At 44.8% G+C, this 286,336-nt stretch overlaps 1 protein-coding gene across 1 annotated transcript; it reads right to left on the bottom strand.

Moving 5' to 3' along the window:
• Positions 1–42,776: 42,776 nt before the first annotated feature.
• On the bottom strand, positions 42,777–167,457 carry LOC138677283 (complement C3-like). Its single transcript, XM_069767314.1, has 41 exons — positions 167,310–167,457; positions 160,345–160,531; positions 152,511–152,673; positions 150,824–150,894; positions 146,803–146,897; positions 146,282–146,364; positions 145,574–145,661; positions 144,918–145,020; positions 141,406–141,526; positions 140,306–140,421; positions 139,073–139,219; positions 138,514–138,720; positions 136,871–137,074; positions 135,108–135,269; positions 134,894–135,023; positions 133,006–133,080; positions 132,611–132,811; positions 131,185–131,296; positions 127,154–127,239; positions 105,382–105,521; positions 104,658–104,864; positions 99,691–99,751; positions 99,437–99,523; positions 97,758–97,961; positions 90,407–90,482; positions 89,685–89,844; positions 88,840–88,941; positions 85,866–86,016; positions 85,488–85,651; positions 81,399–81,557; positions 81,232–81,291; positions 80,019–80,109; positions 77,355–77,406; positions 74,994–75,081; positions 72,040–72,129; positions 71,184–71,289; positions 70,134–70,223; positions 69,816–69,899; positions 48,294–48,377; positions 47,763–47,901; positions 42,777–43,004 (listed from the first exon to the last, which is right to left on the bottom strand). The coding sequence occupies exons 1-41, from the start codon at positions 167,372–167,374 to the stop codon at positions 42,863–42,865; spliced, it is 4,953 nt and encodes a 1,650-aa protein (XP_069623415.1). The 5' UTR covers positions 167,375–167,457; the 3' UTR covers positions 42,777–42,862.
• Between the last annotated feature and the right edge of the window lie 118,879 nt (positions 167,458–286,336).

The following is a 286,336-nucleotide window of genomic DNA, read 5'->3' as shown; positions in this document are numbered from 1 at the left end:
ACAAATTCCACAGGACTGCACAAAAGCACGCACATCCCGTGACAGAGATGGCCACCAGAAGGATCTAGCAACCAACTCCATGGTACCAAAGATTCCTGGATGACCGGCCAGCACCGAACAATGAAGTTCAGAGATAACTTTACTAGTCCACCTATCAGGGACGAACAGTTTCTCGGCCGGACAACGATCAGGTTTATTAGCCTGAAATTTCTGCAACACTCTCCGCAAATCAGGGGAGATGGCAGACACAATGACTCCTTCCTTGAGGATACTCGCCGGCTCAGATAACCCCGAAGAGTCGGGCACAAAACTCCTAGACAGAGCATCCGCCTTCACATTTTTAGAGCCCGGAAGGTATGAAATCACAAAATCAAAATGAGCAAAAAATAACGACCAACGGGCCTGTCTAGGATTCAAGCGCTTGGCAGACTCAAGATAAGTAAGGTTCTTATGATCAGTCAAAACCACCACGCGATGCTTAGCACCCTCAAGCCAATGACGCCACTCCTCGAATGCCCACTTCATGGCCAGCAACTCTCGGTTGCCCACATCATAATTACGCTCAGCAGCAGAAAATTTCCTGGAAAAGAAAGCACATGGTTTCAACACTGAGCAACCAGAACCTCTCTGTGACAAAACCGCCCCTGCACCAATCTCAGAAGCATCAACCTCGACCTGGAACGGAAGAGAAACATCAGGTTGACACAACACAGGGGCACAGCAAAAACGACGCTTCAACTCCTGAAAAGCTTCCACGGCAGCAGAAGACCAATTAACCAAATCAGCACCCTTCTTGGTCAAATCGGTCAATGGTCTGGCAATGCTAGAAAAATTACAGATGAAGCGACGATAAAAATTAGCAAAGCCCAGGAATTTCTGCAGACTTTTTAGAGATGTCGGCTTAGTCCAATCCTGGATGGCCTGAACCTTAACCGGATCCATCTCGATAGTAGAAGGGGAAAAGATGAACCCCAAAAATGAAACTTTCTGCACACCGAAGAGACACTTTGATCCCTTCACGAACAAGGAATTAGCACGCAGTACCTGGAAAACCATTCTGACTTGCTTCACATGAGACTCCCAATCATCTGAGAAGATCAAAATGTCATCCAAGTAAACAATCAAGAATTTATCCAGATACTCACGGAAAATGTCATGCATAAAAGACTGAAAAACAGATGGAGCATTGGCAAGTCCGAACGGCATCACCAGATACTCAAAATGACCCTCGGGCGTATTAAATGCCGTTTTCCATTCATCTCCCTGCCTGATTCTCACCAGATTATACGCACCACGAAGATCAATCTTAGTAAACCAACTAGCCCCCTTAATCCGAGCAAACAAGTCAGAAATCAATGGCAAGGGATACTGAAACTTAACAGTGATCTTATTAAGAAGGCGGTAATCAATACACGGTCTTAGCGAACCATCCTTCTTGGCTACAAAAAAGAACCCTGCTCCCAATGGTGACGGCGATGGGCGAATATGTCCCTTCTCCAGGGACTCCTTCACATAACTGCGCATAGCGGTGTGTTCAGGTACGGACAAATTAAATAAACGACCCTTAGGGAATTTACTACCAGGAATCAAATCGATAGCACAATCACAATTCCTATGCGGAGGTAGGGCATCAGACTTGGACTCTTCAAATACATCCTGAAAGTCCGACAAGAACTCTGGGATGTCAGAAGGAATGGATGACGAAATAGACAAAAATGGAACATCACCATGTACTCCCTGACAACCCCAGCTGGTTACCGACATAGAGTTCCAATCCAATACTGGATTATGGGTTTGTAGCCATGGCAACCCCAACACGACCACATCATGCAAATTATGCAGTACCAGAAAGCGAATAACTTCCTGATGTGCAGGAGCAATGCACATGGTCAGCTGGGCCCAGTACTGAGGCTTATTCTTGGCCAAAGGTGTAGCATCAATTCCTCTCAACGGAATAGGACACCGCAAAGGCTCCAAGAAAAATCCACAACGTTTAGCATAATCCAAATCCATCAGATTCAGGGCAGCGCCTGAATCCACAAACGCCATGACAGAATACGATGACAAAGAGCACATTAAGGTAATGGACAAAAGGAATTTGGACTGTACAGTACCAATAACGGCAGAGCTATCGAACCGCCTAGTGCGTTTAGGACAATTAGAAATAGCATGAGTAGAATCACCACAATAGAAACACAGTCTGTTCAGACGTCTGTGTTCTTGCCGTTCTACTTTAGTCATAGTCCTGTCGCACTGCATAGGCTCAGGTTTACTCTCAGACAATACCGCCAGATGGTGCACAGATTTACGCTCGCGCAAGCGACGACCGATCTGAATGGCCAAGGACATAGACTCATTCAAACCAGCAGGCATAGGAAATCCCACCATTACATCCTTAAGAGCTTCAGAGAGACCCTTTCTGAACAAAGCCGCCAGTGCAGATTCATTCCACAGAGTGAGTACTGACCACTTCCTAAATTTCTGACAATATACTTCTACATCATCCTGACCCTGGCATAAAGCCAGCAGATTTTTCTCAGCCTGATCCACTGAATTAGGCTCATCGTAAAGCAATCCCAGCGCCTGGAAAAATGCATCAACATTACTCAATGCAGAATCTCCTGGTGCAAGAGAAAACGCCCAGTCCTGTGGGTCGCCGCGCAAAAAAGAAATAATAATCAAAACCTGTTGAATAGGATTACCAGAAGAATGAGGTTTCAAGGCCAAAAATAGCTTACAATTATTTCTGAAGCTCAGGAACTTAGTTCTGTCACCAAAAAACAAATCAGGAATCGGAATTCTTGGTTCTAGCATCGATTTCTGATCAATAGTATCTTGAATCTTTTGTACATTTACAACGAGATTATCCATTGAGGAGCACAGAGCCTGAATATCCATGTCCACAGCTGTGTCCTGAAGCACTCTAATGTCTAGGGGAAAAAAAAGACTGAAGACAGAGCTAAGAAAAAAAAATGATGTCAGGATCTCTTTTTTCCCTCTATTGGGAATCATTGGGGTGCTCCTTGTACTGTTATGGCCGGCAATCAGGCAACACAGCGTGCAGTAATCAGCGCACATACAGAGATCTGGCAATAACCAAAAACAATAGGACGAGCTCTGAGACGTGGAATCTCTGTAGACTGCAGTACCTGATCTATCCTCACACAACTATAAGCAGCAGTGGATTGCGCCTAACACTACCTATGCAACTCGGCACTGCCTGAGGAGCTGACTAGCCTGAAGATAGAAATACAAGCCTGACTTACCTCAGAGAAATACCCCAAAGGAATAGGCAGCCCCCCACATATAATGACTGTTAGCAAGATGAAAAGACAAACGTAGGAATGAAATAGATTCAGCAAAGTGAGGCCCGATATTCTAGACAGAGCGAGGATAGCAAAGAGAACTATGCAGTCTACAAAAAACCCTAAAGCAAAAAACCACGCAAAGGGGGCAAAAAGACCCACCGTGCCGAACTAACAGCACGGCGGTGCACCCCTTTGCTTCTCAGAGCTTCCAGCAAAAGTTAATAGCAAGCTGGACAGAAAAAACAGAAAACAAACTAGAAGCACTTATCTAGCAGAGCAGCAGGCCCAAGGAAAGATGCAGTAGCTCAGATCCAACACTGGAACATTGACAAGGAGCAAGGAAGACAGACTCAGGTGGAGCTAAATAGCAAGGCAGCCAACGAGCTCACCAAAACACCTGAGGCAGGAAGCCCAGAGACTGCAATACCACTTGTGACCACAGAAGTGAACTCAGCCACAGAATTCACAACAGACATCATCTCCTCAGTGCCCCTGTCTGATTCTAAGGTCTTGTCTAACACAGAATCATTATCATTGTCGTCATCCCCGATTTGGCTGACAGTTGCCTTTGGGTGGGAAATGGCCTAAGCTCCTTGCCCCCTGCCCACGTCAAAATTTGCCCTTACACAGAGTGTTGTTGCCAGAGCCCCTACAACCATGGCTCACAGAGCTACCAACACAGTTTGTGTCAGGTTTGTGCCCTCCATTACCTCCCGCTCCATAGCATCTGAGAGTAAGGTCTGACTGTTCATGTCTTCCAATAAATCAGGTAGCAAAAGTTATTCCATTACAGCACGTTCCTTAGCACCCTGGAGTTTGATGGATATGGTGCAGTACAAAAGCAGGTGACATTAACAAAATGGAAATTGTGCTTTGTACAATATTATGCATTAAGGAAGTGGACTCAGCAGCACTGATTCAAGCTGATGGTGTCACTGTCAGAGGCTACATCATATGCTCTTTGACACCCTCCACTTACTTCGCACTGATACATTTGCTAGAGGCAAAGGAGGACGTGTGTGATCTCTGTTTGGTAGTAGCACTATTGCCAAGTCGGTTACTGCAAGCGGTGCTACTGAAACTGATTCTGCTATCGATTCCCACATTTTTTTCAAAACTAACATGAAATAAAAAATTAGAGAGCAGCAGCCAAGTAGGAACCATGTAAAGTGAGTACAAAAAAAAACACCAAAGCATAGGCTTGCACTCTCGCCGCACAATTAGGGAATTTGTGTTTTTTATGTTTAATTTAACCCTTTCATAACCCAGGGTATTTTCATTTTTTTTCCGTTTTTCACTCTGCTACTTCCCAGAGCCATAACTTTTTTTATTTTTCCATCAGTATGGCCTTGCCAGGGTTTATTTTTTTGCACGATGAGTTGTACTTTTTAACGACATCATTGGTTTTAGCATATCTTGTACTAGAAAACAGGAAAAAAAGTTCCAAGTGCGGTGAAATTGCAAAAAAAGTGCAATCCCCCACAGGTTTTTTGCTTGGCTTTTTGGCTAGGTTCAATAAATGCTAAAACTGACCTGCCATTTTGATTCTCCGGGTCATTACGAGTTCATAGACACCAAACATGTCTAGGTTATTTTTCATCTAAGTGGTGAAAAAAAAAATCTAAACTTTGCTAACAAAAAATTGTGCCATTTTCCGATACCGTAGCGTCTCCATTTTTCGTGACCTGGGGTCAGGTGTGGGTTTATTTTTTGCGTGCCGAGCTGACATTTTTAATTATACCATTGTGGTGCAGATACGTTCTTTTGATCGCCCGTTATTGCATTTTAATGCAATGTCGCGGCAAACAAAAAAACCTAATTCTGGAATTTCTAATTTTTTTTATTGCTATGCCGTTTAGCGATCAGGTTAATACTTTTTTTATTGATAGATCGGGCAATTCTGAATGCGGCGATACTAAATATGTGTATATTTTATTTTTTTATTATTTTATTTTGAATTGGGTCGAAAGGGGGATGATTTTAACTTATATTTTTTATTTTTTTTAATACAGTTTTTTTCTACTTTTGCCATGCTTCAATAGCCTCCATGTGAGACTAGAAGCTGGCATAGCCTGATCGGCTCAGCTACATAGGAGCGAAGCTCAGATCGCTCCTATGTAGCTGAATTCCTGCATTGCTATGAGCGCCGACCACAGGGTGGTCAAGGATGGTCAAGGAGACCTCTGGTTGTCATGCCGACGCATCGCTGACCCCTAATCGGGGTCAGCGATGCACTCATTTCCGGCCCGATAGCCGGAAGCGGTAGTTAAATGCCGCTGTGAGCTTTTGACAGCAGCATTTTACTGGTTATTAGCGGCGGGTGAATCTTGATTCTACCCGCCGCCATTGCGGGCACGTCAGCTGTTCAAAACAGCTGACAGGTCCCAGCTTTGAAGCAGGCTCATCGCCGGAGCCCTACATCAAAGCGGGGAATCTGACCTCAGACGTGCTGTCCCATCCGAAGTCAGAAAGGGGTTAATAATTAAACAACTACAGTGCTGGCAGGCAACCCCAAAGCCTAATAAACCTGAAACTTGAATATTTTTTTCAGAGAATATCTATGTGTGCATAATTATTGGGCAACTATTAATGAGACAAATTATGCAACTAAATGAAAACATATTTTTTTCCATCTCATGTGTTTGTTTTTTTTCATATGTTAAAGTGAAAATATTTAACAAGCTAGTCAAACTAAAAAAAAAATAATTTGTGACATGTCCAAAAATATCAGTGACCAATATAGTCATCCTTCTTTTCAATAACAGTCAAAAGCTCCACCCGTGGAGTCTGTCAGTTTTTAAACCTGGTGACTAGGGTTGAGCGACCTTTACTTTTATAGGATCGGGTCGGGTTTCACGAAACCCGACTTTTTCAAAAGTCGGGTCGAGTGAAATCGGCCGATCCTATAAAAAAGTCGGGGTCGGGGTCGGCCGAAACTCGAAACCCAATGCAGTGCATTGGGTTTCCAATGGTTCCCAGGGTCTGAAGGAGCGGAAACTCTCCTTCATGCACTGGGATCCATATTTAAGTGTAAAATAAAGAATTAAAGTAAAAAATATCGCTCTACTTACCCTCTGACGCGCCCTGGTACTAACCGGGAGCCTTCCTTCCTTCGAATCAGCGCTTCCAGGACCTTGCGTGACGTCGCGGTGACGTCGCGGCTTGTGATTGGTCGCGCGAGCGGTCACATGGGCGGCCGCGCGACCAATCACAAGTGGCGACGTCACCGCGACGTCACCGCAAGGTCCTGGAAGCGCTGATTCGAAGGAAGGAAGGTTCCCGGTTAGTACCAGGGCGCGTCAGAGGGTAAGTATAGCGATATTTTTTATTTTAATTCTTTATTTTACATTAAATATGGATTCCGATACCGATTTCCGATATTGCAAACATATCGGAAATCGGGATCGGAATTCCGATACCACATTCAGAAGATCGCCGACTTCATGGCCGACCCCACACAGGGGTCGGGTCGGGTTTCATGAAACCCGACTTTGCCAAAAGTCGGCGACTTCTGAAAGTGGCCGACCCGTTTCGCTCAACCCTACTGGTGACCATCAACTTTTTTGGGCAGCACCAAACACAGCTCCCCCATACATACACTGATAACAAAGGGCAATGTTTTCCTTCACCATGAATCTCTCATTGAAGAAGAGAAACCAGTTCTAAATAGTGTTTAGCTCAGGTAAGGAAGGGGCCATGTCATTGCTTTTTCATCTTTAAGGCCTCTACTGGTAGCCAAGCAGTGGAGACTTTGATGCATATGTTAGAACCTTGTCCAGCATAAAAATAATAATTGAAATACCTTTAAAAAAATAAGAACCAAACAAATATGGGTACATAAGCATAATAAAAGAAACCCTTGTTACACTTGATTAACATTGAGTATAAATACAGTTTTACATAAACAAATTATATTGATAATTGCCACAATACATCATACAATCATAGAATCATAGAATATTAGAGTTGGAAGGGACTTCCAGGGTCATCATGTCCAAGCCTCTGCTCAATGCCGGATTCACTAAACCACCTCAGACAGATGTCTGTGCAGCCTCTTTTGGAAGACTTGGTGTGGGGATTGAAAGTTTGTGAACTCTTTAGATTTTTTTCATATTTTTTGCATAAATTTCAGCTCATTCCAGCTCTAACCCATCTCTTCAAGCTATTGCTCTCTTCCGGTACCTTCCCCTCTGCCTTCAAACATGCCACCATTACACCCATCCTCAAAAAAACTAACCTTAACCCAACTGCTATGCCCAGCTATCGCCCCATATCACTGCTCCCGTTTGCTTCAAAACTCCTTGAGCAGCATGTCCATGCTCAACTTTCCTCCCACCTCTCATCTAACTCTATTCTTGACAACCTCCAATATGCCTTCCGCCCCCACCACTCCACGGAAACTGCCCTGACAAAAATTACCTATGACTTAGTCACAGCCAAAGCTAACAGACAGTTCTCCATCCTCCTCCTTCTTGACCTGTCCTCTGCTTTCGACAGTCGATCACTGCCTACTGCTACAGATTCTCTCTTCCCTTGGCATCAAAGACTTTGCCCTATCCTGGATTGCCTCATACCCATCCAACCGCACATTTAGCGTTTCCCACTCCCACACTACCTCCTCATCCCGCCCTCTCTCTGTTGGAGTCCCTCAAGGCTCTGTCCTAGGGCCCCTACTTTTTCCATCTATACCCTTGGCCTAGGACAACTCATAAAGTCCCATGGCTTCCAGTACCACATGTATGCGGACGACACTCAGATCTACCTCTCTGGCCCAGATGTCGCTTCTCTGCTATCCATAATCCCGAAATGTCTGTCAGCCATATCCTCCTTCTTCACCTCTCGCTTCCTTAAACTCAATGTAGACAAAACCGAATTCATCATCTTTCCCCCACCTCACGTATCCCCCCTACCTGATCTATCTATTATGGTAAATGGCATCACGCTCTCACCCACACCTGAAATCCGCTGCCTCGGGGTAACTCTCGACTCTGCCCTGTCCTTCAAACCTCACGTCCAAGCTCTTGCCACCTCCTGTCGCCTCCAACTCAAAAATATTGCTAGAATCCGTTCCTTCCTCAGGACACAATTTACCAAAACTCTTGTGCACACTCTCATCATCTCCCGCCTCGATTACTGCAACACCCTCCTCTGTGGCCTCCCAGCTAACTCTCTTGCACCACTCCAGTCTGTCCTCAACTCTGCTGTCCGGCTAATCCACTTCTCTCCTCGCTACTCCCCTGCTTCTCCCCTCTGCAAATCCCTCCAATGGCTCCCAATTCCCCAACGAATCCAGTTCAAACTACTAACACTGATCTACAAAGCCATTCACAACCTGTCCCCTCCCTATATCTCTGAACTAATCTTCCAATATCTTCCCTCACGTAATCTCCGATCCTCCCAAGACCTCCTACTCTCCTCCACACTTATTCGTTCCTCACACAACCACCTCCAAGATTTCTCCCGAATATCTCCCATCCTCTGAAATTCCATGCCTCAACACGTCCGATCATCCACCACCCTCGGATCCTTCAGACGGAACCTGAAAACCCATCTCTTCAGGAAAGCCTACAGCCTACAATAACCAAGCCGCCGCCTCACCGCCGCCAGAGCTGCTGCCTCACCGCAGCCAGAGCCGCCGCCAGAGCCGCTGCAAGAGCCGCCGCCAGAGCCACTGCCTCACCGCCGCCAGAGCCGCTGCCTCACCCCTACCTTCTGTCTCTTCTCCACTATCCCATAGAATGTAAGTCTGCAAGGACAGGGTCCTCTCCCCTCTGTACCAGTCTGTCACTGTAACCCTGTTTACTGTAAACGATATCTATAACCCTGTATGTAACCCCTTTCTCATGTACAGCACCATGGAAATAATGGTGCTATATAAATAAATAATAATAATAATACATTTGAACTAAAACTACATTATTTTTTCTGCAAATAGATAAGAGAAGAAAATAAAAAAATTAATGAAAAATATTACAGTTTGATATTTTTATATTGAGGAAAATTATTCAATATCATATGTCTATTAGTAGCCAAAGTATGTGTACCTTTTGGATTAATAGATAATTTGAAGGTAAATTTGGAATCTGGTGTTTTCAATCAATGGGATAACAATTAAGTGTGAGTGGGCGACATGTTTTTTTCAGAACAGAGATCTATCAAAGTCTGGTCTTCACAGTATAGCAGTCATCATGTCCGACCCCTTGCTCAATGCAGGATTCATTAAACCATCTCAGACAGATGTCTGTCCAGTCTGTTTGAAGACTTCCATTGAAGGAGAACTCACCACCTCTCTTGGCAGACTGTTCCACTCATTTGTCACCTTCACTATCAAAAAGTTTTTTTCTAATATCTAATTTTCGTCTTTTCCCTTTCAGTTTCATTTAATTGCTTCTCGTGTTTCAATGTGCAAAGGAGTATAAGGATGATCCCTCTACAATGTGATATTTGTAGACATCTATTAAGTCTCCTCTTAGCCTTCTTTTTTGCAAGCTAAATATTCCCAGACCCTTTAACTATTCCTCAGAGAGTATAGTTTGCAGTTTGCTCACCAACCTGGTAGCTCCTTCTCTGAACTTGCTGTACTTTTTCAATGTCTTTTTTAAAATGTCCTGCCCAGAACTGGAGACAGTATTCCAGATGACGCCTGACCAAGGAGCAGTAGAGGGGGATACTTACTTCATGTCATCTAGATGCTATGCTTCTCTTACTACATCCTAGAACTGTGTTTGCCTTTTTTGCTGCTGCATCACACTGTTGACTGTTGCTTAATTCTATTCCTCACATCCTGTAGATGTGATTTTCATTTTTCTTGCTCAGATGTAAAATCTTGCATTTCTCCCTGTTAAATACCATTATTTTAGTCACTGCTCATTGTTCAAGCTTATCTAGATACTTCTGAATCCTTTGTCTTGTCTAGTGTTATCTATCCCTGTGAGCAGTGCATCATTTGTAAATTTGATTAGTTAACCTTCAGGTTCCATATCTAAATAATTTATAAAAATGTTTAGTAACACTGACGCCAGGGCAGAGCCTTGTGGTACCCCACTTGAAACAATTTTCCAATTTGATGTGCAACCATTTATCAACACCCTTTGAGTATTGTCACTGGGCCAGTTATAAATTTACCTAACTGTAGCCTTGTCAATCCCAATGCTTGGTCACTTTTTCAGTAATGGTCATTTTTTTCAATAGGGATTCTTTATCAAATGCTTTGCTGAAGTCGTGATATACTTTATTTACTGCATTTCCCTGATCCACCCAGTCAGTGATTCCAAGATAGAAGGAAATTAGATTAGTCAGGCATGACTTGTTTGCTACAAACCCATGCTGGCTCTGATTAATTACTGTATTCTTATCCAGGTACTTGCATACATGCTGTTTAATAATTTGTTCAAAGATCTTTCCTGGTGTAGAAGTAAGGCTCACTGGCCTATAATTTCCTGGCTCCATCTACTTTCCTTTTTTTAAGTTAGAGACAGCATTTGCCCTTCTTCAATCTTCTGGGACTTCTCCTGTTCCTGTCCTGGTTTTTCAAAGATTCTGGCTAGTGGATCTGCAATTTCCTCTGCTAACTCATTCAGGACCCTAGGACGTAATTATTCATCTGAAACAGGAGATTTAAATTTATGTAAATTAGCTAAGTGTTCCCTCACCATTAGTGTTGAGCATTCCGATACCGCAAGTATCGGGTATCGGCCGATACTTGCGGTATCGGAATTCCGATACCGAATTCCGATATTTCCTGCGTATCGGATACCGGAATCGGAAGTTCCCAGAATTCAAACTGCACGCAACAGCCAATGATGAATGAATGGAAGTGTGGGCACATCCTGTTTAGCATGGTGGGCATGTAACTACTGGCAAGGCTGTGATTGGCTGCTGAAATGATGTCACAATGTACTATAAAAAACGCTGCCGCCATTTTGCGCTCACTCTGCTGTGATTTCAGTTAGGGACAGGACGCTGTGTTCTAACTGAGGGCCAGTTGAGATAGCAAATTGCTTTATTTTGCTTTTCCAAGGCTAATTTAGCAAACGCTGTGTGTTCACCTTGCTCTTGCTTTGCAGCGCTGTTTTAACAGCGTTCTGCAAGGTCTCTGTGTGTGTGTGTGTGTGTGTGTATGTGTGTGTGTGCAGCTCACTCTGTAGTCTGTGTGCAGCCATATACCCGGTTGTATTCAGCTCAGGGGGGGTTCACACTGCCTCATACAGTTCTATCCATTGTCCTTTTTTTGCTCATAGTGCAGCCTGCTGCACATTTTTTCTAAAATTTCCTATTAGTGTTTTTCCACCCGTCTCCAGCTAAATTGTGGAAAAACACTACATAGGATAACCTAGAGGGGGGTTTTTGGGCCTTGCAGCGCCGTTTATGGCTGTCTGCACGGTCTCCGTGTGAGCGCAGCTCGCCCTGTAGTCTGTGTGCAGCCACAGCCGGTTGTATTCAGCTCAGGGTGCGTTACTGCCTCATACCGTTGAATAACTTGTCCTTTTTTTCAAATAGTGCAGCCTGTTGAAAATTTTTCCAAAAATTTCCTATTAGTGTCTTTCCACCCGTCTCCAGCTAAATAGTGGAAAAACACTACATAGGATAACCTAGAGGAGGGTTTTTGGGCCTTGCAGCACCGTTTACGGCTGTCTGCACGGTCTCCGTGTGAGCGCAGCTCGCCCTGTAGTCTGTGTGCAGCCACAGCCGGTTATATTCAGCTCAGGGTGCGTCACTGCCTCATACCGTGAAAAAACATTTCCTTTTTTCAAATAGTGCAGCCTGTTGAAAATTTTTCCAAAAATTTCCTATTAGTGTCTTTCCACCCGCCTCCAGCTAAATTGTGGAAAAACACTACATAGGATAACCTAGAGGAGTGTTTTCGGGCCTTGCAGCGCCGTTTACGGCTGTCTGCACAGTCTCCGTGTGAGTTAAACTCGCTCTGTAGCCCGATCTGCAGAAAAAAAAAAAGTAAAGTTCACCAAACACCACTTAACACTTGTGTAGGCCACATTTTATCAATAATAAAGTCTAGTCCACACTTTACAACATTAGTGTTTCTTACACCTGTTAGGAGGAGCATTTCAGGAATAAGCACACTAAGGCCTTAGTACTTTTCTGCTTATCTTTATCTGTCAACCAAGATGAAGAGGGCAGGGAGTAAGGCACGTGGGCGTGGGCGCGGAGCAGGGAGAGGAGCAGGGAGAGGACGTGGTGATTTTGTGCCTGCTGCGGGCACCGGTGACTCATCATCACTCAGTTTCAGCAGGGAACAGTCATTCATGCGCAGCTTTGTCGGAGAGCGCCGTGCACCCCTGCTGCGTGAAGATCAAATTGAAGCCGTTGTCGGATGGATGGCAGCTAACGCATCGGCATCGACTTCAATTAGTGCCACATCCTCTCAGGCACAGACCACTGGAGAGCAGCCATCTGTCTCTTCACCACCTGCCAAATTGGCCAGGCAGTCAGAGAGCCCAGGACAGGAGCCGTCTCTACTTCTGTTCTCTGAATCTCTTGGCTTGGAAACAGGGGGCCAGCCAAGCAGCATTGGAGAAATGGAAGAAGAGGCAGTGTGCAGTGATGCCCAACAGCTTTGTCTCTCTGACTCTGAAGAGGCGGGTGGGCCAGTGCCTGCGGTGACCACAGCGCAGTACGCATCTGATGATGAAACTCAGGTGCCGCTTTCTGGTGCGTACTGTGCTGCCGAGACTACCCAGGTGGAGCAGTTGGTGGCAGAGGGTAGTGGAGATGATGAGGTCCTTGACCCATCGTGGCGTGAGGAACAGGAAGGTGGTGGGAGCAGCTCTGAGGAAGAGATTCCTCTAACGGGTCAAAGAGGGAGAGGGAGGGGGAAGACTGCGGAGCCTGTAGCCTCCACTTTGGCACCCGTTAGGAGCCTGTCTCTTTCAAAAGCCAAAAAGGGCGCTCCCAAGACTTGCAGTGCCTGGTCCTTTTTTGACACAGTTGCAGATGACATTTGTTTTGTCAAATGCAAGCTGTGTCATCAGAAAGTCAAAAGAGGTAAAAGTGTCAGCAACCTCAATACCACAAATATGTGGAAACATGTGCGGACCAGGCACGCGGTGGAGTTACAAAAACACACTGAAGACCTAGGCCAACCAACAGCGGCAGCTACCACCTCTTCAGCTCGTGTTGCCTCTTCCTCCAACTCACGCACAGCTGGTTTGGCTTCCTCCCAGGATCGCCATGGAAGAACCTCTGGCACTGTTGTCCAGAGACCTAGTGTAATTCCACCCACAGCACCACATTCCCAGTTATCCTCACACTCCCAGTCTACTTTACAGCCATCGGTAGTACAGGCATGGGAGAAAAGGCGGGCATTCTCGGCCAACCACCCCCGAGCACAGGCTCTGAATGCAGGCATTGCCAAACTTCTGTCACTGGAAATGCTCTCATTCAGGCCGGTGGAGACTGACAGCTTCCGTGACTTGATGGCATTGGCAGTCCCACAGTACAAGGTGCCCAGCCGCTTTTACTTCAGCAGGCAAGCTGTCCCTGCCCTGCACAAGCATGTGGAGGGACACATAAAACACGCGCTACTGAACGCCGTCAGTAGGAAGGTCCACCTCACCACCGATGCGTGGACCAGTCAACATGGACAGGGGCGATACATTTCCCTCACTGCCCATTGGGTAAATGTTGTTGAGCCAGGTACAGATCGTGCGAGTGGCGCAGGGCGTGTCCTGCCCACTCCAAGGATTGCAGGAATCCAGTCTGTATGCATTGACTCCTCCTCATACACAAGTTCCTCGGAATCATCGCTGCAGGAGCCGTCACAGTCCACCTCCACATGGACCCGTGAACGTTTACCTGTTACGACCGACATGAGCACAGCCGTGGCCAAACGTCAACAGGCCGTCTTGAAACTTGTTTCTTTGGGGAATCGAAGCCACACAGCGCAGGAGCTCTGGAATGCCATCAAGCAGGAGAGCGATGTGTGGTTTGTGCCAGCGAATCTCCAGCCAGGCATGGTAGTGTGTGACAATGGCCGAAATCTGTTGGCAGCTTTGGCCATTGGCAACCTCACTCACATCCTTTGTCTGGCATATGTGCTCAATTTGGTTGTGCAGAGTTTTCTGAGGGACTATCCGGATCTTGATGCACTGCTGCACAAGGTCCGCCTAGAGTGTGCTCACTTGCGGCGTTCCAGCTTGGCAAGATCCCGCATTGCTGCTCTGCAGCGCCGATTCCGCCTTCCGGAACACCGCATCATATGTGACCTACCTACCAGGTAGAATTCCACGTTACATATGTTGGAGCGGTTGTGTGAGCAGTAGCAAGCAGTAATGGAGTACCAGCTGCATCAGGCGCAAAAAAGTCGCAGTCAGCGCCGATCAGACTTCACAACCACAGAGTGGGCCACTATGAAGGACGTCTGCCAGGTTTTGCGTCCTTTCGATTATTCCACGCGGATGGCAAGTGCAGATGATGCACTAGTCAGCATGACTGTCACCCTTATCTGCCTGCTTCAACAAACTTTGCAAATGTTAAGGGATGATGTTGTGGAAGAGGTGGAGGATGAGGAGTCACCTTTTCCATCAGCTTCTGGAGAGACAGCGCCACGTGGTTCCTCACAAAGGGGTACGCAGGGGTCACGTTGTGAGGAGGATGAGGAGGAGTCAATGGAGGAGGAGGAGCTCCGTCCAGAGGAGGGAGTTAGACAATTGCCAAGTGGTCAGTGTGTACAGCGAGGGTGGAGTGATGACGAGCGGGCAGAGATCATGTCTCAAGCAGGGGACAGCGTTTCTGGGCCAGTTGGCAGTCTGCAGCACATGGTTGATTTCATGCTGCAGTGCCTGAGAAAAGACCGCCGCATCGACCACATTCTCAACATGCCTGATTATTGGGTGTTCACCCTCCTCGATCCTCGCTACCGGGACAACGTCCAAAACCTCATCCCAGCGTTGACCCGGGAGCGTAAAATGCAGGAGTACCACGACACACTGGTGAATTCCATCATCTTCTCAAACTGAGAGGAGTGCTGCTAGTGCTTGACAAAGCAGCTCAGTGCGTCGAGGCAGTGGAGGAGGCTCTGCACAAAGAGGGAGCAGAAGCAGTGCCTCTGCCCAAGGCAAGACCAGTATGGCACAACTGTGGCAAACTTTTGTGTGCCCGCCCCAAATGTCTGCACCATCACCGGCGGCTCCAGTCAGCAGGAGGCAACGGTTCCGTCAGATGGTGACAGACTACATGTCTTGCCCTCTTACTGTACTCCCAGACGGCTCTTCCCCGTTCAAGTTTTGGGTCTCTAAGCTGGATACATGGCCAGAGCTAAGCCAGTATGCATTGGAGGTGCTGGCTTGCCCTGTGGCTAGTGTCTTATTGGAACGTGTCTTTAGTGCCGCAGGTGGTGTACTAACAGACCGTCGCATGCGACTATCCTCCGATAATGTTGACCAGCTTACTTTTCTGAAAATGAACCAGGCCTGGATCTCGCAGGAATTTGCCACTCCTCTGCCTGATTAAGTAATTGGGTGTCATCCAGGTCTCCTAATGTGTTCATCTTTCTACCACCTGAACTGCTATTCCTGGGCTCCAACACCGCCAGTTGCGGCTCAGAAGTGCAGGCTGCACAGTCAAAACATACGACCCAGTGTTATTGGGTTTCAGTAACGTCAGCTGATCCCCAGCTGTGTAGCCGGCAATGTGTCCTGCGACCGCCACGCTGGCACAACAACCTAAATGTAAGGGAACCTGTCCCCCCCCCGGCGTTTGTTACTGAAAGAGCCATCTTGTGAAGCAGTAATGTTGCACAAGGAAAAGGTAGCTCGTTTAGTTTAGCTCCTTGCACACGCAGAACTTAACACTTATAAAATGTGTTCACTGATACCGTTATACCGTCCCGGAGCTGGGACTTTCCTTCGTAATGTGACGCAGCACAGCCGTCATTCCTACCCCCTTGGTGCCGTGCGCTGCCTCCTCAGCGTTGTTTTAAGCTGTCACGGACCCTGCGCTGTTCTGTTATCCCTTGTCCATGCCCAATTCGCGCTGCCTGTCTTCTGACATAATTTGGTGTCAGGCTGTCTGCGCCTGTGCGCCTGCGCTGCCCGAGATCCCGCCTCGCAGTGTCTTCTGATTGAATCACACTACGAGCCTGGGATCCATGGGCATGCGCATTGCATATCTTCCCCTCGGGCTCTTGCTCATCTCCCTCCGCCTTCTTCAGACTGTGCGCCGTCAGCTGATCCCTAATAGCATGCCACGGCCGTGACGCCGCACAGTCTGAAGAAGAGGGAAGGAGGGGAGTGAGAGGCGAGGATATGCACTGTGCATTCCCATGGATCCAAGGCCCGCAGTGGGATTACTTTAGACAACACTGCGAGGTGGGATCTGGGGCAGCGTAGACGCACAGGCACTGACAGCCTGACACCAAATTATGTCAGAAGACAGGCAGCACAAATTGGGCATGGCCAAGGGATAACAGAACAGCGCAGGGTCCGTGACAGCTTAAAATAACGCTGAGGAGGCAGCGCACGGCACCAAGGGGGTAAGAATGACATCTGTGCTGCATCCTATTACGAAGGAAATTCACACCTCCGGGACAGTTTTACGGTATAAGGGGACACATTTTTAGTGTTTACTTCTGTGTTTGCATGGAGCATAATTAAAAGAGCAACCTTTTCCTTTTGCGTCCTTAGTGCTGCACAAGATGGCTCTTTCAGCTACAAACGTCTTGGGGGGGGGGTGGTTAAAGGTTCCCTTTCAACTTGCTCCAATCAGGCTTCGGCCTACACTCTGTTCCTCTCCTCCTCCTGCTGACCCTGGGCTCTAACACCGCCAGTTGTTGCCCGGAAGTGCTAGCTGCACAGAGGAAAACATCCGCCAATGTGTCAGTGGGGTTCAGCAACGCCAGCTGTTCCCTTGCTGTGTAGCCTGCAACGTGTCCTGCAAACGCCATGCAGGCACCTGAACTGAAATTAAAGGGAACCTGCCCCCCCCCAGGTGTTTCTATGTATAACAGCCACCTAGTACAGCAGTACTGCTGCATTTGTACAAGGTGGCTGACATTTTCTCCTTGCCCACGTGGAATTTAACACGTACAAAATGTGTCTCATTACAGACCATTACAATGTCCCTGAGGTGTGACTTTCCTTTTTAATGACACGCAGCACCCCCCTTTGGTAGCGCTGCCCATCTTCTGACATCATTGGTTGGCTGCTTGTGCCTGTGCGTCCGCCCTGCCCGACACAACACCCCTCGTTGTCTCATATATTTTGACTGCGAGGGTGTGATTGATGGGCATGCGCAGTGCATATGTTCGCCTGTCTTCACTCATCTCCTTCCGCCTTCTTCAGACTGTGTAGCCTCATGGCCGCGGCATGCGATAAGGGATCAGCTGAGGCCGCCCAGTCTGAAGCAGGTGTAAGGACATGAGTGAGCGGCAAACATATTTGCTGCGCAAGGCCATGAATCCCAGCCCTGCAGTGTGACTTTATGAAAAAAACACTGCGGGTCTGGGATTCATGGCCATCGATAACCGCACCGGCCAACATGAAATGAGGTGAGAAGACAGGCAGCGCTCACAGCGCATGGCCAAGGAATAACAAGAGCACAGACTCCTGTACAGCAAATAACAGCGCTCAGGAGGCTGCGCCCAGCACCAAGGCGTTATTTTGGACACCTGTGCTGCGTCTCCTGAAAAAGGCAAGTCAGTCACGCCTCCAATACAGTTTGACTGTATAATGGGCAAAATTGTGTACGTGTTTCATTCAGCGTGTGCAAGAAGAAAAATTCATAGAGCAACCTCTGACTTGTGCAGCATTAATGCTGCACAAGGTGTGGATCTTGTACTTTGCAACACCTGAGGGGGGGTTAAAGGTTACCTTTGAAATTGGTTCTACTAGGCTTAGGCCTACACTCTGCTCCTCCTGCAGACCCTGGGCTCTAACAACGCCAGTTGGGGCCCGGAAGTGCTGGCTGCACAGAGAATAACACCCGCCATTGTGACAGTGGGGTTCAGCAACGCCAGCTGTTCCCCTGCTGTGTAGCCGGCAACGTGTCCAGCACAAGCCACGCTGGCACAACAGAACAATAGCTGCCACCAGTGCAGGCTTCGGCCTACACTCTGCTCCTCTCCTCCTCCTGCTGACCCTGGGCTCTAACACCGCCAGTTTTTGCCCGGACGTGCTAGCTGCACAGAGAAAAACACCAGCCAATGTGTTAGTGGGGTTCAGCACCGCCAGCTGTTCCCCTGCTGTGTAGCCGGCAACGTGACCTGCAAACGCCACGCAGGCACCTGAACTGAAATTAAAGGGACCCTTCCTCCCACCCCCAGGTGTTTCTATGTATAACAGCCACCTTGTACAGCAGTAATGCTGCATTTGTACAAGGTGGCTGACTTTTTCTCCTTGCCCACGTGGAATTTAACATGTACAAAATGTGTCACATTACAGACCATTACAATGTCCCTGAGGTGTGACTTTCCTTTTTAATGACACGCAGCACCCCCTTTGGTAGCGCTGCCCGTCTTCTGACATCATTGGTTGGCTGCTTGTGCCTGTGCGTCCGCCCTGCCCAACACAACACCCCTAGTTGTCTGATCTATTTTGGCTGCGAGGGTGTGATTGATGGGCATGCGCAGTGCATATGTTCGCCTGTCTTCACTCATCTCCTTCCGCCTTCTTCAGACTGTGCGGCCTCATGGTCGCGGCATGCGATAAGGGATCAGCTGAGGCTGCCCAGTCTGAAGCAGGTGTAAGGACATGTGTGAGCGGCGAACATATTTACTGCACAAGGCCACGAATCCAAGCCCCGCACTGTGACTTTATGAAAAAACACTGTGGGTCTGGGATTCATGGCCATCGTTAACCGCATCGGCCAACATGAAATGAGGTCATAAGACGGGCAGCGCTAACAGGGCATGGGCAAGGGCTAACAAGAGCGCAGACTCCTGTACAGCAAATAACAACGCTCAAGAGGCTGCGCCCAGCACCAAGGCGTTATTTTGGACACCTGTGCTGCGTCTCCTTAAAAAGACAAGTCACGCCTCCAATACAGTCTTACTGTATAATGGGCAAAATTGTGTACGTGTTTCATTCAGTGTGTGCAATGAGCAAAATTTAAAGAGCAACCTTTCACTTGTGGAGCATTACTGCTGCACAAGGTGTGGCTCTTCTACTTTGTAACACCTGAGGGTGGGTTAAAGGTTACCTTTGAAATTGGTTCAATTAGGCTTCGGCCTACACTCTGCTCCTCCTGCAGACCCTGGGCTCTAACACCACCAGTTTTTGCCCGGAAGTGCTAGCTGCACAGAGAAAAACAGCTGTTCCCCCGCTGTGTAGCCGGCAACGTGTCCTGCAAACGCAACGCAGACACAAAGCTGCCTCCAGTGCAGGCTTCGGCCTACACTATGCTCCCCCTGCTTACCCTTTGCTCCAACACCGCTAGTTGGGGCTCTAGGAAGACAATCTTGAATAGGCAACGCATCCGTGTTCCAGCACTGTCAGCTGGTTCTCGGCAGTGTCTTTGTCACGGGTACTCCCCCATGCCCAGCCTGGTTCCAGCACTGTCAGCTGGTTCCGGGTAGTGTCAAGCTCACTGAGACGCCTATACATTGCCCCGTCGTGTTGCGGTCGGGTTAGTTAACTCCATGGTGCCTCCAGTTTAGGAGCTTCCTATGTGGGCTGCGTGAATTGGCAGTCAAGGCTGGTTCTGTAGTGCCAGTAGGCCAAGCTCCCCCTGTAGGACTGTTGGTGTTCGGTAACTGCGGCTGCCTCGCGGCCTAGCTGTTCTCTCCTCTCCTGTGGACCTTCTGGTCCACATCCTGGTTCCAGCACCGTCAGCTGGTTCCGGGCAGAGCCTTTGGCTTAGGTGCCACCTTCTGGGTATCCGATTTCCGCCAACGCCAGGCGGTCCTTGGTAGTGCTTTTAAGCGCGGGTACCTACAGCTTAGTAACTGTGTTCCAGCACCGTCAGCTGGTCCTCGGTGCCATTGGCTCTTACACACTTGGGCAACGCATCCGTGTTCCAGCACCACTAGCTGGTTCTCGGCAGTGTTTTTGTCACGGGTACTCCCTCGTGCCCAGCCTGGTTCCAGCACCGTCAGCTGGTTCCGGGTAGTGTCAAGCTCACTGAGACGCCTATGCGTTGCCCCGTCGGGTTGCGGTCAGGTTAGCCAACTCCACGGTGCCTCCAGTTTAGGAGCTTCCTATGTGGGCTGCGTGAATTGGCAGTCAAGGCTGGTTCTGTAGTGCCAGTAGGCCAAGCTCCCCCTGTAGGACTGTTGGTGTTCGGTAACTGCGGCTGCCTCGCGGCCTAGCTGTTCTCTCCTCTCCTGTGGACCTTCTGGTCCACATCCTGGTTCCAGCACCGTCAGCTGGTTCCGGGCAGAGCCTTTGGCTTAGGTGCCACCTTCTGGGTATCCGATTTCCGCCAACGCCAGGCGGTCCTTGGTAGTGCTTTTAAGCGCGGGTACCTACAGCTTAGTAACTGTGTTCCAGCACCGTCAGCTGGTCCTCGGTGCCATTGGCTCTTACACACTTGGGCAACGCATCCGTGTTCCAGCACCACTAGCTGGTTCTCGGCAGTGTTTTTGTCACGGGTACTCCCTCGTGCCCAGCCTGGTTTCAGCACCGTCAGCTGGTTCCGGGTAGTGTCAAGCTCACTGAGACGCCTATGCGTTGCCCCGTCGTGTTGCGGTGAGGTTAGTCAACTCCATGGTGCCTCCAGTTTAGGAGCTTCCTATGTGGGCTGCGGTTCTGTAGTGCCAGTAGGCCAAGCTCCCCCTGCAGGACTGTTGGTGTTCGGTAACTGCGGCTGCCTCACGGCCTAGCTGTTCTCTCCTCTCCTGTGGACCTTCTGGTCCACATCCTGGTTCCAGCACCGTCAGCTGGTTCCGGGCAGAGCCTTTGGCTTAGGTGCCTCCTTCTGGGTATCCGAGTTCCGCCAACGCCAGGCGGTCCTTGGTAGTGCTTTTAAGCGGGGGTACCTACAGCTTAGTAACCGTGTTCCAGCACCGTCAGCTTGTCCTCGGTGCCATTGGCTCTTACACACTTGGGCAACGCATCCGTGTTCCAGCACCGCCAGCTGGTTCTCGGCAGTGTTTTTGTCACGGGTACTCCCCCGTGCCCAGCCTGGTTCCAGCACCGTCAGCTGTTTCCGGGTAGTGTCCAGCTCACTGAGACGCCTATGCGTTGCCCCGTCGTGTTGCGGTCGGGTTAGCCAACTCCATGGTGCCTCCAGTTTAGGAGCTTCCTATGTGGGCTGCGTGAATTGGCAGTCAATGCTGGTTCTGTAGTGCCAGTAGGCCAAGCTCCCCCTGTAAGACTGTTGGTGTTCGGTAACTGCGGCTGCCTCGCAGCCTAGCTGTTCTCTCCTCTCCTGTGGACCTTCTGGTCCACATCCTAGTTCCAGCACCGTCAGCTGGTTCCGGGCAGAGCCTTTGGCTTAGGTACCTCCTTCTGGGTATCCGAGTTCCGCCAACGCCAGGCGGTCCTTGGTAGTGCTTTTAAGCGCGGGTACCTACAGCTTAGAAACCGTGTTCCAGCACCGTCAGCTGGTCCTCGGTGCCATTGGCTCTTACACACTTGGGCAACGCATCCGTGTTCCAGCACCGCCAGCTGGTTCTCGGCAGTGCTTTTGTCACGGGTACTCCCTTGTGCCCAGGCTGGTTCCAGCACCGTCAGCTGGTTCCAGGTAGTGTCAAGCTCACTGAGACACCTATGCGTTGCCCCGTCGTGTTGCGGTCGGGTTCGCCAACTCCATGGTGCCTCCAGTTTAGGAGCTTCCTATGTGGGCTGCGTGGATTGGCAGTCAAGGCTGGTTCTGTAGTGCCAGTAGGCCAAGCTCCCCCTGCAGGACTGTTGGTGTTCGGTAACTGCGGCTGCCTCGCGGCCTAGCTGTTCTCTCCTCTCCTGTGGACCTTCTGGTCCACATCCTGGTTCCAGCACCATCAGCTGGTTCTTGGCAGTGTCTTTAGCTCTTGTACCTTCTGCTCCCCATCCTGGTTCCAGTACTGTCAACTGGTTCCGGGCAGAGCCTTTGGCTTAGGTGCGTCCTTCTGGGTATCCGAGTTCCACCAACATCAGGTGGTCCTTGGTAGTGCTTTCAGGCACGGGTACCTCCTGCTTAGTAACCGGGTTCCAGTAATGTCAGCTGGTCCTCGGTAGTTCCATTGGCTCTTGGACCTTCGGCTACCCATCCGGGTTCCAGTACCGTCAACTGGTTCTCGGCAGTGTCTTTTGCTCTTGTACCTTCTGCTCCCCATCCTGTTCCAGTAACGTCAGCTGGTTCCGGGCAGAACCTTTGGCTTAGGTGCCTCCTTCTGGTTATCCGAGTTCCGCCAACGTCAGGCGGTCCTTGGTAGTGCTTTTTAGCACGGGTACCTCCTGCTTAGTAACCGGGTTCCAGTAACGTCAGCTGGTCCTCGGTAGTTCCATTGGCTCTTGAACCTTCGGGTAGCCATCTGAGTTCCAGTTCCATCAGCTGGTTCTTGGCATTTTCTCAGCCTTCTTGTACCTTCTGCTACATTTCCAAGTTGAAGACCCTAAAGACGACGACCCAGAAGACCACCCCTAAGATGACGACACCAGAGACGACAACCAGTGAGATGACGACGACCCTGGAGATGACGACCCTGAAGACCACCCCAATGATGACAACGACGGCGGAGACGACGACGGCGGAGACGACGACCCTGGAGACGACGACCCTGGAGATGACGACATGGAAGACCAAGAAGCAGAAGAACAAGAGGCTGCAGAACAAAGAGCAGAAGAACATTAAGAATAACACTTAATATCAGAGCAAAACATATTATCTAAATTATATGCAGAAGAAGACTAAGCAGTGTATGGGGGTGAGTCCGTTCCTCCTCGTGGTGCCCCTGGATAAAGCCTGATGCTGCAGGCCAAATGAACGCGGACAAATGTAACTTTTGTGACAGGCAGAACGGAAGGTGTAATCTTCAAACTTTTATAGATAACAACTACGGGAATGCCTGTCACAAATGAGAATATGATGAAGAAGTAGAATAGGAAGAATAATAATAGTTGAATAAAATGAATATGTAGAATAGGAAGAATAATAATAGTTGAATAAAATGAATATGAAGAATGTAATAAAAAAAAAATAGAAGATGAAGAAGAAGATGAATAAGGTGAAGAAGAAGTTGATGTCAAAGATGCTGATGATGATGAAGATGAAACTGTGGGAAAAGTTAAAAAAAAGAAGGGGAAGGGCGTGGAATAGTGAAACATCAATATCTGACAAAATAAAAAAAATTTACATAGTCAATATCTTTGTCACTCCAAACGTCTTTAAAAAAAATAAAAATCATGCTATTCTATTTGATTGGGCTAAACCTCTATGACTTTAATGTCTCCGCCACCTCCCCAAATACATCCTGCATTATTCTTAGTTGTTTTCCTTCATGTAAAATGAACCTACAAGGAAAGAAAGGGTTTATTTAAATTCCGATATTTTGGTCCCATTGACTTGTATTGGGATCGGGTATCGGTATCGGCGATATCCGATATTTTTTGAATATCGGCCGATCCAATCCGATACCGATACTTTCCGATATCGGAAGGTATCGCTCAACACTACTCGCCATCTCTCTGTTTATTGATAGCATGGATTCTTTTATTCCTTCGATGGCCCCGTGAAGAACAGTTAATGTTACATTTGCTTTCTTAGAGAACAGAGATGTAAAATAGGAACTTAAAAGTTCTGCCTTCTCAAACTCATTTTTGACCACTACACCCTTTTCATCATGCACATTTACAAAACAGATGAATAATTGTCATAGTAAATACATATTGTACATCTATAAAGTACATTTACAATAAACATCGTTTATACAATTTGTAGTATAGACATTAAATATTGTTTGTCATTGTTAAGATATATGAGCTCATATAATATACACAAAGAGACTTGTACGTAATATGAGAATTATAATTTACACTCAAGATTCAAATGATATCTTTATAGACATGAAACAATAAAAATTGCATAAGGAACCTTTATGTATTCAAATCATGCAGTCATGAATAAAGAGCCTGTCTTGGTTTCTAAAACTATACAGGAATATCCAGCAGAGCCACTGTCCAAACACTATGTACTATTTTAGAGTAAAATATGGCAACGTTGCCAAGATGAAAGAAAAAAATCCAAAATACATTATAATACACGCAATGTTATGGACATCGCTTTGCTCAATTCACCAAAACATGTGTCTGTTGGGTATAGTTAAAATGAGGGAGAGCAATGTAGACAGGTAATACACAGGAGATTACCTCAACAGTTATTATGGCGACCCAACACACCCAACACGCGTTTCACACTAAAATGCTTCATCCAGTGGTCAACTCATGTGTTTCTAAACTGGGTGTATTATAACATTATTTTGATTTTTCCCTTTTTATTTTTAATTTTGCTATTCATCCACAGAAAAGGTTTGAAAACATGTTGCCAAGAGAAGATGCTATTCTGGAAACACATCTGCATCTCTCAGCAACAATATTTTGTTTAATGGGATCCTGACTCAAAATCAGTAAGTACTTATAAAAGACTAGATGGTGGCCCGATTCTAGCTCATCGGGTATTCTAGAATATGCATGTTCACATAGTATATTGCCCAGCCCATGTATGTATATTGACCAACCACGTAGTATGTTGCCCAACCACGTAGTATATTGCCCAGTCACGTAGTATACTGCCCAGTCACATAGTATATTGCACAGTCACGTAGTATATTGCTGTGGATTGTTTTAGAAATGTTCTTACCTCCCTTCTGAGTATGTTTTCCTGGGTCTTCTTTGTTCGAGTCTAATGTTTTTCTTCCCGTCCCATCTTCTTCTAGTTTAACGCCCTCCTGATGAGTGTAGCGAGTCTTCTGGCGAATGTGTGTTTCCCAGGTTTGTTGAGGTGTAGTCCGTCTCTGGCGAGGAGTCCATCGTACAAGTAATTCACACCGTGGTCCAGGAATCCGAATCCTTGTTGTCTGCACCATCGTCTTAGCCAGTTGTTCGCATCAAGGATCCTGTTCCATCTCCTGGTGCCATGCCCGTCTACTGGAAGGACAGAAGAAAAAACTACCTGTGCATCCAGTTCCTTTACTTTCTTCCCCAACTCTTCAAAGTCCTTGCAGATTGTCGGTAGGTCCTTCCTTGCCGTGTCATTGGTGCCAACATGTAACAGAAGAAATGGATGGACGTCCTTGGAGCTGAAGAGCTTTGGTATCCTATTGGTCACATCCTTGATCATCGCACCTGGAAGGCAGCATACTTCTCTTGCGGTTATGTCCGGTCTGCAGATGGCTGCTTCTGTGCCTCTCAGTAGTGAGTCTCCCACCACCACCACTCTTCGTTGCTTCTTGGCTGTACTTTTTGCTGTCACTTGTTGCTGTGTGCCCTTTTCTTTTTTGCTTGCTGGTATTGCTTCATCCTTAGGTGTGCCATCTTCATCCTCTACAAAGATTTGATATCGGTTCTTCAGTTGTGTGGTTGGTGATTTCTCCATGGTCTTCTTGCTTCTTTTGGTCACATGCTTCCACTCATCAGCTTTTGGAGGTTCTCTGACACTTTTTTCACCTTCTGTGACCAGTAGAGATGCTTCTGTTCTGTCTAGAAAGTCTTCATTCTCTTTGATGAGTTTCAAAGTTGCTATTCTTTCTCCCAGACCCCGCACCTTGTCTTCTAAAAGGGCCACTAGTCTACACTTCTGACAGGTGAAATTGGATTCTTCTTCTGGTCAATCTGTGAACATGTAGCACATGCTGCAGCTCACCATGTAGGTTGTCACATCTGCCATGTTGCTCCTAGATTCTGCTGACTTGCTGTGTGTTTTCCTTCTTGTGTAATCTACTCAGTCAAGCTTTCTTGCAATAATGTCCTACAGGTAAAAATTTGGTGATGCTTTCCAAGCAGCTGGTCCCGGCTGTACCCAACGATCTTCTTGCTGGGGGAGACTCTTCGCTTTTCCCAGAAGGCACCTGGAATATGCAAATTATCCTCCTCAAGCTTGAATCCCTGGTTTGTGTCAATGGCACCAGGGATTCCCAGCCTGTGTCCCACGCTGGTACTTGCCTAGCCTCAAGCTGCTGTGCATTTGCGATCTGACGAGGGCAAGCACATTCAGCTTAGAGTGGCCATTTTGGAAACTAGACCCTCCAAGGAACTTATCTAGAAGCATAGTGAGCACTTTGAACCTCAGGTGCTTCACAAATTGATCCGTAAAAATGAAAAAGTACTTTTTTTTCACAAAAAAATTATTTTAGCCTCAATTTATTCATTTCCACATGGGCAACAGGATAAAATGGATCCTAAAATGTATTGGGCAATTTATCCTGAGTACACTGATACCTCACATGTGGGGGTAAACCACTGTTTGGGCACACGGCAGGGTTCGGAAGGAAAGGAGCGCCATTTGACTTTTTGAATGAAAAATTAGCTCCAATCGTTAGCGGACACCATGTCGCATTTGGAGAGCCCCTGTGTGCCTAAATATTGGAGCTCCCCCATATGTGACCCCATTTTGGAAACTAGACCTCCCATGGAACTAATCTAGATGATGTGCGGTGACCACTTCAAACCCTCAAGTGCTTCACAGAAGTTTATAACGCAGAGCCGTGAAAATAAAAAATATTTTTCTTTCCTCAAAAATTATTTTTTAGCCCGCAATTTTTTATTTTCACAAGAGAAACAGGAGAAATTGGACCCCAAAAGTTGTTGGCCAGTTTGTCCTGAGTACGCTGATACCCCATATGTGGGGGGGAACCACTGTTTGGGCACACGTCGGGGCTCGGAAGGGAAGTAGTGACTTTTGAAATGCAGACTTTGATGGAATGGTCTGCGGGCGTCACGTTGCGTTTGCAGAGCCACTGATGTGCATAAATAGTAGAAACCTCCCACAAGTGATCCCATTTTGGAAACTAGTCCCCCCAAGGAACTTATCTAGTTATGTGGTGAGCACTTTGAACCCCCAAGTGCTTCACAGAAGTTTACAACGCAGAGCCGTGAAAATAAAAAATCATTTTTCTTTCCTCAAAAAATGTTTTAGCAAGCAATTTTTTATTTTCACAAGGGTAATAGGAGAAACTGGACCTCAATAACATAGTAACATAGTAACATAGTTAGTAAGGCCGAAAAAAGACATTTGTCCATCCAGTTCAGCCTATATTCCATCATAATAAATCCCCAGATCTACGTCCTTCTACAGAACCTAATTGTATGATACAATATTGTTCTGCTCCAGAAGACATCCAGGCCTCTCTTGAACCCCTCGACTGAGTTCGCCATCACCACCTCCTCAGGCAAGCAATTCCAGATTCTCACTGCCCTAACAGTAAAGAATCCTCTTCTATGTTGGTGGAAAAACCTTCTCTCCTCCAGACGCAAAGAATGCCCCCTTGTGCCCGTCACCTTCCTTGGTATAAACAGATCCTCAGCGAGATATTTGTATTGTCCCCTTATATACTTATACATGGTTATTAGATCGCCCCTCAGTCGTCTTTTTTCTAGACTAAATAATCCTAATTTCGCTAATCTATCTGGGTATTGTAGTTCTCCCATCCCCTTTATTAATTTTGTTGCCCTCCTTTGTACTCTCTCTAGTTCCATTATATCCTTCCTGAGCACCGGTGCCCAAAACTGGACACAGTACTCCATGTGCGGTCTAACTAGGGATTTGTACAGAGGCAGTATAATGCTCTCATCATGTGTATCCAGACCTCTTTTAATGCACCCCATGATCCTGTTTGCCTTGGCAGCTGCTGCCTGGCACTGGCTGCTCCAGGTAAGTTTATCATTAACTAGGATCCCCAAGTCCTTCTCCCTGTCAGATTTACCCAGTGGTTTCCCATTCAGTGTGTAATGGTGACATTGATTCCTTCTTCCCATGTGTATAACCTTACATTTATCATTGTTAAACCTCATCTGCCACCTTTCAGCCCAAGTTTCCAACTTATCCAGATCCATCTGTAGCAGAATACTATCTTCTCTTGTATTAACTGCTTTACATAGTTTTGTATCATCTGCAAATATCGATATTTTACTGTGTAAACCTTCTACCAGATCATTAATGAATATGTTGAAGAGAACAGGTCCCAATACTGACCCCTGCGGTACCCCACTGGTCACAGCGACCCAGTTAGAGACTATACCATTTATAACCACCCTCTGCTTTCTATCACTAAGCCAGTTACTAACCCATTTACACACAATTTCCCCCAGACCAAGCATTCTCATTTTGTGTACCAACCTCTTGTGCGGCACGGTATCAAACGCTTTGGAAAAATCTAGATATACCACGTCCAATGACTCACCGTGGTCCAGCCTATAGCTTACCTCTTCATAAAAACTGATTAGATTGGTTTGACAGGAGCGATTTCTCATAAACCCATGCTGATATGGAGTTAAACAGTTATTCTCATTGAGATAATCCAGAATAACATCCCTCAGAAACCCTTCAAATATTTTACCAACAATAGAGGTTAGACTTACTGGCCTATAATTTCCAGGTTCACTTTTAGAGCCCTTTTTGAATATTGGCACCACATTTGTTGTTGCTCAGTTTGTCCTGAGTACACTTATACCCCATATGTGGGGGTAAACCACTGTTTGGGCACGCGTCAGGGCTCGGAAGGGAGGGAGCACCATTTGACTTTTTGAATGCAAGATTGGCTGGAATCAATGGTGGCGCCATGTTGCGTTTGGAGACCCCTGATGTGCCTAAACAGTGAAAACCCCTCATTTCTAACTCCAACACTAACCCCAACACACCGCTAACCCTAATCCCAACTGTAGCCATAACCCTAATCACAACTCTAACCCCAACACACCCCTAACCCTAATCCCAATCCTAACCCTAATCCTAACCCTAATCCCAACCCTAACCATAACCCTAACCACAAGCCTAACCCCAACACACCCCTAACCATAACCCTAACCACAGTCCAATCTTAACCCTATTTCCAACCCTAGTCCTAATTCCAACCCTAACCCTAAGGCTATGTGCCCACGTTGCGGATTCGTGTGAGATTTTTCCGCATCATTTTTTAAAAATCCGCAGGTAAAAGGCACAGCATTTTACCTGTGGATTTACCACGGATTTCCAGTGTTTTTTGTGTGGATTTCACTTGCGGACTCCTATTGAGGAACAGGTGTAAAACGCTGTGGAATCCGCACAAAGAATTGACATGCTGCAGAAAATACAGCACAGCGTTTCTGCGTGGTATTTTCCGCACCATGGGCACAGCGGATTTGGTTTTCCATAGGTTTACGTGGTACTGTAAACCTGATGGAAAACTGCTACGAATCCGCAGCGGCGAATCCGCTGCGGATCCGCAGCCAAATCCGCATCATGTGCACATAGCCTAAGGCTAGGTTCACATTGCGTTAGTGCAATCCGTTTAGTGTATACGCTAACGGAATGCGCTAACGCAATGTACAAAAAGGGATTGTGTTTAGCGATCCCGCTAGCGTAGATGCCCGTTCTGCGCTAGCGAGAACGGACCCAAAAACGATGCAAGCAGCATTCGAGGTCCGTCAGAAAATAACGGGACATCGCTAACGCATGCTAAAAATGGCATACTTTAGCGATGCGTTAGATACATTGTGGTCAATGGCTGCGCTAACGGATCCGTTACATTGCGTTAGTGGCGCTATGTAACGGATTCCGTTAGCGGACTGCCACTAACGCAATGTGAACCGAGCCTAATTCTAACCCTAACCCTAGTTCTAACCCTAATTCTAGCCCTAACCCTAGCCCTAACCCTAGCCCTAACCCTAACCCTAGTGGGGAAAAAAAAATATTTTCTTTATTTTATTTTTGTCCCTACCTATGGGGGTGATAAAGGGGGGGGTTTATTATTTTTTTTATTTTGATCGCTGTGATAGAACCTATCACAGCGATCAAAATGTACTTGTAACGAATCTGCCGGACGATTTGGCGGGCGCACTGCGCATGCGCCCGCCATTTTGCAAGATGGCGGCGCCCATGGAGCAGGCAGACAGGTACTGGGAGGGACAAGGGAGGTCCGTAAGTATGATGGGGGGGGAAATCAGACAGCGGGGGGGAGCGGACTGCGGGGGGAGCGGACAGGAAGACGGAGGGGAGCAGAGGACAGCTAATGACCCGACGGAGGAGAGGAGATCGGTGGCGGTGGGGGGGGGGGCAGATCGCGACCTCCAGCCATGGCTGATGATATTGCAGCATCGGCCATGGCTGGATTGTAATATTTCACCAATTTTCATTGGTGAAATATTACTATCGCTTTGATTGAAAGTGAAAGTGAAATGTCACTTTCAACAGCCAATCAGAGCGATTGTAGCCATGGGTGGGAGCAAAGCCACCCCCCCTGGGCTAAAGTACCACTCCCCCTGTCCCTGCAGATCGGGTGAAATTGGAGTTAACCCTTTCACCCGATCTGCAGGGACGCGATCATTCTTTGACACAGCATATGCGTCACAGGTCGGATTGGCACCGACTTTCATGACACATACGCTGTGTCACAGGTCGGGAAGGGGTTAATAGGATGCTTAATGGATGAATTTTTTCACGGTTTTATCACGTTTTTATAGCGAAAAAAAGCGAAAAATCCGGAACGTTTGCTCACAGCCTCAAAGTTAACCCTTTTGAGAGGCATATGCACGCATTGCTGTTAATTATAAACAGGCTGTCCAAATGGAAGAAGTTGTGGTATTTTCACACATTTAATTGCAACAATTATCTCTGTTTGGGGAGTATAAAGAGTTTTGCACTTTGCTGAATGAAGAAGTGATATCTTTTTCAGAACCATCCAAAAATTACCCCTTTATTTAGAGAGAAAAAAACAGATGTACTGTTTAGTGATGAGCGAGTGCACTCGTTGCTCGGGTTTTCCCGAGCACTCTTGGGTGACCTCCGAGTATTTTTGACTGCTCGGAGATTTAGTTTTCATCTCGGCAGCTGAATGATTTACAGCTAGTAGCCTGCTTGATTACATGTGGGGATTCCCTAGCAACCAGGCAACCCCCACATGTACTCAGCCTGGCTAGTCGCTGTAAATCATTCAGCTGAGGTGATGAAAGTAAATCTCCGATAAGTCATAAATAGTCGGAGGTCACCCGAGCGTGCTCACGAAAACCCGAGCAACGAGTACACTCGCTCATCACTAGTAATTGCCTCTTAACTAGAAGTGAAAGAAATTATCACTTTTTTGGATTCAGTAACTGTTTTGTAATCACAAAATGTTTAGGCTTTTTATCAAGCCTTCCAAAAATTAACCCTTTTTCTGGAGATAAAACAAAAGTACTGCTTACAGCTAAAAGAAGTTATGTCTTGAGGTCACCAAGCCTTATAAAAAAATTAGTTCTAGTTCAAGAGGTGTTTCTTGAGGTTACACAAACATTAGGGTCATCTTTCCAGAACAGTAGTACAGTATAGCACTATAAAACACAGTGAGCAGCCAGGAGATATGTGAATTGTGTGGCTGGGCACTGGCTGCGAAAGAAGCAGCATGGTAAGATGGAGGAGGTAAGGAGATGTTTGGCAGCTTAGAGCCAGAGACGGCAGCCCTGGCAGTAGAAGTACAGCGTACCACTATGAAATACTGTGACTTGACCAATATGTTGCCCCAGAACTCCATGAAATCATGACTCAGGATATCTTCTTGAGAAAGAAAACCGTATAGGGACAACTGAACCTGGATGTTCAGCTGATGCATCTGTGTTTACCAAAGTGCATCAAGTTGTCGCAATGGCAGAAAAAAAAAATCTGCTCATCTATTATGTCAAATATACTGGAGGTTCTGCTGCTTTCTCAACTATTTATTGTAGCTCTAACACTGGAACAGGCAGAGGAACATTGTGTCTGTGTGGATTGCAGGGGAATCAGCTGGTCAGTCCATGAGTGGCAAGCATTTCCTCCTTGAAAGCATTGTAGAGCAGGTAACAGCTTACCATGGAAACAAGCTAATTTGGCTTCCCTTTCAGAAGCGAGATTAACGAGCGTTCTGAATGTGCGGTTATCTAGCAGTCATCAGTTTACATCATGTTAACAATACGCCTGTCCTGCTATACACATTGCAGAATACAACTTGCCATGCCTGCTGGCACCATCGAAGGACCATTGGTTTCATTGTCATAACCCCACTACGATGGTTGGTGGTAATGTTATTTTTGCTTTGGCTGTCTGCCTCATCTCTCCCGGTGCCAAGTCTATCCTCCGCCACCTCCACCTGCTGCTACTCCTCATCCTTAAAATCCTGCAGCATGTGACATGGACCTTAACAGACCCCAATAGACACTTGATAATATGTGAGTTTAGATGGCAAACCAGCAGACGACTGGGAGCATATTGTTGTTTCCTTGATACACAATGGATATTTGCTGTTTTGAGAGAGAAGGAGGAGACAGACTCAGTATGTGACACAGTGGAGGAGGATGAAAATGATGATGATGATGATGGTGATGATGAAACTGATCTAGTGCTACCTAAGGGTACAGCTTGACTTTCAGAAAGACAATCATGGAGACAAGGAGCAGAAGGACATTGTGAGATTTGTTCTTATTGCTGGCCGGCTTGACTTTGCCAAAGATGCTGGTGATGTTGCTTCATGCCTGTTAGAGAGCCGCAGTTCTATAATTTATAAGAGAGCCAGAATAACCAAGGCTTATTTTGCTCTTATATTTTTTCTTGTCAATCCCCTCTAATGGAATCACACATTGTGTGAATTCATGTAGAACTGTGGATTTCAGGACATTCAACTTGAATTCAATGCTGTGTGGATCGATCTGCTCAACTCTGCCAATGCTTTTTCAATTTGAATAGCAGCTACATTAAGAAATAGAAAGTCAATATGTCATGAGGTCTGAGAGACTGGTAAGAGAAAGCACATCAGGATAAGGTGGGACAGAGGATCAGTCCTACCCCACCCTGTACAAGGTCATCCATGGATTATTTTGTACTCCTCTTACTCAATTCATAGTTAGCTGGCTCTCCTTTGATTTTTCTTTCATGTACTATTTGTTCACAGAGCAGTGAATTGTTTTTGGAATACATAAGTGGCTGCTACAAGAGTTTGTGGAGTTTTTTTGTTTTTTTAGACAGATGGTCACGTGTAAGTCTCTCTGTAGAGTTTAGCATTTTTTTTGGTAGACACTTTCCAATGTTTATTCATGTGAAGTGAAACAGTGACAACTCCCTTTATTTTCTCTGTACATATTTTCCATGTTATTGGGTTTTTTGTCTCAAGCCACCATGTTATTGCCATTGCCACATTTTGGTTTAAGATGTGCTTTGGGCATAAGGGTAGCATTTAACTTGTTTCCAAAAATGTTACCACATTTATCCAATTCTAAAAAAATAGGAAATCAACCAGTAATGCTAGGCACATTTACCATGACAGGTAAGACTACCTGTAATATCGGTGTGGAGTGTATGTCTACAATTTGTCAATTTAACTAGGTGTTAGTGTTGAGCGATACGGTCCGATATTTGAAAGTATCGGTATCGGATGATATCGGCCGATATCCGAAAAATATCGGATATCGCCGATACCGATATCCGATACCAATACAAGTCAATGGGACACAAATATCGGAAGGTATCCTCTATGGTTCCCAGGGTCTGAAGGAGAGGAAACTCTCCTTCAGGCCCTGGGATCCATATTCATGTGTAAAATAAAGAATAAATTAAAAAATATTGATATACTTACCCTCGGACGCGCCATGGTTGTCACCGCTGCAACCGCCATGCTTCCCTTCTTAACCCCTTCACGACATGCGCCGTACTAGTACTGCGCATGCCGTGTCACCCCCATTGATGTGGGCTCCGGCGGTGAGCCCACATCAAAGTCGCGACATGTCAGCTGTTTTGTACAGCTGACATGTGCGCGCAATAGCAGCGGGTGAAATCGCTATTCACCCGCCGCTATTAACCTGTTAAATGCTGCTGTCAAACACAGACAGCGGCATTTAACTACCGCATCCGGCCGGGCGGCCGGAAATGACGTAATCGCCGACCCCCGTCACATGATTGGGGGTCGGCGATGCATCAGGAAGGTAACCATAGAGGTCCTTGAGACCTCTATGGTTACTGATGCAGGCCTGCTGTGAGCGCCCCCCTGTGGTCGGCGCTCACAGCACACCTGCATTTCAGCTACATAGCAGCAATCTGATGATCGCTGCTATGTAGCAGAGCCGATCAGGCTATGCCAGCTTCTAGCCTCCCATGGAGGCTATTGAAGCATGGCACAAGTAAAAAAAAAATGTTTTTAAAAATATGAAAAAAATATAAAAAATATAAAAGTTTAAATCACCCCCCTTTCGCCCCATCCTAAATAAAACAAAAAAAAAAATCAAACATACACATATTTGGTATCGCCGTGTTCAGAATCGCCCCATCTATCAATTAAAAAAAAGCATTAACCTGATTGCTAAATGGCGTAGCGAGAAAAAAATCCGAAACGCCAGAATTATGTTTTTTTGGTCGCCGCGACATTGCATTAAAATGCAATAACGGGCGATCAAAAGAACGTATCTGCGCAAAAATGGTATCATTAAAAACATCAGCTCACCACGCAAAAAATAAGCCCTCACCCGACCCCAGATCACGAAAAATGGAGACGCTACGGGTATCGGAAAATGGCACTTTATTTTTATTTTTTTTTAGCAAAGTTTGGAATTTTTTTTCACCACTTAGATAAAAAATAACCTAGGCATGTTAGGTGTCTATGAACTCGTAATGACCTGGAGAATCTAAATGGAAGGTTAGTTTTAGCATTTACTGAACCTAGCAAGAAAGCCAAACAAAAAACAAGTGTGGGATTGCACTTTTTTGCAATTTCACCGCACTTGGAATTTTTTTTCCGTTTTCTAGTACATGACATGGTAAAACCAATGGTGTCGTTCAAAAGTACAACTTGTCCCGCAAAAAATAAGCCCTCACATGACCATATTGATGGAAAAATAAAATAGTTATGGCTCAGAGAAGGAGTGAAGTGAAAAACGAAAAAGCAAAAATGAAAAAGGGCCGCGACTTGAAGGGGTTAAGAATGAGTGCGTTAAGGACCTCTGATGACGTCGTGGCTTGAGATTGGTCGCGTGAGCGGTCACATGACCGCTCAGTGACCAATCACAAGTCGCGACGTCATCGAAGGTCCTTAACGCGCTCATTCTTAGGAACGGAAGCATGGCGGTTGCAGTGGTGACAACCAGGGCGCGTCCGAGGGTAAGTATATCAATATTTTTTATTTTATTCTTTATTTTACACATGAATCTTAATCCCGATACCGATTCCCGATATCACAAAAATATCGGAACTCGGTATCGGAATTCTGATACCGCAAATATCGGCCGATACCCGATACTTGCGGTATCGGAATGCTCAACACTAGGGTTGAGCGACCTTTACTTTTATAGGATCGGGTCGGGTTTCACGAAACCCGACTTTTGAAAAAGTCGGGTCGAGTGAAATCGGCCGATCCTATAAAAAAGTCGGGGTCGGGGTCAGACGAAACTCGAAACCCAATGCAGTGCATTGGGTTTCCATGGTTCCCAGGGTCTGAAGGAGCGGAAACTCTCCTTCAGGCCCTACGATCCATATTTTAGTGTAAAATAAAGAATTAAAATAAAAAATATCGCAATACTTACCCTCTGACGCGCCCTGGTACTAACCGGGAACCTTCGTTCCTTAGAATCAGCCTTCCAGGACCCTGCGGTGACGTCGCGGTGACGTCGCGGCTTGTGATTGGCCGCGCGGCCGCCCATGTGACCGCTCGCGCGGCCAATCACAAGCCGCGACGTCACCCGCGACGTCACCGAAGGTCCTGGAAGGGCTGATTCTTAGGAAGGAAGGCTGCCGGAAAGAAGCAGGGCGCGTCCGAGGGTGAGTATATACCTAATAGGAATATACTTACCCTCGGAAGCGCCCTGCTTCCTTCCGACAGCCTTCCTTCCTAAGAATCAGCCCTTCCAGGACCTTCGGTGACGTCGCAGGTGACGTCGCGGCTTGTGATTGGCCTCGCGAGCGGTCACATGGGCGGCTGCGCGGCCAATCACAAGCCGCGACGTCACCGCAAGGTCCTGGAAGGCTGATTCTAAGGAAGGAAGGTTCCCGGTTAGTACCAGGGTGCGTCAGAGGGTAAGTATTGCGATATTTTTTATTTTAATTCTTTATTTTACACTTAAATCTGAATTCCGATACCAATTCCCGATATCTTAAACATATCGGGAATCGGTATCGGAATTCCGATTCTAGATTCAAAAGATCGCCGACTTAATGGCCGACCCCACACTGGGGTCGGGTCGGGTTTCATGAAACCCGACCTTGCCAAAAGTCGGCGACTTTTGAAAAATTTCGACCCGTTTCGCTCAACCCTACTCAACACTACTAGGTGTGCAAAAACAGACCTGCAGGGTTAAATGTCTCAATTTTCTGTAATAATTTGTAGGGATGCATGACTCTGAATACAGGAAAGAAATATATATTGGTACCGTGTTAGCCAGTAGATAGAAAAATATTTAGAATTGAGAGTCCTCAGTGGTTGATACATTTTAATGGCCAATTAAAAACATGGTAATAAATTGCAGCTTTCGAGACTACATTTGTCTCTTCATCAGGCAAAGTCTAAAACAAATTCTGAAGAATCACATATTTATGCACAACATAGTATAGAAAAAAAAAGGGAAAAAACCATGGATAAGCCAGGTGACATGAAGCAGAATTACCATGGGTGATAAACCGTTACATCAATAAATATTGGGCCAATTCTTAGATAAGGATTGTTTTATTGTCCTGTGATTAGGGTCTCTGTTGTGGTGACCCTTCATGGTCTGATGGGCAAGTTCCTTAGTTGATGTAAAAAGACATAAATCCGTGTGACACATTCATTCCTGCATTTAGAGTGTCAAAGCTCGTCATCAGTTTATATTCCCAGACTCTTCTGTCTCTCTGGGATTTGAAATTCCCCATTAGCACAAATAATTTCATGTCCATAATGTTATGATGTGGGAGACAAAAATGTATTGCCACAGGTATATCCATTCTTTTTTCTCTTATTTTCTCTTATTGTTCCCATCGCCATACAATAAGAGAAAAGAAGAATGGATATACCAGTGGCAATACATTTTTGTCTCCCAAATCATAACATTATGGACATGAAATTACTTGTGCTAAAGGGGAATTTCAAATCCCCTTTGTGACTTGATAGAGAGAAAGGCCTTGGAGACATCCTCTGACCACAATTTGGGATTAGCTCAATTCTTGGTGAGGGCGACCAGGGGAGCTACCAAAATTAAGAAGTGGAGAATGAACTGGCGATAATAGTTGATGAACCCCATAAAGCGCTGAATCGCTTTAAGAGAATGGGGTTCCTGCCAGTCCATCACAGCCTGTAGCTTGGCGGGATCCATAGCTAATCCTTGGGCCAAGATGATAAAGCCCAGGAAAGGCAAAGACTCCTGCTCAATCACACACTTCTCCAACTTGACATAGAGGGAATTTTGCCCATAGGAGGTCAAAGACTTTGCAAACATCTCTCCGGTGGGAGTCTATATCTGGAGAGTAGATGTGAATATCATCCAGATAGACTACAACCAAGGTGGAGGAGAGCATATCCCGGAAGATATCATTCACAAAGTCTTGGAACACGGCTGGGGCATTACAGAGCCCGAAGGGCATCACCAAATATTCATAGTGCCCATCCCTGGTGTTAAAAGCCATCTTCTATTCGTCCCCCTCACGGATGCGAATCAGGTTGTAAGCACCCCGCAGATCTAGTTTAGAAAATACCCTTGCTCCGCGAAGCCTATTGAAGAGCTCAGATATCAGGGGCAGTGGGTACTTATTCTTAACAGTGAAGGCGTTAAGACCCCTGTAATCTATACATGGATGTAGTTTTCCGTTCTTCTTCTGCACGAAGAAGTACCCAGCCCCTGCGGGTGACACTGACTTCCTAATAAATCCTCTTGCCAGATTCTCCGGGATGTACTGAGACATTGCCTCCGTCTCTGTGAGAGATAACGGATAGACTCGACCCCGGGGAGGCTCAGCACCAGGCAAGAGATCAGTAGGACAGTCATAGGGGAGGTGAGGCAGAAGGGTCTCCGCAGCCCTCTTGGAGAACACATCCACATAGGGCCAATAGTGATTGAGGAGAGAGGGAAGATCTGCGAGTACCTCAGTAGTAGCAACCTGAATGCACTCCCTCAACCTATCAACCAGGGTCAACCTGTCTGACAGCCAGCCGTGCCTCTTGGAGAATAAGGGCATAGTCCCGTATGCTATCCTGTGCACTCTGCTTGCAATCAAAGAACTTAATTTTGATTTCTGTGGCGGTGCAGGTGTCAAAGATGGTATTAAGTTTAGCAAATATTTGCTGCATAGTTTATTTTTCCATATTTGGCCAGGATTTCACTTCTATTAGGGCTGCGCCTATCAATTGTCCAATTAAGATGCTGACCTTTTGCTGCTCGGTTAAAGGATAAACTTCAAACAGGCTGCAGAGCCTTTCTTTAAAGTCACTTAATGTATGAGACTCCCTGGAATATTGTGGAAACCAGGCCGCTCCAGGAATATAGGGCATGGACAGCAGCATGATGGGCACTGTGGCTGCAGCGGTGTCCGGCCTGCTGGTAGAAGCTGCGGGGCCTGCAGGTGCGTCTGCGGCTGCATCCACCCTGAGGTCTTGGGGCGTCACAGGGGCTGCGTCTGCCGCCATGTCTTCCCCTGATCTGACACAGCTTCTTCCCGTTGCTAACCTTATAGGGTCGGCGTCTCTCCTCTGGAGTTGAAGTCTGCAGCGGTTCCCGATCCTCCGTTCAGCACTTTGCAGCGTCACTTCTGGCTCCACTGTACGGCGTCTTTACTTCCGGTTTTCTCGCAGTGCTGCATCCGTTTCCTTCTTCACGCTCTTTTTGGCTGGCTCCGCCCATGAATGTATTGTCCCCTCCTCCTCGTGCTCCACGTGGCGCTGCAATGGCGGCAGTTTTGGATGCAATTTTGGCGGTATTTTGCAGTGCACAGTCTCAGAACAAAGCACAGTTCAGGCACAGTCTCTTAGGCGCACATGACCCGATTTGCTGGGTCAGTCCATCCTGTTTGTGACTCCAAAATGAGTCGCCTCGCCTGGGCCGTGGGGTACTCGGTACCAGGTCTGGTGTTTCACAAGGGGATGTCACAGTTGCAGCCCTGGGTGCCAATGTAAAAAGGGAAAGGTCTTTAAAGGGAATAAAGTTTATGTTCGTGATGCCACCTGTGGTATTCGGTTAGTGGGGACCGACACAGGTTTAAGGGTCCTCTGGGGTGATGTTATGGCAGCTAGATGGTATACCTTCACACAGGTGAAGTATATCCCCAGGGCTCCCGGTGTGTAGATGGAAGATGGTGAATGGCTCGGTAAAGAACGAGGATGCAGGTTTGCAGTCTCTTTACCTTGTTTACTGAAGACTTCAGGCAGCCACAGTCCAGGGCACCAGATCACAGGGCAGGCAGGGTCCGGCCGGCTTGGAAGCAAATCCAGAGTCCCCTTTACCAAGTGGAGTTAAAAGCCTTCCGCTAGCGAGGTGGTGTTGTAGTCCCTTACTGCCTATGGCTTCAGATAAGGTCCTCACAGATGTTCTCTCTCTGTTCCCCGTATAGCATAGGACATAACCCATATGAATGGTGAGTTGGGCCTGTTTATAGAGACTCTAGCACGCCCGGGTTCTAAAGTTGTCACTGTGTATTCAGGTGTGTGTGGGGACAGATAACTTGCAGTTTAGCTGTCCTGCCTGGTTTCAGCTGTAAGTCGTAGAGTCCTTACAACCTTGGTGGTCCGGTTACCGGTCTTTGCGCCTCAGGAGGAGATAGTTAATTTGCAGCTGGTCTCCCTGATGTCACTCTCCTGTGCATCGCACTCCTGCACACTCACTGAATGTTCGGCTTTCTGTATGTCTCTTCCTCCAGGAGCTGCAGTACTTCAGACTACAGGCCCCTTCAGACCTTCTAACACTCTGTCTCGGTCTGTTCTCTTCTGCGTCTCTCACTTTCTGAACTGAAACTGAAACTGAACCCTTTCCCTCCAGATCAGGATGTATTTATTGGGGAGTTCACCCTAAAATAGGCTTAGAGCTCCCCCTTCTGGTCTGGAGTGTGAACATGTTGTATGCATTGTGGTTACCTGATAAAATATATTCCTTCATCGCTTCCAAACGTGACATCACTCTCCCCGTGAGGAAAGCAATGCTACTGGGATGACCAGGACCCTGGGGCGCCACATACGACTCATTTACATCCTTGTCTTCCCTTCTTCCCTTTGCCTTTGGGTTTCCTCAGACTTGCATCCTAAGTCCCCTCCTCTTTCATTTCCATATAGTTATTGTTAAATAACAGTTCCATATATACACTGAAGGCACTGAATTATATATTTCTTCTCATGACCTCTTCTCTGTACTTCTACAAAATACCAGTGACTGTCTCTCCTCTTTTTATGCCATATTTCAATCTGAAACTGGATCTTTCAGTACTTGAGTTTCTTAGGTTTTCACTTGTGATGCACCAGCTCTCTGGAATGCTCTATCCCCGGCTATCAGGTAAATTTCCAAATTTACAATATTGTCAGCTTTAAACAAGCCCTATAAGCACATCTTTTTAACCCTCCGTCACATACAATATTCGGACTAACGAGTTCACATACAATGTGCCTGTCAGGCGCCTGCTGGAAAAATACCTATAATATCTAATGTTTGCAATTTCAGTGCTCTAAAAGTGATCAGTGACCTTCATAGGGATGTAATAAAAGAGACTACACATAATCAGTTGCAAAAAAAAACATTTACTTAACATAAAACTAATAACTATGAAATACAAACTTTTCAAAACTCCCGCCAAATAGTCCCCAGTTCGACTCTCTCAAAAAAATGTACAAAGAAAATTTTTGAACACAAACTTAATTTTAAGGTACCTTAAGTACTATTAAAAACATATTCAATCAGAAGTAGATGCTGAGGTTTCCCCAGAAAAGTCACACTTGCAGAGCAAATAGCAAGAATTACACACCATTTTTGCATGTGTCAGGCAAATTGCTTTATGACATTTGAGACATTCATAATTTGAAAGCCTTCTGGTTCCGCTTTCCGTTTGGCAGGTGGTGCATCTCCTTCTTTTGTGAGGTGGTGCAGATGGTGACTTTTCACCATCATCTTCTGGGCGGAACCTTTTGAGCTGAACTTGAAGGCGAGAGGGGATACCGATTGTTTTCACGCTTCTCCTGCGTAGCTCTCCAAGTACTAGTTCATGGGCCAATTTTTTCAGATACAATCGTCTACGGAGTGGTTCAAGCTTGTTTTCAAGATAAATTACTTGTGAATTTATACCACCCAAATTCAACATAGCAAAAAATATGACCATTGGCCAGCGTTTGATGTTTCTGCTGACGTTGAAAGTGGAGCACATCTGATCTGCTGTATCCACACCCCCTTTGGTGGCATTGTAAAATGTAATTATCTCCGGTTTTTTTTCTGCCCCAGTCCCAGGATCGATGGCAGCATCATCATGAAGTGTTGATAGAAGTACGTTTTTTCTGGAATGGCTTCTTGTTCCATTTAGTATTTTTATCTTTTCCAATATAATATGATCCAACTTCTTCATCCTCACCACTGTCACCATCTTGCTCTGTTTCAGAATCCAGGACACATTCTTCCACCTCATCATGAGAATCAGTCTCACTTTCCTCTCCTAAATCCTCATTCAGTGTGAGGTCTCTATCATCTAACAGCATGTTTGTTACTTCCTCAACATCAAGTTGTTTGGATAAATTGTACATTTTCCTCTCCATTTCAGCAGATAATCTGAAGCAAGAGAAGGAATATGTTAGGGAACTACTGTATATGCCTGAGCAGCACACTTTCTTTTATAAAATCTCCCTTATTTCTATGAAATATCCTCACATTTTGTGCTATACATTCATAAAACAAGCTAAATAAACTATTGTGATGAATAAAAACATAAAATACCAACCTTACTGAATGTGACGTATTCACATACAATGAGCCTGAGAGATCTGTGCAGCTATATCCTCTCCCCTGAAGCTCTGAAATCCAACTGTGATATCAGGTTTCACAGACCTTCAAGAGACAGGAGACTACCTGGAGGGAGGGGGTTTCCTCACAATCTGGTGAGGAAGGAGAAATGAAAGTAAAAGAGAAGCGCCTGTCAGATCAGTTGTATGTGACGGAGGGTTAAATAGGTCTATCACATTTGCTATCATAAATTTTTTTTTTTTTTTTTTTTTTTTTAGATCCTGGTCTTTTTTTAATAGTATTCCCCATACTCCATACTCCATACACTTAATAGCACTTTATATTAGCTGATGATTTGCTCATTTAGATTTTCTTGTACTACTAAATTTATTTGAAAAGATTCTTAGCAATGTAACTGTATCCCACGAAGGAACCTGACATCAAATGTCAATATTCTTCCCTTTTCTACACTACATTGTTATACGTATTGGGAAATACTCTCATGAATATTATAATTAAGCAAAATTAAACCATTGGCCAGGAAGAAGCTTTATTGATGTTTATTAATCCTTCTAAACTCATACAATGAGAGAATGAAAAGTGTAATGACAGTGGTGATACCAAAATAATCTATTGTAAACAGCCACGAAGTTCCAATTCATCTGTAAACTGGTCTAAGTCATCACATTGACTGCTGTACTCAGGATTCTGGCATTCCCGTTCATTTGGCCACATTTCAATCCATGTGTCTTTAGTTATCATGTAGGAATATCTGCAGGAAAACCATGTTTTTATATTATCAGTGTTGGCTCAGACAAAAATATGTAGAACAAAGCTATCATACAATGAAAATATATCATTATTCTGTGACCTCTAGGTCAACCACCACTTTCAACAATGAATCGTGCTGCTTCACTGGTTGACTGCTAGCTTCCCTTCAAAGTTTTTCAGGAGGAAGGGATGATGCTTTTAGCCCTACTGTAGTTTAAGGGACGAGCTTAAGTTCCCCATGCTGAGGTTGGCCTCTTCGTCTTCAAGATCAAAGGAGGACTCAGAGGTCTGACCCTATCATCTTCTCTATCTACACCTTCGGCCTGGGACAGCTCATAGAATCCCACGGTATGCAGTATCATCTCTGCGCCGATGACACTCAGATCTATGTATCCTGACCTCACCTCCTTACTCACCAAAATCCCACACTGTCTGTCTGCTATCTCGGCCTTCTTTTCTACTTGCTTTCTAAAACTGAATATGGACAAAATAGAATTCATCATCTTTCCCCCATCTCACTCGACCCCTCCACCAGACCTATCCATCAATGTCAATGGCTGCACACTTTCCCCAGTCCCGCATGCTTGGTGCCTCGGGGTGATCCTCGACTCTACCCTGTCTTTCAAGCCACATATCCAAGTCGTTACCTTCTCCTGCCGTCTCAAACTCAAAAATATTTCCTGGATCTGCGCATTCCTCGACAACGAAACCACAAAAACACTAGTGCACACCCTCATCATCTCCCGACTTGACTATTGCAGCCTCCTACTCTCTGGCCTCCCCTCTAGTACCCTGCCAACACTCCAATCCATCCTACACTCTGCTGCCCGACTAATCTACCTGTCTTCCCGCTATTCCCCAGCTTCTCCCCTATGCCAAGCCCTTCACTGGCTTCCTATCGTCCAAAGGCTTCAGTTCAAAACCCTCACTATGACATACAAAGCCATCCACAACCTGTTTCCTCCATACATCTGCGAAAAGGTCTCATGGTACTTACCTGCACGCAACCTCCGATCCTCACAAGATCTCCTTCTCTACTCCCCTCTTATCTCTTCTTCCCACAACCGCATTCAAGACTTCTCTCATGCTTCCCCCATACTTTGGAACTCTCTACCCCAACACATCAGAATCTCGCCTACCATAGATACCTTCAAAAAGAACCTGAAGACCCACCTCTTCCGACAAGCCTACAGTCTGCAGTGATCCTCAACTTACTAAACCGCTGCACAACCAGCTCTTCCCTCTCCTAGTGTATCCTCACCCAACCCCTGCAGACTGTAAGCCCTCACGGGCATGGTCCTCCCTCCTGTACCTGTTAGTGCCTTGTTTTTTACTCATGTTTATTGTATTTTTTATGTTTGCCCCTTTTTCACATGTAAAGCGCCATGGAATAAATGGCGGTATAAAAATGTATAATAATAATAATTAAGTACAGATCATTAGAATTGAAGGATCACAGCTGTAGTGTAGCACTGTATCGCCTTGGAAATTCTCCCCAAATAACCATGTTTATGCAAAGTAACGTGAGCATATAACTGCACTTGATTCTACTTGCTTGAATGGATCCAGTTCACACTTTCTGTGATCAGAGATCTACTGGACAGGGAAAAGCAGTGAAGGAGTTACAGTGCTAGTAATACGTAGTCAGTTACTATAATTGAAATAACCGTTGAACTTTCGAAGGACAAGGCAACTTTTTGACTTGCAGCACATCAACAATTAATGTTGTCATTCTGTATTCTGTTGGTCATAACATAAATCTTTTTAGTTCATCATAGCAATATGGGGCTATTGAAGATTCATTTTTATTTTGAGAAAAATTTAGAAAAAAAGCAATTTGGACTATTCGACTATTATACCTTTTTTGAGATGGCCAAACCTGACAAAATTAAAACTTGGCATTTTGTTGAATTTGGCGAGAAACATTCAATTTTCTTTGAAATTATGTGATTCAAATCGAATGTTCCTTATTGTGCTCTGGGGTCTAAATAGATACTCATCTCAAAGCTCAATTGTCCTTTCATTGCAGAATAAACCCTTTTTGATCATCTGTGAAGCTCTGTCTGGTGTCTTCCTTTCTTCAGCAGGCAACTTCTCTTTGGTGCTAAGTAAGTCTCTGATGTTAATATGTGCATTACCCAAGGTACTGTCTAAGGCTCAGTCTGCACCTGCACATTATGATATCACAAGCCTACTTGACAGCAGAAGCCATTGAATAGTAAGATAATTGTAAGAGTAATGATGCACGAATAGAATGCCATGTGAGCAAGGAAGAACTATCCAAAGGAGTGCTGTGGTATCAGTGGCATAGGTGGGTGCCAAGGTATTAACTTTTTTAACCCTTTTCCTGGTTCTCTACAATCTAGCAAAATGGCAGGCAGTGCATGAAGTTAAAACATAAAAAATAACTTCTACCTGATTCCATCATCTCTAACTTTTTCATATAATTTTGGCCAATTGAATTTAGACTTTTTTTGTTAGTATGCATGATTTAGTGCTATATCTACGAGTGTCAGTCAAAAAGTAAGAATAAGAGGAAATATTACAGAAAAGGGAATCCAAAATGGATTGGTGCAGGCATCCACAGGGATATCTCAGGTTTTTGAAAAATTTAAATGAAAAAAGGAAAATAGAAGAGTACCCCAGCAAAAAAAAAACAATGTAACTGTGGTTTATTGCAGCTGAGCCACGAGAGACAAAATCAGACAAGTTTCAGCTCCTTTATAGAGCTGATTTAAAAAAAAAATAAATGAATGATATAAAGGTAGATGGATCTTGTGCAAACCTGGATAGGTCCACCAGGGTATAATCTGCCGATATATTGATAGCATCAAGCCATCAAGTTGCTGGTCTGCCTCTTTTCTTTGTCCCTTCTATTCTTCCAGCCATGATGTTCTTTTTCATCAATTGATCTCTTTGTATGATGTGTTCAAAGTAGGAAAGTCATAGGTTGGTGATTTTTGCTTTGTGTGACAAGTCAAGTGTGAATTGCTCTAAAGTTAAGTTGTCTGTTTTTCTTGCCATCCATGGTGCTGACAACATCCTTCTCCAGCTCCACATTGTGAAGGGGTTGATTCTTCTTCGGGCTTGTTTCTTGACCATTCAGGTTTTGCATCCATATGCTATGACACAAAAGACCAAACTACGTACAAGCCATGTCTTCGTAGCCAGTGAAATGTTCCATGATTTGAAGACCTTGTCCAGTGACTTCATTGTTGATTTGCCCATAGCTTTTCTCAAATTTACTTCTTCTGTCGGCATTGCATCTTGAGTTAGCATGTATTCGAGTAGGTTGAAGTCCTTTACAACCTCCATATCATTGCCATTCATCTCAAATATGACCCAATCATACATGGCAGTAGTCAATATATCTTTGTCTCCTTTGTGTTGAGTAGTAGACCCATTTTCAAGCTTCCCAGCTTAACACTCTGTAATAAGTCCTACATTCCAACACGCTTGTTGCTATTAATGTTGTATCATTTCTGTTTTTTAAGATTGTTGATGACTAGGCCAGTAAGTTTGATTACGTCTTCTTTTTTTCAAGTCCAACCTTCCTGAAGATCGCTTTTGCATATAAATTGAAGAGAAGTATATGACCGGATGTAGCCGTGTCTGACGCCTCACTCTACTTTGAACCATGCCGTGTCACGGTGTTCTGTTCAGACTGTTGCTTTCTTGGCTGATGTAAAGGTTCCTAATGAGACTCATATCATTCATGGTATTCTAAAGTTTCTGGTGGTCAAAACAGTAGAAGGCTTTGCTGTAACTGATGAAGCAAAAATAAATATTCTTGTTGTATTTTTCATCCTTTTCCCTTATCCATCTTAGATTAGCAATCTCTTCTTCCTCTGCCTTTTCTGAATCATGCTTGTTCCTCTGGCAGCTCATTGTCAAAGTAAGGCTGTAACCATCTTGGTAGGATCTTCAGTAATATTTTGCGGGCATGAGGTATGAGCCCAATAGTCCAATAGTTTCCACATTTGGTAGTATCTGCCTACTTCAGAATAGGAATAAACACTGATTTTGACCAGTCCCTTGGCCATTTATTAGTTGTCCATATTTTTTGACACAGGCTTCTGATGACACCAACTGCTGCTTCAGAGACTTTATTAACTCTATTGGAATATTGTCACATCCGGGCACTTTTGTTATTTGACAGAAGCTTTAGAGTAGCAAAGCAATAACTTCATGTTTCAGAATGTTTGTCTCTCTATCATTTCCAGTCTCAGTTTCTTTCGATAACACTGAGTGAATCAGGAAGAGGTGCTCCTTGTACTCTTTTTCCATCTTTCCTTGATCTGTCCTGTCATAGTCCCTGTTGGCGTCTTTCAACATGACCACTCTTGGTTAAAACTTTCATATTTCTTTAGCCGTTAGGTACGCCTTCCTCAGATGTTCACTTGCTATATCTGGTAATAAATATATTTTGGTAATAAAGCAATTTGTCTGCTGAAATGACTTTATTTAGTCTTTTACTGATGTTTTCTGCATCCTGTTTGTTAGGGCTTTTTATATGAGCTTACACTTAATGGTTTATTGCATCCAATTTATAGGAGTCAAAGTCTGCAGTTACACTGGATTCTTTTGTGGGGTGCTGCTCTTTTTTTATTTTTGATTAGTACAGTGTGTTACAGAGGCAGTGTTCAGGGCATACCTAGTGACCATGCCTATTCCAAGGTTTGATATTGGGTCCACATGATTATCTTTCTCATGTATCCCAATATTATATTCTGAATTCACTAATTTTACTGTCACTTACCCAGTAGAGCCAACATTCCACAGATCTTTGTTTACTCCCCAGATAAGATAGTCTCTGCCTTTTTCCAATTTTAAGGCTTTCTTGCATTTGGAGTGGCTAATAAAATTACGATTGCTATTAACGGGAACTATATCCGTCCCTGGAAATGGAAAATTGGAAATTAGTAACATATGCAATTGTAAACTTAATGTTGTATTAGCTCTTTGGCAGCAGGCAGCTAAGGACAATAGGAATACACATCGCTATCGATAAGAAAAGAATACAGACCTCTCATGTATGAGAAATATCAATTAATATTGAAGGTAGGAATCATTGTTTTAAAAAAAATTCACTTTTATTCCATTGCATCAAAAACGACAAATAGTCTACACATTTTCTCAATGGTAATATTTTTGCAGCAGAGTAACGAGTTAGAAACAAAATGAAGATTTGCAGAATGACAGGGATTTCTGTAAATGCCATGATCTTTTTTTGCTACTAATAATATATTTAAATATATTATTATTATTAAATGCAGAAAGTATAATTTACCTTCTTTAATGACTGTTTTGATTGTCATCACATAGGTGTCAAAGTTCTCTTTATTCTCTATGGCGATCAGTGTCGTTTTAAAGACTGGAAATAAAACATTTGTAATGAAATTATAATATTTGATGAACATTACATGATATATATATATACAGTACAGACCAAAAGTTTGGACACACCTCATTTAAAGATTTTTCTGTATTTTCATGACTATGAAAATTGTACATTCACACTGAAGATATCAAAACTATGAATTAACACATGTGGAATTATATACTTAACAAAAAAGTGTGAAACAACTGAAATTATGTCTTATATTCTAGGTTCTTCAAAGTAGCCACCTTTAGCTTTGATGACTGCTTTGCACACTCTTGGCATTCTCTTGATGAGCTTCAAGAGGTAGTCACCGGGAATGGTTTTCAATTCACAGGTGTGCCCTGTCAGGTTTAATAAGTGGGATTTCTTGCTTTATAAATGGGGTTGAGACTATCAGTTGTGTTGTGCAGAAGTCTGGTGTATACACAGCTCTTTCCAACTCCTGTTGCCTCCAGCTCAAAAATATCTCCAGACTCCGTCCTTTCCTCAACAGTCAATCTACTAAAATGCTTGTGCATGCCCTCATCATCTCCCGCCTTGACTACTGCAACATCCTTTTCTGTGGCCTCCCTGCTAACACCCTGCACCTCTCCAGTCCATTCTTAACTCTGCTGCCCGACTAATTCATCTCTCTCCTCGCTACTCCTCTGCTTCCCCCTCTGCAAATCTCTTCACTGGCTCCTATTCCCTCAGCGTATCCAGTTCAACTTACTAATACTGACCAACAAAGCCATCCACAACCTGTCTCCTCCATATATCTCTGAACTAAACTCCCGATATCTTCCCTCACGTGATCTCCGGTCCTCCCAAGACCTCCTTCTCTCCTCCACACTTATTCGCTCCTCATCCAACCGCCTCCAAGACTTCTCTAGAATATCCCCCATCCTCTAGAACTCTCTGCCCCAAAACGTCCGACTATCAACCACAGTCGGATCCTTCAAACGGAACCTGAAAACTCATTTCTTCAGGAAAGCCTACAGCCTGCACTGACCCCGCTGCCGCCTCATCACTACCGAAGCTACCGCCTCACCAACACCGGAGCTACCACCTCACCAACACCGGAGCTCCTGCAACCCTCAACCTACTGTCTCCTTCCCCATAATCCTGTAGAATGTAAGCCCGCAAGGGCAGGGTCCTCGCCCCTCTGTATCAGTCTGTCATTGTTAGTTTGTTTGCTGTAAGTGATATCTGTAACGTGTATGTAACAACTTATCATGTAAAGCACCATGGAATCAATGGTGCTATATAAATAAATAATAATAATAGTCCTACTGAATAAACTGTTAGAATTTATATTATGGCAAGAAAAAGAGCAGCTAAGCAAAGAAAAACAAGTGGCCATTAGAGTTGAGCGACCTTGACCTTTTTAGAGTCGAGCCGGGTTTTGCGAAACCCGACTATGTCCAAAGTCGGGTCGAGTGAAATCGGCCGATTATGACGTAAAGTCGGGATCGACCGAAACACGAAACCCAATGCAAGTCAATGGGGCAGCATAGTCGGCAGTGAGTGGGGGCCAGGAAAACACCTAGAGTGGCCATTTTAATGTCAAAACCATCCATTCTTCTTAATGAAGCTTGTCAAGCGTAATTTACCTTATAATAATTGGAAGGCATTTGAAATTGGGGGTCATTTGGCTAAAGTTGTGGGGGGTAGGGCTGGTTCAAGTAATTAGTGGGCCCAGGAAATCTGGACCACGTCACGGCAGTGGAGCAGGGAGAGGTAAGTATTTCAACTTTGCAAGTGCTGTGAACCTGAGCAAGCAGGGGGGGCCCACTCGTTGGCATTGGCACTGGCACAGGGCCCCTCAAAGTACAGCGGTGTGTTTGCACGGCGGGGGCGCCTCCCACCGGCAGCAACACTTTTGCGTACTATGAGAGGCCCTGTGCCAGTGACGTCGCCAACTAGTATTCCTCCCCCCACCTGATGAAGGAACCTGCACTTTCATCTGCACCTTCCTCTTTGTCCCCGTGTAAGGTGGTATGGTATGCGGGAAGAGCAACCTGACTTTCAGCAGGGTCACAATGTTGTTGTGTAGCGTGCACGGGGAATGTTGCGTTATGGGTCAATGTACCAGCAGACTCATCTATCACTGGCTGGGCAATGGGCACGATGAAGTGGAAACACAGATATAGGCCCAAAGAAGAAAGTGGGCTAAATGCAGTTCAAAATTGGTAACACAGGAATAACCAGGGGGCATTGCAGTGGAGGACAACTGGAATGAGAGGCTGACACAGAGAGTAGGGCCAAATCAGTAAGTAGTCGAAATGCAGTTCAAAATTGGCAACCGTAGTAAACAGGCGGCACAGCTTTGTTCAGTGGAGGAGAACAGCAAGGAGTGGCAGACACCGATAGTAGGCCCCAAACCAACTAGTACGCCAAATGCAGTTGTTCCATTTAACCACAATTTAATGAGAGCCTGAAGATAGAAGCTCAGGAAAGGCAACCTGGGGAACACCTTGGAGTGTAACACACCATCTCTCTCCACCCCATACCCATTTTGTATGGCCTAATGCAGTGTACTTTTCTACAACTACTAAACGAGAGTCGGAAGACCGAAGCAATGGCAAGGAAACCTGGGGAACACCTTAGAGTGTAACACACCCTCTCTCTACACCCCATACCCAATTTGAAGGTCTAATGCAGTGTAGTTTCCAAGAACTACTAAACGAGAGCCGGAAGATCGAAGCTCAGGAAAGGCAACCTGGGGAACACCTTGGAGTGTAACACACCCTCTCGCTACACCCCATACCCAATTTGAAGGCCTAATGCAGCGTAGTTTCCAACAACTACTAAACGAGAGCCGGAAGATCGAAGCTCAGGAAAGGCAACCTGGGGAACACCTTGGAGTGTAACAAACCCTCTCTCTACACCCCATACCCAATTTGTAGGCCTAATGCAGCGTAGTTTCCGACAACTACTAAACGAGAGCATGAAGATCGAAGCTCAGGAAAGGCAACCTGGGGAACACCTTGGAGTGTAACACACCCTCTCTCTACACCCCATACCCAATTTGTAGGCCTAATGCAGCGTAGTTTCCGACAACTACTAAACGAGAGCCGGAATATCGAAGCTCAGGAAAGGCAACCTGGGGAACACCTTGGAGTGTAACACACCCTCTCTCTACACCCCATACCCAATTTGTAGGCCTAATGCAGCGTAGTTTCCGACAACTACTAAACGAGAGCCGGAATATCGAAGCTCAGGAAAGGCAACCTGGGGAACACCTTGGAGTGTAACACACCCTCTCTCTACACCCCATACCCAATTTGAAGGCCTAATGCAGTGTAGTTTCCAAGAACTACTAAACGAGAGCCGGAATATCGAAGCTCAGGAAAGGCAACCTGGGGAACACCTTGGAGTGTAACAAACCCTCTCTCTACACCCCATACCCAATTTGTAGGCCTAATGCAGCGTAGTTTCCGACAACTACTAAACGAGAGCATGAAGATCGAAGCTCAGGAAAGGCAACCTGGGGAACACCTTGGAGTGTAACACACCCTCTCTCTACACCCCATACCCAATTTGTAGGCCTAATGCAGCGTAGTTTCCGACAACTACTAAACGAGAGCCGGAATATCGAAGCTCAGGAAAGGCAACCTGGGGAACACCTTGGAGTGTAACACACCCTCTCTCTACGCCCCATACCCAATTTGTAGGCCTAATGCAGCGTAGTTTCCGACAACTACTAAACGAGAGCCGGAATATCGAAGCTCAGGAAAGGCAACCTGGGGAACACCTTGGAGTGTAACACACCCTCTCTCTACACCCCATACCCAATTTGAAGGCCTAATGCAGTGTAGTTTCCAAGAACTACTAAACGAGAGCCGGAAGATCGAAGCTCAGGAAAGGCAACCTGGGGAACACCTTGGAGTGTAACACACCCTCTCTCTACACCCCATACCCAATTTGAAGGCCTAATGCAGTGTAGTTTCCAAGAACTACTAAACGAGAGCCGGAAGATCGAAGCTCAGGAAAGGCAACCTGGGGAACACCTTGGAGTGTAACACACCCTCTCGCTACACCCCATACCCAATTTGAAGGCCTAATGCAGCGTAGTTTCCAACAACTACTAAACGAGAGCCGGAAGATCGAAGCTCAGGAAAGGCAACCTGGGGAACACCTTGGAGTGTAACAAACCCTCTCTCTACACCCCATACCCAATTTGTAGGCCTAATGCAGCGTAGTTTCCGACAACTACTAAACGAGAGCATGAAGATCGAAGCTCAGGAAAGGCAACCTGGGGAACACCTTGGAGTGTAACACACCCTCTCTCTACACCCCATACCCAATTTGTAGGCCTAATGCAGCGTAGTTTCCGACAACTACTAAACGAGAGCCGGAATATCGAAGCTCAGGAAAGGCAACCTGGGGAACACCTTGGAGTGTAACACACCCTCTCTCTACGCCCCATACCCAATTTGTAGGCCTAATGCAGCGTAGTTTCCGACAACTACTAAACGAGAGCCGGAATATCGAAGCTCAGGAAAGGCAACCTGGGGAACACCTTGGAGTGTAACACACCCTCTCTCTACACCCCATACCCAATTTGAAGGCCTAATGCAGAGTAGTTTCCAAGAACTACTAAACGAGAGCCGGAAGATCGAAGCTCAGGAAAGGCAACCTGGGGAACACCTTGGAGTGTAACACAACGTCTCTCTACACGACGGAAGGGCTGATTCTTAGGAAGGAAGGCTGTTGGAAATAAGCATTGCGCGTCCGAGGGTGATTATATTCTTATTAGGTATATACTCACCCTCGGACGCGCCCTGCTTCTTTATTTGGAATGAATGTTTATTTGCAATGTGGTGTTGACTTTCTCTATTATTTTGGTAATTAATGATTTTATTATTTTCATTATTTTGCATCTTCTCGGCAATAATATAAAGAAGACGCGACAGGACAACACTCGGTGGATGCCATATGTGTGTTTTCAATTTAAAAAAACTTTCAGTTAACTACTTGCAGGAGAAAGTAATTGTAGCTGGTGGCCATTTTTAGTACTGTACCAGATTTTAGTTGTGTGTTTGTTTTTAATGTTAAAATGTCTGCATTTGATATCTCACCAGTATTTTCTTTTTTATAAGCAAAATACTTATTTTTATATTTTCTGATGTTGGTTCCAGGGGTACACGGCCAGCAGTGCCCTGGTCAGTGTAGTAGTAGTTGAAAGAATGGACCGCAGACAGGCATCGAAGGCCTAAAATAATAACACATGGCTGTAGGCAATTTTAAATTGGTTCCAGGGGTACACGGACAGCAGTGGTGTGGTCAGTGGAGGCCTAGTGGAAGGAGTGACCGCAGACAGGCATCGAAGGCCTAAAATAATAACACATGGCTGTAGGCAATTTTAAATTGGTTCCAGGGGTACACGGACAGCAGTGGTGTGGTCAGTGGAGGCCTAGTGGAAGGAGTGACCGCAGACAGGCATCGAAGGCCTAAAATAATAACACATGGCTGTAGGCAATTTTAAATTGGTTCCAGGGGTACACGGACAGCAGTGGTGTGGTCAGTGGAGGCCTAGTGGAAGGAGTGACCGCAGACAGGCATCGAAGGCCTAAAATAATAACACATGGCTGTAGGCAATTTTAAATTGGTTCCAGGGGTACACGGACAGCAGTGGTGTGGTCAGTGGAGGCCTAGTGGAAGGAGTGACCGCAGACAGGCATCGAAGGCCTAAAATAATAACACATGGCTGTAGGCAATTTTAAATTGGTTCCAGGGGTACACGGGCAGCAGTGACCTGGTCAGTGTAGTAGTAGTTGAAAGAATGGACCGCAGACAGGCATCGAAGGCCTAAAATAAAAAAATTGGGCTGGCTGTAGGCAATTTTAAATTGGTTCCAGGGGTACACGGACAGCAGTGGTGTGGTCAGTGGAGGCCTAGTGGAAGGAGTGACCGCAGACAGGCATCGAAGGCCTAAAATAATAACACATGGCTGTAGGCAATTTTAAATTGGTTCCAGGGGTACACGGGCAGCAGTGACCTGGTCAGTGTAGTAGTAGTTGAAAAAATGGACCGCAGACAGGCATCGAATGCCTAAAATAATAACACATGGCTGTAGGCAATTTTAAATTGGTTCCAGGGGTACACGGGCAGCAGTGACCTGGTCAGTGTAGTAGTAGTTGAAAGAATGGACCGCAGACAGGCATCGAAGGCCTAAAATAAAAAAATTGGGCTGGCTGTAGGCAATTTTAAATTGGTTCCAGGGGTACACGGACAGCAGTGGTGTGGTCAGTGGAGGCCTAGTGGAAGGAGTGACCGCAGACAGGCATCGAAGGCCTAAAATAATAACACATGGCTGTAGGCAATTTTAAATTGGTTCCAGGGGTACACGGGCAGCAGTGACCTGGTCAGTGTAGTAGTAGTTGAAAAAATGGACCGCAGACAGGCATCGAATGCCTAAAATAATAACACATGGCTGTAGGCAATTTTAAATTGGTTCCAGGGGTACACGGACAGCAGTGGTGTGGTCAGTGGAGGCCTAGTGGAAGGAGTGACCGCAGACAGGCATCGAAGGCCTAAAATAATAACACATGGCTGTAGGCAATTTTAAATTGGTTCCAGGGGTACACGGACAGCAGTGGTGTGGTCAGTGGAGGCCTAGTGGAAGGAGTGACCGCAGACAGGCATCGAAGGCCTAAAATAATAACACATGGCTGTAGGCAATTTTAAATTGGTTCCCGGGGTACACGGGCAGCAGTGACCTGGTCAGTGTAGTAGTAGTTGAAAAAATGGACCGCAGACAGGCATCGAATGCCTAAAATAATAACACATGGCTGTAGGCAATTTTAAATTGGTTCCAGGGGTACACGGGCAGCAGTGACCTGGTCAGTGTAGTAGTAGTTGAAAGAATGGACCGCAGACAGGCATCGAAGGCCTAAAATAAAAAAATTGGGCTGGCTGTAGGCAATTTTAAATTGGTTCCAGGGGTACACGGACAGCAGTGGTGTGGTCAGTGGAGGCCTAGTGGAAGGAGTGACCGCAGACAGGCATCGAAGGCCTAAAATAATAACACATGGCTGTAGGCAATTTTAAATTGGTTCCAGGGGTACACGGGCAGCAGTGACCTGGTCAGTGTAGTAGTAGTTGAAAGAATGGACCGCAGACAGGCATCGAAGGCCTAAAATAAAAAAATTGGGCTGGCTGTAGGCAATTTTAAATTGGTTCCAGGGGTACACGGACAGCAGTGGTGTGGTCAGTGGAGGCCTAGTGGAAGGAGTGACCGCAGACAGGCATCGAAGGCCTAAAATAATAACACATGGCTGTAGGCAATTTTAAATTGGTTCCAGGGGTACACGGGCAGCAGTGACCTGGTCAGTGTAGTAGTAGTTGAAAGAATGGACCGCAGACAGGCATCGAAGGCCTAAAATAAAAAAATTGGGCTGGCTGTAGGCAATTTTAAATTGGTTCCAGGGGTACACGGACAGCAGTGGTGTGGTCAGTGGAGGCCTAGTGGAAGGAGTGACCGCAGACAGGCATCGAAGGCCTAAAATAATAACACATGGCTGTAGGCAATTTTAAATTGGTTCCAGGGGTACACGGGCAGCAGTGACCTGGTCAGTGTAGTAGTAGTTGAAAAAATGGACCGCAGACAGGCATCGAATGCCTAAAATAATAACACATGGCTGTAGGCAATTTTAAATTGGTTCCAGGGGTACACGGACAGCAGTGGTGTGGTCAGTGGAGGCCTAGTGGAAGGAGTGACCGCAGACAGGCATCGAAGGCCTAAAATAATAACACATGGCTGTAGGCAATTTTAAATTGGTTCCAGGGGTACACGGACAGCAGTGGTGTGGTCAGTGGAGGCCTAGTGGAAGGAGTGACCGCAGACAGGCATCGAAGGCCTAAAATAATAACACATGGCTGTAGGCAATTTTAAATTGGTTCCCGGGGTACACGGGCAGCAGTGACCTGGTCAGTGTAGTAGTAGTTGAAAAAATGGACCGCAGACAGGCATCGAATGCCTAAAATAATAACACATGGCTGTAGGCAATTTTAAATTGGTTCCAGGGGTACACGGGCAGCAGTGACCTGGTCAGTGTAGTAGTAGTTGAAAGAATGGACCGCAGACAGGCATCGAAGGCCTAAAATAAAAAAATTGGGCTGGCTGTAGGCAATTTTAAATTGGTTCCAGGGGTACACGGACAGCAGTGGTGTGGTCAGTGGAGGCCTAGTGGAAGGAGTGACCGCAGACAGGCATCGAAGGCCTAAAATAATAACACATGGCTGTAGGCAATTTTAAATTGGTTCCAGGGGTACACGGACAGCAGTGACCTGGTCAGTGTAGTAGTAGTTGAAAGAATGGACCGCAGACAGGCATCGAAGGCCTAAAATAAAAAAATTGGGCTGGCTGTAGGCAATTTTAAATTGGTTCCAGGGGTACACGGGCAGCAGTGACATGGTCAGTGTAGTAGTAGTTGAAAGAATGGACCGCAGACAGGCTTAGAAGGCCTAACATAACAAACTTGGGCTGGCTGTAGGCACTTTTAAATTGGTTCCAGGGGTACACGGGCAGCAGTGGTCTGGTCAGTGGAAGTCTAGTGGAAGGAGTGACCGCAGACAGGCTTCCAAGGCCTAACATAACAAACTTGGGCTGGCTGTAGGCACTTTTAAATTGGTTCCAGGGGTACACGGGCAGCAGTGGTCTGGTCAGTGGAAGTCTAGTGGAAGGAGTGACCGCAGACAGGCTTCCAAGGCCTAACATAACAAACTTGGGCTGGCTGTAGGCACTTTTAAATTGGTTCCAGGGGTACACGGGCAGCAGTGGTCTGGTCAGTGGAAGTCTAGTGGAAGGAGTGACCGCAGACAGGCTTCGAAGGCCTAACATAACAAAATTGGGCTGGCTGTAGGCACTTTAAATTGGTTCCAGGGGTACATGGGCAGCAGTGTATGGTCAGTGGAAGTCTAGTGGAAGGAGTGACGGCAGACAGTCTTCGAAGGCCTAACATAACAAAATTGGGCTGACTGTAGGCACTTTTAAATTGGTTCCAGGGTAACACGGCCAGCAGTGGCCTGGTCAGTGTAGTAGTTGTAGAAAGAAGGGACCGCAGACAGGCTTCGAAGGCCTAACATAACAAAAATGTCAAAACAATGGTATTGTCAGTGCCAGGCATTGAAGGATGTCAGCGGCTAGACTACACATTGGTGAAGCTGTGAGAGATAATTTTGCTAGTGGTAGAGCACTGTTTGAGCTGGGGGGGGGAACTGTCTTGTGGCCGGCGGTACAGGCACAGGGCCCCTCATATTACAACGGTGTGTCTGACGTTGGGTGCGCACCACCACCGCCAGAGACACTTTATTGTACTATGAGGGACCCAGTGGCAGTGCCGTCGACCAAAAGCGGCCACACCCACCTCTTCAGACAAACAGCACTCTCAAGGGTCCAAGCGCAAAGTGGCGATAGCACGGCCCCGTGTGGGGAGTTTGGCCATTTCGTGAGGTGGAAACATGTCGTATGCTGGACAATCAGGTGAAGAAAATTACGAGATTGGAAAAGTCATTCAGAATAGTCCACAGGCAAGACCTTTTCATAGGAAAGCTAGGTGTCAGCCGGGCAGGGTGGGGCAAAAGATTTTGAAATCCAGTTGTGGTTCATTTTAATGAAGGTTAGATCATCTACATTTTGGGTAGCCAGACGAGTCCTTTTTTCTGTTAGTATTGAACCTGCAGCACTGAATACTCTTTCTGATAGGACACTAGCTGCCGGGCAAGCAAGCTCCTGCAATGCATATTCTGCCAATTCTGGCCAGGTGTCTAATTTGGATGCCCAGTAATCAAATGGGAATGACGGTTGAGGGAGAACGTCGATAAGGGATGAAAAATAGTTTGTAACCATACTGGACAAATGTTGTCTCCTGTCACTTTGAATTGATGCTGCAGTACCTGTCCTGTCTGCGGTCATAGAAAAATCACTCCACAACCTGGTCAGAAAACCCCTCTGTCCAACGCCACTTCTGATTTCTGCCCCTCTAACACCTCTGGTCTGCTGGCCCCTGGAGCTCGTGTGAGAACGATCACGGGCGCTGTGTGCAGGGAATGCCAGAAGCAAACGGTCAACAAGAGTTGATTGTTTTGTTGCTAATATTAGTTCCAAGTTCTCATGTGGCATAATATTTTGCAATTTGCCTTTATAGCGAGGATCAAGGAGGCAGGCCAACCAGTAATCGTCATCGTTCATCATTTTTGTAATGCGTGTGTCCCTTTTGAGGATACGCAAGGCATAATCCGCCATGTGGGCCAAAGTTCCCGTTGTCAAATCTGCGGTTGTGCTTGGTTGAGGGGCAGTTGCAGGCAAATCTACGTCACTTGTGTCCCTCAAAAAACCAGAACCCGGCCTTGCCACGCCACCAATTTCCCGTGCCCCCGGGAAAGCTTCCTCATTAAAAATATACTCATCCCCATCATCCTCCTCATCCTCCACCTCCTCTTCGCCCGGTACCTCGTCATGTACACTGCCCTGACCAGACAATCGCTGACTGTCATCAAGGCTTTCCTCTTCCTCTGGTGCAGACGCCTGATCCTTTATGTGCGTCAAACTTTGCATCAGCAGACGCATTAGGGGGATGCTCATGCTTATTATGGCGTTGTCTGCACTAACCAGCCGTGTGCATTCCTCAAAACACTGAAGGACTTGACACATGTCTTGAATCTTCGACCACTGCACACCTGACAACTCCATGTCTGCCATCCTACTGCCTGCCCGTGTATGTGTATCCTCCCACAAAAACATAACAGCCCGCCTCTGTTCGCACAGTCTCTGAAGCATGTGCAGTGTTGAGTTCCACCTTGTTGCAACGTCTATGATTAGGCGATGCTGGGGAAGGTTCAAAGAACGCTGATAGGTCTGCATACGGCTGGAGTGTACAGGCGAACGGCGGATATGTGCGCAAAGTCCACGCACTTTGAGGAGCAGGTCGGATAACCCCGGATAACTTTTCAGGAAGCACTGCACCACCAGGTTTAAGGTGTGAGCCAGGCAAGGAATGTGTTTCAGTTGGGAAAGGGAGATGGCAGCCATGAAATTCCTTCCGTTATCACTCACTACCTTGCCTGCCTCAAGATCTACAGTGCCCAGCCACGACTGCGTTTCTTGCTGCAAGAACTCGGACAGAACTTCCGCGGTGTGTCTATTGTCGCCCAAACACTTCATAGCCAATACAGCCTGCTGACGTATGCCAGTAGCTGCCCCATAATGGGAGACCTGGTGTGCAACAGTGGCAGGTGCGGATGGAGTGTTTGTGCGACTGCGGTCTGTGGACGAGCTCTTGCTTCTGCAGGAGGACGAGGAGGAGGAGGAGGAGGGGGTGCGAACGGCTACAGACAACTGTTTACTAGACCGTGGGCTAGGCAGAACTGTCCCAAACTTGCTGTCCCCTGTGGACCCTGAATCCACCACATTTACCCAGTGTGCCGTGATGGACACGTAACGTCCCTGGCCATGCCTACTGGTCCATGCATCTGTTGTCAGGTGCACCTTTGTGCTCACAGATTGCCTGAGTGCATGGACGATGCGCTCTTTAACATGCTGGTGGAGGGCTGGGATGGCTTTTCTGGAAAAAAAGTGTCGACTGGGTAGCTCGTAGCGTGGTACAGCGTAGTCCATCAGGTCTTTGAAAGCTTCGCTTTCAACTAACCGGTAGGGCATCATCTCTAACGAGATTAGTCTAGCTATGTGGGCGTTCAAACCCTGTGTACGCGGATGCGAGGCTAAGTATTTCCTTTTTCTAACCATAGTCTCATGTAGGGTGAGCTGGACTGGAGAGCTGGAGATCGTGGAACTAGCGGGGGTGCCGGTGGACATGGCAGACTGAGAGACGGTGGGAGATGGTATTGTTGCCGCCGGTGCCCTAGATGCAGTGTTTCCTACTACGAAACTGGTGATTCCCTGACCCTGACTGCTTTGGCCTGGCAAAGATACCTGCACAGATACAGCAGGTGGTGCGCTAAATGGTGGTCCTACACTGCCGGAAGGGATGTTGCGTTGATGACTAGCTTCATTGGCCGAGGGTGCAACAACCTTAAGGGACGTTTGGTAGTTAGTCCAAGCTTTCAAATGCATGGTGGTTAAATGTCTATGCATGCAACTAGTATTGAGACTTTTCAGATTCTGACCTCTGCTTAAGGAAGTAGAACATTTTTGACAGATGACTTTGCGCTGATCAATTGGATGTTGTTTAAAAAAATGCCAGACTGCACTCTTTCTAGCATCGGATACCTTTTCAGGCATTGCAGACTGAGCTTTAACCGGATGGCCACGCTGTCCTCCACCAGGTTTTGGCTTTGCCACGCGTTTTGGGCAAGATACGGGCCCGGCAGATGGAACCTGTGGCGATGTTGATGCCTGCTGCGGCCCCTCCTCCTCCTCTGCTTCAGAACTGCTGCCGCCTGCACCCTGTTCCCCCAATGGCTGCCAATCGGGGTCAAGAACTGGGTCATCTAATAACTCTTCTTGTACCTCCTGCGCAACTTCGTCTGTGTCACCGTGTCGTTCGGTGGTATAGCGTTCGTGATGGGGCAACATAGTCTCATCAGGGTCTGATTCTTGATCAGCACCCTGCGAGGGCAATGTTGTGGTCTGAGTCAAAGGACCAGCATAGTAGTCTGGCTGTGGCTGTGCGTCAGTGCACTCCATGTCAGATTCAATTTGTAATGGGCATGGACTGTTAACTGCTTCACTTTCTAAGCCAGGGACGGTATGTGTAAAGAGCTCCATGGAGTAACCCGTTGTGTCGCCTGCTGCATTCTTCTCTGTTGTTGTTTTTGCTGAAGAGGACAAGGAAGTGACTTGTCCCTGACCGTGAACATCCACTAACGACGCGCTGCTTTTACTTTTACCAGTTTCACGAGATGAGGCAAAAGAGCTAGAGGCTGAGTCAGCAAGATAAGCCAAAACTTGCTCTTGCTGCTCCGGCTTTAAAAGCGGTTTTCCTAATCCCAGAAAAGGGAGCGTTCGAGGCCTTGTGTAGCCGGACGACGAACCTGGCTCCACAGCTCCAGACTTAGGTGCAATATTTTTTCCCCCACGACCACCTGATGCTCCACCACTACCACTACCCTCATTACCAGCTGACAATGAACGCCCCCGGCCACGACCTCTTCCACTAGACTTCCTCATTGTTTTAAAAACGTAACCAAACTAACGTTATTTGTTGCAGTCACACAACTTACACGGTGAGCTATAACTTCAGTATGATTTAGCTACCCCTTTACAGGTTGGTGAGACCACAGCGAAAATCAGGCCCAATGTTACACACTCTTTTTTTGGTGGCTGCAAATTAGAGAGATGCCCCACACGCAGGACTGTCACTGAAGCACAAATGTTAATATTAATGTCACACTATTATTTTTTTTTTATTTTTATTTTTTTCAGGAACACTTTAGAAACCCCCCAAAAAAAAAAAAATAGATTTTTGCAGGGAGAATTTAGAAAACAAATGTAACAAACTATATGCTTTCTATGGGCCACTGAGTGAGAGATGACGCACACAGGAATCAGGAGTGGCACACAAGCCCAGAGGCCAATATTTTTCTACCAATGATTGATGGAGTTATTTTCTCTGGTAGATTTTGGAACCCAAATCAAGGAAAAAAAATGTAGGCTTTCTATGGACCACAATTGGAGAGAGAGAGAGATGGCACACCCAGGAGTCAAGACTGGCACACAAGCAGAAAGGCCAATATTAATCTCCCACTGTTTTTTTTTTTTTTTTTTTTTTTTTTTTTTTTTCAGGGAGACTTTAGAAAAAAAAATAATAAAAAAAATATGATTTTATCAGGAAGAATTTAGAAACCAAATAAAATAAAATGATTTTTTCAGGGAGAATTTATAAAACAAATAAAAACAAAAATAGGCGTTCTATGGCCCACTGACTGAGAGATGACGCACCCAGGAGTCAAGACTGGCACACAAGCAGAAAGGCCAATATTAATCTCCCACTGTTTTTTTTTTTTTTTTTCAGGGAGACTTTAGAAAAAAAAATAATAAAAAAAATATGATTTTATCAGGAAGAATTTAGAAACCAAATAAAATAAAATGATTTTTTCAGGGAGAATTTAGAAAACAAATAAAACCAAAAATAGGCGTTCTATGGCCCACTGACTGAGAGATGACGCACACAGGAGTCAGGAGTGGCACACAAACCCAGAGGCCAATATTTTTCTACCAATGATTGATGTAGTTATTTTCTCTGGTAGATTTTAGAACCCAAATCAAGGAAAAAAAATATAGGCTTTCTATGGACCACAATTGGAGAGAGAGAGAGAGAGAGAGAGAGAGAGAGAGAGAGAGAGAGAGAGAGATGGCACACCCAGGAGTCAAGACTGGCACACAAGCAGAAAGGCCAATATTAATCTCCCACTGTTTTTTTGGTTGTTTTTTTTTTTTTTTTTTCAGGGAGACTTTAGAAATAAAAATAATTAAAAAAAATATGATTTTATCAGGAAGAATTTAGAAACCAAATAAAATAAAATGATTTTTTCAGGGAGAATTTAGAAAACAAATAAAACCAAAAATAGGCGTTCTATGGCCCACTGACTGAGAGAGAGAGAGAGAGATGGAACGCTTAGTACTGGCACACAAGCCCAAAGGGCAATATTAATCTCCCTTTTTTTTTCCAGGGAGAATTTCTAAAACCCAAAAAAAAAATAAAATAGGCTTTCTATGGCCCACTATTTGTGAGAGAGATGGGACGCTCAGGACTGGCACAGATGGCACGCTCAGGACTGGCACAGAAGCCCAGAGGCCAATATTAATCTCCCTTTTTTTCTGGGAGAATTTATAAAACCAAAAAAATATTTAAATAGGCTTTCTATGGCCCACTATTTGTGAGAGAGATGGCACGCTCAGGACTGGCACAGATGGCACGCTCACAACTGGCACACAAGCCCAGAGGCCAATATTAATCTCCCTTTTTTCAGGGAGAATTTCTAAAACCCAAAAAAAAAATAAAATAGGCTTTCTATGGCCCACTATTTGTGAGAGAGATGGGACGCTCAGGACTGGCACAGATGGCACGCTCAGGACTGGCACAGAAGCCCAGAGGCCAATATTAATCTCCCTTTTTTTCTGGGAGAATTTATAAAACCAAAAAAATATTTAAATAGGCTTTCTATGGCCCACTATTTGTGAGAGAGATGGCACGCTCAGGACTGGCACAGATGGCACGCTCACAACTGGCACACAAGCCCAGAGGCCAATATTAATCTCCCTTTTTTCAGGGAAAATTGATAAAACAAAAAAAAAAATTAAATAGGCTTTCTATGGCCCACTATTTGTGAGAGAGATGGCACGCTCAGGGCTGGCACAGATGGCACGCTCAGGACTGGCACACAAGCCCAGAGGCCAATATTAATCTCCCTTTTTTTCTGGGAGAATTTATAAAACCAAAAAAATATTTAAATAGGCTTTCTATGGCCCACTATTTGTGAGAGAGATGGCACGCTCAGGACTGGCACAGATGGCACGCTCACAACTGGCACACAAGCCCAGAGGCCAATATTAATCTCCCTTTTTTCAGGGAAAATTTATAAAACAAAAAAAAAAATTAAATAGGCTTTCTATGGCCCACTATTTGTGAGAGAGATGGCACGCTCAGGGCTGGCACAGATGGCACGCTCAGGACTGGCACACAAGCCCAGAGGCCAATATTAATCTCCCTTTTTTTCAGGGAGAATTTATAAAACCAAAAAAAAAAATAAATAGGCTTTCTATGGCCCACTATTTGTGAGAGAGATGGCACGCCTAGGGCTGGCACAGATGGCACGCTCAGGACTGGCACACAAGCCCAGAGGCCAATATTAATCTCCCTTTTTTTCAGGGAGAATTTATAAAACCCCAAAAAAAATAAAATAGGCTTTCTATGGCCCACTATTTGTGAGAGAGATGGCACACTCAGGACTGGCACACAAGCCCAAAGGCCAATATTAATCTCCCACTGTATTTTTATCAGGGAGAATTTATACACCCCACAAAAAAAAATACAGAAAAATGAAAAGGCTTTCTATGGCCCACTATGTGAGAGAGATGGCACACACAGGGATGGCACTCTAGCAGAAATGCCAAATTGCCAATCTTAATCTCCCACCAAAAAAAAAAAAAAAAAAAAAACAGGGAATGTCCTACAATTACTATCTCCCTGCCTGCAGTAATCTCAGCCAGGTATGGCAGGCAGCTACTATCTCCCTGCCTGCAGTAATCTCAGCCAGGTATGGCAGGCAGCAATAAGGAGTGGACTGATGCACAAATGAAATAAAAAGTGTGGACAAACAAAAAAGATAGCTGTGCAGAAAGGAAGGAACAAGAGGATTTGTGCTTTGAAAAAAGCAGTTGGTTTGCACAGCGGCGTACACACAGCAATGCAGCTATCAGGGAGCCTTCTAGGGCAGCCCAATGAGCTACAGCGCTGAGGGGAAAAAAAAAAAAAAAAAAACTTCCACTGTCCCTGCACACCGAGGGTGGTGTTGGACAGTGCAAATCGCTGCAGCACAAGCGGTTTTGTGGTTAATGGACCCTGCCTAACGCTATCCCTGCTTCTGACAAAGCGGCAGCAACCTCTCCCTAAGCTCAGATCAGCAGCAGTAAGATGGCGGTCGGCGGGAACGCCTCTTTATAGCCCCTGTGACGTCGCAGACAGCAAGCCAATCACTGCAATGCCCTTCTCTAAGATGGTGGGGACCAGGACCTATGTCATCACGCTGCCCACACTCTGCGTTTACCTTCATTGGCTGAGAAATGGCGCTTTTCGCGTCATTGAAACGCGACTTTGGCGCGAAAGTCGCGTACCGCATGGCCGACCCCGCACAGGGGTCGGATCGGGTTTCATGAAACCCCGACTTAGCCAAAAGTCGGCGACTTTTGAAAATGTTCGACCCGTTTCGCTCAACCCTAGTGGCCATCATTACTTTAAGAAATGAAGGTCAGTCAGTTTGAAAAATTGGGCAAACTTTGACAGTGTCCCCAAGTGCAGTGGCAAAAACCATCAAGCGCTACAAAGAAACTGGCTCACATGAGGACCGCAACTGAAAAGGAAGACCAAGAGTCACCTCTGCTTCTGAGGATAAGTTTATCCGAGTCACCAGCCTCAGAAATCACAGGTTAACAGCAGCTCAGATTAGAGACCAGGTCAATGCCACACAGATTTCTAGCAGCAGACACATCTCTACAACAACTGTTAAGAGGAGACTTTGTGCAGCAGGCCTTCATGGTTAAATAGCTGCTAGGAAACCACTGCTAAGGACAGGCAACAAGCAGAAGAGACTTGTTTGGGCTAAAGAACACAAGGAATGGACATTAGACCAGTGGAAATCTGTGTTTTGGTCTGATGAGTCCAAATTTGAGATCTTTGGTTCCAACCACTGTGTCTTTGTGCGATGCAGAAAAGGTGAACGGATGGACTCTGCATGCCAGGTTCCCACCGTGAAGCATGGAGGAGGAGCTGTGATGGTGTGGGGGTGCTTTGCTGGCGACACTGGTTTGGATTTATTCAAAACTGAAGGCATACTGAACCAGCATGGCTACCACAGCATCTTGCAGCGGCATGCTATTCCATCCGGTTTGCGTTTAGTTGGACCATCATTTATTTTTCAACAGGACAATGACCCCAAACACACCTCCAGGCTATGTAAGGGCTATTTGACCAAGAAGGAGAGTGATGGGGTGCTACGCCAGATGACCTGGCCTCCACAGTCACCAGACCTGAACCCAATCGAGATGGTTTGGGGTGAGCTGGACCGCAGAGTGAAGGCAAAAGGGCCAACAAGTGCTAAGCATCTCTGGGAACTCCTTCAAGATTGTTGGAAGACCATTCCCGATGACTACCTCTTGAAGCTCATCAAGAGAATACCAAGAGTGTGCAAAGCAGTCGTCAAAGCAAAAGGTGGCTACTTTGAAGAACCTAGAATATCAGACATAATTTCAGTTGTTTCACACGTTTTTGTTAAGTATATAATTCCACATGTGTTAATTCATAGTTTTGATGCCTTCAGTGTGAATGTACAATTTTCATAGTCATGAAAATACAGAAAAATCTTTAAATGAGAAGATGTGTCCAAACTTTAGGTCTGTACGGTATATTTAATCACAAATATACTTAAAGGCTATGTTGACCTTGTATAAATAATGTATTTATTACATCTAAAATAAAACATTAAGAATTTTACAAACTGTTTCGATTTAAACAAAAACTTCTTCTGGAGGTCCTACTTATGTTTTGGAGAGAGGTCAGTCTTTGTCCCAAAGCTTTTGAATTGGGTTGATGTCTGGGCTTTGGGTGGCAGGTCATGTTCAGCCACCAACTCCCTCAAACATGCCTTTAGATATCTTTGTACTGAGCACAGTTATGGGGAAGAGAAAAGGGCCTTATCTGACTGTTTCCAGAAATCTGGAAGCTACAAGTGTCCAAAATCTTTTGAGCTGAAGCTTTAAGATTTCCCTTCACTTCTTCCACCAAACTTTACAACTGGCACAATGCAGACAGGTGGGTAATGTTTTTATTAAACTCAACCAAAGCCAGATTCATCCATCCTATGCCAGATAGAGAAGTGTGATCTGTCAATGAACAGAACACGTTTCCATAACCCTAGAGATTTGTGATGGTATACAGCAGCTGTGACATTGAAACCCATCCCATGAAGCTTCCGAAGAATGTTGTTTATGTCCTGAAATTAAAGCTCAAGGAGGTTGGGACTTTGCAGTTAGGAAGTCAACAGAGCATTGGCATCTTTTAAGTTCCCCAGCACTTAGGCTGAGTTGCTGCCTGGTGAGAGGTGAGATTAAAACTTGAATTCAGTGATTAATAAGTTTGGCCCAACACATTTGTCCATGTGGTAAGAATAGTGGTCCTATTACAAATTTTGCTTTGGTGTACAGAGGTTTCAAATATCCTTAGATTGGGGAGAGTATGTCTTTATTTAGGATTTGGCCTCAATACATTGAAAAATTCATAATCCATAAGAGCTTACACTCTACAGCAGAGAGAGAGGACCCCACAGACAATAAGAGGTTACACTCTACAGGAGAGAGAGAGAGAGAGAGGACCCCATAGACCATGAGAGCTTACACTCTACAGGAGAGAGAGGACCCCACTGACCATAAGAGCTTACACTCTACAGGAGAGAGGACCCCGCTGACCATAAGAGCTTACACTCTACAGAAGAGAGAGGACCCCACTGACCATAAGAGCTTACACTCTACAGGAGAGAGAGAGGACCCCACTGACCATAAGAGCTTACACTCTACAGGAGAGAGAGGACCCCACTGACCATAAGAGCTTACACTCTACAGGAGAGAGAGAGAGAGAGGACCCCATAGACCATGAGAGCTTACACTCTACAGGAGAGAGAACCCCACTGACAATAAGAGCTTACACTCTACAGGAGAGAGGACCCCGCTTACCATAAGAGCTTACACTCTACAGAAGAGAGAGGACCCACTGACCATAAGAGCTTACACTCTACAGGAGAGAGGACCCCGCTGACCATAAGAGCTTACACTCTACAGAAGAGAGAGGACCCCACTGACCATAAGAGCTTACACTCTACAGGAGAGAGAGAGGACCCCACTGACCATAAGAGCTTACACTCTACAGGAGAGAGAGGACCCCACTGACCATAAGAGCTTACACTCTACAGGAGAGAGAGAGGACCTCACTGACCATAAGAGCTTATACTCTACAGGAGAGAGAGAGAACCCCATGGACCATAAGAACTTACACTCTACAGAAGAGAGAGAGGACCCCACAGACCATAAGAGCTTATACTCTACAGGAGAGAGAGAGAAGACCCCATGGACCATAAGAGCTTACACTGTACAGGAGACAGAGGACCCTCCTGACCATAAGAGCTTACACTCTACAGAAGAGAGAGGACCCCACTGACCATAAGAGCTTACACTCTACAGAAGAGAGAAAACCCCACTGACCATAAGAGCTTACACTCTACAGGAGAGAGAGAGGACCCCACTGACCATAAGAGCTTACACTCTACAGGAGAGAGAGGACCCCACTGACCATAAGAGCTTACACTCTACAGGAGAGAGAGAGGACCTCACTGACCATAAGAGCTTATACTCTACAGGAGAGAGAGAGAACCCCATGGACCATAAGAGCTTACACTCTACAGAAGAGAGAAAACCCCACTGACCATAAGAGCTTACACTCTACAGGCGAGAGAGGACCCCACTGACCATAAGAGCTTACACTCTACAGGAGAGAGAGGACCCACTGACCATAAGAGCTTACACTCTACAGGAGAGAGAGGACCTCACTGACCATAAGAGCTTACACTATACAGGAGACAGAGGACCCTCCTGACCATAAGAGCTTACACTCTACAGAAGAGAGAAAACCCCACTGACCATAAGAGCTTACACTCTACAGAAGAGAGAAAACCCCACTGACCATAAGAGCTTACACTCTACAGGAGAGAGAGGACCCCACTGACCATAAGAGCTTACACTCTACAGGAGAGAGAGGACCTTGCTGATCATAAGAGCTTACACTCTACTGGAGAGAGAGGACCCCGCTGACCATAAGAGCTTACACTCTACAGGAGAGAGAGGACCTCACTGACCATAAGAGCTTACACTATACAGGAGAGAGAGGACCCCACTGATCATAAGAGCTTACACTCTACAGGAGAGAGAGGACCCCACTGACCATAAGAGCTTACACTCTACAGGAGAGAGAGGACCCCACTGACCATAAGAGCTTAAACTGTACAGGAGAGAGAGGACCCCACTGACCATAAGAGCTTACACTCTACAGGAGAGAGAGAGGACCCCACTGACCATAAGAGGTTACACTCTGCAGGAGAGAGAGGACCCCACTGACCATAAGAGCTTAAACTGTACAGGAGAGAGAGGACCCCACTGACCATAAGAGCTTACACTCTACAGGAGAGAGAGAGGACCCCACTGACCATAAGAGCTTACACTCTACAGGAGAGAGAGAGGACCCCACTGACCATAAGAGCTTACACTCTACAGGAGAGAGAGAGGACCCCACTGACCATAAGAGCTTACACTCTACAGGAGAGAGAGAGAACCCCACTGACCATAAGAGCTTATACTCTACAGGAGAGAGAGGACCCCACTGACCATAAGAAAATTACTCTATACAGAAGAGGAGAGAGGATCCTGCTGACCAGAACAGCTTACACTCTAAAGGAGAGAGAGAGAGAGAGGACTCCACTGAACATAAGAGCTGACAATTTCCAGGAAAAATAATAATAAATATGCATTCATATTTGTGTGAAACAGCTAATTTCAGGATATTTGACTAAAACATTATCCTCCAAGAATCGATCTTCTCTTTGATAACTATAGTAATATTTTTTGTATTTATGTTAAAAAATTAATAATACTTAATATGTAATTGAGTTTTATTATCAGGCTGAATATGTAACCAAGTAATAATATCATTACTATGATCTCACCGTAATCGACACCGGGTTCACAAGCCTTGTTTACTCGAACAAGAGCGCTCACTTCCTCCAGCTGTTGCTGCATAAAGCAATTCTCTGGAAATTGGAAGGGAAAATGTGTAAATACTTTACATTTACAAAATAAGTTTCAAATCTAAAAAAATAATTAAATCCTTCATACAGAAAAGTAATGTACAAAATCTTTGGCCATCTAAACTATATCAACCAATTATCACTTCATACAAAAAAGTTCCAGGTTAGAAAGTATAACTCATTGCTAAAAAACATTGTTTCCATAAAACAAGTACTTTTTGTTATGCTCCCTGTTACCTTCTGCACAGCGGCACACATCTCCTTTGCAGATCTTGCCTAGTAGTTTGCTGCCTTCTTCCAAATGGTAGAATTTGGTACAACGGTTTTCTGTTGGGTAAAAAAAACATAAATATATATAAATATACTAATTCTGATGAATCAAGATAATTCGTAAATGTAAGCCGATTACTGATCATAATGGAATTTTCTCAAAATAACAACGGAACTTAAAAATGAAATGAAACAGCCCATTGATCTGCTAATATCCAATGGTCCAAGCTGGGTCAGGCCACACTTTCTTACATAAAAAATTTAACACCATTAATGACCTTTCAAAAGAATATCCAACCATATAAAACATGATCAAGCATAGCCAACTATGATTGTGGCTGTAATACATGATCAAATCTAGTCCACCGAAGTCAAAGTGGCTCATTTTTAGTTCTTTTTGGGCTATCAGAGATCTAGAATGGGCAAAGGAATTTTGCAAATATCTGTCCAAACAGCAGGGTAAATTTGAACCATATTTGATATTATCTTATTGATTTGGTCTTAAGGTTATGTAATAACACTTGAAAAAACACTTGGGGGTCGTTTCATCGAGAATGACATAGCACAACTTTCCCTACACCAGTCTTGACAGAGTAGGTGGCACCAAATTCATTACGAGGTGCACATCGTTAAGGAACTTGGTGCCTTTTTCTGCATATTTGATAAACTTGAAGGGAGCGTGATCACATCTTGCCCTGGATCTTCCTAATCTTCGCCCATTTCGGCTGGCCTGATCCAAAGTGGTGTAAAAAGACCAAAAGTCACAACATTTTTCTGCAACTTCACGCTGTACAAATATTTAAAAAATGTTCAAAGCTTTTACGCCACATTTGTGACTTTTACATGAGGCTAAGCCTTTGCAGTCTCACCATTGTTTCACTTAGAAATACAAGACAACAGCCTGCAAACTGTGGATCCAATAGAATCGACTGTGCGGTCGGTCTAATAGAAAAGATGAATGCAATCTTTGGTGATTTTATTGAAAATGGTGGACAGTGGTGTTAGGTGACATTTTACCTGGAGAGTAATAATCATAAACTGTAACCGATCCAGGCTGAATAAGTCCTACTTCAAAGTATTGATGAAGCAAGAATTTTAGACACTCGTCTTCCACATGAGAAACCTAAAACAAAGTAATAAATTAAACACAACGCAAAAATAAATCGTTCATAAGAAATGGTTAAGGGAGTGGTCCACTAATAGGACAACCCCTTCTTATTCCTCGGGTTTGGCTAACAGTAAAATAGAAAGACCTATACTCACTTCCTACGCTATCTCTGTTCAAGGGGATCAAGTGAGGTTGTTACGTCACACGAGCCCTGTGCCCTATCACCGCTGGCTTCACTCTCCCATATTGAACTTCAACTGGAAGTGAGGGCTGCAGTTGTTCTCTGCCATCCTCTCGATGTTTGATTGGTCTGACGGGACAGTGATGCCAGGGTTGAATGGACGCAGAGCTAGTGTGATGTAACAACCTCATGTTAGCCCCAGAAATGCGCGTACCGACATTGCTGGAATGGCACCAGAAGGGAAGGTGAGTAAAGATGGTTATACTTTAACAAGGAAAGACACGATAAATGAGGAAAAGTTGTCCAAATAGTGGACAACCCCTTAAAGGAATGACTAATCTTGATTTTTTATAGCACTTCTTTCTAAACTTTTCTATACTCTTATAAATTGATGCTGAACCAGTGTTTTTTTCATGATAGAAATTAAACAATACATCCAAAAACAGATGTTTTACCCAATGTTACATAGAATGCACACAGTCACTCTTACCTCCCCATACCATTTAAAACAGTCTTTGGAAAATCCATTAATATAAAAAAAAGGCTAACGCAACCGGTCTATGCAAAAAGAAACAACTTCTTACCCGATCAATGTATAAGATCAATGTGCCTTTATCAAACGCTCCTTTGTTGATCTCAAAGTTGGAGATGTATCTGTCCACTCCTTTTTTAAGCTGTAAATAGAAGCCACAATTACATACAAATCCTAAGATAAAGAAATCCAAAAATAACAACTGACAGAAGTAGAGTTTCACCAATGTATGTGATATAATAATCATATAAGCTCCAAGTGTAAAATTGTTATATAAAGGGGTTATATGACATGATATTGATGAATTGTTCATATCACATTAATTTGGATCAGCTCTAATTTGGTACTTGGCATCACCTACTACACATTGAATGGAGTAGGTGATCAGTTTGTGGACCTCCGTTAATCTGATATTGAGGACTTATCCCAAGGATCTCAAAGATAGGTAACCAACATTACATGCCCAGAAAACCTGATTTAAGAAAATTATGCTAAGCTCTCTCCTACTTTCGCTGAATACATACAGCACAAATTGGGAGAGGATGTGCGGAGCAGGCTCAGAGTCTTAGACCACCTCATATGCAGAAGTTAATGGAAGACATATAATGTAACGTTCTATCTCTTAAAGGTGGAGCTAAGCTCTTAACTATATTAATGCCACTATCCATTTCTTTCAGCAGCACTTGAAGTGTGTGAACTTGGAGAAGGTGGCATGGTTCCACAAAACCATCAGCCCCCTGTGACACTATTTTAGAGTGTTGATGGGTTACTATGGTATCCGAGAGTCTACAGAAGACCCTAATGTCTGCCATTACAGTGCCCCATTGAAGCTCAGTCTTTGGCTGGGCTTCAAAGAATATTGTAATTTTTTTCTGCATATAGACCAAGCATTCAGATGATCTCAGGTTAAAAGTTCTCTAAGGGGACTAAAATTAAAATAAAAAATCATATTAGAATATTCATAACACCAAAATTGTTGCTTTTTTGGTAGTCACAACACCACAAAATAATGCAATAAAAAGTGATCAAAATGTTGTTTCTTTACGTAAAAAAATAAGTTCTCACAAAGCTCGATTGATGGAGAAGTAAAAAAAGTTACATGTTGACACAAATGATGCAGCAAATGATGAAGAGACCGGAGTCGTCTCGAAAGCTCGCAATTTGTTACCATCTTTTCAGTTAGCCATTAAAAGGTATCAACCACTGAGGACTCTCAATTCTAAATATTTTTTGACACAAACAAAAACATTCTTGTCTACAAAACAGGTTTTTGTACAATCACTCTTGCGCCGCCTCCGGAGGCCATTTTCCCGGAGTCCAACACATTGAAAAGAATGGAAAATGCAGGGGCTCAGGCTTTCATAAAATTTAGGTGGAGCCCCTGCGCCGCCCAACACCACCTCCTAGCAGCCTGGGACCCACAACATTGCCCCAATCCTACCTCTGCCAAACACCACCTCCTACCAGCCTGGGGCAAGTAGCATCTCATGTCTCTGCCCCTGGCAGTTTCCTGTAGCAGCAACCCTGCCACCTGGGACCCCGTTCCACCCCCACTGCCCCCCAGTTAAGCTACCATAAAAGCGGATTATAAGACACACCACCATTTTTTTAAACATTTTTTTCCTCACCCAAAATTTGTTGTCCATCCTATAATCCGCAAAATACTGTAGGTTCTAAGTGGTAGTCAGATAATCAAACTGGTCAGCTAACAAACTGGTATGGTGAGGCAGACATCAAATCAAAATTATGTACTGCTATAGCAGGAAATTAGTATGTGGACAGAAGGCAAATACAGTAATTAATCTAAACTGAACCACCAGGAGCCACCTAAGATAGGTCATGTAAGCTTTGATTGCCCTGGACTGGACTACCTGGAAGTTTTAGGCATTATTGGGATACTAAACTACATTTGTATTTGTGCATTGTATGATAGAATTGTGTGGGTTATACTTGGCTGAGATATGTGCCGACTAAATTATAATTTAGTTAGAGATGACACCAGAATAACTATGGGCAAATCAACAATGAAATCACTGGACAATGTCTTCAAATTGAGGAACATTTCACTCGTGATGAAGACGTGGCTTGTACACAGTCTGGTTTTTTTCTATGGTAACATACGGAAGCGAAACCTGGACGATAAAGAAACAAGGCAGAAGAAAAATTGCTGCCTTCAAAATGTGGTGCTGGAGAATGATGATATCAATACCATGGATGACAAGAAGAAAAAAACAAATCAATTTTGGAACAAATCAAGCCAGACATATCACTCGAAGCAAGGATAACCAATCTACGACTTGCCTACTTTGGACACATCAAACAAAGACTACAATCATTGGAGAAGGACATCATAGTCAGAAGAAGGGGAGAACCAACAGCCCAATGGCTTGATACTATCAAGATATCAGTGGAGAAGATTCTGATGGACCTATCTAGACTTGCACAATATCGATCCTGCTCCAAGCGGCCATCCATTAAGTCGCCATGGCTTTAAAATGCCGTTAAATAATGAATTGTAGTATTTTTGGAATTCTATGATGAGATATTAAAGTCAATGTAGTATTTTGTAAGAAATATCAATAATTGGTGGCCTCTACATTGAACTATTGCTGAGCATTGTATGGCAGTATTTAGCCTTTAGCTGATAATTACACATTTTTTTCGTATTTTTGCTGCATCCATAATTGTTTCCAGGGCTTAATTTCTATTATATCTTTTGTGTACATTATGCAAACTTTATGTAGCAGCAACAATAAGAGCATCTTTTAAACAGTTATTATTTGGTATATTTTATAATTAACAGTCGGCATGTTTGTCTGGTTCATTTGCATTGTTGTAAGGGTACAAACATTATTGGAGCTCCCTGAAATTTCTTAGCTACTTTTTATTATAATTAGACACATACCGTATGTCTTTTTGTTGCATGAGTTACTATTAAGATCAAATTGGAGCAATTATTGATTAATTGAACTTTTGATTTTTATTTCAACCTCAATTGGAACTCACCTTATTAAGCTCATTTGTATCTGGCGCATAGCCAGTCATCATGGAAATCTCAAGGATGGTCATGGTGGCATCTTGGTTCTTAAGGAATCTGCAAAAGTAAAGAACAGACTCAATGTTTAGTTTATAGATATCAGAACAACGCATAAGCAAAAATGTACTCTCCTCATAAAGATAAAAATCCACTCCCCTAATCCAGCGAGTTGAATATTTTTTAATTGAGGAAACAATATAATTAAACGTATATTTGTCAGAATGCTAATGTTTTTTTTCCCATAGAAGATCATTCTTATAATTTACCTTATTACAATGTTGTGTTCTTTTTAGACTATAGCAAAAAAGAACCTTGAAAACAATATTATTTTGAAAGCCTCTTTTTGCGGTGAATTGCAGATAACATGCCATCACGCACCTTTCACTTGATTTTTTAAAATTAATCTGAGTACTTCCTTTAATTGCTGCTGTTCCTCGGATTCTGGAACAGTTTTTCCAATTTGTCTTTGCCCTTAGCTTCCAAAGTTAGACTCCTTAGAAACCTTCTCTCCATCCAACTGGGCTTCTACAACAGCTCTACTCTATTTGTGTTTATGTCTTCTCCTCTGATTTTGGCCAATGAAACATGGCTGCAACAACAGAGAAGTTCTGTGATATACACCCAGCTGGTTAAAACATGCCAAAAATGTTCTTCTATATTTCCAGGGAAAACTTTGGAACAAAGGGGCCCAGAAGTAAAAGAAAAACAGTCGATTGCAATATGTGAGTGATTCCGGCACCAGATGCTTCTCACAGTGTCACCACAAATTGTAAGTTTCAGTCTGCATTTTGTAATTGGTCTTCAGAAACAATATGAAGAAATTGGCTTAGCATACATGCTACTACGCTCTAAGGTTCCCCAATCTAAGGAACCAACCATACTGACTCCAGCCACATTAGTCACCTCTTCACTGACACATTTGGCACCAGATAGATCTCGAAGCACATTCAGATGCAATGGTGTCAGAGTGTGCGCCACCAAACCAGTCAAGAGCACATCACTATGTTATGAGGACAGAACATGCATCATACTCCAGCCAGAGCCAGAAATACCCTCAAGGAATGAAGAGGAGACAGACACTGGAGTGAAGCGGTCTTAGGAGGCCAGAGAAGAACCAAGGCTTGTGGAAACAAGGACTGATGAGGAGCTATGTGAGTATGATTTTTTTTATCTAACGCCTTATGAATCCAGCAACAAAACCATAAAAATTGGATTCGGTAGATCAATTCAAACTAATTGAATTCTCAATGAATTCTCAATATTTAAAATTGCACTTATTTATTAGAAAGTAATTTGTAACGTAAAAGTGCATCGCAAAAATGAATGAGGGCAGCTGATAACATTTGGTGTGAGAGCTGGCGGAACGCACAGAGTAAATAGAGAGATGTTATTTGGTGCGTTCGCAGCTCGGGGTCCACCATGCAGGAGAGAACCTGCTGCTGGCAAATGGTGGCCCTATATGGTGGTAGAAGCAAACTCTGTTACTTCACAGAGTTGCCTAAAGAAAGCACTGTGTCCTGTTTAACTCACAGGAGTACACAGCAACTGCTGAGCAGATAGCAATTTGTGGCTACACAATCAAAGAGGCAATCAAACAATCTCCTCACCGGAGGAGGCGGTATTCTAGGGGCTTATTTCAGCTGGGGCCCTGAATCCATACACACAATCTCCTCACCGGAGGTGCCGGTATTCTAGGGGCTTCTTTCAGCCGGGTCCCTGAACACATATACATGTAACCACACTGGCGCAAAGCACAGCACTTAGATTTGATGAGCAACTTCAGGACCTTCCTGGAGAACCAATGAGTTTTGCTGCAGTATCTAAGCATGTGACCCTCAATCTCCAATGAGAGATCTTACCCCGGGCATGCTCAGAAGGGGAAAAGCAGGACTTAGTCCCAAAAGCATCTGCTCGCCACTGCCCAGCACTGGCTTCAATGGCAGAAGCTGGAAAAGCAGCAATAACCCTTTGCACAGAGTGAGACTGAGCAAGACACTGGGACCGACGTCTCTGCTGAGCAGGCTCCACTGCGGCTGGAGAAGAATGGGAGACCGCAGCAGAGATGGCCCGAGATTCCCCCTGTGCAGAGGTGGGAACTTGACCCCTAACAATTTGGTCTCCACTTTCTCAAAGAGCTGTAAAAAAAAGCCCAGGTTCGACATATTCATATACTCCACCATCACTGAACCATCTGCCAAAAAGGAAAAGATCATAAGCTGGATCCTTGCTTATTATGGTGGAATGATGAGTTTATAGACCAGAATTAGACTTTATGTTTCTGTATTTTTCCCAAGTTCACGTTAGCAATATTAACAAATTATGTTACTTACCTGGTACAAATTTCCATGGAAACTGTTGATTTGGCCCCTTCGGGTCTCTTAACTGTGCGGAAAATTGTAGCATAAATTACATTTCACATTATTTCACTAAATATTGATAATTATTTATATCATACATAATAGCGGTCAGTTTAGTTTAAAAAAATACACGTCTTTTGCTCCCAATTTCCATTTTGCTACTGGAAATAGCAGATAGTGAAAGACAATTTTAGGTCCTATTGATCAATGTAAAGATTTAAAGATTTTGTACTTTGATATTGAAAATGCAACTAGATAAATAATTAGAATTAAGAGAAAAATGTGATTTAACCCCTCCCACAATAGTACATTAATCAACATCCTTGGCAAAGGTCCAAAAATGTAGACAATGCGGTAGATAGTAGCAAGCTAAAATCACACAATGACATTTTTGAGGAGTATCAATGGGTTATCATGACAAACGGGCTTGCTAAAGATTTAAAAAATCTAAAATAATTAAAAATATAAAAATTGAAATACCCCGTTTTATAAATAAACATATTTAGTATCGCTATCAGCATCTAATAACAGTCATCGTATACAAAATTTAAAAACCAATAAACCCACGTAACAAACACTGTAAGGAAAAAAAAAATAGAAGCTCCAGAAATGCATTTTTTTCGGCGCACCTAACTTACCTAAGAAAAACTGCTATGAACAGTGACCAAAAGTATGTACCCTACAGTGGTATTAATAAAAACGTCTTCACATCATAAAAAAATAAGCCCTCATTAGCTCCATCCATAGAAAAATAAAACTGTTACTAGCCTCAGAGTAGGGTGAAAAATATAGATTTTTTTTTTTATTTTTTTTTGCAAAATTCAGATTTTACATGTCTGGTATCGCCAAAGTCACACTGATCAGTGCAATTAAATTCTCAGGTCATTCTTAAAACATAATGAACATGATTAAAACAATACACACAAAAAAACTGTTGCAGAATTGCATTATTTTCACCATTTCATCCAACTTACTGCGTTTTTTTTTTCCTGTTTTTCAGTACCTTCTATGTCTAAATGAATGGGGTCATTCAAAATTGCAACTTATCCCTCAAAAAAGTACTAGTATCAGTACCATTAATTATGTCTTCTCCATCTTTGCAACATAGCTTGTAATTGTCAAATCTAGAGATGAGAGAATGTATGTGCGTGCGTGGAATTTAATTCTGCTCAAATTTTTAAAAACAAATCTGCATTCTGGAAAATACGGATTTTCGGAAATTTACTGTGTGCGAATTCAGCAAATTGGCAGCATCTGTCATTTTGCTGAACAGTAGAGGGCCGGCAAAAAGTTAAAAAAAAACATAGTCGCCTCACATCTTCATCTCTCCAACTGCCCCGTCTGCTCCCTGCCCATTTCCCGGTCCTTCCCGCCTAGATCACTCTGCATTTCAGTGCAGGCAGGGGCTTCCAGCTGTTAGCAGGCCCTGAAGTTCACTATATATGCTCCAGGGCCTTCTCTCTGCCAGAAGTCCTGGTTTAAATCACAACCACTTGCTGGAACTTCCAGGTCTTGTTTAAGGCTGAAAACCTCAGTCCAGAGTTAAGATCTGGAGATGCAACACAACAGACACTCAGAAAACTGGACAGTGGCCAAGGAGCAGCAAAGGTGGCTGAAGAGGTGAGAGGTGAGGTCAGTATGTTTTTTTCTTTTTCCTTTTAAACTTTTGCCAGTTACTTACCTCTTTAGCCACTCCTTTTCCCCCTGTTCCTTGTCCAGTCCTCCACCGTACCATATCTCCAACTCGGTGTTCACTCTGGGCTAGGATTGGTGAATTCCAGGACCTGCTCACAGCTAGAAGCCCTTGTCCAAATTCAACACTGGGTCAGAGATGCAGAGAGGTGGAGGCATGATGGATCGAATGGATATTGGGCAGAGAGCAGTGTAGGCTTCCGGAGAGGTGAGTGTTGAGGTAAGTATGAGTTTTTTTCTTCTTTACATCTTTCTTTTATTGTGACGACATAATTGAGAAAATTCAATTCGCGGAATATAACTTTGCTCAGAATCAAATTTCCCAGAAAAATCTGCATGGTTTGGCAAATTGTTTGTAACTGTAACTTGCTGTAAAAAGTTAAGATTAATATGTTTTAAAAATCCCAGAACTCCCTGATTTTGACACTATTTTTCTTTTTTGAACTGTGTTGCGCCATTGCAGAGATATATTTATAATTGTTGCTTTTGGAGTGCTATGCGAGAAATCTCTGTTTGCAGCCCTGGGTATATCTTCAGAACCTTTTCTCAGGCTTGTGTGGGGGGGTATAGGGGGGTATTCTTTCACTTCTTCCTCCCAGATGCTGCTGGTCATAGCTCTTCAGTGTTTGAGACTAACAACCTGTTAGAAAAGCTGCCAAGCAGCATTTGGCTGCCTCAGGGAGGGAAGAGTGGGAGCACATACCGCCAGAGAAGGCTCTGAAGAAATGCCATGTTGGATTGCAAGAAGAGATTTCACATACTACGTTCCAAAATCAACAAATATAAATAACTCTGCATGGACTCACGCAGCACAAAAAGGAAAAGATAGTCAGTATCAATGGAGATCAGGGCTTTGTTTCAAGGTATGTAACTCAATGTTTGAGCAACTGACAGGACCTATTTAAGAGGAGAATAATACGAATAATATGATAACAGTAATCTTACCGTCAGGTTCTTCCTTAATTGTCACTGATAGATCAAAATTGTTGCATTTCTTCTCTTTCTCTGTCTCAAGAGCATGATATACTGATAATACCTAGAAGTCATATGGAATATTATGAAAATTAATTATAATCAAAAGAATATAAAAAGGTATGTAAATTATAGTAATATTAATCATGATGTTGTGTAGAGTCGCTTTTCATTAGTTCCTGTAGGCTATCTAAATGTCCTGTCGGGAATCAGTGATAAGACCTCTAACGGTTGGGTGATCTCACCACTATTGGTAGAATCAAATGACATTCTAATATAAGGGGTCTCCAGGCTCTTCATCGACAATGTTGGGGGAGATAATGGTCAGGAAGCTTGAATTTTAATGCCTGACTTATTAGGTACTCTGGAGATGAGCCGCTGCTACAGTTCTGTGACCGTTGCTTTCTCCATTCTCCCCTTGTAGATGTCAAGACGTAGCTAATGAGCCAAATAGGCTCTTGACCGCCCGCTATCCCATGTGTATGGAGGCCCTTAATTTAAAGTGCACTGTCACTCTACTTCATAGTCAATGGCGAACATCATAGTTGTCTAACTATACTGGAAAGCAAAGCAGACTATGCTTTTGTATACAAAGGGCCAATAAATAGAAATGTGAACCATGGGGTATATGTTTCTTTATGGTGGTTGACTATGGTGCACTGATGCCTCGGCATCCATCCTGACTGTGCACACTGTTAGACATATACGTCCTGAGTTGACTGAGTGTATACATATGACAATGTGGACACATAGTGTAGATTTAGCCTAGATTCCAATGTAAGGTAAAAGAAGGGAGTAAACTAGTAAATTGGGGCCCTGACTGTGTGACCTCTCTATAATACATGACAATGGGTTATCTAAAAAGTATAACTTCTTGTAACATCGGCATAATACACTTATTAACATTGAAATTGCAGCATCTAGAAGGAGTAGTCTTGGAAGAATAGAAATCACAGGATGGATTGACATGTTAATGATATGCAAATTGGAAAAAAAGGAAACCAAATTACCAAACATCTAGATTTATTTAGTATTGCGTATGATCGTCACATGCAGATATACACTCACTTATTGAGATGTTGTTTCCATGTGTTTATCATTCGCATAGCAATAACAAGTCTACTAATCCTCTGACTTTCCTTCTTGCTATTTTACATTTAGTATTGAGTCATTATTTTTTCCTTACCCTCAAAGTGCCTTGACCCTTCCCTTTTGCACTGACCACAAAGTCTCCAAGTTGACTTGTCTGCAAGGTAAAAGATTAAGTCATTAGAGTGCAGTTATGTTTTTCTTTTACTCAACACCAGTAGGCCTTCAGTTACTACCGACCCTACCGTAGCTTTGGTTTCTTACCTGTTCTGATCGGGCCAACATGGCATTATTAAGATTAAGACGAATAGTTGTACTTTGGGATCTCCCGGGGAGCTTGAAAGAGACATCCATGTCCAAATCTTTAAAACTTGGCACATCTGTCTGATACTGAGCAAGAGCTTCGTACTGGAGCATAGTAGACTAAATGCAAGGGTTAGAGAAAAATGTAGACATGGTCAATACACCACCCCTAAAATCCAACATATCGAAAGAAGTTTAATTAATCAGAAGTAGTTTTTATTTTATAATGCTTGTAGATTGTCAGACGATACTAGGAAGCCCATAAAAAATAAATCAATCTACAGTCCTACTCCTGTTCATTGCTTGGTTAATGACCTATGACAGTCATAGTTAATGCAGGTAGTTCCCGACTTATGAACACCTGACTTATATATGACTTATAGTTACAAATGTAAGATGTAAAAAAGACTAATACTAACCTAATCACTCACTTCTCTGGCCACCCTGCTACTCACCAGCTGGTCCACTTCTTTTCACCATCATGGGCCACATCTCTGGCCTTTTTGCCATATACGATTATAAGATCACGGCACATGTTTTGATATCAAGACCTTCTGATCTTACAACATGCCGTGACCCTTGAGATCTGAACGCAGCTGGTAGTCCTTGAGTGACAAAGAGGCCAAAGATGCAGCATGAAATAGTTGAAAGGAGAGGACCGGACAAGAGGCAGCAAGCGGTGAAGCATCTGGAGAGTTCAGCAATGAGACGAGTATTAGGGTTTTTTGTTTGTTTTTTTCCTGGCCCTATTCCAACTTACATATAACCCTTGGAACATGTTGCCATGAGAGGTGATGAGTTCTCCTACAATGGAAGTCTTCAAACAGACACTGGACAGATATCTGTCTGAGATGGTTTAGTAAATCCTGCATTGAGCAGGGGGCTGGACACGATGACCCTGGGGTTCCCTTCCAACTGTAGCATTCTATTCTATGATAAATTCGGGTTACAAACAAACCTACAAAACCTATCAAGTGTGTAACTCAAGGACTGCCTGTAGTGCATCCCATCACTTCTACTTTATTACTCATGTGATGCACCTGAGCATTGAGTTCCAGGAGCAGGACAACTCACTGCCCTTAAAAATTAGACTTTGACTGGTAGACATTGTAATCAGTTTTAAGAGTATTATGACAATTTACATATATGTCTTTCCTTACTTTTACTCTTGGCTCAAATTATCCAAAGATGTGTGCCTTAGGGTTTGACAAGTACTAAAATGAAGTAATAAAATAATAAATTGAAACATGATTTTGTGATATTCTGTCAAGAGATGTGTTTATGTCCTGCCCATGACCACCAATTAGTTGTGATGTTATGTAAAAGAATCTGTTAAGACATATAAAACCTTAAAGTGTACAGTACATGTCATTTCAGGTAACTTTTCAGAATAGGCTGTCCTGTGTGTGTACATGAGAAAGAAAACGATTTCTGATCTTTATTGTGTCCTGCAGTTTTTGCAAGTTTTCGCTACTTTAGACTCTTTCTCTAGTTTTCAATTGTCTCTGAACTGGTAATTGGAGACAAGCTGCTCTGTAACAGTGCAAGGAAACAAAGGGATTTGGGCTCTTATTTCTCTCTGTAGTAGCATCCAGACAGAAGAAGCAGCTGCATGGAAGAGATTTTACAGCAGTACTGGGCAGTGTAGATGTGAATCCCTCTCTGAGAGAAACTAGATCTTTGTCAAGAAAGCTGCTGCAAGATATGTGTGTGCTCCCCTGCCTGTGTATCATCCTCTTCATATCACCTACCACCACTCACTCTGCTGGCAGTAAATCTTGGTTTGACCAAAATAGGTACAAGCTGTTTTTTTCTGAATGGGTGATGAGTTCAGGAGACAGGGAGGAGAAATGGAAATTGCTCATAATTAGAGAAATAAGAACATTTCTCTAGCAATATATATTATAAAGTTTGCATTTCTTGCTTGTACTATTGATTGATACAAACATGTTTTGAAAGGACAGAGGCTGTTTAACCAAAATTTAAAAAAGAGAAAGATGAACACATTTGCACCTACATAATTTTACATTCCCATGGTTTGGCTATTACAGCCTAATCTGGTCACATATATCACAGCTCCACAATTACTGTCTTCTTTAAGTCCATGTTTGCTCAATTAATGGCCCGGTGAATGGTTTATACGAACTTATTATCTTTACAGTACCTGTATAAACCCGAGGCCCCTGTTTCTCACATGTCCTAACACCCACCATCTGGTGATCCATGCACTCCAATATCATCTTTCCAACATCCCCTAATGTCCAACACCCTCAGATTTTCTTCACTCAGTACCAAGGCTTCCAGCACTGGATAGACCACAGATGTTGTTGCATACGCTGTGCCGTCATGTGTGATGTTTTGGTGGACATCGTGATGTCATGTGTGACATCAAGGCATGTTGCAATGCCTAGAAGTGTACCTAGTCAACCTCAGTAATCCTAACGCTGCGTAAAGAAGGATGAAAAGTGAATGATGCACCCCAGGGTATTTGGAAGAGCAAAGACAGGCAGCAATGGCAAGAGAGTATTACATTTTTTATTATTATTTTTTTGCAGCATATAATAATTATGCTTGTGCTCTGCAGAGTAACCAGAGCAGAACAAGAAGCATTCAATTTTCATCAAATGACTTCAATATTAATCAAATGATCTGCCATTTTAGAGAGAATAGGTGAAATCTAATTTCAGCAGATTCGCTCATCTTAAGCAAACTTCTTTCCTGTATGTTGTCAAATTTTTGGCAATACCCTTCTTCTTTAGATTGTCATTTATTTTGGGTAGGAATATCTTCTGCAAATTATTAGCTCTTATGGGCAAGGACCTCTCTCTAAAACAGCATGTATGTAAGTACTTGGATAAGAATACAGTAATTAACCAGCGTTAGCATGGGTTTGTAGCAAATGAGTCAAGCCAGACTAATCTAATTTCCTTCTATGATGGAATCACTGACTTGGTGGATCAGGGAAATGCGGTAGATATAGTATATCTAGACTTCAGCAAAGCATGTGATAAAGTATCTCATAACATCCTTATTGAAAAAAATGATCACGTTTTGGATTGCCAAAGCTATGGTCTCTCAAAGAGTGGTCATAAATTCCAAGAGTAGTTGCACATCCAATTGGAAAAGTGTTTCAAGTGGGGTACTACAAGGCTCGGTCCTGGCCTCAATGTTGCTCAACATTTTTAAAAAGATCTAGACAGGGGAACTGAAGGTAAACTAATCATATTTGCAGAAGATGCAAAGCTAGGAGGGATAGCTAACACTATAGAAAATAGAGAAAGGATTCAGAAGGATCTAGATAAGCTTGAACAATGGGCAGTGACTAATAGAATGGTATTTAACAGGGAGAATTGCAAGATTCTACATCTGGGAAAGAAAAATGAAAATGACATCTATAGAATGGGAGGAATAGAACTAAGCAACAGCAAGTGTGTAAATGACTGGGGTATACTAATAGATCACAGACTGCACATGAGTCAACAAACACAGCTCTGGGATATATAAAGAGATGTATAGAGTCTAGTTCACGTGAAGTAATTATCCCCCTCTACTCCTCCTTGGTCACGCCTCATCTGGAATACTGTGTCCAGTTATTGGCCCCACATTTTAAAAAAGACATAGAAAAACTGGAGCAATTTCAAAGAATAGCTACCAGGATGGTGAGCGGATTGCAAACTATGTCATATGAGGAACGGTGAATCCTGCATTGAGCTGGGGGTTATACCTGATGACCCAGGATTTCCCTTACAGCTCAAACATTTTATTATTCTATAATTCATATTGTGGCCACATAAAACAAAGATATGCATTCTGATAATATTTTTTTTTTTGGTGGGTGCAAGGTAGACAAGTCTAAACTATCTGTCAGAATCATGGCTCATGACTTCCTTCCTCATCAATTCTTTTAGTAAAACCATTATGGTATTCAAAGCCTAAGGTCGACAGTAGGTTCTTGCCTCTCCCCAAGAGGTTTTTCTCTCCTCCCAGTTCCTATGACAGGTAACTTTGAGCCTAAAGTTAAGTTATTTTCACAACAAGTGAATCACATACCTGGGTTGACCCCCAAATTTCTCCATAGTATCTTTGTTCTGTTATCCATTTCACCAATGGTCTAGCTTTCTCAAATTCTTTCAACTTTAAAAGTGTGAGAAGTGCATAGGAGGTAGCCTCAAGGGATAAGAAGCGTGACCCTGGTTCATCCCAGTGAGTATTAGCTGGGAGAAAATAACAAAACAAAATAACTGTTAAAATACCATACCATTACTCACATTGGTTATATAAGCCACTAAAAATACAATTAAATATATAAAAAAAAAGTCCATTAGAAAAAATTTGAGATTACATTGGCTATAGAATTTTTTAAAAATATGTTTTTTATGAAATTGAAAGCTTATAAAAATGATTGGTGCACAATTACTGATACTTTACCTGTAGATGCAGACATTAGTATATTGATGTCCTTGAGCTTGTCAGCCTTAGCAAGCGCATAGGAAGTAATGGCTACAGAGTAGGGTTTCTTCAGAGATTGATAATGCTCATTCAAGTATTGTATGGCTTTGTCGATGCTTCCAGGTAGATTCTGTATATAATAAGTGAAGTTGATAAATGTATGAATATGCAATTTATGTATATAATATATAGTAAAAGAAAAAATTGTATTTGTTGTAGATGCTGCATGTTGCTCATGGGCGTGCTCTCATATAACGGCATACTATGTGGTTAGGACAGGTGATACAAATAATACAAATCCATGGTTATTACGATTTTAAAGGTTATTGTGGGCGGTAAGTAATAAATCAAGCATTATAATACAGATTGAACCTATACTTTGTCATGTACATTCCCTCTCAATAATATTGATATATAATCTGCTGTGATACCTGCAAAAGGGGGTGCTACTAGGTACCAACCATGCAGGTTGCCCAAACTTTTACATATGCCCATTTTCCTTTTATGTAATGCTTTTGTTCCTGAAACAAAGATGTTTACAGTAATTGTTGTTTTGTGTCATGAACTCTAGTAATAAAATGCGTTCTGTACCCCATAAAAACTGTTACCATGATTTTTACAGTTGACTGCTGGACACAACATTTCTTAGGAGTTGGTGACCCTTTGTGCTTCATTTGCATGGACTCTTGTTTAGTCTCAGGATCATGGTGGTAGACCTATGTTTCATCACTCGTAATAATTTGAGAATTGAAATCTTTTTGATTTTCTCTAAGAATGTCTAAATTCTCTAAAATCTGCTGCCGTTTTAGGCACCAACATTTTTGGCAATTTACCTTTGAAATCATCCAAACATTATGAATGATGCTGGAAACTGGGCCAATTGAGAAGCCTATTTTATGAGCTATACCACTGACTTTGACCTGACAATTTTCCACAATCGGCTCCAATTACTGCCCATTTCCTCTGAAGATTCGACAGCTTGTCCATGTCACAATAATGTGAATAAGCCATGTTTGAGTATCTACCTAACTTTACAAGAAACATGCTGCGGGCTATTCTCACCACCCCTTCTCTCTCTCTGTCTGCTGCTTGTATGTGTGGAATTCAAAACCCTCACTAGAATCACTGGAGTTTTATGGCTTAGCTGCAAACTACTCATTCCCTCCTCCCATCTAATACCAGCCAAAACTGGTGTGAAAGCCCTGAGGTTATTTGTTCTATTAAAGTTATATATAGCAGCACCGATATGGGCTAGAGAGATAAGAATTATATATTCCAGATGTCCATCAGTAGATTTATCACTCACTGAAAGCGCTAGCAGCTAAACGCAACGAGTGCAAAGTGCGGCTTTCTCAGGAAGCAGTTCAGGTTTACACTTAAAAGAATCCTCATGATGTGGGTCACATTCTGATCATTGTGTATTTCATATACGAAATTCCTACTGCGAGCTAGGCATAAAAAATAGTTTTCATATAATAAGAAAAGGGGAGGTGTAAGCCTCTAAGTGATGTCACCACAGGGGGAGTGTCTGGGTTTTGGGCTAGATTAACTCAGTCAGACCAGCATTCTGGGAGTGTCTTTGTGTCCGGGGTCTTGCTGCTGATACAGATGTGCTATGCATCTACATGTCCAAAGGTTATCAGAAAAAAGAATTGAATGGCACTAGGAGCTATAGTGCATTTCAAGGCATACAACATATGATCCTTCAGGACTAGAAAATCGGTTGCTTTTTGCCACTGGGAACTGGTGCTTCGCATGTAATAGTCAAAAAGATAGTCCATAGAAAATAGAAAAAGAAATGCAGCACTCACCCAGTTTGCCTCTAGATGGCATCTAGATATGTTTATACTCCTAAGCCTATGGGCAGCCATGATAATATAAAATGATCTGAACGCTATGCAAGTGCTTCTTCAATTTTAATCCATCTTTTGTTTGTAATTGTAATGTACACAGGATTTTGTCTTCTTTATAATATCTTTTTAATACTTTGTAAACACTGCCTACCTTTTTTGGAGTAAAATATACAATTTACTAGATTGTCTCTTCCTGCTCTATACGAAATGTCACGTCCTCTGAAGTGAATTACGCTACCGATTTGGGTTGGCTCTGGACCCGTTAATCCTTAGGAAATCGGAGCTGGTGGCAACGACTTTGTCCTGTGCTTTTGGGAAGCATTGTTGCGATGGCGGCATTGATAATTATTGTTCCCGCCTGCGTGGGAGTAGTTACATCGCCCTCGCTGCAGCGTGCCTAATAGCCATTACAAAGCAGGCAGCCTTTCTGGCAACTAACTACCCTAGTTGCAGTACCTAGTCTGACCTGAGGGGAAGGGGGTGTGCCAGAGAGCTGCAAGTTCAAAACCAGAACTGGGAAGTGGGATATAAATAAATCCCCTTCAGAAGGTACCAGGGGCAACCAAAAAACCCCAGTTTGTGACAAATTGGTGTGATTAGTGGGGACGATAAAAGCATCTTCACCAGGATCCCTGACATATTGCAGGGATTCATGATATATTGGTGGCAGCACGGTGTGAACCGTGACAGTCCAGAACAGGGGTCATCTCCAATTGATAATGTACCATATTTAAACTGCTGTGCCCAAAACTTTACTTGGTAATTGGAGGGTGCAACATCACCATGTACAGCAATCATCCTTTCATGGAACTATTTGTTTTTTTCCTTTAAAGAAGTTAATCATGAAATGAAGCTGCAAATCCCTCACTTTCTTTGTAGAGTCGCAATGTACTGCACTTGCTATCCTGTCACTTCCAGTGCTTTCATCATACCTCTACTATGACTTTTGCATGGTCAAACATATCTCAACTTGCACAGAAAAGCTTAGCTCTATAACACTGACAGAGTATACCTGGGTTGATAACTTATTGAACAAGGTATGACTTTGAAAAAGTGTGGAAGAGGTGACTTTCTGATGGGAGAAAAATGAAAAAACTTACGCCAACTCGATCATTGCAGGAATGTGAACTTTCCAGTAGGGCAACAAGGACAAAGGATGTGAGACTAGAATCCAGCTCAGTAGCACCTTTTTTTATTCCACCCTATGTATAAGAAAACAGAATACCGTCACAAAAATATTGTTTCAAAAACATTAACAATTGTTTCTTACAAAGATATGGATTTATTATCAACTACCTGCAGGCAAAAATTGTGTATCTCCAATGTATCATGTACCTTCATTCCCTAAAGTTTTAAAAATGTACAAATTGTCTCCTCACAGAATCAATGAGCTGTGTGATGTCAGAAAATTCACTTAGCCAGTCTGTTATTCCAGTTGTACCTCCCGTTCCCATAAAACACTAAAATACAGAAAATCTGCAGCTTCATCTCCCTCCTTTCCTCTGTGTTCACACACTGTGGATTCAGTTAAGACCTAGGCATAGACTTTGCAATATTAGGGTGGGGAAAGTAAAATGAACAGCAGATTTTAGAATCAACACACTTGTAATTGTTGTTGATGATTCTACGATTGAATACCACGAACTACCTAAATCAAAGACAAATTAGGATAATCCATACTCTCATTTATTAACCAATCCACTGATAAAATCTGTTCTCCAGCTATGGGTTTCTTCAGCTGAATATCTAACAAACCCTTAGCGTTTTTGATGTTTCAAATTAATTCCATGTGAACGTAGTCGTGCTTTTATTATGGCCACAAAATAGAATGTTGAGTCCTCCTACGGGGTTATCCTTCCGGATTAAGAATATCACTGGATTGTAAGTCTTGAGAAAAAAGTTCCAATATAATAACAATGCAATATTGTGAGATTTTCATACATACCACCATCTCCTGATGATAGACATGTGCGTCCTCTCTAAATTCCCCATCTGGATTTTGTTTATTTAAAATGAGCCACTTCACTGAGTCACAAATCAAATTTTTCTCAACATCAACCAGACTTGAAGCCAAGGAAAACATTTTGACGACATAAGCAGTGAGCCTAAAGGAAATATCATAATGACAAACAGAAAATAATAATAATGAGAACCACTACTTGGACATCCTCTTCTCATTCTTCATCTTTGGTCCCGTTAACATAAAAACACCTATACTCGCCTCCGATGCTGTCACCATTCCAGGGATGTTGGCACTCACGTTCCCGGGGCTCTTGCAGCATTGTTATGACATGTGAGCCCTGGACCCAGCCAGTGCCGGTATCACTTTCCCCGCCTTTGGACATATTGAACTTCAACAGGAAGCCAGTGTTGTAGCTGCTCTATGACTTCATCTTGATCTTCGATTTGTCCGAAGGTGGGGACAGTGACAACAGCTCTGATTAGGAATAGGGCTTACGTGTCATAACAACCACACATGAGCATCTGGAACGCAAGTGCTGACACCAATGGAATGGGAATTGGGTATAGGTGTTTTTATTTTAACGGGGCCAAACATGAAGAATGGGAAAGGGTTGTCCAAGTAGTGAACAACCCCTGTAACAGATGGCACACTAAATTACAAGGTTAAAATAATACTGGCAAAAGCTTATAATAATTTTACCATACCATGTGCTGGAAGGTGTGTTGATCCAGGCTCCATAAGAAGCATCTGGTTTTGCGAATGCCAATTGCTGAATTATACCTGTCAAAGAAGGCCACATAATGTTGAAAGCAAACACAAAGCTGTGTAGACGAAAAATAGTGCACCAGTGTCCAGGTACTCTCATGGATCTGAACATGTAGGTTATAAATAATGTTTAACACCCATCAATGTTTATATGATTACGAAATGGTCAGACAAGGTTGGTAGTCTCTCCGTGGTTCTTTACTATCAATTTGTATGTTCTTGCTGGGTAACTGTATGATGTCTACACAAGAAAAATTTGTTCTGAAAGCACCTACATATGGCCATAATATATATTATATAAAAAATAGATCTGGAGCAGTCTGTAGGCACTGTATTAGGAATCTGAGCTCTAAAAGGGAAGCTATAATCAGAAAATAACCCTTTAAAAGTGGCCTCTGCCCAATATGGGTGAGTATAATTTAAAATTTTAAAATGTACAAATATGTAAATGAACCTTTTATTGTTCAATCGTATTTTCATTTTATGCTGAAAATCACAATGTGTTAAAATCTTTCTGTAATCTGGCACTGGATTTAGAATTTGGATTGTATTATAATTTCATTGTATTGTAATTAATCCTTTTAATTTTTATTTCATAAATCAATAGTACACATGAAAATGAGCAACTTTGAAATATACTTTACCAGAGAAATCTGTTTCTTTATCCACCAGGACTGATCTTTCATTTTCAAAATTCTCAATTTACGGATAAAATCAGTTTTCAGTGAAGACAGATTTTTACATTCCTGAGATAGGAGATGACAGGTGCTGCTCATAAGATTTTATATAGCGGGGAGCAGCTGTAAATTGAGAATTTTTAAAATGATCAGTCCTGGCATTGTCCACTCTCGTTTCATCATCTTCATCCTGGGAGATGGCAGCAGATTTTTATAAAGAATGTCTCAGTAAATTTGTCCATTCATTCTTCTTTCAATTATATCACGTTTGCCAGTGCCAAATCCCGTAAAAACAGCCGCACACCATGATGCTCCCATCGCCAAACTTCACTGTTGGTATGGTGTTTTGGGGGTGATGTTCATTGCCTTTTATCCTCTAAACAAGGTGTGTATTATGACATCCAAAGAGTTCAATTTTGGTCTCTTCTAACCAGACTATATTCTCCCAATATCTCACAGGCTTGTCTAAATGTTGTTGAGAAAACTTTAAACACACTGGAACATGGAGAAAAAAGCAGAGAGGTTTACCTGCTGAAGCCTCCAACAAAATGCGCTGGCAGGGTGCAGCGGGCCCGATTAATGATGGCAAACACACACGTGCACAGGCCCCAATATAAACTAATACCTTATATACATTGATATGTGGGGTTTATTGCACTTTATCTTGCAGGGCGCAGTCGGACCAAGATGGCTCTGTAAACTGTTGGCCCCTGTTCACACAGCCTGCATTTAGTATCACTGAGTGGCCCGCCTGTATGTGCGATAGTAATAGGCTGTATGCCAGATGCTCTGCATTGCCTGTGTGAATAATGCCACATACAGACTATTATCTCTTATCCTTTTGTGCACTAATACCAAACAGCCAACACTGGACTGGATTTTTTGCACTTGTGTGTTTGCCATCATTAATCGGGTCCGCTGCGCCCTGCTAGTGCATTTTGTTGGAGGCTTCAGCAGGTAAACATCTCTGCTTTTTTCTCTGTGACTTTTTTCAATTTTTTGGAGGATTTCTAAGTCCTCTTTTTGTGTCGGTGAGCTTTTACACACTGGAACATGTGTTTTGTTCAGCAAGGGAGTCTTGCATGGTGAGCGTGCATACAGGTCATAGAAGTGGCATGGTGAGCGTGCATACAGGCCATGGAGGTTGCGTGGTGAGCTTGCATACTGACCATGGAGGTTGAGTGCATTACCTACTGTTTTCTTTGAAACAATTGTACCTGCTGATTATAGGTCTTTCTGTAGCTCTCCACAGTTGGTCCTTGGCTCTTGGATAAATGTTTTCACTTTTCAGCCTGAAGTCTTAAGGCCCCTTCACATTAAGCGACGCTGCAGCGATACCGACAACGATCCGGATCGCTGCAGCGTCGCTGTTTGGTCGCTGGAGAGCTGTCACACAGACAGCTCTCCAGCGACCAACGATCCCGAAGTCCCCGGGTAACCAGGGTAAACATCGGGTTACTAAGCGCAGGGCCGCGCTTAGTAACCCGATGTTTACCCTGGTTACCATCCTAAAAGTTAAAAAAAACAAACACTACATACTTACCTACCGCTGTCTGTCCCCGGCGCTCTGCTTCTCTGCTCTGACTGTGAGCACAGCGGCCGGAAAGCAGAGCGGTGACGTCACCGCTCTGCTTTCCGGCTGACCGACGCTCACAGCCAGTACAGGAGGAGTGCAGAGAAGCTGAGCGCCGGGGACAGACAGCGGTAGATAAGTATGTAGTGTTTGTTTTTTTTTACTTTTACGCTGGTAACCAGGGTAAACATCGGGTTACTAAGCGCGGCCCTGCGCTTAGTTACCCGATGTTTACCCTGGTTACCAGTGAAGACATCGCTGGATCGGTGTCACACACGCTGATCCAGCGATGTCCACGGGAGATCCAGCGACGAAATAAAGTTCTGGACTTTGTTCAGCGACCAACGATCTCCCAGCAGGGGCCTGATCGTTGGTCGCTGTCACACAGAACGATTTCCTTAACGATATCGTTGCTACGTCACAAATAGCAACGATATCTATCGAGTACTAAGAGAACTAAGTAATGTAATAGATAAACCATTATTTCTTATTTTTAGGGACTCTATAGCGACAGGATCTGTTCCGCAGGACTGGCGCATAGCAAATGTGGTGCCAATATTCAAAAAGGGCTCTAAAAGTGAACCTGGAAATTATAGGCCAGTAAGTCTAACCTCTATTGTTGGTAAAATATTTGAAGGGTTTCTGAGGGATGTTATTCTGGATTATCTCAATGAGAATAACTGTTTAACTCCATATCAGCATGGGTTTATGAGAAATCGCTCCTGTCAAACCAATCTAATCAGTTTTTATGAAGAGGTAAGCTATAGGCTGGACCACAGGGAGTCATTGGAGGTGGTATATCTCGATTTTTCCAAAGCGTTTGATACCGTGCCGCACAAGAGGTTGGTACACAAAATGAGAATGCTTGGTCTGGGGGAAAATGTGTGTAAATGGGTTAGTAACTGGCTTAGTGATAGAAAGCAGAGGGTGGTTATAAATGGTATAGTCTCTAACTGGGTCGCTGTGACCAGTGGGGTACCGCAGGGGTCGGTATTGGGACCTGTTCTCTTCAGCATATTCATTAATGATCTGGTAGAAGGTTTACACAGTAAAATATCGATATTTGCAGATGATACAAAACTATGTAAAGCAGTTAATACAAGAGAAGATCGTATTCTGCTACAGATGGATCTGGATAAGTTGGAAACTTGGGCTGAAAGGTGGCAGATGAGGTTTAACAATGATAAATGTAAGGTTATACACATGGGAAGAAGGAATCAATATCACCATTACACACTGAATGGGAAACCACTGGGTAAATCTGACAGGGAGAAGGACTTGGGGATCCTAGTTAATGATAAACTTACCTGGAGCAGCCAGTGCCAGGCAGCAGCTGCCAAGGCAAACAGGATCATGGGGTGCATTAAAAGAGGTCTGGATACACATGATGAGAGCATTATACTGCCTCTGTACAAATCCCTAGTTAGACCGCACATGGAGTACTGTGTCCAGTTTTGGGCACCGGTGCTCATGAAGGATATAATGGAACTAGAGAGAGTACAAAGGAGGGCAACAAAATTAATAAAGGGGATGGGAGAACTACAATACCCAGATAGATTAGCGAAATTAGGATTATTTAGTCTAGAAAAAAGACGACTGAGGGGCGATCTAATAACCATGTATAAGTATATAAGGGGACAATACAAATATCTCGCTGAGGATCTGTTTATACCAAGGAAGGTGACGGGCACAAGGGGGCATTCTTTGCGTCTGGAGGAGAGAAGGTTTTTCCACCAACATAGAAGAGGATTCTTTACTGTTAGGGCAGTGAGAATCTGGAATTGCTTGCCTGAGGAGGTGGTGATGGCGAACTCAGTCGAGGGGTTCAAGAGAGGCCTGGATGTCTTCCTGGAGCAGAACAATATTGTATCATACAATTATTAGGTTCTGTAGAAGGACGTAGATCTGGGGATTTATTATGATGGAATATAGGCTGAACTGGATGGACAAATGTCTTTTTTCGGCCTTACTAACTATGTTACTATGTTACTATGTAATATCGTTAACGATATCGTTATGTGTGAAGGTACCTTTACACGGATCACCTAGTATTGGTCGGTTTATGGTGAAATTATGTTCTCTCCACTTCTGGATTATGGTCTCAGCAGTGCTCACTGGAACTTTCAGTAGTTTATAAATTCATCTGTAATCAATGCCATCACTATCTTTTGCAACAATAAGGTTGCAAAAGTCTTGAGACAGCTCAGTGGTTTTATCTATCATGAGATGTTTCCTTTGTGGCACCTTGGTAATGAGACATCTTTCTATAGGCCATCAGTTGAACAAACGGGTATTATTTTTCACTAAGTGGCAGGATTGCTTTTTAATTACTAATAGATTTCAACAGGTGTCAAGACTTTCCATGGCTTTTTGCATCTTTCATTCTTTAGTTTTCAATACATTTCCCTGTGTCATTTCGCTTTGTTACACATAAGTTAACTTATGTACATCTATGGTTTGATTTCTTTGCCTGTGTAGATTGGATGGGCTGTTACCCACATCTGGTGAGAACGTCATGTCAATAGCACCTTTAGAAATATATTTGTTTGGAAGATTGATGACGTGTTCATTACTTATTTCACTACTATATATTATAAAGTTGTTCATTTTCATGTGTACAGTATTATTGATTTATGTAATAAAAATTATAATGACAGTTACTCTTTAAGTAAGAGGTGCATACAAAAAACATACCATTTTTAGTAATACATCCATAACAAATTATCAAAGATTAAACTAAAATAACAAACATGTCAATAAAATAACAGCTCCAGGATTTCAATTTTCAGGTTGTTGTAGTTAGCAGAGGAGCTTAAAACAATTTCTCATAAGAGCCACGTCAATATTATCGATAGGGTTGAGCGAAACGGGTCGGCCAGATTCAGAAGTCGCCGACTTTTGGCAAAGTCGGGTTTCATGAAACCCGACCCCTGTGTGGGGTCGGCCATGAGGTCGGCGATCTTCTGATCTGGAATCGGAATTCCGATACCGAGTTCCGATATGTTTGAGATATCGGGAATCGGTATCGGAATTCATATTTAAGTGTAAAATAAAGAATAAAAATAAAAAAATATTGATATACTCACCCTCGGACGCTCCCTGGTTCTCACCGGCAGCCTTCCTTCCTAAGAATGAGCACCTGAAGGACCTTCGATGACGTCGCGGACTCGCGGCTTGTGATTGGTCGCGTGAGCGGTCACATGGGAGGTCACGCGACCAATCACAAGCCGCGACGTCATCTAAGGTCCTTCAGGCGCTAATTCTTAGGAAGGAAGCGTCCGAGGGCGCGTCCGAGGGGGAGTATATTCCTAATAGGTATATACTCCCCCTCGGACGCGCCCTGGTTCTAACCCGCAGCCTTCCTTCCTAAGAATCAGCGCCTGAAGGACCTTAGATGACGTCGCGGCTTGTGATTGGTCACGTGACGCCCATGTGACCGCGCACGCGACCAATAACAAGCCGCAACATCATTGAAGGTCCTTCAGGCGCTCATTCTTAGGAAGGAAGGCTGCTGGTGAGAACCAGGGCGCGTACGAGGGTAAGTATATCAATATTTTTTATTTTGATTCTTTATTTTACACTTAAATATGGATCCCAGGGCCTGAAGGAGAGTTTCCTCTCCTTCAGACCCTGGGAACCATTAGAAACCCAATGCACTGCATTGGGTTTCGTGTTTTGGCCGACCCCGACCCCGACTTTTCTATAGGATCGGCCGATTTCACTCGACCCGACTTTTGAAAAAGTCGGGTTTCGTGAAACCCGACCCGATCCTATAAAAAGAAAAGTAGCTCAACCCTAATTAATGAGAGCATGAGCCCATATCGGCCTACATACATACATTGATACAAGAGATATAAGATAGAATAACACTGTCTCTAGACAGCTCTCATTGGTTTATAATTGACATGAAGGGTCAGTATTGGGACCTGTTCTCTTCAACATATTCATTAATGATCTGGTAGAAGGTTTAAACAGTAAAATATCGATATTTGCAGATGATACAAAACTATGTAAAGCAGTTAATACAAGAGAAGATAGTATTCTGCTACAGATGGATCTGGATAAGTTGGAAACTTGGGCTGAAAGGTGGCAGATGAGGTTTAACAATGATAAATGTAAGGTTATACACATGGGAAGAGGGAATCAATATCACCATTACACACTGAACGGGAAACCACTGGGTAAATCTGACAGGGAGAAGGACTTGGGGATCCTAGTTAATGATAAACTTACCTGGAGCAGCCAGTGCCAGGCAGCAGCTGCCAAGGCAAACAGGATCATGGGGTGCATTAAAAGAGGTCTGGATACACATGATGAGAGCATTATACTGCCTCTGTACAAATCCCTAGTTAGACCGCACATGGAGTACTGTGTCCAGTTTTGGGCACCAGTGCTCAGGAAGGATATAATGGAACTAGAGAGAGTACAAAGGAGGGCAACAAAATTAATAAAGGGGATGGGAGAACTACAATACCCAGATAGATTAGCGAAATTAGGATTATTTAGTCTAGAAAAAAGACGACTGAGGGGCGATCTAATAACCATGTATAAGTATATAAGGGGACAATACAAATATCTTGCTGAGGATCTGTTTATACCAAGGAAGGTGACGGGCACAAGGGGGCATTCTTTGCGTCTGGAGGAGAGAAGGTTTTTCCACCAACATAGAAGAGGATTCTTTACTGTTAGGGCAGTGAGAATCTGGAATTGCTTGCCTGAGGAGGTGGTGATGGCGAACTCAGTCGAGGGGTTCAAGAGAGGCATGGATGTCTTCCTGGAGCAGAACAATATTGTATCATACAATTATTAGGTTCTGTAGAAGGACGTAGATCTGGATATTTATTATGATGGAATATAGGCTGAACTGGATGGACAAATGTCTTTTTTCGGCCTTACTAACTATGTTACTATGTTACTATGTAAGGTAGCTCTGTGACGACCTTCTGAATTTTTGATTCATAAAAATGTTTACTTTCACCTCATAATAGACTTGATCCTATATTCTATTAAAGAACTTTAAAAAATAGGAGAGTATCTTACCATTTTTGATAAACTGGATGGCCTGTTCCCTGCGCTGTAGTCCTACTCTTTCCCATTGGTTGCTTAAATCCAAGAACTGTGTGGCTATCAGGGGACATGTCATAGTCATCATGTTCTGCTCTCCACATCCATGAGGGGCACTGATCAGGTGGTTCAGATTGATACCATCAATGGATTGCTCCACCATTTCACTAATTGGGTTTCCTGGATATTATAGACATGTAAGGCAATGAGATCAAACAAGAAGCATAGCCATAGGAGCATAGAAGTATAGAATGTTAGAGTTGGAAGGGACCTCCAGGGTCATCGTGCAGGATTCACTAAACCATCTCAGACTTGACCAATGTGTCACAAATATTTTTATTCACTCTATATAACAAATAGTAGAGATATGTAGATCTTTTGAAATTCGAAATCACCAATTTTACCAAATTTTCCCCAAAAAACAAATTTCTATTGAAAAATGTTGCACTGCCCCTCCACCCTGCCCTAGTATATGGTAAGCCCCTGTTATTTCGCTGGCGATTTATGATCTTTTTACTTGTGTGTTGTACTGCCAGCAGCTATGGCACCTGTGTGCACATCGGTGCTTACCGGTGAGGTTAGTGACACTGAAACCTTCTCCATTTGCCCCTAGACCGGTATAATTTTGGTATTATCCCCATGTCAGCCTTATGATTTTTGGTGCTCTATGGGTTCCCTAGATACTGTTTTACATGGCACATGGGGGTCCATGTTTATTCGGGTGGACACACGTGTGACTTCATTGTGAGTCTTATTCGTGTTCAGTGTGTTACTCTCCTCTCTTTTCCCTCCCTTAGTCTATTGGGGGAGGGTGGGCAGGGGTAGGATATACACCCATCTGGGTTTATATCATAGGGAGAGGGAATAAGGGTATGGGGTTATGTTTTCAGCTTATCATTCACAGTCATCTTTGTTCATATTACCTGAATATATTTGAAATGTTATTATATGTTATGTGTAGCTTTTGAATAAAGTTGATTTATTGTTCATCGATGCTCAGTTTTTCCTCCGGGCATACATAGGAGCATAGAAGTATAGAATGTTAGAGTTGGAAGGGACCTCCAGGGTCATCGTGCAGGATTCACTAAACCATCTCAGACTTGACCAATGTGTCACAAATATTTTTATTCACTCTATATAACAAATAGTAGAGATATGTAGATCTTTTGAAATTCGAAATCACCAATTTTACCAAATTTTCCCCAAAAAACAAATTTCTATTGAAAAATGTTGCACTTTTTTCAGTATTGGAAAGCTTGTAATTGCTAAAAGAAAATCATGTGAGGGAGAGACAGAGAACCTCGCTCAGAATAAGAGATCCCACTCTACAGGAGAGAGAGAAAGAGGACCTTGCTGTCGGTAAGAGCTTCCATTCTACAGAAGAGACTCTGGAGATGTAAAACAACTCTGCCGAACAATCTGTGCTCCACTGAAAACCGCTGATCAGTGATAGTCCAGGTACTCACCACACCTGTACCAGGTATTCTCTGATTACTCAGCATGTTTTTACTTTTACAAACCGCAAATTGAATCTCAAAATTTTCAAATTCATGTGAAATCACGATTTTCAGGAAACTCGACTCACACTTTATCCTCCACTCATCTCTGCCTATTATATATAATAAGTAGGACAGTTGGTCATGGTCAGCACTCACCAAGAATGGTAACAATTGTCTCAACATTTGTGTTGGGAACAATATTTACGGGATCTACGGTTGTGATCCGTTCTTCCTGTACTCCACCTTCATAAAAAAAATTAGCAATTAGAAGAGGTTCAAAGCTGTTTTAACCTTTAACAATAAATCATAAAAAAATACGATATGGACATCAGAAACATGTATTCCATTGAAAAAAGTGACCAATATTTATGCGTATGAAATAATAACATCACCTAATACAATATACAAACCTTTTCCTTGTGGCTCCAAAACAACTGATTTTAGGGCCTGGGTCAGACGTCTTCCTTCTGGCTATAGGTATAACAAGAAAGTAAATGGAAACTGAATAATCGCTTGCATATTAAGAACCAAAACATGAGGTGTTTATAACTAATTATTATTGCACTTGACTTAAAGTCTCTTCCAAGGACAATAAATGGCACCTGAGTTATCCTTCCCAATACAGAAGTCTTCACACTTGTACATAGAGGTGGCACCAAACTACAACGTATGATGCCCACAGTCAGTTAATTCTCTAAAATACAACTTTACAATTTGTAGGTTATGAGGCCATGAGCACGTGGAATTAACGTTCCTTCCTGCATGTTTTCCCACCATAATTCTTTGATGCTAACACACAGTTGGCTTTACTTTTCCATTTGATTCTGACTATTTCCTTTTGTATTTTCTCTTCTGACTTCTAATTAATTCCCCTCCTGTGTCTATGATCATTCTCCCTGCTGCTCCTCCCTCCTGATCACACCTGGCCTATTTCATTTGCACTTAGCCAGTTATAAATTCAGAGCTGCAGGTCTGTCTCGACCTTGGTCTGTCTCTATAAGGATGGCTCTAGAAGGATAACAGCAGAAATCTCCCAGAAATGAGCCAGAAGTGAACAGAAGTTAAGACTAACCACTTTTAATAAATGTACTAAATTTCTTTCCCTTTCCATCACACTTACTCATCATGCTGACATACACTCTAACAGTTTTGGCTCCTATTACTCCCCACTCTCTTTCGCTATCCCCAAACCCCAGCACCCTGTAACTAAGTAATAATCTCTCCTTCCCTCCTGCCTCCCCACCTGACCTCCTCCGCTGACCTGCTCCTCAACCTCAGATCTCTCCTAATAAAACACAAAACAAGCCGCCCACTCTCCTTCTCCCACCTGCTCTGTCTCTCTCTGCTTATCCACACTGCTGGCGACATATCTCCCAATCCTGGACCCCCACAGCTCATACCTCCCATTATTACCCCCTTCTATTGCTCCCAGCCCAACCTAAACACCCGAAATCTTGCCCACCTCAAATCCGTGCCCTTGAAGCCCACCACCCTGCTCCCTCTCTGGATCACTTTGCAATGCCCGCTCCGTCTGCAATAAATTCCACGTGATTCATGACTTCTTTACCTCTCGTAAACTTCCTTCCTGGGCCTCACCAAAACATGGCTGACACCCTCTGACACAGCTTACCCTGCTGCACTATGTTACGGCGGCCTCCATTTCATCCATACTCCTCGTCTTTGCAACAGACATGGTGGAGGAGTGGGCCTTCTACTTTCTTCCAACTGTGTTTTAACCCAATTCCACCTCTATCCTCCCTTATCCTCACCTCTTTTCAAGTCCACTCTGCCCGCATCTACTCTCTCCCCAGCCTCCAAATGGTCATCATATACTGACCTCTGGGCCCGACCACTGCCTTTATTGACCAATTCTCCATCTGGCTCCTTCACTTTCTTTCTGTCGACATTCCCACCAGCATCATGGGTGATTTCAACATCCCTACTGACAACCACCAGTCAGCAGCCTCCAAGCTCCTGTCACTTACTTCATCTTTTGGACTTATTCAGTGGTCCTCCTCAGCCACCCACACAGACGGACACATTAGACCTGGTCTTCACCCATTTCTGGTCCCTATCTAACTTCACCACCTCCCTTCTCCTTCTATCTGACCACCTCACTTTCTCATCACTCTCCTCGATACCTGTCACCCATGTCCAGCAACATGTGTACCCCCGCAGAAACCTCACATCTAGACCCTCGCACACTCTCTGACTCTATTCAGCCACTGTCCTCCACTGTCCTCCATAGCTTGACTCCACGACACAGACAATGCCACTAGTTTCAACAATGCAACTCTGGCATCAGCCATCTACTCGGTCGCCACTGTCATGCATAGGAGAGTGTGATGAATCAATAGACAACCCTGGCACAATAACATCACTAAAAAGCTTTGGCAAGTATCCAGAATTGCAGAACGGCGTTGGAAGAAAACGCATTTGCAAGATGATTTCACTGCACTCCAACAAGCAACACTTGCATTCAAATCACCTCTAACCTCTGCTAAACAGGCCTATTTCACATCCCTCATATCTTCTTTATCCCACAACCCTAAACAGTTGTTCAACGCCTTTTACGCCCTCCTCTGCCCACCACTGCCCCCTCCGACTTTCCTTAATCTCTGCTGAGGTCTTTGCCACACACTTCAAAAATAAGATAGACCAAACAAGGCAAGTCTTTGTTGTCTGACCACCACAACCCCTTTGTGTGCCAGACAAATTCTGTCATGCCCTCAGCTGCAGGTCTGTTCTCTGCTGCGCAGGGAGACCGGCGCATATCACACAGCCTTACTCACCCTGTCCGTGGCTCCAGACGATCAGCGGCTCCTTTCTCTGCTAAGAACCTGCATCCTCTTGGCAGGTCTCCTGGAAATGCTCTTAGGAGCCGTGCCCCGCTTCCTGCACCTGTTTGCTGTCTGTGCTATGATGCTCTGTGCATAAAAAGCATCCTCCCCTCAAGGGAGGTGTCTGGGCAATGTTTTCATTCTCTGGATTGTTGCCTCAGCCTCAGGCCACGCTCTGCTGTGCTCTGCACTTTACTTACATCTCTATTTTCACAGAGTCCTCTTCCGGCGATTCCCATCCTGGACTCCTCTGATCTCTCCGGTTCCCACTCCAAGTTGTCTTGCCTCTCCTCACGGAACCCTCCAGACCCTGCTACTGGTGGGATCAACCTTTCTGGATTTCATGGAGCTTCTGGGATTCTCTCCACCAGCAGGTCCAAGTATTCTACAGTGTTGCTAGTTTGTCAATACGGGTTGTCCTCTGGTCCTGGATTCGCGGCATTCATGACACCTGGTGTTGTGACGGGGGAATCCCTGTATAGGGGTACACCTTGCCCGATGCTCCACTATGTGGTACAGTGTTGTGATCCAGAAGTTCTGTCCCTCTGACACCTTTTCCCTTTTTGTTTTTACCTTGTTAATAAATATCTTTTGGTTTATGAGATCCACTCTCCTGTCTTTTGAGAATCGGGTATACAGCCACCACTGCACCATCAGTGGTCTAGTGAGTCCACTATACCTTGTCACACCCTGTGGGCGTTACAAATGCCCTAACCCCATAACTTCCCTCCAAAATCAATGAAGGACAGCTTGCTCATCTTCTCTCCAAATCACACGTCACCACTTTTGTACTTGACCCCATCCTAACCTCACTATTACACTAATCCCATCCCTAACCCATATCTTCAATTTATCACTAACTTCTGGTACCTTCCCCCTTCTTTCAAACATACCACAATCACAACTATCCTCAAAAAGCCTTCCCTTGACCCGAGCTCCATGTCCAGCTACCACCCCATATCTTTGTCCCATTTGCTTCCAAACTACTTAAGCAGCATATCCACGCTGAACTTTCCTCTCACCTTGCATCTAACTGTCTCTTTGTCAGCCTACAATCTGGCTTCCATCCCCACCATTCCACTGAGACTGCCCTGACCAAACTTACGAATGACTAACTTACAGCCAAAGCTAACAGACAATTCTATATGCAACTCCTTCTAGACCTGTCCTCTGCCTTCCACACAGTTGACCACTGCCTCCTACTACAGTTCCTCTCCTTGCCCTATCCTGGATCTCCTCATACCTCACAAACTGGACAATTTGCATTTCCTACTCCCATACTACCTCTTCATCTGGCCCCCTCTCTGTTAGTGTCCCTCAAGGCTCTGTCCTAGGACCTCTTCTCTTCTCAATCTATACCCTTCACCTGGGACAACTCATAAAGTCCTATGGCTTCCAGTTCCATCTATATGTCGATGACACTCAGATCTACTTCTCTGGCCCAGTTGTCACCACTCTGCTCTCCAGAATCCCAAAGTGTCTATCAGCCATATCCTTCTTCTCCTCTCACTTCCTCAATCTCAATGAGGACAAAACCAAACTAATTATCTTTCCTCCATCTCGCACATCTTTCCTATCTGTCACAATAACTGAATTCTCTCTTTCCCCGGTCCCAGTAATCCGCTGCCTCGCTCGGAGTAAACCTTGAATCTGCCCTGTCCTTTAAACTGCACATCCAAGCTCTCGCCACCTCCTGTCACCTTCAGCTCAAAAATATTTCCAGAATCCGTCCTTTCTTCAACCCTCACTCTACCAAAATTCTTGTGCATGCCCTAATCATCTCCCGCCTCGACTACTGCAACATCCTCCTTTGTGACCTACCCTCTAACACTCTCGCACCCCTCCAGTCCATCCTTAACTCTGCTGCCCGACTAATTAATCTCTCTCCTCGCTAGACTCCTGCTTCCCCTCTTTGCATATCCCTTCACTGTCTCCCAATTTCCCAGCATATCCAGTTTAAACTACTAACACTGACCTACAAAGCCATCCATTACCTTTCTTATCCTTATATTTCAGAACTAATCTCTCAGTATCTTCCCTCACGTAATCTCTGGTTTCCCCCAAGACCTCCTTCTCTCCTCCACGCTTATTTGCTCCTCACCCAATTGCCTCAAGACTTCTCCTGAATATCCCCATCATTTGGAATTCTGTGCCCCAACACGTCGGGTTATCCACCACATTTGGATCCTTCAAACGGAACCTGAAAGCCCACAACCTGTAATGACCACATGACCACCTCAACATCATCGGAGCTACCGCAACCCCCGACCTACTGTCTCCTTCCCCACAATCCTGTAGAATGTAAGCCCGCAAGGGCAGGGTCATCTCCCTCTGTATCAGTCTGTCATTGTTAGTTTTGTATACTGTAAGTGATATTTGTATTTTGATGTAACCCCGTCTCATGTACAGCACAATGGAATTAATGGTGCTATATAAATAAATTTTAATAATAATAATCATGGTTGTAATTTGTCCAATTCATTACCCTACTTTAAGCTCTAGAGCATTGAGGAATATTACCAGGATTTATTACTTACCACGACCTTCAGCTTTTTCTTCACACCATCAGATACAAACTGTCCCGCCGCCTTTATTTCGATGTCATGCTCTCCCAAGTTTAATGGCACAATGACAAAGGTAGCAGCCACTGATGAAGAAGGTTGGATCTTATATTCTTGACGATACTTTTTTTTGGAAGTAGAGTAACTGCAGAAATTCTCATTGTAGGTCCAGTCTACCCGCACCTAAAATAAAGAAAACAAGAGGACCATGCTAAGATGTAAGAGATGTAGGATCCTTTAAAGAGTAAATACAATTTTTTTAAACAAAATTATTGTCTGGGCTTTGAAAGATAGGATTTTTTTAATTGCTTACTTTTTACCCAAACACTATCTTGCTGTTCCAGGTTAAGCTCCCGTAGAAGCTGCTCAGCAAGATTCGTACAATATATTCAAACAGCCCGGGTTATGAAATCCCCTATATGAATACATGGGTCGGGAGCAAAGAGGCTCAGAAAGTCCCATATACAGACTGTTTGGATGTAGTACACAGATCTTTCTGAGCAGCAGTTAAAAGCAGCTTAAAAAGTAGCACAACTTCGTCATTGAAACAGCACTGAAGAATAGTGATTGGGAGAGAAAAAAGAAAAATAAGGCAATGAAGTACAGTCTGAAAAATTTTAATTTTGCGATGCTTGGAGGATAATAAAAATACAATAAAATTTATTTACTCTTTGACATTTATTCCATGTTTTTCACTTGCCTTAATTTCACTGTTGCCGTAATTGTAGAGAATCGCCCGGATCTCTACTTGCTCATTTCTCACCACGGAATATGGAAGCTTCAGGTCAATAAAGAAGTTCATCATCACCTGAATATCATGTGGTTTAGACACACAGATTCCTGTCCAGACAAGACAAAAGCAAACGAGAATGTCAAACCCAGTTTGGATGATCACAGAGGCAGCAAAGACTAAATCTGTCATTTGGCACAATTCGAGTTTTTTTAATACACTCCTCAACACTGAAATTGCAACAGCAAGAAGCACAAGCCCTAAGGTTATGCACATCGGTGACAGTAGAAGGTTTTGCTCGAATCTTCAAATGATCAAATTTTCAAGCACCTACTGTAGCTCTAATCTTTTTGTGGGAAAGGCATTCAAGCCAAATTGAAAGCAAATTATTATTAGCCAGATAAAACCTCAAAAATTTGATCAATTCTTGTGGGATGATTGTGTGATGCCTCCTGTTTTTTGACATGCCAGTTATCAACAGTTGCCGTAAATTGAGATGGACAGATCCCTTGAACTTTGAGACCTTGGTTTCGACATCTGGCAAAATGTGATGTAGGTAGGCCAAGATGTTAGCACCGTTTTAACATAGCATGGCCCAGTGACTGGGTGAACATCTGCATGGACAGATCGTCAGATTAGAAATCTGGTGCAAAGTGATCCATTCTGACCTGCAAGTGAAAATGGACATCACATACTAATTCTAAGCCATCACCAGCATCTGCGCAAACCATCAGAAGGCATTTGCACAACATAGGGCTAAGAGCCGTACATCCATCTACAAGTTCTCCAATGACCTCACAAGACAGTTCTCAAAGGTTATTATGGTGCACAGAGAGAGAATAATGGAGGATGGAATGGAGATCATTCCTCTTCTTCAGAGAGTCTTTCTTATGTCTTTGATGCTGAAATAGTTGGAGATTGGTCAGGAGTAGAGATGAGAAAGAATGACTGCATAGCCTAAGCTTGCTATTATGGTCTACCATTGAGCTCATCTGGGACTTTATTAGTCAGCATTGCAAAGGTATTAACACATTACAATTAATAGGAAAAGCTTTGCAATTTATTTAATTTTCCATAAGTGAAAACCACTGTTGAAGCTCTGATGGTATAAACTGAAACACTGACCAAACACTGACGAAAATCAGATCAGAAACACTGATGACACTCGGACTCCAATGTACCACTTTATAATACTTTACATTTTTTCACCAAACATGAGAGCTGCAAACACAATTCTGATAGATGTTATTACTTTAGTAACTGTCTACAATTTGCCGACAGGCACCCCATTGCAATCTAACTAAGCCTTAGAGATGGACAAACCAGAACAGTAAAGTTCGGGGTCCATACCGTACACCTAGAGTCCATGCACAGACTTCGAACATGGACTTCTCCTTGAAGTCCATGCTGCTGTTCAGGTTCAGTAGTCCAAACATCCAATGTTTTTTCACGCTGTCTTCTGTTTGTCAGTGTGATAAACACAGCTCTGATCGAGGGTAGATTCGTTACTGCCTGTCAAAACCCTGCGGTTCCCAGGCGGTCATACAGATGACAGCGTGTGAGCCAACAGCTGTGACTGGCGGTAAAAAGGTTACCGCCGGTCACAGGAGTCGGCTGATGAGAGTACTAATCATCATCATGCACTCAGTCTCGCTGATAGCAGCGACAGCAGGTGTATGATGATGAGAGTATTTATCAGAAGGCGCCAGTGCAATAAATAAATAAAATTAAAAAATAGCCTGGGATCCCCTCTGTTTTAGGCTGGTTTCACATTTGCGTTTTTTTGGGTGCGTTTTTGCGGTAAAAACCGCAAAAAAACGCATGGTGAAAAAACGCATGTAAACGCATGCAAACGCTGCGTTTTTTTGACGCATGCGTTTTTACATGTGGTGTAAAAAACGCGGCGTTTTACCGCGTTTACATGCGTTTTTTCATGCGTTTGCGTTTTTTAAACGCATGCTGAGAAATGTGTGACAGCTGCCAATCATTAAAAAAAAGTAAAAAACCCACTATAAACAGAAATAGTTAGGGTTAGGGGTAGGGGTAGGGTTAGGGGTAGGGATCATAACCCTAACCCTAAAGGGTTCCTAACCCTACCCCTAACCCTAACCCTAACCCTAAGGGATCCTAACCCTACCCCTAACCCTAACCCTACCCCTACCCCTAACCCTAACCTTACCCCTAACCCTAAGGGATCCTAACCCTACCCCTAACCTTAACCCTAACCCTACCCCTAACCATAAAGGGGTAGGGTTAGGGTTAGGGGTAGGGTTAGGATTAGTGTTGAGCATTCCGATACCTCAAGTATCGGGTATCGGCCGATATTTGCGGTATCGGAATTCCGATACCGAATTCCGATACTTCCCGCGTATCGGATACCGGAATCGGAAGTTCCCAGAATTCAAACTGAACGCAGCAGCCAATGAGGAATGATTGGAAGTGTGGGCACATCCTGTTTAGCATGGTGGGCATGTAAGTACTGGCAAGGCTTGGATTGGCTGCTGAAATGATGTCACTCTGCACTATAAAAAACGCTGCCGCCATTTTGCGCTCACTCTGCTGTGATTTCAGTTAGGGACAGGACGCTGTGTTCTAACTGAGGGCCAATCGAGCTAGCTAATTGCTTTATTTTCCTTTCCAAAGGCTAATTTAGCAAAACGCTGTGTGTTCTTCACTGTTCACCTTGCTCTTGCCTTGCAGCGCTGTTTTAACAGCGTTCTGCAAGGTCTCTGTGTGTGTGTGCAGCTCACTCTGTAGTCTCTGTGCAGCCATATACCCGGTTGTATTCAGCTCAGGGGGGGTTCACACTGCCTCACACAGTTGTCCTTTTTTGCTCTTAGTGCAGCCTGCTGCACATTTTTTCTCAAATTTCCTATTAGTGTTTTTCCACCAGTCTCCAGCTCTATTGTGGAAAAACACTACATAGGATAACCTAGAGGGGGGTTTTTGGGCCTTGCAGCGCCGTTTACGGCTGTCTGCACGGTCTCCGTGTGAGCCCAGCTCGCCCTGTAGTCTGTGTGCAGCCATAGCCGGTTGGATTCAGCTCAGGGTTCGTTACTGGCTCATACCTTGAGAAAAATTTTACTTTTTTTCAAATAGTGCAGCCTGTTTAAAATTTGAAAAACAAAAATTCCTATTAGTGTCTTTCCACTCGTATCCAGCTAAATAGTGGAAAAACACTATATAGGATAACCTAGAGGAGGGTTTTTTGGCCTTGCAGCGCCGTTTACGGCTGTCTGCACGGTCTCTGTGTGAGCGCAGCTCGCCCTGTAGTCTGTGTGCAGCCATAGCCGGTTGGATTCAGCTCAGGGTGCGTTACTGCCTCATACCTTGAAAAACAATTTCCTTTTTTTCAAATAGTGCAGCCAGTTTAAAATTTGAAAAAAAAAATTCCTATTAGTGTCTTTCCACTCGTATCCAGCTAAATAGTGGAAAAACACTATATAGGATAACCTAGAGGAGGTTTTTTTGGCCTTGCAGCGCCGTTTACGGCTGTCTGCACGGTCTCCGTGTGAGCCCAGCTCGCCCTGTATTCTGTGTGCAGCCATAGCCGGTTGGATTCAGCTCAGGGTTCGTTACTGCCTCATACCTTGAGAAAAATTTTACTTTTTTTCAAATAGTGCAGCCTGTTTAAAATTTGAAAAAAAAAATTCTTATTAGTGTCTTTCCACTCGTATCCAGCTAAATAGTGGAAAAACACTATATAGGATAACCTAGAGGAGGGTTTGTTGGCCTTGCAGCGCCGTTTACGGCTGTCTGCACGGTCTCTGTGTGAGCGCAGCTCGCCCTGTAGTCTGTGTGCAGCCATAGCCGGTTGGATTCAGCTCAGGGTGCGTTACTGCCTCATACCTTGAAAAACAATTTCCTTTTTTTCAAATAGTGCAGCCAGTTTAAAATTTGAAAAAAAAAATTCCTATTAGTGTCTTTCCACTCGTATCCAGCTAAATAGTGGAAAAACACTATATAGAATAACCGAGAGGAGGGTTTTTTGGCCTTGCAGCGCCGTTTACGGCTGTCTACACGGTCTCCGTGTGATTTAAACTAGCTCTGTAGCCCGATCTGCACCAAAAAAAAAGTTAAGTTCACCAAACACAACTTAACACTTGTGTAGGCCACATTTGAAAAATAATAAAGTTTAGTCCACAATTTACAACATTAGTGTTTCTTACACCTGTTAGGAGGAGCATTTCAGGAATAAGCACACTAAGGCCTTAGTACTTTTCTGCTTATCTTTATCTGTCAACCAAGATGAAGAGGGCAGGGAGTAAGGCACGTGGGCGTGGGCGCGGAGCAGGGAGAGGAGCAGGGAGAGGACGTGGTGATTCTGTGCCTGCTGCGGGCGCCGGTGACTCGTCGTCACTCAGTTTCAGCAGGGAACAGTCCTTCATGCGCAGCTTTGTCGGAGAGCGCCGTGCACCGCTGCTACGTGAAGACCAAATTGAAGCCGTTGTCGGGTGGATGGCAGCTAACGCCTCGGCATCGACTTCAGTTAGTGCCACATCCTCTCAGGCACAGAGCACTGGAGAGCAGCCATCTGTCTCTTCACCACCTGCCAAATTGGCCAGGCAGTCAGAGAGCCCAGGACAGGAGCCGTCTCTACTTCTGTTCTCTGAATCTCTTGGCTTGGAAACAGGGGGCCAGCCAAGCAGCATTGGAGAAATGGAAGAAGAGGCAGTGTGCAGTGATGCCCAAAAGCTTTATCTCTCTGACTCTGAAGAGGCAGGTGGGCCAGTGCCTCCGGTGACCACAGCGCAGTACGCATCTGATGATGAAACTCAGGTGCCGCTTTCTGATGCGTACTGTGCTGCCGAGACTACCCAGGAGGAGCAGTTGGTGGCAGAGGGTAGTGGAGATGATGAGGTCCTTGACCCATCGTGGCGTGAGGAACAGGAAGGTGGTGGGAGCAGCTCTGAGGAAGAGCTTCCCCTTACGGGCCAAAGAGGGAGAGGGAGGGGGAAGACTGCGGAGCCTGTAGCCTCCACTTTGGCACCCGTTAGGAGCCTGTCTCTTTCCAAAGCCAAAAAGGGCGCTCCCAAGACTTGCAGTGCCTGGTCCTTTTTTGACACAGTTGCAGATGACATTTGTTTTGTCAAATGCAAGCTGTGTCATCAGAAAGTAAAAAGAGGTAAAAGTGTCAGCAACCTCAATACCACAAATATGTGGAAACATGTGCGGAACAGGCACGCGGTGGAGTTACAGAAACACAGTGAAGACGTAGGCCAACCAACAGCGGCAGCTACCACCTCTTCATCTCGTGTTGCCTCTTCCTCCACTGTTGTCCAGAGACCTAGTGTAATTCCACCCACAGCACCACCTTCCCAGTCATCCTCACACTCCCAGTCTACTCTACAGCCATCGGTAGTCCAGGCATGGGAGAAAAGGCGGGCATTCTCGGCCAACCACCCCCGAGCACAGGCTCTGAATGCAGGCATTGCCAAACTGTTGTCCCTGGAAATGCTCTCGTTCAGGCTGGTGGAGACTGACAGCTTCCGTGACTTGATGGCATTGGCAGTCCCACAGTACAAGGTGCCCAGCCGCTTTTACTTCAGCAGGCAGGCTGTCCCTGCCCTGCACAGGCATGTTGAGGCAAACATAAAACATGCGCTACTGAACGCCGTCAGTAGCAAGGTCCACCTCACCACCGATGCGTGGACCAGTCAGCATGGACAGGGGCGATATGTTTCCCTCACTGCCCATTGGGTTAATGTTGTTGAGCCAGGTACAGATCGTGCGAGTGGCGCAGGACGTGTCATGCCCACTCCAAGGATTGCAGGAATCCAGTCTGTACGCATCGACTCCTCCTCTTACACCAGTTCCTCTGATTCCTCTTTGCAGGATCCGTCACAGTCCACCTCCACATGGACCCGTGAACGTTTACCTATGACCGACATGAGCACAGCCGTGGCCAAACGTCAGCAGGCCGTCTTGAAACTAGTTTCATTGGGGCATCGAAGCCACACAGCGCAGGAGCTCTGGAATGCCATCAAGCAGGAGAGCGATGTGTGGTTACTGCCAGCGAATCTCCAGCCAGGCATGGTAGTGTGTGACAATGGCCGAAATCTGGTGGCAGCTTTGGCCCTTGGCAACCTCACTCACATCCCATGTCTGGCACATGTGCTCAATTTGGTTGTGCAGAGTTTTCTGAGGGACTATCCGGATCTTGATGCCCTGCTGCACAAGGTCCGCCTAGAGTGTGCTCACTTGCGGCGTTCCAGCTTGGCCAGATCCCGCATTGCTGCTCTGCAGCGCCGATTCCGCCTTCCGGAACACCGCATCATATGTGACCTACCTACCCGGTGGAATTCCACGTTACATATGTTGGAGCGGTTGTGTGAGCAGCAGCAAGCAGTTATGGAGTACCAGCTGCTTCAGGCGCAAAGAAGTCGCAGTCAGCGCCGATCAGACTTCACAACCACAGAGTGGGCCACTATGAAGGACGTCTGCCAGGTTTTGCGTCCTTTTGATTATTCCACGCGGATGGCAAGTGCAGATGATGCACTAGTCAGCATGACTGTCCCCCTTATCTGCCTGCTTCAGCAAACTTTGCAAGGGTTAAGGGATGATGTGGTGGAAGAGGTGGAGGATGAGGAGTCACCTTTTCCATCAGCTTCTGGAGAGTCAGCGCCACGTGGTTCCTCACAAAGGGGTACGCAGGGGCCAATTTGTGAGGAGGATGAGGAGGAGTCAATGGAGGAGGAAGAGCTCCGTCCAGAGGAGGGAGCGACACAATTGTCCAGTGGTCAGTGTGTACAGCGAGGGTGGGGTGATGACGAGCGGGCAGAGATCATGTCTCAAGCAGGGGACAGCGTTTCTGGGCCAGTTGGCACTCTGCAGCACATGGTGGATTTCATGCTGCAGTGCCTGAGAAACGACCGCCGCATCGACCACATTCTCAACATGCCTGATTATTGGGTGTTCACCCTCCTCGATCCTCGCTACCGGGACAACGTCCAAAACCTCATCCCTGCGTTGACCCGGGAGCGTAAATTGCGGGAGTACCACGACACACTGGTGAATTCCATCATCTTCTCCTGTAAAACTGAGAAGAGTGCTGCTAGTGCTTTACAAAGCAGCTCAGTGCGTCGAGGCAGTGGGGGAGGCTCTGCCCAAAGAGGGAGCAGAAGCAGTGCCTCTGCCCAAGGCAAGCCCAGTATGGCACAACTCTGGCACACTTTTGTGTGCCCGCCCCAAATGTCTACACCATCACCGGCGGCTCCAGTCAGCAGGAGGCAACGGTTCCGTCAGATGGTGACAGACTACATGGCTTGCCCTCTTACTGTACTCCCAGACGGCTCTTCCCCGTTCAAGTTTTGGGTCTCTAAGCTGGATACATGGCCAGAGCTAAGCCAGTATGCATTGGAGGTGCTGGCTTGCCCTGCGGCTAGTGTCTTATCGGAACGTGTCTTTAGTGCCGCAGGTGGTGTACTAACAGACCGTCGCATGCGACTATCCTCCGATAACGTTGACCGGCTTACTTTCCTGAAAATGAACCAGGCCTGGATCTCGCAGGAATTTGCCACTCCTCTGCCTGATTAAGTAATTGGGTGTCATCCAGGTCTCCTGCTGTGTTCATCTTTCTACCACCTGAACTGCTATTCCTGGGCTCCAACACCGCCAGTTGCGGCTCAGAAGTGCAGGCTGCACAGTAAAAACATACGACCCAGTGTTATTGGGTTTCAGTAACGTCAGCTGATCCCCAGCTGTGTAGCCGGCAATGTGTCCTGCGACCGCCACGCTGGCACAACAACCTAAATGTAAGGGAACCTGTCCCCCCCACCCCGTAGTTTGTTACTGAAAGAGCCATCTTGTGCAGCAGTAATGCTGCACAAGGAAAAGGTAGCTCTTTTTTTTTAGCTCTTTGCACACGCAGAACTTAACACTTATAAAATGTGTTCACTGATACCGTTATACCGTCCCGGAGCTGGGACTTTCCTTCGTAATGTGACGCAGCACAGCCGTCATTCCTACCCCCTTGGTGCCATGCGCTGCCTCCTCAGCGTTGTTTTAAGCTGTCACGGAGCCTGCGCTGTTCTGTTATCCCTTGGGCATGCCCTATTTGCGCTGCCTGTCTTCTGACATAATTTGGTGTCAGGCTGGCTGCGCCTGTGCGGCCGCGCTGCCCGAGATCCCGCCTCGCAGTGTCTTCTGATTGAGTCACACTGCGGGCCTGGGATCCATGGGCATGCGCAGTGCATATCTTCCCCTCGGGCTCTCGCTCATTTCCCTCCGCCTTCTTTAGACTGTGCGCCGTCAGCTGATCCCTAGCATGCCACGGCCGTGACACCGCACAGTCTGAAGAAGAGGGAAGGAGGGGAGTGAGAGTCGAGGTTATGCATTGTGCATGCCCATGGTTCCAAGGCCCGCAGTGGGATTACGTTAGACGAGACTGCGAGGTGGGATCTGGAGCAGCGTGGACGCACAGGCACTGACAGCCTGACACCAAATTATGTCAGAAGACAGGCAGAGCTAATTGGGCATGGCCAAGGGCTAACAGAACAGCGCAGGCTCCGTGACAGCTTAAAACAACGCTGAGGAGGCAGCGCACGGCATCAAGAGGATAGGAATGACAGCTGTGCTGTGTCCCATTACGAAGGAAATTCGCACCTCCGGAACGGTTTAACGGTATAAAGGGACACATTTTTAGTGTTTACTTCGGTGTTTGCAAGGAGCATAATTAAAAGAACCACCTTTTCCTTTTGCATCGTTAGTGCTGCACAAGATGGCTCTTTCAGCTACAAACGTCTTGGGGGGGGGGGTAAAGGTTTCCTTTCAACTTGCTACAATCAGGCTTCGGCCTACACTCTGTTCCTCTGCTCCTCCTGCTGTCCCTGGGCTCTAACACCGCCAGTTGGTGCCTGGAAGTGCTGTGTGCACAGTCAACAGTCGCTCCTCTGTTATTGGGGTTCAGTAACGTCAGCTGATCCCCAGCTGTGTGTGCGGCAATACCTTCAATCTGCTCCTCCTGCTGTCCCTGGGCTCTAACACCGCCAGTTGGTGCCTGGAAGTGCTGTGTGCACAGTCAACAGTCGCTCCTCTGTTATTGGGGTTCAGTAACGTCAGCTGATCCCCAGCTGTGTGTGCGGCAATACCTCCAATCTGCTCCTCCTGCTGTCCCTGGGCTCTAACACCGCCAGTTGGTGCCTGGAAGTGCTGTGTGCACAGTCAACAGTCGCTCCTCTGTTATTGGGGTTCAGTAACGTCAGCTGATCCCCAGCTGTGTGTGCGGCAATACCTCCAATCTGCTCCTCCTGCTGTCCCTGGGCTCTAACACCGCCAGTTGGTGCCTGGAAGTGCTGTGTGCACAGTCAACAGTCGCTCCTCTGTTATTGGGGTTCAGTAACATCAGCTGATCCCCAGCTGTGTATCCGGCAACGTGTCATGCGACCGCCACGCTGGCACAACTAAAATGTAAGGGGACCTGTCCCCCCCCCCTAGGCGTTTGTTACTGAAAGAGCCACCATGTGCAGCACTAATAGTGCACAAGGGAAAGGTCGCTCTTGAAATTATGCTCCTTGCAAACGCTGAACTACACACTCATGTAATGTGTCCCCTCACACCGTCCAACCGTCCCGGAGGTGGGACTTTCCTTTGTAATGTGACGCAGCACAGCCGTCATTGCTGCCCCCTTGGCACCGTGCGCTGCTTCCTTAGCGTTGTTTGATTCCGTCATGGACCCTGCGCTGTTATGTTATCCCTTGGCCATGCACAGTTTGCGCTGCCCGTCCTCTGACATCATTTGTTGTCGTCCTGGCTGCGCCTGTGCGTCCACGCTGCCCGAAATCACACCTCGCAGTGTCGTCTAATGTGATCCCACAGTGGGCCTGGTATCCATGGCCATGCGCAGTGCATATACTAGCCTCTCACTCCCCTTCTTCACGCTTCTTCAGACTAGGCGGCGTCAGCTGATCCCTAATAGCATGCCACGGCCGTGACGCCGCACAGTCTGAAGAAGCAGGAAGGAGGTGAGTGAGAGGCGATGATATGCACTGCGCATGCCCATGGATCCCTGGCCCGCAGTGGGACTACATTAGATGACACTGCAATGTTGGATCTCGGGCAGCTTGGACGCACAGGCACTGCCAGCCTGACACCTACATGATGTCAGAAGACGGGCACCGCTAACTGTGCATGGCCAAGGGATAACATTACAGCGCGGGCTCCGTGACAGAACCAAACAACGTTGAGGAGGTGGCGCCCGGCACCAAGGGGGTTGGAATGACGGCTGTGCTGTGTCACATTACAAAGGAAAGTCCCACTTCCGGGATGGTTTGACGGTGTGAGGGGACACATTATATGAGTGTGTACTTCAGCGTTTGCAAGGAGCATAATTTTCGGAGCCACCATTTTCCATGTGCAGTATTACTGCTGTACAAGATGGCTCTTTCAGCAACAAATGCCTGGGGGGGGGTTGAAGGTTCCCTTTCAACTTGCTCCACTGCAGGCTTCGGCCTACACTCTGCTCCTCTTTGATTCCCTGGGTTTCAACACTGTCAGTTGCCACCTGGAAGTGTTGTCTACACAGAAAAAACACTAGGTGATGTGTCAGTGGGGTTCAGCACCGCCAGCTGTTCCCCTGCTGTGTAGTCGGCAACGTGTCCAGCACAAGCCACGCTGGCACAACAGAACAAAAGCTGCCACCAGTGCAGGCTTCGGCCTACACTCTGCTCCTCTCCTCCTCCTGCTGACCCTGGGCTCAAACACCGCTAGTTTTTGCCCAGAAGTGCTAGCTGCACAGAGAAAAACACCAGCCAATGTGTTAGTGGGGTTCAGCAACGCCAGCTGTTCCCCTGCTGTGTAGCCGGCAACGTGACCTGCAAACGCCACGCAGGCACATGAACTGAAATTAAAGGGAACCTGGCCCCACCCCCCCAGGTGTTTCTATGTATAACAGCCACCTAGTACAGCAGTACTGCTGCATTTGTACAAGGTGGCTGACTTTTTCTCCTTGCCCACGTGGAACTCAACATGTACAAAATGTGTCTCATTGAGACCATTCCACTGTCCCTGAGGTGTGACTTTCCTTTCTAATGATACGCAGCACCCCCCTTGGTAGCGTTTCCCGTCTTTTGTCATCATGGTTAGCTGGCTGCGCCTGTGCATCCGCCCTGCTAGAAACAACGCCCCTCGTTGTCATATTTATTTTGTCAGCGAGGGTGTGGTTTATGGGCACGAGCAGTGCATATGTTCGCCTGTCTTAACTCATCTCCTTCCGCCTTCTTCAGACTGGGTGTCCTCATGGCCGCGGCAGGCGATAAGGGATCAGATGAGGCCGCCCAGTCTGAAGCAGGTGTAAGGACATGTGTGAGCGTCAAACATATTTACTGAACAAGGCCACGAATCCCAGCCACGCAGTGTGATTTTTTGAAAACACACTGTGGGTCTGGGATTCATGTCCATCGCTAACCGTAACGGCCGACATTAAATGAGGTCAGAAGACAGGAAGCGCTCACAGCGCATGGCCAAGGGATCCCAATAGCGCAGACTCCTGTACAGCAAATAACAACGCTCAGGAATCTGCGCACAGCAGCTAGGTGTAAATTTTGACACCTGTGCTGCATCTCCTTAAAAAGACTAGTAGTCACGCCTCCACTACTGTTTGACAGTATAATGGGCTAAATAGTGTACGTGTTTTATTCAGCGTGTGCAAGGAGCAAAATTAAATAGAGCAACCTTTGACTTGTGCATCATTAATGCTGTTCAAGGTGTGGCTCTTGTACCTTGCAACACCTGAGGGGGGGTTAAAGGTAACCTTTGAAATTGGTTCAACTAGGCTTCGGCCTACACTCTGCTCCTCTCCTCCTCCTGCTGACCCTGGGCTCAAACAACGCCAGTTTCTGCCCGGACATGCTAGCTGCACAGAGAAAAACACCAGCCAATGTGTTAGTGGGGTTCAGCACCGCCAGCTGTTCCCCTGCTGTGTAGTTGGCATCGTGTCCAGCACAAGCCACGCTGGCACAACCGACCAAAAGCTGCCACCAGTGCAGGCTTCGGCCTACACTCTGCTCCTCTCCTCCTCCTGCTGACCCCGGGCTCAAACACCGCCAGTTTCTGCCCGGACATGCTAGCTGCACAGAGAAAAACACCAGTCAATGTGTTAGTGGGGTTCAGCACCGCCAGCTGTTCCCCTGCTGTGTAGTCGGCATCGTGTCCAGCACAAGCCACGCTGGCACAACTGACCAAAAGCTGCCACCAGTGCAGGCTTCAGCCTACACTTTGCTCCTCTCCTCCTCCTGCTGACCCTGGGCTCAAACAACGCCAGTTTCTGCCCGGACATGCTAGCTGCACAGAGAAAAACACCAGCCAATGTGTTAGTGGGGTTCAGCACCGCCAGCTGTTCCCCTGCTGTGTAGCTGGCAACGTGTCCTGCAAACGCCACGCAGGCACATGAACTGAAATTGAAGGGAGCCTGCCCCCCACCACCCCAAGTGTTTCTATGTATAACAGCCACCTTGTACAGCAGTACTGCTGCATTTGTACAAGGTGGCTGACTTTTTCTCCTTGCACACGTGGAACTCAACAAGTACAAAATGTGTCTCATTACAGACCATTACAATGTCCCTGAGGTGTGACTTTCCTTTTTAATGACACGCAGCACCCCCATTGTTAGCGCTGCCCGTCTCCTGACATCATTGGTTGGCTGGCTGTGCCTGTGCGTCCCCCCTGCCCGACACAACGCCCTCCGTTGTCTCATATATTTTGACTGCGAGGGTGTGATTGATGGGCACGAGCAGTGCATATGTTCCCCTGTCTTCACTCCCCTCCTTCCGCTTTCTTCTGACTGTTCGGCCTCATGGCCGCGGCATGCGATAAGGGATCAGCTGAGGCCGCCCAGTCTGAAGCACGTGTAAGGACATGTGTGAGCGGCGAACATATTTACTGCACAAGGCCACGAATCCCAGCACCGCAGTGTGACTTTAGGAAAAGCCACTGTGGGTCTGGGATTTATGGCCATCGTTAACCGCAACGGCCAACATGAAATGAGGTCATGAGACGGCCTGCACTAACAGGGTATTGCCAAGGGATAACACAAGAGCGCAGTTTCCTGTACTGCAAATAACAACGGTAAGGAATCTGCGCACAGCAGCTAGGTGTAAATTTGTACACCTGTGCTGCGTCTCCTTAAAAAGACTAGTAGTCACGCCTCCACTACTGTTTGACAGTATAATGGGCTAAATAGTGTACGTGTTTAATTCAGCGTGTGCAAGGAGCAAAATTAAATAGAGCAACCTTTGACTTGTGCATCATTAATGCTGTTCAAGGTGTGGCTCTTGTACCTTGCAACACCTGAGGGGGGGGTTAAAGGTAACCTTTGAAATTGGTTCAACTAGGCTTCGGCCTACACTCTGCTCCTCTACTCCTCCTGCTGACCCTGGGCTCAAACACCGCTAGTTTTTGCCCGGAACTGCTAGCTGCACAGAGAAAAACACCAGTCAATGTGTTAGTGGGGTTCAGCAACGCCAGCTGTTCCCCTGCTGTGTAGTCGGCAACGTGTCCAGCACAAGCCACGCTGGCACAACAGAACAAAAGCTGCCACCAGTGCAGGCTTCGGCCTACACTTTGCTCCTCTCCTCCTCCTGCTGACCCTGGGCTCAAACAACGCCAGTTTCTGCCCGGACATGCTAGCTGCACAGAGAAAAACACCAGCCAATGTGTTAGTGGGGTTCAGCACCGCCAGCTGTTCCCCTGCTGTGTAGTCGGCATCGTGTCCAGCACAAGCCACGCTGGCACAACTGACCAAAAGCTGCCACCAGTGCAGGCTTCGGCCTACACTTTGCTCCTCTCCTCCTCCTGCTGACCCTGGGCTCAAACAACGCCAGTTTCTGCCCGGACATGCTAGCTGCACAGAGAAAAACACCAGCCAATGTGTTAGTGGGGTTCAGCACCGCCAGCTGTTCCCCTGCTGTGTAGCTGGCAACGTGTCCTGCAAACGCCACGCAGGCACATAAACTGAAATTGAAGGGAGCCTGCCCCCCACCCCCAGGTGTTTCTATGTATAACAGCCACCTTGTACAGCAGTACTGCTGCATTTGTACAAGATGGCTGACTTTTTGTCCTTGCCCACGTGGAACTCAAAACGTACAAAATGTGTCTCATTGAGACCATTCCACTGTCCCTGAGGTGTGACTTTCCTTTCTAATGATACGCAGCACCCCCCTTGGTAGCGCTTCCCGTCTTCTGACATCATTGGTTGGCTTGTTGCGCCTGTGCGTCCGCCCTGCCTGAAACAATGCTCCTCGTTGTCTTATTTTGACTGCGAGGGTGTGATTGATGGGCACGAGCAGTGCATATCTTCACCTGTCTTAACTCATCTCCTTCCGCCTTCTTCAGACTATGCAGCCTCATGGCCGCGGCATGCGAGAAGGGATCAGCAGAGGCCGCCCAGTCTGAAGCAGGTGTAAGGATGTGTGTGAGCAGCCAAAATATTTACTGCTCAAGGCCACGAATCACAGCACCGCAGTGTGACTTTATGAAAAGGCACTGTGGGTCTGGGATTTATGGCCATCGTTAACCGCACCGGCCAACATGAAATGAGGTCATAAGACGGGCAGCTCTAACAGGGCATTGCCAAGGGATAACACAAGAGCGCAGACTCCTGTACAGCAAATAACAACGCTCAGGAAGCTGCGCCAAGCACCAAGGCGTTATTTGGGACACCTGTGCTGCGTCTCCTTAAAAAGCCAAGTCACGCATCCACTACAGTTTGACTGTAGAATGGGCTAAATTGTGTACGACTTTCATTCAGCGTGTGCAAGTAGACAAATTAATAGAGCAACCTTTCACTTGTGCAGCATTAATACTGCACAAGGTGTGTCTCTTGTACTTTGTAACACCTGAGGGGGGGTTAAAGGTTTCCTTTGAAATTGGTTCAAATAGGCTTCGGCCTACACTCTGCTCCTCTCCTCCTCCTCCTGCTTCAACATGGGCTCTAACATCGCTAGTTTTTGACCGCAAGTGCTAGCTGCACAGAGAAAAACACACGCCATTGTGTTAGTGGGGTTCAGCAACGCCAGCTGTTCCCCCACTGTGTAGCCGGCAAAGTGTCCTGCAAACGCAACGCAGACACAAAGCTGCCTCCAGTGCAGGCTTCGGCCTACACTCTGCTCCCCCTGCTTACCCTTAGCTCCAACACCGCTAGTTGGGGCTCTAGGAAGACAATCTTTAATAGGCAACGCATCTGGGTTCCAGCACCGCCAGCTGGTTCTCGGCAGTGTTCTTGTCACAGGTACTCCCTCGTGCCAAGCCTGGTTTCAGCACCGTCAGCTGTTTCCGGGTTGTATCAAGCTCGCTGAGACGCCTATGCTTGCCCCGTCATGGTGCGGTCGGGTTAGCCAACTCCAGGGTGCCTCCAGTTTAGGAGCTTCCTATGTGGGCTGCGTGAACTGGTAGTCAAGGCTGGTTCTGTAGTGCCAGTAGGCCCAGCTCCCCCTGTAGGACTGTTGGGGTTCGGTAACTGCGGCTGCCTCGCGGCCTAGCTGTTCTCTCCTCTCCTGTGGGCCTAGGGGGTCCACCACCTGGTTCCAGCACCGTCAGCTGGTTCCGGGCCGAGCCTTTGGCTTAGGTGCCTCCTCCTGGGTATCCGAGTTCCGCCAACGTCAGGCGGTCCTTGGTAGTGCTTTTAAGCGCGGGCACCTACAGCTTAGTAACCGTGTTCCAGCACCGCCAGCTGGTCCTCGGTCGTGCCATTGGCTCTTGCACACTGGGGCAACGCATCTGGGTTCCAGCACCGCCAGCTGGTTCTCGGCAGTGTTCTTGTCACAGGTACTCCCTCGTGCCAAACCTGGTTTCAGCACCGTCAGCTGTTTCCGGGGTGTGTCAAACTCGCTGAGACGCCTATGTTTGCCCCGTCGTGTTGCAGTCGGGTTAGCCAACTCCAGGGTGCCTCCAGTTTAGGAGCTTCCTATGTGGGCTGCGTGAACTGGTAGTCAAGGCTGGTTCTGTAGTGCCAGTAGGCCCAGCTCCCCCTGTAGGACTGTTGGGGTTCGGTAACTGCGGCTGCCTCGCGGCCTAGCTGTTCTCTCCTCTCCTGTGGGCCTTGGGGTCCACCACCTGGTTCCAGCACCGTCAGCTGGTTCCAGGCCGAGCCTTTGGCTTAGGTGCCTCCTCCTGGGTATCCGAGTTCCGCCAACGTCAGGCGGTCCTTGGTAGTGCTTTTAAGCGCGGGCACCTACAGCTTAGTAACCGGGTTCCAGCACCGCCAGCTGGTCCTCGGTCGTGCCATTGGCTCTTGCACACTGGGGCAACGCATCTGGGTTCCAGCACCGCCAGCTGGTTCTCGGCAGTGTTCTTGTCACAGGTACTCCCTCGTGCCAAGCCTGGTTTCAGCACCGTCAGCTGTTTCCGGGTTGTGTCAAGCTCGCTGAGACGCCTATGCTTGCCCCGTCGTGGTGCGGTCGGGTTAGCCAACTCCAGGGTGCCTCCAGTTTAGGAGCTTCCTATGTGGGCTGCGTGAACTGGTAGTCAAGGCTGGTTCTGTAGTGCCAGTAGGCCCAGCTCCCCCTGTAGGACTGTTGGGGTTCGGTAACTGCGGCTGCCTCGCGGCCTAGCTGTTCTCTCCTCTCCTGTGGGCCTTGGGGTCCACCACCTGGTTTCAGCACCGTCAGCTGGCTCCGGGCCGAGCCTTTGGCTTAGGTGCCTCCTCCTGGGTATCCGAGTTCCGCCAACGTCAGGCGGTCCTTGGTAGTGCTTTTAAGCGCGGGCACCTACAGCTTAGTAACCGTGTTCCAGCACCGCCAGCTGGTCCTCGGTCGTGCCATTGGCTCTTGCACACTGGGGCAACGCATCTGGGTTCCAGCACCGCCAGCTGGTTCTCGGCAGTGTTTTTGTCACAGGTACTCCGTCGTGCCAAACCTGGTTTCAGCACCGTCAGCTGTTTCCGGGGTATGTCAAACTCGCTGAGACGCCTATGTATGCCCCGTCGTGTTGCAGTCGGGTTAGCCAACTCCAGGGTGCCTCCAGTTTAGGAGCTTCCTATGTGGGCTGCGTGAACTGGTAGTCAAGGCTGGTTCTGTAGTGCCAGTAGGCCCAGCTCCCCCTGTAGGACTGTTGGGGTTCGGTAACTGCGGCTGCCTCGCGGCCTAGCTGTTCTCTCCTCTCCTGTGGGCCTTGGGGTCCACCACCTGGTTCCAGCACCGTCAGCTGGTTCCGGGCCGAGCCTTTGGCTTAGGTGCCTCCTTTTGGGTATCCGAGTTCCGCCAACGTCAGGCGGTCCTTGGTAGTGCTTTTAAGCGTGGGCACCTACAGCTTAGTAACCGTGTTCCAGCACCGTCAGCTGGTCCTCGGTCGTGCCATTGGCTCTTGCACACTGGGGCAACGCATCTGGGTTCCAGCACCGCCAGCTGGTTCTCGGCAGTGTTTTTGTCACAGGTACTCCCTCGTGCCAAACCTGGTTTCAGCACCGTCAGCTGTTTCCGGGGTGTGTCAAACTCGCTGAGATGCCTATGTTTGCCCCGTCGTGTTGCAGTCGGGTTAGCCAACTCCAGGGTGCCTCCAGTTTAGGAGCTTCCTATGTGGGCTGCGTGAACTGGTAATCAAGGCTGGTTCTGTAGTGCCAGTAGGCCCAGCTCCCCCTGTAGGACTGTTGGGGTTCGGTAACTGCGGCTGCCTCGCGGCCTAGATGTTCTCTCCTCTCCTGTGGGCCTTGGGGTCCACCACCTGGTTCCAGCACCGTCAGCTGGTTCCGGGCCGAGCCTTTGGCTTAGGTGCCTCCTCCTGGGTATCCGAGTTCCGCCAACGTCAGGCGGTCCTTGGTAGTGCTTTTAAGCGCGGGCACCTACAGCTTAGTAACCGGGTTCCAGCACCGTCAGCTGGTCCTCGGTCGTGCCATTGGCTCTTGCACACTGGGGCAACGCATCTGGGTTCCAGCACCGCCAGCTGGTTCTCGGCAGTGTTCTTGACACAGGTACTCCCTCGTGCCAAGCCTGGTTTCAGCACCGCCAGCTGTTTCCGGGTTGTGTCAAGCTCACTGAGACGCCTATGCTTGCCCGGTCGTGGTGCGGTCGGGTTAGCCAACTCCAGGGTGCCTCCAGTTTAGGAGCTTCCAATGTGGGTTGCGTGAACTGGTAGTCAAGGCTGGTTCTGTAGTGCCAGTAGGCCCAGCTCCCCCTGTAGGACTGTTGGGGTTCGGTAACTGCGGCTGCCTCGCGGCCTAGCTGTTCTCTCCTCTCCTGTGGACCTTCAGGTCCACCACCTGGTTCCAGCACCGTCATCTGGTTCTCGGCAGTGTCTTTTGCTCTTGTACCTTCTGCTCCCCATCCTGGTTCCAGTACCGTCAGCTGGTTCCGGGCAGAGCTTTTGGCTTAGGTGCCTCCTTCTGGGTATCCAAGTTCCACCAACGTCAGGTGGTCCTTGGTAGTGCTTTCGGGCACGGGTACCTCCTGCTTAGTAACTGGGTTCCAGTAACGTCAGCTGGTCCTCGGTAGTTCCATTGGCTCTTGGACCTTCGGCTACCCATCCGGGTTCCAGTACCGTCAGCTGGTTCTCGGCAGTGTCTTTTGCTCTTGTACCTTCTGCTCCCCATCCTGGTTCCAGTACCGTCAGCTGGTTCCGGGCAGAGCCTTTGGCTTAGGTGCCTCCTTCTGGGTATCCGAGTTCCGCCAACGTCAGGCGGTCCTTGGTAGTGCTTTTTAGCACGGGTACCTCCTGCTTAGTAACCGGGTTCCAGTAACGTCAGCTGGTCCTCGGTAGTTCCATAGGCTCTTGAACCTTCGGGTAGCCATCCGAGTTCCAGTTCCATCAGCTGGTTCTTGGCATTTTCTCAGCCTTCTTGTACTTTCTGCTACATTTCCAAGTTGAAGACCCTAAAGTCGACGACCCGGAAGACCACCCCGATGACGACGACGACGACCCGGAAGACCACCCCGATGACGACGACGACGACGGCGGAGACGACGACGGCTGAGACGACGACGGCGGAGATGACGACACTGGAGACGACGACCCTGGAGACGACGACATGGAAGACCGAGAAGCAGAAGAACAAGAGGCTGCAGAACAAAGAGCAGAAGAACATTAAGCATAAGACTTAATATCAGAGCAAAAGATATTATCTAAATTATATGCAGAAGAAGACTAAGCAGTGTATGGGGGTGAGTCCGTTCCTCCTCGTGGTGCCCCTGGATAAAGCCTGATGCTGCAGGCCAAACTGAACGTGGACAAATGTAACTTTTGTGACTGGCAGAACGGAAGGTGTAATCTTCCAACTTTTATAGATAACAACTACGGGAATGCCTGTCACAAATGAGAATATGATGAAGAAGTAGAATAGGAAGAATAATAACAGTGGAATAAAAAGAATATGTAGAATAGGAAGAATAATAATAGTTGAATAAAATGAATATGAAGAATGTAATAAAAAAAAAAATAGGTAGAAGATGAAGAAGAAGATGAATAAGGTGAAGAAGAAGTTGATGTCAAAGATGCTGATGATGATGAAGATGAAAGTGTGGGAAAAGTAAAAAAAAAAAAGAAAAAAAAAGAAGGGGAAGGGCGTGGAATAGTGAAACATCAATATCTGACAAAATAAAAAAAAATTTACATACTCAATATCTTTTTCACTCCGAACGTCTTAAAAAAAAAAAAAAACATGCTATTCTATTTGATTGGGCTAAACCTCATTGCCTTTAATGTCTCCGCCACCTCCCACAATACATCCTACATTATTCTTAGTTGTTTTCCTTCATGTAGAATGAACCTACAAGGCAAGAAAGGGTTTATTTTAATTCCGATATTTTGGTCCCATTGACTTGCATTGGGATCGGGTATCGGTATCGGCGATATCCGATATTTTTTGAATATCGGCCGATCCTATCTGATACCGATACTTTCCGATATCGGAAGGTATCGCTCAACACTAGTTAGGATCCCTTTATCACCTTTACGTTGGGTGGTGGCATATTAGTGTGCTTTCAGTGTTTTTAATAAAAAAACGCGTGCGTTTTTTAACGCAAAAAACGCATGCACCAAAAAACGCATGCGTCCCCATTGACTCCAATGCATTTTTTGACACAAAAAAAAACGCATGAAAACGCATGCGTTTTTTTTTGGTCCAAAAAACGCTTCTAAAAATACTACAAGTAGCATTTTAGAAAAAAAACGCATGCAGTAAAAAAACGCATGCGTTGCAAAACGCGACCAAGCGCATACACAAAAAAACGCATGCGTTTTCAATGTTAAATATAGGGGAAAAAAACGCATGCGTTTTTTTGAAAAAAAACGCAGCAGACAAAAACGCAAGTGTGAAACCAGCCTTAGCTAGTCAGCACAGGCAAAACCAAAAGCTGCGGGACGCAGCCCACAGCTGTCAGTGTTATCTTGGCTGATTATCAAAAATAGAAGGGTCCCCATGCTGTTTTTCTTTTACTTATTTTAATAAATAATTTTATAAAACTGAGGGGGGTCCTCCAATTTTTGACAACCAGCCAGGCTAAAGCAGACAGCTTTAGATGCACCAATTCTGGTGCTTTGTCTGGCTGTCTCCATTTTTCCACTCTCTCTGGTGCGCTGGCAAGTGGGGTAATATTTGTGAGGTTGATGTCAGCTGACAGGTTAGTAATGGAGAGACGTCTATATGACAACCCGATTACTAACCCACAGTCAAATGTAATAAAAACACAGACACAGAGAAAAGTCCTTTATTCGAAATAAAAACAGACTCATTTTTTTGAAAGAAACACTCTTCACCAGATTTCACCTATTTATTACTGTAAAATTAATAATAAGAAAACACCACATTCCTCATCTGTCAGATGATCTTCCATGTGTCCCACGACGTGCTCCAACTCTGATACATCTGGATGGCATGGCTGAGTGGTGGCATGATCCAGGAGACACTGAGCTGAGCCTGAGAGTGCAGCTCAGTGCCTTGTGGTGACATCATTGAGGTTACCATCGGTCACAGGCAGCGGTTCTCAGGCTCAGCTCACTGTTTTGTGGATTTACGGCTGAGCAGTCGCATCATGCCATCGCTCAGCCTTGCAATCCTGATAAAACAGAGTTATGTGCTTCACGGGACAAATGGATTATTGGTGGACAGGTGACAAATATGTAGTTTTGTTATTTTTAATTTTACAGTAATAGATGGGTAAAATAAGGTGGGGACTGTTTATTTCAAATAAAGGATTTTTTTTCTGTGTGGTTATTTCAGTTAAAGGACTTTTTTTTTCTGTGAGTGACTTTATTTAATTTTCACTATGGGGTTAGTAATGGAAGCGTTTTAGACACCTCTCCATTACTAACCCCTGGGCTTGATGTCATCTGACATTACAAAGCTGACATGAACCCCACAAATGTTACACCACTTGCCACTGCACCAGAGCAAGTAGGAACAGCAAGGCTAAGCACCAAAATTGGCACATCTTATGCATGTGCCATTTCTGGGGAGGCTGAGGGCTCATGTTCTTTATCTGGGAGGGGGCCAATATATGGCCCCTTCCTATGCTATTTATATCAGTCTGCAGCTGTCTGTTTAGCCTTTGCTGGTTAGTGAATATAGGGGGGACCCACATCATTTGTACAGTAAAATAAACACACACTGACTGCACTATATCACACTGACATCTTTACTATAATGCACAGGTGCCAACTAACGAGAGTATTGCTCGCATCAGAGTCTCCTGCTCTAGCTCTTATCATCGAGAGGAGCAGGCTGACGATAGTAGTAATAGATAGATAGATAGATAGATAGATAGATAGATAGATAGATAGATACATACATACTTTATGCAACCCAGGAGAAATAACTCACCTTTACTTTCAGATAGACTCACAGCCAAAACCTCCCATGTGGTGATTGAATCTTTTAGGAAAATAGTAAAAGCTTTGGTAGAAATTCTGTGAAAAAAACAGCAGAGAATCAGGGTCTGCCTTCCCCTTTAATTAGAAAGAAAAGAGGGTGTTTTCATAGGGTGAATAATCCTCTTTAGGACCAGACAGAAGGGAAATAATTTCTGCTCAAAACATTGAAAACTCAAACATTTTATAGAAGACTGACCGTGTTTTAAAAAAACCAGTTGCCTGTATTGTAAAACTCTTAGGCTAGGTTCACATTGCGTTAGTGGGTGTACGCTGACGGAATCCGTTTCATAGTGGCACTAACGCTATGTAACGGATCCGTTAGCGCACCCATTGACCGCAATTATTGTAGCGCATCGCTAACGCATGCCACTATTGGCATGCGTTAGCGATGTGCCGTTATTTTGTGACGGACCTCGAACGCTGTCTGCAGCGTTTTTGGATCCGTTCTTGCTAGCGCAGATAGAGCATCTGCGCTAGCGCGATCGTATAACGTGATCCCTTTTCGGCAATTACGTTAACGCAGTTCGTTAGCGTATGCGCTAAACGGGCTGCACTAACGCAATGTGAACCTAGCCTTAGTATTGGGTCTCAGGAGATCTCTAATATGGACATGGGTTGTGTTTGTGAAACCATCTGTGTCTGTGCCGTGCGCTGGGATCCAGTCACTTACACAAAAGCTATCACCAGAATATGACCTATTATTTAAATATATTTTTGTAATACAATTTTTTGTAATTTTTTAAAACATATCTTGGCTATGTTTGTTTTCTTTCCTTATTGAATTGTTACATTGGACACTGGCTTTCTTTTAGCCTTTCATTTACTAATAGATGGTGGCCCGATTCTAACGCATCGGGTATTCTAGAATATGCATGTCCATGTAGTATATTGCCCAGCCACGTAGTATATTGCCCGGTCACGTAGTATATTGCCCAGTGACATAGTATATTGCCCAGCCACATAGTATATTTCACAGCCACATAGTATATTGCACAGCGACGTAGTATACAGCACAGAGCCACGTAGTATATTGCCCAATCACATAGTATAATGCCCAATCATGTAGTATATTGCCCAGCCACATAGTATATCGCCCGGTCACGTACTATATTGCCCAGTCACATAGTATATTGCCCAGTGACATAGTATATTGCCCAGCCACGTAGTATATTGCACAGCGACGTAGTATACAGCACAGAGCCACATAGTATATTGCCCAATCACATAGTATATTGCCTAATCACGTAGTATATTGCCCAGCCACGTAGTATATTGCCCAACCACGTAGTATATTCCCCAGCCACGTAGTATATTGCCAAGCCATGTAGTATATTGGCCAGCCACAAAGTATATTGCACAGCGACGTAGTATACAGCACAGAGCCATGTAGTATATTGCCCAGCCACGTAGTTTACTGCCCAGTCACGTAGTATATTGCCCAGCCACGTAGTATATTGCCCAGCCATGTAGTATATTGGCCAGCCTTGTAGTATATTGCACAGCGACGTAGTATACAGCACAGAGCCACGTAGTATATTGCCCAGCCACATAGTATATTGCCCAGCCACGTAGTATATTGCCCAGCCACGTAGTATATTGCCCAGCCATGTAGTATATTGCCCAGCCACGTAGTATATTGCCCAGCCACGTATATTGCCCAGCCACGTAGTATATTGCCCAGCCATGTAGTATATTGGCCAGCCACGTAGTATATTGCCCAGCCACGTAGTTTACTGCCCAGTCACGTAGTACATTGGCCAATCACGTAGTATATTGCCCAGCCACGTATGTAACAGATTAAAATAAGACTTAAAATAAAAAAGAAACATATACTCACCTTCCGAAGAGGCCCTTGAAGTTTTGGCGCTTGTGCGCTGTGCACACAGCAGCTTCCGGTCTTAGGGTTGGTATGAGCGCAGGACCTGTGATGATGTCGCGGTCACATGACCATGACGTCATGGAAGGTCCTTCTCCCATAGCATCCTTTGCACCGGAACCTGCCGCTTGCACTGTCGAGGAGAGGATGCGACAGCGGAGGGTGAGAATAACTTTTTTTTTATTATTATTATTTGTTACATTAGATCTTTTCCTATTGATGCTGCATACGCAGCATCAATAGTAAAATGTTGGTCACACAGGGTTAATAGCTGCGTTAATGGAGTGCGTTACACCACGGTCCATTAACGCTGCCATTAACCCTGTGTGAGGGCTGACGGGAGGGGAGTACGGATCGGGCACTGACTGCGGGGAGGAAGGAGCGGCCATATTGCCGCCGGACTGTGCCGGTCGCTGATTGGTTGTGGCTGTTTTGCCGCGACCAATCAGCAACTTGGATTTCCATGACAGACAGAGGCCGCGACCAATGAATATCTGTGACAGACAGAAAGACAGACAGACAGACGGAAGTGACCCTTAGACAATGATATAGTAGATAGTTTCTGGAAATTCACTTGTACATTAGCCACAATGGTCCAGAACCCTATTTGTGTATTGAGGTATCTAATGAGTGTGTCCAAAGGTCATTGTGAAGGGAGGTGGAGCACGGGAAGGAGTTATAATGCTTATTGGGAATGGTGGATCCTTTGTTAGGGTTGTGTATAAAAAGATAATTAGTATGAGTCTAAAAGAGTCCCAATGGCCAGCGTGAAAATAACAAGATTACCTTGTGATATGAAAAAAATAAACATTGACAGATAAAGTTAATAATACATGTTAGACAAAAAATGATAGGTTATTTTCTGATAACAGCTGCTCTTATTCTTATAATTATTATTATTGTTAAATAATAAATCTTATAATTTACTGTGCAATTTCCGAGTGTCGTGATATTCATTCATGGAGACTTGGTCTAGTGAATCTTTCACGTAACACCCACTATAGGTGTAGTTGTGTCAAGTGATGACACTACCTGGTGCATCAGAACATACACCGAATGGGATTTCAAGATATTTCTACTCATAAACCTGAATGCAATAATCAGACTAAAGGTACCGTCACATTAAGCGACACTGCAGCGATATAGGCAATGATGCCGATCGCTGCAGCGTCGTTGTTTCGTCGTTGTGTGGTCGCTGGAGAGCTGTCACACAGACAGCTCTCCAGTGACCAACGATGCCGAAGTCCCCTGGTAACCAGGGTAAACATCGGGTTACTAAGCGCAGGGCCGCGCTTAGTAACCCGATGTTTACCCTGGTTACCATTGTAAGTGTAAAAAAAACAAACACCACATACTTACATTCCGGTGTCTGTCACGTCCCTCGCCGTCACCTTCCCTGCACTGTGTAAGCGCCGATCGTAAAGCAGAGCGGTGACATCACCGCTGTGCTCTGCTTTACGGCCGGCCGGCGCTGGCACAGGATGCAGGAGGAGTGCAGGGAAGCTGACGCCGGGGGACGCGACAGACACCGGAATGTAAGTATGTAGTGTTTGTTTTTTTTACATTTACAATGGTAACCAGGGTAAACATCGGGTTACTAAGCGCGGCCCTGCGCTTAGTAACCCGATGTTTACCCTGGTTACAAGTGAAGACATCGCTGGATCAGCGTCACACACGCCGATTCAGCGATGTCTGCGGGTGATCCAGCGACGAAATAAAGTTCTGGCCTTCTAGCTCCGACCAACGATGCCACAGCAGGATCCTGATCGCTGCTGCGTGTCAAACACAACGATATCGCTATCCAGGACGCTGCAACGTCACGAATCGCTATCGTTATCGTTCTAAAGTCGCTCACTGTGAAGTTACCTTAAGTGGTATAAAATTAAATACAATGGTTGTGAGAACTTACAAAAATTGGGTTTATTTTGTCTCTAACAGCAGCATCCCTCGTGTCTAGGCGCTGTGCCTGTTATTGGGAATATTTGACTAGACTAAACTGCGGTACCATACAACACCCATAAATAAAAGTCTCACTATATCTGAAAAAAAAGGAACCCTTCTATTTCAATACATCGGAGTTGACCATTCGCTTATGTTACACTCACCCTCTAGCATCTGGTCTGTCAGTCATTAATTCTATCTTCCAGAGCCAACTTTCTGGGAACTGTGATCTGGATATGATATCAGCATCGTCAATATATTCAAAATCCTCATCACCTGATTAAAAGAAAAAATATCAACCATAACATATAAACCTAATCAGGCTCGGACTGGCGCATCGAGGAATCGGTAAATTCCCTGGTAGGCCTCCAATCAGGAATGGACCCTCACTACCTAATATGGGTAGTAATTGGCACAATACATTTGATTCACTATGTACAGACAATGACATCTAGCATTTACTAAACTACCCAGTTACTTATTATATAGAAGCAGAGGTAACTTTGTAAATGAGGGTAATGTAATATATACATGTAGCTGAAGAGAGTCAATGTAGCTGCGGGGCCCTTGGCTTCCAGTCCGGAGCTCAACCTCATCACATAGTATGTAAAGTTTGGAGAAAGTATGTGCACAAGGTCAAACTTCCTCCATGTCAGCATATATTATCTTCAGGTTAAATCTCATTTCAGGGTTACGAACCCCCTTGGATTTTACCAGAAATCTTTCAAAGGACATACAAAGCTCTTCTGCAGGGATTGCTGCTGGTGATTGTTATTGTCTGCAGCGCTGTCATATTGACGGTGTGGCAGCCAAGCGGTGAACTCACCATGTTTTTGTGGCTCATTCCCTAAACTCAACTGGGGAAAGTAAGCCCACTGTCGAGATGATGTCAGCCATACAGACAACCGGAGAAATGGCCGAGGCTCAGCGCTCAGTGGGTTTAGTGGCGTAGTTTCTTTTCTTTTTTTAAACAAATTACAATCATGGGACAGGGGTTTTGGAAAACTCCCCAAAAAAACCTTTTAAAGGGTTGTTAAGTTTTGAAAACTCAATTAATTGAATATATCTTTTTTTTTAGGAATTTTGAGTGAGCAGTTATAGATAGTATTACTCACTCTGGAGGACTTCTGCTAGGTTTCCCCATATATTACAGCCAATTGCTTTGACATCAGCTTATCGTCAAGAACCTAACATGTAGGTTTATTTCCAGAGAGGTCAATCCCGTTAAGGAGAAATTGCAATCTGAAGATAATTGAACATTTAATTTGTCCTCTGTTGTTCTAAGGGCTGGAAGTTTTGGAAAGAAGCAGACAGATCCCATGATTTGCCCCTATTCCTATATTTCTACAGTTAATACGGAGGCTACACTCCCACGATTCATATCCTCTACTGACCTCTTGCAACAAGTCCCTCAGTCGGAGGTCTGCATGAGATCTCTGAAAATCTCATGTACCATGCCGACACTCTAAAATGCAGCTGATTCTCCACAAGCAAATATGCAACTCAATCCTCTACATTTTTTATAGGAACATAACGTTTAGGACAAATTAGGTTTGATTTATGATAATTTTGACTTTCCGATATCCTTACTTCTTGCATTTGGATCATTTTCTTTTAGCTTCCTCTCAACATCCCTTTGATTTTTAATATGTTTGCAGCAATCCAGGAAAGCATCAATACATTTCTGTCCATCCATGATATGGCGAGTGCGACGTTCACAAGAGTGGCCCATGGGGTTGTCAAGCATACCATCTTCACAACATCTCTTCTCCAGCGCTATGTATTGTGATGCTAAAATGATAAGGAAGATCATAGTAGACATGGTAACTCTTAAAAAAAGCCTCACGAGGCTAGGTTCACATTTGCGTTCAGGAGGGCTGCGGATGGCTGCGTACTTCCTCCCTTCTTCCTCCCTGAAGCTTCGCCTTCGCCTTATGCCTAAGATTGGCAAATGAGCAAGTAACCAGTCACTGATCTATCGTTACCTTTTTTGTCTCGCTCTTGAATCAGTAGAGCTGAGGAACGTCGTCTACGCTTTAGTTTTGCTTCGCATAAAGGCTCTGTGGAAAAATAAGACCCATATTGTAGATTTTACAATGAATTTGTGACCAAATTATCCAACTAGCATCGCCCATTCTTACGAGATTATGCCTAGAGTACAACGAAACCTCCGAAATTGTATTGAAAAATATTCTTCCAGTGCGGTGTTCCTCTCAAAGAGGATAGTCAGTATTCATATTATGTGATAAAATTGGCAGGAAATCCAGTCTAAGTAAAAGTAAGGTCTTCTTCAATAGCTGCATTTTTTTTAATAAGTTTTAGTCATTTAAAGTTCCTCAAATATTTCCTTAGATTTTGGGACTGGCACAAAATTTGTGTCAATCACTGAATCTACAAAGAAATTATGTAGGAAACAATGCTCAGACAGGATAGACAACTTTCACTCTTTCATGAGTGTTGGCCATTACTTAATCCAGAAGTTCTTGGGGAATAGACCTAAAACGATTGGTAAAAAATGTTTGTGCCGTATTTGACTCTTTGGTATTTGAGTATTGATCAATTATATCTTGATGCATAACTATCAAGAGGCCACTCTGCCACATAAGAAGATACCACTATTAGAGTGGGTACTTAGTAGGTTGGGGTCACGAGATACAGATCTTAGATTGGTTTCCGGGATCTTAAAATTAACATGAAATTTACAGTATGACTAGTAATTTAATATATAACTTAGTGTTTTGCTTTTTTTAGTTGCAATACTTTAATTCCAAAGTACAATTACCCGACTGTTAAAGAAGTTGACCTGGACTTTAACATTGATGGCCTATCCTTAGGGTAGGTCATCAAGGTTTGATTGACATCCATCGGTTGGATAAAGGGGCACTCTATGATTGACCCTTCAATCTCCACATCACATTACTGGATGCTGATGGTGTTATCATGGCAGCATGGGCCTTACTGAATTCCGTCAAGTCTGGCCTGCTTGAATTCCAATGAAGAGATAAAATTGTAGACATTTAAATCAAACCCCTCCTCCCTAAATATAAATTAACAAAAAAAAATAAAAAAATGCAATATATTCAGTATTTTAGCATCTGGAACTGAACGAATAAAATATGATTATATTAATCTCATACACTGAACTATGAAAAGAAAAAACAAGAAAAGAAAAATGGCAAAATCAATATTTTTTAGTAACTTTGCCTCCCGAAAAATGAAAAAAAAAGAAAAGATCAGAAAAGTCATATGTATCTCAAAATAGTCCTAAAATGACAAGCTGTCACACAACTTTTTCAACCAAAAATGAAAAGTTATGGCTCCCAGAATATGGTGACATAAAGTCATCATTTTGTCTTATAAGTAGTAAAACCTAAAAAACCACATATACAGTACATTTTATATCATAATAACAATGCTAACCCATAGAGCTAAGATACAATACAGTAATTTGTAATACATCATATAAAAACAAAATCCAAAAAGATTGGAGAAATTGTTTGTTTTTTTGCCATTTCACCACACTTGACATTTTTCAGTACATTATATGGTAATATTAATGGTGTGATTCAAAACCCGATCCACAAAAACAAAGCTTGGCATGGATGTGTTTATACAAAAATAGGAGGAGGGAAAAAAAACAAGGCAAAAAAATAAACAAAAATGGCTGCATCTACCAGAAGTTTAGATTAGGAATCATTTCCATGTAGTGTAGGTTCTAAAACTACTCTTTCCTAGTGACACGTATTCTATATTTGTTTAAGCTCCTTTACGACCTGTGATGATATTCCTGAAGGTACATTTAACAAATTACTACCCATTTACCGTACCATAAAAGATCAGAGAACACTATTGATAAAACATTTGTTAACTGACCTGATCTTTGTTGAGTTGTAATCTTGAAACTCGTGTGCAGGGCAAGACCAGCATCATAAAATACTCCCGGTGCATCGGCACCACTCCCGGGTGTGCAGCCAATGTCGTATTGTTCCACTGAGTCCCAAACCTTAATGGATAAAGAAATACATTTTAGAGGAAATTTTACATTGAATATATGATATTTTTATTACTTTCTGTCTTTACTTTTCACCTTTTTCTGGGAGATCTTCAGTTTGTTATTGATCACATAGACACCTTTATCCACAGCTACCAGTCCGACAGCAGCATTATGGTCTGCTTGTAGTTTTAGCTTCATGGAGCCTCCAGGTTGCTGTATAGCATTGTCTCTATCTTTGTCTCCTGTCACCACCAGCTATATGAAACAATAAAATATTAAAATATTGTAATCAATTTCCTAGTTCTAACCTGAATCCTACAAACCAGGTGAGAAGTTGGAATAGCTTTTTCTACATGTGCCCTAGAAGCTGCGTAAGTAGAAGAAGGTTTGAACAAGTTATATTTCATTGGCCGGGCAAGTGCTTCTATCTTCATGGGAAGGCACCAGTTTTGTCCTCTAAGTGAATTTCTGTCTGTCACTACTACAGTTTGGTGTAATTAATAAAAAAAAGTCATGTGGTTTTATTTACATAGATCATATATTTTCTGTGAACATAATATTTATTGCTATAAGTTTTGTGATGGTTTTGCTCCAGTAGTCGCCAACTTGTTAGATAGTCAAAAGTCAAATGTCTTGGTCTGCAGGGATAATGTCAAAAGGAAAGGGAAAAAAAGTAATAGAATAAAAAAGAAAGGGCAATAAAGGAGCCTGTAAAGGTACACTCTAGGCAGTAACCTGGCAGATATTAATTGGGCTTTCACATAGAGGCTTTGCACAAGCCTCCATGATTGGCAGGTCACAGTAGAACCATGGTCTAAACATTCAATGTTTAACTTCAGTCTTCAATCTTTAACTGCCAACACAAGAATTTGGACTGATAAGGGGCCATCTAGGTTGCATCCAGAGAGTGGCTGCTGGCCAAAGGAGTGAGCTTACAGAAACAGAGTCGTGAAGGTTGGTCGTTACCAGAAGGTTAAAGTCAGGAACACAATTGTGAGACAGTTGGATACTAAAAAAATTGAGTCAAGGTGAGATTACTAAACACCAGAAGATTCAGGATACAAAGGCTAGACAAGGCAATAGACCAGGGTGGTAACAAACTATAACTGGCAATTATTAGTAGCTGCTGGGTGTTTAAATATAAAGTGTTGCTCCACAGAAGGCTCGCAGCAAGGAGCTAAATAGGTGAACAACTCTAAGTTATTAATCCACATGCTTTCCCTCTGGACAGTAGGAAAATTACCAGAAATCACTTAGCAAAACTGCTCTTCTATTTTCGAGCATTATCTGCAATGAAAGAGTGGCATCGACAGATGCAAACGTAGTAGGAGGAAGTTCATATATGAGTGTTACAGAGCCAAAAAAATGTTGTGAAGATGAGTGGACAGGATATAAGGGGTATTAAATTAAAAGAAAAAATAACTAAAAAAATAGCTAATCAGTGTTGGAATATTTTTCAAGCATTTGATGTTTAAAATGATCCTCTATTATTTTGTGTTGGAAAATCCTTCGCAAGTCCCCGTTTGGCGCTTTCCCTGTCTCCACTGGTTTGTGCTTCTTGGTCCCATCCTCAACAGCCCAGAAGTGGTCGTAAATACCCTTTCAGCCAAACACTGGATGAAAGAGGTGATTACTCAATCAGTGATTGGCTTTTCCAGCATTTTATATGTGGCCAAAAAATATATATAAATTCAGCCTGTTGCATTGTTACTTACCAACCATTGCGTTCGATTGAACAAAAAAATTGATTGCAATAGCTAAATTTACAAAAGACTTGAACATTTGTACATCTCTCCAGACTTTAAAATAGGAAAACATAAAATAATACAATTAAGCTCAATAAAGAATTTTCTTACCGTCCCCATACAGGTATCTGCCACATCAATCCAAATAGAGTCAGCCACAATTTCCCGGCCTGCCCCAGTTGTTACAGTATAGTATGCCAAAATGCGGAATGATGGGATAAATTCTTCTGTTATTGGTAGTAACATGGTCACAAGAGCTTGGCCAGCCTCTCTGATTTGTGTCCCCACTTTCATTATTCTTCCTTTGTTCATTATCTAAAGAATAAAAAGATTAATATCAGAGAAAAGGAGTTCAATACTATGACCTTTATTGACGACATCGTATGAAGAGGCTACTTATAAAACGTGTAAGTACAACTTATTATTCACCCTATTAAGATAACATTAATAATACATTTTTTTCTTGGGATTATGCCAATGGCTAGATCCATGTTGTGCAGAGGCTAAACGTGACACTAAGAAAAAAAATCTATGGGCCGATTTCAAAACAACTGGGGCAAGTCTCAAAGTTGATGAAAGATGCTATATGATATTTATGTGGCTCATAAATGGTTGTCCGTGTAATACATTCTGTTAATACAGATCGAGATCTAATATTTGCAATGTTTCTATGTTAACATAGGGGGGTCTCGGTCAGATTATCATCCTGCACTAACACAACACAGCATAACAAAGGATATATAACCCTTTAGTTACTTTCTCGCTCTTATATTCTATGCAGCTGTTGTATGGGTCCTGATAACAATATGAAATATGGGTCAGCAGTAGTTGACTATCCTTAAAATGGTTGTCTAGTTCATAAAACCCATTTTAGACTGCTTGCTTATGACATTTTGATCTAAAGGGGCGGGTCACTACTTTTTTATATATGGCTTTTCTCTAGGATAGGCCATCAATATTTGATTGGTGGAGGTGTATCAACCGGCATCTCCACCGGTCAGCTTCCGGTGGAGGACGGAAGTTCTTGGATGCTACCAAAACAGAAGCTCTGTAATTTCTATGAAGGCCATGGCTGAGTTCTGTAGATCCCCCTAAAAAGGAAGAGGATCTGCAGTACTCGGCTGCAGCCATTACAGTTTTGACAGAGCTGCTGTTGTTCTGGCAGCATCAGAGAACCTCTAGCCGATGCTGGTAACAGTGGATCTGCAAGGGTTGGTATTCACCTCCTTTGATCAGACACCGATGACCTATCCATAGGATAGGTCATCAATAAAAAAATATTGATTTTTATATAATGACTTCCAAACTGGCTAGATAGATCAACTGTCTCTAAGAAGGACATGGCATGTAAATTTACATACAAAATATGAATGGTGTATTTATATAAGTATTTAGCTTGCAATTCTTAACTTTCCGTGAGGTGGTACAATATTGAAATTACACAGTGGATGTCCTGTTCTACCACAGTTTACAGCAGATCACTGTGTGTCCCAGAAGCAGGACGCCCTGCCATCATCTAATTATTGGGGTCCTGTTCTAACCAAAAGTAAATGTCCATATCAGAGAACAACTTCATTGATGATTCCCAATGAAACTTTTGAAGTACAATGTGAATACAATAACAGAATGTATATAAGGTTAAGGTCTAACATTATGTATACCCCTCCTCACATGTAAAGCGCCATGGAATAAATGGCGCTATAACAATAAATAATAATAATAATAACAAATGACAAAGGACTAAAACAAGGTACCACATAGTTGTATTGCTTGATCTGGTTTTGAACAGAGGCGTCATTGTTCCGGATAATGAAATTGATAGCCACATTTTCTCCTAAATTCACTTCTCCTCCAGCGACACTGAGATGTAAGTAATTGCCACCGATTGGCTTGTATGAGGAGGCCACCATAGTAGCAGAAGCTTGTTGGTCCTTAATTAATTTTAAATCTGTTGTGGATACCTAGAAGCAAAATAATAATAAAAAAAGTCTCAGTAAACAATAATATTCATATTTGGTCCATGTTAGTTACCGTACAAGTTCCCTATCATTATAACATTGTGCCAAATCAGTCATATGGTGTTTCTGATAATGTATCCAATAGTGCTTCCACCATTTGCCATCAAAATGGATGGAAATCTTGACCGAAAGTCAGAATAAAGATGTGAACAGAGCCGGAATAAGCATCACCAAGTCAACGCTACACCCCAATAGTCTTTCTATCCATTAATTGCTCTACTAGAAAGTAGTTTACATTATTCAAACATGTATTGCTTTATAAGTTTCTCCTGTATGTCAAAATTATGATTATTACTGTAATCTGCAGCAGGTTTTGGTCTGAGCGGGTATTCAGGGTCAGCCGAACGGTTCCATCTTCCTGAGTCGTTCCTTTCACATTTCCTGGTTCTGCTACAACTGGGACGCGATGAGCTGGAGAGCCATCAGGATTAGTTACAAACACCTAGGATGGATAAAGACAAAAATGAGTCTTCTTGTTAAGAAAAAATTGGAATTTTAAATGCCCATCTTCTGGGCTCTTCTAGCCTCAGCATTGTATTTTACATTGATGAAGTAATCTACCAAAATACAAATAAAGAAATTTGCTCGAATTTGACCAGAAAGGTGATTTGCATGTATCTCATGCTTTAGATTCTTTCTAGAACCCAGAATATAATAAATGTAGGGGAAGAAATAAAAATAATAATACTCACTACTCCTTGCTCTTAACTTCTTTGAGCAGTTGAAGAATTAGTCATCCTGGTTTAGTCTTCATTCAAAGGACCATCAAGTCTTTGGGCCTCCAACTGTCACAAGACTTTGCGAATTTGCAACTTGACACATGATGATGCCACATGGAGCCTAAAGCTTAGGGTGTAGGCGTCACGTGATGTTACATGTGTTGGGCTACGTCATCCTGATGTTATGAATAGTGTTGAGTGAGTGTGCTCGTTACTCGATTTTTCTGAGCATGCTCAGGTGTTCTCCGAGTATCTTGGGCGTACTTATAGATTATGTTTCAGACAACCTGAACAAATGCAGGGATTGCCTGTTTGTTATGGAATCCCCACATGTATGAGGCTGTCTAGCAGCCGCAAATCATGCAGCTGTGGGGTCTCAAAGATTATCTACGAGCACGCCAAAGATACTCGGAGAACACCCGAGCATGCTCGGAAAACTTGAGTAACGAGCACACTCGCTCATCACTAGTTATGATGCCCAGTGGCCAACAAAGTTGTTGAAGATGTGACGGGACACTTGAAGAAAGTTGGTGTCCTGTGAATAAATACTGGACCACCACTACCGAGCATGGACAAAGTAAGGCCAAATTTTTTGAGAAAGTTTAGCCAAGTTTGATTGGCATCGTGTCTAATATTTTGTAATTCTTTGACTATACTGAAAGGGGCTACTCTTGATGCTTTCAAATTTTATTTGTCATTTTTTTACTACCTTTTTTGTTTTAGGCAGATGATGGTGTTAGATTGAAAGAATAATAATATAAAAACACACTTTAATAACACAATTTAATGTATCTAATCAATGCATTTACCATAAGATCGAAGGGCATTCCAGGCTTAAAATACTTGGATGTTTTTGTATAGAGAATTTTAAATGGAGATGTCACAATATGAATATTTTCCAGTTCGGATTCCACCAAATCACTGCCTGTAAGAGAAGTAGTGGTAAATTTATAAGACAGTAGATCATAATTAGGGACAGCTTTCCAGCGTGAAATGTTAGGATTTGCTTTTATGGAGAGGGAATGCTCTAATGCACTAAGATGATTCTAGATAGCCAATGATGCGCCAATCGGAGCTCAATTTTGAAAAAGAGGCACCTTATTGCTCCACCTAAATTGACATCATGAAACCATTTGTGGTGTTCTTTAGGAACTGTGGAGCAGTAATACTTGAGCACTTCATACCAAAATAAGTTTAGACAAAACCAAAAACCAATAAAAAAGAGCTTGAGTATAAAGTCAAAAGCCTTCCTAATTCCCCTTCTGGACCAAATTTTTTGGACAAGCAAAAAGTTTACCAGCTTCCATAAAAAGAGCAGAAAAGCTTTCATGGAAACCCATAGTATCACCCTGCATTGGCCTACACAGAATCCTTTATCGAGTGAGGCCGATGGTGGCTATGTGGATTTTCATTAAAGCTTTTCTACACTTTTTATGAATGTTGGATAACTTTTTTGTTTTACTTGAGCACTACGTGGTATTGTTATATTGGTGCTGTATGGGTCAATGTATAACATTTTTATATTAGAACTGCAAAGCAGGATTGTGAGTGTATTCCATAGTTACAACATTATATGTTGGTATTATTTCAACTTCACATGGCGTTTTTCACTGACTCATAGACTTGTGTAGGCCCTTGTCATCAAAAAATGGATATGTGAAGCTCACCCTAGGCTATAATGGTAATCTGTGGTATCCGTGAAAAAAACAGATGCCACATGTACCAGAAACACGTACATGTGAGGTGGGCCTAATGTGAACATTTCAGAGGGAAGTCATTAGGACACTCACGATGGCAGATTTTGAGGTTTCTTAAAAGGTTTTGACAAATCCGTGTGTATCAAGGTCGATCCTTTTAGTGGATTTCGTCTGGATAAATAGAAGAATATAGTCATTTTTGTCTTTCTTACCTGAATCAGTAATGACAGTAACTGACACATATAGACTATATTGTGTCATGTCTTTCTCTTCTTGAAAATGCTTTGCCAAATCTTGTCTTTTTAAAACGGCAAAACCCTCACCATCGTTGATCTAGACGAGAGATAAAACCACAGAAAGTCAACTTTGCATACAGTATTTCTAATTTTCTAAAGAGGTTCATTTATGAACCTTTTTGACCATAAGTATGCCCTATGAAGAGCCATGGTGAAAATGCAACCCATTCCTGGGAGATTCCAGTTATCAACCCATTCAGGTAAAATGGCCTCTATGTCATTGTACTTATCTGGCATTGATGCAGTAATTGATGCAAAAGGAGCCCGCCCAAGTATTGAGTGCATGTACTGATCATACATTTCAGTAGGCCAACATTTCGGATTTTACAATTATTTTTCAAGCTGGTGTTAAAGTATTCTAATTTACTGAGATGATGACTTTTGGGTTTTCATTGGCTGTAAGCCATAATTATCAACATTAACAGAAATAAACACTTGAAATAGATCACTGTTTGTAATGACTCTATATAATATACGAGTTTCACTAAATTAACTTTTTGATGATATTCTAATTTTGTGAGAAGCACTTGTATGTATCACTGAGATGGTTGCCATATGTGATGTAATCCTGGAGTATTGCTCTAGCCCATAGAGCACTAAGGCCACATTCACATTTGCGCCTTTGGGCGCAGCGTCGTCGATGCATAACGATGCATGCGTCATGCGCCTCTATCTTTAACATGGGGGGCGCATGGATGTATGCGTTGTACTGCGTTTTATGATGCATGCATTATATAGACGCACACACAGGGAGCAGAGGACGCTACTTGTAGAGTTTTTCCTGCGCCAAAATTCCTGCTCTGTGCTTTCTTATGACAACACATGCGTCGCAAAACGCAGCGTTGTGCACATGCGTTGTTGGTTGCGTCGCGTCGCGTCGCTGACGCTGCGCTCAACAACGCAAATGTGAACGTAGCCTTAGAGGATTGTTTGGGGCATCTGGGCCAGGATAAGAGATGGTTGCTCACATACCTCATCTCTGGGTGAGGTTAACAGGCTAAAATGGAGTCCATTGTTTGGCACATGGCTGTCTGCGGAGGGAGAAGTTCTCCTGTGTGGGATATACAGACTGAGCCAGTGTACCTGATGCTCTCCAGCCTGTGTGACCAGGACTGGCCGACAAGGGACTTTGTCCAGAAAACTGTTTTCTTTGTTTTGCTTGCACTGAAGGCTGTTTGTTTTTTTTATTTGCTGACGGATGGTTTATGACACAGCAATAAACCAACATGGACGCCAAAATGGGATCATTTACTTGTTTGCCTCCCAACTCACCCAAGAGAGTAGCATTACAAAGAATTTACCCTTTTTAAATCGTTATTTATTCTGCAAACATCAATTTTTTTTTATAACCTTCTGTAGATATCATAAATGTCAGATATGCAATAATGTAATTTACTGTTATCATTTTAATAATCTAAACCTCAGTTTTTAATATTTTACCAATCTCATTTTAACACATTTACTACATATCATGCCCAAACATTCTTGGAGCTTTAGTGAAATAATTTTTGTTCTTTCACACACCATTGTCATATAACTTAGCTATTTCAAATTTTTATATATTACATTGATTTGATATCTTCAACCTCCTACAATTGCACCTAAAAAAAGTTTAAAAATTTAGGGGATATTGTCAAGTTGTCTCTTGAGCAGTTTAGAGCAAAGCATTGTCCTTAGTTTCCTTACTTCCCGATCTCTGGTAGGGTGGGCTCTCGTTACTGAGTGACAGCTTTGGTGAATATTAACACAATAAGTATAAGGAAAAATGTTAAAACTCAGCACAAGTTCTGCAGTGACGGCTATCAGTGGTTTGTTCTCGATTGCACACTGCCATCATTACATTTACACATAGAGATGACATGGCCTTCGAACAGGCACACAGCTCTGGACAGTGAGAGCAGAGAGGCAGAGCCAGGATTAGTAGACCTGCTCTGAAAGCTGCTTGGGCTGGTGATGTATAACTTCATCTCTTTAGAAGATGAGATAGAGAGGGAAGGAGGTAAAGAGTTAACTCGTGTATAGAAATCAATGAGCTGGAGAGAGCTGGCTGGGATGTTAAAAGTTAAATTCTCTCCTGGAATGTAACTACTGAGCACACTCAGCCAAGGTTTGGAGGCTGGGCTCCATGGTAAAGAGCTGTACACTATAAAAGATAAAAGCTCTCATTGCAAAAAAATGACAGCAGATAGAAAATGCAAATCAATTGCAAACTTATTTTCATGTCGCCTAACTAATTAAAACAATTTAATAACTTGAGAATACAGCTTTCAAAAATGAGGATATGCTAAAATCAAGTGACTCTGATGATAAGATTACAGAGTTTCTAAGTGCAATGGTTAGTATCCTTTTATTTCCTTTTTTTAAATCTTTTCTTTGACAGTCAACAATAAATATAATTGCGGCACCAATTTTCTTCCTCAGTGGATTTCTTGGATTTTTTTACTTCATGTAATGTAAGTTTTTAGACAAGAGTAATAAGAATGGTGCGAATTTTCAGTTTTACAGATTTGGTCTAAACTACTACTGAACTTTATAATAGTTAATATCTCTAAGTAATTCTTTGCTTCTTACTTGGTAAAGCCACGTGACAGTTTTCACAATTTTCCAACTCTTTATTATTCTTATTCATTGTGTTGTTCTAAGTGTGGCTGTTTTCTCCTCTATGAGACTGAGGCTGGGCCTACACAGTGATTATTTTAGAACTTTGATTGTGCAGACAAGTCACATGTCACGTTCAACTTCCATTGAAGTGTATGGCAAATGTGTCGCCGGCAATTTGAGACCAGTGACAGCTAATTCAATATATTTGCTTCCATATGCGGCTCTGTGTCGGAGTCGCAGCGATTTGCAAGTTACAACAAATAAATTAAGTCCAATGTTGCGATATGTTCCTGTGACATCAGTCACCGTGAGCCTTGAGATTCTGTCTCTCACAGGTGAAGTGTATCTATGGTAAAAATTCCAGACCTCTCCATACTTTGTAGGTGGGAAAACGTGCGAAATCATCAGTGTATCGAATACCTATTTTCCCCACTGTATCTGTGGAATGGAGGGGCGCAGAAAAATAAAGAAAAACTGTTCCAGACCCATTAGATCAGCGGCAATTGGAGGAGGTTGTCAGTTTAATAAAAAATAGTAAAAAATGAAACACTTAAAGGTCCTCTTAAGGGGAAAGGAAAGCTTTTTTTTCTAAGAGCTGGGCCACCCTTGTCATTGGTCTGTGTATAGTACTACACTTTACGGTCATTCGCTTAAAGTGGCAGTATCAGTCAGTCCAGGGGCAAAAGTGGCAGAAAAAAATGCCTGCTCTTCTCAAACGACCCTTTAAATTATTATTTTTTTTAAATTGATTCTAAAATGATCATTTTAAAAACTAGTAGCAATATATTTATATAACTTTTCAGTTATAGTTTGAAAAAAAGGATTACCGAAACGCTCCTTAAGGTATCTGGCAGACTTTTCTTCTCGTTGTCTCTTTTGACTCCAAAGATCACGAAGGCTTTTCCATTTACAGGTTTGCCATAGAGATAACTGACAAGATACAACATAGCAATGATTGACATTACGACCTTATACATTATTAATGGGGTCGTCCGGTCCAAATTGGTAAGTCTGCAGTCATTCTGTGTGACTGCAGACTTATGAATCCTCCCAGAGCGCACATTGTGCACTGCGGGGATTCCCTGGTATCTGAGCCGGGAGAGGAGGGCATGTATGTGTTATACACTCTTAGCCAAGGCCCATCTTGTGGGACTGGCCTTGTGCTGAACTAGGCTGCACCCAATCTACAGACGTGTCCATCTAGAGAGCATGGCCTCGCTCCATACAACTGTATGGAAGAGAAGCGGCGTTCACTGGCCAGGAGTATGTATAACTCATACATACCCTCCAGTTCCAGCTCAGAAACCAGCGAATCTCCACACATTGCGTGTGCGGGGGGGATTCATGAGCCTGCAGACTTATCAAATTGGACCAAACAACCCCTTTAAAACCTCTACATATGTGAATGATAGCGTGGACAGAAACTTCAAATAAATATCTTTGCAACAGGTAAAAATTCAATATTGTCAAATTTTCTACTTACTTTGCCTCTATGTTTACTCTTAGCTCTTCATCTTTAATGTAGAAATATTTTTGGGATGGCTTTATTTTTATTTCGAAGCTTGGTAGAACTAAAATAAATGTAAAATAGGACATGAAATTAGAGCAATTTTAAATCCTCGTTAAAGTGGTCAGTCTTGCAATATCACACCCAACCATGTGGTGTGATGTTCAGAACAAAAATGTCCAAGGGCAACATAAGGGGAAGAAAAACTTTTTCAGAAAAAAATCTAAACTCTGCAAAGGCAAAGGTAAAAATGTTCACTTCACTAATCTTCAAATTGTTTCTATTTTTATAAGCTAATTAAATAATTCTGATTTGATAGAGGTAATTTTTTATGGGGAGGGTAAATAGGCAGTGGTTCCTTTAACTAGCCAGAATGGAACTACTCCCTACTTACCCTCCTAGAAGGATCCAGCAACCTAACCAATTAATTTTAATGGACACTATGTGGTATTCATTTTCCTTTTGGTGAGTCTAGTGGGGATTGGCACACTTGCTGTCAGGTTTTCAGGCAGATAGAATCTGTTTATTGTCTCAGCAGTGTAACATCCTGAGATCATCTTATTTTTGGGTGACCTTTTTTTTCAAAAGGTGACTGTTCAAAATAGAATGTCAAGCACATGAATCAGATTGTGGGAAGATAACACAAAAGCTTTGGATTTGTTTTGTTCTTTGTGTTATTCTTACCATATTCCTTTACTTCAAATTGTGTGGTATAATTCTGTATCAAGGTGTCCTCAAACTTTGCTGAAATAGTCCACAGTCCCAAACTGTAAAATAAAAAGCATAAACTAGTCATTATCATCATCATCAACATCATTATCATCAGAAACACCATAATTATTCCTAACTAATTAGTCAGAACATTTTCCACAAAGATTCGACTTGCAGTGAATAATTTGCACCACCATATCTGACTGACCTCCAAAGTACAAGGTATGTTAATCTGCTATGGGAAAGCCAGCTTGGCCATTCAAAATGACATTAGCACGCTCTCTGATGCTTTGACATTGTGGAAAATGCTGGCAAGCTAATTTTTTGGGCAAAAATCACAAATCGAATCTAAAAGTGTTCAAATCTGCATGGAACCACAAATTTCAGGAAAGTCGCCCGAAATTGAATCCTCTGTGGATTGATCCACTCATTTCCAGCAAGCACATGATTGCCAAAGCTATGAGGTATCCAACTTCCATCCTTTTTTCTCTCACCTTACGAGATCGGTCAGCTTATGAGACAAGGACATTATTCCGGTTTTACTTGTTTGTTGAATCACATCTTTTTTGACCATGACATTTTCTGGAGTCTGTGGAGGAAAGAGAAGATCTTAATCATATAGGCATTGTCTATATCAATGGACTAGCTTAGCCGTCTGCTATGTACATCTTTATTGCTAAGGTTCCTCCTTCATATGTTTGTCTCATGAACAGGATCTCAGTCCATATTCCCTACTGGGGCATATGAACATCACATGGAAGGCCTATGTCATGATTCACACCGTGACCGTCACCCCTACGTCACGGATCGGGGTGACTTTAGGCCAAGAGACGGCTATCACATGTGCAGGGGGGCTTATCTTAGTTATCCCTCCACTGCTAACAATGTGATTAAAAACAAACACAAGGCTATTGGCCTATCAGTTTACAGCAGGGGCTTATTTTAGTTATCCCGCTGCTCTTCAATATACCACGAACTGCAGGGATTTATGTATATCCCGCTTTACAGTTCTGCCTGGAAACTTGCAGCTCTCTGGCGCCCTCCTTACCCTCAGGTCAGATTAGGTACTGCACCTAGGGTAATTAGTCACCAGAAAGGCTGCCTGCTTTGTACTGGCTATTGGGCACGCTGCAGCGAGGCGATATAACTACTCCCACTCAGGCAGGAACAATAATTATCAATGCCGCCGTCGCTACAATGACTCCCAAAGGCCCAGAACAAGGTATGCTGCCACCAGCTTCGATTAAACGGGTCCGAAGCTAACCCAAAACAGTAGCGTAATTCTCTTCAGAAGACTTAGGATATGTTTTAGAGCAGGAAGAACGAAACTAGTAATTTAGATATTTTACTCCGTAAAAGAATAGGCAGTGTTTATAAAATATTCCAAGGATGTTACAATAAGAGACAATTGAAAAATATGCACAAGGCAATAATAAAAATAACACGAATTAAAGAAGAAAGGTAAAACTCACATGTTCTCAGATCATGTCAGGCAAAACCATGCTGGCAGGCAGAGCCCAGATGTCCCAGTGCATAGTACAGCTCCTCAGGCAAAAAACTACTGAAGGCTGGGTTAAGTGTAGAGACTTTTAAACTCCAGCCTCTTGACATCACTAAAGGGCTGGTTAATTATATTCACTGAGGTCAGAGATATTTACGTTCTCAGACCCTGGAGACAAAAGAAATTCCTGAGAGAAGGGAGGGACAACAGGTGGCTTTGCAGGATTGGTCACCTGTAGTTTAAAGCCACACCCTGCTCTGTTGTGAATTCCGCTTTTGGGCTCCCTCCGGTGGTTGTAAGTGGCACTTTTGTGAGTTCTGCTCTTGGGCTCCCTCCGGTGGTTTTAAGTGGAATGGCTGCTCCTTGGATTTAGCTGTCTGCAGCTGCTTCCACTGATTGTCTTTCTGCTCGGCTATTTATGCCTGGCTCTTTCCTTCAGCCAGTGCCACTTGTCAATGGTTTCTGGTTGGATTCACATCTCTGCTTGGATTTCCCTGATATCCTGACCAGTTCAGCAAAGATAAGTCCTTGCTTTGCTCCTTTCTGTCCACATGTAGTTGACTTAATTGTTCTGTACATTCTATGTTTTTTATCCAGCTTGTCAATATGGATTTATTCAGTTAAGCTGGAAGCTCTGGGAAGCAGATTTACCCTCCACACCTTTAGTCAGGTGTGGAGATTTTTGTAAACTCTGTGTGGATTTTTCTAGTTTTTTAATACTGACCGCACAGTATTCTGTCCTGTTCTATCTATCTAGCTAGACTGGCCTCCTTTGCTACATCCTGGTTTCATTCTACGTGTGTCATTTCCCTCTCCACTCACAGTCATTATTTGTGGGGGGCTGTCTATCCTTTGGGGATTTTCTCTGAGGCAAGATAGCTTTCCTGTTTCTATCTTTAGGGGTAGTTAGTTCTCCGGCTGTGACGAGGTGTCTAGGGAGTGACAGGAACATCCCACGGCTACTGCTAGTGTTGTGTTAAGCTTAGGAACTGCGGTCAGTACAGGTACCACCTCCTTCAGAGCTCGTCCCATGTTGCTCCTAAACCACCAGTTCATAACACTGCTCACACACTAGCTTCAAGTTACACAGTGTCTGCCATAGGGCTGGTTTGTTGTATTCAGGGGGGGAGAGAGAAGGGGTTTACAGCTGCCATGTGCTTTCAGGACCATGGTCAGAAGTGCAAAAATCCCTCAGCTATGGTTTTTACATTATCATGACATACATTATCCTCACACTTATATTATACATTATCCTCACACCTCCCCCTTCTGGTGTGCACTACGGAGGCAGGACCGCTCGGTACTCCTCCATGCGCACCTCAACAGGTTCTCCCCGACAGGACAGTCCATCTGCATTGCCATGCTCCCTGCCCGTTTTGTGTTCAATGGTGAAGTCAAACTCTTGAATGGTAAGGCTCCAGGGTAGCAACCTTCCATTGGTTCCGCACATGGCGTTTAGCCAGCACAGAGGGTGGTGGTCAGTCTGCACCAAGAACGGTCGACTGCTGTCAACTGCTTTCAACACAGGGGCATTGCACAATGCTGTTTTCAATGCCTGGAAGGCCCCCTCACAGCTGTCGGTCCAGTTGACGATGTGGGGTAGCTTCTTCCTGGTGAGGTCCATCAAGGGTTTTGCCAGGCTACCATAGCGCTGTACAAAGCACCTATAGTACCCTGCGGTGCCCAGGAAGGACATCACCTGTTTCTTGGTCCTGGGGGTGGGCCAGTTCATGATTGCTCTCACTTTCTCAGGCTCTGGTTTTAGGGTGCCCCCGCCTACCCGGTGCCCCAGGTAGTGGACCTCACTCATGCCCATCTGGCACTTTCCAGGCTTGATAGTCAGGCCAGAACAGAGGGTCACACTGTATGAGCAGCTCCTTTATGGAGCTCCTTTATTAGCTGCTCATAAATTCATTGGTTAGTTGTGGCTTTTCAGTCCCTAGCCAAGGTTTCCAAAAGTGGGATCTCAGGCAGAGGTAGATGACCATCAAAGATGGCTGTCTTTGATGGTCCAATGATGAACTTTCGTTTCTTCCAACCTTGATTCACCAATGAACTTATGTAAATGTGTGAGATTCTTATTCAAATAAAAAGGCTTGTCCATGAATGATTGACGGACTACTCATCAGAGGCCACTAAACAATGGGCCAGAGGTGCCATGGTCTTCTCTGAAAATCGCTTACATCCAGCTGTTGTAGGAGCAGATATATGATGATCGATAGTCAGACACCCGCTGATCTTATATTGATGACCAATCTTACAGATCAATTAGGTTAGATTCGGAGATCCCCTTTGAACATAGCTATTCATAGTTATAATCCACTGTATTTTTGACAGTATCAAGGTCACTAAACAGGCTTGTTCTATATGTGTGGTCAAAAATATGAAAAATCAATAAAGGAATCTATTTGTAATGCCACCTTTTAATAAAAATAGGGTTTATTTGACTAAATCAACATGGGCCTCCAAGTCATGTGTTCCCAGGGTCCGACATTGGGAAGTGTAATCTGTTTAGTCATTGCACATAATAATATCGAATTTAATTATAACCGGTTGCAGTTTTGATAAGTTATTGTATAGCATTTCTATCCATTTACTTTAAACTTTTGGTCACTGTCTATTAGTATTGTTTGAGCACTGTATGGTGGTGGAGTGGTTGTTCCTTAGGCATTTTGCAGCACTGGTATTTAGGTACTACTGTATATGATATATAATTTTTTAGTGTATGGTGGTGACAGCCCTGAATGGCATGGTTGTATAGAAAACCATATAGAGGTTTTTGTTGCTAACATATGACAATGTTGCTTGGGCACCATAGAGGAAGATGCTGGTATTAATATCTGGAAGGTGTTTGACATTATACCACATTGGGGGCTACAACAGGACACCCGCTAATGTAACGCCAGCCTTGAATCTGCCATCAGATTGAATAAGAACGCATGATTAATTTTTGATTTCTGAACTAACCATAATTTTACACTTATCTCATACATCAGAGAAGAATTCTCTCTTACCAGGAATTCGATGACCACTGGTTTGCTCACTGGTTTTAGATTCGGGGTCATGGTAAAAATTCTGTAGAGAACTTCAGAAGAAAGAAAGGAATATATAAAAAAACATGTTGATGAGATATAAATGATTTAATAATGTAATAATTATAGTTAATGTTGAGATCATGAATATGCTTGAGTTAATATTCACAGATGTAGTAGGACCCAGGTCCATGGTGTCACTGTACATGGTTGTCTTTGGCATGGTTTTCACCATTCTTCCGAGACACAAGTGACTCTGTTCGCACAAAGCTCATCATGCTGTACACTTTAGATACCTGTTGGCTGAACAATGATCTGGCCGATAGTTCGGCTGGCAGCTCTCTTCCAACACTCTAGTAAACAGGAGCATTTGCTCTACCGAGTGTTCCTAGCCTTGATGGTTGCACTATCATCATTTCCAGGACTCCTCTTTCTTCTTTACAGTGAAGATCATTCTTAATAGCATTGGCCGTATGTTTGGGATTGTTGTCCTGATACTCAAATAACTAGAAGCTAATCAGATGCCTCCTTGATGGTATTGCATGATGGCTAAGGCTAGTGTCACACTAGCAGTATTTGGTCAGTATTTTACATCAGTATTTGTAAGCCAAAACCAGGAGTGGAACAAATAGAGGAAAAGTATAATAGAAACATATGCACCACTTCAGCATTTGTCACCCACTCCTGGTTTTGGCTACAAATACTGATGTAAAATCCTGACCAAATACTGCTAGTGTGACGGCAGCCTAAGTATCTGCTTGTATTTCTCAGTACTGAGGGCACCAACACATAGACAATGTTGAGAGATCGTGATTTTTGCTAAACTGTACATCGTAGGGCTGAATCCCTGCTATGTGTAGCATAGACGATCATACAATCGCAGCTTCAAATCACTTAAGGGGACTATTAAATACAGTAAAAAGTATGAAAACAAGTTTATAAATATATGAAGAATTAAAAAAAACACAAAAGTTCAAATACACTCTCTTTTTCCCCATTGAAAATAAAACAATAAAAAATACACATATTTGGTGTCGGTGAGTTCAGAAATGTCCGATCTATCAAACCATAAAGTGAAATAATCCAAGGTAATGAGAATGAAAATCGAAACTCCTTACTTATGTTTTTTTTGACTGCCTCAACATTGCAATAAGAGGCGATCAAAACATCGTATCTACCCCAAAATGGTATCAATAAAAACGTCAGCTCTGAGCTCAAAAAATAAGACATGTCCCAGCCCCACATACCGAAAAATGAAAATGTTTCTGGGCTTAGAATATGGCAAAAAAGGCAAAAACTTTTTCTCTTATAAATTTGTTCTTTTTTTTAAATATAAACTGAACTAGTTTAGTATATGTATACTCATAGTGGGGAATCATAGTGCTAGGTCAGTTTCACCATATGGTGAACATGGCAAATAAAAAAACACAAATCAATTGAGGAACGGCACTTTTTTTGCTATTCACCGCACTTGGAATTTTTTTTCCATTTTCCAGCACTCTGTGTAGTAAAATCAATGGAGTCAATCAAAATTTAAACTCGCAAATACAAGCTTTTACACAACCATACTGATAGGAAAACATAACAGTTATACATCTTGGCAGAATGGGATGATAAAAAAAGACATTGGTCTAGGGGTGACGTGGTTAATAACGTCACAGCATTGTACCTGTAGACCCTGGCGTGTAGATAGGTTTGTCGGTCTGTATGAATATATATCCACTTTGAAAGGACACCAGGACAACTTTCTCCAGAGAGCACTGCGGAGACTTTACGGTCACGTATACAAACTGTTTTTTATTTGGATCTTTTTCCAAATTTGCTGAGGGAATCTGGGGGAAACAAAAACAGTCAGTCTAGGGCGATGGTGCCAGAACGCCTACTTCTTCGACTAGTCACCCATGCAGCCTAGTCCTGCCATTTTAAATCATTTCTTTCTGAATAGTGATGAGCGAATATACTTGTTACTCGAGATTTCTCGAGCACGCTCGGGGGTCCTCCGAGCATTTTTTAGTGCTCGGATATTTTGTTTTTCTTGCCGCAGTTGAATGATTTACATCTCTTAGCCAGCATAAGTACATGTGGGGATTCCCTAGCAGCCAGGCAACCTGGCTTTAGAGGGAGCTCCCAGACCAAGAAATGTGAAATTGATGTTTCATAACTGGAGACTGCAGGATACCAAGGTCAGGTCAGATATTGTCACTGGTTTACTGTGACAGAGAGGAGCAAGAAGACCGCAGCATCTGATTTCTTCTACTCCTTCACTGATTAGAAGCACTTCACCTTCATATTAAACGCTGTTGTTAGGTCTCGAGTTCCCACTTCTGCACAGGGGGAATCTCGGGCCGTCTCCGCTGCGGTCTCCCATTCCTATCCAGCCGCAGTGGAGTCTGCTCAGCAGGGACGTCGGTCCCAGCGTCTTGCTCGGTCTCGCTCTGTACAGAGAGTTACTGCTGCTTCTTCAGCTCCTGCCATTAAAGTCAGTGCTGGTCAGCAACGAGCGGACTTCTCTGGGACTAAGTCCTTATTTGCGCACACTGAGCATGCCCAGGGCAAGATCTCCCGTTGGAGATCGAGGGTCATGTGCTCAGGCTCTGCAGCGCATTCCATTGGTCCTCTTGGCAGGTCTTGGAAGGGCAAAGTTTCTGTGGCCACTTCCTGTCCTGCAACTATATAAACTGCGCATGACCGCACGGCCATGCGCTAGTGTACAATTATTGTGTGTGTGTGTAGATGGATGTATGTCGATGGATGAAAGCTCCTAAGTATCCCTCCCTAGAGTTGTTGATTGCTCGCGGATGATGGTAGCTCTCTAGCGCCCGACTATCCATCTGTATGTTACACACATCACAGCATCCTATAGCTGTGCCTGCCAGTACGGCGCCGTGCGCTTGCATTGCGCTTTCCATACCCAAGCCTGGGTGGTTAGTGGCAACCGTCAGTGCGGCATCGCACGCACTCTTGTGCTCATTTATTACTAATAAGGTTCATTATACACCCAGTTGCGGGGTTGTGCCAGCAAGGGTCTAATCGGACTTCAATCCCTTTCGGGGTTAAGTTCGCTGACTACTTGCTCACGCTCTATGTGCGGTACCGCGGTCCTGTGACTTAACAGGATCGCTTTCTTCACGTTGGGTGAGGTTTAACCCACGTGTTTATACTTTTAGTACCGCCATATAGTCTGTCGTTCACTAGCAGCGGGTTTCGCCTGCACGGTGAACCCCGGACTGCGAACGCATCTATATCATCTTACTTGGTGCGTTCCGCCAGTCCTAACATTACACTAGCGCCAGGGTCTGGCTAGTGATGACAGACAAACAGCAATCCTTCCGGTATATCCAGCAGCTGGAGGGTAGGTTGGCGGCTCTCGAGAGCGCAACCTCAGCTGTGGATGTGACCGCAGTTGCTGTACAGGCTGCCAGCGTGGCTGCAGCAACTTTGTCCATTGCCACCCCTGTTCCGACATTTTCTCGCCTCCCGCTGCCAGAAAAATTTTCTGGTGATAGCAAATTTTGTAGGGGATTTGTTAGTCAGTGCTCTATTCATCTTGAGCTCCTGGCTGCACGCTTCCCCACAGAGCGGGCTAAGGTGGGATTTATTGTATCTCTATTGTCGGACAGGGCGTTGGAATGGGCTACGCCGCTGTGGGAGCGTGGCGATCATGTGATGCAGAGTGCTCCGCTGTTTTTGAGCACTCTGAAACAGGTCTTTTTAGGACCTCAAGTCACCCATGATACTGCGCTCCAACTGCTGGCATTAACTCAGGGTGAGTCCTTGGTCAGTCATTTTGCCGTCCAATTCCGCACTTTAGCATCTGAGCTGGATTGGTCGGATAAAGCTCTTATCCCCATATTTTGGAGGGGCTTGGCTGACCACGTAAAGGACGCTCTGGCCACTAGGGAGATTCCTACCACACTGGAGGAGTTAATAACAGTCTCCACTCGAATTGATCTCCGTTTTAACGAGCGGAGGTTAGAGCGAGCCCAGTGTAGGCAGAGGTTTCGGCTGGCTCCTACTTTCGCCAAACCTCTGGAATCTCCGGTCCTGGTTCCTGAGTCACATGAGGCCAGAGAAGTGTCACAAGCGGGATCTAAGTCCTGGACCGCTTGTGCACTCAGGGTCTGTCATGTTTGCCAGCAGTCAGGACATCTAGCCACCAGATGTCCTCAGCGGTCAAGGAAACGTCAGCGTCTAGTGGTCGTAGGTGGAGGTACACTAGACACGGCAACGTTTGCCTCTAAATTGTCCTTTAAGGGGACAATTACTATTGGCTCATTCTCCCACTCAGTAGAGCTCTGCGTGGATTCTGGGGCGGAGGGCAATTTTATGTCTTCTGCCTTCGCCCAACGTCACACAATACCCCTGGTTATGCTAGCTCAACCTGTAACGGTACGAGTGGTGAATGGGTCGACACTGCCCTCACAGATAACACACCAGACCATCCCTTTTACTCTGTCCATGTCGCCATCTCATCAGGAGATTATTTCTCTGCTCGTCATTCCAGAGGGAATTGATGAGATCCTGTTGGGAATACCTTGGCTACGGTACCACTCTCCTCATATCGAGTGGTCCTCAGGCAGAATTCTGGGATGGGGTGAATCTTGTGGGGGTAGGTGTCAGAGGGAGTGCGTTCAGGTTGCTACAACAGAGGTACCCGCAGATCTATCCTCTCTCCCCAAGCAGTATTGGTCTTATGCAGACGTGTTCTCCAAAAAGGCGGCGGAGACCCTTCCGCCCCATCGCCCCTATGACTGTCCTATTGACCTCTTGCCTGGTGCTGAGCCTCCCCCGGGTAGAGTCTATCCGCTATCTCTCCCGGAGACGGAGGCAATGTCACAGTACATCCAGGAAAATCTGGCAAGAGGGTTCATCAGGAAGTCAGTGTCACCTGCTGGGGCAGGATTCTTCTTCGTGCAGAAGAAGAATGGGGAATTGCATCCATGCATAGACTACAGGGGTCTTAACGCCATCACCGTTAATAATAAGTATCCTTTGCCTCTGATATCCGAGCTATTCGATAGGCTTCGGGGAGCAAGGGTATTTACTAAGTTAGATCTGCAGGGTGCTTACAACCTGATTCGCATCCGTGAGGGGGACGAATGGAAGACGGCGTTTAACACCAGGGATGGGCACTATGAATATCTGGTGATGCCCTTCGGGCTCTGTAATGCCCCAGCAGTTTTCCAAGACTTTGTGAACGACATCTCCGGGATATGCTTTCCACCTCGGTCGTAGTCTATCTGGATGATATTCTCATCTACTCTCCAGATATTGACTCCCACCGGAGAGATGTTAGCAAAGTCTTCGACCTCCTACGGGCAAACTCTCTCTATGCCAAGTTGGAGAAGTGTATGTTTGAGCAGGAGTCCTTACCTTTCCTAGGCTACATCATCTCAGCCCAGGGATTGGCTATGGATCCTGCCAAACTACAGGCTGTGATGGACTGGCAGGAACCCCATTCTCTTAAAGCGGTGCAGCGCTTTATGGGATTCATCAATTATTATCGCCAGTTCATCCCGCACTTCTCAACTTTGGTAGCTCCCGTGTTTGCCCTCACCAAAAAGGGGGCGAATCCCAAATTGTGGTCTGAGGAGGTCTCCAAGGCCTTTATCTCTATAAAGTCACACTTCGCTAGCGCTCCCATTCTACATCGCCCCGATGTTGATAAGCCATTTATCATGGAGGTGGATGCCTCTTCTGTTGGTGCTGGAGCAGTCCTCTTCCAAAAGGATGCTCAAGGTCGGAAGCATCCATGCTTTTTTTTCTCCAAGACCTTCGCACCAGCAGAGAGGAATTATTCCATCGGGGACAGGGAGTTGCTAGCCATGAAGTTGGCTTTCTCGGAGTGGAGACATCTCTTGGAGGGAGCACGTTTTCCCTTCCAAGTCTTCACAGACCATAAAAATTTGGTGTACCTGCAGACAGCTCAGCGGTTGAATTCTCGTCAGGCCAGATGGTCCTTGTTCTTCTCCCGGTTTCATTTCACCCTCCATTTCCTTTCTGGGGAGAAGAACATTCAGGCCGACGCTCTCTCTCGCTCCGTTGTGTCATCTGCGGAGGAGGAGGAGCCTCGGCTTATTGTCCCCACCGAGAGCTTGAGAACTGTGGCTCTGGTTTCGCTGGAGTCTGTGCCCCCGGGCAAGACTTTTGTTCCATCCAGTTTGCGACCGGAGGTTCTTTCTTGGGCGCACTCGTCCAGGGTGGGTGGACATTTTGGTACTAAAAGGACATCTGAGCTACTGGTGAGGACATACTGGTGGCCGCATATGGCCCGTGATGTCGCGGAGTATGTTCGGGCGTGTGTCTCTTGTGCCAGGAACAAGACTCCTCGGCAACGGCCAGCTGGTTTGCTTTATCCTCTGCCCGTGGCGGACAGGCCCTGGGAGATGGTCGGGATGGACTTTGTGGTGGGCTTGCCCAAGTCTCGTAACTGCACCATTATCTGGGTGATCACCGACCATTTTTCCAAAATGGTGCATTTGGTGCCTCTTCCACGGCTACCATCTGCACGGGCGTTGGCTGTCTTGTTTATCAAGCATATCTTTCGCCTACACGGTATGCCAGACAAAATTGTTAGTGACCGGGGTCCCCAGTTTGCGTCTCGATTCTGGAGAGAGCTTTGTCGTCTACTCAGTATTGAGTTAAATCTCTCTTCGGCATATCATCCAGAGACGAATGGGTTGGTTGAAAGGGCCAACCAGACCTTGGTCACATATCTGCGACATTTTGTTTCTGCCAGGCAGGATGACTGGGCATCCTTGCTACCGTGGGCAGAGTTTGCACTTAACAATGCCGTAGCCGACTCCACCGGTCAGACTCCATTCCTCTTAAATTACGGCCAGCATCCGCGTGTTCCTGTGCCCATGCCTGTGTCTTCCGCTGACTCCAGGGTGGCAGACTGGGCTGTGGAGGCACGGCACATTTGGGATCGCACGCAGGATGCCATTCGGGCCTCCAAGGAGAGAATGAGGTCCTCCACCGATGTTCATCGGCGCCCCGCTCCGACCTTTGCCCCTGGCGACTTGGTGTGGCTCTCCGCCCGTAACATCAGGCTGCGAGTTGAGTCCACTAAGTTTGCTCCTCGCTACTTGGGTCCCTTCAAAGTTCTAGAACAGGTTAATCCCGTGGTCTACCGTCTGGCTCTTCCTCCACGCTTGGGTATCACCGACACCTTTCACGTATCCCTCTTGAAACCCGTATACATGTCCCGGTTTTCCGAGTCATCTGTCGGGACATCGGGTTCATCTACGGACGAATATGAGGTGAACGCTATTTTGGGGTGCAAGGTGGTACGCGGCAAAAAGTTATATTTGGTGGATTGGAAGGGTTATGGCCCACAGGACAGATCATGGGAACCTGCTGAAAACATTCGGGCCCCACAGCTCATTGCTGCCTTCGAGCGTAGCGAGGCCCAAGGAGGGGGGGGCCCTAGGAGGGGGGGTAATGTTAGGTCTCGAGTTCCCACTTCTGCACAGGGGGAATCTCGGGCCGTCTCCGCTGCGGTCTCCCATTCCTATCCAGCCACAGTGGAGTCTGCTCAGCAGGGACGTCGGTCCCAGCGTCTTGCTCGGTCTCGCTCTGTACAGAGAGTTACTGCTGCTTCTTCAGCTCCTGCCATTAAAGTCAGTGCTGGTCAGCAACGAGCGGACTTCTCTGGGACTAAGTCCTTATTTGCGCACACTGAGCATGCCCAGGGCAAGATCTCCCGTTGGAGATCGAGGGTCATGTGCTCAGGCTCTGCAGCGCATTCCATTGGTCCTCTTGGCAGGTCTTGGAAGGGCAAAGTTTCTGTGGCCACTTCCTGTCCTGCAACTATATAAACTGCGCATGACCGCACGGCCATGCGCTAGTGTACAATTATTGTGTGTGTGTAGATGGATTATGTCGATGGATGAAAGCTCCTAAGTATCCCTCCCTAGAGTTGTTGATTGCTCGCGGATGATGGTAGCTCTCTAGCGCCCGACTATCCATCTGTATGTTACACACATCACAGCGTCCTATAGCTGTGCCTGCCAGTACGGCGCCGTGCGCTTGCATTGCGCTTTCCATATCCAAGCCTGGGTGGTTAGTGGCGTCCGTCAGTGCGGCATCGCACGCACTCTTGTGCTCATTTATTACTAATAAGGTTCATTACACACCCAGTTGCGGTGTTGTGCCAGCAAGGGTCTAATCAGACTTCAATCCCTTTCGGGGTTAAGTTCGCTGACTACTTGCTCGCGCTCTATGTGCGGTACCGCGGTCCTGTGACTTAACAGGATCGCTTTCTTCACGTTGGGTGAGGTTTAACCCACGTGTTTATACTTTTAGTACCGCCATATAGTCTGTCGTTCACTAGCAGCGGGTTTCGCCTGCACGGTGGACCCCGGACTGCGAACGCATCTATATCATCTTACTTGGTGCGTTCCGCCAGTCCTAACAGCTGTAAATTTATTTTAGCAGTGCAGGGGTTAATCTGCTCAGTTGAGAGCTCCTGGAGGTTAAGGCTCTCAGCTGTGCACTTTTAGCCACTCCCATCTCCTATATAATCTGGGGCCTGGCTAGCACTCATTGTCAGAGCTGGCTTATGCTGCATTACTGGAGATTGTTGGTTGTTATTATTGGAGAAGGCATTTGGAGGATGTATCTCTTCTTCTCCTATTTTGGTTTCACCACACCTTCCACTCCCCATGGTTTTCCTCTGTTATATTTGTGTGTATATTTGTATAATTGCTTTTTTCTTTATCCCTGTTCGTATTACCTTGTTAGTCTGGTTGGTGTATTGTTGTACACTGCTACGCCCCTCTTCCCTGAGTGTGGGAAGGGTACAGACTGAGGGTGGATATATTGGGCATAAATATGCATACTATAGCTTTATAAACTATTTTGGCACTTTATTGCACTATGACACTTTTGATCTATGGGTCTTAATCTTAATTTATTTTTTACATATATATTATGATGATACTATTGACCCTTATAGATCTATTTCTTATTGCAATTCTTGCACATTAGCTTTGTATAATGTTTGAGCCACGCTGTCCTTTAACGATATAAGATCCTGTGTCTACTTTCTGCGGGTATAAATAAATAAATTTGACATGTTCTAATGTCCCTTATACATATATATTTTTTCAGTATTGATTAATTATAATAGATTTTATATGAACCATTATGAACTATACATATTGTAGTTAGTCCCTGCATCATCTCGCTTTTTTATTCATCTGTTTTCGTTTTCCCTTATATCATAGATTGTGTTATGTTTTATAATTAAATAAAATTAAGTTTATTATATTTGCTGGAGTCATGCATTATATTGTAGGTATAAATATATATATATATATATATATATATATATATATATATATATATATATATACCAAAATAACACCCAAACTTATGTATTCAATCATTGTTTAAAAACCTCACCACTGATGGACATTAATATGGGCTACCACTGCAGAAAAGAAAGTATAACTAAATGATGAGCCGCCTCATGATGATTGGAGGAACCGTAATCTTACCGTCAACTTATTGGATCCAAAAAATTGATTATTGCTGTTTACTGAGACTCTGCTTGTTACTAAAGTGAATCTCTTCCGGGGAAAGTCATGGATTGAGATGTCAGCATCAAACCCAGTACCCTGTCCATCTACAATAATGGTCTCTTCGCTGTCCACACGCAGCACATTGGGTGTTATCAGGCTGCATCTAATAGGAAAAAAAAACAGGAAGAAAAGAGGTCAATATTTAAAATCTGCCACAGAACATTCCAAACTCTATTATCTGACCTCATGAACAAAGATTACATTGAGCTGGTCAGGATTAGATAAAAGGATCTGATTTTTTTCCCCAGAAAAATAGCGTTTCCCTTTAAATTGCTTGAATTAGGCATTGCGGCACAGTTCCTTATCCTGAATATCTTCTAGAACATAGTAACATAGTTATTAAGGTTGAAGAAAGACTTTAAGTCCGTCTAGTTCAACCCATAGCCTAACCTAACTTGCCCTAACATGTTGATCCAGAGGAAGGCAAAAAAAAACATGTGACAAAGAGTAAGCTCCACATTGGGGAAAAAAATTCCTTCCCAACTCCACATAAGGCAATCAGACTAGTTCCCTGGATCAACGCCCTATCAAGGAATCTAGTGTATATACCCTGTAACATTATACTTTTCCAGAAATGTATCCAGTCCCCTCTTAAATTTCAGTAATGAATCACTCATTACAACATCATACGGCAGAGAGTTCCATAGTCTCACTGCTCTTACAGTAAAGAATCCGCGTCTGTTATTATGCTTAAACCTTTTTTCCTCCAGACGTAGAGGATGCCCCCTTGTCCCTGTCTCAGGTCTATGATTAAACAGATCATCAGAAAGGTCTTTGTACTGTCCCTCATATATTTATACATTAAAATAAGATCACCCCTTAGTCTTCGTTTTTGCAAACTAAATAGCCCCAAGTGTAATAACCTATCTTGGTATTGCAGACCCCCCAGTCCTCTAATAACCTTGGTCGCTCTTCTCTGCACCCGCTCTAGTTCAGCTATGTCTTTCTTATACACCGGAGACCAGAACTGTGCACAGTATTCTAAGTGTGGTCGAGCTAGTGACTTGTATAGAGGTAAAATTATATTCTCCTCATGAGCATCTATGCCTCTTTTACTGCATCCCATTATTTTATTTGCCTTTGTAGCAGCTGCCTGACACTGGAGACTAAATGTGAGTTTGTCATCCACCCATACACCCAGGTCTTTTTCATTGACGGTTTTGCCCAGAGTTTTAGAATTAAGCACATAGTTATACATCTTATTACTTCTACCCAAGTGCATGACCTTACATTTATCCCCATTAAAGCTCATTTGCCATTTATCAGCCCAAGCTTCTAGTTGACATAAATCATCCTGTAATATAAAATTGTCCTCCTGTGTATTGATTACCCTGCAGAGTTTAGTGTCATCTGAAATATTGAAATTTTGCTCTGAATGCCCCCTACAAGGTCATTAATAAATATGTTAAAAAGAAGAGGGCCCAATACTGACCCCTGTGGTACCCCACTGCTAACCGCGACCCAGTCCGAGTGTGCTCTATTAATAACCACCCTTTGTTTCCTATCCCTGAGCCAGCTCTTAACCCACTTGCACATATTTTCCCCTATCCCCATTATTCTCATTTTAAGCATCAACCTTTTGTGTGGCACTGTATCAAAAGCTTTTGAAAAGTTCATATACACTACATCCACTGGGTTCCCTTGGTCCAGTCCGGAACTTACCTCTTCATAGAAGCTGATCAGATTAGTCTGACATGAACGGTCCCTAGTAAACCCGTGCTGATACTGGGTCATGAGGTTATTCCTCTTCAGATACTCCAGTATAGCGTCCCTTAGAATGCCCTCCAGGATTTTACCCACAGTAGAGGTTAAGCTTACTGGCCTATAATTTCCGAGTTCAGTTTTTGTCCCCTTTTTGAATATTGGCACCACATTTGCTATACGCCAGTCCTGTGGTACAGACCCTGTTATTATGGAGTCTTTAAAGATTAAAAATAATGGTCTATCAATGACTGTACTTAGTTCCTGCAGTACTCGGGGGTGTATCCCATCCGGGCCCGGAGATTTGTCAATTTTAGTGATTTTTAGACGCCGACGTCTAAAGATAGGATAATAGAAGTTTTTAAACCCTGTGATTTATCATGATTCGAGCTTGCGAGCAGGGCCCTCACTCCTCCTGGTATCTATTTTGAACTGTGATTTCTGTTATGCTGTAATGGCTATTGTCTGTACAAGTCCCCTCTATAATTTGTAAAGCGCTGCGGAATATGTTGGCGCTATATAAATAAAATTATTATTATAAGATAATTGGCCGTGTAGGAATTACACATTTGTTTTCCTTATTTCACCTGTAAAAAACCAAGTCACTAATTACCACATCGCAAAACTATGGCAAATCAGTATGAAAAGAGCCTGATGTATGAGGTTTGATGTATCTCATCCTTTATATGTGCGCATGCGCCAAGGGTAGCAGCTAACCTCAACTTCAGTCCATGTAGCTGACACATCTAACCACCAGTGGTGCATAGAGTAAGGCTCTATGTCGCAAAATAACAAGTAGAAAATCAATACTAGAAGAAGTTTGTCCAACATCGTGTCCAAAAAATTCCAAATTAAATAAAAAAATACTTTATTTCATCATAATTAAAAAATAATGATTCCTGGTGAACCTGCCTACTTGTTTGGAAACTAAATGGTTCTAAAGGTAATCATACCTCTTTAGACTCAATAGAACTAAAGGTACCGTCACACATACCGATTTCTTTAACGATATCATTGCTGTGTGACGCCGATCCAGCGATGTGTTCACTGGTAACCAGGGTAAATATCGGGTTACTAAGCGCAGGGCCGCGCTTAGTAACCTGATATTTACCCTGGTTACCATTTTAAAAGTAAAAAAAAAAAACACTACATACTTACATTCCGGTGTCTGTCACGTCCCCCGCCTTCAGCTTCCCGCACTGACTGTGAGCACTGGCCGTAAACCACAGCGGTGAAATCACCGCTGTGCTCTGCTTTACGGCCGGCCGGCGCTGACACAGTCAGTGCGGGAAGCTGACAGCGGGGGACGTGACAGACACTGGAATGTGAGTATGTACTGTTTTTTTTTTTTTACATTTACAATGGTAACCAGGGTAAACATCGGGTTACTAAGCGCGGCCCCGCGCTTAGTAACCCGATGTTTACCCTGGTTACCCGGGGACTTCGGCATCGTTGGTCGCTGGAGAGTTGTCTGTGTGACAGCTCTCCAGCGACCACACAACGACTTACCAACGATCACGGCCAGGTCGTATCGCTGGTCGTGATCGTTGGTAAATCGTTTAGTGTACCGGTACCTTAAGGAGGTAATGGCGCCAATGATATTATTACTATGTATGATAAGGAAGTAAAAGCCATCTGTCAGTAGGACAGTCTATAGGCCGTCTATATGAGCATGTAGGTCAAAGGAAGCTAAATAAAATGCTACCTTGATATTTGAGATTTGATGTCTTATTCCAGAGAAATCCAGGCTTTTCTTAATATGTAAATGAACTGTTAAGATCTATGGGTCGGACATAGATCTCCCCAAGAATCTGCCTCCAGAGCTTGTTATAAATGAAAGGTGAGTGCTAAGGAAGGAGATCTGTGTCACACCCATAGATTTTAACATCTCATTTACATATTTTAGAAAAACATGTATTTCTATGGAATAAGACATCGGATGGTAGATATCAAGGTATAATTTTATTAATCTTCCTATGACCTACAGCAGGGGTGTCAAACTGCATTCCTCGAGGGCTGCAAACAGGTCATGTTTTCAGGATTTCCTTGTACTGCACAGGTGGTAATTTAATCACCTACACAAATAATGAGTTGGTGATTAAATTATCACCTGTGCAGTACAAGGAAATCCTGAAAACATGACCTGTTTGCAGCCCTTGAGGAATGCAGTTTGACACCCCTGACCTACAGTACATGTCCATATAGATGGATTAGGAAGGTTGATCCTACTGACAGATTCCCTTTAACATTGCTACAAGTACCGCGTTAATAACTTGTCATGAACAAACGGTGTTGATCACTTCCTCGTGTGGGTAAGGAAACCTTTCCGATTGCATTACCGGATAAGCTATTGACATTGTCTATGCATTAACTTAAAAAAATTAAGCAACGCTCCTGATAATTTTACAAGGAGACGGGTTTTGAGCATCACTAATGTGTTTTAGGAAGCGGGACATAAACATATTGCATATTGCATTTTTTGAATTTTATCAAATTGATCACAAATATACTGGAACAGTTAAGAAAGGAATATATTTTACCTGTGACCTACCACTGGTCAAAAACATACTGTTAGATCCTTTCTTAACTGTACGTTTAGGATTAGAGATGAACCGATCGATCCAAAGAGGATGGAGATCAGATCAAAAATTTCAGTTCGACGCAAATTTGAAAACTTAGTGAATCAATTCATAATGTGAAAAAAAAATTGTTGTATCCATGTCCGGTCCAACATGGTTCCTCCCCGTCTACCGTTACTTTGACAGAGCCGCTTCACACTGGTTTGAAAACAAGAAATGTTTCAAAATGTTTATGCACCTCAATGTTGCGCAAACATGTGGCGGCTTTCCAAAGGTTTTTCTGCTAGGTTTCCAGAGAAAACACTTTGATGAATCCCTGACATAGTCAGATAGATTTTTTGTCTATTCTTTTTTACAACTAGGATTAAAAACAGTATTTTTATGTTCTGCATTTTTGGAAATGTGGCTGGACGAGCTTTTTTTTTTTAAGACCGTATAATGAAGGCTGCCTGTTGTTCGTTTTGTTTAGGTTTCCTAATCCAATTTTTAAAAGTAAAACCAAATTTGTGGATCATAAAGGAGGAGAAAGTATAGCGCAGTGAAGTACCAATACCTGGTGTACAAACAACAGTATCACTGTGCTTGATTGGCAGCAAACTCATCTGACCTTAACCCCATGGAGAATCTATGGGGTATTGTCAAGAGGAAGATGAGAGACACCAGACCCAACAATGCAGACGAGCTGAGGGCTGCTATCAAAGCAACCTGGGCTTCTATAACCCCTCAGCAGTGCCACAGGCTGATCGCCTCTATGCCACGCCACATTGATGCAGTGATTGATGCAAAATAGGCCCCGACGAAGTATTGAGTGCATTTACTGAACATACATTTAAGTAAGACAACATTTTTGATGTTATAAAGTATTCTAATTTACTGAGATAATGACTTCTGGGTTTTCATTGGTTGTAAGCCATAATCATCAACATTAACAGAAATAAACACTTGAAATAGATGTAATGACTATATAATATATGAGATTCACTTTTTGTATTGAAAAACTGCAATAAATTAACTTTTTTATGATATTCTAATTTTGTGAAATGCACCTGTATCTATCTATTATCTATCTATTGATCTATCATCTATCTATTATATATCTATCTATTATCTATTTATCTAACCTTTATCTATCTATCATTTATTTATCTGTTATCTATCTATATCTATCATCTATTATCTATCTATTATCAATTTATTATATATTATCTATCTATCTATCATCTAGCTATTACCTATATCTATTATCTATCTATTGATAATCTATTATCTATCTATTATCCATTTATCTATCGGTTTTCTAGCTCTCTATTATCTCTTATCTATCTATCTACCTATCTTTTTATCTACATGTATGTTCTCCCCGTGTTTGCCCGGGTTTCCTCCGATTTCCTCCCAAACTCCAAAGACATCCTGATAGGGAAATTAGACTGTGAGCCCCAATGGGGACAGAGATGATGATGTCTGTAAAACACCACGGAATATGATGGCGCTGTAAAAGCAAAGCAAAAACAAACAAAAAAACAATCTGCCATCTATCAATGATACAAATACCTATATATGTCTAATCTATATTTGAACAATATGATAGCAAGAAATACCTTTTCTTCTCTTCTTACCCGTCATTGCCTCCTCAGATTCCCCGACATGCTGGATGTTGTGTTTACATTAACAGTGAGTGTATGTATATATAATTATATGTGCGGCTCTATATACTCAGTATATATATATATATATATATATATATATATATATATATATATATATATATATATATATATAGTCCTGAATGCTGCTGCCAGGATCATATTCCTCACCAACCGTTACACCGATGCCTCTACCTTGTGCCAGTCATTACACTGGCTACCCATCCACTCCAGAATCCAGTACAAAACTATTACCCTCATCCACAAAGCTCTCCATGGCTCAGCACCACCCTACATCTCCTCCCTGGCATCAGTCTACCACCCTACCCGTGCCCTCCGCTCCGCTAATGACCTCAGGTTAGCATCCTCAATAATCAGAACCTCCCACTCCCGTCTCCAAGACTTTACACGTGCTGCGCCGATTCTTTGGAATGCACTACCTAGGTTAATGCGATTAATCCCCCATCCCCACAGTTTTAAGCGTGCCCTAAAAACTCATTTGTTCAGACTGGCCTACCGCCTCAATGCATTAATGTAACGATCCCTGTGTGGCCTATTTATAATAAAAAAAAAAAAAAAATGTTCTCATTCACTTTATGCAGTTATTAGCCCTCTGTGTCTGTACTGCTACATACTTAGGCAGTTAACTGGTTCATGCAGCTTTACATGAACACCTGAGCCTTACACTATAGCTGGTCCGAATAACTAAAGCAATTGTTACCATCCACCTCTCGTGTCTCCCCTTTTCCTCATAGTCTGTAAGCTTGCGAGCAGGGCCCTCATTCCTCCTGGTATCTGTTTTGAACTGTATTTCTGTTATGCTGTAATGTCTATTGTCTGTGCAAGTCCCCTCTATAATTTGTAAAGCGCTGCGGAATATGTTGGCGCTATATAAATAAAAATTATTATTATTATTATTATTATTATATATTAGATGTATGGGTCAGCTTATACTCACGGCGGCTGCGCGTACGACCCGATGAGTCCATACAGCAGGATGAGACACAGAGCTCCGAGCCCCATGATGCTTCCTGGGGTATGTGCAGATGAGGACTGGCGGGGGACTTATAAAGATATTTTGTCTGCTCTCTCGCATTCTGATCCAATAGTAATATTAATCAGTAACAGAAGAGATTCAAGGATTTAGGTATGTAAACATTTGGCAGCCGGACAAATACAGGCAAGAGTATTACAAAATCACCGCTGCTGGGAAATGACACAACCCCAGTATAAGGGATCAGTGTACAATGCAGAGCGGGGGCAGAAAATAGGGGATTACAGAGGTGATTGCCTAACAGAGGAGCTCTGCTGAGAGCCTGCGCGTTATATAGTGACACCAGTACAGGACTATAGGGGTCACGATTAGGCTATATTCACACGCTGAGTTTTTGCAGCATTTTTTATGCACATTAGAAGCTGTTTTTTTACAGTATGAGATTTTAGAAGTCTGTTAGGGCTAGCAGAACGCACCGAGTAAAAATAGATGTTTATTATAAATGGTGCGTTCGCAGCCCGGGGTCCACCGTGCAGGAGGAACCTGCTGCTAGTGAATGGCGGCACTGTTTGGAGGTATAGACTAGCTCTGTTACCTCACAGAGCAGCCGCGAGAGGAAAGCACTGCGCCCTGTTAGCCTCACAGGAGCACAAGCTTACTGCCGCACTGAAACCAGTCAGTGGTTATGCACACAAGCAATCTCCTCACCGGAGGTGCCGGTATTCTAGGGGCTTATTTCAGCCAGGTCCCTGAATCACGTTCACACAATCTCCTCGCCGGAGGTGCCAGCATTCTAGGGGCTTATTTCAGCCGGGTCCCTGAACACATACAGTACATGCATAACCACACTGGCGCAAAGCACATATTAGAATTGATACTAGCGCATGGCCGTGCGGCCATGAGAGCCTAAAATAGTTGCAGCACGTTTAAGACCTTTCAAAGAAGGACCAATGGAGTTGCTGCAGTACCTGAGCATGTGACCCCAGATCTCCACTGAGAGATCTTGCCCTGGGCATTCTCAGAGTGCAAAGCAGGACTTAGTCCTAGCACCTACAAGGACCTTCCAAGAAGGACCAATGACCTAGCTGCATCTGATCATGTGACCCTCGATCTCCACTGAGAGATCTTATTCTGGGTATGCTCAGAACATGAAAAGCAGGACTTTGTCCCAGAAGCGTCTGCTCGCCGCTGCCCAGCACTGACTTCAATGGCAGAAGCAGGAAATGCAGCAGTAACTCTTAGCACAGAGTCAGAATGAGTGAGATGCTGGGATCGACATCTCCGCTGAGCAGGCTCCACTGTGGCAGGAGAAGAATGGGAGACCGCAGCCCGAGATTCCCCCTGTGCTGAGGCAGGAACTCGACCCCTAACATTACCCCCTCTCAGGGCCCCCCTCCTTGGGCCTCGCTACGTTCGAAGGCACCAATGAGCTGCAGAGCCCCAATGTGCTCAGCAGGCTCCCAGGATCTATCCTCAGGGCCGTAACCCTTCCAGTCCACCAAATTAAATTTTTTGCCACGTACCACCTTGCACCCCAAAATAGCGTTTACCTCGAAATCGTCCGTAGACGAACGCGATGTCCCAGCAGATGACTCAGAAAACCGGGACATGTATACGGGCTTAAGGAGGGACACATGAAAGGTGTCGGTGATACCAAGGCGTGGAGGAAGGGCTAGACGGTAGACCACAGGATTAACCTGTTCAAGGACCTTGAAGGGACCCAAGTAGTGAGGTGCAAACTTAGTGGACTCTACATGCAGCCTGATGTTACGGGTGGAGAGCCACACTAAATCGCCAGGAGCAAAGGTCGGGGCAGGGCGCCGATGTGCATCGGCGGAGGACCTCATTCTCTCCTTGGAGGCCCGAATGGCATCCTGAGTGCAGTCCCAAATGTCCCGTGCCTCCACAGCCCAGTCTGCCACCCTGGAGTCAGCAGAGGACGCGGGCATAGGCACAGGAACCCGCGGATGCTGGCCGTAATTAAGGAGGAAAGGAGTCTGACCGGTGGAGTCGGCTACAGCATTGTTAAGGGCGAACTCTGCCCATGGTAATAAAGATGCCCAGTCATCCTGCCTGGCAGAAACAAAATGTCGTAAATATGTGACCAGAGTCTGATTGGCCCTCTCTACCAACCCATTCGTCTTGGGATGATATGCTGAAGAGAGATTTAACTCAATGCTGAGAAGATGACAAAGCTCTCTCCAGAACCGAGACGCAAACTGGGGACCCCGGTCACTGACAATTTTGTCTGGCATGCCGTGTAGGCGAAAGATGTGTCTTATGAACAACGCTGCCAAGGCCCGTGCAGAAGGTAACCGTGGAAGCGGCACCAAATGCACCATTTTTGAGAAATTATCGGTAATAACCCAAATGATGGTACAGCCGCGAGACTTGGGCAAACCCACTACAAAGTCCATCCCGACCATCTCCCAGGGCCTGTGTGCCACCGGCAAGGGATAGAGTAACCCAGCCGGCCGTTGTCGAGGAGACTTATTTTTGGCGCATGAGACACACACCAGAACGTAATCTCTGACATCTCGGAGCATATGCGGCCACCAGTACGTCCTCGCCAGCAGCTCAGATGTCCTTTTTGTCCCAAAGTGTCCACCCATCCTGGAGGAATGAGCCCAAGAGAGAACCTCCGGTCGCAAATTTATGGGCACAAAAGTCTTGCCCGGAGGCACAGACTCAAGCGACACCAGAGCCACGGTTCTCGGCCTCTCAGAAGGGACAATAAGCCAAGGCTCTTCTTCCTCCTCCTCAGATGACACAACAGAGCGAGAAAGGGCGTCAGCACGAAAGTTCTTCTCCCCAGCGAGATAATGGAGGGTGAAGTGGAATCGGGAGAAGAACAAGGACCATCTGGCCTGGCGAGAATTTAGCTGCTTGGCTGTCTGCAAATATAGCAAATTTTTGTGGTCTGTGAAGTCTTGAAAGGGAAAACGAGCCCCCTCCAAGAGATGTCTCCACTCTGAGAAAGCCAACTTCATCGCTAGCAACTCCCTGTCCCCGATGGAATAATTCCTCTCCGCTGGTGTGAAGGTCTTGGAGAAGAAGAAGCATGGATGCTTCCGACCTTGAGCATCCTTTTGGAAGAGGACTGCTCCAGCAACAACAGAAGAGTCATCCACCTCCATTATAAATGGCTTATCGACATCGGGACGATGTAGGATGGGAGCGCTAGCAAAATGAGACTTAATAGAAGAAAAGGCCCTGGAGACCTCTTCAGACCACATTTTGGGATTAGCTCCCTTCTTTGTGAGGGCTACCAAGGGAGCTACCAAAGTTGAGAAGTGGGGAATGAACTGGCGGTAATAATTAATGAACCCCATAAAGCGCTGCACCGCTTTAAGCGAATGGGGTTCTTGCCAGTCCATCACAGCCTGTGGTTTGGCAGGATCCATAGCCAATCCCTGGGCGGAGATGATATAGCCCAGGAAATGTAAAGACTCCTGCTCAAACACACACTTCTCCAACTAAAGAGAGTTTGCCCGTAAGAGGTCGAAGACTCTGCCAACATCTCTCCGGTGGGAGTCAATATCTGGAGAGAAGATGAGAATATCATCCAGATAGACTACGACCGAGGTGGAAAGCATATCCCGGAAGATGTCATTGACAAAGTCTTGGAAAACGGCTGGGGCATTACAGAGCCCGAAGGGCATCACCAGATAGTCATAGTGCCCATCTCTGGTGTTAAATGCCGTCTTCCAATCGTCCCCCTCACGGATGCGAACCAGGTTATAAGCTCCCCGCAGGTCTAATTTGGTAAATAACTTAGGTCCCCGTAGCCTATCAAAACGCTCAGAAATCAGGGCCAGCGGGTACTTATTCTTAATGGTGATGGTGATAAGACCCCTGTAATCTATGCACGGACATAATTCTCCATTCTTCTTCTGCACGAAGAAGAACCCTGCCCCTGCTGGTGACACTGACTTCCTAATGAACCCTCTTGCCAAATTCTCCTGGATGTATTGGGACATGGCCTCCATTTCTGGAAGAAAGAAGGGATAGACACGTCCCCGAAGAGGTTCTGCTCCAGGCAAGAGATCTATAGGACAGTCATAGGGACGGTGAGGCGGAAGGGTCTCCACAGCCTTTTTGGAGAAGACGTCTGCATAGGACTAATAATATTTGGGAAGAGAAGAGAGATCTGCGGGTATCTCAGTGGTGGAAACCTGAACGCACTCTTTCACACCTCTGCCCTTACAGGATTCACTCCAACCCAATATTCTCCCAGAGGTCCACTCAATATGTGGGGAGTGGAAACGGAGCCAGGGTATTCCCAGCAGAATCTCATCCATTCCCTCGGGAAGGACAAGAAGGGAAATAATTTCCTGGTGGGATGGGGACATGGCAACCATCACACATAACGATTTCTTTAACGATATCGTTGCTTTTTGTGACATAGAAACAATATCGTTAACGAAATCGTTATGTTTGACAGTGACCAACGATCAGGTCCCTGCTGGGAGATCGTTGGTCGCTGGGAATAATCAGGACCTTTTTTTTTGGTCGCTGATTACCCGCTGTCATCGCTGAATCGGCGTGTGTGATCCAGCGATGTGTTCACTGGTAACCAGGGTAAATATTGGGTTACTAAGTGCGGCCCTGCGCTTAGTAAGGCTAGTTTCACATTTGCGTTAAAAAACGCAGCGTTTTTAAGGCAAACGCATGTGGTGCAAAAAACGCATGTAAACGCGTGCAAACACTGCGTTTTTTAGCCGCGTGCGTTTTTGCATGTGGTAAAAAAAAATGCGGCGTTTTTGAAACGCATGATGAGAAGTGTGTGACAGATGCCAATCATCAAAATCAACTAGAAAACCCACTATAAACAGAAATAGCTAGGGTTAGGGTTAGGATCCCTAGTAACTAGTGTTGAGCGATACCGTCCGATACTTGAAAGTATCGGTATCGGATAGTATCGGCCGATACCCGAAAAATATCGGATATCGCCGATACCGATATCCGATACCAATACAAGTCAATGGGAAATCAAGTATCGGAATGTATCCTCATGGATCCCAGGGTCTGAAGGAGAGGAAACTCTCCTTCAGGCCCTGGGATCCATATTAAAGTGTAAAATAAAGAATTAAAATAAAAAATATTGTTATATTCACCTCTCCGGCGGCCCCTGGACATCAGCGGGAGGATCCGGCGTCCGGCACGGCTTCTTTCTTCAAAATGCGCGCCTTCAGGACCTGTGGAATGACGTCCCGGCTTCTGATTGGTCGCGTGCCGCCCATGTGACCGCCACGCGACCAATCAGAAGCCGCGACGTCATTCCTCAGGTCCTAGAAGGCGCTCATTCTAGGACTTTAGCTGAGGAATGACGTCGCGGCTTCTGATTGGTCGCGTGGCGGTCACATGGGCGGCACGCGACCAATCAGAAGCCGGGACGTCATTCCACAGGTCCTGAAGGCGCGCATTTTGAAGAAAGAAGCCGTGCCGGACGCCGGATCCTCCCGCTGATGTCCAGGGGCCGCCGGAGAGGTGAATATAACAATATTTTTTATTTTAATTCTTTATTTTACACTTCCGATACCGATACCCGATATCACAAAAATATCGGATCTCGGTATCGGAATTCCGATACCGCAAGTATCGGCCGATACCCGATACTTGCGGTATCGGAATGCTCAACACTACTAGTAACCCTAGGGATCTTAACCCTAACCCTAGGGATCTTAACCCTAACCCTAGGGATCCTAACCCAAAACCTAGGGATCCTAACCCTAAACCTAACCATAGGGATCCTAACCCTAACCCTAGGGATCCTAACCCTAACCCTAACCCTAGGGTTCCTAACCCTAACCCTAGGGAGGATCCTAACCCTAACCCTAACCCTTAGGGTTAGGGTTAGGACCCCTAGGGTTAGAGTTAGGGTTAGGGTTAGGGTTAGGATCCCTAGGGTTAGAGTTAGGGTTAGGGTTAGGTACCCTAGTGTTAGGGTTAGGGTTGGGGGATGGCTTATCGGTGTTAGGGCTAGCGGAATGCACCAAATAATAAGATAGATTAAGGTGCGTTCGCAGCCCGGGTCCACCATGCAGAGATGGAACCTGCTGCCAAGTAATGACGGACTAAATGGAGGTACAATGTGAATACACACACGGGTTAACTTCACCCTGTGTGAAGGAAGCTAACCCTGTTAAGTCACAGGGCCGCGATACCGCACACAAGAGCGCAAGCAAGGAGTCACCAAACTAAGTCCCAAGACTTGGGATCCGAGTCTGACTAGAATACTTGCGCTCGACACCGCTAAGGGGGTGTCAGCTTAACCTAAGTAATAATAACAGATGCACGAGAGTGCATGCAGTGCTGCACTGGCGGACGCCACTAACCACCCAGGCTTGGGTTAGGAAAGCACTGTGAAAGCGCACGGCGCCGCACTGGCAGTCACAGCAATTAGACGCTGTATGGTGTGTAACGTGCTGGTAGCTAAGTCGGGCGCTAGATAGCAATCACCCACCTTCCGCGAACAGTCATCCAATAGGGAGGGGATTTTAATGAACATCTTTCACTCACAACACACACACGTTTACAAATGTACACTAGTGCATGGCCGTGCGGTCATGCGCAGCTTATATAGCTGCAGCACATTCAGGACCTTCCAATAAAGGACCAATGGGAACCGCTGCAGCATCTGAGCATGTGACCCTCGATCTCCAATGGGAGATCTCACCCTGGGCATGCTCAGAAGGGAAAAAGCAGGACTCAGATCCCAAAAGCGTCTGCTCGCCGCTGCCCAGCACTGGCTTCAATGGCAGAAGCAGGCAAAGCAGCAGTAATCCTATGCACATAGTGAGACTGAGCAAGACTCAGGGACCGACATCTGCACTGAGCAGACTCCACTGCGGCTGGAGAAGAATGGGAGACCACAGCAGAGATGGTTCGAGATTCCCCCTGTGCAGAGGCTGGAACTCGACACCTAACAATCAGTGTGTATTCTTGTATTTTTCTATTGAAATGCATGCGTTTACATAGACAGCAATACGTTTTTTTGCGGCAAAAAAATGCCGCTAGAAATTACTACAGGTTGCATTTCCGCAACAAAACGCAAGCATAGAAATGACGCATGCGTCGGCAAAACGCGGCAAAACGCATGCAAAAAAAGCGTTTTTAATGTTAAGTATAGAAAAAAAATGCATGCGTTTTTTTGCGCTAAAACGCAGTGGCAAAAAACGCAAATGTGAAACCAGCCTAACCCGATGTTTACCCTGGTTACCCGGGGACTTCGGCATCGTTGGTCGCTGGAGAGTTGTCTGTGTGACAGCTCTCCAGCGACCACACAACGACTTACCAACGATCACGGCCAGGTCGTATCGCTGGTCGTGATCGTTGATAAATCACTAAGTGTAACGGTACCTTAACACACGCTTGTCTCTTTTTTTTCTGACTGATTTGGAAAGTAAGCATACTACCCAAGCCCAATTTCTTCCTGCAAGAAATGTGCAAGCCTCCAAATCGTAGAAAACCATATAGATCATGGAGCAATTAAGCAGCATATAGATCAAGAGAGTCAAACAATCACAATGTAAAAAAAAAAATACTTTATTTCAACAAAGATAAAATTCGACAAACAAGAACAAATGATAGTAAAAAGGGCACCTAAAACCATAGAGCACAGGAGGGGAGAACAGCTGCAGTACTAGGACACCATTGCATAAACACCTGTACCCAGTCTTAGTATTTAGACAAATCTCTTGTATATGTAGTCAGTAGGGTTGAGCGAAACGGGTCGGCCATTTTCAGAAGTCGCTGACTTTTGGCAAAGTCGGGTTTCATGAAACCCGACCCGACCCCTGTGTGGGGTCGGCCATGAGGTCGGCGATCCTCTGAATCTGGTATCGGAATTCTGATCCCGAGTTCCGATATGTTTGCAAGATCGGAAATCGGTATCGGAATCCATATTTAAGTGTAAAATAAAGAATTAAAATAAAAAATATTGCTATACTTACCCTCTGACGCGCCCTGGTACTAACCGGCAGCCTTCCTTCCTTAGAATCTGCGCGTGAAGGGCCTTAGATGACGTCGCGGCTTGTGATTTGTCGCGCGACCGCCCATGTGACCGCTCGCGCGACCAATCACAAACTGCGACGTCACCGAAGGTCCTTCAAGCGCTGATTCTTAGGAAGGAAGGCTGCCGGAAAGAAGCAGGGTGCATCCGAGGGTGAGTATATACCTAATAGGAATATTAGGTATATACCTAATATTAGGGTTAGGGTTGGGGTTAGGGTGTGGGTTGGGTCTAAAGTTAGGGTTGGGCTAAAGTTAGGGTTAGGGTTGGGGCTAAAGTTAGGGTTATGGTTGGGGCTAAAGTTAGGGTTAGGGTTGGGGCTAAAGTTAGGGTTAGTGTTGGGGCTAAAGTTAGGGTTAGGGCTAAAGTTAGGGTTTGGATTACATTTACGGTTGGGATTAAGGTTAGGGGTGTGGTTAGGGTTATGATTGGGATTAGGGTTAGGGATGTGTTTGGGTTAGGGTTTCAGTTAGAATTGGGGGGGTTTCCACTCTTTAGGCACATCAGGGGCTCTCCAAACGCAACATGGCATCCGATCTCAATTCCAGCCAATTCTGCATTGAAAAAGTAAAGCAATGCTCCTTCCATTCAGAGCTCTCCTGTGCACCCAAACAGGGGTTTACCCCAACATATAGGGTATCAGAGTACTCAGGACAAATTAGACAACAACTTTTGGGGTCCAATTTCTCCTGTTACCCTTGGGAAAATACAAAACGGGGGCTGTAAAATAATTTGTGTGGAAAAAAATGATTTTTTATTTTCACCGCTCTGCGTTATAAACTGTAGTGAAACACTTGGGAGTTCAAAGCTCTCACAACATATCTAGATAAGTTCCTTGGGGAGGTCTGGTATCCAATATGCGGTCACTTGTGGGGGGGTTTTACTGTTTAGGTACATCAGGGGCTCTGCAAATGCAATGTGACGCCTGCAGACCAATCCATCTAAGTCTGCATTCCAAACATTGCGCCTTCCCATCAGAGCTCTGCCATGCACCAAAACGGTGGTTCACCCCACATATAGGGTATCAGCGTTCTCTAGACAAATTGGACAACAAATTTTGGGGTCTAATTTCTCCTGTTACTCTTGGGAAAATACAAAACTGGGGGCTAAAATTTTTGTAAAAAAAAAAAGAATTTTTATTTTCACGGCTCTGCATGATAAACTGTAGTGAAACACTTGGAGGTTCAAAGTTTTCACAACACATCTTGATAAGTTACTTAGGGGGTCTTCTTTCCAAAATAATGTCACTTGTGGGTGGTTTCAATGTTTAGGCACAACAGTGGCTCTCCAAACACAACATGGCATTCCATCTCAATTCTAGTCAAGTTTGCATTGAAAAGTCAAATGGCGCTCCTTCCCTTCCGAGCTCTGGGGTATCAGCGTACTCAGGACAAATTGCAAAGCAACATTTGGTGTCCATTTTCTTCTGTTACCCTTGGGAAAATAAAAACTTGGGGGCGAAAAATCATTTTTGTGAAAAAATATGATTCATTATTTTTACGGCTCTATATTATAAACTTCTCTGAAGCACTTGGTGGGTCAAAGTGCTCACCACACATCTAGATAAGTTCCTTAGGGGGTCTAATTTCCAAAATGGTGTCACTTGCGGGGGTTTCAATGTTTAGGCACATCAGGGGCTCTCTAAACGCGATATGGCGTCCAATCTCATTCTAGTCAATTTTGCATTGAAAAGTCAAATGGTGCTCCTTCCCTTCCAAGCTCTGCAATGCGGCCAAACAGTGTTTTACCCCCACATATGGGGTATCAGCGTACTCAGGACAAATTGCACAACAACTTTTCGGGTCCAGTTAGTCCTGTTACCCTTGGTAAGATAAAATAAATTGGAGCTGAAGTAAATTTTTTGTGAAAAAAAGTAAAATGTTCATTTTTTTTAAGCATTCAAAAAATTCCTGTAAAACACCTGAAGGGTTAATAAACTTCTTGAATGTGGCTTTGAGCACCTTGAGATGTGCAGTTTTTAGAATGGTGTCACACTTGGGTATTTTCTATCATATAGGCCCCTCAAAGTGACTTCAAATGTGATATGGTCCCTAAAAAAAAATGGTGTTGTCAAAATGAGAAATTGTTGGTCAATTTTTAACCCTTATAACTCCCTAACACAAAAAATTGGGTTCCAAAATTTTGCTGATATAGAGGAGACATGTGGGAAATGTTACTTATTAAGTATTTTGTGTGACATATCTCTGAGATTTAAGGGCATAAAAATTCAAAGTTGGAAAATTGCGAAATTTTCAAAATTTTCGCCAAATTTCCATTTTTTTCACAAATAAACGCAGGTAATATCAAAGAAATTTTACCACTATCATGAAGTACAATATGTCACAATAAAACAGAGTTATAACCTCCTCCTACAATTAGATAAGAGAAGCAAATCAAACAAATAAATAAAAAATATTAGTGTTTGCCACTTTTATATTAAGAATTATCTGATATCATATGTCTATTAGTAGTAAAAAATATGTGCACCTTTAGGATAATTTGATAGTGAAATTGGAATCTGGTGTTTTCAATCAATGGGATGACAATTAGGTGTGAGTGGGCGACATGTTTCATTTTAAGAAGAGAGATCTTTCAAAGTCTGGTCTTTGATAGACAGGAAGCAACCTCCATCTGTGTTTGTGCTGTGTCCCACTTAATGATGTCTGATCCCATCCACCACAAAGGTTGTTTAATAGGTCATTGGAAGAAGAGAGGAGTGATAAATCCAGCAAAAGAACAAAGGAAGTATTTGTATGTAAACTGTATATACAGTGTGGTGTGCATACATAGTATCTATATAAATATAAAGTGTATATTGTGTGAGTATATACAGTGTATGTGTGTATATACAGTGTATAGTGTGTATGTGTGTATATATACAGTGCATAGTGTGTGTATATACAGTGTATAGTGTGCATGTGTGTATATACAGTGTATAGTGTGCATGTGTGTATATACAGTGTATAGTGTGCATGTGTGTATATACAGTATATAGTTTATATGTGTGTTTATATACAGTGTACTTACTTACAACTTACGATTTACAGCCAAAGCTAACAGACAATTCTCTATACTGCTCCTTCTAGACCTGTCCTCTGCGTTCGATACAGTTGACCACTGCCTCCTACTACAGATCCTCTCTTCCTTTGGGGTCAAAGACCTCGCCCTATCTTGGATCTCCTCTTACCTTACCAACCACACATTCAGCGTCTCCCACTCCCATACTACCTCTTCATCTCACCCCCTCTCTGTTGGAGTCCCTCAAGGCTCTGTTCTAGGACCCTTACTCTTCTCAATCTATACACTTGGCCTTGGACAACTCATAAGGTCCCATGGCTTCCAGTACCATCAATATGCTGATGATACTCAGTTCTACCTCTCTGGCCCAGATGTCACCTCTCTGCTCTCCAGAATCCCAGAGTGTCTATCAGCCATATCCTCCTTCTTCTCTCGCTTCCTCAAGCTCAATGTGGACAAATCTGAACTAATTATCTTTCCTCCATCTCGCACGTCTTCCCTACCTTATCTATCTATCAAAATAAATGAAATCACACTTTCCCCTGTCCCCAAAATCCAGTGCCTCAGAGTAACCCTTGACTCTGCCCTGTCCTTCAAACCGCACATCCAAGTTCTAGCCACCTCCTGTCGCCTCCAGCTCAAAAATATTTCCAACATCCATCCTTTCCTCAACCCTCACTCTACCAAAATGCTTGTGTATGCCCTAATCATCTCCCGCTTCGACTACTGCAACATCCTCCTCTGTGGCCTACCTTCTAACACTCTCGCACCCCTCCAGTCCATCCTTAACTCTGCTGCCCGACTAATTAATCTCTCTCCTCCCTACACTCCTGCTTCCCCTCTTTGCAAATCCCTTCACTGGCTCCCAATTTCCCAGCATATCCAGTTTAAACTACTAACACTGACCTACAAAGCCATCCATAACTTTTCTCCTCCGTATATTTCCACACTAATCTCTCAATATCTTCCCTCACGTAATCTCCGATCCTCCCAAGACCTCCTCCTCTCCTCCACACTTATTCGCTCCTCACCCAATCGCCTCCAAGACTTCTCCCGAATATCCCCCATCCTCTGGAATTCCATGCCTCAACACGTCCGGTTATCAACCACAATTGGATCCTTCAGAAGAAACCTAAAAGCCCACCTCTTCAAGGAAGCTTTCAGCCTGTAAATACCACACGGCCACCTCAACGCCATCGGAGCTCCTGCAACCCTCGACCTCCTGTCTTCTTCCCCATAATGCTGTAGAATGTAAGCCCGCAAGTGCAGGGTCCTCGCCCCTCTGTATCAGTCTGTCATTGTTAGTTTGTTTACTGTTAGTGATAATTGTATTTTGATGTAACCCCTTCTCATGTACAGCACCATGGAATTAATGGCGCTATATAAATAAATAATAATAATAAAAGTCTATAGTGTGTGTGTGTATATATACAGTGTATAGTGTGTATGTGTGTATATACGGTGTATAGTGTGTATGTATATACAGTGTATAGTGTGTGTGTATACAGTGTATAGTGTGTGTGTAAATACAGAGTATAGTGTGTATGTGTGTATATACGGTGTATAGTGTGTATGTATATACAGTGTATAGTGTGTGTGTATACAGTGTATAGTGTGTGTGTAAATACAGAGTATAGTGTGTATGTGTGTATATACGGTGTATAGTGTGTATGTACAGTGGGGCAAAAAAGTATTTAGTCAGTCAGCAATAGTGCAAGTTCCACCACTTAAAAAGATGAGAGGCGTCTGTAATTTACATCATAGGTAGACCTCAACTATGGGAGACAAACTGAGAAAAAAAATCCAGAAAATCACATTGTCTGTTTTTTTAGCAATTTATTTGCATATTATGGTGGAAAAGAAGTATTTGGTCAGAAACAAAATTTCATCTCAATACTTTGTAATATATCCTTTGTTGGCAATGACAGAGGTCAAACGTTTTCTGTAAGTTTTCACAAGGTTGCCACACACTGTTGTTGGTATGTTGGCCCATTCCTCCATGCAGATCTCCTCTACAGCAGTGATGTTTTTGGCTTTTCGCTTGGCAACACGGACTTTCAACTCCCTCCAAAGGTTTTCTACAGGGTTGAGATCTGGAGACTGGCTAGGCCACTCCAGGACCTTGAAATGCTTCTTACGAAGCCACTCCTTCGTTGCCCTGGCGATGTGCTTTGGATCATTGTCATGTTGAAAGACCCAGCCACGTTTCATCTTCAATGCCCTTGCTGATGGAAGGAGGTTTGCACTCAAAATCTCACGATACATGGCCCCATTCATTCTTTCATGTACCCGGATCAGTCGTCCTGGCCCCTTTGCAGAGAAACAGCCCCAAAGCATGATGTTTTCACCACCATGCTTTACAGTAGGTATGGTGTTTGATGGATGCAACTCAGTATTCTTTTTCCTGCAAACACAACAAGTTGTGTTTCTACCAAACAGTTCCAGTTTGGTTTCATCAGACCATAGGACATTCTCCCAAAACTCCTCTGGATCATCCAAATGCTCTCTAGCAAACTTCAGACGGGCCCGGACATGTACTGGCTTAAGCAGTGGGACACGTCTGGCACTGCAGGATCTGAGTCCATGGTGGCGTAGTGTGTTACTTATGGTAGGCCTTGTTACATTGGTCCCAGCTCTCTGCAGTTCATTCACTAGGTCCCCCCGCGTGGTTCTGGGATTTTTGCTCACCGTTCTTGTGATCATTCTGACCCCACGGGGTGGGATTTTGCGTGGAGCCCCAGATCGAGGGAGATTAGCAGTGGTCTTGTATGTCTTCCATTTTCTAATTATTGTTCCCACTGTTGATTTCTTCACTCCAAGCTGGTTGGCTATTGCAGATTCAGTCTTCCCAGCCTGGTGCAGGGCTACAATTTTGTTTCTGGTGTCCTTTGACAGCTCTTTGGTCTTCACCATAGTGGAGTTTGGAGTCAGACTGTTTGAGGGTGTGCACAGGGGTCTTTTTATACTGATAACAAGTTTAAACAGGTGCCATTACTACAGGTAATGAGTGGAGGAAAGAGGAGACTCTTAAAGAAGAAGTTACAGGTCTGTGAGAGCCAGAAATCTTGATTGTTTGTTTCTGACCAAATACTTATTTTCCACCATAATATGCAAATAAAATGTTAAAAAAAAAACAGACAATGTGATTTTCTGGATTTTTTTTCTCAGTTTGTCTCCCATAGTTGAGGTCTACCTATGATGTAAATTACAGACGCCTATCATCTTTTTAAGTGGTGGAACTTGCACTATTGCTGACTGACTAAATACTTTTTTGCCCCACTGTATATACAGTGTATAGTGTGTATGTGTGTTTATATACAGTGTATATTGAGTGTGTATATACAGTGTATAGTGTGTGTGTATACAGTGTATAGTGTGTGTGTAAATACAGAGTATAGTGTGTATGTGTGTTTATATACAGTGTATAGTGTGTATGAATGTGTATATACAGTGTATAATGTGTGTGTATACATAGTGTATAGTGTGTGTATACAGTGTATAGTGTATATGTGTGTATATACAGTGTATAGTGTGTGTGTATACAGTGTATAGTGTGTGTGTAAATACAGAGTATAGTGTGTATGTGTGTTTATATACAGTGTATAGTGTGTATGAATGTGTATATACAGTGTATAATGTGTGTGTATACATAGTGTATAGTGTGTGTATACAGTGTATAGTGTATATGTGTGTATATACAGTGTATAGTGTATATACAGTGTATAGTTTGTGTGTATATATAGTGTATAGTGTGTGTATATACAGTATGTGTGTGTATACACAGTGTATAGTGTGTATGAGTGTATATACAGTGTATAGTGTGTGTATATACAGTGTATAGTGTGTGTATATAAATTGTATAGTGTGTGTGTGTATACAGTGTATAGTGTGTGTATGTGTGTGTATACATGTATGTGTGTGTATATACAGTGTATAGTGTGTTTACAAGCAGTGGATATAAAAGTCTAAACACTCCTGTTAAAGTGATTGGTTTTTGCCATGTAAATTCTACAAAGAAAGATGATCTCAGAGCTTTTTGCTCCCTTATTGTCAATTATAATGTGTACATATTCATTGAAAAAAACTAAAACTTTTTCAACGTGACACATCTAGAATTTGCAATCTTTCCTACTCCTACTTTCAGTAGCTCCACATCTGTCGGATTGCGGGGGCATCTCCTAGGTACAGCGCCCTCTTTTGTCACCCACAGATTGTCACTTGAATTCAGTTCTGTACTCAGGTTGGGCAATTGCAGAACTCAGATATTCTTTTGGTGAAGCCATTCTTTCCATGATTTGAAGGGCAATAAGGGTTGTGATCGTGCTGAAAGTTGAAATTCCTCTTCAGGTGAAGGTTTTATTGCAAAATTGACTGGTATTTGGAAATGCTCATGATTATCTCCACTTTAACTTAAGACCCAGATACAGTTGACAAAAACACCCCCAAAGCATAATGCTGCATTGCATCCACCATGGTTCACTGTGGGTATGGTACTCTTTTGGTGAAGCGTAGTGAAAACTTACATGTTTTTGGCTGACTTGATGTAAGTTCTAGCAAAACATAACCAGGCTTGGAAGTTTTTGTTTGTAAAGAAAAGCTTCCTTCTTACCACCCTATCCCACAACCCATATGAAGAATACGGGAGATTGTTGCCACATGCAGTATACAACCAGTACTAGCTAGAAATTCCGGTAGCTCCTTTAATGTTAATTTAGGCCTCTTGGCAGCCTTCCAGGCCAATTTTCTTCTTGACGTTTCATCAATTTTTGAGCAGCCTTCCAGTTCTAGGTAACATCACTGTTGCGCCAAATTTAAGCCATTTCTTGATGACGTCTTCACAATGTCCATGGTTTATCGAACGCCTTGGAAAATTTTATACCCTTCTTCTAACTGATTACTTTCAGCAACAAATTTAATTTGCTGTCTTGTAAGTGGTTTATAGATCATGTATTTTGCTGTAACATGCAACTAAAAATATGTTAGAAAAATCTAGAACAAATGGAATCAGTATAAGTGATGGCAGCTGTGTAATGAATATTGTGTAGCATGAGTGTAAATGTGATTGGCTACTTCTAAACACAACCACATCCCCAATTATAATGGGTGTTCACGCATATGCACCCTCATTATTTTAGTTTTATTATTTTTATTATACTCTTTAATATTTTTTCAGTTTGTTTCTCAATGTATTTGTACAGATTAAAGGGGGCATTAATTTTGGATAAAGTACTGAAATGATTCTTGTTTGAACTGATATTGGTATGATTTTTTTACATGACCAAACTAGCACTGAAGGTCTTGATTAGGAGTGCACCTGTAGTGTTTTGCTAAGAATCGGGAAATGGGTCACGGGGTCATACTTAATCCGACCAGTGTGCGACGCAAGGATGGTTGATATACAACTTTGACAGGACCTATACTAATAATGCGCCTCAGAATTGGCCTCATTCCTATTGGCATATACAGTTGTGTGAAAATGTGTTTGCCCCCTTCCTGATTTCCTATTCTTTTGCATGTTGTCACACTTAAATATGTCAGATCATCAAACAATTGTAAATGTTAGACAAAGATAACACAAGGAATCAAAAAAATGCAGTTTATAAATAAAGGTCTTTATCATTAAGGGAAAAAGAAATCCAAACCTACAGGGCCCTGTCTGAAAAAGTGATGAAACCCTACATCCAATAACTGGATGGGCTGCTCTTAAGACCAACAACTGCATTCAAGCATTTGCGATAACTAGCAATGAGTCTTTTACAATGCACTGGAAAAATTTTGGCCCACTCATCTTTGCAGAATTGTTGTAATTCATCCACATTGGAGGGTAAAAAAGGAAATCGGGAAGGGACAAATACTTTTTCACACTCCTGTATACTCTGGTAGGACAACACACTCTAGCACCTCTCTTTGAAAAAACTATATAACTATTGGCATAGTTTGATATGTTGGAAATATTTGTTTGATTTTGCATAGTAAAGGAGATGGAGATTAAAAAACCCATATAAGGTCTTATCCAACACACTTAGTTCATATTAAAACAGGATATGCTAACTTGAGGCAGTAGAAAATGACGCATTTGAATGGGTGATCTGCTGCTGCAAATCACGGGTCACCCCCTCCCCCCTCCGTGGAGTTTTGCGGTGCTGCTGAAGATTGAAGAAGCCAAAGAGCTGCCAAGAGATATTATCAATGTGGTTCTTTTAGTTCCGTTTTGAAGTATATCACACTTCTTCTTCAGGAAGTAACCACTATTTTTTCCCCCTAAATCTTAGACCTCCATAGTTTCTTCATTGGAAATATATCCCATCATGGCGAAAGTGTTGGCACCCTTGAAATTGTTAAACCAAATGAAGTCTTCTAATTATTGCAATTACTAAAGTTTCTTTCCATTGTGAGCACTGGAAAAACTAAAAAAACAAAAGGCAAATTGGACACAATTTCACACGAATCCCCCAAAAATAGGCCGGACAACATTGTTGGCATCCTCAACTTAATATTTTGTTGCATACCCTTTGGAATAAACAACTGCAATCAATCGCTTCCTATAACATAGTAACATAGTAACATAGTTAGTAAGGCCGAAAAAAGACATTTGTCCATCCAGTTCAGCCTATATTCCATCATAATAAATCCCCAGATCTACGTCCTTCTACAGAACCTAATAATTGTATGATACAATATTGTTCTGCTCCAGGAAGACATCCAGGCCTCTTTTGAACCCCTCGACTGAGTTCGCCATCACCACCTCCTCAGGCAAGCAATTCCAGATTCTCACTGCCCTAACAGTAAAGAATCCTCTTCTATGTTGGTGGAAAAACCTTCTCTCCTCCAGACGCAAAGAATGCCCCCTTGTGCCCGTCACCTTCCTTGGTATAAACAGATCCTCAGCGAGATATTTGTATTGTCCCCTTATATACTTATACATGGTTATTAGATCGCCCCTCAGTCGTCTTTTTTCTAGACTAAATAATCCTAATTTCGCTAATCTATCTGGGTATGTCATCTATATAACGTGTCCAATAAAGGACATGCGAAATGAAAAGTTGGTGCTTATAGATGACGGACTCCTCGAAGTGTGCCATATAGGCATTAGCGTACGGGGGCGCGACGTTGGAACCCATGGCGGTCCCACGCACCTGGAGAAAGAACTGATCCTGGAAAAGGAAATGGTTATTAAACAGAATCAAAGTAAGAAGATCCACACATAGGTTTATCTGCTCAGAATCCAGACCGGCAGATGTCAGTAGATGGTGAACCGAATTGATACCCTCTACGTGGGGAATCGAGGTATATAAGTCCTTCATGTCCATAGTGACCAGAATCGTCTGAGGGGATATAGTGCCTATAGCATGAATTTTATTCAAAAAAGCCCCAGTATCCAAGAGGAACGATGGGGTATTCTGAATCAAAGGCGTGAGAATTTTTTCTAAAAAAATTGATAGGGGGACAGGATGGATTCGGTAGATGCCACTATCGGTCTGCCCGGAGGATTCTGCATGTTTTTGTGGACTTTGGGTAAAATACTTTGTCAGGAAGTCAATGGTTTTGAGGTCAAGGATCCCTATCGTGGAGTATTTTTGTAATACTGTCCCTATTTTAGCTTGAATGTCGCTAGTAGGATTTCTACTGAGTTTGGTATATATCGACTCGTCCTGTAACTGTCGCATAATCTCTGATAGGTACATGGATTTATCCATGACCACCAGGGCACCTCCTTTGTCTGCTGGCTTGATTATCAGACTGTCATCCTCCCTAAGGGACCTAAGGGCCTGTCTTTCGACAGGGGGCAGATTAGAAGGGAAGAATAATCTCCCTTTCTCGATGTCATCACGCATACCAAGGAAAGACTTATGTACAAAACTAATGAATGTCTCTACGGCATGTGATCCTTGTGGTGGACGGAAATGACTCTTACACCTCAGCCCTAACTGAGTAACAGATAGTGGGTTACTAGGAACAGATATGTCAGGAGGGGGAGGTGGTGTGGTGGAAAAGTATGCCTTTTGTCTCAGGAGGCGAAAAAAATGCTGCAAATCCATCTCTAATTGAAAAGTCTGACATCTATATGAGGGGCAGAAAGAGAGGCCTTTTTGTAACACACTTAGTTCAGCAATGCCCAGGGACCTAGAGGAAATATTAATCACCAGTGATTCCATACCATGGAGCATGTCACCCGCATCCTGTCCGTGTTGTCGTTTTTGTTGCCGCCCCCGCCTCGTTTTCTTTGAGGAAACCGGCGCCTTTGTCCTAAAAAAGGAGCCTGGCTGGTGGAAGGTACGTCCCGTTCCACATCGGATCCGGAGGTGGAGAAGTCTGTTGACGATCTTGGATTCCGTTGGGGTGGACGCCTTGTGGATGAGCTGTTGTGCCATCGATAGATTTGGTTTTGTTCGTAGTCGATGGTATCCCTGGAGAACTTGCTTCTTTTTCGGTTTTCAGTATCTCTCTTGTGTTGTTCCACTCGTGTCTGAATCTGTGCTTTGAGTGCGCTGAGCTCCTCAGGTGTCCCTGCTGAGGTTAGTTGTGCTTCAATATTCTGGATCTCTGCTGCGTTCGCCTCAATCTTCTTGTGTAGAAACTCCACCGTGAGGGTCATCAGGTCAAAAGAACATTTATTAAGAATTTGTATATACTTGGAACAATAATCAGTATTATCGTGGAATAGTGTGGGGCGTAAAGCTACCCTCAGCCCCCTGGGAATGCGCTTCACCCTTAGGTACTCGGATAGGGTGGCGCAATGCAGCTCGATGCTAACCTGGTGCCGGAGTGCTTTTTCTAGATCCCGACCACGTGTCTCGTGCGGTGGACTTTTAAGAAAATCGCATGAAAGAGTTGATTGTGCCAAAATATTGGAGGATTCCTCCGTGTTGTATGAGAACGTATCAGATGATGTAGCCATCTATGGCGTGCAATCAAGTAGAGGAAGTATAACTTGATTTTTTAAAAACTTGTGCACTGCCTAAGAATAAGTGGTGCTCAGGTAGGTTCCAACACCATAACCATATGTAATAAAACCTGGCACTCAACTTCTATGTCTGGAGAAATATTTTATTGTCAGCAACGAAATGTTACGGTCCCAAAAAACTGGACCTTCATCAGTCACTGAAAGTGTAAAATAAACAATGCACAAAATAACGTAAAAACTAAAAATTGAACAGAAATAAAGTATATACAGTAATAGACATCCAATGTATGACAAATATGGCAAATCAGTTACTAAAAGATACAACAACAGTATAGAACCGACCAATGTTGGCACAATACTACTCCGGATGGTAAGTGGTTAATCTATGAAAGGTGAGGAGGTGGTTACATACCGTGCTTGTGTAGCATTTTTTTATAAGAAATGTGCCCGTGTGGGCAGGCGATAGGTAGTTTCTGTAATGAAAGATTAAGTGTATGAGTGGTGGGCCAAAAGAGTAATGGTATAGAAGGGATGAAACATACCAGTATAAATGTAGGGAGATAATCCGTATGGCTGCATGGGCAGCATCCTATCAGAGTATATAACGCAGGGAGTTAGATGGAAAACATATACTTCCATGACCCCGTGAAGTGTGTGATATGTGTGATCACCTTACCGTGCAGGAATGGCAGTAACGACGCGGTGTCCACCGCTAGTCAGACGCCCTTAGCAGAGAGAGCGCCATAGACAGTCCTCGGTCTCAGCGGTCTATAAGCCACCGACCGGAAGTGGGCATGTCCGGCGCGCAATGCCGCGAGGCCCTGTACGTCACCACCAACATGGTGGTGCGTTCCAGGGGGCAGCATATGCGTGTCATGCTGGGAGGTGTGTCGCATAGATGGAGGTGTGTCCAGTTCGCAGCCGTCGGTCTAGGAAGGGATGTATCCCGCACGCACTGACACAGACATCGGTCCGGGACGCATCACAGATATGGTGGTGCGTACCAGGAAGCAATGCCAGGTATATGTCGCTGATAGGTGTGCTGGATAGGAGAAAGTGCTACCCTGCAAGAAGTGGCATGATAAAAATAAGACAACAAATGTCTAATCCCATATGGGCATAAATCTATGGCATGTCGGTAATGTAACGTGTGTGGGAACATGTAGTGAAGTACTGGTGATGCGTCACATATATGGATCAGGGAACACCTAAATGGAGAAAATATATATAACAAATACTGTGGAACTTAATTAGTGGGAGGACGTGCCGGAAGGCAATATTACGTTCACTTTTGCTGAGATAGTGCAGGTGAATAGAAGGTGAGCCGTCATGCTAAAGTGAGTGCCACATGGGAGGGTTCTGGATCCAAGAATCAATACAGGCGATTCTAAAATAACAAACAAAGGGAACAGTTAGCACACATATAACACAAGGTAAAATGACTAGGTAATAAATGGTATAGTTACTCAAATAAATGCCAACAAATCGTAGTCCCTATTTAGCCCTTTGGGTGTAAGGGTATCCAAGGTGTGTATCCAGAATGCCTCTCGCTTCTTCAGAAGCGCAATTCTATCACCCCCCCCGTCGTTGTGGTGGAATTGTATCGATCACTTGGTATCTCAATTGTGAAATGGTGTGACCATGAGTGGAGAAATGATGGGGAACTGGTAAAAGGAGATTGTTGCAGCGGATGGTAGATTTGTGCTTAGATATCCTATCTCGCACTGGTTGGGTTGTTTCCCCGATGTATAATAGGCCGCATGGGCATTTAATAAGATAAATTACGAACGATGATAGGCATGTGTAATAATTTTTGATCTCGAAGCTTTTACCTGTGTGTGGGTGTTGAAAAGTATTGCCTTTTTGCACATTCCCACATTGTGCACAGTGTAGACACGGGAATGTCCCCATTCCATTGCCTTGTCTGTACTTTGTCTTATCGCGGTCTCCTTGTCTGTGGCTTCCTTCCCTGCTGTGTCTTTCCTTGTGTTCTCTGTTTGTTTACGCTCCGCACTCTTGCGGCTCTGCCTGCTCTGTTCCTTTGTGGCTTGATCTCTACTCCGCACTCCTGCGGTTCTGCTCCATTCTGCTCCGCTCCCGTTGCTGCACTAATCTCTTGTTGCAGCTACTCTCCGCAATCCTTGTGGTTCCACTCTGCTTAGCTTCTGCAGAGATCTCTCTTGCTGCAGCTCCTCTGCGAGTTCCTTGCGGTTCTGCTCTGCTTAGCTTTTCTTTCTGCGCTATCTCTTGCTGCTCTTCCGCTCATATCTGCAGCCTTGCGGTTTTCTTCCTGTGTGAACAGGTCCCTACCTTTTCCTTCTTTCTCCTTTCTTTCTGGCTTGTTTACATTCCTACATCTCCTGTGTGAACAGGTCCCAACCTGTTTCTTCATACCTGATTCCTTTCTGCTTGTTTCCTTTCCTGCACCTCCTGTGTGAACAGGTCCCTATCTGTTCCTTCATATTTCATATCCATTCCTGCACCTCCAGTGTGAACAGGCCCCTACCTGTTCCTTCATATACCACATCAACCAGTCCTGTGTTTCCTGCCGTCCTAGCCAGTCCTGTGTTTCCTGCTGTCCTAGCCAGTCCTTTTTCCTGCCGTCCCTGTGTTGTCTGCCGTGTCTCTGCCAGCCCAGTGTTGTCTGCCGTGTCTCTGCCAGCCCTGTGTTCTCTGCCATGCCAGCCTACTCGTCAGAGTTCAAGCCGTGCTCTTCTGCCAGTCCTGCCTGATGCCCGCACCAATCTTGGTGTTCCTGTGTCCCAAGTGGGATCAGCAGCCACAGCCAGACACCACCCTGGAGTAGCACCTGGCAGCTGCCTGCTGCACAAGCCTGACCCCACCATCAGAGGCTCCAGTGAAAACCCAGGCAGCTGTCATAGTCACGCCCCTTCCAGGGTAGTCTGGTTTGTGGCACAGTGGGGCCACAAACCCCCCAAGCTCACGCCCACCAGTCAGGGCGTGAGCGTGACACATTTAAGGAAACCAGGATGGCTGAACACAGAACTTAAATACATGCTAAAAAGAAAGAAAGAAATGTTTATCAAATGGAAAGAGGGAGGAATATCTAAAGAAGAGCATAATGCTGTCTGCAGAACCTGCAGGGCACGAATCAGATTAGCTACAGCTGACAATGAATTAAGGCTTGCAAGAGACAGCAAAAGCAATACAAAAAGGTTTTAGGGATATGTAAAAAGTAAAAGAAAAGTCAAAGATGCTGTAGGATTTTTACAGGATGAAAATGATGAAATGGTAAGAAAGGATGTTCAGAAGGCCGAACTTTTAAATTCCTATTTTGCATCTGTTTTCTCTCAGAAAGGAAATGTAACATCAACTGATCTTCACTGTCCTATTAAAGGAATAGAAAAATCCAGGATATCTATAAACAGAAAGATAGTGAGGAAACACTTAGGTAACATAAATGAATTTAAGTCTCCAGGTCCAGCTGAATTACACTCCAGAGTACTGAAGGAGATAGCAGAAGAAATTTTTGAACCACTCTCCATAATCTTTGAAAATTCTTGTAGAACAGGAGAAGTCCCAGAAGACTGGAGAAGAGCAAATGTTGTTCCTATCTTCAAAAAGGGGTAGAAGGTGGACCCAGGGAACTATAGACCAGTTAGCCTGACCTCTATACAAGGAAAGATCTTTGAACAAATTATTAAACAACATGTATGTAAGTACCTGGATAAGAATGAAGTAATTAACCAGAGTCAGCATGGGTTTGTAACTAATAAGTCATGTCAGTGCAGCGCCCCAGGGTCCTGCTCATTACAGTAATATCGTTCTCCTCTAGGGGGAGTGATGTTACGTTTAGAGGCAATAAAGGAGATCTCTTTACCAGGTACCACAAGCATACAACACATTTCATACTCCAGTTCACCAGGGGAAGCTATGCTCCTATTAGGGCACTCTTCACACTTAGGTAAAACTGGTGGTCTGGAGAGGACGTTAGGCAGATGTTGGCTGAGCTTCGCTCAGGTAGTTGGTCCCTGACAGGGGTGGGATCCTGTCAGAGGCCTAGACAGAAGGTCACGGAGCTGCACCTGCCCCACGTGCGGCAGTTCCTAAGAAAGGACACGAACAGAGAACTGCATTGTAGAGAGTGAGAAGAAGTCATAGCAAAAGAGTGGAAACCAGAAGGAGTTCTGTCCTGCAAAGGCTGCCTCCTTCTGAGGTGCAGAATCCGGTAGCCGGAACACCGAGGGAGCAACAGTCATTTATGCCTTGCTCCAGAGACCGGCATGACAGCTAATTGCAAGTTACTTTTCCCCACAATACCCAGGAGGCCAGATGGCACCCACGAGAGGTCGGGGCATGCTAGAGTCCCTGTAAAAAGCCTCAGGCCATCAGTCATTTGGGTTTGTCCTATCCATCTGGGGGACAGAGAGAGACATAACATCTAGAACATCTACAACAGTTGTTTGGACCTTATGAGAGGCTCAGCAATAAGGGACTACAACACCCAGGCGCTAGAGGAAGGCTACTGATGTCCACCTGGATAAGGGGACTCTGGATTTGCCTCCAAACCGGCCGGACTCTGCCTGCCCTGTGATCTGGTGCTCTGGACTGTGGATGCTGAAGTCTACAGTAAAAAGGTAAAGAGACTGCAACCTTGTGTCCTCGTTCTTCACTGCGTCTTACACCATTCACCATCCACAATCTACACACTGGGAAGCCCTGGGGACATACTTCACCTGTGGGAAGGTATACCATCTAGCTGCTATAACATCACCCCAGCAGACCCCTTAAAGCAGCGTTGGTCACCCTGACCGAATATCACAGGTGGCATCACGAATAGTGTTGAGCGATACCATCCGATACTTGAAAGTATCGGTATCGGATAGTATTGGCTGATACCCGAAAAGTATCGGATATCGCCGATACCGATACCCGATACCAATACAAGTCAATGAGACACCAAGTATTGGAAGGTATCCTGATGGTTCAAAGGGTCTGAAGGAGAGGAAACTCTCCTTCAGGCCCTGGGATCCATATTAATGTGTAAAATAAAGAATTAAAATAAAAAATATTGATATAATTACCTCTCCGGAGGCCCCTGGACATCACCGCTGGTAACCGGCAGCCTTCTTTGCTTAAAATGAGCGCGTTTAGGACCTGAGAATGATGTTGTGGCTTCTGATTGGTCGCGTGCCGCTCATGTGACCACCACGCGACCAATCAGAAGCCGCGACGTCATTCTCAGGTCCTAAATTCCTAGAATGAGGAGTTTAGGACCTGAGAATGACGTCGCGGCTTCTGATTGGTCGCGTGGCGGTCACATGAGCGGCACGCAACCAATCAGAAGCCGTGACATCATGGAAGTCCCTAAACGCGCTCATTTTAAACAAAGAAGGCTGCCGGTTACCAGCGGTGATGTCCAGGGGCCTCCGGAGAGGTGAGTATATCAATATTTTTTATTTTAATTCTTTATTTTACTCATTAATATGGATCCGATACCGATTCCCGATACCACAAAAGTATCGGAACTCGGTATCGGAATTCCGATACCGCAAGTATCTGCCGACACCCGATACTTGCGGTATCGGAATGCTCAACACTAATCACGAACATTATCCCTTTAAAGACCTTTCATCTTTTAAACGGACGTCTCAGGGCCACGGACCGGGTCAGCCACCGTGACATTCCCCTTGAGAACCGAAGGACCCATTACCGAGTACCTCACTGCCCTTTGGGGGCGATCCATCTGACTAACTTAATTTCCTTCTATGACAGAAACACTGACAGGGTGGATCAGGGAAATGACTTCAGAAAAGCATTTGACAAAGTATCTCACACCATCCTTATTGAAAAAATGAATAAGTATGGATTTTACAAGACAACTGTTAGGTGGATTCATAACTGGCTTAGTGATCGGACCCAAAGAGTGGTCGTAAATGGCTGCACATCCAGTTGGAAGAATGTCTCAAGGGGGTACCACAGGGTTCTGTCCGGGGCCCTGTATTGTTCAACATCTTTATCAATTATTTAGATGAAGGAATTGAGGGTAAACTGATTAGATTTGCTGATGACACAAAGCTAGGAGGGATAGCTAATACTAGAGAAAAGAGAGAGAGGATTCAAAAAGATATAAATAAATTGGAGCAGTGGGCAGCAACTAACAGAATGTTTATTAACAAGGAAAAATGCAAAGTACCACATCTGGGCAATAAAAATGAAAAAAGCATAAACAAATAGGAGGAGTAGGGCTAAGCAACAGCACATGTGAAAAAGACTTGGGTATACTAATAGATCATAAACTGAACATGACATGAGTCAACAGTGTGATGCAGCAGCAAAAAAAAGCAAATGCAATTCTGGGATATATTAACAGAAGCATACAGTCTAGACCATGTGAAGTCATTATAGCCCTCTTCTCCCCTTTGGTCAGACCTCATCGGGAATACTGTGTCCTGTTTTGGGCACCACGTTTTAAAAAAGACATCAACAAACTGGAGTAATTTCAGAGAAGAGTGACCAGAATGGTGACCGGTCTGCAAACCATGTCTTATGAGGAACGGTTACAGGATTTGGGAATGTTTAGCTTGCAAAAAAGAAGACTAAGATGAGACTTAATAGCTGTCTACAAATTTCTCAAGGGCTGTCACATTGTAGAAGGATCATCTTTATTCTCATTTGCACAAGGAAAGACTAGAAGTAGTGGGATGAAGCTGAATGGGAGGAGACACAGATTAGATATTAGGCTACGTTCACATTTGCGTTGTGCGCTGCTGCGTCGGTGACGCAACGCACAACGCAAACAAGAACGCATGCAATACGCATAGTTTTGCAACGCATGCGTCCTTTTTTTGCCGGATTTTGGACGAAAAAAAAATGCATCTTGCTGCGTCCTGCCCTAACGCTTGCGGCAAAAAAGACGCATGTATCACAAAACGCATGCAAACACATGTCCATGCGCCCCCATGTTAAATATAGGGGCGCATGGCGCATGCGTCGCCGCGGCTGCGCCCGACGCAGCCCTGCAGAACGCAAATGTGAACGTAACCTTAGAAAAAACTTTTTGACAGTTAGGGTGATCAATGAGGGGAACAGGCTGCCACGAGCGGGAATTCTTAAATATAGTAAAAAGTAAAAACAAAATAAAAATATGAAAAAACACTAAAGTTCTAATGACACTTATTTGGTATCGCTGCATTTGTAAAAGTGAAGATGTATGAAAATATAAAGTAAATGAATCCAAGTGTTAAATGGAGTATTGGAAAAAAAATTAAAAACACGTTTTATTGGCAGCCGTAACATTGCAATAAAATGCAAGAAGAGGAGATAAAAGCATCTTATCCATAAAAAAATTGATATCAGTAAAAATATTAGTTCAAGGTGCAAAAAAATAAGCCCCCAAAACATCCCAAAAAATGAAAAAGCAATGGGTCTTGTAAAATGTTGACAAAGACAGAAAAATTGCCATTTTTTTGCAACTTCACAACAGTTGGATTTTTCCCCTTTTTCCAGTACACTTTATGGTGAAATGAATGATGTCATTTAAATGGACAACTCATTCCGTAAAATACAAGCCCTCATATGGCTAAATTGAAAGGGAAATAAAAGTTATGGTGTAAAGGGGTTAATTTTTTTCAATTTATATTTGTATCTCTACGCTAGTGGGCTTTGAAGCTCTATCTTCAATGTAGTAAAGGTGTGCATACCTGCCCTCTATTTCATTCATGTGTGCTTCTGCTTTTTGGCTTTGCCCACAGCTGTGTAAAACATACTGTTCAATCGCGAGACGCAATTTGTCTGTCCGGTGCAAAATTTGTCACCACAATGAGGATGACGCAAGGGGCGTCATCCACGTCAAGGACAGCAAGCAGCAGCCAGGTCTTTGTAGAGGATCCAAGCCACACACATCGGACTGGACGGACCTTATTAGCATACAGCACATGAAAAATCAATAAGCATTTTCTGAAAAAGCAATGGGTCTTGTAAAATGTTGACAAAGACAGAAAAATTGCCATTTTTTTGCAACTTCACAACAGTTGGATTTTTCCCCTTTTTCCAGTACACTTTATGGTGAAATGAATGATGTCATTTAAATGGACAACTCATTCCGTAAAATACAAGCCCTCATATGGCTAAATTGAAAGGGAAATAAAAGTTATGGTGTAAAGGGGTTAATTTTTTTCAATTTATATTTGTATCTCTACGCTAGTGGGCTTTGAAGCTCTATCTTCAATGTAGTAAAGGTGTGCATACCTGCCCTCTATTTCATTCATGTGTGCTTCTGCTTTTTGGCTTTGCCCACAGCTGTGTAAAACATACTGTTCAATCGCGAGACGCAATTTGTCTGTCCGGTGCAAAATTTGTCACCACAATGAGGATGACGCAAGGGGCGTCATCCACGTCAAGGACAGCAAGCAGCAGCCAGGTCTTTGTAGAGGATCCAAGCCACACACATCGGACTGGACGGACCTTATTAGCATACAGCACATGAAAAATCAATAAGCATTTTCTGGGCTCAAGAGGGGGAGTTAGGGGGTTATGTAAGGATTTAGAGAATGCAGTGAAAATGCTGAGTAAGATAATATTTTTAGATGCTATGTGACAAAACTGGTAACAGGTTCTCTAAAAATCAGTTAATTTTGCCTGCTTTGATGAATTTGTGAGTACAGATCACCGTAAAAACACAAATCTATCAATGAGTGTATGTAAAAAAGGAATAGCAAGGATTAAAATTTATAAAGCAATAATCCCTGGCTAGATGCATGTAATATGCTATCCCTACTGCCACACCTCACCCTAGACAAATTGCAGATAAGAGCAGTATTATTTTTGAATATAGGGGGGTTTTGAACCGACTCTGAAAATATTTTTTCGTGTACCTGGCAGCAACAAGCTCTGGAGAAACGCAAGCAACACTGCCAGCTTTGATGAATTTCTGAGTATAGATCACCATAAAAACCTGAATCTGTCATTAAGTGTATGGAAGAAGGCAGCAGTAAGGATAATCATTTCTAAAGCAAAGATCCCTGACTAGTTGGCTGTTATACACTATCCCTACTGCCACATATCACCCTAGATGAATTGCATATAAGAGCGGTATTAATACCGAATAAAATCTATTTGAATTAGCCCTGAAAAAAAGGATTAGTTTAACATGGCAGAATCAAGGACTGTTATTTCATCAACCCTGCTGGGGAGTATAGTGCAAGCGCATTGCATCCTGCTTAAAAAAATTGCAGGATAAATATTGCAGGAAAATTTGCACATCTCAGATGGACTTGTTACACTGCAGTATCAATATAGCAATGCTACTTCTGTTGTGAATTCTGTGGCAGAGCTCCCTCCTGTGGTCACAAGTGGTACTTCGGCTGATTCTCTCTGTGAGCTTCCGTTGGTGGAGGAAAGTGGTACTGCGGCTTCTGAGTTTCCCTCCTCAGGTGATGTGGTGAAGTCGTTAGGTGCTGCTCTATTTAACTCCACCTAGTGCTTTGATCCTGGCCTCCAGTCAATGTTCTAGTATTGGACCTGTTTCCTCCTGGATCGTTCCTGTGGCCTGCTGCTCTGCATAGCTAAGTTCTTCTTTGCTATTTTGTTTGCTGTTTTTTTCTGTCCAGCTTGTATATTTGTTTTTTCCTGCTTGCTGGAAGCTCTGGGACGCAGAGGGTGTACCTCCGTGCCGTTAGTTCGGTACGGAGGGTCTTTTTGCCCCCTTTGCGTGGTTTTTGTAGGGTTTTGTGTTGACCGCAAAGTTACCTTTCCTATCCTCGCTCTGTTCAGAAAGTCGGGCCTCACTTTGCTAAATCTATTTCATCTCTACGTTTGTCTTTTCATCTTAACTCACAGTCATTATATGTGGGGGCTGCCTTTTCCTTTGGGGTATTTCTCTGAGGCAAGGTAGGCTTATTTTCTATCTTCAGGCTAGCTAGTTTCTCAGGCTGTGCCGAGTTGCATAGGGAGCGTTAGGCGCAATCCACGGCTGCCTCTAGTGTGGTTGGAGAGGATTAGGGATTGCGGTCAGCAGAGTTCCCACGTCTCAGAGCTCGTTCTATGTTTTTGGGTTATTGTCAGGTCACTGTATGTGCTCTGACCTCTATTTCCATTGTGGTACTGAATTACCTTATCATAACAGTACTGGAGGCCACAAGTACTAATGATTCTCAATAGAGGGAAAAAAGAAGTTCTGAGACCATTTTTTTTTCTCTGCACTGTGTTTTGCCTTTTTTTTCCCCTAGACATTTGGGTGGTTCAGGACACAGGTGTAGCAATGGACATTAAAGGTCTGTCTTCATGTGTGGATCAGCTCACAGCAAGAGTACAAAATATTCAAGACTTTGAGGTTCAGAATTCTATGTTAGAACCGAGAATTCCTATTCCTGATTTGTTTTTTGGAGATAGAACTAAATTTCTGAGTTTCAAAAATAATTGTAAACTATTTCTGGCTTTGAAACCTCGCTCCTCTGGTGACCCAGTTCAACAAGTTAGGATCATTATTTCTTTATTACGTGGAGACCCTCAGGACTGGGCATTTCCTCTTGCATCAGGAGATCCTGCATTAAGTAATATCGATGCGTTTTTCCTGGCGCTCGGATTGCTGTACGATGAACCTAATTCAGTGGATCAGGCAGAGAAAAATTTGCTGGCTCTGTGTCAGGGTCAGGATGAGATAGAGGTATATTGTCAGAAATTTAGAAAGTGGTCCATACTCACTCAATGGAATGAAGGTGCGCTCGCAGCTATTTTCAGAAAGGGTCTCTCTGAAGCCCTTAAAAATTTCATGGTGGGATTTCCTATGCCTGCTGGTCTGAATGAGTCTATGTCTTTGGCCATTCAGATCGGTCGACGCTTGCGTGAGCGTAAATCTGTGCACCATTTGGCGGTATTACCTGAGCTTAAACCTGAGCCTATGCAGTGCGATAGGACTTTGACCAGAGATGAACGGCAAGAACACAGACTGTCATGATCCCAATGGCAGGGGATCACAAAAGGACAAGCACAAAAAACAAAACAAGCTCTAGGGTGATGGAAACTGAGCTGACCGCGATCCTGAACCTAAACACACAACTAGCTGTAGCCGGGGAACGTGCCTACGATGATTCCTAGACGTCTCGCACCAGCCGAAGGACTAACTTCCCCTATCAGAAGAAACACAGACCTCTCTTGCATCCAGAGAAACACCCCACAGAAATAGCAGCCCCCCACATGTAATGACGATGAAATGAGAGGAAAGCACATACGTAGTTATGAAAACAGATTCAGCAAAATGAGGCCCGCTAAAGCTAGATAGCAGAGGATACAAAAGTGAACTGCGCGGTCAGCGAAAAACCCTACAGAAAACCATCCTGAAATTACTTGAACTCATGTGCCAACTCATGGAACATGAGGAGTAATATCAGCCCACTAGAGCAACCAGCAAAAAGGAATCACATATCTGCAAGCTGGACTAAGACAAAAATTAAGCAAAACGTGGAACAGGAAAATCAAAAACTTAGCTTGTCCTGAAGATTACAGAAGCGGGAAGCAGAGGTAACAAGACACACTGATTACATTGATAGCCGGCGAGGAAATGACAAGAAAGCCAGGTTAAATACGAAACTCCCATATCCTGATAGAACAGGTGGACACCAGAGACCGCAGAAAACACAAGTCACCCAGTACCATCTGTAACCACCAGAGGGAGCCCAAAAACAGAATCCACAACAGTACCCCCCCCTTGAGGAGGGGTCACCGAACCCTCACGAGAACCACCAGGGCGACCAGGATGAGCCCTATGAAATGCACGGACCAAATCAGCAGCATGAACATCAGAGGCAACCACCCAAGAATTATCCTCCTGACCATAACCCTTCCACTTGACCAAATATTGGAGATTCCGTCTGGAAACACGAGAATCCAAGATCTTCTCCACAACATACTCCAATTCTCCCTCCACCAGCACCGGAGCAGGAGGTTCAAGCGAAGGAACAACAGGTACCTCATACTTCCGCAACAACGACCGATGGAACACATTATGAATAGCAAACGATGCCGGGAGATCCAAACGAAACGACACAGGGTTAAGAATTTCCAAGATCCTATAGGGACCGATGAACCGAGGCTTGAACTTAGGAGAAGAGACCTTCATAGGAAAAAAACGAGAAGACAACCACACCAAGTCCCCAACACGAAGTCGAGGACCCACGCGGCGACGGCGATTAGCAAACTGCTGAGCCCTCTCCTGGGACAACTTCAAATTGTCCACCACATGACTCCAAATCTGATGCAACCTATCCACCACATGTCCACTCCAGGACAATCAGAAGGCTCCACCTGACCAGAGGAAAAACGAGGATGAAACCCCGAATTACAAAAGAAAGGAGAAACCAAGGTAGCAGAACTAGCCCGATTATTAAGGGCAAATTCGGCAAGCGGCAAAAAGGTAACCCAGTCATCTTGATCAGCAGAAACAAAACACCTTAAATAAGTTTCCAAGGTCTGATTAGTTCGTTCCGTCTGGCCATTCGTCTGAGGATGGAATGCAGACGAAAAGGACAAATCATTGCCCATCTTAGCACAGAACGTCAGCCAAAATCTAGACACAAACTGGGATCCCCTGTCAGAAACGATGTTCTCCGGAATCCCATGCAAACGAACCACGTTCTGAAAAAACAGAGGGACCAACTCAGAGGAGGAAGGTAACTTAGGCAAGGGTACCAGATGAACCATCTTAGAAAAGCGGTCACACACAACCCAGATGACGGACATTTTTTGAGAGACAGGGAGATCCGAAATAAAGTCCATGGAAATGTGCGTCCAAGGCCTCTTGGGGATAGGCAAAGGTGACAACAATCCACTGGCGCGAGAACAGCAAGGCTTAGCCCGAGCGCAAACTTCACAAGACTGCACAAAAGAACGCACATCCCTCGACAAGGAAGGCCACCAAAAAGACCTGGCCACCAAGTCTCTAGTACCAAATATTCCAGGATGACCTGCCAACGCAGAAGAATGGACCTCGGAGATGACTCTACTGGTCCAATTATCCGGAACAAACAGTCTTTCAGGCGGACAACGATCAGGTTTATCCGCCTGAAACTCCTACAAAGCACGTCGCAAGTCTGGGGAGCCAGCCGACAAAATCACCTCATCCCTAAGGATACCAGTGGGCTCAGAATTTCCAGGGGATTCAGGCACAAAACTCCTAGAAAGAGCATCAGCCTTCACATTCTTTGAACCTGGCAGGTATGAAACCACAAAATCGAAACGGGAGAAAAACAGTGACCAACGAGCCTGTCTAGGATTCAGACGCTTGGCAGACTCAAGGTAAATCAGATTTTTGTGATCAGTCAAGACCACCACACGATGTCTAGCACCCTCAAGCCAATGACGCCACTCCTCAAATGCCCACTTCATGGCCAAAAGCTCCCGATTACCAACATCATAATTCCGCTCAGTGGGCGAAAACTTTCTAGAAAAGAACGCACATGGCTTCATCACTGAGCAATCGGAGCTTCTCTGCGACAAAACCGCCCCCACTCCAATCTCGGAAGCATCAACCTCAACCTGAAAAGGAACGAAACATCTGGCTGACGCAACACAGGAGCAGAAGAAAACCGGCGCTTAAGTTCCTGAAAGGCCTCCACAGCCGCAGGAGACCAATCAGCAACATCAGCACCCTTCTTAGTCAAATCCGTCAAAGGCTTAACAACACTAGAAAAATTAGTTATGAAACGACGATAAAAATTAGCAAAGCCCAAGAACTTCTGTAGACTCTTAAGAGATGTAGGCTGCGTCCAGTCACAAATAGCCTGAACCTTGACGGGATCCATCTCAATAGTAGAAGGGGAAAAAATATACCCCAAAAAAGAAATCTTCTGGACTCCAAATAGACACTTTGAACCTTTTACAAACAAAGAATTGGCCCGCAGGACCTGAAACACCTTCTGTTAGGAGTCGAGTTTCCTCTGCTGCACAGGGGGAATCTCGATCCGTGTCTGCTGCGGTCTCCCATTCGGTATCGGCCGCAGTGGGCTCTGCTCAGCGGAGACGTCGCTCCCAGCGTCTCGCTGGGGCTGATTCGGTGCATAGGGTCACTACTGCCTTTTCTGGCTTTCCTATGGTACCCTGCACTGATCTGCGGCGAGCGAGCCTCTCTGGGACTAAGTCCTTGTTTACTCACACTGAGCATGCCCAGGGCAGGGTCTCCCATTGGAGGTCGAGGGCCACATGTTCGGTCACATGCTCAGGTGCTGCAGTACATTCCATTGGTCCTTCTGGAAGGTCCTGAAAGGGCAAAACATGCTCAGGTACTGCAGCACTTTCCATTGGTCCTTCTGGAAGGTCCTGAAAGGGCAAAAACTTCAGTAGCAGCTTCCTGTGCTGCAACTATATAAACTGCGCATGACCGCACGGCCATGCGCTAGTATCGTCTGTTGCTATATGCTTTGCGCCAATGTAGTTATGTGTTTGTATGTGTTCAGGGACCCGGCTGAAATAAGCCCCTAGAATGCTGGCACCTCCGGCGAGGAGATTGTGTATAAGTGTGTTCAGGGACCCGGCTGAAATAAGCCCCTAGAATGCTGGCTCCTCCGGCGAGGAGATTGAGTATGCATGCATGACCACTCACTGCTCACATCTGGGTAATTGGCCTGTGCCTCTGTGAAAGTCTAACAGGGCACAGAGCTCACCTCTCGCGGTTACTCTGTGAAGCTAACAGAGTTAGTATATACCGCCATATAGAGCCGCCATTATTTAGCAGCAGGTACTTTCCTGCACGGTGGATTCCGGGTTGCGAACGCACCAATTCCTTTTAATAAACAATATATTTGGTGTGTTCCGCCAACCCTAACACCTTCCTGACCTGCTGAACATGGGACTCCCAGTCATCAGAAAAAACCAAAACATCATCCAAATACACAATCATAAATTTATCCAGATATTCACGGAAAATATCGTGCATAAAGGACTGGAAGACAGAAGGAGCATTAGAAAGTCCAAAAGGCATCACCAAATACTCAAAATGGCCCTCAGGCGTATTAAATGCGGTTTTCCACTCATCACCCTGCTTTATCCGCACAAGATTATACGCACCCCGAAGATCAATCTTAGTGAACCATTTAGCCCCCTTAATGCGAGCGAACAAATCAGTCAACAATGGCAAAGGATACTGATATTTGACTGTAATCTTATTCAAAAGACGGTAATCTATACAAGGCCATCTTTTTTGGCCACGAAAAAAAAACCTGCTCCCAAAGGGGACGAAGATGGACGGATATGTCCCTTTTCCAAGGACTCCTTAACATAATCCCGCATAGCAGTATGCTCTGGCACTGACAGATTGAACAAACGTCCTTTAGGAAATTTACTGCCAGGAATCAAATCTATAGCACAATCGCAATCCCTGTGAGGAGGAAGCGAATTGAGCTTAGGCTCCTCAAAAACATCCCAATAATCAGACAAAAATACAGGAACCTCAGAAGGAGTAGATGAAGCGATAGAAATCGGAGGTGCATCATCATGAACCCCCTGACATCCCCAGCTTAACACAGACATCGTTTTCCAGTCCAAGACTGGGTTATGAGTTTGTAACCATGGCAGACAAAGCACTAAGACATCATGTAAATTATACAGTACCAGGAAGCGAATCACCTCCTGATGAACGGGAGTCATACGCATGGTCACTTGTGTCCAGTACTGAGGTTTGTTCATAGCCAAAGGTGTAGAGTCAATTCCTTTCAAAGGAATAGGGACTTCCAGAGGCTCCAGACTAAACCCACAGCGGTTGGCAAATGACCAATCCATAAGACTCAGGGCAGCGCCTGAATCCACACAGGCATCGACGGAAATGGCTGATAATGAACAAATCAGAGTCACAGACAGAATGAACTTAGACTGTAAAGTACTAATGGCAACAGACTTATCAACCTTTTTTGTGCGTTTAGAGCATGCTGATATAACATGAGCTGAATCACCACAATAAAAACACAACCCATTTTTCCGCCTATAGTTTTGCCGTTCACTTCGGGACTGAATTCTATCACATTGCATTGTCTCAGGTGCCTGTTCAGAAGACACCGCCAAATGGTGCACAGGTTTGCGCTCCCGTAAACGCCGATCAATCTGAATAGCCATAGTCATAGACTCATTCAGACCTGTAGGCGCAGGGAACCCCACCATAACATCTTTAATGGCCTCAGAAAGGCCATCTCTGAATCTTGCAGCCAGGGCGCACTCATTCCACTGAGTAAAGCACTGACCATTTCCGAAATTTCTGACAATATATTTCTGCTTCATCTTGCCCCTGAGAGAGAGCCAATAAAGCTTCTTCAGCCTGAATCTCTAGGTTAGGTTCCTCATAGAGCAAACCCAATGCCAGAAAAAACGCATCCACATTGAGCAACGCAGGATCCCCTGGTGCCAATGCAAATGCCCAATTCTGAGGGTCACCCCGCAGGAAAGATATAACAATTTTGACTTGCTGAGCAGGGCCTCCAGAGGAGCGAGATTTCAAAGAAAGAAACAACTTGCAATTGTTCCTAAAATTCAGAAAACTAGATCTATCTCCAGAAAAAAACTCTGGGATAGGAATTCTAGGTTCAGACACAGGAGCATGTACAACAAAATCTTGTATATTTTGAACCTTAGTAGCAAGATTATTCAGGCTGGAAGCCAAACTCTGGACGTCCATGATAAACAGCTGGGATCAGAGCCATTCAAGGATTAAGAGGAGGTAAGACGCAGCCAGGCTGCAATTAAGGCTAGGCAGCAAACTCTGAGGGGAGAAAAAAAAAACAAAAAAAACTTCCTCAGACTGCTTTTCCTCCTACTTCAGCCAATACGATTACCACTTTTGGCCGGCTATACTGTCATGATCCCAATGGCAGGGGATCACAAAAGGACAAGCACAAAAAACAAAACAAGCTCTAGGGTGATGGAAACTGAGCTGACCGCGATCCTGAACCTAAACACACAACTAGCTGTAGCCGGGGAACGTGCCTACGATGATTCCTAGACGTCTCGCACCAGCCGAAGGACTAACTTCCCCTATCAGAAGAAACACAGACCTCTCTTGCCTCCAGAGAAACACCCCACAGAAATAGCAGCCCCCCACATGTAATGACGGTGAAATGAGAGGAAAGCACATACGTACTTATGAAAACAGATTCAGCAAAATGAGGCCCGCTAAAGCTAGATAGCAGAGGATACAAAAGTGAACTGCGCGGTCAGCGAAAAACCCTACAGAAAACCATCCTGAAATTACTTGAACTCATGTGCCAACTCATGGAACATGAGGAGTAATATCAGCCCACTAGAGCAACCAGCAAAAAGGAATCACATATCTGCAAGCTGGACTAAGACAAAAATTAAGCAAAACGTGGAACAGGAAAATCAAAAACTTAGCTTGTCCTGAAGATTACAGAAGCGGGAAGCAGAGGTAACAAGACACACTGATTACATTGATAGCCGGCGAGGAAATGACAAGAAAGCCAGGTTAAATAGGAAACTCCCATATCCTGATAGAACAGGTGGACACCAGAGACCGCAGAAAACACAAGTCACCCAGTACCATCTGTAACCACCAGAGGGAGCCCAAAAACAGAATCCACAACAACAGACGTCTGAATGGGCTGTGTTTCTACTGTGGTGATTCCACTCATGCTATCTCTGATTGTCCTAAGCGCACTAAGCGGTTCGCTAGGTCTGCCACCATTGGTACGGTACAGTCAAAATTTCTTCTGTCCGTTACCTTGATCTGCTCTTTGTCATCGTAATCTGTCATGGCATTTGTGGATTCAGGCGCTGCCCTGAATTTGATGGACTTGGAGTATGCTAGGCGTTGTGGGTTTTTCTTGGAGCCCTTGCAGTGTCCTATTCCATTGAGAGGAATAGATGCTACGCCTTTGGCCAAGAATAAGCCTCAGTACTGGACCCAGCTGACCATGTGCATGGCTCCTGCACATCAGGAGGTTATTCGCTTTCTGGTGTTGCATAATCTGCATGATGTGGTCGTGTTGGGGTTGCCATGGCTACAAGTCCATAATCCAGTATTAGATTGGAAATCCATGTCTGTGTCCAGCTGGGGTTGTCAGGGGGTACATGGTGATGTCCCATTTCTGACTATTTCATCATCCACCCCTTCTGAGGTTCCAGAGTTCTTGTCTGATTACCGGGATGTATTTGATGAGCCCAAGTCTGATACCCTACCTCCGCATAGGGATTGTGATTGTGCTATCAATTTGATTCCTGGTAGTAAATTCCCAAAAGGTCGACTGTTTAATTTATCTGTGCCTGAGCACGCCGCTATGCGGAGTTATGTGAAGGAGTCCTTGGAGAAGGGGCATATTCGCCCGTCATCGTCGCCATTAGGAGCAGGGTTCTTTTTTGTAGCCAAGAAGGATGGTTCGCTGAGACCTTGTATAGATTACCGCCTTCTAAATAAGATCACGGTTAAATTTCAGTACCCCTTGCCATTGTTATCTGATTTGTTTGCTCGGATTAAGGGGGCTAGTTGGTTCACCAAGATAGATCTTCGTGGTGCGTATAATCTGGTGCGTATTAAGCGAGGCGATAAATGGAAAACTGCATTTAATACGCCCGAGGGCCATTTTGAGTATCTAGTAATGCCATTCGGACTTGCCAATGCTCCATCAGTGTTTCAGTCCTTTATGCATGACATCTTCCAAGAGTACCTGGATAAATTCCTGATTGTGTACTTGGATGACATTTTGATCTTCTCGGATGATTGGGAGTCTCATGTGAAGCAGGTCAGAACGGTGTTTCAGGTCCTGCGTGCTAATTCTTTGTTTGTGAAGGAATCAAAGTGTCTCTTTGGTGTTCAGAAGGTTTAATTTTTGGGGTTCATCTTTTCCCCTTCTACTATCGAGATGGACCCTGTTAAGGTCCAAGCCATCCATGATTGGACTCAGCCGACATCTCTGAAAAGTCTGCAAAAGTTCCTGGGCTTTGCTAACTTTTATCGTCGCTTCATCTGCAATTTTTCTAGTATTGCTAAACCATTGACCGATTTGACCAAGAAGGGTGCTGATGTGGTCAATTGGTCTTCTGCTGCTGTGGAAGTTTTTCAAGAGTTGAAGCATCGTTTTTCTTCTGCCCCTGTGTTGTGTCAACCAGATGTTTCGCTTCCATTCCAGGTCGAGGTTGATGCTTCTGAGATTGGAGCAGGGGCTGTTTTGTCGCAGAGAAGTTCTGATTGCTCGGTGATGAAACCATGCGCCTTCTTTTCCAGGAAGTTTTCGCCTGCTGAGCGAAATTATGATGTGGGCAATTGAGAGTTGTTGGCCATGAAGTGGGCATTCGAGGAGTGGCGTCATTGGCTTGAAGGAGCTAAGCATCGCGTGGTGGTATTGACTGATCATAAGAACTTGACTTATCTCGAGTCTGCCAAGCGGTTGAATCCTAGACAGGCTCGTTGGTCACTGTTTTTTGCCCGTTTTGACTTTGTGATTTCGTACCTTCCGGGCTCTAAAAATGTGAAGGCGGATGCTCTGTCTAGGAGTTTTGTGCCCGACTCTCCGGGCTTATCTGAGCCGGCAGGTATCCTCAAAGAGGGAGTAATTGTGTCTGCCACCTCCCCTGATTTGCGGCGGGTGCTGCAAAAATTTCAGGCTAATAAACCTGATCGTTGCCCAGCGGAGAAACTGTTTGTCCCTGATAGGTGGACGAATAAAGTTATCTCTGAGGTTCATTGTTCGGTGTTGGCTGGTCATCCTGGAATCTTTGGTACCAGAGAGTTAGTGGCTAGATCCTTTTGGTGGCCATCTCTGTCGCGGGATGTGCGTTCTTTTGTGCAGTCCTGTGGGATTTGTGCTCGGGCTACGCCCTGCTGTTCTCGTGCCAGTGGGTTGCTTTTGCCCTTGCCGGTCCCGAAGAGGCCTTGGACACATATCTCTATGGATTTTATTTCGGATCTCCCCGTCTCTCAAAAGATGTCAGTCATTTGGGTGGTCTGTGATCGTTTCTCTAAGATGGTCCATTTGGTACCCTTGTCTAAATTACCTTCCTCCTCTGATTTGGTGCCATTGTTCTTCCAGCATGTGGTTCGTTTACATGGCATTCCAGAGAATATCGTTTCTGACAGAGGTTCCCAGTTTGTTTCGAGGTTTTGGCGAGCCTTTTGTGGTAGGATGGGCATTGACTTGTCTTTTTCCTCGGCTTTCCATCCTCAGACTAATGGCCAGACCGAACAAACCAATCAGACCTTGGAAACATATCTGAGATGCTTTGTTTCTGCTGATCAGGATGACTGGGTGTCCTTTTTGCCTTTGGCTGAGTTCGCCCTTAATAATCGGGCCAGCTCGGCTACCTTGGTTTCGCCGTTTTTCTGCAACTCTGGGTTCCATCCTCGTTTCTCTTCAGGGCAGGTTGAGTCTTCGGACTGTCCTGGTGTGGATACTGTGGTGGACAGGTTGCAGCAGATTTGGACTCATGTAGTGGACAATTAAACCTTGTCCCAGGAGAAGGCTCAACGTTTCGCTAATCGCAGACGCTGTGTGGGTCCCCGACTTCGTGTTGGGGATTTGGTTTGGTTATCTTCTCGTCATATTCCTATGAAGGTTTCCTCTCCTAAGTTTAAACCTCGTTTCATTGGTCCGTATAGGATTTCTGAAGTTCTTAATCCTGTGTCTTTTCGTCTGACCCTTCCAGATTCTTTTTCCATACATAACGTATTCCATAGGTCATTGTTGCGGAGATACGTGGCACCTATGGTTCCATCTGTTGATCCTCCTGCCCCGGTTTTGGTGGAGGGGGAGTTGGAGTATATTGTGGAGAAGATTTTGGATTCTCGTGTTTCAAGACGGAAACTCCAGTATCTGGTTAAGTGGAAGGATTATGCTCAGGAAGATAATTCCTGGGTCTTTGCCTCTGATGTTCATGCTCCCGATCTTGTTCGTGTCTTTCATATGGCTCATCCTGATCATCCTGGGGGCTCTGGTGAGGGTTCGGTGACCCCTCCCCAAGGGGGGGTACTGTTGTGAATTCTGTGGCAGAGCTCCCTCCTGTGGTCACAATGGTACTTCGGCTGATTCTCTCTGTGAGCTTCCGTTGGTGGAGGAAAGTGGTACTGCGGCTTCTGAGTTTCCCTCCTCAGGTGATGTGGTGAAGTCGTTAGGTGCTGCTCTATTTAACTCCACCTAGTGCTTTGATCCTGGCCTCCAGTCAATGTTCTAGTATTGGACCTGTTTCCTCCTGGATCGTTCCTGTGGCCTGCTGCTCTGCATAGCTAAGTTCTTCTTTGCTATTTTGTTTGCTGTTTTTTTCTGTCCAGCTTGTATATTTGTTTTTTCCTGCTTGCTGGAAGCTCTGGGACGCAGAGGGTGTACCTCTGTGCCGTTAGTTCGGTACGGAGGGTCTTTTTGCCCCCTTTGCGTGGTTTTTGTAGGGTTTTGTGTTGACCGCAAAGTTACCTTTCCTATCCTCGCTCTGTTCAGAAAGTCGGGCCTCACTTTGCTAAATCTATTTCATCTCTACGTTTGTCTTTTCATCTTAACTCACAGTCATTATATGTGGGGGCTGCCTTTTCCTTTGGGGTATTTCTCTGAGGCAAGGTAGGCTTATTTTCTATCTTCAGGCTAGCTAGTTTCTCAGGCTGTGCCGAGTTGCATAGGGAGCGTTAGGCGCAATCCACGGCTGCCTCTAGTGTGGTTGGAGAGGATTAGGGATTGCGGTCAGCAGAGTTCCCACGTCTCAGAGCTCGTTCTATGTTTTTGGGTTATTGTCAGGTCACTGTATGTGATCTGACCTCTATGTCCATTGTGGTACTGAATTACCTTATCATAACATACTTCTAACCAACTAAGTCTGGCTTTTTTATTTTGATGCACATCTGGAGCAGTATAAATGGTGTATATAATATTTCCCTGCTAAAAAAGTGCAGTATTAGTATCGCAGGCAAATTTGCCCACCTCAGATGGACTTGTTACACTGCCGTATCAATATAGCCAGGCTATTTGTAGCCAATCATGTCTGTGTTTTTTAATTTTGATGCACATCTGGAGCAGTATATATGGTGTATAATATTTCCTTGCTAAAAAAAGGTGCAGTATTAGTATAGCAGGAATATTTGCCCACCTTAGATAGACTTATTACACTGCAGCATCAATACAGCCAGGCTATTTGTAACCAAGCAAGTCTGGCTTTTTTATTTTGATGCACAACTGGCACAGTATAAATGGTGTATAATATTTCCCTGCTAAAAAATGCAGTATTAGTATTGCAGGACAATTTACTCACCTCAGATGGACTTAATACAGTGCAGGAGCAATATATGGATGCTATTTCTAACCAATCAAGTCTGGCTGTATGCTTTTGATGCACAACTAGCACAATATAAATGGCGTATAGTATTTTCCTGCTGAAATAAAAAAAAAAGCAGGATTACTATCACAGGAAAGTTGCCCACCTCAGATGGACTTGTTACACCGCAGGAGCAATATAGCAATGCTATTGATATCCCAAAAAGTCTGGTTTTACACTGCCGCAGTTTAAATGGAGTATAATATTTCCTTGCTCAGAACAATTTGCATTATTAATAATAAAAAGAATATTATTAGCCATTAGAAGGGCTCTTAGTATGAGCTGTAGCAGAAAGGAAGTGAAATTAACCCTATCCTGTCCAACACTATCGGCTATGAATTCCAGGCCACCTTGTTGACATCGGTGCTTGGCACTGAAGCTGCACTCTCATACTCAGCTCAGTGTCTCCTGGATTCTGGGCTGAGCAATGGCATTTTTTGTCACCCCTCAGCAATGCTCCATATGTAGCTAAGTTGGACTCTTTGTGGGACGTAAGAATTATCAGTGGACATGTGAGGATTTATTTGCTTTTTTACTTTTATTTGAATGTTAATAAATGGGTAAAAGAGGGTTAGGAGTGTGTGTTTTTTTTTAAATAAAGGACCTTGCTCTGTGTGTGTTTATTTACTTAAATTCACTGGGTTTGAAATGGGGCGTTTTATAGAGATCTCCCCACTACTATCCCAAATGCTTGATGTCATCTGACATTACAAAGCTGACATCGACACAATATAACCCCACTTGCCATCGCACCAGGGAAAGTGGGAAGAGCTGAGGCTAAGCGCCAGAATTGACGCATCCAATGGATGCACCATTTATGGGGCAGCTGAGGGCTGATGTTCTTAGTTTGGGAGGGGGCCAATATCCATGGCCCATTCCTAGGCTATTAATATCAGCCTACAGCTGTGTACCTTGCCATTGCTGGTTATTAATAATAGCCATTTCATTTTTTGGGGCGTCACCCTTTGTTAATAGCCAGTAAAGGATAAGCAGACAGCTGATATTAATAGCCTTAGAAGCTCCAGTTTATTAACCCCTTCCCAGACTATAAACATCAGCCCCCAGCAGTCAGCTTTCCCTCGGTTGGTTAATAAAAATATGTGGGACCCCACGCCATTTTTTTCTTTTCTTGTATTTATATTTATATTCTGTTCTGATAGTTCTTGCTGGGAATTTACTGTACCTGGCATTTGAAATGTTGGGTTTCCTATGAGATGTGTGTGTTAAAATTGCACGACACATGCATTGTTTGTGCCATGCGATTTTTTTTTATTGCCCTCATTGAATTTAATTGCTGAGTTTCAACCGTTTTACACAGCCATACGCAGAATACTGCAAATATTTCTTCACTCCAATTCTAGGTGAGGAAAAAAATTGCAGACGAGAACTGCCTAATTGAATAACTTTGTAGCGAGTGCAAAGCGAGGTTTTCTCACATTGCATTTGCCTAATTTAAATGCTAATGTGAGCAAACCCTTACTTTGAGTTTCAGTGGTTGTAGCATTCAGAAATTTGTTTTTGGAGGAATAGCCCTTTAAAGTTAAATGCTGCTAGTTTGGAAAAAAGATCCATGCACATATACATCCATATCTCTTTTATGTTGTGGTAGTATAAGGTCAAGTATGATTTTGTTAAGGTGTGAATTTAACCCTGATCAAAGCTTTCAGAAAATTTACGCTTGCTCAATAATAACAATGGAGACAACTAATCTGTTAGGTGTTTTACTTCCTTGTTTCTCCATTCATTATGACGCCATTATTTTCTCTATATCTAAAGATCATGTTTCCTGAACATTTTGTAAGTAAATAAAGGAAGTATATTCCTCTTCTGTAAGATTTAGGTGCCTTTATTTTCTCTAGATTTTATATTGTAAACTAATTTTTTTCTTAGCTAAATGGAAAACAAAAGAATGAGGGAAAGGGAACACAGTGTTGAGCTGGAAAGTTTGTGAGCTCTTCAGATTTTTTGCATATTTTTGCATACATTTGACCTAAAATGTCATTATATTTTCACAAATCTCTACGTTCTTTGGCTGCAGATTTAACTTATTTTATTTATACTATCTATGTCTAGATATCATGTACCTCTTCTGCTTCCTCCTTGTGTATAGAGAGATATGTGCAATATTGGGGCTCTATAATTATACCCCCTATCTTCATGCATGTGCCTAGCCAGGTTGTTTGATGCATATAGTATATACAGGTCCTTCTCAAAAAATTAGCATATAGTGTTAAATTTCATTATTTACCATAATGTAATGATTACAATTAAACTTTCATATATTATAGATTCATTATCCACCAACTGAAATTTGTCAGGTCTTTTATTGTTTTAATACTGATGATTTTGGCATACAACTCCTGATAACCCAAAAAACCTGTCTCAATAAATTAGCATATTTCACCCATCCAATCAAATAAAAGTGTTTTTTAATAACAAACAAAAAAACCATCAAATAATAATGTTCAGTTATGCACTCAATACTTGGTCGGGAATCCTTTGGCAGAAATGACTGCTTCAATGCGGCGTGGCATGGAGGCAATCAGCCTGTGACACTGCTGAGATGTTATGGAGGCCCAGGATGCTTCAATAGCGGCCTTAAGCTCATCCAGAGTGTTGGGTCTTGCGTCTCTCAACTTTCTCTTCACAATATCCCACAGATTCTCTATGGGGTTCAGGTCAGGAGAGTTGGCAGGCCAATTGAGCACAGTAATACCATGGTCAGTAAACCATTTACCAGTGGTTTTGGCACTGTGAGCAGGTGCCAGGTCGTGCTGAAAAATGAAATCTTCATCTCCATAAAGCATTTCAGCCGATGGAAGCATGAAGTGCTCCAAAATCTCCTGATAACTAGCTGCATTGACCCTGCCCTTGATGAAACACAGTGGACCAACACCAGCAGCTGACATGGCACCCCACACCATCACTGACTGTGGGTACTTGACACTGGACTTCAGGCATTTTGGCATTTCCTTCTCCCCAGTCTTCCTCCAGACTCTGGCACCTTGATTTCCGAATGACATGCAAAATTTGCTTTCATCAGAAAAAAGTACTTGGGACCACTTAGCAACAGTCCAGTGCTGCTTCTCTGTAGCCCAGGTCAGGCGCCTCTGCCGCTGTTTATGGTTCAAAAGTGGCTTTACCTGGGGAATGCGGCACCTGTAGCCCATTTCCTGCACACGCCTGTGCACGGTGGCTCTGGATGTTTCCACACCAGACTCAGTCCACTGCTTCCTCAGGTTCCCCAAGGTCTGGAATCGGTCCTTCTCCACAATCTTCCTCAGGGTCCGGTCTCCTCTTCTCGTTGTACAGCGTTTTCTGCCACATTGTTTCCTTCCAACAGACTTACCATTGAGGTGCCTTGATACAGCACTCTGGGAACAGCCTATTTGTTGAGAAATTTCTTTCTGGGTCTTACCCTCTTGCTTGAGGGTGTCAGTGATGGCCTTCTTGACATCTGTCAGGTCGCTAGTCTTACCCATGATGGGGGTTTTGAGTAATGAACCAGGCAGGGAGTTTATAAAAGCCTCAGGTATCTTTTGCATGTGTTTAGAGTTAATTAGTTGATTCAGAAGATTAGGGTAATAGGTCGTTTAGAGAACCTTTTCTTGATATGCTAATTTATTGAGACAGGTTTTTTGGGTTATCAGGAGTTGTATGCCAAAATCATCAGTATTAAAACAATAAAAGACCTGACAAATTTCAGTTGGTGGATAATGAATCTATAATATATGAAAGTTTAATTGTAATCATTACATTATGGTAAATAATGAAATTTAACACTATATGCTAATTTTTTGAGAAGGACCTGTATACTTTGCACTTGTTATGGGGACGCCCATTTACTATTATTGACTCTAATGTTATCCAGTGCTGGCATTGACACATTTTCTCCAAGGAAGATTAAATTTGCTGTTTCTAGACTGTCTTTATTGTTTGATTAACCCTTGTAACGGGGTCTACTGTGCTGTAGTACTTCTTTCAGCACCCCCCGTATTTCAGGAGGTCCACTCTGCTTTTGCTGGATTCTGAATGAAGGACCCTGGCTGGAATTCCTTGATTACGTGAGAGCATATAAAAGCTGACTGCTACTCAACGCATTTCCAGTCTAAAAGAACACACTTTATTCACAGCACACAGAATATATAACACAGATACACAGGGCAGGCCAATAGAAAAAGCAGGCCAGACATACATTACAATAGCCGCAGGGGGCCGGAGCCTGCTAATATTTACTGTGGGAATTACAAAGGTGGGGGAGGACAGAAGGCGGATATCATGTCCTCTCTGCCCAGGGGCGCAGCCTGTGGACTGATGCATTTCACATGGAACCTATTATACATAATATATACTGCATAACATATTCTTGGTGCTGGGGGTTCTGTAGCAACCCTGCTCTCACAAATTTGAGCTTTTGATCATTGCACTATTATTCTCTTTTTGCATTATACTATGAATATAGGGGTGTTGTTTATTGGTATCACTTTAGGGCTCTTTCATACGTACCGGAAACACTGACACACGTAGACATTGAAATCTACGTTGCTGTGCACGTCTGTGTGTTTCCACAGACCTTGTGTGTGCGTGTGACCCACACATAGACATGTCCGTTTTTTACCGGCAGCATAGGTCGCAAAACGTCCCATACATGTGCACATGGATGACACACTGGGATGTCATCCGTGTGACACTCCCTGGGTCCTGAGAAGCAGCAGTACATTAAGTGCTGTTCCCCAACGCTGGGTGCTGAAGACGGCTCTCATCATTCTTCCCTGCTCTGCTGGCGATCACCGTGAGCAGGGGAGAATGATAAGAGTTATATTCAAGTGATAACAATGAGAGCAGGCGACAGCTGGTGGGACTATTATTCCCATTAGCCTACACCTTCTGCTGCTAATAACTGTGACAACAGGAGAGGCTGATGGGAGTGACCCTTGTGTTATATTCATCCTGGCCAACAACGAGTACTGATTGTTCACCCTACCAGACCATGCTCTTTCCTGAGGTGGAGAGATCAGCTAAAATGGTGCTGTACCAAAAGGCCATTATGGAAAATATAGCACTAATGGCAGGGGACAAGCTTCCTTGCCCAACTAAGGAGGAGAGGGAGACACACACCAGGTACAGCAGAGGCAAGGGTATACTGTCAAAGGCCTGTGCTAATTTCATGAAACCCTTCTAGCATCCAGACCCTGATGTCCCTGATGACCAGTTATTTTGGACAAGGAGGGAAAAGTTTTTAAAGATGGTCAAGCAATACCTGGCCGAGAAAACCAGCGTACTCAATAATTCCTTTGTGACCTATAATAAATAATAAATAATCTTTATTTTTATATAGCGCTAACATATTCCGCAGCGCTTTACACATATTATCATCACTGTCCCCGATGGGGCTCACAATCTAGAATCCCTATCAGTATGTCTTTGGAATGTGGGAGGAAACCCACGCAAACACGGAGAGAACATACAAACTCTTTGCAGTTGTTGTCCTGGGTGGGATTAGAACCCAGGACCCCAGCGCTGCAAGGCTGCTGTGCTAACCACTGCGCCACCGTGCTGACCTAATATTGGGTCTCAAAGCTGGGCACATAGCATGAGATCTCGCTCTAAGCTTTGGAGGTGTTGTGCTGCCCTCTGCTAGCTTTTGATCTCAGTGGGTTGTTAGTGTTACCGGGAAGGTCATAACAGACAGACGCTTTTTGCTGTCAACAGAAATTGCTGACAGGCTCACTATGATAAAAATGAACAAAGCCTGGATCAGCTTTGACTTTTCCACACCACCAGATGATAGCAGTACATAAAGTGTTTTTAATCTTCAATATTTGAATGAGTCTCTTCACTTGTTGCCTTCAATGATGTTTGGATAACCCACCTTAGAATTTTCTTCTGGCTTTGCACTGTGTGCAGAGCCTTTATGATTGTTACACACTGTTAGGATTGGCGGAACGCACCAAATATATTATTTATTAAGTGGAATTGGTGCATTCGCAACCCGGGATCCACCGTGCAGGAAAGAACCTGCTGCTAAATAATGGCCGCACTATATGGCGATATATACCAACTCTGTTAGCTTCACAGAGCACTGTGCCCTGTTAGCCTCACAGGAGCACAAGCTTACTGCCGAACTGATAGCAGTCAGTAGGGTTGAGCGAAACGGGTCGAAATTTTTCAAAAGTCGCCGACTTTTGGCAAGGTCGGGTTTCATGAAACCCGACCCGACCCCAGTGTGGGGTCGGCTATGAAGTCGGCGATCTTTTGAATCTGGAATCGGAATTCCGATACCGATTCCCGATATGTTTAAGATATCGGGAATTGGTATCGGAATTCAGATTTAAGTGTAAAATAAAGAATTAAAATAAAAAATATCGCAATACTTACCCTCTGACGCGCCCTGGTACTAACCGTGAACCTTCCTTCCTTAGAATCAGCCTTCCAGGCCCCGCGGTGACGTCGCGGCTTGTGATTGGCCGCGCGGCCGCCCATGTGACCGCTCGCGCGGCCAATCACAACCCGCGACGTCACCGAAGGTCCTGGAAGGGCTGATTCTTAGGAAGGAAGGCTGCCGGAAAGAAGCAGGGCGCGTCCGAGGGTGAGTATATACCTAATAGGAATATACTCACCCTCGGACGCGCCCTGCTTCTTTCCGGCAGCCTTCCTTCCTAATAATCAGCCCTTCCAGGACCTTCGGTGACGTCGCGGTGACGTCGCGGCTTGTGATTGGCCGCGCGAGCGGTCACATGGGCGGCCGCGCGGCCAATCACAAGCCGCGACGTCACCGCGACGTCACTGCGGGGTTCTGGAAGGCTGATTCTAAGGAAGGAAGGTTCCCGGTTAGTACCAGGGCGCGTCAGAGGGTAAGTATTGCGATATTTTTTATTTTAATTCTTTATTTTACACTAAAATATGGATTGCAGGGCCTGAAGGAGAGTTTCCGCTCCTTCAGACCCTGGGAACCATGGAAACCCAATGCACTGCATTGGGTTTTGAGTTTCGGCCGACCCCGACCCCGACTTTTTTATAGGATCGGCCGATTTCACTCGACCCGACTTTTGAAAAAGTCGGGTTTCGTGAAACCCGACCCGATCCTATAAAAGTAAAGGTCGCTCAACCCTAGCAGTCAGTGGTTATGCAAACACGCAATCTCCTCACCGGAAGTGCCGGTATTCTAGGGGCTTATTTCAGCCGGGTCCCTGAACACAAACATACATAACCACACTGGCACAAAGCACATATTGGAATTGATACTAGCGCATGGCCGTGCGGCCATGCGAGCCTTAAATAGCTGCAGCACGTTTAGGACCTGTGAAAGAAGGACCAATGGAATTGCTGCAGTACCTGAGCATGTGACCCTAGATCTCCACTGAGAGATCCTGGCCTGGGCATGCTCAGTGTGCAAAGCAGAACTTAGTCCTAGTACCTGCAGGACCTTCCGTGAGAAGGACCAATGGGAGTCGCTGCAGTACCTGAGCATGTGACCCTAGACCTCCACTGAGAGATCTTGCCCTGGGCATGCTCAGTGTGTGGAAATTAGGACTCAGTCCCAGAAAAGCCTGCTTGCCGCAGATCAGTGCAGGGTACAATAGGAGAGCCAGAAGAGGTAGTAGTAACCCTTTGCACAGAATCAGCCTCAGCGAGACGCTGGGAGCGACGTCTCCGCTGAGCAGACCCCACTTCGGCCGATGCAGAATGGGAGACCGCTGCAGACACAGATCGAGATTCCCCCTGTGCAGCAGAGGAAACTCGACTCCTAACACACCCTTGCTCTCAGAAGCGATCTTGGAGTGTAGGAGTACCAGGACTACACTTTTTTAATATTTCAATGCGGCACTCCAGTTAGCGCCTTCAAGAGTGTATGGGTGACCCTGCTTTTAATTTTTGGCAGGCTTTGCACTTAGTGCATAGTCTTTATGAGTCTTGGTATTAATTATTGCCATCTAATATATAACTTATCATTTTTATTGAAGGTTTTTTCTATGTCACTTGAGTTTATTGAGTACCCTATGTGCACATGATTGTTGGTATTTACCTTGTGATTCCATGCTCCCATATTCTTGTTTTGTTCCTGAAACTTGATTAAATATCATTCGATAACCATTTATTTTTTAAATAATAATAAAGATTCATTTTTTAATCTTTTATGCTTTGCAATTTATCGTCTTACCTCTAAATGCTAAATTGAGGATGTGCATATAGATTTCGTGAGCAGACCTTTTTGCCCTACTCTTTATAAAACTGTGTTAATATGTTACAGAACAACAGCAGTACGGGAGACAAATACAGTGCTTTGCGAAAGTATTCGGCTACCTGGAACTTTTCAACCTTTTCCCACATATCATGCTTCAAACATAAACATAAAGATACCAAATGTAAATTTTTGGTGAAGAATCAACAACAAGTGGAACACAATTGTGAAGTTGAATGAAATGTATTAGTTATTTTAAATTTTTGTGAAAATTCAAAATCTGAAAATTGGGGTGTGCAATATTATTCGGCCCCTTTAACTTAATACTTTGCTGTGCCATTTGCAGCGATTACAGCTGCAGTCGCTTGGGGTCTGTCTCTATCAGTTTTGTACATCGAGAGACTGAAATTCTTGCCCATTCTTCGATGGCAAACAGCTCGAGCTCAGTGGGGTTTGATGGAGATCGTTTGAGAACAGCAGTTTTCAGCTCTTTCCACAGATTCTTGTGAGGTCTGGACTTTGACTTGGCCATTCTAACACCTGGATACGTTTATTTGTGAACCATTCCATTGTAGATTTTGCTTTATGTTTGGGATCATTGTCTTGTTGGAAGCCAAATCTCCTTCCCAGCCTCAGGTGTTTTGCAGACTCCAACAGGTTTTCTTCAAGAATGGCCCTGTATTTGGCTCCATCCATCTTCCCATCAATTTTAACCATCTTCCCTGTCCCTGCTGAAGAAAAGCAGGCCCAAACCATGATGCTGTACGACTGATTGTTGTTCTATGGACAGACTGTCCTACCTCAGCTGTAGATCTCTGCAGTTCATCCAGAGTGATCATGGGCCTCTTGGCTGCATCTCTGATCAGTCTTCTCCTTGCTTGAGATCAAAGTTTAGCGGGAATCCTTGGTCTTCGTAGATTTGCAGTGGTATGATACTCCTTCCATTTCTATATGATCGCTTGCACAGTGCTCCTTGAGATGTTTAAAGTTTTAGAAATCATTTTGTATCCAAATCCGGCTTTAAACTTCTCCAAAACAGTATCACGGACCTGCCTGTTGTGTTCCTTGGTCTTCATGATGCTCTCTGTGCTTCATACAGAACCTTAAGACTATCACAGAGCAGGTGCATTTATACGGAGACTTGATTACACACAGGTGGATTATATTTATCATCATTAGGCATTTAGGACAACATTGGATCATTCAGAGATCCACAATGATCTTCTGTAGTGAGTTTGCTGCACTGAAAGTAAAGGAGCCGAATAATATTGCACACCCCACTTTTCAGTTTTTGAATTTCCACAAAAATTTTAAATAACCAATAAATTTCGTTCAACTTCACAATTGAGTTCCACTTGGTGATTCTTCACCAAAAAATTACATTTGGTATCTTTATGTTTGAAGCATGATACGTGGGAAAAGGTTGAAAAGTTCCAGGCAGCAGAATACTTTCGCAAGGCAATGTATATACCAGGATGGGGCACCAGATAGTTACGCCACTGAGGTCAGACTATACAACATTGCAACAAAGCTATAATGTGCAAAATGAATAGGGAAAATGTGAATTTGGGCTTGATCCTAGCTGACAAGTGTTACCTAATATTTACTTGTTTCTTGGTTAACTAGAGATAACAGACCATTCACCTGATAAGCGAATTTCAATGGAAATGGAACAAATAGCAAAATTACACCACCAGACTATCAGAAAAAGAAAATCTCAGTGAAATGTACTGAATCTAAACAGTCATAATGTTCATCTTCTAAGCTCTTCATTATTAGATCACTCACCTCTTTGATTTTTTTTACCATCTAAATCAGGGGTCCCGCACTCCAGTCCTCAAGGCCCACCAACAGGTCATGTTTTCAGGATTTCCTTAGTATTGCCCAGGTGATAATTGCATTACCTGTGCAAAACAAAGGAAAACCTGAAAACATGATCTGTTGGTGGGCCTTGAGGACTGGAGTTGGGGAACACTGATCTCAATAATTAGTTATAAATATTAGTTCTAATAATTAATCATAAATATAATTGTATCACAGGCAGATGTGGACCTACTGTGCTACAGGCCATGCTTACCGTGGAGGCGCGTGACTAAGGGACTGCTTGGTTTTCACTAGGGCCACTGGTGGTGAGATTAGGCGTGCCCACAGGTAGTCGCCAGTTCCAAGACTGCCCCAGGGACTGAAGCAGCAGACCGGGGGAGGGTAAGAAGCACGGGTACATGGTATAGGAAGGCAAAGACAAAAATGTGGCCAGATTGTCCAAGGTCAGAGCAAGAAGCATAGGTTCTATATACGTAAGCTAAAAATATCAGGAGCAGAGAGATCAGACAGGACGGGAGAACAGGCCGAGCCGCCAACGAGTTACAGACAATGGATGAAAGCTTGAACAGTTGCTATAGCAATAGGAACCAACGTTCCGACGGGGAGTGGTAAGCGGGGCCACCTAACAGGCCCTGCAAGCATAGGATAGGCCAGGGAACCTAATCACTGCAGGGTTAAATTCCTGCAGAGACCGGCCATGTCCCCCTTAGGGGAAATGAATGTCACAAGTAAAGCAATAGTGCAGCAGACTAGCAGAGCGGGCCTGACGTGGGAAGTAACTACAGGGTGAGTAGAGGGATGCTGAGGAGGCATGCAAGTTACTGCCGTAACAATAATATCCTCAACAAAAGAGTATATAAGGACAGGCCGGAGCGAGCCGCCCTCTCCCCCCCCACGGCTAAGCGAAGGCCAGCATCACAATGGGTTGTAGAGGAGGGGGTGGGGCTGAAAGGGTTAACAGTATAGGGGGCGGGGGAGATAGTTGAAGAGAGGGTTAGGGAAGTGTCAGGGGGCGGGGGCCGGTCAGTTCCCACTCACCAGCACTGAAAGCAGCAGCATGTCAGGTGTGGACGCTGTGCTGCAGAGCCTGAGGGCGGCTGCAGCCTCTCGGCCTCCCGGATGGCTGGAGGCGCAGGTAGCCCACCTGCTGGACGGCGGCGCCGGCGGCAGCGGATCCCCGCCGGCGGTCCCCCATCTTGATCGGCGGGCTCGGCGGACACGGCCCCCCGAGCGCCTATCGCCGGATCCTGGGCCTAGCGCCCCCCGCAGGCGTAGGAGCCCCTCCCGGGACCCTCCAGGCCGGGCGCCGGTAAGAGCAGCGGCGAGTAGGCCCCGGCCTGGGAGGAATCCGACTGCCAGGGGGGGCGCAGCGGCGGTTGCTAGGTCCTCACCTCGTGGTGCGGTGGGGGCGGAGCCAAGACGCGCCGGGCAGCGCTTGGGGCCTAGAGCAGCGGGAGGCCGCGGCGGTGCCGGTTCCGCCGCGCGGTCTGCCTTGGCGGTGAGAGCGGGGCCCAGAGGAGCGGTGGATGGAAGCGGGGCGGGCGGCCCGAGGCAAGACGGCGCTGGGTCGGCCCCTTCTACAGTGGCGGGGGGTCCCCCTGCTCCAGGGCCTTGGAGCGGACAGCCTCTTACGGCAGCCTGGACTGCGGCTGGCGCCGGTCAGCAAGATGTGCCCTCGCCGGTCCAGGCGGCATCTCCCCCCATCGCGGGGAGTCCGAATCCAGTGTCCCACGGGCCAGCTGCGTCCGGGAGCAGCGGGTCTGACGGACACCTCCAAGGCACATCGTTGGACGGGTCGGTGGCGGATTGGGCCGTTCGTGGACGTCCGGATACCAGCACTCCGGCTGGAGGGACCACAGATCCCTTGCAGCCCGGTGAGTATGCGTCTGTGTCTCGTGCTTGTTCTTATGATGCTAGTGCGCCTGCGTTTAGTGGTGGTCAGGGAGCGCTTAGCGGCGTAGATGCGGCAGGGGTAGCAGGCGGTGGTGAAGCGGCAGGGGTGCGGGAGCTTTTGGTTAATGTGCAGAACCTGCTAGCTAGATTGGATCGTGATGTGGCTCCTCAGGGTTTTTTGGGTGCTTGGTCTGGTGTAACACGGAGTCCGGTTAGTGCGGCAGCAGCGCAGGCCGAGGTTGCGGAGCCAGTTTCGGTTTCTGTGCAGACTGAGAAGGAGAAGGAGTGTAGGGTCCACTTAGATGATAGGGCGCACGGCGAGGTATACGTGTGTTTTGAGGGCCCGTTGGGGGCGCATCTTAAGAAAGAGGTCAGGGAAAAGATTAGTAAGGATGAGTACGTGGAAATTTTTTCACTGCTCCCCTTGGAGAAATTTAACATTGACAAGGGGAAGAAGGAGGATTTAAAAAAGGAGGAGGAAGAAAAGCGGCGTTGGCGTTTGATTCCCCAGACTTTTGCTAATTGGCTTCAAGCTTTTGCCATTTTGGCCAGTGTTATTGGCGAGAAGGCTCCGGAGAATTGCTCGGGGCTGTTTTTGCTACATGGATTCCATCAGTGAGGCTCATAGGGTGTATGGCGGTCAGGCGTGGCTGAGATACGATGAGCAGTTTAGGCAGAGAAAAGCTGTGCGGCCGGCTATTAGGTGGGACCAGAAGGATATTGGTCTCTGGTTGCGCGTGATGGCGCAGTACAAGTTCGGCCATCCCTTTCAAGGGGGGGCCGGTGGGTCCGGCCATGGATCTCAGTCCGGTGCAGGGAGCTCCTCAGGCAACGCCGGTCAGGCAGGAGGACAGAAATTGGGTGTCTGCTGGCAATTTAATGAGGGACAGTGCAAATTTGGAAGCAATTGTAGATTTAAACATTTGTGCTCCCACTGCAGTGGTTCCTCCCACGGAGCCGCAAAATGCTTTAAGAAGGGCAAGGCAAAAGCAGGTCCAGGTAATTCCCATGGGGGAGACTCCGGTGATGGTGGAAAGGATGGTCCCTTATCTAAGTAGGTACCCGGATAAGGAAAAGGCGGCACTGTTACTGTCCGGTTTTACGGAAGGTTTTGTTATTCCAGCACCTCCTTTTGTGGTTCCCGTTGTTAGGAAAAATCTGCATTCAGCCTTGTTACACTCTGAGGTGGTTTCAGAGAAGTTACGTAAGGAGGTGGCTTTGGGCCGCATGGCTGGCCCTTTTGACCATGCTCCGTTTGAGGACTTAGTTGTTTCCCCTCTGGGGGTGGTCCCTAAGAAGGAAGCGGGAAAATTTCGCCTTATCCAGCACCTGTCGTATCCTAAGGGTAGGTCGGTGAACGACGGCATTGATCCTGATTTGTGCTCGGTGGTTTACGCATCGTTTGATGAAGCGGTAGCTTGGGTGCAGAGATGCGGAAAAGGTGCCCTGTTGGCAAAGACGGACATAGAAGCCGCTTTTCAATTGTTGCCGGTTCATCCGTCTAGCGTTAGACTTCTTGGATGTTTTTGGGAGAAAAAATTTTTTGTTGACAGATGTTTGCCCATGGGTTGTTCGCTGTCTTGTGCTCTGTTCGCCGAGGCGTTTAGTTCCTTTTTGGAATGGGTGGTACGGGACGTGTCTGGTTGCGATGCGGTCCTACACTACCTAGACGATTTTTTGTGCATCGGCCCGGCGGGGTCCGATTGCTGTGCAAGGATTTTGAATGCGATTGAATGGGTGGCTTCGCGGTTCGGGGTCCCGCTGGCACCGGGTAAGACTTAAGGCCCGAGTACGTGCTTGTGTTTCTTAGGCATAGTCATCGATACCGTGCGGTGGGAGTTTCGTTTGCCTGAGGACAAATTGACGGGCCTACGGGAAGACGTTGTGCGAACTGGTCGCCTGCGTAAGGTGCCTTTGCGAGACCTGCAATCTCTGCTCGGTAAGCTTAATTTCGCTTGTCGAGTCATGCCAATGGGGCGAGTTTTTTCTAGGAGGTTGGTTAGCGCTACGGCGGGAGTTAAGGCTCCTCACCATTTTGTGCGGTTATTAGCTGAGCACAAGGAGGATTTGGCAGTGTGGAGTGAGTTCCTGAAGTCATATAATGGTAGGTCGTTGTTTATGGCGGGCGTGATTGACAACGAGTCGTTGGAATTATTCACTGACGCAGCCGGAGGTTCGGGTTTTGGAGCATATTTCCAAGGGCAACGGTGCGCCGCAAAGTGGCCTGCGAGTTGGATTTCTACTGGTTTAGTTCGTAACATTGCTCTCCTGGAGATTTTCCCTATTTTGGTAGCGGTGCACTTGTGGCAAGATAATTTTCGGAACAGGCGTGTTCGTTTTCGTTGCGATAACATGGGGGTGGTTTGCGCGATTAATAGTTTGTCTGCATCTTCGCCGCCGGTGGTTTGCGTGTTACGGCGTTTGGTGCTGTTGTGTTTGAATTTGAACGCGTATGTCACAGCGTCGCATGTGCCGGGAGTTCATAACTCCATCGCTGACTCTCTTTCTCGTTTGCAGTTCGATCGTTTTCGGTCATTGGCCCCGGAGGCGGAGATGGTCGGTTGGGAGTGCCCTCCAGAACTTTGGCTAGCGGTGTCCGGGACGCTCAGGCATTGATTAAGGCGTCGTTGGCTCCCAGAACCTGGGAGGCTTATCAGGCAACTTGGCGGGAGTGGGAGTTTTTGCTAGCAGCGGAATCTGGTGGGTGGAGCTACCAGGATCAGATCGGGATCCTGTTGTCATGGTTGAGCCGGGGGGCATCAGCGGGTTGGTCTCCCGCAAAAGTGTCAAGAGTCATGGCGGCCCTGGCCTTTGGTTGCAAATTGCGGGGTCAGGACGATATCACCAAGTCCTATTTGGTGCAGAGGGCCGTAAGAGGTTTTAGGCGGCGGCCCAGAGGAACAGATTCTAGGAGGCCGGTGTCTTTTAACGTTTTGGAAAAATTGGGCGAAGCATTGTCATCACTGTGTTCTTCGTTTTTTGAGCTTTGTTTATTTCGGCTGGCCTTTTCATTGGCCTTTTTTGGGGCCTTTAGAGTAGGAGAGTTGGTGGCACCAAACAAAAAAGGGCCGGGGGGTTTATTGGCCAGGGACGTATTGTTGGCTGGGGGCCAGGTGGAGTTATGGTTGCGAAGGTCAAAGTCGGATCAGGAGGGGCGGGGCAGCAGAATTGTGGTGGGCTCAGTTGCGGGGTCCGTTATGTGTCCAGTCTCTTGCCTTAGCAACTTTTGGGGCCTGCAGCCTAAGCGGGATGGGGCATTGTTATGTCACCAGGATGGTTCCTGCTTGTCTCGATACCAGTTCACGGCGGTTTTCAAAAAGGCGATTTCCTCGGTGGGGTTGGATGGGGCTTGTTTCGCCCCTCACTCCTTCCGGATAGGTGCCGCAACTGAAGCGGCAATTGGGGGATTGGAGGATTCCGCCATTCGTAGGATCGGTAGGTGGCGCTCCAACCGCTTTAGAAGTTATGTGCGGCCACAGGGGGTGGTCGATGGGGTTTTATAGGCTTTATGGAGCGTTTTGCTGCAGTAGGGGACAGTTGTTAAGTTTGTGTTTGTTTTCCAGGTCACCAAGGTTTATTGGTGTGGATTCTTGGACACTCGTACGTGCACTGGGGAGCTCTGCGAGCCGACGTTCGGACGGAGGGCAGGCAACTCGGATTTGATCGAAGCGTCGCAGTCATCCGGTGGCTCGGTTTTCGGGGTATGGCCTGGAATCGCGTGTTGCGGGAAATCCAGAACAGTGTGAGACTGGACAGAGCTCCCGACGTTTTGGTTTTGCACGTGGGGGGTAACGATCTTGGGGTCCGACCTTTTCGGGAGTTGGTTAGAGACATCAAACAGGACTGTTTACGTTTGTGGGTTTTGTACCCGGGATTGACTGTCGTCTGGTCCGAAATCGTGCCGCGGAAACGGTGGAAGCACATGCGGTCTTTGCAAAAAATTGATAAGGCCCGCATAAAGGTGAACAGGGCGGTGTCTGCCTTTGTGGTTAGGAATGGGGGTGCGGCGGTCAGACATTTTGAATTGGAATCTGGAAATGGGGAGTATTGGTTGGCGGACGGCGTGCATTTGAATGCTGTAGGAATGGATTTTTGGGCTCTCGGGTTACAGGAGGGCATTGAGAAGGCCATAGCTTTTCGGTCGGGTGGGGTCTCGGGCCTTTAAGGTTTTCAAAGGCCTCTCGTTGTGGCGGTTGGGGGGAGTCCTTGGAGTTGGTGGAAATTGGTTTGGGGGGTCCATAGGTATATGGCTCCTCTGTTCTGAAGTTTATTATGTTTTGGATCTGGTGATTGGTGGTGGGGAGTTCCGGCAGGGGTGGTCGGATCTCATGTTTTTACCGCGAACAGTGAACCCTCTTGCGGGGTTTTTGGTGCTCCCGAGCCAGGCTTACAACGGCTGGGAGTAAAATATGGTTTGAGTTATGTTCGCGGTATGGTTAAAATCACCAGATTCTTTTGGGCTCCAAGGACTTCCCCTAGTTTTGAAATGTATGCTTTTACATTAATTGTTAACCGTTGTTTTTGTTTAATAAACAGGCTGCTGTGGCCTACATAATTCCAAAGAAACTCTTGTCTCTGTCTTAATTGGGAGAAGGGGTTCGGGTGGTCGCGCTGGGGGAAAAAAGGTAAGGGATGGTAAGAGTGTCAGTAGGGGGTATCTCCCTCTTTCCCAAGAAGCTTCGACAATACCAGGGTCATGGCATTTCACATGTAAGGGCAGGTCCAACTGAGAAAAACATTTTATGGTTTTCTTAAAATGCTGACATTACCAATTCTACAGAGATATTCACTATGGCTTAGGTCCAAGGTATATTCTAAAACTTCAAAAATAGTGTTTCCTCCTAAAGTGACAACAAGACAAGTGATTAGAGTGGGCAAAAAATCTCACTGTAAGGCATGAGAAGTATGTCAAAGTACCGACCAAGTTTGTCACTTTCTTCTTTTCTACACTATTCAACTTATTTTACTAATTGGCTCCTCTTTAATATTCAGTATCTTTTACCTACATGTTTACTGCGCTGTGTATTGCTAAAGCTAACAGCTGCTGTTAGGACTGGCGGGATAGACCCCCGACTACTGCAGGAATTAAGTACAGTCATTGATAGACCATTATTTTTAATCTTTACAGACTCCATAATAACAGGGTCTGTACCACAGGACTGGCATATAGCAAATGTGGTGCCAATATTCAAAAAGGGGACAAAAACTGAACTCGGTAATTATAGGCCAGTAAGCTTAACCTCTACTGTGGGTAAAATCCTGGAGGGCATTCTAAGGGATGCTATACTGGAGTATCTGAAGAGGAATAACCTCATGACCCAGTATCAGCACAGGTTTACTAGGGACTGTTCATGTCAGAATAATCTGATCAGCTTCTATGAAGAGGTAAGTTCCGGATTGGACCAAGGGAACCCAGTGGATGTAGTGTATATGGACTTTTCAAAAGCTTTTGATACGGTGCCACACAAAAGGTTGATACATAAAATGAGAATAATGGGGATAGGGGAAAATATGTGTAAGTGGGTTGAGAGCTGGCTCAGGGATAGGAAACAAAGGGTGGTTATTAATGGAGCACACTCGGACTGGGTCGCGATTAGCAGTGGGGTACCACAGGGGTCAGTATTGGGCCCTCTTCTTTTTAACATATTTATTATTGATCTTGTAGGGGGCATTCAGAGCAGAATTTCAATATTTGCAGATGACACTAAATTCTGCAGGGTAATCAATACAGAGGAGGACAATTTTATATCACAGGATGATTTATGTAAACTAGAAGCTTGGGCTGATAAATGGCAAATGAGCTTTAATGGGGATAAATGTAAGGTCATGCACTTGGGTAGAAGTAATAAGATGTATAACTATGCACTTAATTCTAAATCTCTGGGCAAAACCGTCAATGAAAAAGACCTGGGTGTATGGGTGGATGACAAACTCATATTCAGTGGCCAGTGTCAGGCAGCTGCTACTAAGGCAAATAAAATAATGGGATGCATGAAAAGAGGCATAGATGCTCATGAGGAGAACATAACTTTACCTCTATAAATGTCACTAGTTCGACCACACTTAGAATACTGTGTACAGTTCTGGTCTCCGGTGTATAAGAAAGACATAGCTGAACTGGAGCGGGTGCAGAGAAGAGCGACCAAGGTTATTAGAGGACTGGGGGGTCTGCAATACCAAGATAGGCAATTACACTTGGGTCTATTTAGTTTGGAAAAACGAAGGCCAAGGGGTGATCTTATTTTAATGTATAAATATATGAGGTGACAGTACAAAGACCTTTCTGATGATCTTTTTAATCATAGACCTGAGACAGGCACAAGGGGGCATCCTCTGCGTCTGGAGGAAAGAAGGTTTAAGCATAATAACAGAAGCAGATTCTTTACTGTAAGAGCAGTGAGACTATGGAACTCTCTGTCGTATGATGTTGTAATGAGTGATTCATTGCTTAAAGGGAACCTGTCACCCCGTTTTTTCAAGAAGAGCTAAAAATAGCGTTAAATAGGGGCAGAGCTGGGCTTTACATTAGTGTATTTTGGAGCCTTTATTCCCCACCTATGCTACCGAAATACCTTTGTAAAGTCGCCGTTTTGGGCTGTCACTCACGCTAGTCAGGTCATATGGGCGTGGTGACAGCGCTGTTTCTCCCCCAGATCTCCGTTGGTGGCTATTCAGCCATTTATCGGTGGGCACGGCCATCTTTGTGAGGCCGCGCGTGCGCAGATGGTTCTTCTCGGCTTCCCGGGGCTTCAGGAAAATGGCCGCGGGATACCGCGCGTGTGCAGATGGTGATCGCGGTGGCCATTTTCCTGCAGCCAAGATGCAATGTTCTTGATTAAAATAAAGATTTACAACTGGAATATTTTATTCAGTGATATCTAGGATGTTGTATTTCAGTGTTCCCTTTATTTTTTTGAATATATATATTTATATGCTGAAAGCAAGATCTGCTGCTGCAAATAACGCTGTGCCCACTGCTAAAGAAAATTAATATTTACTGTACCCCACGCCCATAGTCCCTCCCTCCTTTCTGCACTGATGCCGGCGTCGAGTGGTGGGAGGGGCTATGGACACACTGTGTTAGCCACAGACGGTAGCTCTCACAGTCACCGGGTGATTGCGTATTAAAAAGATTGAATATTCACTGCTTTCCTCACCCATTGGAGTGGAGAGCACTGAATACTAATTCTCTAGTAGCAGGCACACGTGATTTCCCAGCCCCTGCAGGAAATCGGTAGCTGTGGCTAACATTGTGCCTTCTATAAAAAGATGATTATTCACTGCTCCCCACACCCATAGTGGTGGGCGGTAAGTGTGACTGAGGAATAAAGATATCTTTAAAACAAGATAGGAACCAAACAAATATGGGTACATAAGCATAATAAAGTGTGACTTAGTCAGAGGAAAGGAGATATCTTAGTGGTGGGCGGTAAGTGTGACTTAGTCAGAGGAATGGAGATATCTTTAAAACAAAAAAATATGGGTACATCTAATATATAAAGCTGAATGTGTGTGTGTATGTGTGTGTGTATGTGTGTGTGTATGTCCGGGATTGGCATCTGCACCGTCGCAGCTACAGCCACAAAATTTTGCACAGTCACACGTCTAGACCCCGAGAGCGTCATAGGCTATGTTGTGAGGCGAAATTTTAACTCCGCGCGTTCCAATTCACCAAACAATTTTGCCCCTATCTACATAATGGGGAAAAAAGTGAAAGGAAAAGTGTTGGAGGCGTCGCAGCTACAGCCACAAAATTTTGCACAGTCAAGCGTCTGGACCCTGAGAGCATCATAGGCTATGTTGTGAGGTGAAATTTTAACCCCGCGCTTTCCAATTCACCAAACAATTTTGCCCCTATCTACATAATGGGGAAAAAGTGAAAGGAAAAGTGTTGGAGGCGTCGCAGCTACAGCCACCAAATTTTGCACAGTCACACGTCTGGACCCTGAGAGCATCATAGGCTATGTTGTGAGGTGAAATTTTAACCCGGCACTTTCCAATTCACCAAACAATTTTGCCCCTATCTACATAATGGGGAAAAGTGAAAGGAAAAGTGTTGGAGGCAAATTGACAGCTGCCAGATGTGAACAAGGGGGACTTAAAGAGTGAGAGCGATGGCGCCAAAGAGTATATACCGTACAGTTGCTAAGGTGGGGCCACGACATGGAATACTCACCACACACGGGGATATGAACACACACACAAAATGCGCCACACACTACCACGTGCTTGGACACATATTACCCTCAGCACACATTTCACCACACATACACCAACCTCGCCACATAAAAGTCGAAACACAAAAAACTCGCCACAAGTGCAAAACTCACCTCATGGAAAACTCGCCACACGCAAAACTTACACACGCGGAAAAATTGCCACATGCACAAAAGTTGCAACACATGCAAAAGTTGCCTCACACAAAACTTGCACATACTCAAAAGGCACCACACATAAAACTCGCCACGTGCAAAACTTGCCATGCGCAAAACTTGCTGCACACAACTTGCTACACTAACCTGTCACATGAAACTCGACACACAAAAAGTTGCTACATGCATGTTGCCACAAAAAACTCATCTCACAAAAGTCGCTACATGCATGTCACCAGACGCAACTCAACACACAACTTGACAAACGAAACTCACCCTAAAACACACACAAGTCTGGTATTATCCTTCAAAAATAAAAATCTGATTAATAAGCAGACAAACTATAAGAGCAACAAATGTACCATATAGGAAATACGGCAGCTGTCAGTCACATGACCTGTCTGTTATGTGTATGTGTGAGCTAATATATACTGCCAGGGAGAAGGCTTCCTATTGGCTGGGGATTTATCAGGCTGCCAATTTAGCTTACAAATACTGAGGTAAAAATACTGAGCAAATAACGTGTGAACGAGGTCTTATACAGGAGGAGATGACACACAGGTATATACTATATACAGGGGAGATGACACACAGATATATACTATATACAGGAGAGATGACACACAGGTATATACTATATAGAGGAGGAGATGACATACAGGTACATACTATATACAGGAGGAGATGACATACAGGTATATACTATATACAGGAGGAGATGAAACACAGGTATATACTATATACAGGAGCAGATGACCTACAGGTATATACTATACACAGGAGGAGATGACATACAGGTATATGCTATATATAGAAGATGACATACAGGTATATACTATATACAGGAGGAGATTACACACAGATATATACTATATACAGGGGAGATGACACACAGGTATATACTATATACAGGAGGAGATGACATACAGGTATATACTATATATAGAAGGAGATGACATACAGGTATATACTATATATAGGAGGAGATGACATACAGGTATATACTATATACAGGGAAGATGACACAGCATGTATATACTATATACAGGGGAGATGACATACAGGTATATATATATACAGGAGATGACAAACATGTATATACTGAGGTGAAAATGAGAGGTGTGAGGTGAAAATGAAAAGGTGTGAGTGCAAAATGAGAGGAGTGAGGGAAAATAGTGGAGTGATCGGAAAATGACAGATGTGAGGCGAAATAACAAGTGTTAGGGGGGAATGAGAGGAGTGAGGGAGAAAATGAGAGGTGTGAGGGAGACAATGAGAGATGTGAGGGGGGAAAATGAAAGATGTGATTGGGAAAATGAGAGGCGTGATGGGGAAATAAGAGAAGTGACGTGCTATAACTAACCACAGATATTTACTATGCCCAGGCAACGCCGGGCTCTTCAGCTAGTCTAATATATAAAGCTGAATGTGTGTGTGTGTGTATGTATGTATGTCCGGGATTGGCATCTGCACCGTCGCAGCTACAGCCACAAAATTTTGCACAGTCACACGTCTGGACCCCGAGAGCGTCATAGGTTATGTTGTGAGGCGAAATTTTAACCCCGCCCGTTCCAATTCACCAAACAATTTTGCCCCTATCTACATAATGGGGAAAAAAGTGAAAGGAAAAGTGTTGGAGGCGTCGCAGCTACAGCCACAAAATTTTGCACAGTCACACGTCTGGACCCTGAGAGCGTCATAGGCTATGTTGGGAGGTGAAATTTTAACCCAGTGCTTTCCAATTCACCAAACAATTTTGCCCCTATCTACATAATGGGGAAAAAAGTGAAAGGAAAAGTGTTGGAGGCGTCGCAGCTACAGCCACAAAATTTTGCACAGTCACACGTCTGGACCCTGAGAGCGTCATAGGCTATGTTGGGAGGTGAAATTTTAACCCAGTGCTTTCCAATTCACCAAACAATTTTGCCCCTATCTACATAATGGGGAAAAAAGTGAAAGGAAAAGTGTTGGAGGCGTCGCAGCTACAGCCACAAAATTTTGCACAGTCACACGTCTGGACCCCGAGAGCGTCATAGGCTATGCTGTGAGGTGAAATTTTAACCCCGCGCTTTCCAATTCACCAAACAATTTTGCCCCTATCTACATAATGGGAAAAAATGAAAGGAAAAGTGTAGGAGGCAAATTGACAGCTGCCAGATGTGAACAAGGGGGACTTAAAGAATGAGAGCGATGGCGCCAAAGAGTATATACCGTACAGTTGCTAAGGTGGGGCCCCGACATGGGATACTCACCACACACGGGGATATGAACACACACACAAAATGCGCCACACACTACCACGTGCTTGAACACATATTACCCTCAGCACACATTTCACCACACATACACCAACCTCACCACATAAAAGTCGAAACACAAAAGTCGCCACTTAAAACTCGCCACGCGCAGAACTCGCCACATGCAAAAACTAGGCTCTTGCAAAACTCGCCACAAGTGCACAACTCACCTCATGGAAAACTCGCCACACGCAAAACTTGCACACGTGGAAAAATTGCCACATGCACAAAAGTTGCAACACATGCAAAAGTTGCCTCACACAAAACTTGCACATACTCAAAAGGCACCACACATAAAACTCGCCATGCGCAAAACTTGCTGCACACAACTTGCTACACTAACCTGTCACATGCAACTCGACACACAAAAAGTTGCTACACGCATGTTGCCACACAAAACTCATCTCACAAAAGTCGTTACATGCATGTCACCACACGCAACTCAACACACACAACTTGACAAACGAAACTCGCCCTAAAACACACACAAGTCTGGTATTTTTCTTCAAAAATAAAAATCTGATTAATAAGCAGACAAACTACAACAAATGTACCATATAGGAAATACGGCAGCTGTCAGTCACATGACCTGTCTATTATGTGTATGTGTGACTTAATATATACTGCCGGGGGGGAGGGCTTCCTGTTGCCTGGGGATTTATCAGGCTGCCAATTTAGTTTACAAATACTGAGGTAAAAATACTGAGCAAATAACGTGTGAACAAGGTCTAATACAGGAGGAGATGACACACAGGTATATACTATATACAGGGGAGATGACACACAGGTATATACTATATACAGGAGGAGATGACATACAGGTACATACTATATACAGGAGGAGATGACACACAGATATATAGTATATACAGGAGAGATGACACACAGGTATATACTATATAGAGGAGGAGATGACATACAGGTATATACTATATATAGAAGGAGATGACATTCAGGTATATACTATATATAGGGGAGATGACACACAACAGGTATATACTATATACAGGGGAGATGACATACAGGTATATACTATATACAGGAGATGACATACAGATGTATACTATATATAAGGGAGATGACAAACATGTATATACTGAGGTGATGAGGTGAAAATGAGAGGTGTGAGGTGAAAATGAAAAGGTGTGAGTGCAAAATGAGAGGAGTGAGGAAAAATAGTGGAGTGATCAGAAAATGACAGATGTGAGGTTGAAATGACAAGTGTTAGGGGGGAATGAGAGGAGTGAGGGAGAAAATGAGAGATGTGAGGGGGAAAATAAAAGATGTGATTGGGAAAATGAGAGGCGTGATGGGAAAATAAGAGAAGTAAGGTGCTATAACTAAGCACAGATATTTACTATGCCCAGGCAACGCCGGGCTCTTGAGCTAGTAAGCATAATAAAGTGTGACTTAGGGTACCGTCACACTGAAACGACGCTGCAGCGATACGACAACGATGTCGATTGCTGCAGCGTCGCTGTTTGGTCGCTGGAGAGCTGTCACACAGACAGCTCTCCAGCGACCAACGATCCCGAAGTCCCCTGGTAACCAGGGTAAACATCGGGTTACTAAGCGCAGGGCCGCGCTTAGTTACCCGATGTTTACCCTGGTTACCAGCGTAAACGTAAAAAAAACAAACATTACATACTTACATTCCGTGTCTGTCCTCCGGCGCTCTGCTTTCCTCTGCACTGTCAGCGCCGGTCAGCCGTAAAGCAGAGCGGTGACGTCATCGCTGTGCTTTCTGGCTGGCCAGCGCTCACAGCCAGTGCAGAGAAGCAGAGCGCCGGAGGACAGACACGGAAGGTAAGTATGTAATGTTTTTTTTTTTTATGTTTACGCTGGTAACCAGGGTAAACATCGGGTTACTAAGCGCGGCCCTGCGCTTAGTAACCCGATGTTTACCCTGGTTACCAGTGAAGACATCGCTGAATCGGCGTCACACACGCCGATTCAGCGATGTCAGCGGGAGATCCAGCGACGAAAGAAAGTTTCAGACGATCTGCTACGACATACGATTTTCAGCGGGGTCCCTGATCGCAGTAGCGTGTCAGACACAGCGAGATCGTAACGATATCGCTGGAACGTCACGGATCGTGCCGTCCTAGCGATCAAAGTACCACTGTGTGACGGTACCCTAAGTCAGAGGAATGGAGATATCTTGGTGGCGGGCGGTAAGTGTGACTTAGTCAGAGGAATGGAGATATCTTTAAAACAAGATAGGAACCAAACAAATATGGGTACATAAGCATAATAAAAAAAAACCTTGCTCCACTTAATAAACAGAGTAAAAATACCGTTTTACATAAACAAAATAAATTGATAATTGCCACAATACATCATACAATCATAGAATCATAAAATGTTAGAGTTGGAAGGGACTTCCAGAGTCATAGTGTCCAACCACAAGCTCAATGCCGGATTCACCAAACCATCACCAACAGATGTCTGTGCAGCCTCTCTTGGAAAACTTGGTGTGCGCATTGAAAGTTTGTGAGCTCTTTAGATTTTTTTACATGTTTTTTGCATAAATTTGAACTAAAACTAAATTATTTTTTTCACAAAACTTCTACAAATGTATACCAGAAGTAAATCAAACAAACAAATGAAAAATATTACAGTTTGTCATTTTTATATTAAGGAAAATTATTTGATATCATATGTCTATTAGTAGCCAAAGTATGTGTACCTTTAGGATTAACATATAATTTGAAGGTAAATTTGGAATCTGGTGTTTTCAATCAATGGGATGACAATTAAGTGTGAGTGAGCGACATGTTTTATTTTAAAAACAGAGATCTATCAAAGTCTGGTCTTCACAGCATAGCAGTCATCATGTCACAAAGACGACCCAGGAAAACATACTCAGAAGGGAGGTAAGAACATTTCTAAAACAATCCACAGTGAGGAGATTGGAACAAAACAAAATCCTCTAAACTGCATGCTCGCAAACGCCAGAAGCCTGACAAACAAGATGGAAGAACTAGAAGCAGAAATATCTACAGGTAACTTTGACATAGTGGGAATAACCGAGACATGGTTAGATGAAAGCTATGACTGGGCAGTTAACTTACAGGGTTACAGTCTGTTTAGAAAGGATCGTAAAAATCGGAGAGGAGGAGGGGTTTGTCTCTATGTAAAGTCTTGTCTAAAGTCCACTTTAAGGGAGGATATTAGCGAAGGGAATGAGGATGTCGAGTCCATATGGGTCGAAATTCATGGAGGGAAAAATGGTAACAAAATTCTCATTGGGGTCTGTTACAAACCCCCAAATATAACAGAAAGCATGGAAAGTCTACTTCTAAAGCAGATAGATGAAGCTGCAACCCATAATGAGGTCCTGGTTATGGGGGACTTTAACTACCCGGATATTAACTGGGAAACAGAAACCTGTGAAACGCATAAAGGCAACAGGTTTCTGCTAATAACCAAGAAAAATTATCTTTCACAATTGGTGCAGAATCCAACCAGAGGAGCAGCACTTTTAGACCTAATACTATCTAATAGACCTGACAGAATAACAAATCTGCAGGTGGTTGGGCATTTAGGAAATAGCGACCACAATATTGTGCAGTTTCACCTGTCTTTCACTAGGGGGACTTGTCAGGGAGTCACAAAAACATTGAACTTTAGGAAGGCAAAGTTTGAACAGCTTAGAGATGCCCTTAATCTGGTAGACTGGGACAATATCCTCAGAAATGAGAATACAGATAATAAATGGGAAATGTTTAAGAACATCCTAAATAGGCAGTGTAAGCGGTTTATACCTTGTGGGAATAAAAGGACTAGAAATAGGAAAAACCCAATGTGGCTAAACAAAGAAGTAAGACAGGCAATTAACAGTAAAAAGAAAGCATTTGCACTACTAAAGCAGGATGGCACCATTGAAGCTCTAAAAAACTATAGGGAGAAAAATACTTTATCTAAAAAACTAATTAAAGCTGCCAAAAAGGAAACAGAGAAGCACATTGCTAAGGAGAGTAAAACTAATCCCAAACTGTTCTTCAACTATATCAATAGTAAAAGAATAAAAACTGAAAATGTAGGCCCCTTAACCCCTTTACCCCCAAGGGTGGTTTGCACGTTAATGACCAGGCCAATTTTTACAATTCTGACCACTGTCCCTTTATGAGGTTATAACTCCGAAACGCTTCAACGGATCCTGGTGATTCTGACATTGTTTTCTCGTGACATATTGTACTTCATGATAGTGGTAAAATTTCTTTGATAGTACCTGCGTTTATTTGTGAAAAAAACGGAAATTTGGCGAAAATTTTGAAAATTTTGCAATTTTCAAACTTTGAATTTTTATGCAATTAAATCACAGAGATATGTCACACAAAATACTTAATAAGTAACATTTCCCACATGTCTCCTTTACATCAGCATAATTTTGGAACCAATTTTTTTTTTTGTTAGGGAGTTATAAGGGTTAAAAGTTGACCAGCAATTTCTCATTTTTACAACACCATTTTTTTTTAGGGACCACGTCTCATTTGAAGTCATTTTGAGGGGTCTATATGATAGAAAATGCCCAAGTGTGACACCATTCTAAAAACTGCACCCCTCAAGGTGCTCAAAACCACATTCAAGAAGTTTATTAACCCTTCAGGTGTTTAATAGGAATTTTTGGAATGTTTAAATAAAAATGAACATTTAACTTTTTTACACAAAAAATTTACTTCAGCTCCAATTTGTTTTATTTTACCAAGGGTAACAGGAGAAATTGGACCCAAAAAGTTGTTGTCCAATTTGTCCTGAGTACGCTGATACCCCATATGTGGCAGTAAACCACTGTTTGGGCGCATGGGAGAGCTCGGAAGGGAAGGAGCGCTATTTGACTTTTCAATGCAAAATTGACAGGAATTGAGATGGGACGCCATGTTGCGTTTGGAGAGCCACTGATGTGCCTAAACATTGAAACCCCCCACAAGTGACACCATTTTGGAAAGTAGACCCCTTAAGGAACTTATCTGGATGTGTGGTGAGCACTTTGACCCACCAAGTGCTTCACAGAAGTTTATAATGCAGAACCGTAAAAATAAAAAATCATATTTTTTCACAAAAATTATATTTTTGCCCCCAATTTTTTATTTTTCCAAGGGTAAGAGAAGAAATTGGACCTCAAAAGTTGTTGTCCAATTTGTCCTGAGTACGCTGATACCCCATATGTGGCAGTAAACCACTGTTTGGGCGCATGGGAGAGCTCGGAAGGGAAGGAGCGCAGTTTGACTTTTCAATGCAAAATTGACAGAAATTGAGATGGGACGCCATGTTGCGTTTGGAGAGCCACTGATGTGCCTAAACATTGAAACCCCCCACAAGTGACACCATTTTGGAAAGTAGACCCCCTAAGGAACTTATCTGGATGTGTGGTGAGCACTTTGACCCACCAAGTGCTTCACAGAAGTTTATAATGCAGAACCGTAAAAATAAAAAATCTTATTTTTTCACAAAAATTATATTTTTGCCCCCAATTTTTTATTTTTCCAAGGGTAAGAGAAGAAATTGGACCTCAAAAGTTGTTGTCCAATTTGTCCTGAGTACGCTGATACCCCATATGTGGCAGTAAACCACTGTTTGGGCGCATGGGAGAGCTCGGAAGGGAAGGAGCGCAGTTTGACTTTTCAATGCAAAATTGACAGAAATTGAGATGGGACGCCATGTTGCGTTTGGAGAGCCACTGATGTGCCTAAACATTGAAACCCCCCACAAGTGACACCATTTTGGAAAGTAGACCCCCTAAGGAACTTATCTAGAGGTGTGGTGAGAACTTTGACCCACCAAGTGCTTCACAGAAGTTTATAATGCAGAACCGTAAAAATAAAAAATCATATTTTTTCACAAAAATTATATTTTTGCCCCCAATTTTTTATTTTTCCAAGGGTAAGAGAAGAAATTGGACCTCAAAAGTTGTTGTCCAATTTGTCCCGAGTACGCTGATACCCCATATGTGGCAGTAAACCACTGTTTGGGCGCATGGGAGAGCTCGGAAGGGAAGGAGCGCCGTTTGACTTTTCAATGCAAAATTGACAGAAATTGAGATGGGACGCCATGTTGCGTTTGGAGAGCCACTGATGTGCCTAAACATTGAAACCCCCCACAAGTGACACCATTTTGGAAAGTAGACCCCCTAAGGAACTTATCTGGATGTGTGGTGAGCACTTTGACCCACCAAGGGCTTCACAGAAGTTTATAATGCAGAGCCATAAAAATAAAACAAAATTTTTTTCCCACAAAAATTATTTTTTAGCCCCCAGTTTTGTATTTTCCCTAGGGTAACAGGAGAAATTGGACCCCAAAAGTTGTTGTCTAATTTGTCCTGAGTACGCTGATACCCCATATGTGGGGGGGAACCACCGTTTGGGCGCATGGGAGGGTTCGGAAGGGAAGGAGCGCCATTTGGAATGCAGACTTAGATGGAATGGTCTGCAGGCGTCACATTGCGTTTGCAGAGCCCCTAATGTACCTAAACAGTAGAAACCCCCCACAAGTGACACCATTTTGGAAAGTAGACCCCCTAAGGAACTCATCTTGATGTGTTGTGAGAGCTTTGAACCCCCAAGTATTTCACTACAGTTTATAACGCAGAGCCATGCAAATAAAAAATATTTTTTTTTCCACAAAAATTATATTTTAGCCCCCAGTTTTGTATTTTTCCAAGGTTAGCAGGAGAAATTGGACCCTAAATGTTGTTGTCCAATTTGTCCTGAGTGTGTTGATACCCGATATGTGGGGGGGAACCACCGTTTGGGCGCATGGGAGGGCTCGGAAGGGAAGGAGCATCATTTGGAATGCAGACTTAGATGGATTGGTCTGCAGGCGTCACATTGCGTTTGCAGAGCCCCTAATGTACCTAAACAGTAGAAACCCCCCACAAGTGACCCCATATTGGAAACTAGACCCCTCAATGAACTTATCTAGATGTGTTGTGAGAACTTTGAACCCCCAAGTGTTTCACTACAGTTTATAACGCAGAGCCGTGAAAATAAAAAATCTTTTTGTTTTCCCACAAAAATTATTTTTTAGCCCCCAGTTTTGTATTTTCCCAAGGGTAACAGGAGAAATTGGTCCACAAAAGTTGTTGTCCAATTTGTCCTGAGTACGCTGATACCCCATATGTTGGGGTAAACCCCTGTTTGGGCACACAGGAGAGCTCGGAAGGGAAGGAGCACTGTTTTACTTTTTCAACGCAGAATTGGCTGGAATTGAGATCGGACGCCATGTCGTGTTTGGAGAGCCCCTGATGTGCCGAAACAGTGGAAACCCCCCAATTATAACTGAAACCCTAATCTAAACACACCCCTAACCCTAATTCCAACGGTAACCCTAACCACACCTCTAACCCTGACACACCCCTAACCCTAATCCCAACCCTATTCCCAACTGTAAATGTAATCTAAACCCTAACCCTAACTTTAGCCCCAACCCTAACTGTAGCCCCAACCCTAACCCTAACCCTAGCCCTAACCCTAGCCCTAACCCTAGCCCTAACCCTAGCCCTAACCCTAGCCCTAACCCTAACCCTAGCCCTAACCCTAGCCCTAACCCTAACACTAGCCCTAACCCTAGCCCTAACCCTAACCCTAGCCCTAGCCCTAGCCCTAACCCTAGCCCTAACCCTAGCCCTAACCCTAACCCTAGCCCTAGCTCTAACCCTAGCCCTAACCCTAGCCCTAGCCCTAACCCTAGCCCTAACCCTAGCCCTAATGGGAAAATGGAAATAAATACATTTTTTTTTATTTTTCCCTAACTAAGGGGGTGATGAAGGGGGGTTTGATTTACTTTTATAGCGAGTTTTTTAGCGGATTTTTATGATTGGCAGCCGTCACACACTGAAAGACCCTTTTTATTGCAAAAAATATTTTTTGCAATACCACATTTTGAGAGCTATAATTTTTCCATATTTTGGTCCACAGAGTCATGTGAGGTCTTGTTTTTTGCGGGACGAGTTGACGTTTTTATTGAAAACATTTTTGGGCACGTGACATTTTTTTATCGCTTTTTATTCCGATTTTTGTGAGGAAGAATGACCAAAAGCCAGCTATTCATGAATTTCTATTGGGGGAGGCGTTTATACCGTTCCGCGTTTGGTAAAATTGATAAATCAGTTTTATTCTTCCGGTAAGTACGATTACAGCGATACCTCATTTATATCATTTTTTTATGGTTTGGTGCTTTTATACGATAAAAACTATTTTACAGAAAAAATAATTATTTTTGCATCGCTTTATTCTCAGGACTATAACTTTTTTATTTTTTTGCTGATGATGCTGTATGGTGGCTCTTTTTTTGCGGGACAATATGACGCTTTCAGCGGTACCATGGTTATTTATATCTGTCCTTTTGATCGCGTGTTATTCCACTTTTTGTTCGGCAGTATGATAATAAAGCGTTGTTTTTTGCCTCGTTTTTTTTTTTTTTTTCTTACGGTGTTTACTGAAGGGGTTAACTAGTGGGACAGTTTTATAGGTCGGGTCGTTACGGACGCGGCGATACTAAATATGTGTACTTTTATTGTTTTTTTTTTTTTATTTAGATGAAGAAATGTATTTATGGGAATAATATTTTTTTTTTTTTTTCATTATTTTGGAATATTTTTTTTTATTTTTTTTACACATTTGGAAATTTTTTTTTTTACTTTTTTACTTTGTCCCAGGGGGGGACATCACAGATCAGTGATCTGACAGTTTCCACAGCACTCTGTCAGATCACTGATCTGACATGCAGCGCTGCAGCCTTCACAGTGCCTGCTCTAAGCAGGCTCTGTGAAGCCACCTCCCTCCCTGCAGGACCCGGATCCGCGGCCATCTTGGATCCGGGGCTCGAGCAGGGAGGGAGGTGAGGAGACCCTCGCAGCAACGCGATCGCATCGCGTTGCTGCGGGGGGCTCAGGGAAGCCCGCAGGGAGCCCCCTCCCTGCGCGGTGCTTCCCTGCACCGCCGGCACATCGCGATCATCTTTGATCGCGGTGTGCCAGGGGTTAATGTGCCGGGGGCGGTCCGTGACCGCTCCTGGCACATAGTGCCGGATGTCAGCTGCGATAAGCAGCTGACACCCGGCCGCGATCGGCCGCGCTCCCCCCGTGAGCGCGGCCGATCGGCTATGACGTACTATCCCGTCCAGGGTCAGATAAGCCCAGGGCACCTCGACGGGATAGTACGTCTAAGGTCACAGAGGGGTTAAAAAATAGTGAGGAAAGAATGGTTGTAGATGACGAGGAAAAAGCTAACATATTAAACACCTTCTTCTCCACGGTATTCACGGTGGAAAATGAAATGCTAGGTGAAATCCCAAGAAACAATGAAAACCCTATATTAAGGGTCACCAATCTAACCCAAGAAGAGGTGCGAAACCGGCTAAATAAGATTAAAATAGATAAATCTCCGGGTCCGGATGGCATACACCCACGAGTACTAAGAGAACTAAGTAATGTAATAGATAAACCATTATTTCTTATTTTTAGTGACTCTATAGCGACAGGGTCTGTTCCGCAGGACTGGCGCATAGCAAATGTGGTGCCAATATTCAAAAAGGGCTCTAAAAGTGAACCTGGAAATTATAGGCCAGTAAGTCTAACCTCTATTGTTGGTAAAATATTTGAAGGGTTTCTGAGGGATGTTATTCTGGATTATCTCAATGAGAATAACTGTTTAACTCCATATCAGCATGGGTTTATGAGAAATCGCTCCTGTCAAACCAATCTAATCAGTTTTTATGAAGAGGTAAGCTATAGGCTGGACCACGGTGAGTCATTGGACGTGGTATATCTCGATTTTTCCAAAGCGTTTGATACCGTGCCGCACAAGAGGTTGGTACACAAAATGAGAATGCTTGGTCTGGGGGAAAATGTGTGTAAATGGGTTAGTAACTGGCTTAGTGATAGAAAGCAGAGGGTGGTTATAAATGGTATAGTCTCTAACTGGGTCGCTGTGACCAGTGGGGTACCGCAGGGGTCAGTATTGGGACCTGTTCTCTTCAACATATTCATTAATGATCTGGTAGAAGGTTTACACAGTAAAATATCGATATTTGCAGATGATACAAAACTATGTAAAGCAGTTAATACAAGAGAAGATAGTATTCTGCTACAGATGGATCTGGATAAGTTGGAAACTTGGGCTGAAAGGTGGCAGATGAGGTTTAACAATGATAAATGTAAGGTTATACACATGGGAAGAGGGAATCAATATCACCATTACACACTGAACGGGAAACCACTGGGTAAATCTGACAGGGAGAAGGACTTGGGGATCCTAGTTAATGATAAACTTACCTGGAGCAGCCAGTGCCAGGCAGCAGCTGCCAAGGCAAACAGGATCATGGGGTGCATTAAAAGAGGTCTGGATACACATGATGAGAGCATTATACTGCCTCTGTACAAATCCCTAGTTAGACCGCACATGGAGTACTGTGTCCAGTTTTGGGCACCGGTGCTCAGGAAGGATATAATGGAACTAGAGAGAGTACAAAGGAGGGCAACAAAATTAATAAAGGGGATGGGAGAACTACAATACCCAGATAGATTAGCGAAATTAGGATTATTTAGTCTAGAAAAAAGACGACTGAGGGGCGATCTAATAACCATGTATAAGTATATAAGGGGACAATACAAATATCTCGCTGAGGATCTGTTTATACCAAGGAAGGTGACGGGCACAAGGGGGCATTCTTTGCGTCTGGAGGAGAGAAGGTTTTTCCACCAACATAGAAGAGGATTCTTTACTGTTAGGGCAGTGAGAATCTGGAATTGCTTGCCTGAGGAGGTGGTGATGGCGAACTCAGTCGAGGGGTTCAAGAGAGGCCTGGATGTCTTCCTGGAGCAGAACAATATTGTATCATACAATTATTAGGTTCTGTAGAAGGACGTAGATCTGGGTATTTATTATGATGGAATATAGGCTGAACTGGATGGACAAATGTCTTCCTGGAGCAGAACAATATTGTATCATACAATTATTAGGTTCTGTAGAAGGACGTAGATCTGGGTATTTATTATGATGGAATATAGGCTGAACTGGATGGACAAATGTCTTTTTTCGGCCTTACTAACTATGTTACTATGTTACTATGTTACTATGTCCAACCCCCGTTCAATGCATGATTCACTACACCATCTCAGACAGATTTTTGTCCAGTCTTCATTTGAAAACTTCCATTGAAGGAGACCTCACCACTTCTCTTGGCAGACTGTTCCACTCATTGATCACCTTCACTGTCAAAAAGTTTTTTCTAATATCTAATTTGTATCTTCTCCCTATCAGTTTCATTTCACTGCTTCTCGTGTTTCCATGTGCAAATGAGAATAATGATGATCCCTCTACACTGTGACAGCCCTTCAGATATTTGTAGACAGCTATTAAGTCTCCTCTTAACCTTCTTTTTTGCAAGCTAAACATTCCCAGACCCTTTAACCTTTCCTCGAAGAGTATAGTTTGCAGTCCGTTCACCATCTTGGTAGCTCTTCTCTGAACTTGCTGCAGTTTTTCAATGACTTTCTTAAAACGTGGTGCCCAGAACTGGACACAGTATTCCAGGCCTGACCAAGGAAGACTAGAGGGGGATAATTACTTCATGTAATCTAGACTCTGTGCTTCTCTTAATACATCCTAGAACTGTGTTTACCTTTTTTGCTGCCTGTTCACACTGTTGAATCATGTGCAATCTGTGATCTCTTAGTATACCCAAGTCTTTTTCACACGTGCTGTTGCTTAGTTCTGTTCCTCACATCCTGTAGATGTAATTTCAATTTTCCTTGCCCAGATTTAAAATCCTGCATGTTAGGAGTCAAGTTCCCACCGCTGCACAGGGGGAATCTCGAACTATGTCCGTTGCGGTCTCCCATTCTCCTCCAGCCGCAGTGGAGCCTGCTCAGCGAAAACGTTGGTCCCAGCGTCTGGCTCAAGCTGATACTGTGTGCTTGGTTACTGCAGCTTTTCCAGGCTCTGCCTTTGTAGCCAGTACTGATCAGCAGCGAGCAGGTATTTCAGGGACTAAGTTCTGCTTTTCCCATGCCCACAGGATAACCTCCCATTAGAGGTCGGGGGTCACATGCTCAGTTCCTGTAGCAGCTCCTATTGGACCACTAGGAAGGTCCTTGAGTGCTACAACTATAAAAGGTTCGCGTGGCCGCACGGCTATGCACTAGTATAAACCTGTTATCGTGTGTGTGTGGATGTGTGCTTGTTCTTGTGATTGCTCCTTGTTCCTTGTGTTGTTGAATGTTTGCGAATGTTGGAGCTACCTAGCACCTGACAGTGCTATCCTACACCGGAGCACGATCTGTACTGCGTCAAAACAGCAGTGTCCGCCTGCACAGCACTGCACGCACTCTGTGCTGTAATCTTATCCTGACAACTGGTCAGTGTAGGGTGGGAACTCCCGCTTGATCTCTGCATCTGACTCGGGGAGTCCTCAGGCACAGGCTCAAAAGCCACCGAGGGTTAGAGTGGGATCAATCACCAGCTTAGTGGGGGTGAATCTTAGATCCCACTAGCGTTCATCTGCTGCATCCTGTGTTCGCTAACAGGGTACAGCATTTCATTTGTTTCACTGTGACTCTGTGAAGCAACGGAGTTTGCTTTAGTTCTTACCGGGTGTCTGAACCCGAGTTTACTCCAGCGTAGTACTGCCATATAGTGCCACCATTACTTAGCAGCAGATTCCATCTCTGCATGGTGGGCCCCCGGCTGCGAACGCACCTTTACAATCTTTAATCTAAACATTATACTAGCGTCAGGGTCTGGCTAGTAATGGCAGATGAACAGCGACTGCAGCGATATATCCAGCAGATGGAAGGCAGGTTGGAGGCTCTCGAGCGTTCAACCTCAGCTGTGGATGTTACCACAGTAGCTGTTCAGGCTGCTAGCGTGGCTGCAGCAAGTTTGTCCACTGTCACCCCTGTTCCGACTTTATCCCGCCTCCCGCTGCCAGATAAATACTGTGTTGATAGCAAGCCATGTAGGGGATTCGTGAGGCAGTGCTCCATACACCTCGAGCACCTGGCTGCACTTTTTCCCACAGAGCGGCAAAGGTGGGATTCATTATATACCTCCTGTTGGACAGGGTGTTGGAGTGGGCTACGTCGCTGTGGGAGCGTGATGATCATGTGGTACAGAGTGCTCCGTGGTTTTTGAGCACTCTGAAACAGGTCTTTTTAGGACCTCGAGTCACCAATGATACAGCTCTCCAACTGCTGGCATTGACCCAGGGCTCGACCATGGTCAGCCATTTTGCCGTCCACTTCTGGACTTTAACATCTGAGCTGGAGTGACTGGATAAAGCCCTCATCCCTGTATTTTGGAGGGGGCTGGCTGACCATGTGAAGGACGCTTTGGCCACCAGGGAGATTCCCGCCACACTGGAGGAGCTAATAGCTGTATCAACTCGCATCGACCTTCGTTTTAATGAGCGAAGGTTGGTGCAAGCCCAGTGTAGGCAGAGGTTTCGGCTGGCTCCCACCTTTGCCAAACCTCTGGAATCTCCGGTCCAGGCCTCTGAGTCACATGAGGCCATGGAGGTGTCACGAGTGGGATCTAAGTCCCGGACCGCTCGTGCACTCAAGGTCTGTCATGTCTGCCGGCAGTCAGGACATCTTGCCTCCAGATGTTCCCAGCGGTCGGGAAAACATCAGTGTCTAGCGGTTGTAGGAGGAGGTACACTAGACACGGTGACGTTTTCCTCCAAACTGTCCTTCAAGGGGACAATTACCATAGGCCCATCCACTCTTACGGTAGAGCTTTGCGTGGCCTCCGGGGCGGAGGGCAATTTTATGTCATCTGCCTTCACCCAGCGACACGCAATACCTCTGGTGATGCTCGCCAAACCAGTGACCATACAAGAGGTAAATGGGTCGACACTGCCCTCACAGATAACACACCAGACCATCCCATTTACTTTAACCATGTCTCCATCTCATCAGGAGATTATTTCCCTGCTAGTCATTCCCGAGGGAATTGATGAGGTCTTGTTGGGGATACCATGGCTACGCTGCCACTCTCCTCATATAGAGTGGTCCTCAGGGAGAATTCTGGGATGTAGTGAATCTTGTGAGGGTAGATGTCTGAGGGAGTGCATAAAGGTTGCTACAACCGAAGTACCTGCAGATCTCTCTCCCCAAGCACTATTGGCCATATGCGGACATGTTCTCCAAGAGGGCTGCGGAGACCCTTCCGCCTCACCGCTCCTATGACTGTCCAATTGACCTATTGCCTGGTGCGGAGTCTCGCCAGGGTCGAGTCTACCCGTTATCTCTCCCGGAGATGGGAGGCAATGTCTCAGTACATTCAGGAGAATATGGCAAGAGGATTCATTAGGAAGTCAGTGTCACCTGCAGGGGCCGGGTTCTTCTTTGTTCAGAAGAAGAACGGAGAATTACGTCCATTCATAGATTACAGGGTATTAACGCCATCACCGTTAATAATAAATACCCTCTGCCCCTGATATCTGAGCTCTTCGATAGGTTGCGGGGAGCGAGGGTATTTACTAAGCTTGATCTGCGAGGTGCTTACAACCTGATTTGCATCCGTGAGGGGGACGAATGGAAGACGGCTTTTAACACCAGGGATGGGCACTATGAATACCTGGTGATGCCGTTTGGGCTTTGTAATGCCCCAGCCGTTTTCCAAGACTTGTGAACAATATCTTCCGGGATATGCTCTCCACCTCGGTTGTAGTCTATCTGGACGATATTCTCTTCTACTCTCCAGATATAGACTCCCACCGGAGAGATGTTTACAAAGTCTTCGACCTCCTACGGGCAAAATTCCCTCTATGCCAAGTTGGAGAAGTGTGTGTTTGAGCAGGAGTCTTTGCCTTTCCTGGGCTATATCATCTCCGCCCAAGGATTGGCTATGGATCGCGCCAAGCTACAGGCTCTGATGGACTGGCAGGAACCCCATTCTCTCAAAGTGGTGCAGTGCTTTATGGGGTTCATCAACTATTATCGCCAGTTCATTCCCCACTTCTCAACTTTGGTAGCTCCCCTGGTTTCCCCAACCAAGAAGAAAGCTAATCCCAAATTGTGGTAGGAGGAGGTCTCCAAGGTCTTGTTCTCTATCAAGTCACACTTCGCTGCCGCTCCCATTTTACATCGCCCTGATGTTGATAAACCATTTATCATGGAGGTGGATGCCTCTTCCATCGGTGCTGGAGCAGTCCTCATCCAGAAGGATCCTCAAGGTAGGAAGCATCCTTGCTTCTTCTTCTCCAAGACCTTCTCACTGGCAGAGAGGAATTATTCCATCGGGGACAGGGAGCTGCTAGCCATGAAGTTGGCCTTTTCGGAGTGGAGACATCTTCAAGTATTCACCGACCACAAAAATTTGTTGTGTTTACAAACCGCCCGACGGCTAAACTCTCGCCAGGCTAGATGGTCCCTGTTCTTCTCCCGGTTCCACTTTACCCTCCATTTTCTCTCCATGGAGAAGAACACAAGCGGCTGACACTCTCTACCGCTCCTTTGTGTCATCAGAGGAGGAGGATACTCGGCTTATTGTCCCTTCAGAGAGCATGAGAACTGTAAGTCTGGTTTTGCTAGAGTCTGTGCCCCCAGGCAAGACTTTCGTTCCATCTAATTTGCAACCGGAAGTTCTCTCTTGGGCTCACTCATTCAGGGTGGGTGGACATTTTGGGACTAATAGGACATTAAAGTTTCTGACGAGGATGTTCTTGTTGCCGCATATGTCCCATGATGTCGGGGACTATACTCGGGCGTGTGTCTCCTACTCCAAGAATCGGTCTCCTCGGCAATGGCCTGCTGGGCTACTTTACCCCCCGACAGTGGCAGACAGGCCCTGGGAGATGGTCAGGATGGACTTCGTGGTGGTCTTATCAAAGTTTCGTAGCTGCACCATTATCTGGGTAGTCACCGACCATTTTTCTAAAATGGTGCACTTGGTGCCGCTTCCACAGTTACCTTCTGCACGGGCCTTGGCGGTGTTGCTCATTAAACATGTTTTCTGCCTACATGGTATGCCAGACAAAATTGTCAGTGACCGGGGTCCCCAATTTGCGTCTCGGTTCTGGGGAGAGCTCTGTCGTTTACTCAGCATTGACCTGAATCTCTCTTCTGCGTACCACCCCGAGATGAATGGGTTGGTAGAGAGGGCCAACCAGACTCTGGTCACATACCTGCGACATTTTGAAATTTGAATTAAAGGGAATCTGTCACCCCCCGGGATGTATATAACTTATTAATATGTGCATACAGGTAATAGAAATGTTACACTAGCCCTACACTAGGACCCTTGGTTTCATTGTCATAACCCCACTACGATTGTTGGTTGTAATGTTATTTTTGCTTTGCTGTCTGCCTCATCTCTGCCGGTGCCAAGTCTATCCTCCGCCACCTCCACCTGCTGCTACTCCTCATCCTTAAAATCCTACAGCATGTGACATGGACCTTAACAGACTCCAACAGACACTTGATAATATGTGAGTTTAGATGGCAAAACAGCAGACGACTGGGAGCATATTGTTTTTCCTAGATACACCTTGGATAATTGCTGTTTTGATGGAGAAGGAGACAGACTCAGTATGTGACACAGTGGAGGAGGATGAAAATTATGATGATGATGGTGGTGATGATGAAACTGATCCAGTGTTACCTAAGGGTACAGCTTGACTTTCAGAAAGACAATCATGGAGACAAGGAGCAGAAGGACATTGTGAGATTTGCTCTTATTGCTGGCCGGCTTGACTTTGCCAAAGATGCTGGTGATGTTGCTTTATGCACTGTTAGAGAGCCACAGTTCTATAATTTATAAGAGAGCCAGAATAACCAAGGCTTATTTTCCTCCTATATTTTTTTCTTGTCAATCCCCTCTAATTGAATCACACATTGTGTGAATTCATGTAAATGTAAGAAGGTTGCTTTCTCTGCTCCTTACCTGGATCCACTTGGTCAGACAGCTGGGTTGTCGGGGGGAAGACTTTCTGCCTTGGACAGAAGGGACCATGTGACGGCTGAGGCAGGGAGGAAGAGACAGGGGTGTGGTCAGAAAAGTGCGGTAGAGCAGAGCCCGCCGGACAGAGGGGACAGCTGCACAGAGAGAAAGCAGGCTGCAGCGCCGCGCTCCCCATGACAGAGTGCTCCCTGTGAGGGCACTAAGGCTGGAGTGAGAGTGGGGACTTGGAAGCCTCCATAATCTGAGACGACGTATCCCCCCTACAGTGGCCTGAGCGCGCAGCCCCAGTTACCGCACTGACCAGGCAGGACCCCTGAGTGTGACTAAGGGCAGTGGCGTAGGAAGCGGGGTGCGGGGGGGGGGGGGGGGCGGGCCGCCCCGGGCGGCACAATGCGGGGGGCGGGTATCAGCGCGGCTGCGCGCCCTCATTCTCTGCTCCTTCCTCCCTGCATAGTGAGGACTGGAGCAAAGCGCTGGCAGTGCGCACGGCCGTGCAGCGTTGCTGGCTGCAGTGTAGCAGGGGCACACAGTCACACACGCTGTGACTCACCCCCGCACCTGCAGTCAGAAGCAGAAGCTCCAATCCCTCCCCTCCATCAGCGTCACAGCTCTCACACTGTGAAGAGCCATGGAGGGGCGGGGCTAAATGTCGGGGGCGGACTCGGAGCCACGGACAAGCAGGAAGAAGAGGCAGAAGGAAATATGAAAATCAGAGCGGGAGACAGAAAAGATGTGAGAGACAGAAAACACAGCAGAGAGGCAAAACACAGGTGAGAAGTATATATATATTACATCATTGTCTAAGGGTCACACTTCCGTCTTTCTGTCTGTCCTTCTGTCTTTCTTTCTTTCACGGATATTCATTGGTCGCAGCCTCTGTCTGTCGTCGCTGATTGGTCTCGGCAGCTGTCTGTCATGGCTGCCGCGACCAATCAGCAACGGGCACAGTCCGATTAGTCCCTCCGCTGCAGTCAGTGCCCGGCGCCCGCTCCTTCCTCCCCACAATCAGTGCCCGCTCCATAATCCCCTCCACTCACCGCTCGCACAGGGTTAACCCCTTTCTGCCATTGGACGTAATATTCCGTCCATGTGGGGTGGGCCTTAATTCCCAAGGACGGAATATTACGTCCAGCGCGATCGGCCGCGCTCACGGGGGGAGCGCCGCCGATCGCGGCCGGGTGTCAGCTGCTTATCGCAGCTGACATCCGGCACTATGTGCCAGGAGCGGTCACGGACCGCCCCCGGCACATTAACCCCCGGCACACCGCGATCAAAGATGATCGCGATGTGCCGGCGGTGCAGGGAAGCATCGCGCAGGGAGGGGGCTCCCTGCGGGCTTCCCTGAGACCCCCGCAGCAACGCGATGTGATCGCGTTGCTCCGGGGGTCTCCTACCTCCCTCCCTGCAGTAAGTCCCGGATCCAAAATGGCCGCGGATCCGGGTCCTGCAGGGAGGGAGGTGGCTTACCAAGTGCCTGCTCAGAGCAGGCACTTGGTAACGCTGCACTGCTCTCAGACAGATCGGTGATCTGTCAGAGTGCTGTGCAAACTGGCAGATCACCGATCTGTATTGTCCCCCCCTGGGGCAAAGTAAAAAAGTAAAAAAAAAAATTTCCAAGTGTGTAAAAAAAAAAAAAAAAAAAAAATCCTAAATAATGAAAAAAAAAAAAAAATATTATTCCCATAAATACATTTCTTTATCTAAATAAAAAAAACAAAACAATAAAAGTACACATATTTAGTATCTCCGCGTCCGTAACGACCCGACCTATAAAACTGGCCCACTAGTTAACCCCTTCAGTAAACACCGTAAGAAAAAAAAAAAAAAACGAGGCAAAAAACAACGCTTTATTATCATACCGCCAAACATAAAGTGGAATAACACGCGATCAAAAAGACGGATATAAATAACCATGGTACCGCTGAAAGCGTCATCTTGTCCCGCAAAAAACGAGCCACCATACAGCGACAACAGCAAAAAAATAAAAAAGTTATAGTCCTCAGAATAAAGCGATGCAAAAATAATTATTTTTTTCTATAAAATAGTTTTTATCGTATAAAAGCGCCAAAACATAAAAAAATGATACAAATGAGGTGTCGCTGTAATCGTACTGAACCGAATATTAAAACTGCTTTATCAATTTTACCAAACGCGGAACGGTATAAACGCCTCCCCCAAAAGAAATTCATGAATAGCTGGTTTTTGGTCATTCTGCCTCACAAAAATCGGAATAAAAAGCGATCAAAAAATGTCACGTGCCCGAAAATGTTACCAATAAAAACGTCAACTCGTCCCGCAAAAAACAAGACCTCACATGACTCTGTGGACTCAAATATGGAAAAATTATAGCTCTCAAAATGTGGTAACGCAAAAAATATTTTTTGCAATAAAAAGCGTCTTTCAGTGTGTGACGGCTGCCAATCATAAAAATCCGCTAAAAAACCCGCTATAAAAGTAAATGAAAAAAATGTATTTATTTCCATTTTCCCATTAGGGTTAGGGCTAGGGTTAGGGTTAGGGCTAGGGCTAGGGTTAGGGTTAGGGTTAGGGCTAGGGCTAGGGTTAGGGCTAGGGTTAGGGCTAGGGTTAGGGCTAGGGTTAGGGTTAGGGCTAGGGCTAGGGCTAGGGTTAGGGCTAGGGCTAGGGTTAGGGCTAGGATTAGGGCTAGGGTTAGGGCTAGGGTTAGGGCTAGGGTTAGGGTTAGGGCTAGGGCTAGGGTTAGGGCTAGGGTTAGGGCTAGGGTTAGGGCTAGGGTTAGGGCTAGGGTTAGGGTTGGGACTAGGGTTAGGGTTAGGGTTAGGGCTAGGGTTAGGGTTGGGGCTAGGGTTAGGGCTAGGGTAAGGGCTAGGGTTAGGGTTAAGGCTACAGTTAGGGTTGGGGCTAAAGTTAGGGTTAGGGTTTGGATTACATTTGCGATTGGGATTAGGATTAGGGGTGTGTCTGGGTTAGAGGTGTGGTTAGGGTTACCGTTGGGATTAGGGTTAGGGGTGTGTTTGGATTAGGGTTTCAGTTATAATTGGGGGGTTTCCACTATTTAGGCACATCAGGGGGATCTCCAAACGCGACATGGCGACCGATCTCAATTCCATCCAATTCTGCATTGAAAAAGTAAAACAGTGCTCCTTCCCTTCCGAGCTCTCCCGTGTGCCCAAACAGGAGTTTACCCCAACATATGGGGTATCAGCGTACTCAGGACAAATTGGACAACAACTTTTGGGGTCCAATTTCTCCTGTTACCCTTGGGAAAATACAAAACTGGGGGCTAAAAAATAATTTTTGTGGGAAAAAAAGAGATTTTTTATTTTCACGGCTCTGCGTTATAAACTGTAGTGAAACACTTGGGGGCTCAAAGTTCTCACAACACATCTAGATAAGTTCGTGGGGGGGTCTAGTTTCCAACATGGGGTCACTTGTGGGGGTTTCTACTGTTTAGGTATATTAGGGGCTCTGCAAACGCAATGTGACGCCTGCAGACCATTCCATTTAAGTCTGCATTCCAAATGGCGCTCCTTCCCTTCCGAGCCCTCCCATGCGCCCAAACGCTGGTTCACCCCACATATGGGGTATCAACGCACTCAGGACAAATTGGACAACAACTTTTGGGGTCCAATTTCTCCTTTTACCCTCGAGAAAATACAAAACTGGGGGCTAAAAAATAATTTTGAGGGGAAATTTTTTATTTTATTTTCACGGCTCTGCGTTATAAACTGTAGTGAAATACTTGGGGGCTCAAAGTTCTCACAACACATCTAAATAAGTTCCTTGGGGGGTCTAGTTTCCAATATGGGGTCACTTGTGGGGGGTTTCTACTGTTTAGGTACATTAGGGGCTCCGCAAACACAATGTGACGCCTGCAGACCATTCCATCTAAGTCTGTATTCCAAATGGCTCTCCTTCCCTTCCGAGCCCTCCCATGCGCCCAAACGCTGGTTCTCCCCCACATATAGGGTATCAGCGCACTCAGGACAAATTGCACAACAACTTTTGGGGTCCAATTTCTCCTGTTACCCTCAGGAAAATACAAAACTGGGGGCTAAAAAATTATTTTTGTGGGAAAAAAATTTTGTTTTATTTTTACGGCTCTGCATTATAAACTTCTGTGAAGCTCTTATTGGGTCAAAGTGCTCACCACACATCTAGATAAGTTCCTTAGGGGGTCTACTTTTCAAAATGGTGTCACTTGTGGGGGGTTTCAATGTTTAGGTACATCAGTGGCTCTCCAAACGCAACATGGCGTCCAATCTCAATTCCTGTCAATTTTGCATTGAAAGGTCAAACGGCGCTCCTTCCCTTCCGAGCTCTCCCATGCGCCCAAACAATGGTTTACCCCCACATATGGGGTATCAGAGTACTCAGGACAAATTGTGCCACAACTTTTGTGGTCCAATTTCTTCTCTTACCATTGGGAAAATAAAAAATTGGGGGCGAAAAGATAATTTTTGTGAAAAAAAAATGATTTTTTATTTTTACGGTTCTGCATTATAAACTTCTGTGAAGCACTTGGTGGGTCAAAGTGCTCACCACACCTCTAGATAAGTTCCTTAGGGGGTCTACTTTCCAAAATGGTGTCACTTGTGGGGGGTTTCAATGTTTAGGCACATCAGTGGCTCTCCAAACGCAACATGGCGTCTCATCTCAATTCCTGTCAATTTTGCATTGAAAGGTCAAACGGCGCTCCTTCCCTTCCGATCTCTCCCATGCGCCCAAACAATGGTTTACCCCCACATATGGGGTATCAGCGTACTCAGGACAAATTGTGCCACAACTTTTGTGGTCCAATTTCTTCTCTTACCATTGGGAAAATAAAAAATTTGGGGCGAAAAGATAATGTTTGTGAAAAAAAATGATTTTTTATTTTTACGGTTCTGCATTATTAACTTCTGTGAAGTATCAGCGTACTCAGGACAAATTGTACAACAACTTTTGGGGTCCATTTTCTCCTGTTACCCTTGGCAAAATAAAACAAATTGGAGCTGAAGTAAATTTTTTGTGAAAAAAAGTTAAATGTTAATTTTTATTTAAACATTCCAAAAATTCCTGTGAAGCACCTGAAGGGTTAATAAACTTCTTGAATGTGGTTTTGAGAACCTTGAGGGGTGCAGTTTTTAGAATGGTGTCACACTTGGGTATTTTCTATCATATAGACCCCTCAAAATGACTTCAAATGAGATGTGATCCCTAAAATAAAATGGTGTTGTAAAAATGAGAAATTGCTGGTCAACTTTTAACCCTTATAACTCCCTAACAAAAAAAAATTTTTGGTTCCAAAATTGTGCTGATGTAAAGTAGACATGTGGGAAATGTTACTTATTAAGTATTTTGTGTGACATATCTCTGTGATTTAATTGCATAAAAATTCAAAGTTGGAAAATTGCGAAATTTTCAAAATTTTCGCCAAATTTCCGTTTTTTTCACAAATAAACGCAGGTAATATCAAAGAAATTTTACCACTATCATGAAGTACAATATGTCACGAGAAAACAATGTCAGAATCACCGGGATCCGTTGAAGCGTTCCAGAGTTATAACCTCATAAAGGGACAGTGGTCAGAATTGTAAAAATTGACCCGGTCCATAACGTGCAAACCACCCTTGGGGGTAAAGGGGTTAATAGCAGCAGTAACGGGCCGCGGTGTAACGCACTCCGTTACTGCTGCTATTAATCCTGTGTGTCCCCAACTATTTACTATTGATGCTGCCTATGCAGCATCAATAGTAAAAATATGTCATGTTGAAAATAATAAAAAAAACAAAAAACCTGCTATACTCACCCTCCGCCGCCTTTCCCGCTCCTCGCCACGCTCCAGTGCCCGCTCCATGCAAGCGGCAGCTTCCGGTGCCAAGGATGGTATGTGAGAAGGACCTGCCATGACGTCACGGTCATGTGACCGCAACGTGGGTGCAAGTGGGCTGTGTTATATGCTATGTGGCTATGCTATATTTCTCTGCTGTATCTGCATCATGAATCGTGCTATGCGTTAAAGGGGGGGCCCACTGAGACTCTTTCGCCTGGGGGCCTCTAAAACCGCGGCCGGGGCTGCAGCTGTTTAACGCTATTGACGTGCGGGCCCGCGCCCGCACGTCAATAGTTAACAACAGCCACCAGCCATTTGGAGGCTGGCAGCTGAAGTCGGCCGCAGCGCACACAACGCCGGCTTCTGACGTCATTGTCAGTTGCCGGCGAGTGTGCGCTGCTGGAGGGAGCTCGCCGCATGGAGCGCTGGTCAGGTGAGGAGACTCTGTTTGTTTGGTTTTTTTTTGATAAGCTAACGGCGGACACACTGGGGCAATGCTGGAGACACTGGGGCAATGCTGGAGACACTGGGGCAGATTGCTGGAGACACTGGGGCAGATTGCTGGAGACACTGGGGCAATGCTGGAGACACTGGGGCAGATTGCTGGAGACACTGGGGCAATGCTGGAGACACTGGGGCAGATTGCTGGACACACTGGGGGCAATGCTGGAGGACACACTGGGGCAGATGATTGCTGGAGACACTGTGACTGGGGCAATGCTGACGTCATTGTCAGTCGCCGGCGAGTGCACGCTTGAGCTGTGTGGAGAGAGCAGGAGCGCGGTCAGGTAAGCAGAACTTGTTGTTTTTTTTGCAGTCCCGATCATGCGTGTTGTCCTATTTTTGGTAACCTTTTTTTAGTGTATTGAGCCGAGGGGGGGGGGGGGCGCCAAACTCGGGAGCAGCCCCGGGCGGCAAAAGCTCTAGCTACGCCCCTGACTAAGGGAACTGCTCAGTGTGTGCGTGTTCGTGCTGCAGAGAGAGAGACTGTCGGCCTGATATCCAGAGACTCGCAGCAGATTGGCTGTGTGACTTCCTGCTTCCAGCTGCACAGGGAGAACAGGTTGCAGAGGCTTAACCCTGTAGTTTCCAGGAGACATAGAAGAGACTTCTATCCCCTGGTCTCCGCGGTATCAGAACAGAGACTGTGCTTCCTGGTACAGAGACTTAACAGTGCAGAGCCCCTGATTCCTGGCTGTGCTGTAAAAGCTAAAGACTCAGAGCCTGTGCATACCACATTAACTCCCGAAACCCCAGGCAGCAGGCTCCAAGAGACTACTCAGCCCACGGACAACAGAGGGACGACAAGTGCCGCTGTTTCTCGGCGCCTACGTTGGAGAAGACGACCCTTCAAGCAAGTCCTCATCAGACTGATAAGTGTTCTTTTCTCAAGAAATCTTGCTTACTCCTGTTACATTGTTTGACTCCCATATTTTTGCACTGTTTTATTGCTAGTTATTTCCCACTGCTTCCTCCCTGCGAGGAGAACCTGATTCCTGTTAATAAACCCCTCAACTGTTGGTCTGTCTGTTCCGTGGTGACACACTCAGTACCTGCTTGTTTATTACATAGAACTGTGGATTTTAGGAAATTCAACTTGAATTCAATGCTGTGTGGATTGATCTGCTCAACTCTGATAACGCTTTTTCAATCTAAGGCTGGTTTCACACTTGCATTTTCATCTGCAGCGTTTTTACCGCAAAAAAACGCATGCGTTTATTTCCCTATCTTTAACCCCTCTGTGACCTTAGACGTACTATCCCGTCGAGGTGCCCTGGGCTTATCTGACCCTGGACGGGATAGTACGTCATAGCCGATCGGCCGCGCTCACGGGGGGAGCGCGGCCGATCGCGGCCGGGTGTCAGCTGCTTATCGCAGCTGACATCCGGCACTATGTGCCAGGAGCGGTCACGGACCGCCCCCGGCACATTAACCCCTGGCACACCGCGATCAAAGATGATCGCGATGTGCCGGCGGTGCAGGGAAGCACCGCGCAGGGAGGGGGCTCCCTGCGGGCTTCCCTGAGACCCCCGCAGCAACGCGATGTGATCGCGTTGCTGCGAGGGTCTCCTCACCTCCCTCCCTGCTCGAGCCCCGGATCCAAGATGGCCGCGGATCCGGGTCCTGCAGGGAGGGAGGTGGCTTCACAGAGCCTGCTTAGAGCAGGCACTGTGAAGGCTGCAGCGCTGCATGTCAGATCAGTGATCTGACAGAGTGCTGTGCAAACTGTCAGATCACTGATCTGTGATGTCCCCCCCTGGGACAAAGTAAAAAAGTAAAAAAAAAATTTTCCAAATGTGTAAAAAAAATTAAAAAAAAATATTCCAAAATAATGAAAAAAAAAAAAAATATTATTCCCATAAATACATTTCTTCATCTAAATAAAAAAAAAAAACCAATAAAAGTACACATATTTAGTATCGCCGCGTCCGTAACGACCCGACCTATAAAACTGTCCCACTAGTTAACCCCTTCAGTAAACACCGTAAGAAAAAAAAAAAAAAAACGAGGCAAAAAACAACGCTTTATTATCATACCGCCGAACAAAAAGTGGAATAACACGCGATCAAAAGGACAGATATAAATAACCATGGTACCGCTGAAAGCGTCATATTGTCCCGCAAAAAAGAGCCGCCATACAGCATCATCAGCAAAAAAATAAAAAAGTTATAGTCCTGAGAATAAAGCGATGCAAAAATAATTATTTTTTCTGTAAAATAGTTTTTATCGTATAAAAGCACCAAACCATAAAAAAATGATATAAATGAGGTATCGCTGTAATCGCTCTGACCCGAAGAATAAAACTGATTTATCAATTTTACCAAACGCGGAACGGTATAAACGCCTCCCCCAATAGAAATTCATGAATAGCTGGCTTTTGGTCATTCTTCCTCACAAAAATCGGAATAAAAAGCGATAAAAAAATGTCACGTGCCCAAAAATGTTTTCAATAAAAACGTCAACTCGTCCCGCAAAAAACAAGACCTCACATGACTCTGTGGACCAAAATATGGAAAAATTATAGCTCTCAAAATGTGGTATTGCAAAAAATATTTTTTGCAATAAAAAGGGTCTTTCAGTGTGTGACAGCTGCCAATCATAAAAATCCGCTAAAAAACTCGCTATAAAAGTAAATCAAACCCCCCTTCATCACCCCCTTAGTTAGGGAAAAATAAAAAAAAATGTATTTATTTCCATTTTCCCATTAGGGCTAGGGTTAGGGCTAGGGTTAGGGCTAGGGCTAGGGTTAGGGCTAGGGTAAGGGCTAGGGTTAGGGCTAGGGCTAGGGTTAGGGCTAGGGTTAGGGCTAGGGTTAGGGTTAGGGCTAGGGTTAGGGCTAGGGTTAGGGCTAGGGTTAGGGTTAGGGTTAGGGCTAGGGTTAGGGCTAGGGTTAGGGTTAGGGCTAGGGTTAGGGCTAGGGTTAGGGCTAGGGCTAGGATTAGGGTTAGGGTTAGGGCTAGGGTTAGGGCTAGGGTTAGGGTTAGGGTTAGGGTTGGGGCTACAGTTAGGGTTGGGGCTAAAGTTAGGGTTAGGGTTTAGATTACATTTACAGTTGGGAATAGGGTTGGGATTAGGGTTAGGGGTGTGTCAGGGTTAGAGGTGTGGTTAGGGTTACCGTTGGAATTAGGGTTAGGGGTGTGTTTAGATTAGGGTTTCAGTTATAATTGGGGGGTTTCCACTGTTTCGGCACATCAGGGGCTCTCCAAACACGACATGGCGTCCGATCTCAATTCCAGCCAATTCTGCGTTGAAAAAGTAAAACAGTGCTCCTTCCCTTCCGAGCTCTCCTGTGTGCCCAAACAGGGGTTTACCCCAACATATGGGGTATCAGCGTACTCAGGACAAATTGGACAACAACTTTTGTGGACCAATTTCTCCTGTTACCCTTGGGAAAATACAAAACTGGGGGCTAAAAAATAATTTTTGTGGGAAAACAAAAAGATTTTTTATTTTCACGGCTCTGCGTTATAAACTGGGGGTTCAAAGTTCTCACAACAGAGTTAGGGGCTCTGCAAACGTAATGTGACGCCTGCAGACCAATCCATCTAAGTCTGCATTCCAAATGATGCTCCTTCCCTTCCGAGCCCTCCCATGCGCCCAAACGGTGGTTCCCCCCCACATATCGGGTATCAGCGTACTCAGGACAAATTGGACAACAACATTTAGGGTCCAATTTCTCCTGATAACCTTGGAAAAATACAAAACTGGGGGCTAAAATATAATTTTTGTGGAAAAAAAAATATTTTTTATTTGCATGGCTCTGCGTTATAAACTGTAGTGAAATACTTGGGGGTTCAAAGCTCTTACAACACATCAAGATGAGTTCCTTAGGGGGTCTACTTTCCAAAATGGTGTCACTTGTGGGGGGTTTCTACTGTTTAGGTACATTAGGGGCTCTGCAAACGCAATGTGACGCCTGCAGACCATTCCATCTAATTCTGCATTCCAAATGGCGCTCCTTCCCTTCCGAACCCTCCCATGCGCCCAAACGGTGGTTCCCCCCCACATATGGGGTATCAGCGTACTCAGGACAAATTGGACAACAACTTTTGGGGTCCAATTTCTCCTGTTACCCTAGGGAAAATACAAAACTGGGGGCTAAAAAATAATTTTTGTGGGAAAAAAATTTTGTTTTATTTTTATGGCTCTGCATTATAAACTTCTGTGAAGCCCTTGGTGGGTCAAAGTGCTCACCACACATCCAGATAAGTTCCTTAGGGGGTCTACTTTCCAAAATGGTGTCACTTGTGGGGGGTTTCAATGTTTAGGCACATCAGTGGCTCTCCAAACGCAACATGGCGTCCCATCTCAATTCCTGTCAATTTTGCATTGAAAAGTCAAACGGCGCTCCTTCCCTTCCGAGCTCTCCCATGCGCCCAAACAGTGGTTTACTGCCACATATGGGGTATCAGCGTACTCGGGACAAATTGGACAACAACTTTTGAGATCCAATTTCTTCTCTTACCCTTGGAAAAATAAAAAATTGGGGGCAAAAATATAATTTTTGTGAAAAAATATGATTTTTTATTTTTACGGTTCTGCATTATAAACTTCTGTGAAGCACTTGGTGGGTCAAAGTGCTCACCACACCTCTAGATAAGTTCCTTAGGGGGTCTACTTTCCAAAATGGTGTCACTTGTGGGGGGTTTCAATGTTTAGGCACATCAGTGGCTCTCCAAACGCAACATGGCGTCCCATCTCAATTCCTGTCAATTTTGCATTGAAAAGTCAAATAGCGCTCCTTCCCTTCCGAGCTCTCCCATGCGCCCAAACAGTGGTTTACTGCCACATATGGGGTATCAGCGTACTCAGGACAAATTGGACAACAACTTTTAGGGTCCAATTTCTCCTGTTACCCTTGGTAAAATAAAACAAATTGGAGCTGAAGTAAATTTTTTGTGTAAAAAAGTTAAATGTTCATTTTTATTTAAACATTCCAAAAATTCCTATTAAACACCTGAAGGGTTAATAAACTTCTTGAATGTGGTTTTGAGCACCTTGAGGGGTGCAGTTTTTAGAATGGTGTCACACTTGGGCATTTTCTATCATATAGACCCCTCAAAATGACTTCAAATGAGACGTGGTCCCTAAAAAAAAATGGTGTTGTAAAAATGAGAAATTGCTGGTCAACTTTTAACCCTTATAACTCCCTAACAAAAAAAAAAATTGGTTCCAAAATTATGCTGCTGTAAAGGAGACATGTGGGAAATGTTACTTATTAAGTATTTTGTGTGACATATCTCTGTGATTTAATTGCATAAAAATTCAAAGTTTGAAAATTGCGAAATTTTCAAAATTTTCGCCAAATTTCCGTTTTTTTCACAAATAAACGCAGGTACTATCAAAGAAATTTTACCACTATCATGAAGTACAATATGTCACGAGAAAACAATGTCAGAATCACCAGGATCCGTTGAAGCGTTTCGGAGTTATAACCTCATAAAGGGACAGTGGTCAGAATTGTAAAAATTGGCCTGGTCATTAACGTGCAAACCACCCTTGGGGGTAAAGGGGTTAACATTAAAAACGCATGTGTTTTTTTGTATACGTGTTTGGTCGCGTTTATGAACACATGCGTTTTTTTTCTGCATGCGTTCATTTGCAGAAATGCAACATGTAGTAATCAACCAAATACCCTGTTTTTTACATCTTTTACTAGCACTTGCGGATTACTGCAACATTTTTTCAAACTGAGTGTTTTTGGTTTTACTATTCTCTTTTGTGTCTTCAGGTTTCTTGGTGGTGTGTGAACATGATCATACAGACTTGTTCACTGTGCAAGTAGCCCATGTGTTCCTGTTTCCATGTAGTAATTTTTGTGGCTTTTTTTGCCGCAAAAAAACGCATGCGTTTTTTCGCGGCAAAAAAACCTATTGATGTCTATGTAAACGCATGAGTTTTTAAGCACATGCGTTTGTTTGCGTTAAAAACGCATGCGTTTTTATTAAAAAAAAAAAACAGAAAACACACTGATATGCCACCCCCCACCATAAAGGTGATAAAGGGATACTAACCCTAACCCTAACCCTAAAGGGATCCTAACACTAACCCTAAAGGGATCCTAACCCTATCCCTAACCCTAACGGGATCCTAACCCTAACCCTACCCCTAACCATAACCCTAATCCCTTTAGGGTTAGAGTTAGGGTTGGGATCCCTTTAGGCTTAAGGTTAGGGGTAGGGTTAGGGTTAGGATCCCTTTAGGGTTAGGGTTAGGGTTATGATCCCTACCCCTAACCCTAACTATTTCTGTTTATAGTGGGTTTTTTACTTTATTTTGATGATTGGCAGCTGTCACACATTTCTCAGCATGCGTTTAAAAAATGCAAACGCATGAAAAAACGCATGTAAACGCGTCAAAATGCCGCGTTTTTTTCACCACATGCAAAAACGCATGCGTCAAAAAAACGCAGCGTTTAGCACGTGTTTACATGCGTTTTTTCACCATGCGTTTTTTTTTTAAAACGCATGCGTTTTGAAACGCAAGTGTGAAACCAGCCTTAAGAGCAGCTACTTTAAGAAATGGCAAGTCAATATGTCATGAGGTCTGAGAACCTGTTGAGACACTGGTGAGAGAAAGCACATCAGGATAAGGTGGGACAGAGGATCAGTCCTACCCCTCCCTCCGCAACAGTAAGGTGCAAGTTCATGCATGGATTATTTGTACTCATCTTACTCAATTCATAGTTGGCTGGCTCTCCTTTGTTTTTTCTTTCATGTACTATTTGTTCACAGGGCAGCCAATTTTCTTAGGAATACATGAGTGGCAGCTACAAGCGTTTGTGGAGCTTTGTTTTTTTTTTTTTTCAGAAAGACGGTCAGGTGTAAGTCCCTCTGTATAGTTTAGCCTTTTTTTGTAGACTCTTTTCCATGTTTATTCATGAGAAGTGAAAAAGTCACAACCCTTTTTATTTTCTCTGTACATAGTTTTCCATGGTGTGGGTTTTATTTTTCTCTCAAGCCGCCATGTTATTCTCATTGTCACATTTTGGTTTAAGATGTGTTTTGACCATAAGGGTAGCATTTAAGTCATTTTCAAAAATTTTACCACGTTTAGCCAATTCTAGAAAAATTTGAAAATCATCCAGAAGAAATGACAGGCACAGTTATCATGACAGGCAAAAAGACTAATGTATCCACAGCCTACCTGTAATATCGATGTGGAATGTGTCTCCAATTTTTTATTTAACTAGGTGTGCAAAAACAGGCTCACATGGTAAAATGTCTCAATTTCCTGTAATCTAAATATTTTTCTATCCACTGGCTAACACAGTACCAAGATATATATCTTTCCTGTATCAATTTTCTGTAATAATTTGTCTAGATGAGTGACTCCGAATTGTAATGTTCAGGGTCCGCAATGAACAATTAGTGAGTATGCATGGACCCTGAACACAGACTTCTCCAGGACGTCCATGTTACTCTTCATGTTCGGCCCCCCGTTGCCCACGCTGTCATCTGTGTGACAACACGAGAAACACCAGCAGCTCCAGTCGACAGGAAGTTGGTTACCACCGGTCAGACCAATGCGGTTCCCACACTGTGAGATGACAGAGTGAGACAGCAGCCGTGGCCAGCGGTAAAAAGGTTACCGCCAGACCCAGGCGTCAGCTGATGAGAGAGTACTACAACTGCACAAAGTACTGTTGGGAAGCATACAATTGACATATTGGAATATTAATCCCTTTCTAAACTGGCGATTTTTCCTCTGCTCTTGTACTTTTGTTTTTTGTCTTACAGGAGAAATATTTTTTTTTTATTTTTCCATCGATATAACCATATGCGGCATCACAAACATAACATTAGAAAATAAATCTATTAATGTTTAGTATTGACAAAACTGCCCTGATCTTGAGACCATGTTCTTATATTGCAGTGCAAGAGGAGGAGCCAATTAAAATTTCGGCTTGAGCAGATAAGCAAGAACCAGCCCTGGTATAATGTTCAGATAATTCATGCACTCAATTTATTTGTATTTTCTTTTAGCCTAGGTTTGTAAAAAATAGATAATTCTATTAGCTAATTGCAAGCAGAGGTGTTGCAAAAAACAATAAGTCACATTCTGTGCTACAGCAGGCTTACGTAGACTCCATCGATCGTGATAAGGAACTTTTCTCATTGGTTCTCATTTTTGCACCATTCTAGCTAAACTATACATATAACATAGTGAATTAACATTTTGTACTCTCCTTTAAAGGGAACTTGTTAGCAACTTTTACCCCTAAATTATTTAGAACCAGAAACACATGGGCTACTTGCACATTGAACAAGTCTGTAGGAACATGTTCACACACCACCAAGAAACTTGAAGACACAAAAGAGAACAGTGAGGTAAAAAAAATACTCTGTTGTAAAAAAAATCACAGTAATAAGCAAGTGCTAGTCAAAAGTTGGCCAAAAACAGGGTATTTAGTTGATACTTTTTTTGCAAAAAAAATGTATACTAAGCTGCTCCACCAATCGTCAAGGTATACCCATATAGTCCACCGACCACCACTACTTATGGGTCATTTGCACTAAAGCTGTTCCACTCAGCAAGTCCACATGGATATTCCCTCTCTGAACCCTGCTTATACAGGTACTATACAGATGATCAGGTTTCTAAATACATCAGATAGGGTTTATATACATTGGTTAGGACTGCTCTATATGGGTATACTTTGATGATTTGTGGAGCAGCTTAGTATAAAAATTTTTGCAAAAAAACGTATCAACTAAATACCCTGTTTTTTTTCCATCTTTTGACTAGCACTTGCTTATTACTGTTATTTTTTTACAACAGAGTATTTTTGGCCTCATTGTGCTCTTTTGTGTTTTTCCCTAAATTATGTATATTATTGTGCATCTCTTTAAACATTAAAGCAAATCAAAATAAATTAAAGTGCCGTTTTATCAGAGAGAAATCACGTTTTGAAGCTCAGTCTGGGAGTGCACTTACAGCTTCTGAGTCTCTATCTAGCAGTACCCTCCCCTGGTTGATTGGCAGGTCATTTGCTCTGGAACACTGGCTCCTCACCTGTCAAACAGACAGGGGAGGGGTCTGACAAGCAGGAAATACAGCTGAGGCCGAGGAGCTGTAAGTGCATCATCATTCCCCAATGCACTTCCCAGACTGGCTTTCATAAAGCATTTCTTTGTTTCTAGAGCCACACTTTGGGGTCGCAAAGGGATTGACTGGCTTATCTTTTTATAAATTATAAATTATTTGGGGGGGGGGGGGGAATTACTGTTTGGTCGCCTTTAGAAAAAAAAGGAAACAATTTTGATATAACCACTAGATGGTAGCAATTTTTCTGCTCATCTCCACAAACAGTTGGGACATTTGGAAGAAACATAACAGGCAGAAAAGACAAACATTGCATAAATTCAGCTACATTCAACAATGCTAAAAGTCCATGTCTGACTGAAGTTGTGCAGGATATGCAAGCACTCAAATATTTTTTTAAAAAAAAGTAAGAATGCTAAAATAAAAAAATGTTTTCTTTTTGTCTTTTTTTTTTCTAATATATGTGGCCATACTGTGTCATCATTTTATTAAGTCATAAAAAAAGTGATAAGATGGAAATAGAGAAAGAATTATTAACTGACTTTGCCTTTACTTAAAAAACAAACTATCAAAAAATGGCAATTTTGCTCTTTGAGAAAGCTAATGAGCAATCTGTTCCTTGGCAGAAAAAAAAATCAGCAGGCTTGCTGGTGAAACGTTTATCCACTCCTTCTTGTAGAATTTGCTATTGTGTTTTGATTAGGCTTCATTCACACATGAAAATGTGTCTTTGATTCCAATAGCCCTTTTTTTATTTTTTTGTTTCCTTCCCTGCAAAAGTTCAAGAAAGTTCCCACAAGTGTCCGCATTGAAGGAGCCAGATGTCCATCCACGCTAGATGACAAAGCATCCTCTCTACAGTCCTGGTCTTGCCCTCTTGGATTATCACATTTGGTCCACTGACAGAAGCCCAACAAGGATGAAGCTTCACATCTGAGGAGGTGAAGACATGGATGCATTAATTTTTTACTATCAGTACTCTTTGTGGAACTTTGTTTCTGCTGGACCCAGAAGATTAGAGAACGGCGAATGTTGCTCCTATTTTCAAAAAAGGAAAGAAGATGGAGCCAGGAAATTACAGGCCAGTGAGTCTTACTTCTATGCTAGGAAAGATCTCTGAGCAAATTCTTAAACAGCATGTATGTAAGTACTTGCATAAGAATACAGTAATTAACCAGAGCCAGCATGGGTTTCTAGCAAACAAGTCATGCCAGATTAATCTAGTTTCCTTCTATAAAGAAAATACTGACTGGGCAGATCAGGTAAATGCGGTAGATATACTATATCTCAACTTCAGCACCCCATTTGATAAAGTATCTCATACTATCCTTATTGAAATAACGATGACCAAGTATGGGATTGACAAGGCTATGGTTAGGTGGATTTATAAATGGCTCAGTGATCGTACTCAAAGAGTGGTAATAAATGGAAGTGGTAATCAATTGGAAGTGTTTGGTATTTAACAAGGAGAAATGCAAGATTCTACATCTGGACAAGAAGAAAGAAAATTACATTTGCAGAATGGGAGGAATAGAACTAAGCAGCAGCATGTTTGAAAAAGACTTGGATATACTAAAACAATCTGCACATGACTCAACAGTGTGATACAGCAGCAAAAAAGGCAAACACAGATCTGAGATGTATTACATAGTTATTAAGGTTGAAGGGAGACTATAAGTTGATCTAGTTCAACCCATAGCCTAACCTAACATGCCCCCCTAACATGTTGATCCAGAGGAAGGCAAAAAAAAACCCATGTGGCAAAGAGTAAGCTCCATATTGGGGAAAAAAATTCCTTCCCGACTCCACATACGGCAATCAGACTAGTTCCCTGGATCAACGCCCTATCAAGGAATCTAGTGTATATACCCTGTAACATTATACTTTTCCAGAAAGGTATCCAGTTCCCTCTTAAATTTAAGTAATGAATCACTCATTACAACATCATACGGCAGAGAGTTCCATAGTCTCACTGCTCTTACAGTAAAGAATCCGCATCTGTTATTATGCTTAAACCTTTTTTCCTTCAAACGCAGAGGATGCCCCCTTGTCCCTGTTTCAGGTCTATGATTAAAAAGATCATCAGAAAGGTCTTTGTACTGTCCCCTCATATATTTATACATTAACATAAGATCACCCCTTAGTCTTCGTTTTTCCAAACTAAATAGACCCAAGTGTAAGAACCTATCTTGGTATTGCAGACCCCCCAGTCCTCTAATAACCTTGGTCGCTCTTCTCTGCACCCGCTCTAGTTCAGCTATGTCTTTCTTATACACCGGAGACCAGAACTGTGCACAGTATTCTAAGTGTGGTCGAACTAGTGACTTGTATTGAGGTAAAATTATGTTCTCCTCATGAGCATCTATGCCTCTTTTAATGCATCCCATTATTTTATTTGCCTTTGTAGCTGCTGCCTGACACTGGCCACTGAATATGAGTTTGTCATCCAGCCATATACCCAGGTCTTTTTCATTGACGGTTTTGCCCAGAGTTTTAGAATTAAGCACATAGTTATACATCTTATTACTTCTACCCAAGTGCATGACCGTACATTTATCCCCATTAAAGCGCATTTGCCATTTATCAGCCCAAGCTTCTAGTTTACATAAATCATCCTGTAATATAAAATTGTCCTCCTCTGTATTGATTACCCTGCAGAGTTTAGTGTCATCTGCAAATATTGAAATTCTACTCTGAATGCCCCCTACAAGGTCATTACTAAATATATTAAAAAGAAGAGGGCCCAATACTGACACCAGTGGTACCCCACTGCTAACCGCTACCAGTCCGAGTGTGCTCCATTAATAACCACCCTTTGTTTCCTATCTCTGGGCCAGCTCTCAACCCACTTGCACATATTTTCCCCTATCCCCATTATTCTCATTTTATGTATCAACCTTTTGTGTGGCACCGTATCAAAAGCTTTTGAAAAGTCCATATACACTACGTCCACTGGGTTCCCTTGGTCCAATCCGGAACTTACCTCTTCATAGAAACTGATCAAATTAGTCTGACATGAACGGTCCCTAGTAAACTCGTGCTGATACTGGGTCATGAGGTTATTCTTCAGATACTCCAGTATAGCGTCCCTTAGAATGCCCTCCAGGATTTTACCCACAGTAGAGGTTAAGCTTACTGGCCTATAATTACCGAGTTCAGTTTTTGTCCCCTTTTTGAATATTGGCACCACATTTGCTATATGCCAGTCCTGTGGTACAGACCCTGTTATTATGGAGTCTTTAAAGATTAAAAATAATGGTCTATCAATGACTGTGCTTAATTCCTGCAGTACTCGAGGGGGTATCCCATCCGGGCCCGGAGATTTGTCAATTTTAGTGATTTTTAGACGCCGCCGCACTTCCTGCTGGGTTAAGCAGGTGACATTTAATTGGGAATTTTTATAACTAGTCATTTTGTCTGCCATGGGATTTTCTTGTGTAAATACTGATGAAAAAAAGTCATTTAGCATATTGGCTTTTTCCTCATCCTCATCCACCATCTCACCCAGACTATTTTTAAGGGAGCCAACACTATCATTTTTTAGTTTCTTACTATTTATGTAGTTAAAGAATATTTTAGGATTATTTTTACTCTCTCTGGCAATGAGTCTCTCTGTCTCAATCTTTGCTGCCTTGATTTGCTTTTTACAGAATTTATTTATTTTTTTGTATTTATTTAATGCCTCCTCACTACCTACTTCCTTTAATTCTCTAAATGCTTTCTTTTTGTCACTTATTGCGCCCCTTACAGCTCTATTTAGCCATATTGGTTTCCTCCTATTTCTAGTATGTTTATTCCCATACGGTATATACTGTGCACAGGTCCTATCCAGGATGCTAATAAACGTCTCCCATTTTATTTGTGTATTTTTGTGTCTCAGGATATCGTCTCAGTTAATTGCACCAAGATCCTGTCTCATCCGTTGGAAATTTGCCCTCCTGAAGTTTAGTGTCCTTGTAACCCCTCTATTACACATCTTTTTAAAGGATACATGAAAACTTATTATTTTGTGATCGCTATTTCCCAAGTGACCCCCAACCCTTATATTTGATATGCGGTCTGGCCTGTTGGTTAATATTAGGTTTAGCAGTGCCCCCCTTCTTGTTGGGTCCTGAACCAGTTGTGAAAGGTAATTGTCTCTCATAGTTGTCAAAAACCGATTACCTTTGCTGGAACTGCAGGTTTCTGTTCCCCAATCTATTTCAGGGTAGTTGAAGTCCCCCATAATAATGACTTCTCCTTGAGTCGCAGCTTCATCTATTTGCTTTACGAGGATATTCTCCATTGCTTCCATTATTTTTGGAGATTTATAACAAACCCCTATCAGTAATTTATTATTTTTCTCCCTCCCCTTATCTCCATCCACAGGGATTCTACATTTTCATTAAATTCACCTATATTATCACGCAGGATGGGTTTTAAGGAAGATTTTACATACAGACACACCCCACCCCCTCACTTATCTATTAAGAGAAGCATAGAGCTTAGATCACGTAAAGTAATTATCCCCCTCTACTCCTCCTTGTTCAAGCATTATCTGGAATACTGTGTACATTTCTAGGCACCGCATCTTTAAAAAGACGTCGAAAAACTGGAGCAAGTACAGAGAAGAGCTGCCAGGATGGTAAGTTGACTGCAAAGTATGTCCTACGAGAAACAGTAAAAGGACCTAGGAATGTTTAGTTTGTAAAAAAGAAGCCTAAGAGGAGACTTAATAGCTGTCTACAAATATCTGAAGGGCTGTCACAGTGTAGAGGGATCATCCTTATTCTCATTTGCACATAGAAACAATGGAATAAAACTGAAAGGGAGAAGATACAGATTAGATATTAGGAAAAACTTTTTGACAGTGAGGGTGATCAATGAGTGCAACAGGCTGCCACAAGAGGTGGTGAGTTCTCCTTCAATGGAAGTCTTCAAACAAAGGCTGGACAAACATCAGTCTGTGATGGTTTAGTGAATCCTGAGCAGGGGGTTGGACACGATGACCTTGGACGTCCCTTCCAACTCTACAATTCTATGATTCTATGATTTACAGTAGAGGATTATTTATGTGCAGTCTTTGCCTTGAATTACTGTGTCACAAATTGCAGTACTACGATGTATGTTATTACTTAATGGAGCAATGCTTGTGGCACTATTCAGATCAGTGCCTCACTGATGAGGTGCCAGCCAGTTATTGGTAGGGTATGGTAGGATAACTTATTTATTCAGTTCAGTGTTATGTAAACATTTTAATATGGATTGAAGTTATCTCTAAAAAATGTTGGCATAGACTGTGATCAAAGGATCATCTATTCTTCCTGGTGAGGTTCCAGTAGAAATAGATTTAGAAGTCATGCTTTAGAGGTCACTAAGAGGCCAAGACTAGGGATGAGTGAACTCAAATAGGCAAGTTTGGGGTCTGTACCGGATTCTTAGTATCCATTCATGGACCCCAAACATGGACTTTTAACCAGAAATCCTGTTTCCTATTTGGGTTTGCAAGTTGAATAAAACTTGTTGAAAAGCTGCAGCACGGCCAATCAACAATCTTTTAGGCTGTGGGCATTTCTGGAGCCATGACAACCATGCCAAGTACTGGCATGGCTGTGACTGCTCGGCACACATTTGACCCTGCCTGTATAAAGGCTGGGTCACATGTGATGCCGCCATTCTGTTCCTGGTGTGCAATCAGCCTGGTTCTCTGTGCCATTTCATCCTCCTGTTATGTGCCGTAAAAGCCTCATCCTCTGTGCCCAAAAACACTGTTCCTATGTGTCATAACAGCTTTGTGTAGACTGCACAAAAAATATGTTGTTGTGTGCAACACCATCGTTGTGTAGCCTGATGCCCTGTGCCATAAAAACCTTGTGGTCTATGCCATAAAAGCTTTGTGGTCTGTGCCACCCAGTCCCCTGGGGAAAGCTTCTAGTTGGCACCTGAGAATCTTAGTCATCGTTCTTCCACCTCACTCCCTTGCAAAACATCTAAGCAGTGTGAGCCCCAAGGCTTCCAGAAGTCTCTTCTGCTGTTTGATGACTCTGCTTGCTGGGGTTCGATGGCACATCCACCTGGCACTGCCCCAGAAATGGAAGAGACTGACAGCACTGATGACCAACCACTGGTTCTATCAGAGGATGAGTAGATGGGAAGGCCTGTACACATATTCAGAGTACCACAGCAGCACATTTCTGAGCCTGAGGAAACAAAATTTCCAACTTCTGCGGCTTTCTACTGTGTGTCGACCTTCAAGGAGAGCAGGGGTCAAGACTGGGAGGAAGATGTGAGGGATTATGAGGTCCTAGGCCCCACATGCAGTTAAAGCCATTCAAGTGATGTGGTCAGTTCGAAGGAAGAGGAGGTGGTCACGCTGGCCCAGCAGCACACCAAATGAGGGAGCAGGGTGGAAAAGCACAGCGGCCGACCCATAGCCAGAATGTTAACTACTACTGCCCCCCCCCCGCACCAAGGAAATGAGCCCCCAAAAGCCAGCTCAAAGAAGCTACCTGGCATGGGATTTCTTCAAGCAATGTCCTGACAACAGACAACAGGTGATTTGCAGGCTGTGCCATCAGAGCCTTAAGCATAGGTGTAAATGTTCTAAACCTGAGCACCTCCTGCATAATGAAGCATCTCAAATTTAAGCACAAGGTGCAGTGAAGTACACATCTTAAAAAGCATGACAAGTTTAAGCCTCTTCCTGCTCCCTTCTTTGCTGGTCTCTTTCTCTGATCACGTTCAACAGGACCACCTGCCTCCCCGCAAAGAAAGGATGTGACAGCAACACCACCACCAGCAGTGTCACCGACCATGTTCACACTGTCCTATGGAATGTTTTCAGCACTCAATCCCCCAAACCCTTGAGAGAAAGAGGAAATTCCACCCTGCCCACCCACGAGCCATGTGCCTGAATGTCAGCATTTCTAAATGACTGGCGTTTGAAATGCTGCTATTGCGGCTGGTAGAGACCCCCAGTTTAAAAAAACTGATGACTGTGGCTGTCCTGCAGTACGTTGTTCCCAGCTGCCACTACTTTGCCAGGTGAGCCATCCCTGCCCTGCACATTCATGTTTCTGACCAAATAGCATTTGTACTCTGCAATTCCATCACTGCCATGGTCCATGTTACAACAGATACATGGACCTAAGCGCAGGTAGGGACATTATATCTCCCTAACTGCCCACTAGGTCACTGTAGTGGCGGTTGGCACAGAGGCAGAAGGAATTCCAGCAAATGTCCTACCATTACCAAGGATTGATGGACATTTCTATGAACAGTCCACTTCCTCCACCACCTCATCATCTGGTCACAGTGAGCAATGCACCATCAAGCATAGTACAGCCATGGGGAAACACCAGCAAGCCGTTCTGCACCTCATTTGTTTGGGGAACAGATCCCACAACGAGCAGGAGCTGTGGACAGGGATCAAACAGAAGACAGCTGAGGGGTTTGTGCCCCTGAACCTGAAGCCCAACCTGGTGGTTTGCAATAATGGGTGAAATCTGGTAGCAGCTCTGGGCCTAGCCGGTTTGACACGTATCCTTTGCCTAGCGCATATGCTGAACTTGGTGGTGCAGAGCTTCCACCAAGTCTGTACATTTGGATGACAGACTAGAAAACTATGCCAGCCACACACAGCCATGGTTAGACTATTTGCCATTCATTTAATATTGAGTCCAACCCACCCAAAAAAAATGTAAAAATGGGTTGACTAACTACTTTTCTGCCTCTGTCACGTCCACCTCCACTTCTTTCTCAACTTCCACGTGGACCACTGCTTCCTGGTTCAAGATTGTTTTTCTATTTATTTTCTGTTATTCTCATTAGTTCCATTTAAAAATTAAAAAAAATAAAAATAACCAAGAAAATACAAAAAAGCAGTGCTGGACAATTCCCACTTTGACTGTTAAACCTACAAAACAACATCTACCTCAATCTCCACTTGGACCTTGGCCTCCTGGTTCAACATAACTCTTAATTTTATTCTCTGTTATTTCCATTAGCTCGCCTTAAAACAAATCAAATGGAAAAAGATTTTAAAATTTTTTTAAGCTAGCTCCTACTATCACCACACCCACCTCCTCTTCCACTTGGAACTCGGCCTCCTGGTTTAACATTATTATTATATATTTTTTTATTTTAAGTCATCCTCATTTGTAGAGGGGTGCAAGAACCTTAATCAACCCCCTTACAACAGAACCCCTTTAAGTAATTTCCCTATCCACATTTCTTTGCAGGGCAATTGTCCTGCTCTTACCCCCATTTGGCTTCCTTCTACAGCCCCCTAGCCTTTACTACGACAATTTTATAGCTATTTTACAGCACAGAAGTTTGGGTCCGCATTGACTTATGTAGGGTTCAGGGTCAAGTTCGGGTTAAGTTCGGACTTTCAAAACAAAGTCTGCCTGAACCAGGTATCCACGGGTTTGCTCATCTCTTGACATTACATCAAAGTGTTTCTGCCTGAAAATTGGAGTAAAACACTTTTGAAAAGTCGCAAACTTTTTTCACAACTTGAAGTTACCCCAAAGATTTTTTTCACAACTTGAAGTTATCCTAAAGTTTTTTTTCACAGCTTGTCATGTAACATTTAGCTTTGTATGTGGACCTTTATGGTTACAAATGGGTGACATCCGGACACTGCAGTGAAGGCAGCAATAGGACTGGAGCATGGTCGGCAAGAACCAGTGGTTAGATCTAGAGGTAGAGGCATGGAATCCAAAGGACGAGGCAAGAGTAAGGTCAAGAGAAGGTCAAGAGAAGGCTTAGGTCAAAATCTGAGTGGAGAGTCAAGACTTCTGCTCTCAGGGTATGTGCACATGATATATTTTCTAGGCAGGTGGGATCTGTAACTTTCTGTGCTTTTTCTGAACCATATTTTTGGCATGATCTGGGTCATTTTTGGCTGCAGTTTTGCCAACGGTATTTTTTATCTTTATGTATATAACAGTGAGTGTCTCCCAAGCTGAAGTCAACCGAGCAATGGTCAGGTCGCCACTAGTGTTGAGCATTCCGATACCGCAAGTATCGGGTATCGGCCGATATTTGCGGTATCGGAATTCCGATTCCGAATTCCGATACTTCCCGCGTATCGGATACCGGAATCGGAAGTTCCCAGAATTCAAACTGAACGCAGCAGCCAATGAGGAATGATTGGAAGTGTGGGCATATCCTGTTTAGCATGGTGGGCATGTAAGTACTGGCAAGGCTGTGATTGGCTGCTGAAATGATGTCACTCTGCACTATAAAAAACGCTGCCGCCATTTTGCGCTCACTCTGCTGTGATTTCAGTTAGGGACAGGACGCTGTGTTCTAACTGAGGGCCAGTTGAGCTAGCTAATTGCTTTATTTTCCGTGTTCTTCACTGTTCACCTTGCTCTTGCCTTGCAGCACTGTTTTAACAGCGTTCTGCAAGGTCTCTGTGTGTGTGTGTGTGTGCAGCTCACTCTGTAGTCTGTGTGCAGCCATATACCCGGTTGTATTCAGCTCAGGGGGGGTTCACACTGCCTCACACAGTTGTCCTTTTTTGCTCATAGTGCAGCCTGCTGCACATTTTTTCTCAAATTTCCTATTAGTGTTTTTCCACCAGTCTCCAGCTAAATTGTGGAAAAACACTACATAGGATAACCTAGAGGGGGGTTTTTGGGCCTTGCAGCGCCGTTTACGGCTGTCTGCACGGTCTCCGTGTGAGCCCAGCTCGCCCTGTAGTCTGTGTGCAGCCATAGCCGGTTGGATTCAGCTCAGGGTTCGTTACTGGCTCATACCTTGAGAAAAATTTTCCTTTTTTTCAAATAGTGCAGCCTGTTTAAAAATTTTAAAAAAAATTCCCTATTAGTGTTTTTCCACCCGTCTCCAGCTAAATTGTGGAAAAACACTACATAGGATAACCTAGAGGGGGGTTTTTGGGCCTTGCAGCGCCGTTTATGGCTGTCTGCACGGTCTCCGTGTGAGCCCAGCTCGCCCTGTAGTCTGTGTGCAGCCATAGCCGGTTGGATTCAGCTCAGGGTTCGTTACTGGCTCATACCTTGAGAAAAATTTTCCTTTTTTTCAAATAGTGCAGCCTGTTTAAAAATGTAAAAAAAAATTCCCTATTAGTGTTTTTCCACCCGTCTCCAGCTAAATTGTGGAAAAACACTACATAGGATAACCTAGAGGGGGGTTTTTGGGCCTTGCAGCGCTGTTTACGGCTGTCTGCACGGTCTCCGTGTAAGCCCAGCTCGCCCTGTAGTCTGTGTGCAGCCATAGCCGGTTGGATTCAGCTCAGGGTTCGTTACTGGCTCATACCTTGAGAAAAATTTTCCTTTTTTTCAAATAGTGCAGCCTGTTTAAAAATTTAAAAAAAAATTCCCTATTAGTGTTTTTCCACCCGTCTCCAGCTAAATTGTGGAAAAACACTACATAGGATAACCTAGAGGGGGGTTTTTGGGCCTTGCAGCGCCGTTTACGGCTGTCTGCACGGTCTCCGTGTGAGCCCAGCTCGCCCTGTAGTCTGTGTGCAGCCATAGCCGGTTGGATTCAGCTCAGGGTTCGTTACTGGCTCATGCCTTGAGAAAAATTTTCCTTTTTTTCAAATAGTGCAGCCTGTTTAAAAATTTAAAAAAAAAATTCCCTATTAGTGTTTTTCCACCTGTCTCCAGCTAAATTGTGGAAAAACACTACATAGGATAACCTAGAGGGGGGTTTTTGGGCCTTGCAGCGCCGTTTACGGCTGTCTGCACGGTCTCTGTGTGAGCGCAGCTCGCCCTGTAGTCTGTGTGCAGCTATAGCCAGTTGGATTCAGCTCAGGGTGCGTTACTGCCTCATACCTTGAAAAACAATTTCCTTTTTTTCAAATAGTGCAGCCTGTTTAAAATTTAAAAAAAAAATTCCTATTAGTGTCTTTCCACCCGTCTCCAGCTAAATAGTGGAAAAACACTACATAGGATAACCTAGAGGAGGGTTTTTTGGCCTTGCAGCGCCGTTTACGGCTGTCTGCACGGTCTCCGTGTGATTTAAACTAGCTCTGTAGCCCGATCTGCACAAAAAAAAAAAGTAAAGTTCACCAAACACAACTTAACACTTGTGTAGGCCACATTTGAAAAATAATAAAGTTTAGTCCACACTTTACAACATTAGTGTTTCTTACACCTGTTAGGAGGAGCATTTCAGGAATAAGCACACTAAGGCCTTAGTACTTTTCTGCTTATCTTTATCTGTCAACCAAGATGAAGAGGGCAGGGAGTAAGGCACGTGGGCGTGGGCGTGGAGCAGGGAGAGGAGCAGGGAGAGGACGTGGTGATTCTGTGCCTGCTGCGGGCGCCGGTGACTCGTCGTCACTCAGTTTCAGCAGGGAACAGTCCTTCATGCGCAGCTTTGTCGGAGAGCGCCGTGCACCGCTGCTGCGTGAAGACCAAATTGAAGCCGTTGTCGGGTGGATGGCAGCTAACGCCTCGGCATCGACTTCAGTTAGTGCCACATCCTCTCAGGCACAGAGCACTGGAGAGCAGCCATCTGTCTCTTCACCACCTGCCAAATTGGCCAGGCAGTCAGAGAGCCCAGGACAGGAGCCGTCTCTACTTCTGTTCTCTGAATCTCTTGGCTTGGAAACAGGGGGCCAGCCAAGCAGCATTGGAGAAATGGAAGAAGAGGCAGTGTGCAGTGATGCCCAACAGCTTTTTCTCTCTGACTCTGAAGAGGCAGGTGGGCCAGTGCCTCCGGTGACCACAGCGCAGTACGCATCTGATGATGAAACTCAGGTGCCGCTTTCTGGTGCGTACTGTGCTGCCGAGACTACCCAGGAGGAGCAGTTGGTGGCAGAGGGTAGTGGAGATGATGAGGTCCTTGACCCATCGTGGCGTGAGGAACAGGAAGGTGGTGGGAGCAGCTCTGAGGAAGAGCTTCCCCTTACGGGCCAAAGAGGGAGAGGGAGGGGGAAGACTGCGGAGCCTGTAGCCTCCACTTTGGCACCCGTTAGAAGCCTGTCTCTTTCCAAAGCCAAAAAGGGCGCTCCCAAGACTTGCAGTGCCTGGTCCTTTTTTGACACAGTTGCAGATGACATTTGTTTTGTCAAATGCAAGCTGTGTCATCAGAAAATAAAAAGAGGGAAAAATGTCAGCAACCTCAATACCACAAATATGTGGAAACATGTGCGGACCAGGCACGCGGTGGAGTTACAGAAACAGACTGAAGATGTAGGCCAACCAACAGCGGCAGCTACCACCTCTTCAGCTCGTGTTGCCTCTTCCTCCAGCTCACGCACAGCTGGTTTGGCTTCCTCCCAGGATCGCCATGGAAAAACCTCTGGCACTGTTGTCCAGAGACCTTGTGTAATTCCACCCACAGCACCACCTTCCCAGTCATCCTCACACTCCCAGTCTACTCTACAGCCATCAGTAGTACAGGCATGGGAGAAAAGGCGGGCATTCTCGGCCAACCACCCACGGGCACAGGCTCTGAATGCAGGCATTGCCAAACTGTTGTCCCTGGAAATGCTCTCGTTCAGGCTGGTGGAGACTGACAGCTTCCGTGACTTGATGGCATTGGCAGTCCCACAGTACAAGGTGCCCAGCCGCTTTTACTTCAGCAGGCAGGCTGTCCCTGCCCTGCACAGGCATGTTGAGGCAAACATAAAACATGCGCTACTGAACGCCGTCAGTAGCAAGGTCCACCTCACCACCGATGCGTGGACCAGTCATCATGGACAGGGGCGATACGTTTCCCTCACTGCCCATTGGGTTAATGTTGTTGAGCCAGGTACAGATCGTGCGAGTGGCGCAGGACGTGTCCTGCCCACTCCAAGGATTGCAGGAATCCAGTCTGTATGCATCGACTCCTCCTCTTACACCAGTTCCTCTGATTCCTCTCTGCAGGATCCATCACAGTCCACCTCCACATGGACCAGTGAACGTATACCTATGACCGACATGAGCACAGCCGTGGCCAAACGTCAGCAGGCCGTCTTGAAACTAGTTTCATTGGGGCATCGAAGCCACACAGCGCAGGAGCTCTGGAATGCCATCAAGCAGGAGAGCGATGTGTGGTTACTGCCAGCGAATCTCCAGCCAGGCATGGTAGTGTGTGACAATGGCCGAAATCTGGTGGCAGCTTTGGCCCTTGGCAACCTCACTCACATCCCATGTCTGGCACATGTGCTCAATTTGGTTGTGCAGAGTTTTCTGAGGGACTATCCGGATCTTGATGACCTGCTGCACAAGGTCCGCCTAGAGTGTGCTCACTTGCGGCGTTCCAGCTTGGCCAGATCCCGCATTGCTGCTCTGCAGCGCCGATTCCGCCTTCCGGAACACCGCATCATATGTGACCTACCTACCCGGTGGAATTCCACGTTACATATGTTGGAGCGGTTGTGTGAGCAGCAGCAAGCAGTTATGGAGTACCAGCTGCATCAGGCGCAAAGAAGTCACAGTCAGCGCCGATCAGACTTCACAACCACAGAGTGGGCTACTATGAAGGACGTCTGCCAGGTTTTGCATCCTTTTGATTATTCCACACGGATGGCAAGTGCAGATGATGCACTAGTCAGCATGACTGTCCCCCTTATCTGCCTACTTCAGCAAACTTTGCAAGGGTTAATGGATGATGTTGTGGAAGAGGTGGAGGATGAGGAGTCACCTTTTCCATCAGCTTCTGGAGAGTCAGCGCCACGTGGTTCCTCAAAAAGGGGTACGCAGGGGCCAATTTGTGAGGAGGATGAGGAGGAGTCAATGGAGGAGGAAGAGCTCCGTCCAGTGGAGGGAGCGACACAATTGTCCAGTGGTCAGTGTGTACAGCGAGGGTGGGGTGATGACGAGCGGGCAGAGATCATGTCTCAAGCAGGGGACAGCGTTTCTGGGCCAGTTGGCACTCTGCAGCACATGGTGGATTTCATGCTGCAGTGCCTGAGAAACGACCGCCGCATCGACCACATTCTCAACATGCCTGATTATTGGGTGTTCACCCTCCTCGATCCTCGCTACCGGGACAACGTCCAAAACCTCATCCCAGCGTTGACCCGGGAGCGTAAATTGCGGGAGTACCACGACACACTGGTGAATTCCATCATCTTCTCCTGTCCAACTGAGAGGAGTGCTGCTAGTGCTTTACAAAACAGCTCAGTGCGTCGAGGCAGTGGGGGAGGCTCTGCCCAAAGAGGGAGCAGAAGCAGTGCCTCTGCCCAAGGCAAGCCCAGTATGGCACAACTCTGGCACACTTTTGTGTGCCCGCCCCAAATGTCTACACCATCACCGGCGGCTCCAGTCAGCAGGAGGCAACGGTTCCGTCAGATGGTGACAGACTACATGGCTTGCCCTCTTACTGTACTCCCAGACGGCTCTTCCCCGTTCAAGTTTTGGGTCTCTAAGCTGGATACATGGCCAGAGCTAAGCCAGTATGCATTGGAGGTGCTGGCTTGCCCTGCGGCTAGTGTCTTATCGGAATGTGTCTTTAGTGCCGCAGGTGGTGTACTAACAGACCGTCGCATGCGACTATCCTCCGATAACGTTGACCGGCTTACTTTCCTGAAAATGAACCAGGCCTGGATCTCGCAGGAATTTGCCACTCCTCTGCCTGATTAAGTAATTGGGTGTCATCCAGGTCTCCTGCTGTGTTCATCTTTCTACCACCCGAACTGCTATTCCTGGGCTCCAACACCGCCAGTTGCGGCTCAGAAGTGCAGGCTGCACAGTAAAAACATACGACCCAGTGTTATTGGGTTTCAGTAACGTCAGCTGATCCCCAGCTGTGTAGCCGGCAATGTGTCCTGCGACCGCCACGCTGGCACAACAACCTAAATGTAAGGGAACCTGTCCCCCCCCCCCGTCGTTTGTTACTAAAAGAGCCATCTTGTGCAGCAGTAATGCTGCACAAGGAAAAGGTAGCTCTTTTGGTTTAGCTCCTTGCACACGCAGAACTTAACACTTATAAAATGTGTTCACTGATACCGTTATACCGTCCCGGAGCTGGGACTTTCCTTCGTAATGTGACGCAGCACAGCCGTCATTCCTACCCCCTTGGTGCCATGCGCTGCCTCCTCAGCATTGTTTTAAGCTGTCACGGAGCCTGCGCTGTTCTGTTATCCCTTGGGCATGCCCTATTTGCGCTGCCTGTCTTCTGACTTAATTTGGTGTCAGGCTGGCTGCGCCTGTGCGGCCGCGCTGCCCGAGATCCCGCCTCGCAGTGTCTTCTGATTGAATCACACTGCGGGCCTGGGATCCATGGGCATGCGCAGTGCATATACTAGCCTCTCACTCCCCTTCTTCACGCTTCTTCAGACTAGGCGGCGTCAGCTGATCCCTAATAGCATGCCACGGCCGCGACGCCGCACAGTCTGAAGAAGCAGGAAGGAGGTGAGTGAGAGGCGATGATATGCACTGCGCATGCCCATGGATCCAAGGCCCGCAGTGTGATTACGTTAGACGAGACTGCGAGGTGGGATCTGGAGCAGCGTGGACGCACAGGCACTGACAGCCTGACACCAAATTATGTCAGAAGACAGGCAGCGCTAATTGGGCATGGCCAAGGGCTAACAGAACAGCGCAGGCTCCGTGACAGCTTAAAACAACGCTGAGGAGGCAGCGCACGGCACCAAGGGGATAGGAATGACAGCTGTGCTGTGTCCCATTACGAAGGAAATTTGCACCTCCGGGACGGTTGAACGGTATAAGGGGACACATTTTTAGTGTTTACTTCAGTGTTTGCAAGGAGCATAATTAAAAGAGCAACCTTTTCCTTTTGCATCCTTAGTGCTGCACAAGATGGCTCTTTCAGCTACAAACGTCTTGGGGGGGGGGTTAAAGGTTCCCTTTCAACTTGCTCCAATCAGGCTTCGGCCTACACTCTGTTCCTCTGCTCCTCCTGCTGACCCTGGGCTCTAACACTGCCAGTTGGTGCCTGGAAGTGCTGTGTGCACAGTTAACAGTCGCTCCTCTGTTATTGGGGTTCAGTAACGTCAGCTGATCCCCAGCTGTGTGTGCGGCAATACCTCCAATCTGCTCCTCCTGCTGTCCCTGGGCTCCAACACCGCCAGTTGGTGCCTGGAAGTGCTGTGTGCACAGTTAACAGTCGCTCCTCTGTTATTGGGGTTCAGTAACGTCAGCTGATCCCCAGCTCTGTGTGCGGCAATACCTCCAATCTGCTCCTCCTGCTGTCCCTGGGCTCTAACACCGCCAGTTGGTGCCTGGAAGTGCTGTCTGCACAGTCAACAGTCGCTCCTCTGTTATTGGGGCTCAGTAACGTCAGCTGATCCCCAGCTGTGTATCCGGCAACGTGTCATGCGACCGCCACGCTGGCACAGCTAAAATGTAAGGGGACCTGTCCCCCCCCCCCTAGGCGTTTGTTACTGAAAGAGCCACCATGTGCAGCACTAATACTGCACAAGGGAAAGGTCGCTCTTGAAATTATGCTCCTTGCAAACGCTGAACTACACACTCATGTAATGTGTCCCCTCACACCGTCCAACCGTCCCGGAGGTTGGACTTTCCTTTGTAATGTGACGCAGCACAGCCGTCATTGCTACCCCCTTGCCACCGTGCGCTGGCTCCTTAGCGTTGTTTGATTCCGTCATGGACCCTGCGCTGTTATGTTAACCCTTGGCCATGCACAGTTTGCGCTGCCCGTCCTCTGACATCATTTGTTGTCGTCCTGGCTGCGCCTGTGCGTCCACGCTGCCCGAAATCCCACCTCGCAGTGTCGTCTAATGTGATCCCACAGTGGGCCTGGTATCCATGGCCATGCGCAGTGCATATACTATCCTCTCACTCCCCTTCTTCACGCTTCTTCAGACTAGGCGGCGTCAGCTGATCTGAAGAAGCAGGAAGGAGGTGAGTGAGAGGCGATGATATGCACTGCGCATGCCCATGGATCCCTGGCCCGCAGTGGGACTACATTAGATGACACTGCAAGGTTGGATCTCGGGCAGCTTGGACGCACAGGCACTGCCAGCCTGACACCTACATGATGTCAGAAGACGGGCACCGCTAACTGTGCATGGCCAAGGGATAACATTGCAGCGCGGTCTCCGTGACAGAACCAAAGAACGTTGAGGAGGTGGCGCACGGCACCAAGGGGGTTGGAATGACGGCTTTGCTGTGTCACATTACAAAGGAAAGTCCCACTTCTGGGACGGTTTGACAGTGTGAGGGGACACATTATATGAGTGTGTACTTCAGCGTTTGCAAGGAGCATAATTTTCGGAGCCACCATTTTCCATGTGCAGTATTACTGCTGTACAAGATGGCTCTTTCAGCTACAAATGCCTGGGGGGGGTTAAAGGTTCCCTTTCAACTTGCTCCACTGCAGGCTTCGGCCTACACTCTGCTCCTCTTTGATTCCCTGGGTTTCAACACTGTCAGTTGCCACCTGGAAGTGTTGTCTACACAGAAAAAACACTAGGTGATGTGTCAGTGGGGTTCAGCACCGCCAGCTGTTCCCCTGCTGTGTAGTCGGCAACGTGTCCAGCACAAGCCACGCTGGCACAACAGAACAAAAGCTGCCACCAGTGCAGGCTTCGGCCTACACTCTGCTCCTCTCCTCCTCCTGCTGACCCTGGGCTTAAACACCGCTAGTTTTTGCCCGGAAGTGCTAGCTGCACAGAGAAAAACACCAGCCAATGTGTTAGTGGGGTTCAGCAACGCCAGCTGTTCCCCTGCTGTGTAGCCGGCAACGTGACCTGCAAACGCCACGCAGGCCCATGAACTGAAATTAAAGGGAACCTGGCCCCACCCCCCAGGTGTTTCTATGTATAACAGCCACCTAGTACAGCAGTACTGCTGCATTTGTACAAGGTGGCTGTTTTTTTATCCTTGCCCACGTAGAATTAAACACGTAAAATATGTGTCTCATTACAGACCATTACAATGTCCCTGAGGTGTGACTTTCCTTTTTAATGACACGCACCACCCCCCTTGGTAGCGCTGCCCGTCTTCTGACATCATTGGTTGGCTGCCTGTGCCTGTGCGTCCGCCCTGCCCGACACAACCCCCCTCGTTTCATATATTTTGGCTGCGAGGATGTGATTGATGGGCATGTGCAGTGCATATGTTCGCCTGTCTTAACTCATCTCCTTCCGCCTTCTTCAGACTGTGCGGCCTCCTGGCCGTGGTAGGCGATAAGGGATCAGCTGAGGCCGCCCAGTCTGAAGCAGGTGTAAGGACATGTGTGAGCGGCAAACATATTTACTGCACAAGGCCACGAATCCCAGCCACGCAGTGTGATTTTTTGAAAACACACTGTGGGCCTGGGATTCATATCCATTGCTAACCGCAACGGCCAACATGAAATGAGGTGAGAAGACAGGCAGCGCTCACAGCGCATGGCCAAGGGATCACAATAGCGCAGACTCCTGTACAGCTAATACAACGCTCAGGAATCTGCGCCCACCACCTAGGTGTAAATTTTTACACCTGTGCTGCGTCTCCTTAAAAAGACAAGTCACGCCTCCACTACTGTTTGACAGTATAATAGGCTAAATAGTGTATGTGTTTTATTCAGCGTGTGCAAGGAGCAAACTAAATAGAGCAACCATTTACTTGTGCAGCATTAATGCTGCACAAGGTGTGGCTCTTGTACCTTGCAACACCTGAGGGGGGGTTAAAGGTTACCTTTGAAATTGGTTCAACTAGGCTTCGGCCTACACTCTGCTCCTCTCCTCCTCCTGATGACCCTGGGCTCTAACACCGCTAGTTTTTGCCCTGAAGTGCTAGCTGCACAGAGAAAAACAACAGCCAATGTGTTAGTGGGGTTCAGCACCGCCTGCTGTTCCCCTGCTGTGTAGCCGGCATCGTGTCCAGCACAAGCCACGCTGGCACAACCGACCAAAAGCTGCCACCAGTGCAGGCTTCGGCCTACACTTTGCTCCTCTCCTCCTCCTGCTGACCCTGGGCTCTAACACCGCTAGTTTTTGCCCGGAAATGCGAGCTTCACAGAGAAAAACAACAGCCAATGTGTTAGTGGGGTTCAGCAACGCCAGCTGTTCCCCTGCTGTGTAGCCGGCATCGTGTCCAGCACAAGCCACGCTGGCACAACCGACCAAAAGCTGCCACCAGTGCAGGCTTCGGCCTACACTTTGCTCCTCTCCTCCTCCTGCTGACCCTGGGCCCTAACACCGCCAGTTTTTGCCCGGACATGCGAGCTGCACAGAGAAAAACACCAGTCAATGTGTCAGTGGGGTTCAGCAACGCCAGCTGTTCCCCTGCTGTGTAGCTGGCAACGTGTCCTGCAAACGCCACGCAGGCACATGAACTGAAATTGAAGGAAGCCTGCCCCCCACCCCCAGGTGTTTCTATGTATAACAGCCACCTTGTACAGCAGTACTGCTGCACTTGTACAAGGTGGCAGACTTTTTCTCCTTGCCCACGTCTAATTTAACACGTACTAAATGTGTCTCATTGAGACCATTCCACTGTCCCTGAGGTGTGACTTTCCTTTCTAATGATACGCAGCACCACCCTTGGTAGCGCTGCCCGTCTTTTGACATCATTGGTTAGCTGGCTGCGCCTGTGCGTCTGCCCTGCTCGAAACAACGCCCCTCGGTGTCTTATTTTTTTGGACAACAAGGATGTGATTGATGGGCATGTGCAGTGCATATGTTTGCCTGTGTTCACTCATCTCCTTCCGCCTTCTTCAGACTGGGTGGCCTCATGACCGCGGCATGCGATAAGGGATCAGCTGAGGCCGCCCAGTCTGAAGCAGGTGTAAGGACATGTGTGAGCGGCAAACATATTTACTGCACAAGGCCACGAATCCCAGCCACGCAGTGTGATTTTTAGAAAACACACTGTGGGTCTGGGATTCATGTCCATCGCTCACCGCAACGGCCGACATAAAATGAGGTCAGAAGACAGGAAGCGCTCACAGCGCATGGCCAAGGGATAACAAGAGCGCAGACTCCTGTACAGCAAATAGCAACGCTCAGGAAGCTGCGCCCATGCACCAAGGTGTTATTTTCGACACCTGTGCTGCTTTTCTTTAAAAAGACAAGTCACGCCTCCACTACTGTTCTACAGTAGAATGGGCTAAATAGTGTACGTGTTTTATTCAGCGTGTGCAAGGAGCAAAATTAAGAGAGCAACCTTTTACTTGTGCAGCATTAATGATGCACAAGGTGTGGCTCTTGTACCTTGCAACACCTGAGGGGGGGTTAAAGGTTACCTTTGAAATTGGTTCAACTAGGCTTCGGCCTACACTCTGCTCCTCTCCTCCTCCTGCTGACCCTGGGCTATAACACCGCCAGTTGTAGCCTGGAAGTGCTAGCTGCACAGAGAAAAACACCCGCCAATGTGATAGTGGGGTTCAGCACCGCCAGCTGTTCCCCTGCTGTGTAGCCGGCATCGTGTCCAGCACAAGCCACGCTGGCACAACTGACCAAAAGCTGCCACCAGTGCAGGCTTCAGCCTACACTCAGCTCCTCTCCTCCTCCTGCTGCCCCTGGGCTCAAACACCGCTAGTTTTTGCCCGGAAATGCGAGCTGCACAGAGAAAAAAAAACAGCCAATGTGTTAATGGGGTTCAGCACCGCCAGCTGTTCCCCTACTGTGTAGCCTGCATCGTGTCCAGCACAAGCCACGCTGGCACAACTGACCAAAAGCTGCAACCACTGCTGGCTTCGGCCTACACTCTGCTCCTCTCCTCCTCCTGCTGACCCTGGGCTCTAACAACGCTAGTTTTTGCCCGGAATTGCTAGCTGCACAGAGAAAAACACCAGCCAATGTGTTAGTAGGGTTCAGCACCGCCAGCTGTTCCCCTGCTGTGTAGCCGGCAACGTGACCTGCAAACGCCACGCAGGCACATGAACTGAAATTGAAGTGAGCCTGCCCCCCACCCCCAGGTGTTTCTATGTATAACAGCCACCTTGTACAGCAGTACTGCTGCATTTGTACAAGGTGGCTGACTTTTTCTCCTTGCCCACGTGGAACTCAACACGTACAAAATGTGTCTCATTAGAGACCATTACAATGTCCCTGAGGTGTGACTTTCCTTTTTAATGACACGCAGCACCCCCATTGTTAGTGCTGCCCGTCTTCAGACATCATTGGTTGGCTGGCTGTGCCTGTACGTCCGCCCTGCCCGACACAACGCCCCTCGTTGTCTCATATATTTTGACTGCGAGGGTGTGATTGATGGGCACGAGCAGTGCATATGTTCGCCTGTCTTCACTCCCCTCCTTCCGCCTTCTTCAGACTGTGCGGCCTCATGGCCGTGGCAGGCAATAAGGGATCAGCTGAGGCCGCCCAGTCTGAAACAGGTGTAAGGACATGTGTGAGCGGTGAACATATTTACTGCACAAGGCCACGAATCCCAGCACCGCAGTTTGACTTTATGGAAAGGCACTGTGGGTCTGGGATTTATGGCCATCGTTAACCGCACCGGCCAACATGAAATGAGGTCATAAGACGGCCTGCACTAACAGGGTATTGCCAAGGGATAACACAAGAGCGCACTCTCCTGTACTGCAAATAACAACGGTAAGGAGTCTGCGCCCAGCACCTAGGTGTAAATTTTGACACCTGTGCTGCGTCTTCTTCAAAAGAAAAGTCACGCCTCCACTACTGTTTGAGAGTATAATGGGCTAAATAGTGTACGTGTTTTATTCAGCGTGTGCAAGGAGCAAAATGAAGAGAGCAACCTTAGACTTGTGCAGCATTAATGCTGTTCAAGGTGTTGCTCTTGTACCTTGCAACACCTGAGGGGGGGTTAAAGGTTTCCTTTGAAATTGGTTCAACTAGGCTTCGGCCTACACTCTGCTCCTCTCCTCCTCCTGCTGACCCTGGGCTCTAACACCGCCAGTTTTTGCCCGGACGTGCTAGCTGCACAGAGAAAAACACCAGCCAATGTGTTAGTGGGGTTCAGCAACGCCAGCTGTTCCCCTGCTGTGTAGCCGGCAACATGACCTGCAAACGCCACGCTGGCACAACAGAACAAAAGCTGCCACCAGTGCAGGCTTCTGCCTACACTCTGCTCCTCTCCTCCTCCTGCTGACCCTGGGCTTAAACACCGCTAGTTTTTGCCTGGAAGTGCTAGCTGCACAGAGAAAAACACCAGCC

The sequence above is a fragment of the Ranitomeya imitator genome, chromosome 4 (genome assembly GCF_032444005.1).
Source record: "Ranitomeya imitator isolate aRanImi1 chromosome 4, aRanImi1.pri, whole genome shotgun sequence".
NCBI lineage: Eukaryota > Metazoa > Chordata > Amphibia > Anura > Dendrobatidae > Ranitomeya > Ranitomeya imitator.
This window is presented reverse-complemented; position numbering and strand designations above follow the sequence as displayed.

What these genes read in the sequence shown, in the direction of transcription:
- LOC138677283 (XM_069767314.1), bottom strand. Translation starts at nt 167,374, where the DNA reads ATGGGGCTCGGAGCTCTGTGTCTCATCCTGCTGTATGGACTCATCGGG. An exon ending in AAGCTGACCGATCTCGTAAG is followed by an intron (nt 146,365 to 146,802) that starts GTGAGAGAAAAA and finishes TTTATTTTACAG; the next exon opens with TTTGGGACTGTGGACTATTT. An exon ending in TCCATGGAAATTTGTACCAG is followed by an intron (nt 75,082 to 77,354) that starts GTAAGTAACATA and finishes TTACTTTTGCAG; the next exon opens with ATTCCTTAAGAACCAAGATG.